Below are 216,943 nucleotides of genomic sequence, written 5' to 3'. Positions count from 1 at the left end.
GTAGGGATTTCTAACAATGAGTGATAGCCTTTAGATCAGTGGTTTCAAACTCAAACAGAAACAGGGCCACTAATCCCTATACAGAGATCCCTGTGGGCCATAACTGACTTAGTTTAAAATGTAAATGTCATATTATCTAGGTTTTATTGTATTTTGTTTTGTTAAATATTGCCCAGTTACATTTTAACCTGGTTTGGGCTGTATTGGAGGGTTAGTGGACCCCTATATTTGACATCGATTATTTAAGGAATTAACTATCGTATTGCGGGAAGCAATGTACACCTGTACTTAGTTGGGGAAGAGGGGGAGAAGGAAGAGTTGAATGGCTGCACTGGGTAGGTTGAGGGAGGATGAGCCAGTTCCCTAATCCTTTACCGCACATGTAATTGAGTACAACTGGCAACTGAATAACCTCCTGCCCTTTGGGAGAGAGTGAAGGTGTAGAGAGACAGAAACTCTGAACAGACTAGAGGGCTAGGGGGGAGGAAGTATAGACATTCTTCCCTGGGGGTCCCCAGGGCATCACAGCATATGGTGTATATGTGTGTGTGGGTGTAGAAATGGGAGCCCATGACTAGTTATGTGCTAGTCCTCGTCTCTCCCACTCCAGCAGCCTCAGATCATAGAATTGGAGACAAGGCTTGGTGGTGAGGGAAACCTGTTTGAACAGGAATCAAATGTAGCTTTTGGTTTTGTGGGAGGTCCAGGGAGTCATTCCCCCTTCCTCCTCCCCCCACCCCCAGTGCCTTTTGGGATTGCTTCTCTGTGCCACAAACAGTTGGCTGCAGCTACAGCATGCAGGAGCTGGGAAAATGACAAGCAGCCTCTGCTCCTTGGCTACAGTTATTTTCTATACCCTCATCTCCAGGCCTGGGGTAAAGGCAGGGGAGTGAAGATCAGGTTTTGGGTATCCACTGTTAACAGCATCAATCAGGGAGGATGGAGCTGGGCCCAGTCACCCTCCTGGGGACAGTGGCATCTCTATTCTTGAGGGAATTCTTCAGTCACTCAGGAAGAGACTCTACTACTGCATGATGTGGGGGATAGGAACAATCCCATCCTACTCATCCCAGACCCTCATCATGGTGGGTCCAAAGAGGAACAGAACAGCCAGTGAATGTTACATATATATTTATTAATAAACTAAATTGTATGCCACCTTTTCAGTTTCCTACATCTTTCCATCCTCAGCATCAAACTTGTCTATCCCTGAGAGGAAAGAAGTTGCTTCTCATATTGAGCTGGGACAGAGGAATCTCTTCCCCAGAGATCTTTCAGAGGCTACGGATTGGAGAATTGGGAGCTAGGACCCTGGGAAGCGAGCATGGAGTAGAATCCTTGTTATGGTAGCATCTCCCAACTTTCTATGTTTCTTAGAGGCTTGTCCTGGGTCTTAGGGTTGAGGGTAGTCCTAAATGCCTCTTGAATGAAGTACTGGCTTTCAGCACCCAGTCCTGGTCCTTTGGCTCACTCTTTTTGGGCTGTTCTTTTGTGGTTGATCAAGGACATGAAAAAAGAATACCTTGGGTACTCAGTCGTAGAAGAGAGAAATGGAGACTCTGGCTTAGTCACCATACATATACTTTATCCTGACCCAAGGAGGAGAAGATCAGAGTGAAAAGATGGAATAAGTCTTAAATGGCCCAGCTCTCTCTCACCAGGTCCTGAGCCTCATGCTGGCTTAGCCCAGGAAGAGAATGGCCCGTGGTGGGTGACCCGACCACAGCAAGCACTGGAGGGTGGGTGAAGGCAGCCACACCACCTAAAGGCTCTCTTAGAGGAAGACCCTTGATAGAAGCAACTGACCTGCCTGAGGATCTCCTGTACTCCTTCACCCAGGACCCTTTCTCCCATGGTGGCCTGAACACTAATGGCAGGGGATTGCTTAAAGTCTTCTAATTGCTTAAAACCCAGCCTACCCCTAGACTCCAAGGTTTCCAAAGGTTTCTCCCCGGACCAATGTTCCTGTGTGCCTTCTCTAAGAGGATCAATGAAGAAGCACTTCAAGGGCAGTCCAAACTATACAAACCACAAGTAACCCATGGACCTCCTTTTTCCAGCCTCCCTCTTACTCTAAACCACAGTAAATTCCCTTCCTCACTCGTTCTCATTTCCCACCCCACCCCCAATCCTGGGGGACAGCATCACATAGCTGGTCAGTTATTTGGCTGGGTGGCATAGAAGAAGAGGTCAAATGTATCCATCCCTCTCACAGATGCCCAGGATGGCTTCAGGAGAAGGGATGGTGGCTTCATTCCAGCAGCACCAAACATCAAGATCTCAGCCTCTCAATAGATAAGCCTCGAGGCCCCTGGTAGGGGAATAGGGCTCTTAGGAATCCACATCTGAGATGGTAGAAAAGGAACCAGATAAGCGATGGGAGCTGATCTGGGAGGAGTTGCTGTATGTCCGGATCAAGATATCTTCTTCCTAGATGCAAACACATGGCCTAGACGGTTAGTACTAATGAGCACACAGTCTTCTTGACTCTGGCCCAGAGCCTGCCCCATCTCAATAGAAACACATACTTTTGAAATACTGTTTTTTCTTCCCAAAGAAAACCTAGAAAGTTTTGGAAGTCCCCTTAAGCCCTCTAAATCTTGCTTCTTTTAGAGCAACCTGGGGGCATCTATTGAGGTGGCATCTATCACTTTAGCACCACAGCTCAGGAAATAACTGGGCCAGGAATACATGGGAAATGTTCGTTGCTATATTCCTTGTAGGGCCTATCATTAGTAAGCAACATACACCAAGGTGACAGAGGTAGCTTCCCCCAAGCCCAGTAGGACTGATTCTGAGTAAGTCAGGCTTGGGGATGAGGAAGGGCTAGATTCTAAGTGACCACTCCCTAGGGCAGAAAGGAAACAAATGGCCTTCTGTGATTATCTGTGTATCCAGGACACAAATGGGGTTAGTGCTGTAACCCTAGAAGAATTGGCAGGCCATCTACCTGCCCACCTCCACCCTGTGGGGCTTCTGCCTTATCTGCCTGAAAGTGTCCAAGGATTACTTATCCCTGCTCTGAGGGAGCAGAGACGGGAGAGGGGTGTCAGTCTTACTGAGTCCAAGTTATTTTCATACACAGCATCCCTGTGAGCATCTTGTCTTGCAGTGCTCTGGAAGTTGACATATTCATCCCTAGGGAAGTCTAGGATCTCCTCTTCATACTCAGTCTGGTAGTCAGATTCATCTAGCACATAAATAGAAATATCCTGTTATGTCCAATGCCTAGGGAGGTGTAACCAGAATGGCCTTTGTTTTCTTTGAGTGACTCAATTTATCTCAGTGAGCTTTACTAGGTGCTAAGCCCCAGGCCCAAACCTCATTAGGTGTTAACGTAATCCATGTGGATGTGAACCTCCCAGGATCCTAAGGGGAGGGGCCAACTCAAGAACCAATCACCAGAGCCTGAGCTCTGGTGATTCAGATGATGTCTGATGTCTGAAGCCCTATAAGAAGGGAGGACAGAGCCATTTGTGCGGGGCTTTGGAGATGGTGTTGATGAGGAGACTCCGGGCAGCTGTAGTTAAGGAGCCCTCCAGCTTGTACACCCGGATGTTGAAACTTTGTTGAACTCTGGTAACTATCTGTTGGGACTTGAATCAGACAAAGTCTGTTGATGTCTGTAATTTGTTTGCATTTTGTTTTGAAGTTCAGGATGCTGGTATTTTTCCCCTGAACTAACTGAATGATATTTGAATTAAAAGTAAGCTTGTCAACCCCTTCACCTTGCTTTCCTTAATTAAGCAGATTGAAAGAACCTGTGCTGTTGGCAGCTTTCTGGGTGCTGGCTGTGGGTGAATCTTATACCCCCACAGAAGCTGCTAGCCAGGTTGTTGTAACATATGGCGTAGTCGGCAGGATCTGGCTTTAACAAGGAAGCATGGCATGTTGGGGTACTGGGTTGGTTGAATGTTTCCCAGTTTTTGGATTGCTCTTTATACTTGGAGTGGCTATGGTTCTGTGTAGCCTCAGGAGCAACAAAGTCCTGAAGGAAAACAGGCCAGTGGAAGTGCTGGGCATAGTCTCCCAGGGGCCCAGAGCAGGAGATAATCCCTTCTTCCCAGGGCTTAAGCTGATAAGCCTGACCCCGGAGGACTGTGCTGAAAGGGTGAAAGTCTTGAGATTATCTTGTATATGGAGTTTTGAAACAGGAGTGGAGAATGGCCTTCCTACAGATTTGGCAGGAGGGGCTGGTGAGAATGAAGAAGCAGACAGCGGCTGCCAAAATATTGATCCGATCCAAGAGATTGCCTGCATGAGAACTTTGGAAAGGTGAGAGCAGTTAGCTGCTTTCCAGCTGACTTTGGTGAGGTGAGCACAAAGATGGGAGACCACCTACATTGGGATTCCAGAAGAAGCCAGGTGAGGCCAGCTGGAGTTGGAACCCCAGAGCCTGAATTCCAGTCCTGGGGCAAGATGGGAACTTTGCAGCAAGGCACTGAGTCTGCCTTTTTGGTCCCTTCAGCTTGGGCTGCTTGGGATCCAGGAGGGAGGCATGGATTTGTTTTTGTTTGGGTGGGGGAAGTGCCTTGGACCCCCAGGGACCCCACCCTGTTGGCTTTATTGCCCAGCAGACCCTCCGGACTTGGAACCGGGGACTGGAACTTAATGGGGAGAACAGACCCTAAAAGAACTTTGTTTGAACTCTTTCTTTGAAATTGGGACTTTGGGTGCCACGTGGAAGCCTGTGATGCCAGTGTGCTGCTGAAGAAGCACTTTATTTGGACACTTTATGAGTTTAAGAGATTAACTTGCTTTGACCTAGGGGTGGACTTTTGAATAGTTAACAATTATTTTGGGAATGATTGATTGAAGAAATTATCTTGCTGGGACCTTGGGGTGGGTCTCATTTGAATTGTAAACCAATATTTGGGAATGTCACTGAATGATATGTTTTGCTTTATTATGAATGACATGTTTTAGTTTCCTTTGTAATTGGATCACAATGTATGTTCTAGGATACATGGCTGGTTAGATTAGATCCTAGAACAAGGGGTGGAGTGTAACCAGAATGGCCTTTGTTTTCTTTGAGTGACTCAATTTATCTCAGTGAGCTTTACTAGGTGCTAAGCCCCAGGCCCAAACCTCATTAGGTGTTAACGTAATCCATGTGGATGTGAACCTCCCAGGATCCTAAGGGGAGGGGCCAACTCAAGAACCAATCACCAGAGCCTGAGCTCTGGTGATTCAGATGATGTCTGATGTCTGAAGCCCTATAAGAAGGGAGGACAGAGCCATTTGTGCGGGGCTTTGGAGATGGTGTTGATGAGGAGACTCCGGGCAGCTGTAATTAAGGAGCCCTCCAGCTTGTAAACCTGGATGTTGAAACTTTGTTGAACTCTGGTAACTATCTGTTGGGACTTGAATCAGACAAAGTCTGTTGATGTCTGTAATTTGTTTGCATTTTGTTTTGAAGTTCAGGGTGCTGGTTTTTTTCCCCTGAACTAACTGAATGATATTTGAATTAAAAGTAAGCTTGTCAACCCCTTCACCTTGCTTTCCTTAATTAAGCAGATTGAAAGAACCTGTGCTGTTGGCAGCTTTCTGGGTGCTGGCTGTGGGTGAATCTTATACCCCCACATAAGCTGCTAGCCGGATTGTTGACACAGGAGGGTGGGCAAAAAGATCAGCAGATGCAGCATGGCTGGGTTTAGGGGGTACCTGACAGGGCTTGTTGGGTCGCTGAACCGCAGAGGCAGAAGGGGTCTCAGAGTTTATTGAGCCCAATCTTTACCTGAACAAGGCTTCCTTCTACAATATATCTGACCAAGGGTCATCCAGTTTCCCCCTGAAGGGACTGGGCTCTACAATCTCTCAAGGTGCCCATGTCACCTCTGGACACCTCTAATAGTTAAGAAGCTTCTTTCATATTCCAGCCCTTCAACTCCTTTGTTCTGTCTCTCAAAACTTTTCCAGGTAGACATCCTGAGCTTCTCTGATTGCTCATCAACTGGTATGATCTCCTCACCTTACTAGCCCAGCTTCTTTTGGCTGGACCCTTTCTAAAACATGGTGCCCAGAATAAATGCATCATTAGAGATGTGGCCTGGGCTGGTCAGAAGGCAGCAACCCTAGTGCCTCGCTGTTTTGGAAACCATGTATCTCAGTCACTGTTCAGTTCACTTTTGTCACAGGTGACTCATATTTAGCTTCCAGCCCACTGAAACCCCTCAGAGTCTGGCTGTGAAAGAAAACTGGGAGAGGACATGATTTGGGAGAATCAGAAAGTAAATGCTTTAAAACCCATTATCCTTTCTCTTAGTGAACAGGTGAGCAATGATATGAAGACTCAGTGAATATTACTGATTTAGTAACCTTCCCAAGGGGTTTCCTAGACTGACATGAACGTTAAGAGTGCCAGACTACACTGCACTAAAGCGTTCGTGGTCAGTCCAAACAAAGACCTCATTTGGAATCAGTGTTTCTTTTAATTGCAAGCCTGCAGGTCAGATGTTCTCTGGGCAAGGGAAATGAGATGTGTTAGATAGACATTTGGCACTCTCCCATTAGATTAATGAGGGGGGTCAAAATATGTTCCCCCCAAACTCTTCTGGCAATTTACCTAGGAAGAGAATCCAGTTATACCTTCTAAGGCCTGTCTCAAAACCCTAGGCTTGGCTTTTACAGTTCCAGAGTCTCACATGTTCCTGTGAGCTGAAGCCCTGATCTCTCCTTCACCCTAGGATAGAAATTTCCCCTTCATTCTGTGTCAGATGCTGGTCCATCCAGGGAAAGACAAATGCAATTGATGAGGATTTAATGAGAACAGAAGTGGGCCTGTGGGTGGGATGTATCATTTCTGCCATTCACACTGGGACAGTTGTCATAATGCCATTTTATTAATTTGTTCATTGCTTGGAAGCAAGTTGCACTAAGCCCTTAAGCAGAAGGGTGAGGACTGTTATTTAGAATAGCAATAGCTACGGCCACTGCCTCAACAAAGGGCTGGCCTCCATACGGCAAAATGAGGACTCCTCCCTATGGGAGTCGGGACAACACTATGAAGCTTTTCTTTTTTTTTTTTTTTCTGTAAGTTCTAAGGAAGAGGTCTACATGCTTTCATTTAATTATGCACATAATCCCTACCTGCCCATCTCTGGAGGCTGTTGATTAGAATAAATGAGATAACATATCTGAAAGTGTTTTGTAAACTGTTGTAGCAACAATCAACAAGTAAATAGAGAGCCCCTCCAGCAAGCCTGGCCTTGCACAACATTTGGCAGGGAACAGCTAGATTCACCCATTTGTTCACTCATTCAATAAATATCTATTAAGGAAATACTGTGTGCTCAGAAGAATGGCAACTATTTGGCCAGGGATCATTGGTCTTCTTCAAAGAACCAGTATGAGTTTTGGCTTTTCCACTGACAGCAACTTATAGATGTGGATTCCTCAGAGCTTCTCCCAAGAAAGCCATGTCTCTGTTCTACCAACAGAACCAGAGGATATTCAGCCCCCTTTCCATAATAGGAACTAGGGGAGGAGGAAGGGAGGGAGAGAAAGAGAAAGAGAGAAAGAGGCAGGTAGACAGAGAGAGCCCCCAAAGGAGTGAAAGATTGCCTGGGTTAGGCCCAGAGTGAACCACTGAAATGGTCAGATAGTAAGAACAGAGAGATGATACTAATAATGGCCAATGGCTGGCATTTATATAGTGCCTATTGTGTGTCAGGCATTGTGCTAAGCACTTTACAAATATTATCTTGTTTGAGTCCCAACAAGAACTCTGCAAGGTAGGTACCATTGTTCTCATTTTACAGTTGAGGAAATTGAGGCAAACAGAGGCTGAATGACTTGCCCAGGGTCAGGCAGCTAGGAATTATCTAAGGCTGGATTTGAACTCAGGTCTTTTGGACTCCAGGCCCAGTGCCCCACCCACTGTGCTAAAGAGCTAGAGATGGAGGAAAATTAGACACCAGATAAGGATAGAGAAGAAAAACAGACAAGAGGGAACTTCCAGTGGAAGCATGGTGGTCAGAAGTGGGAGTCATGGGTATGTCCCATACATAAAAATCTGCTTGGCTGGACTGAAAGCTTTCAAGGAGATTCAACGCCACCAGTATCAAAGTACAGGCAGTAACATCCTAGTGATCCAAATCAAGGAGGTGGCCTGGGATAACTATCACCTTTCACAGACAGAAGTACAAAGGCTGGGGCTATGAGCAAGGTAGGAAAGAGGAGAGAATAGAATCCAGATGCATGTTCCCTGTAACCCCAACCTTGAGTCTTGACTGTGGTTCCCTCTAGAAAACAAGCTAATCCTACCTATAGACCAACTCACCATCAATTACTGTGGATCTGGCTGGTTCGATGCGTGACACAATCTCTGCCAGGTCAGTGAAGGAGGCATTGGGGTAGGTGAGTACCTGGATAAACAGAGAATCCTTTGAGTTAAACCACTGGGCTGCATAGGCAGAGGTAAGGTCAATACATGAGGTGCAGTCCCTCCCAAAGAAGGATGAGTCTATTTCTTTGACCAGAAAAGGCAGAGTGCTTCCTTTTCCTACCTTGGTTAAATGTACCTACTCACACACTCTTGTGTTAAATTCTATTTCAAAGTTTAGAAAACTAAGGCATTAGAAGAGTCTAGACCTGAAGACCAGGCTTTTCCTCTGGAGAGGGAACAAACTGCATTGTTCCCAACACAACTCTTGGTGCTGGGCTCTAATCTCTACTGTGTACCTTCGCCATTCTTCTCTGATCATCTATCTCAAAACATCTCTGAGTCACTGGTGGTCCCCAGGACCACCTGATGGTTTGCAAGATGACATTTGGGCACCTCAGCCTGAGAAGGCCAGGCGAGAAAAGGGTGAAACCAGCATCCAGTTACAGAGAAATAACTTTTTCTGTCAGTCATAACCCCTGCTATGAGGCACCTTTGCCAGTTTCTCACCTGAAGGGACTGAACTGTTTTCATATACCTCTTTCATAAAGAGTTGTGAACAATGAGTCAATGTACTGGGAAATCATCTATATTCCACTAATATGTGAATTAATATTAACATGTGACCTAGGTTACCATTCCTCCTGCTTTGAGTAGCCATCTTGGAACTCAGCCCTTGGAGCAAGTCAGCATTATGAGCAGAGATGTACTGTACCTTTTTTTACACAGCACACTCACTGTGAGATTGCAATAGAGAAGCTAACTACTTTCCCTCTCCCCCCCTCCCCAACTACTAGCTCCTTCTCATCTCCTAAGGAGGGGTGAGAGGGCTGCCAATATCTAATCTAAGGTGGATGACAGCAGGCCACATCCTGCCCCTCTTTTGTTTTCTTTGTATTTTATTATATCTTTGGCATCTCTCTTTTGATAAACTGTGACGCTGGTGTTGTTTTTAACCAGTAATATAAAACACTATTAAAAATGAAAAATGGCAAAACAGCTTGAAGAGGAAAGCTGAATTAAAAGGCTATCTAGAAAGGTGAAGAGCAGAAGCACTTGTAAAGAACATTGGCTCCAGAGGTGGGACCCAGGCCCAGATCCCATACCCAATACCCTGGGCAGGTGGCCCAACCTCTCCAGGCTCTGCTGCCTTAACTCCAGTCCCAAATCCACAATCCAGCGTGAGGACAAGAGAAAGACTAACCCAAAGCTGGCACATTTGATGATGGGGAACCCAGAACAGTCCGTGGTTTAACGATGATGGTGATTCTAGATTCTCCCTTTTCTCTTCTTCCCCTCAACCCTCCATAACCTGGTTTGGCTCAGTCTCCCCAGTCCCAAGGAGGATGCAGAAGGAGTAGTGAACCACATCTAGGAGTGGTAAGAGAATATCTGAACTGGAGGCATTTTGAGGCTCACCAATTCCAAGACCCTTCTCTGACACAAAAGTGTCATTAAGTCATGTGCTTCAAGGTTACACAACAAAGTGAATGCCAGAGTTAGAGCTGAAGAAGCTATATGGGTGACTGTGAGTGAATGCTGGCTGTGGAGTCACAGGGCATGGATTTGAATCCCAGCTCTGCCACTTACTACCTATGTGTCCTTGAGAAATTCACTGAACCGTTCTGGGCTGGTTTCTTCACCTGTAAAACTGGACACTATGCACCTTCCAGCTCTAAATTGATGATCCTTTATATTAGAAACTAGGTCTCCTCATGCTTGGCCCCATGCTCTTTCCATTGTATTGTGCATGGTGGGGGAGGGCATACATTTTATATAATGCTGAGCATAATGTTGGCACTAAGGGAATATTGGACAACCCCTAAAAAGAATATAGACCACAAGAAGACATGAAAGGGAGATGGCTGCTGTTACTGACAAGGAGGGACATGTATTAACAGAGGGCTCACAGGGCTTGATGTGCCAGAGCATCCTGGTGTGATCTTAATCATCCCTAGTGTGATCTTAATCACTAAGTCAGTGCTTAGAAACAGACCTGGCTAGCAGAGGTGGGCCAGTGCATCCCTCATGAAGGGAAACAACTGGAAACAACCTAGAGACTCTCTAGCCCAGAGGTTCTTAATCTTTTTTTTGTATTATGGACCCCCTCTGGCAGTCTATTGAAGCCTATGGGCCCCTTCTCAGAATAATTTTAAAACACACAGGATTAAAAAATAACCCAATTATATTGAAAAACAGTTATCAAAATATTAAAGAAGAAACAAGTTCATAGACTCCAGGTTAAGAACTCCTTCTCTAGCCTGGATCTTCTACTAAAAGGGGTTTGTAGGCCAAAATCAGAAATGAAAAGAGTCAACAGTTTCTGTCTGAGTAAACAGATACAGCCCCATTGGAAGCTGCAAAGGAAGAAGAACACTATTTGATAGGCCAGGACTCACATCTGTGGCTTTTGTTTTGCGCGTTTCCTTCCGGTCCTTCAGCATCTTTTCTCTCACACCAGTCCGGGTCCAGATGTCAAACACAGTCCGTCCATGCTGGTAACCCACCTCCTGATGGGAAACAGGTGATGTTCACCAAGCATGCACAGAAAATCAGTGGTCCCTAACCTCATGGATTAAATCAGCCCTGTCATCCCATTCTGGCCCCAGGGATAACGCCCAGGGTCATTTTAGCCCTGATGATCATTCACATTACACACTACAAAAAGGCTATATCAGCCCTAGGATCATTCAGAGGGATACATCAACATTGGTAATCCCACCTTCTACTTCACGGGAGTCATACATCCTAATATTCTACTCTTTGGAGTCACTCACAGGATATATTGGCCCTCATAGTCCTCCTTTCTACTTAAAGGTCACTCATAAGGATATTGGCTCCCAGTCCTGAGTATGTAAAATTGATCAGGACTACCAAGGCTAAGTAAATTTGTGTTCAACAGTGAGGGAATCTAGAAGTGGAAGGATGGCAGCACAATAGTTATAAAATGGGACAATTCCATGGCTTTTTTAGAACAGGACCTAACCAGGGCTCTAGGAAAATAGCTGCTTTCCATCTTGGAGATGGGGGCTTCTATCTTCTCATCGCCGAACTGGAAGGCAAACAAAGCTCCCCTTTGGACACCTCTAGTGAGGACTAAGGATGGGGGTCCTTCCTCCAGATTTGGAGATCTAAGAAATGAGGGGATAATCTAATCCCAGCATTCTTTACGTATTCTTACCTCTACCTCTAATGTTTCCCAACATCTCCCAAGCCAGTCTGACACTCACACAGATTTCGTCAAATCTGCCGAAGTCCAGGGTACCATAGCGGTCAATGGGTGGTCGGATATATTCACAATAATCACTGTTCTTCACCATCTCCAGCTGCCTGACACAGCACACATAGGCCAAGCGTGTCTGGATTTCTGCCATATTCAGCACCTATGTCGCAGGGTTACAGGAGGCAGGATGGGACAAGGCAAGTAATCAATTCTAGGGACTGGATAAAGGCACTTGCAGCAGGTTCTGCTCTATATCTCCCTTTTTACTTATGTACTATGAACTCCCCTAGACCAAAACCTCCCCATTTATCATCATTTGGTTCTTTCAGGCCTGGTCCACTAAACACCTTGGCTTGTTCCCAGTCCCCTGACACCGCTGGGTCTTGCGACTAGAAAAATCTTCCCCTTGGAGGGGCATCAATGTTATAGTGGAAAAAGCCCTGGGCTGGGAGTCAAAAATAGATGTGAGGTGTCAGGGACCCATAGCAGTGGGCAGGAGTTTGGGGTTCTGTGGCTTCAGCTGTAGCTGGAGGGTAAAATATTTAGCTGGAGGGTGAAGCATTTATTCAGTTCCTGAAAGGCTGGGAAAAGTCCATTTGGCCTGCCTTGGGCATGAAGCTAGGGAGGGAAAAGCTCCCTGGGTGACCTGCACACATGGTATTCATCCTCCTCTTCAGGCCTAGCCCCTGCCGCTCTCTCACACTCCCTGCTCCCATGCATGGCATTTCTGATTCCCTCCCTTGAGCCCAGGCACTGCAACCTTCACTTTTGTAGCCAGGGGATTCCAGCGTTTCCACAGCAGCCACCAGCCAGACAGCGAGTCACCATAGTTGGTGAGGTCCGTTTCGTCCTTGCTGCCCACGTCAATGGCAATCACCACTTTGGCACCCATAGATCTGGCCACATCAGCTGGGGTGGGGAATGGAGAAGGCCCAGTAATTCCCAAGGTAATGGATTCAGTTCAATTTAAAAAAAAACACAACATTTATTAAGCTCCTCTATAGACACAAAACAAAAATGAAAAGTCTCTTCCCTTAAAAAGCTTACATTCTACTGGGGGAAATAAAATATATACAGTAAATGAAATATAAAAAGGCTTCTGGGATGAAGTGGGACAATAACTCTCAGCTGGGGGTGGGAGGTGAGATCAAGACAGGCATCCTATAAAAGCCTGGCATTTGAGCTAAGCTTTGAAGAAAGCGAGGGACTCTGCTGGCAGAGGTCAGAAGGGAATACATTCCAGTCATGAGGGCAGCCTATGCTAAGGCTCTAAGGTGAGAGATGAAACAGTCTGGCTAGGGAACAGCAACCTCTCTGGTTTGGCTGGAATGTGTAGTACATGAAGGAGAGGAATGTGCAAGAGACCTGGAAAGGTGGGCTGGAGCTAGACTGTGAAAGGCTTTAAAAGCCAAAGTCCTTATTCTGTCCCAGTGGTAAGAGGAAGCCACTGGAGCTCCTTGGGCAGGGCACTGATATGGTCAGATCTGTGCTTTAGGAAGATGATTTTGGCAGCTGTGTAGAATGCAGAAGGAAGAGTCTAGAGGCAGGAAGACCAATATTGTAGTAACAGTCAAGTTGATAAGTGATGAGGGCCCGAGCTAAAACTGTGTGAGTGGAAAAAAAGGGATACATTGTGTAGGTAGAACTGACAAACTTTGGCAACTGACTGGATGGGAAGGCACAGAAGGGGTAAAGAATTGAGGATGACCCTGAAGATATCAACCTGGGTGACCAGAAGGATGTAGTGCTGTCAACAGAAACAGAAGTGAGGAAGAGGGGAATATGTGGAAAAAAATAACGAATTCTATTTTGGACATGCTGAGTTTGAAATGGCTATAGACATCCAGTTGAAGATATCCAATAGGGAGCTGATGATGAAGGCCTGGAGTTCAGGAGAGGGACTGTGTCTGGATATACATATCTGGAGTTGTCTGCACAGAGGTGATAGTTGAATCCAAGGATTTAACAAGATTACTAAGACAGAGAGGGAGGAGAGCCCAGGATACACTCACAAAAAGGATATGGGACAATGATAATGATCCTGCAAAAAAACCAAAAAACTGAAAAAGAGAAGGCAGACAGAAAGACAGACAACCAGGAGAAAGGAGTGTCATGAAAATCCAAGAAGTAAGAGACGATCAACTATGTCAAATGCTGCAGAGAGGGCAAGAAGGGTAAGGACTGAGAAAAGGCTATGGAACTTGGCAATTAATTGACCACTGATAACCCTGGGAAGTACTGTCAGTGGAGTGATGAGGCTGGAAGTCAGACTGCAGGGAGTTGAGAAGTGAATGTGAGATAAGAAAATAGATAGATGGCTTACAAAGGCACATCTGTCCTTGGCTTGTGCCTGAGACATCAGAGCCCTCACTGACCAAGTAACCCCAAACCCCCATCAGTATGAGCACTGTGCCTTACACTGGTATCAAGCTTGAGTTTACAAAGTATTCATTCACAAGTTTCACTGAATTCAAGTACCTCACTTCCCCCCTTTCCCACCCCCATGATGAAATGGGCAAACTGAATTGTGGTGAGGTTAAGTAACTCACCACCAGCAGAGCTAGAATGAGATGCTAGGCCTTCTGTGTCCTGGTCCAGGGCTCCTTCCAACATATAATGCCACCTCCTCAACATGTATGTGGTGAGAACTCTAGGGAGCATCAGCTCCAGCAACAATATGGGCTAGCAGTTAATCCTATGAGGCATTTTATTCCCCAGGACCCAAAGGAACACAGTATTATTTATTATAATACTTTCTACAGGACCTAATGAGACTATTTTGACTTGCTCAGTGTCCTTCGTTATGGGGTCCCCTGATATTTCAGAACCATCTTTGTGTTCTTGCCTTTGAGTGTGTTAGCCTGCTTCAGGCTTGGAAAGGTCCTGCTGGCTTGGGATGTTCTTCCAAAGATGGCTTTAAAAGGTTAGAAATTTTGCCTGGACTTGCCTCTAGGAACCTTGTCTCAAATAGGGCTTTAATCCCTGACTTGGCACAGAAAGGGGTTAATCTTTCCCTAGCACTTAAAATTGGCCTATTTCTATGCTTGGCCCTTGTTCTGATAGCTAAGCTAATAAAAACATAGCCATATGTTCAGTATTGCGGGTGTGTATGAGTGTCTGTGTTTCCTTTCCTTGCTCCATGAGGACTCATTCCAGTAAATTAGTTTAAAATGTTTTTTTCTTGGCCCATTCTAAAGAAAACGTGCCACCACCCCAGCCTTTTTCTAGAAGCAGGTGGCAAAGGAGCCAATTTTATGTGAGGAAATGTACCTCTAGACCAAAAGTACACTGACTCACAGCAGTGACTGGATCCAATCAACCAGCCCTGCTCAAGAGTTTTCACCTTGTACACTAGGACAACTGTACCTGGGAGGTTGTTGATATAGCCACCGTCCATCAGTAAGTGTCCATCTTTGGGGTCACAGAGAGGGGGCACGTAACCAGACAGAGACATACTGCCTCGGACATACCTCCACAGGCAGCCTGCAGAAAGGAGGAAATAGAAGAGTAAATGGATTTACAACTCTACCCAAAGGGAAAGCTGGGATGCCTGAGAGACTGACAGACGATTTTAGGAACTCAAGGAGGACAAGACAACCCTAAGAGAAGTAGAGAATGAGGGCTTAAGAGAGCACCATGTGCCTCTGGACGCTGGATCATGTGGCCTGATCAGGCAAAGTCCTTTATGTTGCCCATGAAATGGGTGGCTCCTTTAACACCAGAACTTTCCAGCCAAGGGCAGGGAGATCTTGCAGGACAAATTCATTTTATGACTGTGGTAGTTGGGGAAATTCTCCTCTTAGCCCTGAGGCCGTGTCACCCTGCCTTGAAAGGAGGGGGTGTTTATCACCCAGAGCCATAGGTAATCTGATGGGAAATTTACTCCAGTTTTCAGAGAGTAGCACTAAGTAACAAAAGCAGCAGCAGCAGCAATTGCCAATTAAATAAAAGTTCACTATTTGCAAAGAGCTCTACAATTATTTTCTAAGCCTTTATTCCTCATCAAAGACTCAGGCAAAGGGTATATGTGATCTTGGGCAGCTCTGAAAGGGCTTGCCTGATCCTGGAGATAACCATGCCCTCCTAGAGAGGTCTATGGCTACTTTTCTTGGATAAAGCTACATGTCTGTCTCTCTCTTGGGAGTCTGGCAGTGGTAGTATCCATTTTTCTCACTATGTCAAAATCCTTCCTCCTACTATGACTAGTGCAGATGGTGGTCAGAGAAGATTCCCAGATAGGCAGAGCAGGCCAGTTTGGGAAAGATAGTGGAGTACACCCCAGACGAGTTGGCCAGCACTTGGGCATAAACTCTCTTCATAGCTCTTTGCTCTCCCCTTCAGTCTAAGCATTCTAAACATGTCTATCTATCCACCTCCCTTCTGACTTTTTGTTCTTGCTCTAGGATTCTTTCTTCCCTCTTGCTTTTCTTCTTCTGATAGTCACATTCAACCCTTCATCCTTTTCCCCTGGTTCTGCAGATGGTCCTAGGTCTAGGAGGACAGCACATACAATTTAACACTTGTGGCGAGAAAGGTCAAAGAAGTGAGGGGATTTCTCAGTGGGACTTCTGTTGTGAAGTGGCTACTCACCATCTCTGTGGACCCTCATTGTAGAGGCAGTGATATCTGTTGTGATAACAAAATAGGGAATCCAGAGATCCTAGACACAACAATAGGAGATACAGCTTAGCTGTGTCCCTCTAGGTTAAGACATACCTTCCTAATGATGCTGAGAGAAAATCCTTACTATAGGAGGATGAAGAAGGGAAAGAAAGGATTGTGTCTTCTTTTCTGAACATTTGGTATTGATACATTGGTATCTAGACATATAGATATAAATAAATCAGCAGATTATTGGACTTTAGGAGACTCTCCAGTCTCACCTGGTTTTCCCTGAGCACTACAACAAGGCTGAAGTCCTACATCCCCCCAAAACTGGAAGAAACAGGCATTCGTCCTCCCATCTACAGGAGACAGTGAGGCCCAGAAGGGAAGTGAGGTGACCAAGTGAACAGGGCTAGTAGCTTCCGTTTCTGTTTTCCAGCCCAGCCTAGCCCAGAGATCATCCTCAAGCCTAATTTCCTCAGATTTTTTCTTATGCAAGAACCCTATTCCTGACCCATCATCAGTAGGCCACGTATTCTGAGTTGTTTTCCCAGAAGTTATGATGAAATTACACTAAGCCATCAATACTGCTCTCTTCCTTCCCCTTTCTCCACTGGGACTGGTATTTGTGAGACACTAGATTGTGGCCATGGGACAAAGTGAAGTGAATCACTCATATGGCTACTGAATCCCTGGCCTTAGTTACATTAGCATCGTACTCCAAGAACTAGCATAACTGTCCACAGATAGCATCATCCTCCCTCTCTAAGTCTCCCAAATGGCAGCAGGGATGTACATGAGGAGTGATTATTTCATAGCTTGGCCTCTAGGCTTTTAGGCCTGGGATGACTGTCTAACACTGTTCTGAAAGCAGCCCAGTCTAGACCAAACCCCTGAAGCCCCTAGGTTTGGAAACCATGGTGGGTCAACAAACAATTCTAAAACTTAACTGGTCACTCCCCTTAAACCCTGGTCTCCCTCCTTCCATGATACTTGCTGAGCCCACAGATTGCAAAATGTACGTGATCCAGAAAGCAAGCATGGAAGTCATGATCTTAAGATTCTAGCTCCATAGCAGTCGCTACCTGGCTATGTTACTGCTAGGCAGTTGACTCTGTCCTACTGGGTCTCAGATTTACCCTCTGTATAATGAGGAAAGTGATATCTACTACCAGATGAAACCTACACCCATTTTGGCAAGGTAAGGTTTGGCACGAATTGTTCAACACCAAATGTCAACTGGATGTAAAGCAAGTAAAACAATCATCTAAAGTTCCCAAGGGACTGTTTGTCTGGCTAAACAAACAGGCAGTGTCACTATGGCTATACCAGCTCCTCTAGCCTAAAGGCCACAGGGGGATGAGATGTATTTGAGACCAACATGTGCTCTGCAGACCTGGGTGATGGCTACATGCCACACTAGGCTGCTGTGGACTTTCTGTGCTTCAGCTACGGGCCCTGGAGGTGGAAGCTCCTGTCAATCAGGATCTCTCTACTATAATCCAACACAACCAGGCTTCCCTCGAGAGCCGGCCAAACCTCGATCTGTTTGTCTTTGAAGACTTTGCTGATGCTGTTATTGAAAGCTGCTCCAGAGAACATGGAAGTGATTGGGTAAGTCAGGTCGAGCACTGTCTTCAGCACTGAAGTCATATCCTGGAAGAAGAGGGAGAAAATCAGGGACAGACTAAGGCCTACTCTTGCTCATTTAATTTTGCTTTTACTACAAAACAGGATGAAGGAGAGGAGGTTCAGTAGACTATTGTGAAGACTGAGGCTATGGTAAGTGGTAGGGCAGGGGAAATACGAAGCAATAGCAATGGGAAATACACTGAGGGACGACACCCATATCCCTTAGATACTCTGATAATAGACACATGCTTTTGCCTTAGCACAACGGAGATGGGAGGAAAGGACAATACTTAAGATTCCTAAGATTTGGGGAGAAAAGATCTTATTTGGGGGAAGGGCAGGCTATCTCAAACATAGGGACCAGTCTATGCAAAGGCAAAGAGACAAAAGCTAAAATACTGTGTCTGTGGGACAGCATGTAGGCTAATTTGACTGGATTATAGAATTCATTAAAGGAAGAAACATGTAACAATCCTGGAAAGGTAGATTGGGGCCAGATTGTGAAAAGCTTTGAATGCTAAACAAAGCAGTTTGTATTTTATCACTGAGGCAATAAGGAGTCATCCTGAACAGGGGAACAACACGGTCAGTCTTGTGCTTTAGGAATATCATTTTGGCAACTGTGTGAAGGAAGACTTGGAGAAGGGAGAGACTGGAGGTGGGGAGGCCAATTAAGAAGCTACTGCAATAGACTGGGACTGGGTGAGAGGAAGTGAGAGCCTAAACTACAGCGATGGCTGGGCAAATGAAAGGGATTGATGATGTAAGAGATGCTTCAGGGGAAAAATCATCAAGATACTGCAACAAATGAGATGCAAGGATTGCAGGAGAGGGAAGAGACGAGGATGAATCTGAAGTTGTGAAATTAGGTGACTGAAAGAATGTTGGTGCCCTCAGCTGAAACAGAGAAGTTAGGAAAAAGGTGGATTTGAGGGGACAGATAACAAGCGGTGCATATGGTAGATGCCTGTGAATTATGAAAAGCTGGCAATCATAACTTTACTTACATCTTGGCATATTTTCTTTGGTTTCTTAAGATGCCAAGATTTGTGGCCTTGCAGTTTCTGTGCCATTCAATTCAATCCAATACACACTGATTAAGCGCCTACGAAGTGAAGAGTATTAAGCAGCAGTACTAGCTGGTCTTATGTTGCCATAACAGGCACGGAAGCCTGGAGGCTAGTGCAGAGAATCAGGAATGCTCTAGAGTCTTCCTCACCATGGCAGCCCAGGTACCTACTCACTCACCTCCCCAAACTCTAAGCTAGAACTTTAGGGACTAAATGAATGCTGTTTCATAAGCTAATAAGTCGTTGATTGAAAATGTCAATCATGATTACTCCAGAACCTTGCCCACTAAACACTACTAGCTTCTGTGCAGCCTGAGATGATCATTTAGAATTGGAGGGGACTTTAGGGGCTATCAAGGCTAACTCTCTTGTTTCCTCTTGATGAGGAAACTGAGGCTTAGAGAGATTAAATGACTTATTCAGGGTAATAGAGCTAGTAAGTGTCTGAGGCAGAATTTGAACTCAGGTCTTCCTAAATGCGGGTCCAGTACTCTACTAAACCTCCTAACTGGCTTCACTTAGAAACAATCTCATTCTTCTTAATCAGCGCCTTCTTGGGACTGACCCTGAAGTTCTAACCCCATCTACTTTGTTTCACAAAGAAAATTCAGTTATATAATATAAAACAATATATAATATATTATATGCTATATCATATATAATATATATAATGTATATAACGACATATGTAACAAAATATAAAATAAAATGTGTTATATAATACTTCTATAACAAAAATTTAGGAATTCTTCTTCTCAGACAGGGAAGACAAAGTTTCTCTCTTTACTCTTAAGTGTATCAAGTGAATTGAAGAGTAAACTAATATCGTAAACGAAGAAAGGAAAGTTTCTCTTCCCATCTGCCAGTCCACTTCTATAGGCCTATGACGGTAAAATTATATTTGGCCTTGCACCTTAGCTCCATGGGCTCAGCTGGAAGAGGAACACGGTATTTCCTGCCATCTCCATATCATTCAGGCCCTGATGTCTGGCAAACACAGCAGGAAGCCCGTGGAGTGAGCCCCAGAGTGACTAGGCTCCTCCATCCTGGGGCCAAGGGAACGAGAAGGCTGTTCTTCCTTCAGAAGAGAGATCCCAGTGACACCGAAACAGGTGAAGAGGGGCTGGGCTCATCCATTTTGTTCATAATTATTCATGATAGCATTATCTTCACTTTGTAAACAGGTTCACAGCATACAATGAATCACAGATTTAGAGTTGGAAGGAAGCTTGATAGTCATGGATTCCAATCCCTTCATTTTACACATGAGGAAACTTGGACTTGCCCAAGAGCACACAACTAATGAGTGTCGGAGGCAGAATTCAAACTCCGATGCTCCTGCCTCTAAGCCCAGTGCTCTCTGTGAACGATTTAATGTGGCTCAGAAAATCTGATGGAATTAGGGAAAGGACCCATGCATTCTAATTTCCAGGTTCGCTGCTGCCATAAAAGTTAGTTCTCTACCACTAAAGAATGGAAGCACCTGCTTTACATCCGTGGACATGAACCCAAAAGTTGCTGATGCCTATTCGGTTCCCATTTCCTACCTTGGAAAGGCTCTGGCTTTGGGGACTCCTTGAGAGATTAAGAGTCCAAGATTCCTGGGTGACCCCCTAGGACTGGCAGAAAGCAGCCAGGAGCCAGTAACAACAGCAGCGTGATCTAGGAGCTAGACCGACTGCTTCCTCATTCCCTAGAGGCAGCTTATCCAGAAATCGACAAGCCCCACGAATGCAGAAATGAGCCAACGTTCAGCTCTAGATATCTGACCTCTGCCAAATACCGGGACACACTAGAGATGGGGGACAAACGGCCTCACTGTCTCATCAGTGATATCTGCATCACCATCATTTTATGTCCAGCCATACTTCAAAGGCTCTAAAATGGGATCTGAAGGTAAAACTAATATCTCCAGAAAAAAGAAAGAGGGAATAGTAAATGACAGAACAGTTGGAGGAGGAGAAAGTAGAATGTTGGGGGAGACAGGAAGGCAAATGCAGGTGAGAAGAAGCATTGATCTGTTCACTTAGGCTCTGGAGCCTGCAGCCTGAAGGGACCTGTGTCCCTGGTGCCTCTGGCCTCAGACTCTGTCCTGAGCTGGGGTCAGCATGAAGCTGGGTGAGCACAGCACGGTGCTAGGCACCGGCCTCATCTGACAAAAGTCCAGGTCTTCGCCGCTCGGCAGGATGGTCACACAAGGGGTTGTCCACTGCTGGTCTTCATCTGATTGCCAATGTCCACATTCTTTTTAGCTTGTATTGCTCTGTATCTGTAGCTGGCTTTGTGCAGATAAAAGCTTGATGTTGAAGAGAAAAATAAACAGTACAGGATGCAAAGAGATTTCTAGTATTGTTTCCCAGTTTCTTTTCAGTAACTCTAGGATTATGGCATGGTCTCATGAGCAGCAGGGTGGCAATCTATTCTCAGAGGGTCCTTCGACCCAAAAGGCAGCTCCTCTCTCACAGGAATAGTTTCCATCTCAGAGCATGAAGTGACTCATAAACTGACTCATTTTTGGAATTAGAGGCCCTCGGAGACTTTTCCTTCTTAATTCAGGAGTCTTAAGCTCAAAGGGAATACAGAAGTGGATGTCCTGGATACACAGCCAGTCTCTGTGCATTCCTAAGGGTACTAAAATCTGGTGGTGCCTAATGGTAGAGAAAAATTTGGTGTCTTCAATAGTTTTACCCGCTCAACAGCACAAGTTTTGATGAACTTCGGTCCTCCAGGTTTCAGCAGAAGTGGAAAAGCCAAGGTAACGGAATGGAGCACACCTTCATCCCCTTCTTCCTTGTAAATAAGGTCAGAATGGTGGCTAATGAACTTTCCTTCCCATGCTCTGATGTCGCTTAATGACACCGCTGACCAAGTCCTTTGTATGTCCTCATTAAGTGGCAATTCAGTCCAGTGGCCATCCCTTCTGCCCAGCTCAGAGTTTCATGTGGGAACCATAGAGGTTCCACTAATACAACAATTAATATTTACGCACATATCTCCCTCCTCTCCCAAAATGGACACAAACCTACATTTGGGAGCAAACATTTTCATTGTAATTCTGGAAGGAGATGTAGTGCCAGTAACTGTGTGCTGTAAGTATAGAAATACTTGCCCCCTAAAAATAGATGGGGATTCTCACCTGAACAGCCCTTTTCAGAGCAAGGCAAGAACAATACTGCTTGTAAACCAGTAAGGCTTTTCCAGATGTGAGTGAGTACAAGTTCACTCAAGACTTGCCCTGTCTATCAAGGAATCACAGGAGTCTGAGCCAGGAGTTCAGTGGCTTAAAGGAGGAAAAGTAAAAGGAAGCATAGGAACATGAACAAGGGAACAAGAGAAGAAGGAGCTTTCTCATGGTTGTGCAAAAGAAAAAAAAGATATGGTATTTCTTTCTCAGAATTAGGGAAAAGGAAAAACACAATGGGGAAAACTATGCAAGTAAATACCATCTTAATAGTGTAGTAAGTACCGATCACCATTAGTACACTTGCTGGAGTTATAGACTAAATGATCCCTCCTCTTCTTCCTCTCAAATCTCATAGCACTTAGCACATTGTTTCTTTGTCCTGTAAGTAATATCTCCAAAACATTGTAAGCTCCTTGAGGGCAAGGCTGTCTATGCCTTGTCTACCTCAGCGGACATCTCCATCTCTTCAGTGTGACGAGCCTTGCACATATTAGGGGAGGCAACAAGGAAGGAGGGGAGGAGGGAAGCAAGCATGGGGTTATTAGGAAACGTGACTGTCTGAGTTAACCAAAGCTGCTAATTTTGTAACCAGTCAGTCTGGGGGGAAAAGGGTGATAAAGTGGTTCAAGTCCTTGAGTTGAGACCACTCTTTTATATGACTTCAGGTTTGGATATGTTGATAGGGCTGCAAGAACTAAGGAGTAAGAAGCTTTCTGAACTGAGACTAAGATAATTAAGACTGCCTGTTTATGGATGTTTAAACAGTAGGAATATGCTTATTCTGACAACCACTACTCCTTGGATGGTATGATAAAATTCCTCATAACTTTCTTTTGTTAGATCTCCCTTCTCTCAATAGAGAGGTGGGGGATCATGGGTGTGGTATTTTGCAGACAATGGCAGATATAATTATTGTGTCAATTTTGCTTAACTGTTTTTCATTCTTACAAGGAAAATGTTTACGGGAGGAGGGAATATAAGGAAAGATTGGCATTAATAAAACCCCAAAAGGCATTAATAAAAGTGGAAAAAAACCCACCTCATGTTGTTATCCCCAATGTATCTCCCCATATAGTGACGCTGGCAAAAGAAACTCAGAAAGGAAACTTCTATTACTTTCCCCTCCCCTCTATTCTGGTCTGGCAGCTGGGGTCTCTTCATATCAATAAATGTAGGACAGGAGGCAGGTGACATATTTTACAGCATAGCGAAGCGTACCCCCATGGCATGTGAACCTTATCACTTCAGGAAAGGCTTCAGGAGTGAAGGCTACACAGCAAATGAAGAACTTGGAGTGCATGAGAAGCTCTGCTATTTCCAAGAAAACTCTGCTTGGGCCCTGACTATGATCAGTAGCTTCATAACGGTGTGTGGGCAATTTTGCTGAGGATGGAAGACAGGGCTTAAGAAGCATAATACTTTTTTTTAGGGCCCTGGGAGCAAGAACTAGCCTCAAGTTCTGAATTGCCTATGATAGTCCTCTTGAGGTTGGATCTGTGTGCTTCCACCTAGAGCTCTGGCATCTCCAGGTCTTTAGTGCATAGCAGGGATGGCACACAAAGGGGGTGGGGTAGGGTGGGGGGCAGGGGGGCAATCCACTGATAAGTTATAAAAGTTGTACCTCACTCAATCACCCCAGCTCAGACTCCAGCTTGTGTAAAAGAAAAAGAGATAGAGATAGGAACAGGGGTCAGAGAATCTGCTAAAATTTAAGAATACAAACTGGGCCAGAAAAAGAGTTTAATAGCAGGAGAAAAGCAGGATTTTGTTAAGATCAACACATTTATACCACTCCCTCCCCAGCCCTCAATAAAAAAAAAGGTTTTTTGGCACTGGCCAGAACCTCTTGATTGCTGTCTAAAGATCACCACAGTGCTTAAGAAGATAAGCATTTAATATCGTAAAGGAACAAGCTGTACCATTTGATTCAGTCTTTCATCCATAAGGCAAAAAAAAAAAAATAGAGATAGGAGAATAAATATTTTTGTATAAATTGACACCCCTGGTCCTTTTACTGTGAAGCTTCTTTCAAGAATTCAGGATAGGGAAGAGGATAGGTTACAGATTCTAAATGTGGGTTTTCCAGTCGCTTTAGTACTTCCCAGACTCTCACATACAAGCCCTATGAATTCATCATGCTGGCCCTCTGCTCCAACTAAGTAGGCCCACATACAGTATTTCCATTTTCAGCCCTGGCCTAGCAGAAGAATATTTATAACAGGGCTAGACTTTTATATATTTTCAGTGGCCACTGACCCAAAAGAAAAATTGAAGATCATGTATAAAAAAGCAACTTCATTTAGGCTTTTTCTTTTCTTAGAGAACTATAAAACTTTCTATGCATTTGCTTTTAAAATTAAGAACAGATAATGTAAAGTTTTATTTAGTAACTATACTAAATACTAAATAAAAGGTCTATTTCAGTAGCACAGTTTGGTCAGTTAAAGAGGTGAGGGGAAAAGGAAAGAGAATAAAAGGGGAGAAAGGAGAGCTATAGGAAAAAGGAGGATGAGAAGGATGGAGTGAGAAAATAGTGGGAAAAAAGAGACGAAGGTAAAATGAAAGAGACACTTCTAGAGAAAGACATATACATGCAAAGACAGTAAGAAATAAACTAGGAATGGACAAAGAAAAAATTGAAAAAGAGACATACAAGGAGAAAAGCTCAGTAAATTTGGGGGTTGCTGGTCAGATCATATCCTATTGTTTTCTTGTATTACTAATAGAGTCATCACCCATTGTCTTTGAAATTATGTATGGCTGATAATCCATTCTTCATAACTCTTCGACTACTTTAGTCTTAGCATTTAGGGGCTCTCTGAATGGGATAACCAGTGCAGCTTTCAAGAGAAAAAACTGGCCCTGAAAGATCAGCAGAAATGCCAAACTATAATCCCAACAATAGGCTGGTGAGACCAAGCCAAACATGGCCTTGCTGAAGACCATGCCTGTCAACTCCACCCACCATGTGCAGCAGGAAAGAAATACTATCTGACTTGATTGCCTCAATTTGTTTGAGCATGAAAAAAGATTTTATTCTTGTCTTCCTTTGAAATAAGAACAGACACTTTTGATCCGACTCAGAGTTTCAATCAAAGTTCTGTGTTGTTCTACAAAAACAACTGCAGTATCTTTTTTAAAAGGAGACAAGAGATAAGAAAACAGATCAATTCCTTCTCTGCCACTGCCAGTTCCAAGTTCCCCATGTTACAATGATGGCTAGCCCAGTTTCAGTCACTTTTAAATTTTTAAAAACTTTCTTTTCACCCCAATAATAGTCTTTTCTTGCATTCCACTTTCTGTACTAGACTACATTGTTTTTGAAGCCTGGAGAGTGAAGCCCAGGCTCATCTTCTCATTCACATTAAAGGGAAATTCTCTGTAGGAACAAAAGACTCCTAGTCAGAAACCAGACCAAAAGAAAGAACAACATCACAATGCTTCACCCTCTCATCCCCATACCCCCTTTCTTTAGGGAGTTCAAAGTCCTTTTTGACTTTATTTCATTTGCCCTCATAGCTTCCTTGAGAGAAGACAAGGATTGTGACCCTACTTCATTGTGGGAGAAGCTGAGGCACAAAAAGAGTAATGCTGATGAGGTGGTGACAGAAACAAACTAATAATCTCCCTGATCCCTCCCACCTCATGTCCAGGCCACCATGCCATCTGCTGGATCTCACAGAAACAAACTAATAATCTCCCTGATCCCTCCCACCTCATGTCCAGGCCACCATGCCATCTGCTGGATCTCACTTGAGTAGAATGAAACCAACCTTCTGGGCACACTCACCATGGCCCACTGCTTGGCCCGGATCCTTGTCTGGCTGTAGTTTCGCTCCTCAGCAAATAGAGCCGCCATGAAGGATCCAATTGAGGTTCCTCCTGTCATATCCACAGGAATGCCTGCATTCATCAGGGCCTGGATGATACCAACTTGGGAGCAACCTCTATAGAAAAGCAAGAGAAATGAATGAAGTGAGAATGGAAGGCTCAGCTTCCTAACCACCTTGAGAGAATAGCTTCATGTGTCTGGGTGGAAAACAACCATTATCCTGGAAAGCAAATCCTGAAAGAACTGGGAGGAAGAGTCAAACTGGGGCTGCACTGCCCTTGTTAAGCAGGAAGTTGCCTCCCTGGCCTATTACTGCCAGAGCACCTAATGAAGCTTCAGAGTTACCAGTTAGACATGTGCATAACGGCTTCCTTCTAGATTTCCTTCTGCAGATGGAAAGAGGGAAGCCAGACCTATCAAGTGTTTGTGCTTTATGCTAAGCTGGTGACAAGTATGTGCATGTACAGTATGTATGGAGTGGGGCAGGGAGGGGTTCTCAAGGAAAGGATCATTCATTTTTCTCCAAGACTAACTTCATCTATTTTCTGTTAGAGGGATACAGAGAGGGACTCCTGAGAAAGCTTACTATGCCCAGGATCCTTCTGTGGCTTTCAGGACTAGTCATATGTCTGTTACCTACAAAGCCATAGCAACCCATCTGTACTTGGCTTCCTCACTTACACATATGAGTCAGGGGCAAAACCTTACCTCTTGGGTTTTGGAGACACATGGCTCAAGGGCCAACTAGTTCACTACAGATAAAAACGCTTAGATGCTGCCTGACTGATGTGCTAAACTCTGGAATGCGATATTCCCATCAAGGTGCTATCGTCCCAAGCCCTGCCTACTTTCTACCTTGCTTAGGCTTGAAAGACCAATAAATACTACGACTGCCACCCTTGTGGATATGCCCCAATCTGAGATCTCCTAATGAAATGTCTCATGTACCCTCAAGCCACTAGGGGAATAATGAGCAGACATTAACGATAGACGTGTTTGCAACTCTACTGGCCCCCAAACTGTGACACTGGGAATCCTGCCACAGCTAGTACCACCTCTGGCACATAGTGGGCAATTATTAAATGCTTGCTCCATCTATCTGTCTATCACAGAGGCTGCCAGACATGTGATTCAGTAACTGTCCCCAGGGAAGCTCCAAAGACTTTCTCTGTGCTTACCCATCCCTGGCCCAAAATGTGCATGGCTAATTCACGGGGAAGAGACATGCCTGCAGTGGTGACAGGATGAAACATCTCTTCGGTGGCCAGCAACCTATTGTGGGATGCATTTGGAACAGAGCTGCTAGAGAAGCTGTGTCAGCACTAATGAGCCAGACCTCAGGCTGCTCTGAAGGGCAAAGAACAAACTAACCAAGCAGGCAGAAGCAGACCTGGGGGTATCAGGAAAGCAACAGCTCACAAGATGGGCTGGGACATGACCAAATGTGTTCTGGTTTCCTGTGGTCAGAGATGACCCTACTCCTGGTTCAAATGAGAAAAAATTTCCAAAATCCATATCACAGTCATGACCTAGAAGTTATCAAACAACATACTAAATGAATGGCATAAGACACAGATTTGAAGAGGATGAAGTCAGACAGATCAGGCTTTGTAACAGATAGCTCTTTTGCTCCCCAGCTTTTAAAACCCCCAAATTTCTTCATGTCAAATATTTTAACATGGGAAGATTAGCAACCTTGATTTCCTAATCTGGAAACAGTAGCTCATTTCTAAGAAAAGAATGGCATAAGCATCATTGTTTAGAAATCAGGGTCAGAAAACATCACAATGTGGTTCAGAGACAAAGACTTTAGGTTCTTACCAATTAGATCTTCTAGGATTTAAGATCTGGAGGCTGTGCAGAGAAATACTACGTACAATGGGATGAAGCCTGTGCTGAGGCTGGAGGTATAGAGGCTGGGAAAATTTTTCTCTTTGAGAACAACCCTGAAAATTAACACATTTCACTACATCCTAGCGGGTTTAAAACTTTAGATTATTTCTCATTTTTTAGGTCAAAAGTTGTACAATGAAGAGATTTTACAGTCCCAAGCAGTTCCTGCTTCTCCAACCTTCCCTGCCATTACTGACTTAGGCTTGGCACAGACATGGAGGGTAATGGGAGGTGTGAGGGTGGGGTGGGATGGAGTGATATATATCAGGGCTCCAAACTACCCAACAGTATGAACTCTGAAGGCTGGGTCAAAGCAGGAGGTACAGAAGCAATTGTGCCTCTCTGGGAGAGAACAGGGTAAGTGCTGACAGCTGTCAAAAGCACATTTCACAGCTGTATTTTTAACACCAGATATAGGTAATCTTAATGAGCTTCATTTGAGCCAGGTCTGGGAGTAGCTAATATCCCCAGAGTAGAGAAAAATCTCATTTTAGCCACAGCAAAGGGCTCAAGATAAGAAATGTGTCACATCTCTAAGACACATGAGCTTTAATAAAACTCCATTAACTGGCAATTCTGGGTGTGCGCTTCAGAAGCCACAAGCTGTAATCTACTGAAGAGCCAAGGTTTCAGGTGACTAATGTTGAAAGAGTCATCACAGTTAGACTCATCTTGTTCATGTGAAATCAGGCCTGAAGGAGAGGCTCTAGAAAAGCTCAGAAATACCACTAAAATGTTACCTTATTCTTATGAAGAGTAGTTAGGCATTAAGAAGTCATCATATTTTACCTTTGGACAACATATTTGTCTGAATATGTAACAAAAGTCACTGAAATGTCTGGCTAGAAAAGCTCTGCTTAAATGGAAATGTCACTAGTCATATGGGTGGTTTACACAAATTCCATGGATGATAATCGCCCCTGCAGACTGACAGAGCTTCCATGAGAACAGTAGCTTTCAGCCTAATGTATTCATACAAGTATTGTCCAAGAATGATGGGGGCAAAGGCAGCCAGGAAGGGTTGATCAAGGACTAAGTGGAAAAGAGACAAGAGGGTTTCTATTACAAGTGAATGTCGGAATGGCAAACATGACTCTGTGTGTGTGTGTGCGTGCATGTGTGTGCGTGCACATGTGCCCACGTGTGCACATGCATGCACACACACACACACCACACACCTAGTAACCAGTGGCATCTGCTTTATAATGCAGGGATTACTGTCTTCTTTGCCTGCTCCCTTGCCCTACATTATTTGACACAGCAATAAGACAAGAGAAAGAAATTAAAGGCATAAACACTGGCAAAGAGGAGACAGAATTATCTCTATTTGCAGATGACATGTTGGTTTACTTAGAAAATCTCAGAGAATCAATGAAGAAACTAAAAAAGGTGATTGAAAGCTTTAGTGAAGTATGATACAAAATAAATAAAAATCACAAGTATTTCCAAATAGTAATGACAAAAACCAGGAGGAAATGATAGCAGGAGAAATCCCATTCAAAATGCCTACAAAACGCATAACATATCTGGAAGCCAACCTCCCAAGACATACTCAAGATTTACATAACTACAATTAGAAAACACTTTATGGAAATAAAAGAAGACAAATAATTAGGGGGGTATTTATTGTTCATGGCTGAGATGAGCCTAAATGACAAAACCTACATTAACCTATAGATTCAGTGCTTTACTAAGACTACCAAGGAATTATTTTATAGAACTAACCAAGTTATAATAAATTCTTTTTGAGTAACAAAGGGTAAATAATGAAAAAGGGTAAGAATGCAAGGGGAATATTCCCTTACAAACTTCAAATTGTATTACAAAGAAGTAGGCAGTAAAATTACTTGGCATTGGTTAAAAAAATAGAGAAGTCAATCAGAATAGTAAGACACTATCAAATGCAGTAACCTTGTGTTTGATAACCCCCAAAACGTAAACTACAGGGGGAAAGAGGAACAAATGGTAAAACCAGAACACAGATTAGCAGGTTTATAACAAAATTTCATACTATATACCACAGTAAGCTTCAAAAGGATATAGAACCTAAATATATAAGTCAGGGGTAGGGAATCTGCAGCCTTGAGGCCAAATGGGGCCCTCTAGGTCCTTGGGTGCAGCCTTTTGACTGAGTCCAGGTTTTATAGAACCAATCCTTTTATTAAGGGGATTTGTTCTGTGAAGTTTGGATTCAGTCAGAAGGCCACACTTGAGGACCTAGAGGGCCACATGTGGCCTTGAGGCTGCAGGTTTCCCACCCCTGAATAAGTGATTAACCCTGGGACAAGACCCTGGCACCTCCCAGGTTCCAAGTCAACCTATGGCCTCCTAACCAGGCTCCAGAAACGCCTCTGGGGCAATACCTCTTGCTTTTGTCTACCGTGTGGCTTCTCAGGGTCTCACAGGCCATGATATCACCACCTGCCATGAGGTTATATACTTAATTACCTGCCTTCCTTAACAGACTTTGCTCCAACTACTGATACTCTGCCTGAACTCATTCCTCAATAGTCAGCATAATCCTATCTTCCTATACTCTCTCCAGGGCAGGTAGGTAGTGTAGTGGATAGAGAGTACTGGGCTTGAAATCAGGAAGACCATCATCCTGAGTTCAAATCTGGCCTTAGACACTTACTAGCTATGTGACCCTGGGCAAGTCACTTAACCCTATTTCCCTCAGTGACCAATTTGTAAAATGAGCTGGAGAAAGAAATGGCAAACCACTCCAGGATCTTTGCCAAGAAAACCCCAGGGACATGAAGAGTTGGACACGACTGAAATGATTAAACAACAACAAACATATTCTCTCTATCCCAGTACTTGTGAGCATCCTCTCCCTTTCCCCATCCGCATCTTCCTGTTCCTTTATTCCCATCCATTTTAACCCTGTCTCTCCCTGCAATTTCCCATATCTACTCCCTGTTCCATAAGTAAAGAACTTTTCTTTTTAAAACTCTTCCTCTCTCACTCCTTCTATCTTTGTTTACTCGTTGAAGCTTGGCTTCCTCTTGATAACAGTACTTCCCTTTCCACTCTTTCTGACAGTGGCTACACTCCTACTCCTGCCTCACTGGTTGTGGTAAGAGAGGCAGGATTATTTCCTATTCCCCATCTATACTTCCAGATTCTTCCTCTATCACAATCAGCAATCTCTACTTTGAAGGTGAAGTTCACATTATCCAAATCTACCAACCCATCCATATCCTGGTGGCTATTATCTATTATCCCCTAAGATAAGTTTTTTCCTTCTTCAATGAGTTCAATGCCTGGCTCACAGACTTTCTATCCACTTTCCCACCATCTCCCAACTCTGTCAACTCTGACTTCATCCAAGGGGACTTCAACATACAAAATGAAGCTCCCTCAAACATCTTAACTTCCCAGTTCTTCAATCTACCAAATTCCCATGACCTACTCCTTCATTCCACCTCAGCAACATGGAGAGATGGTCATACTCTTGATCTTGTCGTCATCCACAAGTGTACTACTTCTATGTTCAAGAACCAAATTCCTTAATGTGATCATAATCTTTTATCATTCCATCCTTCCCTTTTCCATTTGATTTTTCACCCTATTTTCCATCTTCCCTGTGGCCTCTATTCCCTCACTTAGTGACTTCCTAGGCATCACCCCTGCATTCTCTTCTCTTTCCTATTTTGAGACCTTGGTGAGGTCTGACTTTATTTCATTCCCAGACCCGCCTCCCCCAGCCACAATCTGTGCTTCTGCCTCTTCAGATTTTTCCACCAAAATTGAACTACCTTCTCATGCTAGAACTTCCATCAGTACTTGGGGTCTGCTCATTTGGAATATCCCTCCACCATGCTGGCAACTTTCTCCCACTGGTGAGTTCTTTCCAGGGGCCTTCTGTCTAATTAGATTCTCTCTATTACTCTTGATAATAGCTGCTGTTTTCACAGCTCCAGTTGGAGGCCTGTAAGCTTTCAGTGCTCCCAAAGTGGTATGATCTGGGGAGAGGTCTTTTTACTGCCCTCCTGACCCAGGCTTGTTTTGGTTGGGTGTTTCAGCAGACTGCTTCTTGACTCAGCCACTACTGGTCCACTGGGAAGCTCTCCAGGTTCAGAGTGACTGAACTCTGGCTCCTCTTTGGTCTGGAACACTGTGCTCTGTTCCTGGGATCAGGGCCACACAACTACCATCTGCTTCTGGAACTTGTTCATTGCTCAGTACACAAGTACTCTCATGACACCTCCTCTCTACCCTGGATTTCTGACCTGGCACTGGGTGGTGGGCAATTCATGTGGGAGATAAAATGGGCTGCTACATGGCACCCATTCCTGCATCCAGTGCTTGCTCAAGGATCCCCTGTGATCTTTCTGGCATCCTCTCTTGGCCCTCTCTCCTCAGTCCTTTGGTGCTAGAATGCTTGCTAACTCAGCTACTGTGGGTTCCTGCCAGCCCCCATTTCTAGTGTCCCCAGACCTAAGCTACCTTGAACTGGACAAATGGTTCACTGTGACTTCTTTTTGGCTAGAAACTACCTATCTTTCTAGCTACCTAGAAACTAAACTATCAGGCTAGAGTTATCTTTCATTCTTCCTTCTGGATCACCACCCAAATCCAATCTAATTGCCAATTCTTATTGATTCTGTCTCTTTAATACCTCTTGCCTACATCCCCTCTCTCCACACAAATGGCTAAGCAATTTAGTTCAGGACTCCTCACATATCACCTGGAAAACACCATAGAAGCCCATATTTATATAATGCTTTTAGTTTACAAAGCAATTTCCTCACAACTCTACAAGGTAGGTAGGATAACCATTACCATTTCCTTTTACAGATAAGTAAACTGACACAGTAAGAGGTTAAGTGACTCGTCCAAGGTTACATGGCTAGTGATTAGTAGAGCTGGGAGTAAAACCAAAATTACCTATTTCTAACTCCAGTATTATTTCTTCTATACCACACTGTCTTTCAATTCTTCTTAGCTGGTCTGTGCACAAGACTGATCAAAGCTGTCTGCCAAATATCTTCGATACCTTTTGACTTACCATAAGCTAAAATGAAAACTCTGCGGTTGGTTAAGTATTTAAAAAGGTCTCCATGATTTAACTTCAAACTACCTTTCCAGTCTTATTTCACATTATTCTCCTTCACATTCTCCATGTTCCAGGTAAATCTCCACATATTTCCATGCTTTGAATGGACTCCTTCCTCATTTCTACCAACTGAAATCCTCTTCCTTCCAAGTCCAGTTTAGGTGGCACATCTTTCACAAAGTCATTCCTCATACCCACACCTCCTTCCACCCACCCTAACCCCCAGTTTAAAATAATCTCTTCCTCCTCAAATTAGGGTATTTTGGCTGAATATCTCTTATTCCTTTCACATACCACACATTCCTATCATTTTATCATACTTAATTTTGCTCATGTTGTATCCCTTCCATTAGATTATAAACTTCTTGAAGACAAAGTAACATGTCATTTGTCATCTTTCTTTCACTTACATGGTTTCTTGTACATACAGACAATTAAATGCTTGTTGAAATTAAATTTGTTGACATCAAGTACAATGTTTTCTAGACTTCTAGTCAGTGCCTCAGGAGCTTCCATCTTAGCAAAAGATATGCGTAGGACCAGGTTCCATTAAGTTATAACATAATTACTAGCTGCATTTGTTCCCAGCCTGCTGTATGAGAAAAAAAAACAAAACAGCGGAATAAGGAGGCAGGAGACCTGTACAAGGAACCATTTAATCTTTCTGGGTCTTAGCTCCCTCAACTGTAATTATAATCCCTGCCCTGCCTACATCACAGGATCATTGCAAAGATCAAATCTGGGAATGTATGTAAAGGGATTTGTAAAACTGCAAAGTGCTGAACACATATAAACATTATTATGATCAGCATTATCATCATTCAAGAATGGATATTCATAATATGCTGTTAAATATGCCATCAACAAATTGTTGTTGTTGTATTTGTCCTTCTTTCTCAAAGAGGACCATGGCATCAGAGAAATGATGACGTGACTTGCAGTTGACTTTGATTTGAGTGAGGGAGGGCTGTGCAAGGTCACCAGCCTCCCTTTCTCCTCCAGAGACATCTGGATCCAGTGACCTTATATTCACCAGGATGACTGGAGATGGCCCAGGATGCAATGGGAGATCCTGGCCCTTTTAGGCTAAGGCTTTTTCATGTACTCACTTAGAGTGAGGTAATGCCCATTCAATGAATAGGCCACTTTAAGAAGTGAGTCAAGGGATGGCCCCTTTAATTAGGAAAAAAAAAAGAGAGAGAAAAAGCAAGCTGGGAGGGGAAGACCCTCAGGGTTGCTGTTCCAAAGAGAAACAGTTACCATTGACCTTCACTCTAAGGCAGGAAGGCCCAAAATACAGCCATTAAGTGGAGCTTGGGCAGGGACCTATTGTGGTCTAATCTATGAGCTTCAGAGTGAACTGGGTTTAAGGAAGAAAAGAGGAGAAGAGGAAAGAAAGAGAGAGAGAGGGAGAGAAAGAGAGGGGGAGAGAAGGGGGAAGGGAGGAAGGGAGGGAGTAAGGGAAGGAAAGAAAGAAAGAGAAAAAAATCTAGCCAGTAAACCCCAAGTTAAGTGGGCAGCTTCTGGCCATCAAAATTTACCTTCCTTTGGAGAGAAGGAGAAGGAGAGGGAGAGGATGAGTTGAGTTACCCAACTAGCTGGGTCCCCTTTCGGGCAGTTTGGTCTACTAACAGGTTGTGTTTGTCCTTCATTTTTTTAAAAATTTAATTTATTTAGTTTTCAGCATTGATTTTCACAAGAGTTTGAATTACAAATTTTCTCCCCATTTCTACCCTCCCCCCCACTCCAAGATGGCATATCGTCCTTCATTTTCAAAGAGGACCATGGCATCTGGGAAATGATGACATGACTTGCAGTTGATTTTGATTTGAGTGAGGGAGGGCTGTGCAAGGTCACCAGCCTCACTTTCTCCTCCAGAGCCATCTGGATCCAGTGACCAGATATTCATCAGGATGACTGGAGATGACCCAGGATGAGGAATTAGGTAAGTAGAAGTAAGAAAGAGTAGTGTTGCATAAGGGAATTAGAAAAGTTAAGAATGAGTTGAAGGATAAAGAAAGTTGGAGTCTGTTTGCACTGACACAGCATAAATTCAAGGTTTAAAAATGAAGAGTTCTAGAATTTTGGGAGTCCTTGCCCTTTTCAGAGGGGATCTTAATCCCACTGAAATAGAAAAGATTTAGGAATATTTTTTATGCAAAGCCACTTTGATAGTTGCTGCATGTTGCTGCTTCCCCAATCAATATAAGACTACAAAAATGTTTTATAAAATTCATGTTAATTGATTGATAGACCATCAACAAATATAATTACAATGAATCTCTTCCAAATAGAAAGACATTTTCTTTCACTGTCTCACCTCCACCAACTAAGGCTCTTTCTAAATAAACATGAAGTAGCAGCAACACAAGTCAAAATTTCAGGGAAAATGATCAATATTTTGAAAATGAGGGTTTAATGATGCTGTAGAGTACAAATAAAAAACAAGATACAATAATATCTTCACGGAAACAGACAATTTAAGTGAAAAGGTGAGAGCCAGACAGATATTAACAGTAGGAAATGTTGAACCTAAAAGTCCCTTAAGGAATTAACCTGCGTTGAGAATGAAGAGATAATTTTTCATCTTTTTAAGATGATCCAAGGGCTTTAAAGATTCCTGATTTCAAAAAATCCTGTGAGGCATTTGTAAAAACTTTCAGGAAACTACTGAAGATCAAAATTGCAAATCAGAAGAATGAACTACAAATCAAAGTTTTTCCTATTGTCTAGACTCAGACATCTTCCACAAAACCATAAATCTTCACAGGGGTGGCAGAGCTCCCTATGATGGTTAGTCATTGATATTCCTGCTCTGTTCCCTGGCATGCGCACTATGAAGGATGCCCCACAAATTCCTCTAGGGGATTTTGACCATGATTCAAAAAGTAACCCCAGCCAAGAGCTGAACAGGAATAGCTCCTTGGCAGTTTCATCCCTTTTTCTGCAGAGAAGGAACCTCATCTTGACACCAGAAGGTGGGAGAGTGGAGCTCTATAGTGAAAAGCAAACGGTTCACCGGGTCTAAAGAAAATTCTCCAAAGTTCAGTTCAGAATGTAAGGGCACATCAAAGGAACTCACCTTGCTCCTCCTCCTCCAAGCACTAAAGCAATAGTGTTGCCAGTCAAAACTCGAGCCAGGCGGGAAAAGTCAGAGTACAACTCAGGAGGCTTCTGGAAAACACGTTCATACATTTCTACCTATAAGAGGGAGAAAAAAATCTTACTCAGGGCTTACTTCTCAAATGACAGGACTGACCCTACCCCTGGCCCAGGTGCTTAATCAGTATGGCCATGCCTTATTAATTTGCCTCCTTTCTTGCTTCCTTGGTGTACCAGAAGTGTAAGTGTCTCATAAACCAGTCTGTGGGCTGGTGAGACAGTACTGTGACCTACGCCTCCAAAAGTGTGATATTCCAAGGAAATAACCTCTTCACCATCATAGCACTGAACACGCAGTTTTCTAATCCAAGTGCCATCATTTCCATAAGATAGGTTGGGGAAACTGTTCCCCACAGGCCTACTTAACCAGTACAACTTGACAAGTCAGAAGTAGGATTCAGGAGTCTTAAGTGTCAGATTTTGGCGAGCAGACTAAGAAGCTGACTCAGACTGTTCTGACTCTTACCAGTTTGGTCCGAGTCCTGCGAGAAAAGATCCGGCGAGGGCAGCGAAGGTGCAAGTGGCCTGAACACCAGGTTCTCATGTTAAGCCACTCAACGGTGCGGGAAGGCTCTGGCCCATCCTCCTTGTGAAGTAGGATCAACTGCTTCTGGGCACGAACAGCTGTGTTCTCCAGCATCTTTTCCAGCTAAAAGACAGAAGATATAGTCAGAGGCTCCTTTGCTCTAGGCTTAGGTCTAATAGATCCAGGTCAAGAGGAAGATGAAAATATAGGATATGCTTATATACCCATGGCAAACTTACAGTTTATGGGCCTTAATATATTTTCCCTGCTCAGTTTCAGACTCTTACATTCTATAAAAAGACTTTCTGCAGAACAGAACACTGCCATGGAACCCATATCAAGCTGATGGTAAATTACTCCTTAAGTTAAAATATTTTCTAATGAGAGTCTACTGGTTATTATTTTCTATTTGACTAAAGTCATTTTCATAAAGATGAACATCAGCTTTCCCTGCCAATCCCAGAAAGAAATATCCCCTGAGACCATCTAATCTCCTGTGTCTCTGAATCATATGATTTCTTATGCAGAGCAGCTTCTATGGACCTTTTTGCCTGGGAATCAATGTCTTGTAGTTTTGCTGTACCAAAGGAAGATAAGTCTAGTTTTGTTTGTAATTAAGGAACTGTAATACTGACTGAATATTCTAGCAGGGTCTGATACTACTAGAGGGCTTAATATCTAAGAATTCCTAGACCAGTGGACATGAAGATATAGCAGAAGAGACCTGGGCAGACCAAGCAAACCCTGGCCAACTCCCTACTGTCTAGCCTTTCCTAATTATGTGCTCTATTAAACAATTAATCTTTACTGAGCATCTGCTATATGCTCAGCCCTGAGAAAGGGCTGTCTTATAACAGTTTACAATTGAGTTACACTGACAAGGAAATATCTTATTAAAAAAAAGTCCAAGACACTATATGCTGATACAAGACAGATCAGACAGGGAGAAAACTTGCTTTTGGAACTTTCCTGGTGACTCAAAGGGAAATTGTGATGATGGGTAAGAGAGGAAAATGACGTCCCCGCCCCCCAAATCCTCTCAATCTACCATGTATTTTTTCATTAGCTTATTGTATAGCCTAAGGGGTAGATAATAAATCTATCTTGGGAACTATTATTTAAAATTTTGTAAACCATCACCACTTCATGAGGGAACTCAGAATGCCATTTGGTAAAGGGATACATACAAGGGAATGCTACCAAGAGCTCAGAGTAGGATGAGAAGCCATCTTACAGGCACAGACAAAATGATGAAGCATAAAGTAAGGAGATGGAGGAGAGGCAGGTTTCTTTGGCAAATGACCAAAAGGTCTTGGTCTGGAGAGACATCTCCTTTATAGAAAGAATTAGTAGCAGACCCAGTTTGGGTGAGGCACATCTGGTCCATGAGGTTATAAGGCAAAAAATGTCAGCTTTCTAGCTCCCAATTAACAGAAGGGGCCTCAGACCAACTCCAGTTTACAAATAAGCTGTACCAAAAGAGGATCATAAAATCACAGGACCAGAGCTAGAAAAGACCTCAGAATTTAAGCTGTCCAACCCCTGAGGCTCAGGGAGGTTCAGTGATTTGTCTAGGTCAAACAGGTGTAAACACCAGAGGCAGGATTTGAACCCAGGTCAGCTGACTCCAGAGCCAGTGTTTCTTCTTCATAGTTCATGCCCCTTGTTCTCCATAACACCTGACACTGTGGGCACATAATCAACGTCAAGCCCCAAAAACTTAGAGCCAACTAAGCAATATCCTTATACTAGTAAAACTCTATCTTCTCACCTCGCCTACAGTGGGCTCTTGCTCTCCCAACCCCACAATCAGGATACAGTCTGCCTGCCGAATACAGCGCTGGGTCCATGGGGTCAAAGTGCTGTCTGCCTGGTAGAGAACAATGCGGTGGATGTCTTCCTGTTGTGCCAGCCAACTGGACAATCTGTATTCGTGAATACTGAAAGACACGCAAAGCAAGACCTCATTAATGCTCACTGCACTGTTTTCTCCTGAAAGGCCATTTCCTGAGCAAGATAGAACATTATACGTAAAGACCAAAAATGTCCCAGCCCACACATATGTTCAATCACCACAGCCTCTCCAAGTTGGCAGCCAGATGGCAAAATTGATTAAATCAGCATTCTTTCCCATTTGTTCAGCATATGTGGTTTTCTCTGGGAGAGGCTATGTCCAAGGATAATCTTTTTCAAGAGAACCACATCAGTGCTAAGAGTATATTCCACAACTGAGGTATTTCCCAGGTGAGGCAAATATCATACAATTACAGCCTCTAAGAGTTGGAAGGGGCCTTAATAACCATCTAATCCAAACCTTACACTGACGGAAGTCCCTCTATAACCTACCCAACAAGTGGGCATCCAGCCTCTGATGGAAGACCTCTAAGGAGGGAGATCTTACCACTTCACAAGAAGTCCACTCCACTTTGGGACCACTTTCACTGTTACCAAGGTGTTCTTGACATCAAGCCTATATTGCCTTCTTTTCAACTTCTATCCATTGCTCCTGGTTCTGCCCTCTGGAGCCAAACAAAAATGTAATCCCTTGTCTACATGACAACCCTTCAAAAATTGAAGACACCCTGTTCCTTCAAACTGGCACCCAAAACTGAACACAGTACTCCCGATGAGGTCTAAGCAGAACAGAATACAGTGTAGTACTATGCCTCCATATTTCTGGGAACTATGTCTCTCTTAATGCAACACAAGAATGTGTTAACTTTTCTTTGGCTACCACATTACCTTGCTAGTTACTAACTCACGTTGAACTTGAAGTCCACTAAAAACCCTGCATATTGTTCAGAAAAATTTCCATTTAACTCTATCTTCCTGAGTCAGCTAGGTGGTATAGTGGACACTTGTGATCCTGGGCAAATCACTTGATCCTGTTTGTCTCAGTTTACATACGAGGAAAATGACTTTTTGTATAAAAGTGTAAGACTTATTATGCCTACTGAATTATGGCTCTGTTGCTGTTTAGTTTTCAGTTGTGTTTCTTTGTGACCACATTTGGTATTTTCTTGGCAAAGATACTTGTGTATCTTTGTAGTTTGCCATTCCTTCTCCATCTCATTTTACAGAAAAGGAAACTGAGGCAAACAGGGTTAAGTGACTTGCCCAAGGTCAAACAGCTAGTAAGTATGAGGTCATATTTGAACTCAGGTACTCCAGACTCCAGGCCTGGAACTCCATCTACTGTGCCACCTCACTGCCCTGAATTATGGTCTAGATTGTCAGTATCTTTTTGGATTGACTCTGCTGTCCAGTGTTTTAATTACCCTTTCCTACTTTGTGTCATCTGTCAATCTGATGGCCTTGCCACTTATACCTTTGTCCAAATCATTGATAAAAATGTTAAACAGTACTGGATGAAGCACAGATCTCTGGGATATTCTACTGGATACCTCTGACTACACTGGTACTGATCTATTAAAAACAATTCTTTGATTCCAGTCATCCAACCAATTCTGAGACCATCTAATTGGACCATTGTCTAGTACAGGGGTGGGGAACTTGTGGCCTTGAGGCCACACATGGCCTTCTATGTCCTCAAGTGGCCTCAAGGCTGCAGGTTCCCTACCCTTTGTCTAGTACAGATCTTACTACCATCTCAACAAGAATAAGATTATATATTTCATCGAAACTTTTCTAAAAATCTAGGTAAACTGTATCAACAGCATTCTTCAATTCTATTAGTTTGGTAAATGAAGTTAAACTGGCATGACCTATTCTTGATGAAGCCATGCTGACTATTATAATCATTGCTTCCAGAATTTGTTTTTAGGAATTCAAATCAAGTTCTACCTACAGTTTGCAAACTCTGCTTTTCCTTTATTTAAAAAAAATCAGGACATTTGCCCTTCTCAACTTGTCATAACTATCCCATTTTCCATGATCTTTCAAATATCAGTGACAGCTCTTTTGCTGCCTTTTCATTGTCTTTATAGGTCACACGCATGCCACAGGGAAGAGCCTGTCCCAGGCCACTCTGCAATACCACCGCAGTGTCCTCAGTTGGCTGAAGCTCTTCTCAGATAGACTATATAAAGGAACAGATGTACAAGCTAACTAAGAAGGGCTGACTCCCTCACAACTTAGTGTGATCTTGAGAGATCCTGATATGGCACAAGTATACTTTGTAATTGGCCGCAAAATTTAGAGAATCCCAAAGTCCAAGGGACTTGCCCCTGATCTTCCTGAGGATTTTTATCATGTGATCAAGAAAGTTGTTGCTGTTCAAAAACACCCTGAGTGAACAGAAAGGAAAAGGATATTAAATACTGTCTGATTCAGAATGAAAGTCGAATTCACCAACTGGTTCAATACTACAAGACCAAGAGAATGCTCCCACCCAACTGGAAGTCCAAACCACCCCTAGCCTCTGCCTTGGTTGCATAAAATTTGACTTATGTACTAAAATAATAATAAAGTCATATTTAACTGAAATAAATATCACTGACAGGTGTTTAATAATCACATCTACCAGTGCTTTCAGTAACAAAGGATGTAGCTCACTTAGGCCAGGTAACTTATATTCATCAGGAGCAACTATGTGCTCTCTCCTATATCTTGGGTATCAATTCCCTGTTATTCCTGTTCTATCACTTTGAGTGCAAAGGTTATTCTCCTCAGTGCAGAAAACAGATGCAAGATAAAAATCAATCAATCCTACCTTCTTTCTGCTGTCAATTATTATTATCCCATTTATCCTAAGCAAGGTAGATCCCTCTGCCTTTTGTGTTCCTCTCTTTTCTACAATATAGTTAAAGCAAACAAACACAGTGGCCCACTACAATTCCAAAGAACTCATGATGAAACATGATATCTACCTCCTGAGAGACTCAGAGTGGACTCAGCGTGCATACTGAAGCATATTTTTTCTCTCTTTCTTTTTCTTTTTTTTTTTTAACATGGCTAATTCAGAAATTTATTTTGCTTGGCTTTATATTTGTAATGGGTTTTACATTTCTTGCCTTCTCAAAAGGCAGAGGGAGGGAGAAAATCTGGAATTGAAAATAAAAAATTTAAATTAAAAAAAAACAACACTTTTTTGTCCTTAACTTCCCTTGCCAGATCGTTCTGAGCTTCAGCACTCCTGGCATTATTTTTACAGGACTCTGCCACACTTTTGCATCCATCCTCTTTTATCTGGACTTACTACTACCTTCTGCATATTTCTTTTTAAAATTTAAACTGCTTGGTGTGTTCCCTGTATATCCATATTGGTCTCTTCAGACAAATTCCATTTTCCTCCTCATTGAACAGCTTCTCTTTGTTTCTTCAGAATTTCATTATTGAGTATCTGGCATTCCTCCTGGGCTGACTTCTCTTGTAATAATTTAGGTCATAGGATCCTACCTCTTTCCTATGAACCCTTTTAAATCTGCTTTCCTAAATCTAGGGAACATGGCAGACTATGTCTAGATTTCCTCTCCCTTCTTTGTCACAAATCCATACAATATTATATCCCCACAGACAGTATCTTACACTGAAACCTAGGGAGGAAGGTATCAGCTGTAGGTCCAGGTTAGGCAATGTCTTCTCATTAAGGCAAGGGAAAAGGGTGGGAAGAGATAGGTCCACTCCTACTTGCATTGTAAGGTGGTATGATATGAATACATCTAAGGATCTGGAGTCTGGGTAAGGTTTTAAGGTATCCTTCAATATCACATTGTTGTATGTGGAAGACTGTGGATTCTCGAAAGCTATACCAGGGCAGTACAATCTACAGCAGGCTCTACCAAGGTTCTATCATATGACCCAATCATCCCCTCAACCTGTTGTCCTATATTTCTCCTCTCTTTCAGAGCTAATCTCCTAGAAAAACTATGTACATTTCTTCCATTCTTCTTTTACTTTTCAAACCTTTGCATTCTTCCCTATAATCTCATTTTTCAACTGGAATTGCTCTCTCCAAGTTGGCAATGACCAGGTGGTCACTAAATCTGATGGTCTTTTCTCAGTCCTCATTCTTCTTGAGCTCTCTGCAGTATTTACACTGTAGACCACCCTCTCCTCTTGTATACTTTCTCCTCTCTGGGTTTTGTTACCACTGCTCTCTCTTACTTCTCCTCTTGGCAGTCTGATTACCCTCAGTTTCTTTTGCTGGATTTTATCCATATGACACCTGATAACTCTAAAGGTATCCCAAGATTTTGTTCTGGGTCTCTTCCATCCTCTCTCCACACTCTCCCTCTTGATGACTTCATCACATCTCATGGACTTAATTATCACTTCTATGCAGATGACTCCCTTCTCTATTCAGACCTAGTTTCTCTCCTGAATTCCAGGTTCTATAAATCAAAAGCTTATTAGACATTTCATATAGATATATCCTAGAGTCATCTCAAACTGAATGTTTCCAATACAGAATTCTTTATTTTCCCTCTACCACCCCATCCATCACCCTCCTCCCCCATACCAATTTCCCTGTTTCTGTCTAGTCACCCAGGTTTGAGACCTAGTAGTCATCCTTAACTCCTCACTCTCTCCCACCCCATATATTCAATAAATATTGCTTAAGTAGTGTCAGTCAGTTGCTAAATCTTGTTGATTCTACCTCCACGACATCCTTTGCCTTTATTCCCTTCTCTCTACCCACATAGCTACCACTTTACTTTAGGTCTTCATCACCTCTAGCTTAGTCTCCCTGCTTCCCAGCCTTTCCCCTCTCCATTCTATCCTCTACACAGCTGCCAAAATAATTTTTCTAAAGCATATAACCCCCTACTTTAAAAAAATCTAGTGAATTCCTATTAGCTATAAGATCAAATATAAGATCCTTGGTTTGGCACTTAAAACTCTTTTCAATGTGGCCTGAGTCTATCATTATGGGCTTATTATACATTATTTCACTGAATTCTAGAGTCCAGACAAACTTGTCTATCTTGTCTGTCTGTCTTGGCTTTCATGAAGGCCATCCTCCAAGCCTAGAGTACACTTCTTCCTCACCTCCATCTCTAAACTCAGCTTAAGAAGCATCTTCTATATGAAGCCATTCCTGATCCCTCTAGCTGCCAGTGCCTTTTTCTCCTACCCCCAAATTATGCTACATTTATTTTGTATATACATACACACACATATTGTCTTCACCTGTAAAATGTGTAAAGTCCTTGAGTGCAGGGACTCTCATTTTTGTTTTTGCATTCTCAGCACCTGACATGGTGCCTGGCACACAGCAAGAACTTAAAAATGATGGTTCACTGATTGAATATAGACTTCAGGAAAGACAATGTGTGTTATTCAAAGTCAAGTCTGGCTGAACATATAGAGACTCATCACCAGAAGGTTGTATGACAACAAAGAGGTTGTGGATTTATTTTGGTTATAGCAACCCAAGAAACTGATCAAAAAAGACTTATTGTGTTTATGACAAAATATGGCAATAAATGACAGTATGCAGGAATAAATCCTGCTTAGGAGTACAACAAAAGGCTACTTGCCTCCCAGGATCCACAGTAAAGGCCTTTATTGGGGTGAAAGGGTTGGAAAGGACAAAAATAAATCCAAAGCTTATGTGTTAATAAAGTATCTACCTTCAGACAATGGACATTTAAGTGATCTACTTTGCAAATGCAAAATCAAGGCCAGGAACAGAAAGTTACTTGGCCGAAGGAGAGCAACAAACGATGTCACCTCTAGAGTTGGTGAGTCCCCAAGGGCTTGAAGGTCAGCTCCTGAGGCCAAGATAACACACAGGGTTTTCTCTCAGAGAAACAAGTTTGCTCCTAGAAGATACTAACAGCTTAATTTCAACTCAGAACACTGGTCTATATGTGGGGCAGCTCTGGAACCTTGATTACAGTGAGACTTCAAATACTATGTGAGCCAACAGGAAACACAGCAACCTTTGGAGCCTGTGAGCTCTTGCACATTGCTCTGCTCTCCCTGGGCCGCCCACATCCCAGCTAACCTTTTTATGCTCATCAACTCCTTTATTTTCCTGCTGCTATTTGTTCTCTTCAAATGCCCACACACCAAAGAGGAAATGTAAGAGCTGGCCTGGTTCAAATCAAGTGCTTTCTGATATCTTTACTGAAAAACAAAATGCTAAAGAGCCAGGAATTTGGGGACTTGGATCAATCTTCCAGCTTCCATAAATTCAACAAAGGGAAAAATAATTCACTGAGTGCACCCAATTTTAAAAAATACATTATTTTAAGTTGTGTTGATAGGTGTCTTTAAAAAATTTTTTTTTAATTTAAGAGTTCAGGGGTCAGAATCTAGATCACAACCAGAATGATACGTTATATGATAAAGTGAAAAGAATTCTGGATTTGGAGTCAGAGGACTTGGGTTCAAATCATGACTCTGTTACCCTACATAAAGAGACTTGAACAAGTTGCTTTACATCTCTAGGCCTCAATTTCCTCATACATAAAATAAAGAGTTTGGCCTAGATGGCCTCTGAGGTCCATTTCAGATCTAAATCTATGAGCCTAGATCATTCTGGGCCTCAGTTTCCTCATCTGTAACATAAAGCGACTAGACTAGATAATCTCTGCAGTCATTTCCAGATGTCCATCTATGAGTTGGGGGCTAATGGGCTGAGAGGTCAGACTCCAGGCTGGCATACCTGTCCAGAGCTGCAGCTCCAAGACGTTGTTTGATGTTGTCACTATTCAATAGCAAGACTGGGCCTGAAATACAGGAATATCTATCAGTATTTTCTATGTACCCACATCACATGCAAGGGAAGGGACCTGTGCCCACCTTTGCTTTTTTTTTTAAATAATTTTTTTTCAGATCTGAATTCCCTCCCTCACCTTACCCTACCCATTGAAGAAGGCAAGAAAAACAGAACTCATTACAAATATGTATACTCAAGCAAAATAAATTCCCTCATTAGCCACATCAAAAGAAAGAAAGGAATAGAAAGAGAAACAGAAGAAAAATATGCTTCAATCTGCACTCTGAGTCCATCAGTTCTCTCTCTGGAGGTTGATAACACATTTCATTATGAGTCCTTTGGATGTGTGGTTGGTCATTATTTGATCAAAGTTGCTAAGTTTTTCAAAGTTAATTATTTTTACGATACTGCTGTTATTGTACAAATCGTTCTCTTCATTCTGCTCACTTCACTTTATGTCAGTTCATGTGAGTGTTCCTAGGTTTTTCTGAAACCATCCCCTTCACCATTTCTTATAGCACAACAGTATTCCATAACATTCATATGCCATACCTTGTTCAGGTATTCTCCAATTGATGGCTACCCTCTCAGTTTCCAAATCTTTGCCACTGCAAAGAGCTGGTATAATTTTTTTTTAAATATGGCTCTTTTTCCTCTCTGTTGAAGGTGGAGCCATGAACTCTAAACTTCCATTTAAGGAAGGAGTTCAGCTCAAACATCTCATTTCTCACCAGGCTGTACTACTTTGGAACATCTCTGACTTCTCAATTCAATTCAATAAACATTTATTAAATGCCTATTATGTGCCAGACACTATATTAAACTTCTCCCCCATGATCCAGTATTTGGTACCTCTTTGAGCATCATTCCAGCTGTGCCCCCCACCTCCACCTCCCCAACTTTTCAGCCTTGTTTTGTGTTTTCCCCCATTAGACCGTAAGCTGCTCCTTCCTTCCTTCCTTCCTATATTTGTATCCCAAACATTTAGCATAATGCCTGGCATATAGTAAGCACTTAATAAATGTTTATAACTATTAACTATTGGAAAGAGATAAGGCAGAAAAGCACTGATCACTCCATTTCTGAGTTTTATCCTTTCAAAAGGAAAAAAATAAAATTCACTTTTTCCCGCTTTTGATGGTGACCAGAATTAATGGGTAGTTACCAATTGTGTTAGGATTGGTTTCCCTTTCCTACTTAGAGCTGTATTTCTAGAGGAAGTGAACTATGCAGTAGCTTTAAGGGACAGAAAGAGATGCAGAATAGGAAGACTGTTACCAGCACTGACAATTCATGAAACTAGGTGTGGATTCAGGAGAGGAGAAAACAGACCAAGAAGACACTGGGCATTTAGACACACACACATATGCGCATACATATATATATATATATATATATATACATATATATATATATATATGTATGCGCATATGTGTGTGTATCTATCTCCCTATATCGTATGATCTTATATACCCAGATTAGGAGAACTGAACATGATTTGGATTTATAAACATTTATATAGTTAGAAAATGTGTATCAGGACCCTTTACCCAGCTAGGAAAAATACAGAGGCACGGTATTATGTTATGTCAATATATCTGCAGATATTCCACTTTGCAAAACTCCACATAAATTAGACAGGTTACCAGAAAGGTAGATAAATGAGGTTGTATCACATGTGTGAATTTTACAAGTAACAGGAGTACATACTCTATCGGGGCCCCTTTTCTCCTATATAGTCACGATTTTTCTTGTTAAACCAAGAACTGAATCTATTCATATCAGCCCTTAAAATCATGTTATACTTGTAAATTCTATGCGCTAGGCATCTGCCAAAGCTAATTTAACACCTCATATAAATTTGCCAGAAAAATCCAGGGGATGGGAGAAAGCCATTAAATTAAAAATCATTTGCTTTTTTTCTACTCTCAAGTCAAGAATCACAGATTCATGACATAGAGACAGGAGAATGGGAGGAGACCATGCACCCAGTGTAACATAGGAATAATTAAGGTAAAGAGAGGTCACCTGATACCACATCTTGACTAAAGGGGAAGAAGTGCTAGGAGGTAGTATAACAGAGCAGGAAGAAGAGTCCAGGTGTCCTTGCTTTCACCTCAGTGATCTCTTTTTACCACTTCAAAAAACACCATGAAAAACTCCCTGGCAATGAAAGGAATCACATTGTCTCCCACATTGGCAACCTCATACCCCCAACTCACAATAACATATCTCCAATAGAAGAATAAAAGTAAGCCTATTAATTAAAGAATATACTATTTAAAATGATGTGTTATGCATATAAATTTAGAGCATCAGATCCTGGAATATTTTTTCCAAGGGAAGTGGTAGAAGCTCCATCACTTGGGACATTTAAATCTAAACCTGACAAAACAGAAGATAACGTATTATTGGCAACTTCCTAAAGTAGCTCCAGAGAAGAGCTCTGTATAGCTCCATCAGTAACCGTGAGGATAATAAGATTTTTCAAGCAGGCAGGGGCCTGTCCCCTGGATCCTTAAAATATACCCAGGAAGAAGGCACATGACTAGAATTTTTCTTTTATTTACAAGGAAGCTAAGGCCCAGAAAGAGAATGCAAAACACTCATGACCACAAAGTAATTCAGTAAAGTGAGACACATAAACTAAAATTAATTTCCCTGCTTCATTTGAGGCTGCTGACCAACCTCTTCTGCTGGATACTCTGTCTGCTCCAGGTTTTTTGCGGCTCTGTTCTCTCCTAGTTGACTCTCTCTCTCTCTCTCTCTCTCTCTGTTTCTCTCTCTCTTTCCCTCCCTCCCTCCCCTTTTTTGTTTCTTCATCCACATCATGCCCTCTAACTGTAGGTATTCCCCAAAGTTCTGTCCTGGGCCCTCTTGTCCATCCATATGCTCTCACTTGTTAATTCCATCAGCTCCCATATATTTAACTAATGTCTCTATGCAAATGACTCCCAAATCTACATATCTAGCCTCAGTCTCTCCCCTGAGCTTCACTCCTAGATCACCAATTGCCTATTGGACATTTCAAACTCGATGCCTCAGTGAGATCTTAAAATTCATCATGTCTAAAACTGAATTCATTATCTTTCCTCCTAAACCCTCCCCTCTTCCAAACTTCTTTATTTCTGTCAAAAGCACCATCATTCTTCTAGTGTCTCAGGTTTGAGAACCCAGCATCATCCTGGACTCCTGACTCTCCCTCACCCCATATGATCCAATTAGTGGCTTAACCTTGCCATTTCTATATTTACAATATTTCTTGCACCAGACCTCTTCTCTCTACTCACACAGCTACCATATTTGTTCAAGCCAAAATTACTGCAACACCCTCCTAATTGGTCTTGCTACCTTGTATTTCTCCACCCTATATACACTGCTGCCAAAGTAATTTTACTTAAGTGCAAATATGACTGTGTGATTCCCCTACTCAACAAACTCCAGTGGATTCTAGATTTAAATATAAATTCAGTCCTCTAACTTCTAAAGCCCTTTACAATCTAACCCCAATCAGCTGGCCCTGGTAGCTAAATGGCACAGTGGACTGAATGCTGAACCTGGAGTCAGAGAGACCTGAGTTCAAATCTAGCCTGAGACACTTACTAGATGTGTTACCCTGGGCATGTCATTTAACCTCTGTATGCCTCAGAACCTTCATTTATAAAATGAAAATAATAATAGAACCTACCTCCCAAGATTTTTGTAAGGATAAAATGAGATAACATTTGTAAAGTACTTGGCAAACCTTAAAGCACTATGTGAATACTAGTTATTGTTATCTTTCTAGCCTCATTGGACATTTGAAGGGGAAGGGAATAAGCATTTATATAGAGTCTACTACATGCCAGGCACCAATGCTAAGCAACTTACAAATATCATCTCATTTGTTCCTCACAATAACCCTGGGAGGCAAGCCATTTTATTATTCCAAATTTACAGTTGAAGAAACTGAAGGAGATAGAAAACTGAGGCAGACCCTGCCCATGGTCACATAGCTAGTGTCTTTTTTTCTAAAAAAAAAAAAAAAAATTCTTTTTATTTTCAGTTCCAAATTCTCTCCCTTTACCCTACTCCCCCAACCACTGAGAAGGCAAGAAATATGATAATCTTTGTACATATCCAAATATATATTTCCACATTATCCAAGTTGAGAGGGGGGGAAGCAAGAAAAATAAGAAAGTGAAAAAAATATGCTTTAAACTACACTCAGAGTTCATCAGTTCTCTTTCTAGAGGTAGATAGCATTTTTCATCATGAGTCCTTTGGAACTGTCTTGGATCACTGTATTGTTAAGAGCAGCTAGGTCTTTCATAGTTGAATATTGTTACAATACTGTTGTTACTTTGTACAATATTCTCCTAGCTCTGCACAATTCACTTTGCATCAGTTCCATATATGTCTTCCCAGACTTATTTGAAACCATCCTCTTCATCACTTCTTAAAGCACAATAATGTACCATAGATAAACACGCACATGTATTATTAAACTTACATGTATGCTGTATATGTTTTTATATGTACTTGTCTCCCCATTCAAATGTAAGCTCATTATGAATAGGGATTATTTCATTCTTTGAAACTGTATCCCCATCACCTAGCACAGTGCCTGGCATATGGCATACACTTAATAAATACTTATTGGTTGATTGACTGAGGGTCATAATTGTAAAAGGTAAACGAGCAATGACTTTCTGACTTTCAGTGTGTATGGGGCCTGATAGCTTGTGGAGTAACCTGTACTTTCACAAAGGTAGCAGTGGCCTCTCAGGAACCAGTCCAGATAGCTCTGTAGTGGACACTCCACACTCACTTGGTACTTCCTGAGCTGGGAATGTGTTATCTGTGAGTGTGGATCAAGTTATCTGCATCACTTAGAGTTGTTACCAGTTCTACCAGTCTAAAAAGCTCATTACTGGGAGACTGGTTATAGTGTAGTTCTTAGAGGTGTGTTAAAAGATGATCACAGTTTCTAATCTTTTCCCTCTCCAATCCATCCTTCTTCATACTACTGCCTAACAATCCTTCTTAAGCAAAGATCTGGTCATGTCACTATTTTGCTCAAAAGTCTTTGTGGTTGTTCAGTTGTGTCCAACTGTGACTTCATCTGGGGTTTTCTTGGCAAAGGTACTGGAGTAGTTTACCATTTCCTTCTCCAGCTCATTTTACAGATGAGGAAACTGAGGCAAACAGGGTTAAGTAACTTGCCTGGAGTCACACAGCTAGTAAGTGTCTGAAGCCAGATTTGAACTCTGGAAGATGAGTCTTCCTCACTCCAGGCTCAGGGCTCTATCTACTGTGGCACCTATCTGCCCCCCACCTCCAATCTTTAGTGGCTCCCAATAAATAAAGTTCAAACTCATTTTCCTGGCAATCAAGGCCCAATATGTCCCCACCCTACCTTTCCACCCATGTTTCACATTACTCCCCTTCACACGCTCTCGGCTCCAGCCAAAGTGGACTGCTCCCTATTCCCTGAAACACAGCCCATACTCTCTCATTCCCACAACTTGATTCACACTGTTTTCTATGCTTGCAATGTCCTCTATCCTTTGCCTCACTTCTTTTGCAGTATTTCTACCCATCCTTTAAAGCCCAACTCTACTACCACCTCTTCCAAGCTTTCTCTGAAAGCTGTAGTGATGGTCACCCAGTCTTGGGGCTCAGAAAGCCCTTTGCTTTTCATCCCTATAATGAGGCTGCTGGTGGCTCAGTAGTTAGAACACTGGGCCTAAAGTCAGGAAGACCTAAGTTCAAATCTAGCATCAGGTATTTCCTAGCTGTGTAACCCTGAACAAATCATTTATCCTTTAACTGCCTGGTAAAATGGATCCACTGGCAAAGGAAATAGCAAACCACTCCAGTATCTTTGCCAAGAAAACCCCAAGTGGGGTGACAAAGGGTAGGATATGACTGAACAACAACAAACAAACCCATTATACAATATTGTGTATTATAGTTATCTGCCTTTATATCTTCTCATTCCCTTACTAGTAATGATACCAATGATAATAGCTAACATTTATGTAGCACTTACTATGTGCCAGACACTATGCTTACTAGACTGTAAGACCTGTGTCTTAAACTAAACTTTTTTGTTTCTCATAAAAGTGTTCTGCATGTAGCAGAAACTTAAAATGCATCCTGAATGAATGAATACTGGCTCTGAACACCTTCTCTAACTCTCTCCTGTCCCATCTTTCATACCTTCAGTATGATTCTCTTTTGATGAAACAGCTATGATAGCAGCTAGTCAGAAGGATGATATTATGAGGCTTTGCATTATTACCAGGCTCAGCAATGACTTGATAGGGTAAGGTTTTAGGTAGCCCTGAATTGCAATACATAAGGGAAAAGTGCTTCTCAATTCTAAGAGTTGAAGATCCTAACTCTAGATTCAGAAGGTATCTCACAGACTATTGGGTACAACTTCCTCATTTCACAGATGAAGAAAATGAGGCTCAGGGAAGCTAAGTGACTTGCCTAAATCAGAAGGCCTGAGTTCCTGTACCAGGTGTTAGTGTTTTTGTTAGAGTTTTGCTATTTTTTTTAAGTTAACAAGTGCTTCCAGCTCTGTTACTTACTAGTTGGGTGACCTTGGGCAAGTCACTTTGAGCCAGAGTTTTCTCATTTGTAGAATGGGGGAAATAACATTTATATTATCTACTTCACAGGGTTACTTTATTGAGAGGAAAGTACTTTATGAATTTTAAAAGGAATGTGAGTCGTAATGAGGATATAACACAATAAAAATATTTTAATTCTTTAAACCTCTTTCTGCAAAATGGTCACTTTGTTCATCTACTTGAACCAAATCCACATATTTAAAAGTGGTTAGGAATTATGAAAGAGGAAAAACATATCTTCAGTGCTCAAGGGAAGCCTCTAGAAATGCCTGCTTTCCATTGTGGAGGTGAAATCTGAGATGAGTGGCTTAAAAAAATGGCAATGAAGGTCTCCCCAGAGGCAAGGTAGGGGAAGAGAAAAGCAAGGGCTGATACATCTTCTAAGTCCTATATACTGGCAGGCACAAACAACTGATGATTTAACAAAAGTCTCTGAGTCTGAAATTTGGAGCCCTGTGTCATTAATATACAAGAACCTCTTCTTACCTCCTTGGGCTACCAAAGTGGGGGGGCACAATGATAGCTAAAGAGAATTCTCAACTCTTTATCCCCTGAGAAGTCTTACAACTCTTCCAGATTTGGGGAGGATTGTCTCATTTTGGCAGGCATAACTTTTCTTAAGTCAGAGGCCTTCCCTTGGGCCTAATACAAGTAGTTCTGGGCATATCTCAGCTATTCTATAGAACATACTGGAGTCAGAAATAACCAAAGCATTTACCAGTTCACTCTACTTTCCTAAAAATAAAGAATATATTCTTAACAAAGACCAGAAGCTAAAATTATATCATTTAATCATCACAACAACCCCATGAAGTAGGCAGCACAAGTATAACATCCATTTAACAACAGAGGAAACTGAGGTTCAGAAGGGTTAAGTGGCTTGTCCAAGGCCAAAGTCAGTAAATGGCAACTCAAGATCTGAATCCAAATCCTGACTCCAAATCCAACGTGCTTTCCATTGAGCCATAGTCGCCTGTTTTAAAAGCAAATCTAAAAATGCAACTGAAAAAATTTAAAATGGGACATTTGTATGATTGTGGCTAAGACCTTTACCCTCCCTGGGCCTCTGTGGTCTTATCTGAAAAATGGAAAAGGGCAGGTGAGAGAGCCGGAAAGGCCCTTTCCAACTCGAAAATCCTATGATCCTTTTTCTGGGGTTCACTAGGGCTAGGAGAAGTCTCTCTCTCATTTCTCACTGTTTTCTGTGTTCAAATATTTTAAAAAATGCTTATCAACTAATTGATAAGTTCAGGGTGGGTAAAAGGAAAGCAGCTATAGGAATCTGAGGTAACACTTGTTATCTGTTGTCCACATGGAGACTCTTTGGGGAAAGGGGCTATGATGAACATCCGTTAGTGCAGGGGGTTGGCTACTGGGAATCAGTTCTTCAATCTGATCTTAAATGATACTGAGTGAGGTTTGTGTCCAGGAGCAATGAAACCATTTGTAAAATGGTTCCTAATCATCTGTATGTTTGTGCTTCTGTGAACACTGACACCATGGCTGGCTAAGCTGTGAGAGTTTTCCAGACGATAGGAAGTACAATTTGATATCAAGAAGGAGGTTTCTTGCTATATATCTAGGCAGAACTCTACACTAAAGATCAAACAAAGTTGGGCCTATCATATAGGTTTGCTTTATTCCACCAGAGACAGAATTGATTTGTTATGGTCTTATTTCTTACTTGGTTATGCCTCAGCACCACTCAATAAGGTTTACTCTGAAAGGCTGGCATATAGGGTGGAGACGACAGTTAAGAAAACCACTAAGATAGGTTTGTTGCTAACTACAGTGTTCCATTTGGAGGACAATAAAAAATGGTCCCTTTCTCTGCCATGAGAGCAGCCTCCAGATTTCCATAAGCAAACAATCTACTGTTCAAACCTAGCCTTTGAGGTCCCAATCCAGCACAGCTTCAAGGAGGACTTGGCTACTAAACTCAAAAGATGTAGCCCTTGGAACTCCAAATTCATTGTTTCTTTGGGGAATACACAACAGTGAGATAACCTCACAAGTTATCTTAAGTATAAGGCTACAAAGTGCAAATGAGAGACTACCGTATAACAAGATAATTCCAAACTGTGCTTCTGACCTTTCATATTCTTCATAGCTTTGTTGGTAAACTGAGTAATAACCCTCATCACCACACTTCTAATAATTAATGAGATTAGGATTGTAAAAGTAATAATCCACTTCAGAGATAAAGTGCCTGGGGTCAGCTCCCAAAAGTGGAATAAGGACTGTGACCCTCTGTATACTGCTGGTTTCTCTTGGGATTGGGGGTAATTTCTGACTAGTGGTCATTTGCTATCCCTAGATTCAGCAAGATGCAATGGAAAAAGTCCTATGTTTAGGGCTGAATTTGAACCCTGGCTCTGTTTCTTATTAACAGGCTGATCTTAATAAAGGAAGTCACCTCATCTATGTGGAACCTGTGTTCCTTATCTATAAATGAAGAAATTGAACTCTAGCACTTCTTAAACTGTGGGTCACGACCCCATATGGGATCACAACCCACAATTTACAAGTGCTGAAGAGGTCATGAATGGAAAAAGTTTAAGAAGCCCTAGACTAGACAACCACTGAGGTCCCTTCCAGCTCTCTCAATATGCAAAGCAATGATCTCAGAGTGAGGTACTGTAAAGCATCTGTCCCCAGTACATACTATCAATCCATCCTTAGCTTCCATATTTTCCAAAATTCCACAGAGCCAGGAAATCTCACCTTAGGCCTTGGGGAAGAAAAGAAGAGGAGGCTTTAGCAGTGAACTGCTACACTGTGTGTTTCTGTGAAAGCTGAAGAACATGGTTTACAAGGAAATAAGGCTAAGTTGTTTATCAGATGAGGTCAATAGGATGCTTGAGAGACTGCATGATTGGGATTTTCCTTTGAGCTAAGGAACAGCACTTGAAGTTGGGAAGAATTAAAAAAAGAATTACCTGCATCAAATCTAAAAATAGAAAACAACAATGTCAAGAAATTAGAGAAAAACTACTATTTTCTCTCCTCCTTCCTTAGATCTGGAGAAACCAGGCAAGAATCCAGAAGTACTGAGTATACTGACTTCTGCTTATACCCATAAGCAGCACAGGCTCCAGGATGTGAGCAGGGAATGGGGGTGGGGGGTAGGGAATGAGTCTCTTGATGAAAAAATTAAAATATTAACAGCCAAGCTTGATATATATCTAGCACCTTCTTTCCCAGGTTCAAAAGTGCAGCATAAGCATCCTCAGAGAATGATTTAATGAGCAGGAGAAAAGGGGCATAATAGAAACAACATACTTTTTAAAAACATGAACTCTAGCTGCATTTGCGATGACTCATACTGAAATACATGGTGAGCTCTCTCCTTTTATAGAATGGAAAGGATCTAAGGAGCCAAATCTCTATCTCTGGACACAGGGTAAATGTACCTCTAGTTTGTTTGAGATCATAAAGATCATTTATTTTTGGTTCAATTTGCCCCTATTTCATTCCATCGGAAATCTGGAGTAAAGAGGAGGAGAGGCTAGGATACAATGGCAAGAGGGCTGGTGTCTAGGCTGCCAAACAAACAAACAAGCAAAGAAGAACAAAATGGTGGGTTTTTTTAAAGCTACAGTGGGTGACAGAGGAGGATCCAAGACTCAATAGGACTATAGTTGGAAGGAAAATGGAGCACTGAAGATAGACAAGACAGAGGAGACAGAGACCATCAATTCTTATTTGGCTTCTGTCTTCTCTGCCAAGGAAAATTACCTTCACACTGGGAAGGAGAGAACAATGAATGGCTAATAGGAAACTGATCCTTAGGAGAAGCAAGGAAATAGAAGAGAACATATCTATTTGCCCTAGATAAATTGAAGTCATCTGGCCCAGATGAATTGTGACATCCTGAGATCCTGAAAGAATGGTGGATGAAATTGCTAAGTCCAATGTCAATGATTTTTGAAAGATCTGGGAGAGTGAGAAAGGTGCTATAAGTTTAGAAAAAACCAAATATTGTCCCAATTTCTTAAAAAAGTAAAAAACAGTATACAAACTTTTGGTCAGTGAGCCTAATTTTGATTCCTGGGAAAATTCTAGAACGAACGATTAAAGAAACGGCTAGCGAACATGTAGAAAAGGGAGCAGTGATCATAAGGTGTGGTTTCATCAAGAACAGACCATGCCAGAAAATAAAATTTTTGATAGGTGAATGAACTTGTAAATAGGGGAATATTTTATATTGAGCTTACCTAGATTTTAGCAAAGTTTTGATAAAATGTCTCATATTATGGTTGGAGAAAAGATGGGAATGTATGAGCTAAACATTACAATTAGGTGGATTCAGAACTGGATGAACAGACAGACCCTGAATAGTTGAAAATGATTTGATGTCAATGAGACAGACTATCTCCAGTGGTATGTCCTAGGGATCACATTGTAGCCCCGTTTGCTGTTTAACATTTTTATCAGTGACTTGGATAAAGGCATTGATAGCATACTTTTCAAATTTATAGATGCCACAAAGATGGGAGAGAACCCTAATATAACAGATGAGAATCAGGATCCAAAAGGAGCTTGACAGACTGGAGCATTGTTTAATCTAGTAAGATGAAATTTAGTCAAGTAAAGACTTACGTTAGGATACAAAAATCAGCCTGACAAGTACAGGATGGTGACGTATGGTTAGATAGCAGTTTGCCTCAAAAAATAGGCAGGGAGACGCTCCAGCAGAGTAGGACCACAGACAACTGAAAAGAATCTTAAAAGGCATGCTGTCCAACCCCCTCATTTTGCAGTTGAGGCAACTGAGGCCCAGAGAGGTTAAGTGACTTGTCCAAGTCACTTGGACATGCAGTTAGTAAGGAGCTGAGCTAGAATTCAAACTCAGGCTCTCTGACTCTAAATTTAAGGTTCTTCCCATTACACTAAACTGTCTCAAAGATTTGGGGTTTTTCTGTGAACTACGAATTGAACGAGTTAGCAATGTGGTGTGGCAGCCAAAAAAAGCTAATGTATGTGACCTCTACCTTTACCTTAACAGAAGATATAGTAGAGGTCAGGAGGGAGTTTATTTCAGGCAAAACAGGACAAAAGAAGAGAGATGTAGAGTTCACTTCTTGGGACATCTGGTAGGCCAGTTTCACTGGAATATATAATGTGAGTGAAAGAGAGTAAGAGAAAACAAATCTAGAAAGGCAGGTTAGAGTCAAAATGAGGAAGACTTTAAATCCCAGGGTATGCAGTTTGCATATTATCATAGAAGTCATAGGGAGCTAATGAAGAATTCTGAGCAGGAACATGACGGTCAGAACTGTGACAAAGGAAGACTATTTTGGCAGCTGTAAAAAGAATGAATCGAGAGTGGGTGAAAGCAATGAGATTAATTACAAAATTATTACAATAGGATCTAATCTGTTAGAATGTAAGTTTCTTGAAATCAGAGTCCATTTGTTTCTCATTTGCCTTTATATCCCCAATAGATGCTTAATAAGTTATTTTTTTCTAAGCTCCAAAACAGAGATTGCATGTGACCTCATTGGCAAGGATGATAAATAGCTCATGCCATTTTCTATGTGTAGGTTAGTTAGTCAATAAACATTTATTAAGTGCCTACTACGAGCCACTGTGCTAAGCACTGGGAATACAAAGAAAGGCAAAAGACAGTCCCTGACTTCAAGGAGCTCACAATCTAGTGAGGGAAGATAACACATAAAATGAAGCTGGAAAGAGGAGGGGAAGTGTAGAGGGAGGGTAATAATCCAGAGGAGTGAGGCTGGGTGAGAAATGAAGAGATGATCCTTAAGTGGCAGATAGATACACCATAGGTTGTGGTGCCTAGTATTCTGGGGTCTGAATACACTGTTTGGTCCCACAGCCTGTAACAATTTGGATTTATAAAAAATACCTTCTTTGCCATAATTCTATGAGTTGAATCATTCAAACTTTATTATCCCTAGAGCCATTCCTCAATTAATAGTGAAAGGATAGGAATAGGCAGTTTTCAGAATAAGAAATGAAAACTATCAACAGTCATATTTTTAAAAATGCTCTAAATCACTAATAATTATAGAAAAATGCAAATTAAAAGAACAAAGGCATCACTTCACAGCAATCAGATTGGCCAAGCTGACAAAAAAAGGACAAGGACAAATACTAGAGAGAACATGGGAAAACAGGTATACTAACGCACGTGAACTGGTCCAACCATTCTGGAAAGCAATTTGGAACCATGCCCATGGTGCATATTATTTGACCCAGCAATACTGATACTACGCCTATTCCCCAAAGAGATGAAAGAAAAAGGAAAAGGACTTTTATGCACAAAAATATTTATGGCAGCTGTTTTGTGGTGGAAAAGAATTAGGGAATAACTGAACAAGTTATGGTATATGAATGTAAAGTAATACTATCGTATTCTAAGACATGATGAAAGGGAGGATTTCAGAAAAACCTGGGAAGACTTGTATGAACTGATTCAAAGTGAAGTGAGCAGAACTAGAACAATTTATAAAATAACAACAATATTATAAAGACATACAATCATGAAAGACTTAGGAATTCTGATCAATACAATGACCAACCACAAACCCAAAAGACTCATCATGAAACGTTCTGTCCACCTCCAGATAAAGAGCTGATGGACTCGGAAGCATGTCTGAAGCATGTTTTCTTTTCTTTTCTTTCTTTTGGACATGGCTAATGAGGGAATTTATTTTGTATGACTATACAAATTTGTAATGGGTTTTGTTTTTCTTGCCTTCTCAATGGGTGGGGAAGAGAATTTGTAACTAAAAACAAAATAAAATTGAATTTTAAAAAAATAACAGGAAAGAAAACAAATGATGTCATCAGAAAAAGGATTTGAATCCAGGACTCTTGCCAAAGATAAGTCCTTTTCTTCACTATATTTCATGCTCTTACCAACCGGTTAAGTGGACTCTGGTTTCCTGAAACTCATGCCTCAGACTCAGTATAAATAAGACAGAACAAAAGACACCGGAAGAAACCCACAAGTTGTCAAAGAGGTAGCAGCCAGCTTCCTGGTTGGCTTTTTTGTTTTTTTCTATTTTACACCACCATATGGGAGCCCAGCTCCTTTCTCTTCTCAAAGTGGTCCCCATTTAAAAAAAAAACTTTTTAAAACCATAAACTGTATTGTTCATTGCCTAACACTTTCAACTCTGAATCTTTCTTTTTCTGTCCTTCTGAAATTATCTAGGCTTTTATCATCTTTCTCTAGATAAAAGACAGCACAACCCATTGTACCAGCTGTTGAAGGTGCTGCCAATCTTTCTAATTACTGGAAAATGAAATAATCATGTGTTCTGCCTTACTGCTTTCTCTCAACTAACTGGAATAGATTGGTGTGAAATAAAGAATGGCCCAAATAATCTTAGAATTCTCCCTCGAATTATTCACCTGCACAACAGACACCGAGACAAGTTTAAGAGAAAGGAGCAACTTCAAAAATAAAAAGGTTTTTCACAGCTAATTAACAATAACATCATTTATGTTTATATTGTCCTTCACTGTTTACAAGGTGGTATGATTAACACTGTAAAGATGTTACTCTCCTTTTAAAGATGAAGAAACTGAGGTTTAGGGAGGTTATTTCTCCAAATTCATACAACTAGTAACTCGGAGATTTAAACCCAGGAACTCTCATTCTAAATCCAAGCCAAGTCCTTTTGAAGTACTAGTAGTTTGGCTTTAGTGACTACTAGAGAAACTGGCTAAATCCATATGGAGGACTAGGCAATGTGAGGATTTCAAGACTTTCCTTCTTTTTCTACAAAATGCAGAAAACATTTCCCAAATTTACCCTGTTCCTCCTCCTCCCAAAAAAAAGGCACTTCTTGGAATCAGCATTAGATTAGGCATGGCGATTAGGCACTCCAAAACTAATCAGTGTGAAAGACAATCAGGCTCATCAGCTACTGGGTCAAAAGAATGAAGCAGGACTTTAAGAACTTGAATAATGCCAAGAAAGGAGGATAAGTGGAGGGCTGGAATGGAATGGGGGTCCTTGAATGGAATTTAGATTAGTTTACTAACTTTGAGGCATCAGTGTTTTTTTGGCTAAGTCAAAGAAAAATTTGCAGCCATAAATTATTGATTTCAAGCCACTGCTTGAGGTTTTCCCCTCTCAGTTATCTATCAGTACCCATCAGTAATCATCTATCACTGATTAATCTCGGTTGAATGGACAGAAATAGGCTGGGGGAGGAACGTCTAGCACCCCTTCTCTCTGTAAGGTTCGAGGTACCAGCCCCTATGTGAAGTTTAGTAATGGCAATGATGGCTTAACTATATGCAACACTAGTCAGCAGAGAATAAGAGGATTCTACTAAAGTTCTAGTCCAGTACCTCACTGCAGGTACTCTTGGTTTTGTTTTTGTTGTTGTTTTAAGGCAGACTGGTGATTTCAGGCAGACTGGGCATGAACTCTGCAATTTAGTTTTGGGGAGTTGCCTAGAGCAATGAAAAGTTGAGTAACTTGGCCAAAGTCCACAGACAGTATGTCTAAGCCTTGAACCCAGGCCCTCCAGGTTCTTCCACCAGCTCTCTATCACTGAGCCCCACAGTGGCCTCTCCAGCACTTCCAGTTGTTAGTAGCCACACCAGCGGAGCACCAGCTCTGGTAGGTGAGTACTGACCCAGCAGTGGTCTAGTGATTGTGTCCAGTGACTGTGTATCTACTGTCTGAAGACTAGCCTTGCAAAACATAGAGAAGCTCATTATCAAAAAGTTGGCCAACAATAGAGGAATTTTTTTTGGCCTCCACAATTACTAAGATGTGGAATCACAATCTGCATCAGTTAAAAGGGTATCTATATGAATGAAACAGAAGATCTCTTAATGTACTGAAAAAATTAAAAAGAACTAAACAGCATCATCTCTCCTCCTTTTATACCTCTAGACCAACTCCTCAGAGCACTAAGAAAAATAGTAATTAAACACTGGCTTGCTAATTAAGATGGTGAACTCATCTCGTCTCTTTCAACAGCTGATCATTATGAGCTACAATTCTACTCCACACAGAAACAGGCCCTCTCGACTTCCCAGGCTCATTTGGGACTTGATGGGATGTGAACAGAAAATGCTCCTACTCTGGTGATTTTACCTCCCTTTTAGATCTGGATCTTGCTCAGACATGTCCATAGTAAATTATGAAGTATAAAACTATTTTCTACAAGTCCTGTCTTTCACATGGATTCACCCCCATCTAGAAAGGCCCTTCTCTCTAAGGAGCTATGGACAATTTTGGGACCTGGGTCCATCTATTAATGTTTCTTCTGATAAAGGAAAGCCTAGTGGAACTCTATAGAAGCAGAAATCCTGTATTTGTGCAGCAGGACTCATAGAAAACACAGATTAGTGTTTCAAATACAAATAATACGGCCCAGGTGATGATTTAAGATGATTAACGAGATAAATAACAATGACCTCTCTTCCCATTCTTTATCTGGTCAAATTTTGGCAAATTCCAGAACCATCACTGATTGTTACTGAAATCCTCTGACCCTAAGCTCTTCTTCCTTAATCTTCTAAGCCTCTAGAGGAGAGTGTATACTCATCAAGTCCAACCAAATGTTTATTCTTTAAAAATCTTAAAGACTTCCATGGACCCCTCACCAATACATATGAACCCATGAATCAGCAGCTCCCTTAACCTCCATACTACCCCTGCTGCTGCACATGCTTTTAAGAGAGCTTTTATGAAACAGACCCAGAAACAACAGACCACAACAGTGCAGTGTTCCATAAATTCTGACACCAACTATTGGAGTAAAGATTCCTTATTCAACAAAAACTTCCAGGACAACTAGGAAGCATTTCACAGAAATTAGGTTTAGACCAACTTTATACATTATACACCAAAAATAAGTTCAAAATGGATAGAAAACTTGAATATAACAGGTCATAGTATTAAAAAATCCCCTTTTGGGATTACTTGGCTGAACATTTGAAAAAATTAAGTAATGCAAAGGTGTTTTGATTAACAACAATAATTAATAACCTTAACTTTTATGATGCCTTATAGTTTTTAAAGTTTATGTACACTTTTATAATAATATTAGTTCACATTTTTATATTTCTTTACAGATTCAGAAGTGCTTTTCTCACAACAGTTCTGCAAAGCAGGTCATTAAAGTATTATTACATATAGTTTGCAGTTGAGGAAACTAAAGGTCACAGAGATTAAATTATTTACTTAAGCTGTACATGGTACTTAAGTCTGATCCTAACATTCCTGTGAGGAATGTGAGCAAATTCGAATTCCTGTGAGCAAAGATTTTATCCTCATTTTACACAGGAGGAAATTGAGGTACAGAGCACTTATGGGACTTGGTTGAGCCCAATAGTGGCAGAGTCAGGATTTGACCAAGTCTCCCTGAGGTTAGCCTGGTGCTCTAGTGCATCACACCATCTCTTACCCAGAAAGAAATCTACCAACACAAAACTTTTTAGAGAGTTCTGGTGCATTCTATTACAAAATTTAAAAAAAAAAGAAAGGAAAAAGAAAGAAAGGGGTTATAAACCATGAAGAAACTATGGGTTTCGCTTAATATTCCAGATTTTCAATCCAGCTTCTTCACTCACTTTGAGTATGACTATAAAACTTCCTTTCTCTTGGGCTCATTTGCCTGCTGATCTGGGCTCCTTATCCTCAATTCATGCTTCACCTCTGCATGTAGACAGACCCATGCATATGAGGACCCTGACTCAGGTCACTGATCCCAATCATTAGGGAAGGAGAGAATCTGCCCAAGTCTAGTCAATCAATCAGCGTCCAGGCCTGAATGAGAAAAGCCAGGGCTCCTGCCCTCATTCTTCCCTTTGAGCTCTCCCCAAGGCGTCATGCTCCCGCTGCCTAATATAGCAACTGGCCCTGCAGCCCAACTCTGTTTACGTAGAAGTGGCATCTTATTTTCAGCAGAGACAGGAATCAGAGCTACTTGAGTGCCACTGCACAAAGCTTGGGGTCTGAGCTGAACTGTTAATAAGGCCTCACACTTGGATAAAAATAGCCTTGCTCCATGCCATGTAACATCAACATATAGAAAGCCAATTGTTCTCTAAATTGCTCAAAACTGGTATCACTGTAGTAGTTTCCTGGGCTCAAAAGTACCTTGAAGCAAGTGAGCTTCCCTGTGCTTAATGCTAGGGGACAGAGTTTTCTTTAAGGTGGAAAAGTCCCCAGAGAGAAATAGAACTGCATTCATTAAATGGACAAGAGACATTAATAAACCAAAAAGTTTTAAACAAAGCCCAGGCCTCGCCATTTGGGAACTCATATGGAAAAATGAGAGAACCCCTATTGAGACTGGGGAGAAGCAGAAAAAAAATATTTCCTGTTGCTCTACTGGGACATTTTTCTCAAGATGTCTTGTGTTCTTGTTTTTGATAGGAAGAGGAGAAAAGGAAATCAAGAAGCGGGACAAGAATGGCAGTAGGAAAAGAATATGCATTTGTGATTCTGAGAAACAATCTGTTGATGCTTCCCAGAAAGTATGAAGGGAAGGAATCCCAGGCAATGCTGCCTATCTGAAGCTTCTGAGTGCCCATGGGTGTACAATCTCTGGGACCAGGGAAATTAACTCCATTATACCCCTGTACAATTTACATAGGACAGATCAGCCACATAGGTAGCTGCAAGTACTGCCTTTAAGTCTGACAAATCTCTCCAGGATCCTCTCATATTCTATTCTCTACCATACAGAGATGGGCTAGGACGGTGGCTGTATTACAAGTAAGCAAATCAGTCAAATGGAGAACTGTAAGCTCTACCCTGATCCCTCCAGGACCTCAAAGATCAGCCCTTATGCTAACAGGAATCTAAGGGGAGAGAGCTTTAAAGAACAGAAGGCTATCCCCTCTAGTCTCCAAAGAGAGCATTCTAGTCCAAAAAATGTTCCATTGTAAGGGATTTTCCAAAGAAATGACTCACAGAAAACCAAAGGGCCAAAGGAAATAGCCACAAAAGAAACCATCCAATCTCTGGGAAGTAAAGCAGGCAACAGCGAGGGGCCTCTTGGATAAGGAAAAGAGTGTTGAAGCTACTTCGCCTGGGTAAAGGAAGAGTAATTCCTTCTTCTCAAAAGTCTGTCAACAACCTGGAGCAAGAAATAATCTCCAATGGGCAACTGAGAGCTGAAGCTAAGAAAGAATGTCTAGTGATTCTCCAATGATGATATGCTACCCCAGAGGCTGACTCTGTGATGGCTCAGCATTCCCAGTACCACAGGAACCTCACAGCAGAACAAACTGTTCCAGCCAAGAGAGGCCAGACCAGCATGCTGTTCCAGACCGGTAAACCTCTCTTGGAAAGCTGGGGCAGAAAGCTTAGACACTCTATCCACATGCACCTTCACCCACAAATGGAGCTGGTCTACACCTTCCTCAGCTCTGTGGCAGCACTTTTGGCACAGAGCTATTTTTATTTTCAAGATAGAGAATGTTTGTGAGCTGGAAGAGGGAAAGGTTCACGAGAGCTTAGTGCAATGCTACTACATCCAGGAGGAAGGCAGCAACTACTCGATGCCTGACTGAAGAGAAGAGGGAAATAAACTGCAGAGAAATCTGATACTGAGTTTCAGCAACTGGCAATTCTATATTTGGAGATTGACTCTTGTATCTCTGAAATAGCTAACATTTATAGAACACTATTAGGTTTGCAAAGCACTTTAGAAATATTTCAACTCATTTTACTCTTACAAACACCCTGGAAGGTAGGTTCTATTCTTATCTCCACATTACAGATGAGGAAATTGAGGAAGGAAGGTTAAATTACTTGTGCAGGGTCATACAGTTGGTAGGTATTTGAGGCAGGATTTGAACTCAGGTCTTCCTGACTCCAAGTCCATTGCTCTATCCAGGTGTCACTTAGTGACCTCTGAACTCCAATTTAGCACAGAACTGAGCATAGGCTGTAGTCTCAATATCTCATTGTGGACTAAAATTTTGGAGAAAGATGACCATAACAGCTCTGGTCTTCACCAGAGACCGACTCAATGGAGGTACAGACAGAAATGGCTCTGGGCCAAGATTGTGACTTTAGCACAGGCTAGCAGGTCAGGCAACCTTCCTTTTGACTAAAAGAAGCAGCCAGTGGGAAGTAGGTAACAGCTAAGATAGATTTGGTTCTTTGTAACCCTTCATTGGTCTTTGCTGCTCATGCTTATTCTTGCTCACTGATCCCCACTCTGGCCACATATAACTATGTAGAAGTGCTTACAACAGCCTTAGGTTACCGTTAGCACAAGTATCAGATGTCAAAGAGTGAAACCCTCCAAGAAAGGAGACCTCAGAGACTTCACCATCACCTTATTATTCCTTTGCTTCTGGGCTCTCAAAAACCTAAGAGGTGCTAGCTTCTGGCAGTCAGAGTTAAATAGACGGCCAGCTGTGATGGGGTCCTCGACCTCAAGATTCCCAAGGCAGCAGAGGATCTCCTCTGAAAGGGATTCTGGGCACACAGGATACTCATCTGATGGGATTCTACATCACTGAGGTTGCTAGCTTTTAGTACTCAACGCAGTGAATGGCCTGCATCAAAGGAGACTTGAAGCAATCACAGACTTTTCGGTTTAGTGCAAAATAAAGGTAATGGATAGGAGGTGGTATGGGGAGCAGAATGATTGCTTTTAGGGCTTCGTGGATCAGGAGCTGAAGGGCTGTACCGTGGACAGAGTATCTTTTGGATTTATCTCATTCTCTACTCTCTTGATATAAGTAAGGTTCTACAACAGTGTGGCATATGAGTTTAGTCCGGTCCTCAGAATCCTCGGAATGTCATTTTTCTCACTATAAGTGAACTTGGACCTCTGGGAATTGAGAGGCAGCATGGCTCGAGCTAACTCTGTGTGTATTTATTACAGGACTCTATAAACAAGTCATTCTTTTCACCGTGGTATGCAAATTTCTTGCTCCTGCTCCCCTTGTTCCCAAGATTCAAAGTCTATGATATTGTTGAGGCAAAAATCCTCCCCCTCCTATTTCTCTCAGGAGGGTCAATCCACCTAAGTTTATCACCTGGTCCAGAGTTTTTTGTTGTAGTTATCAGCCTCCAGGTAGTTTGCTGGGTTTTTTTTTCCTCAAAAGTACCTGGATTACAACGTTTCTTTCTACCTTAACCCCTACCCTCATATTTAGGGAATTTAATATCCACATCACGCCTCCTTGAATTCCCTGGCCTCCCAGCACATCAACCTTCTAAACACCTAGGACTTTCATCTTCACTCCGCCTTAATCATAACAAGGATGGTCATATCTTTGATCCGATAACCACCCAGAACTGGGCCACCTCCATGACTCAGAACTCTGAAATCTCTCTCTCTCCAATCATGACCTCCTATCCTTGGTCTCAGACACTTATTATGTGATCCTGGGCAAGTCACTTAAACCTGTTTGCCTTGGTTTTCTCACCTATAAAATAAGCTAGAGAAGGAAATGGCAAAACACTTCAGTATCTTTGCCAAGAAAACCCCAAATGGGGTCATGAAGAGTCAACATGACCGAAAGGACTGAATGACAAATCTCTTAAATCCACTCTTCATCCTCACTGTAATCTTCAGACTTTATACCCCTCCCTATTCTCTCAAGTCCACAGACCCTGCTCTGGCCTCACTTGTTTCTCTTTACAATCTTGATCCTATGGTTAACCAGTTCAACCACAAACCACAAGCTATCCTTGAACCCTTTGCCTCCTTGTCTTATTGCCAATCACTCCTTGCCAAACTTCAATTTTGGATTATCAACCCCTGTAATTTACCTTCTCCATTCCTACTCATATGAATGAATGAATGGAAAAGCATTTATTAAGTGCTTACTCTGTACCAACCACCACTCTAAAGTCATACCATCCTACCAACTGAGTTTACTACAAATTTATGCTATTTAATTTCAAATGTGTCCTTACTGGTCTGTAATAATCTTTCTATTCTTTCTTGATTGACTGCTGTACTCTGTAAAGCAGCTATTCCAAATCTCCACCTCTCTCCTTAAACTTCTGGTATCACATTTCCTCCTTTCTTTCTAAACAGAAGACTTTGCTTCTGTTTTACTGAGAAATAGGCCATTTATCACAAGCTCTCTCTCTCTCTCTCATACTCTACACTTCAAAATGTCCCTTTATCATACCACATTGTCATTCTCCAGTCTCTGAAAATGAGGTGGGCCTTCTCTGTGCCAAAGCCAATCCCTCCACTTATATTCTATTTTTAAACTTTCAACCTCTACTTTTTTGTTGTTTTTTTTTTTTTGGCAGGGCAATTGGGGTTAAGTGACTTGCCCAAGGTCACACAGCTAGTACATGTGTCAAGTGTCTGAGGTCGCATTTGAACTCAGGTCCTCCTGACTCTAGGGCCGGTGCTCTACTCATTGCGCCCCCTACCTGCCCCCAACCTCTACTTTTTTTAATCAGCAAAAATCTACCTTCTTTCCCTCCCACCTCACTCCTACGCCCAATTGAGAAAGAAAAAACAAAACCCCTATTAGAAACACATATAGTCAAGCAAAACAAATTTATTCATTGACCATGTCCGAAAAAAAAGTCTCATTCTGCACTCTGAAACCTTCACCTCTATAAGGAGATGAGCAGCATCTTTCAACATGAGTTGTCTGGAATTGTTGTTGGTCATTATACTGATAAGAGTCCCCAAGTCTTTAATAATTGCTTGTCTATATAATTTTGCTGTCATGTATAAATTGTTCCCTTGAGCCCATTGACTTCATTCTTCATCAGTTCATGATAAGTCTTGCTAGGTTTCTCTGAAACCATCCCTTTCATCATTTCTTACAACACAATATTAACTTATCACATTTATATATCATAACTTGTTCAGTCATTCCCCAATTAATGGGTGCTTCCGTAGTTTCCAATTCTTTGCACCAAAAGATCTGCTATAAATATTTGTGTTCATCCTTAGAGATTGTTTTACTTAAAAATAATCCCTACCTTAATCTGCCCTGCCTGTTATTTCCCTTTCTCCTTTCTTCTCCTCTTTTCCTACTTGTTGAAATGTATTTCTTTACTCAATTCTCTGTGTGTGTGTGTGTGTGTGTGTGTGTGTGTGTGTGTGTGTGTGTACATTCATCCCTTCTCTGACCAGTTCCTGGTTCCCCAACTCCTTCCTCCTTGTTTGTATAAACTTCTACTTGTGCATTCCATTACGTGAGACTCACATTTATCCATTCTTTACTCCCTTATGATTGTTTGCTCATGTTTACCTTTTTATGTTTCTTTTGACTCCAGCATTTGTATTTCAAGGTATCTTTGCAGCTCTGATCTTTTTATCAGGAATGCTTAGAAGTCCTATATTTCATTAAAGGTTTATTTTTCCCCCAGTAGCATTATACTAATTTTTTTCTGGGAAAGTTATTCTTATTTGTAATCCCACGTCCTTTGCCTTCTGTAATATCATATCCTAAGCTCTCCATTCCTTTCTAGTGCAGGCTGCTAAATCATGTATGATCGTGACTATGGCTCCTCAGGACCAGAATCCTTTTTTTCTGGCTGTTTGCAGAATTTTTTCCTTGACCTGGAAGTTCTGGATTTTGGCTATAATGTTACTATGAGTTTATATTTGAGGATTTTTTTTTTCAGGTTGTGACCTGCACTCTTTCTATTTCCACTTTGCCTTCAAGTCCTAATGCATCTGGGCAGTTTTCTTTTCTGACTTCTTGAAATATGATGTCTAAGCTCTTTTTTTGTTCATGGTTTTCAGGCAGTCTGACAATTCTTAAGTTTTCTCTCCTACAGTAATTTCTCCTCCTCCACCTCCTCCACTTCCTGCTCCTCCTCCTCCTTCTTCTTCTCCTCCTCCACTCCTCCTCCCCCTTCTTCCTTTTAACTTTGTTTTAATATTTCTTGTTGTCTCATGGAGTAATGAGCTTCTATTTAGTCCACACTAATGTAGTGAAGAAGTAGGCCCCACGTGTAGTAAGGCCCCATGTGTGGTGAGGGTTGTTGTGTGACTTGAAGGGAGGTGGAATAGATATCTCTAGCCTCTTCTCTCTGCATCCTTCTCCAAGGGATATTTTAACTCCTGCCAGGTATGGCTGGAGTCCACTCTGCTCTCCTCAGAGAGAGGGGATAGCAGGCTGGAAGTATATCTATATACTCCCTTAAATATGTTCATCTAGGGTTCCATGTAATGTCTGAACGCATTGTCGTTTTTGAGGGAAGGAGGATACCAAGCTTTATATCCAAGGTTTGACCCCTTTCTCACCAAACACCAGTTCCACGATGAACACATATAGAAAATAACAAGAAACCCACTTATCCAAATCATAGCAAAATAGAAACCAGAGAAAGTATACATTGGAGAATATATACCAGATAATATAGGGTGAAGGAGCTCTCCCACTGGGAGCAAGATAACTCAGCTCAGCCAAGAGAGATCATCCTTGATCCCACACAACAAGAAACTCCCCACAGTTTCTAAAATAGCGAGCTAAAGATAAAGGCATGGTGGAGACTTTCAACTCAATTCATGTCCTCCCAGAATCTTTTCCTTTGGGAACTTGAGTGAGGTTGGCTTCTCCCATTTTTCCTCTTGAAGATGGAAATGAAAAGTACCTGAAATGACTCAATGCTTGAAGACTCAAAGCTTGAGTCCCTGAGGGAAATTCTCACTTGAATAGTCTTAAAAGGGGACTAGAGAAAGCTGGAGTTCCCTCACCATTTTCCCACTTCCTCATGCATGGTAGGGCCTTCATCACTACCAATGGGTTTTGGGATAGGGATTACACTAATTTTCAGGGAGTTTGTTGTTTGGGTAAGGTTTTGTTAATTCCCTCTTTCAATTCTTTCTTTTATAACTCTTTTATTTTCCATTTTTTTTCTTTTAGCACTCTTATTTATTTTGAAAAACAAAAAAACAAAAATGTTAAACTTTTTTTTTTTTAAACTCTTGCTTCATCTCTTCCAGAAAACCTAGTTGAGTTTGTGCCCAAGCTGTGTTTTTCTTTGAGGCTTCCTTTGCAGATATTTTGGAGTCATTCCCTTCTTCTGAGTTTGTGTTTTAAGCATCTCTGGCACCATAATAGCTTTTTACAGTGGGATTCTTTTTTTCTTTGCTCATTCTTCCATCCTATATCTTGATTTACAACTTTATGTTAGGTCCAGCCTCTGCACACGTTTGAAGAAAATGTCTAGGTTTGGTGTTCTGCTGCTTCTTTCTTGGGGCAGTGAGTGTTGTATTATTCCAAACTCTCAGGGTTGGCTCAGGCTGGGGACCTTCAAGATTTCAGTGTTTCCAAAGTGGTCTGATCTAGGGGAAAATCTGTTTGCTGCCTCCTTGTTCTGAGCTCTACAAGTTCCTGACCTTGGTTTGTGTCAGAGTGATAGGCCTATGGGCTTGTTCCATTTGGACTATCAGACAGCTGGAAAGTCCTTCTGGTCTGGATTGACAGAACTACAGGCTTTGCTTTGATCTGGGATTTCTACCCTGATTATTCCTATTTAGGCTTCAGACTTGGCCAGAAGTCTGAAAGTGAGACCTTGCTCTGCTCCTGAGATTTAAGCCACATAGCTGTTGCTTGCTTCTGAACTTGCTCTGTCATCTACGCACACAGTTTAGGGCCAGCAACAGTTAGCTCTTCATCCTGGACTACAAAACCTACGTGCAGGTTCCCTCTCCTCAGTCTACCCTGGCTCAATTACCCAGAGCCACCAAGCTGCCAGTTGGCACCTGTTCCTGCACTTTACACAAGTTTCAGCCTCTCTATGTGACCTCGTCTCCTCCTGGCCAGAATTCAGTTCTACTGTCCTTTCTGCAGATCTGGGCTGCGAAAAAATGACTCATTGGGATTCTTTCTTGGATTTCTTGATCAAGATTAAGTATGGTGCTTCCTCTTGGTCGGTCTGCAGTTTTGGTGGAGAGACTTTTTCTTGATTCTCTGCTATCTTTGCTCTGCCCCCTCCTTTTATGCTCTTGCTCCCCTCTCCTCTCAGAGCATGACCCCTCAATCATTCTCTCTTTCATTTACAGTCTTGCCTTATCTACTGACAAACACACACCTAAGGTGCCGCAATCCTTAAAAAAACAAACAAAAAAGACCCTTCATTGGACCCTGCCATCCCCTCAGACTATCAAGTCACCCTGAACCCAATTTGCTGATTCCATTTCCTCTCTTCCCATTCACTTCTCAATCCCTTACAATTTGGTTTTGAACCCCACCGCTCAATTGAAACTACCTTTTCCAAAGTCACCAATTATCATTTAAATGCTAAATCTAATGACCTTTCTCTTAGTTGTCAACCTACTTGATATCTTTGTAGTTTTCCGATTCTGAGTCCGACCACTCCTTCCTCCTGGGTACTTTCTCTTCTCCCTCGGCTTTTGTATCCCTCCTCTCTTGTTCTTCTACTAGTCTGACAGCTTCTTCTCAGTCTCCTTTGCATCTTCCATTCAATAGTTCAATTTAAAAAGCATTCATTATGTACGTACTATGTGTTAGGTACTAGGGATACAAAGACAGAAATGGAAAAGGTCCCTACCCTTAAGGAGCTTATATAGTCTATTGAGGCAGGAATCAAAGGTACATGGGTAAATAAATACAAAATAAAAAATAAATACAAAGTTATTCTGGGGGTGAAGGGTACTAAGAATTGAAGGGGATTAGGAAGAGCCTTGTGGAGGAAATGGCACTTGAGTTGAATATGGAATGGAAATGCACATTTCAAGAGGCAGATTTTAAGGAGAACATTCCAGGAAAGTTAAACAACCTATGCAAAGGCATAGAGGTGGGAGAATGAATGCTATGCATAAGGAATAACTGCAAGTAGGCCAGTCTGGCTGTAATGTGCACTGGGAAATGTAAGTTTGGGCTAGATCATGAAGGACTTTTAAATCAAGATGAGTTTGTATTTTAACCTAGAAACAACAGAAAGCCATTAATGTGTCTTCAGCAGGGGAGTGACATGGTTAGATTTGCACTTTAGAAATATCAGTTTGGGGATAGCTAGGTGGCGCAGTGAGTAGAGCACCAGCCCTGGAGTCAGGAGGACCTGAGTTCAAATTCGGCCTCAGACACTTGACACACTTACTAGCAAGTCACTTAACCCCAATTGCCCTACCAAAAACAAACAAACAAAAACAAAACAAAACAAAGAAATATCAGTTTGCCCTTGCTCAATTCCAACTTGCCCAGGTCCAGATGCTACCACTAGGTACCAGAGGGCAAACCTAACCAAGTTGATGTAGGAGTCCTTCTCTAGTGTCTGGCCTACCTCCAATTCAAGATCTCCACTTCCCAATGTTCATGGACTTGGGCCCCTCTAGGCCCCAGACTAAGGGGTGGACAAAACTGCTGACACCTACTGGATGAGCAAAGAGTCACCAACTATAGTCATCTAAGTAATATGGAGGACCACCAGACCACTAGGCCATATCATCTGCCCTGATCCTGTGCCCTCCAAGTCTCAAGACACTGCAATCTTACCTTCTGTTTTATCATGAAGATCCCTGGGCCTTGCCATATGCTCTTCCAGCATATCCCCCTATGCCTTGTCTCTCTCATTTATGATGTGAGCTCATGGAGAGCAGGGGCTATTTTTGCCTTTTGTTTTTCCAAAGCTTAGCACAGGGTTTGGTATATGCTAAATGCATTTCCATGTTATAGAAAAGCAGAGATACTAGACCAAGAGACTAATTAGGAAAAGAAAGGTGATAAGGGCCTGAACAAGCATGCTGATCATATGAGTGGAAAGATGAATGGATGTGAGAAATGTGGAGATTAGAACTGACAATACTTGGCAAATGATTGAATATGGGTATTGGGCGAAAGGGAAGAGTCAAAGATGACTCTGAGGTTGCAAACCTAGAGGACTGGATGGTCATGCCCTTGACAAAAAACAGAGCAATTAAGAGGAAATTAGGAGGTTTTTAGAGAAAGACAACCAGTTATTTTGGACATGTTGACTTTGAGACATCTATGATTTATCCAGGAAGATACATCTGGGAGGTGCAGTTGGTGATTCGGGCCCAGAGTCCAAGAGAGAGATGAAGACTGGTTACGCAGATCTTCAAAGAGATAAGTGAACCTATGGGAGACAGTGAGATCACCAAGAAAGAAAGCACAGAGGAAGAAAATTAAAGGACCTAAGAGAGAGCCCTAGCATATATTCATGAATTATAGTGGCATATGTTTGATGATCTAGCAAAGGAAAGAACAGTCAGACATGTAGGAGGAGAACCAGGAGAGAACGATGTCATGAAAACTGAGGAAGAAAGAATATACAGAAGGACAAGGTGATTAATAACATCAAATACTACAGAGATGTCAAAAAACATGAGGACTATAAAAAAAGGCATTGAATTTAACAATTAAGAGATTATTAGGAATCTTGGTGAGAACAGTTTCTATTCACTGGCAGGTTAGGAAGCCAGACTGCACAGAACTGTAATATCTCAAATCATATAAGATTCCTGTGCTTTCAAGTAAAACACTTTCATCCTGAAGGTGATCTGTGTGACAACCAAGAAGACTGAACCTTGTACCATACTAGACTTTTATGCCCATTCTATATGCTAGATCTCTCTAGGCAAAAAGAAGTTTCTACGCAAAAGAGAAACTTGAGAGTTTAACTATTTGGTCTGTTTCAAAGATTTTCTTTTCCAAATCCAGTGGATCTGGAACACTGACATAAGGCTTAAGCAACTTAACTGAAGAACCACGAGACCCTCCTGGTTGTAACTCTTTAGAAGATTTCTTAATAAATGGGAAAATGCAATACAACATGCCAACAGTGGGAGTATAGGAGAGAAGACAATCTGTCACTGCTCAGCAACTCAGCAATTCCTTGAACAAACTCTGTGCCTTCTTAAGGCCTCTTCCTCCAGGCTTCAGGAAAGTTCTTGACATTACATATCCTTCTGGTAAAACAGGAAGTTTCCCAATTAAGAAACTTAGATTTCGGGATTGGAAAAGACGTAATCACCTTCCAAAATAATATGAAAATGAATATTCCCAGAAAATATTCTCTATTCAAAATGCAAAATCATCTTCCCCAAATTAGAAATGCTCTATAAGTCTGCAGAAGGTGCTCCCCTTACCAATTCTCTACTTCTACTATTTCAAGTAACTGAAGAGAACCTGTTGTGTGGGATGAAGAAAGCTAATTTATTGCCATATTATAATAAATCATGACATGCTGTACCTAAGGAATAGGGAGGTTCCATAGGAATAAGCTAAAACTGTGCTCTCATGGTGACTTGGTCAAACCCCTTTGCATTCACCTTCATTCTAAGCCTTATTTTTTTCATCTATAAAATGAAGAAAATACTCCTTCCTTATTCTACAAGGAGGTTGTAAGGATTAGGAAGATAAATGTATCATCCAAGAGGTACTCACTATGCAAAGCAAAATTTCAGGATTGCATTCATCTGATAATAAACTACTCTATAAACTTATTCTTCTTAATGACATATTATAAAGTTGCAAAAGAGCAAGTATGATAAAGTAGGATACTAAGAAAACCAAGAAAGAAATAATTTGTGCAATGTCCTATTGAAGAGTAGTGGTGAAAAGAGGTGAATGAAGGTGACTAGAATACCTCTAAGGAACTTGAGTAATTGACCAAGAAATCTAGATTTCTAGACCAAGACAAATCAAGCCCACTTTATTCCTTATTAAATATCGTCACTTAGAAGAGGTTCTTACCAATCCCACTGAGGGCATGATTGAGTTCCAGAGTAAATGTAATGAGGGGCACATCTTCTGATACTGGCATGATAGCTACTGTTGAAAGGTTGTTGGATGGATTCCCAGAACCCCACTTGTCGCCTGAGTAATACAGTCCAAACTGGTGACCTGAAAAACATCAGAGAGAAGGCATCAGGTCTGAAACCCTAACCACCTAGTATTTCTACATCTTTCTCTCTGACAGAGATAGAAAAAATAAAAGCCAGGCTTTGTCTAAAATGAGCTTATTAGAAACACTACTATGATATACAATAAAATGACCCACGTATAACAGACATACCCAAAGTGCTGAGTGAAGGGGGGGGGGCGGGGGAGAGAGAACTCGAGAACTTCAAGGTAATAAGAATAAGCAAATGTTTTGTAAAGGGCATTGCATTGGGCCTTGTAGAAAAAGGCTTATTTGGAAAGCATGAACATTTATCTTATCACCTCTCATGTGCTAAGTGAATATGCTGTCCTTTCATCTAATTTCCCAGCAAAAATAACGTAGAGAAAGATTTCCTCAGATAGTTTACATTTGTATAGCACTTGCAAAGTGTATACTCAAAGCCCTTTCTATTTCACCACCTTCCTTTTCCCATAAGCTGCATTCTGTTCGGTTTTATTTCCTGTTTGCCAAACACCACTCACTCTGCATGGTCCCAAACTTCCCCAATTGAGAAAAGTCTAAGGATATTGAGAGTCAGAGACAGAGTATTTTGCTTAGAAAACAGCTTCATCAATACCTTCATGAGAATGGGGTGGATCACAATATGTCTCTCTCCTGAACCCATTTCTTTTGTTTCTTGTAGCATCCTCTGTTTTCAATGTTCCCATGCCTCAAAAATGTCCTCAGAACCTTCCATTTAATTTCAGTTATTATACGACAGCCTGAGTGAATTTCTGACTTCTGTTGTATGTGCAATGTTGTTGTTATTGTTTTTTTAAAAGTAATTTGAGTTCTGCCTTTAGCAGTGGGAGTAGTTTAATGACTTCAAATATGTACTTTCAGACAATGAGTAAAGTGCAGAACATGCACTCAGTTGGCAAATGAAATATGTCATTTTCATGTTGGTGTCTGTGTTGAGATCATTTTTCTACTCATAGAATATCCTTTAAGCTTCATACCATACTAGAGAATTAAGGGGATGACTATCAGCTTTCATTGGAACATGAGGAGGCCAATACAAAACGACAGCCTGAGAACTTGGAACTATTCCAGGCTCCTAATAAACACACCCAAGTGTCTGCCAGCTTCAGGAAATTCGCTCTCCACAGTTGAGGTTAGAACTGGGAGAAAATTAATTAAAAGTCATCTGAATGTGAAATGTTAAAGTAATAGACTCACATCATCTTGCCACATCTGAATTTTCTTCCCATGACTACCACATGACAGAGAAAGTAATTGCTGACAATCCAGTTAAAGATAACACAAAATGCTTCCATCTCTGTCCCTTCTGAGGAGTCTCACTTAAACTTCCCTCTCTGTCCTTAATAGTTTCTAAAGTGGGTAAAGAAGATATTCCTTTGCCTTTTTTTTTTGAAGGTGGGGAGACTGGATCTTGGCTGGAAGTTCAGTGGCCACTCATGGGCCTAATGTCAATACTGATCAATATAGAACCTTTTGCTTGTTCCATTATTTCAATCTGGGCCAGTTTGTCCCTTCTTGGACAGCCTGATGTCCCATTCTCTGGGGCCTACCATATTATGCTGGACTTAGTGAAGAAATTTCGTTGGTTTTAACTCTTCTGCTTTTCAGATCCCAACTCCACTCTCAGCCTCCCTCAGTAGTAGGGATTATAGCAGTGTGCTACTATGCCTCATTTTTATTGCCTTTATAAAAAAAAAGTATAAACTAAGGTTCAAAGCCCATTGCTATGAGACTCTCTCCTTATTGGTAGAGGGATGGGGCAGAGATTGGGAGATCTGCTCTTTAGTCTCCTTGGGCTCTTCTGACTTCAAGCTTTGAAATAGTAGGACAATGCCAAACCCACTTTAGGTTGAAAAGGACTCTGAGAAGCTGATATAAAAAGGAGATGGCAATCTCCATCATGTCCCTATCCCTAGCTTGCTACACTACAGAGTTTGGGGAATTTCCCCTTTGGGTGAGATTTGGGATTCTCTCTCTTGGTAGAGCTGAATTACTTTGTTCCTAATCAGAGGGCTCCTTCACTCTGGTATGTATTCTTATGTGTATAATTTCTCTCATTTCTGTTTTGCTATAAAATTGGACAAATGGATATCTTTGCTATCTGTTATACAGAACTGGTAATTGTGAGGAGGAAGTCAAGTCTTGGATATAGTGCTTAAGGCCCTTCTTTCCTCATTAGCAAATAGTGATCAGGGGTTTAGCTTGAATCTGAAACCTGCATCTCTTAGACTAACAATATGTAAGGGAGCAAATAGACATAATTTTAATCCAGTATTTTCCCCTTTCTCTCTGAGAGCAGAGCAGCCTCTTCCAACCTCTTGATCTCCTTCCTGGCAGGAATCAAAGTCTCCCCTGGAGAGGGGAAGTAGGGGAGAGCTGATGCTAGAGATGTATCTACTCTGGCCTCACTATGATCCAAATCAAGACATCCCATGCTACAAGTAGGGGTCAACAAAAGATGCATTGAAGTCTTACTTTACTGTTGACCTTGAAACCCATGTTTCAGCCAAGTTCTTTTGGTACTTCTGGCAACTACAATCCCATAACAGGCTCCATGATGAACTATAATCATAATGAATTCTTGGCTTTGTACATGGTCTTAGTACATTTCATAATGGACAAACAACCTACTTGATCCCCTGACGGAAGCAGAAATTCTTACTGCAGCACCATGAAGGGCCAGCTCAGAAATGAAGGCATGGGGGGCTGGGGTTATAATATTGGCAGTATTCTTAGGGACACTTACCTGGTACAGCTCCCTGCTGAAGACTGCCAAGGATCTTCTCCCCAAGCAAATGAATCAGCCTAGTCACAACCTGGTGACAAGGAGGAAAAAAGACCAACAAATCAACACCTTACAACAAACGATGCAATGCATGCAAAACCCTATGAAGATGCTCAAGCAATGACAGGAAGATTTATGAAGCAAAACTTCCAGCCTACTTTTTCAAAATTGCTAAGGTTTATAAGATTACAAAGTCACATATTCTAAAGGCAGCATAATAACCTGAGTGGAAGGCAAAGAAATAAGATTTTTTCTTTTGAAAAGTATACCTGCAATAAGTCTTACTAAAACCTGCAATATTCAGGCAAAATAAGGCTAGAAGGGAGATAACAGAGGCAGTCAGCAAAACTATTTGCTTTATTTTAATATAAAAGGTTTTTTTTAGTATTTAGTTGGGGGGGGGGAGGAATAAAATTTCAGTAAGATCCTGAGTCATTTAGGGCTTTGTTTGTCTCTAAGTATAGCCATAACCCTAGATACCTCAGATATGCACAATGACTAAAACTACTACTTGAAAATTATGTTCCTTCTCCCCCATATTCTGACTCCCCAAAATCATACTAACATTATTCAGGGAGCATAAATGTTGTGTCGGTGCCAAAAGTCATTGCTGGCACTAAAAGGGCTTTGCAGGAGGATGAGTTAAACTATTCAGTGCTAAAAGCGAGAGGACCTTTTATTTAGTACATTGAAGGGAAGGCAGTAGAGCTTAAATGGACACAGTCAAAGGAGCAAGGACAATAAGGGAAAGGTGCGCACTAGGGCAGCCCCCACATCAGACTTTCCCCACATCAGAGCAGTAACCGATAGCTGCAAGCCCAGCAGTCCACCTATACCTCCTACTCTGGGGCTGGGAATGGGATACAGCTACGGATGTTGCCAGGGAGCTTCCAGAATGATGGACTGAAAATCAGTCCATGGTAGGAAAGAGTCTACAATAAACTTTTGAGAGGTGTCTCTGAGGATGCAACAAGCTGCCACTAGAACTTCTGGTCCATGCTTCAGGGAAGCTCAGCTATTTTATAGGGTTGTTAAAGTCTTGCTGATGCAAGTCTAATTAATTTCTTGCCTCTGAGATCATAGGTACAGAGAGCCCAGTTGACTAGCATTCCAGAGAAAGAACAAGGCAAAGGAGAGGGGTTCTAGATAGTACAGAGCATGTTTATGTAATAGATAAGTCTTTTGGAAAGAGAAAAACTAGACCAGAAAAACATTAATATGGATGAAAGTATGTATGGTATACTGGAAAGGGCACAAGATAGGAAGTTAGGATGCTATTATTCTAGTGCCAGTTCTGTCACTAAATTTACCTCTCTGGGTCTTAAGTTTCTCATTATAAAATGACAGTATGTCTAAAGGCCCTTCCAGTTCACTGTCTGTTAAGGTAATCGTTTTATTGATGTCTTCCTAGGCTAACAAATTAGCCCTAGGCACTTTAAGTGGGATGAATGTAGGAAAGCTTCAGGTTAGATAAAAGAAAGAACTTCTTAAAAAATGAGGTCTATTAGACACTGGAAAGGGTAACCATGGGAGGTTCTTTAAAACAGGATAGGTCCTAATCTTTGTGAAGAGGCTATGGTGTAGTGTTCCGTGTAGGTCAAATAATGAACTAGATAACTTATATGGCCCATTTTAGCTCAAAGATTCTATGCCTCTTACATAATCATTTCTGGCCCAATCTGTGCCTTTTCCCTTCAATTCTCATGTGCCAACATGGGTTCAGTGATGCACTGGCATCTGATGTACTAGAGACATAAGCACAAGGGAATACATTAGAAATTTCAGAATGCATGGGTATAGGCACATGGCAAAAGCAGCACCAGTGGGAACTAGCAAGGAATCTTCTTTGCACACAACTGATCTAGAAATACATCAAACTCCAGTTAAATATGTCTAATTTTAAAAACGATCATTTCTACAACTAGTAATCAAAAGTTCAAAATAGCTATGATAAGACACTAGCAGCTGGAATGCTAAGGCGGAGTAGAAGCTCAACAAACCATTGTTTACCAGTTAAACACCAGTTTTCCACTCATCAAATTCCACGTATTAGTTTTGCTAAAGGCAAATGTTAAATAAAAAAGGTTCAAGTGAGCCACAAAAGGACAGTTTAAAAGAGTGCTTACTAATACCTAAAAACCATATGAACCTTCAAGGAGCAAAGTAAACACAGAACATAATCTTAAGCATCAGGTAACATTGGATACAGGGTGACCAGAAGAATGGTCAGCAAGGTGACACAGTGGATATGTCACTGGGCTTGGAACCAGGAAGACTCATCTTCCTGAGTTCAAATATAGCCTCAGACATTTACTAGCTGTGTGACTCTGGGCAAGTCACTTCATTCTGTTTGCCTCAGTTTCCTCATCTGTAAAAAGATCCGGAGGAGGAAATGGCAAACCATTCCAGTATCTTTGCCAAGAAAACCCCAAAAGGGGTCACAGAGAGTCAGACACGAGTGAAATGACTCAACAACAAGGATCTGGGCACATCGAACTCCTTTGCAACATCTTTAATGCCTTAAGATTTTTACAGCATTCACCAATTCTCAAAGAATTTCCTACCTAATTTTGTCCTTATAATAGCCTGGGAAATATCTCTGGTGGTAGTATTTCTGCCATTCTATATATTAAGGAACAACCAAGAAGAAGCAAATGACTTGCCCAAAGATCAGTAGCAATTAGATATTTCCAACAGTCAGGATACTTTCCATTAGACTTCACTACCTCATCTCTCCCCTGGGAAGAGCTAGAATTTTGAAAACAATATAATTTATTGTTATAACTGCGGGGCTCTAACTTTTTTCATTTATAATAAATGGAAACAATTCTTATTTTTCTAATTCTAGAACAGCTATATCACTGGGACTGCAACCATTTCCATTAGCAAGATATGCATGGCTAATGTAGCTGATGCCAGTTCAGAATCCCTGAACAGCATCTTGGAACCTTTGATGCAAGAAACTACAATCATTGAGAACATAAGTGAAGAGCATCCCAATTTTGTGCAATAAAATTTTAGCAAATGTAAATCATGTAAATAAGTGTTTTATGCTTTCTGTTCAAGTCAAAGAGCTTAATGGTTCTCTACAAGCAATATGTTGAATTTGGGATGTTTGCAGGACATCAAGTTAGTAATGAGGGAGTGGAGCTCTGAACAGACTATAGCTGACTATACATCTTCAATTCAATTTAAGAAATATTGATTAAGCTACTGTTATGCGCCAAGCACTGTGCTAAGTGCTAAGCATACAAATAAGAAAAACAAGTCCCTGCTCTCAAGAAGCTTACAATCTAATAGGGGAAGACAACACACAAAAGGAAGGTGAAAAGGAGGGAGGGGTGTTAATAAGGAAGAGCATGATGATGATGGTACAGCTGATGAAAAATGGCTCAGCTGCAGGAGCAGGGAACCATTTTAGAGAGATGTCCATTGAACCTATGGGAGCTTAAAAGATCACTGAGAGAGACTGTGTAGAGAGAACACAGCCCAGGATGGAGCCTTGGGGAGTTACAGCTGGAAGCAGAATATGGATGATCATCCAGAAAAGGAGTCCAAGGAGAGAGGGAAAAATGGAGACCCTGGGAGGAGAGAGTCTCTGGGAGGAGGGGGGTGTGGTCAATAACGTCAAAGACTGCAGAAAAACCTAAAAGGACAAGGACTAAGAATAAAGCACTGTATTTAGCAATTGAAGAGTATTTATTTGTATCATTTATTCGGTACTTACCATTATGTTAGTCAACTTTTCATGAATCTGGGTTTTTAAAAATCACATCAGCTAGAATATGAGCTCCTTGAGGAGAGGGACTCACTCAATAAATGTTTAATGAATGATGGAATTACACAGCTAGGTGACACAGTAAACAAAGTCGGAAAGACCTCAGAAACACTAGCTGTGTGGCCCTGGACAAATCACTTTACCTCTGCCTCAGTTTCTTCAAATGTAAAATGGGGACAATATCAGTACCTACCTCCCACAGTTGTTGTGAGGATTAAAAGGGATGATATTTATGAAAGCTTAGCGTCTGGCACATAGTAAATGCTTAATGAATATGTTTCTTTCCTTTTTATGCAGATTTAATCCCAAGTAGAGAAGTCCTGCTTGAAATGCTTTCCAGCTAGCGATTTGCTTTAACAGTAAGTAATTCAGACTAGCCAATGGTCTTTGGTGGAAGAAGTTTGGCCATCTTTAGCACAACCAAACTGCTAAGGTGTTCCATAGTGCCTTTCTCACTGGCAACATCTTATATACTCAAAGGCTGCTGCCAGAACAACATATTACTGTTCAGAAAAGAATCTGAGATAATGCCTCTTAAAGGACTTAAAAATTAAGAGTGACATCGCAGGGACAGAAAACCAGTTATAGGAACTATTAACAAAAAGATCTTGCCCTGCTGTTTGGCAGTGGCCAGCTTGTGTTTATGATCTAAAGGGAGGGAAGTAGCATAGTCATCCATTCAATAAATATTTACTGAGTGCCTACTAAGTGCAAGGCACAGAAAAGAAATTTGTAGAGAAAGCTAAATTAGGGGGTGTAGCAAACATCTTCCTCCTAGGAGAAACAAGTAACATGAAAGAAATTAAAGGATTAGAAATCTAGCCCAATAAGATTTAACTCGAGAAAAATAAAAATCCAACACATCTTAAGAATGATATTCTGAAATTCTCTTTGGTCCAAATGAAGCCTAGAAAGCAGTCCCTTGTCTGCCAGAGGGAGAACCAACCTACCTGTATGCTGCTTCTGGAAAAGCTTGGGAGATTAATTAACTACTGTTGTCATAGTGCTTCCAGCTCTATTGGGAAAGGCACTTAATTAATACAAGATAATATTACTAGGTTCAGGTCTTTGGTGGTAGTATATTAAGACTCTCCCCTGAAAACAGAAAGTTCTTCATTAGAGATCACTGACCAATTCAACACAAGGTAAATTCATATATGTTACTCATCTTCATTCAAGATGGAAGAGAACCACAGTTCCTTCACTAGAAAGAGAGGCCAGGTGAAAAGTGGATTGTAAATTCTTTAACAACCTGTAGATACTGTTAGGTTAGTTTTGCTGCATCGACTTGCCCTCCCCTTTCTATTTTTAATCTTTGTTAAAAGGGATGGCTTGCTGGGCTGGCAGGGAAGGGATATATTTACATATGAATGTGATATGAAAGCAACGAGTGTCAATAAAAATAAGGTTAAATTAACAACAAAAATGGTGGGGGTGGGGGGGAACCAAACTGTAGATATTGGCAAGGTCAAGACAACTTTAAGATCTGTGTTCACAGCAGCAGGGAAAGTGAACCATAGTAGGCAGACTGAGAGAATTCAATTCAACTCAACAAACATTTAGTGTCTAGGATGTGCAAAGCACTATGCTAGGCACTAATGATGAAAAAACAAAAATGAAGCAGTCCCTGCCCTCAAGGAGTTTATGTTCCACAGGGAAGAGGGATGGATGAATGGATACAACAAGCACACAGAAAAGCAAACAAAAGATAATGAGGAGAAGTAGCACTAACAATAGGGTGAGTATCAGGGACATGGCAACTCTCATCTCGCCAAAAAAAAAAAAAAAAAGAGCACAGAGAGGGCCCAGAAGGAAGGTGTGTCTAAAAGGAAACATTCCTATAGCTCATATAAGAGCTATGTCTATGTAACAACAAGAATCAGAGCTAAAAGAGACCTCAGAAGGCAGGTAGTTGAAACCCTAGCAGAAGCAATGAATTCCCCCAGTAATAACCCTGAAAAATGGATTCCATTTGAATACGTTCAGTGATGGAGAATTTAGGGAAATACAGCAGTTTTAACTCTGATAAAGGCAGAGATATCAAAAAGAGATGAATATTCCTTAGGCAGAAGAGGAAGTCAAGGTACAAAATGGAGAGGGAAAAAATCTGAGGTAGGGCAGCTGGAAATTCTTCCAGAGTAATGACTGCTTCCATAACAAGACTACTCATCATTACAGCCTAAATGCCACAATGGCTGGAACAAAACACGGCTTCCTGGACAAAGAGACAAACCAAGCTCCAGAGCAGCTTCTACTTCATCTCTAGTTTCCATATACCTGGGTATGTGTACACTAACATTTCAATTCCAGAAACATTCTACTACATTATGAAAGCATCTTAATTTGGTATATGATCTGGTACCCCTTCAATGAATCCACACTGTGTTCACACAGCTATCATAAAAGGGAACTGGCCCCTTAAATTTCTATCATTAATTCATCCATCTTTCCAGTTCCAAAACTCCATTTATGAGCACATACTAGTAGGGTGTAATCTAAGATTTTGCCCAAGGTCATCAGTAGGGCTGCTGGACATAAAAATCATATAAATCCTTCATACCCACAGCAATGACCTGACAACAAAGTGCAATCATTTCTCCAGTGCCCAGTGTGAGCTGCAGGGTGTTTATGCTCTATAGGATGAGTCACCATGCTGCTGTCATAGCAACAAATAGGGAATGCTAAATAATACCATCAATTCCAGATCTAATATAGGAACAGGGCTGATATTTCCTTGGAGTTAGGGGGAAAAAGACCTGATATTTTCTCATTAAAAAAGCTTTGCTGTTCCTTTTAAAAAAGAAATGCTCCTCATTTATTCATGCCTGTATAGATTGTTTCTTACTGAAATTCCCAAGTGAGGATTTAAACTGAAGACTTCAGATTTTGGATATTGTTGAAGCAGCTAGAACAAAGGCAGTAATGAATGCCGCAGAACTGACCGGCTAAGCATTTCTGAAACTATGGCCTCCCAGGTATTCTGCCCCAGAACCAGGAAGCATCCCAGGCTTGGAGCAAACCCAGAGTTCATGTAGTCCAATCTGTACTCTAACAGGAATCTTTTCTACGTCCCGGGAAAGTGGCATCAAATCTCCACATGAAGATCTCCAAATCTCCTCTTTTGAAGTAGATAATTCCACTTTTGGATAGCTCTAGCTGTGAGCAAATTGTTCTTCACATTAAGCCAAAGATTTCCTCCCTATAACTTCTATCCATTGGTATGAATTCTGGTCTTTTGATCCAAATGCAACTAGGCTAATCTTTCTTTCACAACATTTCAAATGCTGGAAGATTGAAATCATATCCCTGCAAGTTTTTTTCTTTTCCTGGCTCAATAATCCTTGTTGCCTCAATTAAGGTAGCTGGTAGTAAGTGGGTAGAGTACTGGGCCTGGAGTCAGCAAGATCTGAGTTCAAATTTGGCCTCTGACATTTACTACCAGTGTGACCCTGGTCAAATTACTAAACCTCTGCCTCCATTCCTCATCTGCAAAATGAGGATGATATTAGCACCCACCTTAGGATTAAATGATATAATATTTATAAAAAGAACTTGGCACAGTTTCTGGTAAATAATAGGTACTATATATATAAAAGCTTATTCCCTTCTCCCTTACATGTCGCAGACTATAATCTCTTCAATATCCTGGTTGTCCTTGTCTGAATACATTCAAGCCTGTCAATGTCTTCCTAAAATGGGATTCCCAAACTGAAAACAAGATTCTAAACGTAGTCTGACCAGAGCAGAGTACAGCAAGCCTACTGCTTCCCTTGTTCTGAGCCCCATGGCTCATTCAATGCAACCTAAGATCACACTCTTTTGGGCTACCATATTATCCTCATTTTAAGTCTGCCGATCACCCAAACCCCCAGATTTCTTGTACACAACATCTTGATGCCTCTTCCCATTTTGTACTGGTGTAGTTGATTATTTTGAACCCAAGTATATTCTACATTTATTCTACTACTGTATTCTACAGGTGTATTTACATTTATCCTTCTTCAATTTCATCTTATGAGGTCTTTCTCCCCATGATGTGAGATAGTTTTGAAATCTGAATTATGAGTTATCTCCTCCATCTTTTTGTCATCTGTAAATGAGATGGTGATGCTATCTATGCCTTCATCCATGCCACTGTGTACTACAAATTCCGAGGACAGAAGCCCAGACCATCCAACTAGAGATGACTCACTCAAAGATGAAGTTTAAGTGTGGCAAGGGCTTGTTCCCCGGATGCGTCATTGTATGACTCAAAGAGACTTGAAGAAACACTTCCCTTTCCTGTTCTCACCAACTCTGCCCAGCCCCTCAAGCAATCATGGGGCATTGATCTCCACCAGTGAGAAAAGAGTCCTATACCAAAGGGCTTTGGGACTTGGGCTACCTTCACAAAAATGTCTCCTCTTTGTTTCTGGTCATTCATTCAGTTAATTCCAAAGTCACTAACCATATCATCATACAGGCACACCTTTTTATCTTGTCCATAAAGATAGCCACTGAGTTCTTGCGTGTTCCTGCAGGGCTGCCCACACCCCCATGTGATCGGGTCCTGTAGGCCAGAGCTCTACCTTCTGAGGACTCTGCACTTGCCCAAGAGGGGAACACTGAGGAGGGACATGGTTGACAAGCAGACCCAGAGATGGACAATGGAGGCATCCTTGAACTCCTAGGAGTTAGCCTCCTCTTGCCATATAACCTAGAAGATTTCAGTTAGCTTTTGTATGAGCAGTGGATCCTTTTCCATGTAAATCTCTGTTGGAATAGAATCTGCACCAGACACTTTGCCAGACAAGTGGAACCTAAAGGCATTCAAAACCTCTTCTTCAGTTGGAAGTTTGGCAAGAGAGAGACTGACTTCAACCTGAGATATAGTCAATGGCTTCAGCATTGGACGATGACAGTCTCTTGAGAACGCTATTTCAGTGCTCAGCCTCCCTTTCCAGGAACATACTCCTATCACTTATCGATGTGGCTCCATCAGCACTGAGTAATTGAGATGCACCATAGCTCTTTGGCCCACACATAGTAATTAGGGCATTACAAAAGCATTTTGGATTGTTACTATCAGTGTAAAACTGAATATCATCTGCCTTCTTACAGAGCCAAGAATCCTGCATCTCTCTAAACTTCACTTGCACTTTACTTTTGAGAGAGTTACATACTGCCTTCTTAAAATAGTGCAAATCATAAAGATAGCACAAAAGACTTTGACAAATGCCCTCTGAAATCTAAGTATACTACATTTATAAATGGATTGGATTGCTTTCAGGAAATTGCAAAGCCCTTTTACTAACCCCCAAGTTTCCCATGAAAATAAAAGCCTATCCTTCTCTTTCTTTTATTTTCATTATAAACCCAACAAACAACAAACAATAAGAGCATTTCTGTATACAAAATAGAAAAGAAAAATAGGATTGAGAACAAAACTATGGATCTCCACACCACATACAGTTTGCTTCTCCCTCAAAGTATTCAATTAATTTAAGCACATATCTTTGAAAGCTGTCCTGCCTATCCTGACTGAATTTCCTTCCGAAGGCCTGTATTTTCAATACTAATGTTTAACCTGTGTTGCTCTCTGAAGGAATAAAAATAAGTATGAAATGAAGAGGTACTTGGTAGGTGTGGGCAGGCTATAATATATAATGAATGGAGAATTCTGATGAAGAGGAATGCGGCTACTATCAAGAAATTATACGACGGAAAGGTGGCTAGTTATGTGGAAGAGCAAAGGATGACAGGTTGATAGCTGGAGCACTCTATAAAGTGAGGAATGCCTCTAGAACACTGGGTAGATCTCCCGTGCTGACCTTATAGAGAACATGAACAAGAGTTTCCCAACATTGGCAGGCATTGGTGGGTTGGTGGGTTGTGATGTTCATTACTGGAGGGGGAATTCCTCAATCAATGAGACCAAAGAACCATTTTAGTATGCAAGCCAGAAGTCCAAAAATTCTGCTCTGGCCTCTGATATACCACCTCAGTGGGCAAGTGATTTCCTCATTCACTCCTTAGCAATATCATCTATACAATAGGTTTCATCAGTATCATTCATTTTGGGGAACAGATGCATTCGGGTTAAGTTAGCTATAAAGCAAACTATACTTCTGCTGACTTCTATTTTAAGACATATGATCCCTCAGAAGACAATTCCTTAGTACCTCAAGTGGAAAATATTTTTTGAGGAAAGGGTAGAGCTGGTGAACAATCTTGCTCACAGTCAACTGTATAGTTCATTGGCTCTATTCTTGTTGAAAGTTGCAGTTTCCACTTAGTCCTTTTTCATTATTACATATTAAGCACTAATGGTACTGTGCTAGCACAATAAAAAAACAGGACCAGGTGGTAGTTGGACACATTAAAAAATGACCCTATCCTTAATGAGCTTAGTCTAGTTGGGGAGACAAGACAGGACACACATGAAAAGTTAACTTCATAACAGAACCTTTCTCTGTCATGTGACATACCCACCCACAATTTCTTCAGCTTCCAAACCATGCACATCAAATTGGTGACCTAAACAGTGTTCTAATTCTATATAATTTGTTTCACTTATAATAAAAGCACACAGCTGTGTACTTATAATCCTCTCCCTGTAATTTCAATTTTACCATGTTTCTCTTCTACCATGCATGACTTTAGTCACTCTGGCTTTACTGACCATATTTCAATCAGATTCCCTAAGTTACCCCCATATGAAGATATTACTGATAGTAGTTGAATCACTGTTCCCAACACGGAAACTGTGTCCCTGCAAAAAAAAAAAAATTGAACAAAAAACAAAAGGAAAAATAAAATTAACAATGCAAAGAGATCTGTTCATATGCTTTATAAGTCAGGAAAACTTATGGATTGCCAACTATAATATATAAAACACTATGCTAAGGACTTGTAGAGAATGACAAAGGAAAAAGACATACTTCTCAATCCTGAAGAATTTTAAACCTTACACAGGATGTAGGACGAATACAGTAAAAAGGTATCGAAAAACTAAACACTGCTGGAACAAATACGCATACAAATATGCACCACTAAACACTACTTTCACACCAACACCCTTACTCTTAAGCCTTTACAACATTGTTTTTGTCTCCATTACTGTCTCTATTACTGAAACTGTTCTCTCAGTGACTCAGTGACAAATCCAGTGCTTTTCCTAGGTTATCAATTTTCAATTCTCTACTGCTGTATAAGGGTTCTTCACCTTTCCTGTGTCATGGACCCCTTGGCAATCTGCTGAATCTTACAGTCCCCTCCTCAGAATATTTTTAAATGCATAAAATCAGGATTACAAAGAACATAATTACATTGAAATAAAGTTAATCAAAATCTTATTTTTAAGTTTATGCCCTTTGCTCCTCTCAACTCTATTCCTGACTTCTTTCTCTACTATTCCCCAATAGCCTTCTTACTCTAGGAAATTCTAGTGTACAGGAGACAGGGAGGGCCTTCCTCTGATTGGTGAGTTTTCCTGAAACCTCCATTTTGAGGAAGCGCCCAGGCCGACCATGGTCACTCCTTCGCTCCTCTGTGAAGTCTACTTCTGACTCTCCAGCCTGCTTTCCTTTTATGTGTTGTCTTCCTCCACTGGAACATAAGCTCCCTGAAGACAGGAAAACTTTTTGTTTGTATTTGTACTCCCAACATCTAGCACAGTGCCTGGCACACAGTAATGACTGTAAATGCTCAATAAATGCTTGTTGACTTAACACTAGGTTAAGAACTCCTCTACAGCATTTGAAACTGCTTACAACCTATTCCTTAATGCTCTCTTCTCCCTCAGCTTTCCTGACACTGAACCTTGCTGGTTTTCATTATATCCCCCTATGGCTATTTCCTCACTTTTTTCTTTCTAAGCTCTCTCTCTCTGATTTCTTCTACTTCCAGAGCTTCCACTATCATCACTATTCATGTCTCCTACACCTCTATCTCTAGCCCTGACCTGTCACAAACTTAAAACCCACACTAATAATTATGTATTCAGCATCTTCATTTGAATGTCTCACCTTGAACTCAACATACCCCACTCTCTAAATCTCCATCTCCAGCCCTGACCTCTGTGAAAGGTTTAAACACAGAGTTGTAATTACCTATTAGATATCCTCATCTTAATATTCTAGTGGATCTGTGATCTCGTTAAAATGGATGTTCCCTCCAGTGTCACGGATTTAAAACAATATATGCCTGCATCAGGTGTAAGTCTAGTCCACGTTCTCCCATAAATTCAACACAGGAAGTCCAATCAATGTGCTGGAGGCTTCCTTACTTCCTCTTTACCTCGTAATGATACCAAAAGGAAACATGGTTCATCAGTTATTCTTCAGCCTTCACACAAGACCAGCTGATCTCCTTTTTCTATCATATATTTCTGATTATAGACTTTATAGTTTCTCTTTATATTTCTTCATTCTTTCTTCAAAGAACATTTGTTACATGCCTCATCCTTCTCAATCCCACCATGCCTTTTCTCCATTGCTCTCTTAATGACTCTCATTTTTAATTCTTCAGAGATTGCAGTGTCTCATGACTTGTCACCATACAGTAACACTAACAGAATAAAGGTATTTTAAAAAGGGTCTTTGTTCCTGGGAAAATTGGGGGGTTATTAAAGCAATTGTGCAGCTTCCCAAAGGCAATCCAGCCCATTCTCTTTCTTCTGTTTAATTCTGGGCTAAACTTGTTATTCATTTGCACTGCCTGTCTAAGATCTATATACCGATAGATGAGTTCTATAGCTTATCTTCTATGTCATAACAGACAATAGGCATTCTTCATCCACTTGGTTTTTCCTAAGAGGATAGCTGGGCCAAAAAACTATTTTGAGTGCTAAAATGTTTCCAGTCTTAAAGCAATAGGCATGATGTCACCTGCAAAAAGGAGCATATTGTGGATCTCATTCACTATCCATAGGTAATTTCCCAAATTAAGATTTTGCACTGGATCTTCTCTATGACATGGACCTCTGACAAGCTTATGCCTCCATGTTTTTATTCCTCACTATATATTAACGATCAAAGTGTTAAGCAAGATTATCTTTTTTATTATATCTTTCAAGGAATCTTGAAAGGAAGGGAAGGAAGACATCTTGTTGGAAGAGCATCTTTAAGGTGGTGCTGAATAAAGTGCTTTTAAAAAAATCAACAAACAATAAGCAGAGTTTGTTCTTGTAAGCTCTAAATGTTTCAGTCAGATGTGTAATGACAAGTATGTGTTCTGCTATGGAGTATGACTAGGGAATGCTTGCCTGTTCTCTTCTGATACTCTCCTAGAGCATGTCCTTGATGCATGTGTAAATTATGCTCATAAAATTTTTATAACTAGGAAAGGTTGTTAGTTGTTGATATTCTCTTGGTCACATTTTTTTAGGGTATTAAGTAGGTCTGAGGTTTTTTCCCATAATGTTGGTATTTTTCCATTCCTCAGATACCATGTGAATCAATACCTTAACACCTCTTAAAATTGTGTCACCTGCAGCATGGAACTCCTCTATGTACAGTTGGTTCAATTAAGCTGCTTTTCCCATCTTTTTAATTCCATTTCTATTTCCCCTATAAGTATATCTAGGACTGTGATTAGAGTCTAAGAATTGTGGCTCTGCTATCCTTAATAATGAAAAAGTTTTTGAAAATCTTTTTCTCATTTTTATTTTCTTTTCTAGCTTTGATTTTAATCTTTGCTTTAATATGTTGGTGGTCTGACTGTACATAGACAAGTGATCGGGGAATAATTTCTACTTTATTAACAAGTCATTTCATGCCTTCGAAAGAAAAATAAAATTCATTTTTCATGACATTATTAGATTCTTTCATGTCCAATGCTTTTTCATTCTTTTCTTGAATACATGAGGTATGGGTGTGAAGCTTCTGTGAAATCTGTAAGTCGTCAGCATCTCTCGTTCCTTATTCCTAATCCATATTTTCCAACATTTTTCTTGCCAAACTTATCTATTCTCAAGTTTGCAATGGAGTCACAAAGTAACAGTTTAAAATTATATGGTGTTTTAAGGTTTACACAGCACTATACATATGTTACCTCAACTGATCATCTCAGCAGCCAAATCTAATGGCCTTTGCTCAGTCTTTGTAACCTTTCTGCATCCTACGAGGCTGGAGATCACCTTGTTCTCTTTGATAATCTCTTCTGCCTAGGTTTTTATTGGTAAGACATGCCACCATGAATTCAAGTTTTCCTATTTTGCTAATTATTTTTTCTGTACAGGCCATAAATTCTACTTTCAGAATTCTTATTTCTCTTTTAAACTACTCAGAAACATCCTGCTGAGGCTTCATGCTCTCTTGGGAATCCAGAGGATCCTCTGCTTCATCAGGTGTTGGTACCTTTTCCTTTGTTTTGCAATACTTATTCACAGATGCCTTAATTCTTTCACCTGATCTGGAGACCATATTCCCTTTTATTAATATTTTCTCTATTGATTTATATGCTTATATTCAAGGTCTTTGAGGTTTCTTTCTCCTGAGATCTTTGGTCATTTCAGTCTTGCTTTCTTGTTTTCCCTTACTTCTCATTTTCTGATTTCCTCCCCTTTAATGGCTATTTGTCTAGGGGCTGGATCTCAAAGTGTCTCGGTCCCATCACATGCTAGGCAATTCATGGTTCACTAGCTTCTATCTCTGCCCCGAGTGACTCCTGGGGAGATGGAAATGGCCTTAGCTAGTTGCTAGGTTCTTTCCCTAAGGCTTAGTGGAGTGCCACACAGCCACACACACAAATGGCTTGCTCCCTTTCTCTCTGTTCCCCCATTCTCTGGTAGCGCTCTGGTGTGACACACAGGACTGTCACACTGCTATCACAGCCTTAGCAAATTTTTGCCATTTGGATTTTTTTGGTACTGGGAAGATGGGAAGGGAGGTAGGATGTGGAGGTGAGTTCTATTGCAAGGCATGGGTCTTCTGCTTCAGGGAGTGTAGTGGGTGGCAGGATTGCTAAGTGACTTGGGTTAGGAGCTACAGAATAGTCTTCTCTGCTATTAGTTCATTAGGTTTTTACCTTGTTTGGGTTCTTGGTATTCTAGGTCATAGAGAAAGTTGATACTGCTTTATCTCTATCTTAGTTTGAGAGGTGAAGATCAGGGAAAATGTCCAGCCGTCCATCTTTTTGCCTAGGGTTTTCTTGATACTGTTCTCTCCTTGTTCTCCTTCTATCTGACTGATCTTTGTGGGTTCTTCATCCACATCATAACCCCCAACTGTGGGTGTTCCCCAAGATTCTTGCCTAGGTCTGCTTTTCTTTTTTAACATTTTTTTATTTTTATTTTTAGTTTACAACACACGGTTCTACATAATTTTGAGTTCCAGATTTTCTCCCCTTCCCCCCCCACAAGATGGCATGGAATCTCATATAACTACCATGTATAACTTCACATTGAATTAATTTATACACTAGTCAAGTTGTGGAGAAGAATTATGACCAATGGAATGAATCATGAGAAAGAAGTAACAGAACCAAAAAAAAAAAGCCCCAAAATCAAACACAAAAGAGAAGAAAAAAAGGAGAGCATGAAGTCTGCCTCAATCTGCATTCAAACTTCATAGTTCTTTCTCTGGATGTAGATAGCATTCTCCATCGTGAGTCCTTTGGAGTTGTCCTTGCACCTTGTGTTGCTGAGAAAAGCCAAGTCTGTCAGGGCTGGGATTCACAGAATCCATATATCTGTGACTGTGCACAACGTTCTCCTGGCTCTGCTCCACTCACTCAGCATTATATCGTGTAGGTTTTTCCAGGTTATTATGAAGTCCGTATCATCCCCATTTCTTATGGCACAATAGTATTCCATCACCTTCATATACCACAGCTTGTTCAGCCATTCCCCAATTGATGGGCATCCCTTTGATTTCCAATTCTTGGCTACCACAAAAAGAGCCGCTATAAATATTTTTGTACATATGGATCCTTTTCCCGCTTGTGTGATTTCTTTGGGATACAACCCTAGAAGTGGTATTGCTGGGTCAAAGGGTATGAACATTCCTGTAGCCCTTTGGGTGTAGTTCCAAATTACTCTCCAAAATGGCTGGATCATCTCACAACTCCATCAGCAATGTAACAATGTTCCAATTTTCCCACATCCTCTCCAGCATTTATCATTTTCCTGTTTTGTTATTTTAGCCAATCTGACAGGAGAGATGTGGTATTTAAGAGTTGTTTTGATTTACATTTCTCTAATCAGTAGTGATTTAGAGCATTTTTTCATATGCCTATAGATAGCTTTAATTTCTTCCTCTGAAAACTGCCTGTTCATATCCTTTGACCATTTCTCAATTAGGGAATGGCTTGTATTCCTATATATTTGGCTCAGTTCCCTGTATATTTTAGAAATGAAGCCTTTATCAGAGATACTAGTTGTAAAGATTTTCTCCCAATTTTCTGCTTCCCTCCTAATTTTTGTTGCATTGGCTTTTTTTGTACAAAAACATTTCAATTTAACATAATCAAAATTATCCATTTTGCCTTTTGTAATGCTCTCTATCTCTTGTTGGGTCATGAATTCTTTAAAAAAAAGAAAAAAGAAAATCAAATTACCAGTATCAAAAATGAAAAGGGTGAGTTCACCTCTAATGAAGAGGAAATCAAAACAATAATTAGGAATTATTTACCCAATTGTATGCCCATAAATTTGACAACCTTAGAGATATGGATGAATATCTACAAAAACATAAACTGCCCAGGTTAACAGAAAAGGAAGTAAAATTTCTAAATAACCCCATCTCAGAAAAAGAAATTGAGCAAGCCATCAATGAACTCCCCAGGAAAAAATCTCCAGGGCCACATGGTTTTACATGTGAATTCTATCAAATATTTAAAGAACAACTAATTCCAATACTTTGTAGACTATTTGGGAAAATAGGTGAAGAAGGAGTCCTACCAAATTCTTTTTATGGCACAAATATGGTACTAATACCCAAACCAGGTACAGTCAAAACAGAGAAAGAAAATTATAGACCAATTTCTCTAATGAATATTGATGCAAAAATTTTAAATAAAATATTAGCAAAAAGATTGCAGCAACTTATCATGAGAATAATACACTATGACCAGGTAGGATTTATTCCAGGAATGCAAGGCTGGTTCAATATTAGGAAAACTATTAGCATAATTGACCATATCAACAACAAAACTAGCAGAAACCATATGATCATCTCAACAGATGCAGAAAAAGCCTCTGACAAAATACAACACCCATTCCTATTAAAAACACTAGAAAGCATAGGAATAAATGGAACCTTCCTTAAAATTATAAATAGCATCTACCTAAAACTATCAACAAGCATTACTTGTAATGGGGATAAGCTAGATGCATTCCCAATAAGATCAGGGGTGAAACAAGGATGTCCATTATCACCCCTACTATTCAATTTGGTACTAGAAACGTTAGCTGTAGCAATAAGAGAAGAAAAAGAAATTGAAGGAATTAGAATAGGAAAAGAAGAGACTAAATTATCACTTTTTGCAGATGATATGATGATTTACTTGGAGAATCCTAGAGAATCAAGTAAAAAACTACTTGAAATAATAAACAACTTTAGCAAAGTTGCAGGATATAAAATAAACCCACACAAATCCTCAGCATTCCTATACATTACTGACAAAGCCCAACAGCAAGTAGAAAGAGAAATTCCATTCAAAGTTACTGTAGACACTATAAAATATTTGGGATTCTACTTGCCAAGACAAACCCAGGGCCTATATGAACATAACTATGACACACTTTTCACGTGAATAAAGTCAGATCTAAATAAATGGAAAAATATCAGTTGCTCATGGTTAGGCCAAGGTAATAGAATAAAAATGACAATTTTACCTAAATTAATCTATCTATTCAGTGCTATACCAATCGAACTACCAAAAAATTATTTTACTGAGCCGGACAAAATAATAACAAAATTCATCTGGAAAAACAAGAGGTCTAGAACATCTAGGGTATTAATGAAAAGAAATGCTAGAGAAGGTGGCCTAGCCATACCAAATATTAAACTGTACTACAGAGCAGCAGTCATCAAAACTACCTGGTACTGGCTAAGAAACAGAGGTGTGGATCAGTGGAATAGGATAGGAATATAAGATGGAGAAGTCAACAACTATAGCAATCTACTCTTTGATAAACCCAAAGAGGCCAGCTTCTGGGCTAATAATTCACTATTTCACAAAAACTGTTGGGAAAACTGGAAAATGGTAGGGCAGAAACTGGGCATAGACCAATATCTTACACCATATACCAAAATAAAGTCAAAATGGGTTCATGATTTAAGAGTAAAGGCTGATACTATAAGTAATTTGGGAGAGCAAGGAATAGTTTACCAGGTCTGCTTTTCTTTTCCCTCTATACTCTCTCATTTGGTAATCTTATCAGCTTTCATAGGCTTAACTATTGCCTATATGCTGATGACCTCCTAATCTATATATTCAGCCTTAATCCTTCCCTTAATTTTCCTATTAAACATCTCAAACTAGATGTCCCATGGATAACTTAAATTCAATATGTCCAAAACTGAACCTATTACATTTTCCCCATAACCGTCCCCCTCTACAATTCAAGCCCGGATTACTGCAATGCCTGCTGGTTGGTCTCCCTACCTCATGTCTCTCCTTACTCCATTCCCTCTTCCACTCAGCTGTCAAACTGACCTTCCTAAAACACTAGTCTGACCATGTCACAAGACAATACCCTCTTCCCCTCCATTGCCATCCAATAAACTCCAGTGGTTCTCTATTACTTTTAGGATCAAATACAAAATTCTCTCTTTGATTTCTTCATGTCCATCCTAGCTCCTTCCTACCTTTCCAGTCTTCTTACACCTAATTCCCCTCCACATACTTTTCTTTTTTTTTCCTTTTTTTAAAAATTTATTTTTTATTTTTAATTTACAACACTCAGTTCCACAAGTTTTTGAGTTCCAAATTTTCTCTCCCTCCCTCTCCTCCCCCTTTTCCTCCAAGATGGCACGTAATCCAATACAGGTTCTACACATACCTTCGCGTTAAACTTATTTACATAATAGTCAAGTTATAAAGAAGAATTATAACCAATGGAATGAATTATGAGAAAGAAGAAACCAAAAAGGAAGGAAAAAAAGAAAGAGCAAACAGTTTGCCTCAATCTTCATTCAGACTCCATAATTCTTTTTCTGGATGCACATAGCTTTTTCCATCACAAGTCTTTTGGAGCTGTCTTTGAACCTTGCATTTATGAGAAGAGCCATGTCTATTAAAGTTAGTCCTTATAGATATCATGTGTGTGTCCACATACTTTTCAATACAGTATGGCCTCCTCAATGTTTCTCACACAAGACATGTTACTCTGAGCATTTTCATTGGTTATCCCCCATGCTTGGAACTCTTTCCCCTCCTTATCTCCACTTCCTGGCTACCTTCAAGTGTCAGCTAAAATCTCACCTTCTGCAAGAAGCCTTTCCTGTTCTTCCTTAGTGCTAGTGCCTTTCCTCTGAGATTACCTTCCATTTACACATATTCACCTTGTATGTACGTAGTTGTATACATATTTTCTCCCCCATTCAATTGTAAGCTCCTTGAAGGCAGGTTCTGTTTTTGCTTTTCTTTGTTTCCCTGGTGCTTAGAACACAGTAAGCACTTAATACATGCTCACTGACTTAACTTGAATAACCTTGTCATTTGGGTGCTATTATTAGCTCCAGATGAGGAAAGCCAATCTTAGAGATGGTAAGTGACTTGCCTGGGATCGTATTGCTAATAATGATATGAGGTAGGATTCAAACTTAGGTCTCCTCGTTCCAAGTCCAACTTCTACTCACTGTACTACCTAACTGCCTGAGTATCAAACAACATAGTGATTTCATTCGGAACTCTAAATTGAGTCCTTCATATAATTTCTCTACCTTTTTATCTTCTGTGATAGATGTTGGTACAGAAGCAGCAATTATTTTCATGGAGGTCTTTTTGCAAAATATTATCAAGAACAGTGCTATGCAAGGCGATCAAATTTTCTAGGAAATGATTTTTTTTGTTGCCTCTGAACACACAATTAACTAATTCCACCAACTCCTTCATTTGCCTTTATTTGAATCTGAGCCAACCTTCCATTTAACTAAGTCCTCTCATGCTTTAGTTTAGAGCAAAAATGTCAAGACTGATATATTTCAGTTCCCTTGAGAATATATACATTCATTTTCAATCTCTTTGAGACTGAGTACCAACAACTAAGTTCACAAATAATCTAAAAACTTTCTAAGTCTTAGCACCCTCTTTTCCCTTTTCCACCCTCTATTACCACCACTTAAGAAATAGAAGGAGCTGCACAGGGCTGAGGATCATTTTGTATTTTTGTTTCTTGGGTTTCCAGAACCCAAATAAATTCATCAGGAAGTGATCTGCCCTTCCACATATAACTTGGCTGGTAATGACTCTCTCTTAAATGGTTGGTCTTAGAAAGCATACTTAGTCTGCTGCTTGACAATACCTAAAGCTTTTCTAGGATGGTAAATACTGTCAGAAATTATGCTCCCCTGGCATTACCTTTGAGAATCAAGCAACTCACTTCAAACTCAACAAATCCCAAACATAACTAATCACCTAAATCTGTGTTTCCAGCCTTGATTTCTTTCACAAGCTCAAAACACACATAATTATTCACTAGATAACTGTATCCAAATATCTCATCTCAAATATAACATATCTCAAACCAAATTCATTGTGCAAAATTCATATACCCTAACTTCCCCTCCTCCCCAAACAACTTTTTCTCCTTTTGACTACCTATTTCAGTTAATGACACCTTCATTCTCTTTATCACCCAAGTTCTAAAATTTTGCAGTAACCTTCAAATTTGGGAAATAAGATAATGAAAGAAGTCAATCAAATGACACTTCCCGTCTCTGAAATGCGTCTCAAATTCATCCCCTTTCTTTACTATGTCTGGTATTGTTCTTGCCTGTTCCTCTAGATCTGTTCTTTAGGCATAATATATTCAGCAAAAATCTAAGAAAAATATGATTACAAAATTACAGAAGTGCCCAGAGGGGAGAACATGGATTAGACATCATGTTCATATGTACAAGACACTCCAATACTTCAAAAGATTTTTTATTTCAGCAGTATAATTATTTCCTCCATGCCTTAATCCCTGATTTTATGAGCTGCTGTGGACCTAAAAAAAATTAATCACCTAGTAACAGATTTTCAGTAATCAGCCTCTCTGAACCGAGCAAGGTTGTTTCTCAAAAGACAGACACTCAGTCCTTTACTGGGCCTATACTTAACGCTATTCTAATGTGGATGCTAGAGCTTATATTCCACTGTCATCACCTTTAGAAGTCACTTCCATACCATAATTAAGGATCAGAGTAGGATTTCAATGAAAGATACGAGATTCTGTGATATTGAACATTGTAAATTAATCTTGTAAGGGTTTCTGTAGAAGGCAGAAAACTTTTGAAGTGATGCATCCTAACAGGCACACTACTGCATTACTGATGGAACTGTAAATCAGTCCAATTCAATTTGGAACACAATTATTCAAGAAAAGCTACTTTATTGTTCATACCCTTTGACTCAGGGATCCCACTGTACCTCCTTGCTCTATTCTCCTCTCCCTCCAATCAGCCAAATTGTCCCGAACAATAATACCATCTCAGGTATTCATGTATGCATGCCCCTAAAGAAAATAAAGAAAAATGGAGACCCAGAGAAGGAGAAATCAAGAGGGCAGGAGGATGAGATGGTAAGTAAAGTCAGGGAATGGGTAGAAATTCTCAAAAGTAACTGAAGGTAATACATACCCCCAAGGAAGTCAAAGACCAAAAAAAGAGGTTTTGTATATAACAGAATATTCATAGCAGCATCATTTTGTGGTAACAAAAAAAACTGGTACCAAGTGGATACCCAACTATTGTAGAACGGTTGAACAAACTGTGATACGTGAATACATTGATCACTATTGTGCTATGAGGAATGACAAATGTGAGAAATTTTGAGAAAACTGATGCAGAATGAAATAAGAAGAACCAGGAAAGCAATAAGCACAATGACTATAATAACGTAATAAAAAAGAACACTAAAGCAAAGTTTAACATTGTGTAATTATAATAACCAATATGGGCCCTAGGGATGAGCTGAGGGAATGTATCTTGCTCCTTTGATTGGAGAAGAGTGGACTACTTGTATCTAAAAAGAAGAGACCTTCTTTCAAAAGAAGCTGATAGTGCAGTAGATAGAGTACTGGGCCTAGAACCAGGAAGACCTGATGTCAAATACGGCCTCAAACATTTACTAGTTATGTGACCCTGGGTAAGTCACTTAACATCTTTCAATCTCAGTTTCCTCAACTGTAAAATGGGTATTATAATAGCACCTACCTTACCAAGCCTTAGCAGGGTTGTTGTGAGGAACAAATGATATAATATTTGTAAAAAGCACTCAGTACAATGCCTGGCACATAGTAGACACTATATAAATGCTTATTCCCTTCCCACAGTTGGGTTTTATGTAGAAGGAACAGCATGGTTTGATTGGAGATAGGTGAGGTATAGTACATGAGAACAAGAATGGTTCCATTTGCAGTTCTTGGAGGGAAGGAGTTAAAGCTTCTTCTGGGAGGAAAGAGACACGGTGACACAGTGTGGAAAGAGCACTGAATTTGGAATAAGAGGATCACACCTGGGTCCTGGGTCTAGCTCTACTACTTAATACTTGACAAATCAATTAACCTCTCTGTGGCTGCTTCTTCAGCTACATAATGAGGGGATTAGACTAGATGGCCTCGGAGCTTCCTTCAAACTCTAAACCCATTCTTATCGACAACACTCTAGTTCAGGCTCTCATTTCTTGCTTGGAGTACTGCAACGGCCTGCTAATTCACATCAATTCAATAAACATTCATTAAGTGCCTATCATGTATAAGACACCGTTAGTCTCTAGGAATATAAGGATAAAAGTGACATACTTCCTTCCCTTAAAGATCTTAGAGAATATACAGGTGGATCTGATATACATAGATAACTATACTACAAGCTAAGGAATGAGGGAAACAAAGGAGAGACCCAAACAAAGTGATCCACTGAAATCTGGGACGCTACCTTGGAGCTAAATTGTCCTGATTGGTAAGTAAATGCAAACCCATGTAACCCACTATCAGACCCCAGACCATGCATCCCATCCTAGACAGCTGGCCATCCCAACCTAACCATCTTATTGTCTGCCCTGAAGCTGCATGCCTACAGAAGCAAATCCAAACTTATTAAATTGATACCCAGTCAATTCAGTTCCACATTTATTAAGCAACTACAATTGTAGGTTATGATACAGGCCCCATTCTCAAGGAGCTTACAATCTAATGGGGGGGGGAAGGGGGAGGCAAAAAATATATAAATAACTGAGCCAGGGACAGTGCATTAGGAAGAATAGATTATTTGCACAGTGGCATGAATGGATTGAAGAGGAGTTAGACTGGAAGCATGAAGGCCAGTTAGGGAGCTAGTCTAATTGTCTAGGTGAAAATAGATGAGAACTGGAAGTAGGGTAATTGCACTGGGAATAGGGAAGAGGGACTCCATGCAAGAGATACTACAGAGGTAGAAATGAATAAACTTGTGAAGTGATTGTATGTATGGAGTGAGGAAGAAGGAAGAATCAAAGATGATTCTGAAATTATGAGCCTGGGAGACTGGGAGGGTAGTGGTACCATGAACAGCTATAAAGAAGTTAGGGAAAGGGAAAGGGACATCTTAAAAGGGAGAGATGAATTGTTCAATTTAAGACTTGTTAAGTTTGAGGTGTTGGCCAGATATCCACACGGAGATACATAGTAGGCAGTTGAAAGTATGAGTTAGGGTTAGCAAGAGATGATGGAGTTAGAGTTGAAAAGAACATACTAGCCCATCTAGTTCAACCTCCTCATTTTAGAAATAAGGGAAATGAGGCATCTCGAGGTTGGTGGGATTTGAACCTAGGTCCTCTGACTCCATCATCAGTGGACTTTCCACTGTACCATGCTGTCTCTCAGAGAAGGTAGAGAGAGACAGAAAAATAGAACCTTGGGGAAACCTTAATGTTTAAGGGATGGGAGAAGGATGACTAGCCTGCTCAAGAGACTTCAGAGTAAAAATGGTCAGAAAGGTAAGAGGAACCATGGGAACACAGTGTCACAGGAGTCGATGGTAACCACTTGATGAGATGAACAAATAAGTATTTTTTCCCTTGGTCCTTACAAAGTATTTTGTTTGAACCACTGTTTTGTATTTATCATGTCCTGTTTTGTGTTGTAGAGGATGCATATTTGTGAATATCTCCTAATCTATTAATAGAGCAGAAGTTCCAAGAGGGCATAGACAATGAATTATTTAATATTTTTTAAAAATTATATATATATTTTCAAACAGCAAAAATGTGCCTTCTTTCCCTGCCATTCCAGCCACCAGCCAAATTGAGAACAAAAGAAAAACAAAACCCCTGTTATAAATATGAATAGTTAAGCAAAACAAATTTCAACATTGGCTGTGTCCAAAAAAAATTTTCATTCTGTACTCAGTCCTTCACTTTTCTATCAGGAAGTAGATAGCATGTTTCATCATAGCCCTCTGGACTAATTGTGGTTAGTCATTATGCTGATCAAAGTTCCTAATCCCTTCAAAGTTGTTTGTCTTTACCATATTGTTGTCATTGTATAAACTGTTCTATTCACTTTACTCTGTATCAGTTCATACAGGTCTTCCCAGATTTCTCTGAAACCTCCCCCCCTTCCTCATTTCTTACAATACAATAGTATTACATTTGTATACTTGTCTTGTGACAGTCCTCTGACATAAGGCAGTCCCTCTTGCTTTCTAGGACTGGGGTCAGAGTGTGCCCAAGTCCCCACCAGAAGTGTGACTATAGAAAGGGAAAGTCCCTGTCTAGGAACCAGTTTATGTCTAAGGAAAGGCCCACAGGCCAGCCAGAGACATGAAGATAAACAAGCACCTTAATGAGTTCAATTGCCATGAATAATATGTCATAACAATAGGGACCAGTTCAATATTCAAGTTTTATTGAAAAATAACAGAGAAAAGTGGGAGAAGAGGGGGAAGGGAAGAAAGGGACTTGATGTACGAGTTAAACATAAACATGTTAATACAGAATAAAATTCACATAAGGGTGGCACTGCATTGGGGAAGGCAGGAAATGGTCTACTCAAGTGGTCCATTCAGGTGGGAAGGCTTGGTCCCATAAGAGTGATATGCTCCCAAGGAGAACAGATGTACTTCCAGGGAGGACAGATATACTCCAAAGTTCCTTTCTGAGAGTAGGATACTCAAACCCTGATCTTACGGGGCACCTGGAGCTGGCTGATTTACATGTCAAGGTTTACGGCACATAGGAGATTTTTTGAGGTGCACAGGTACAGGAAGGGTGGGAGGAAGACAAACTAGTAGTTGGCAAGACATTATTTTTGGACACACAGCTATATTAACCTTAAAATATAACTATCAGTATTTTTCCATGGTCTAATCTTATAGAAATGGTTTCTATGCATAGATTCTGTAACCTACAGCCTCCCTAAAGAGGAGACTGTCACAGTGGTCTCAAGACCACTTGGCCTTATCTTACAATAATACCATACATTACAATACATTTGTATACCATAACATGTTGTTATACAATACATCTTTATACCATAACATGTCCCCAATTTATGGGCACTCCCTCAGATTTCCATTCTTGGCCTCTTCAAAAAGAGCTACAAATATTTTTGTACATCCTTAGTTTGTTTTGCTTAGTTTTAATCTACCCTCCTTTAATCTATCCTCCCTTTAATTCCATCTCCCTCTTCTCCTTTCCCTCCTATTCCTCAATTCAGGGAAATGTACCCTTCTGTGTTTATTCATTCTTTCCAGTCTCAAGAATTTTCTAGGTCTATTTGAAGAAGTTTTGGTGGAAAGCTTACTGCATTTCTTCTTGCTACTCTACTACCTTCACTCCCAATCATATAAGCACATTATTTAATTTTTATATTTTCTCTGGTGCCTAACTCTATCTTTTACTAAGTAAGCATTTCCTACACATTCAGTTTAGCAGAATTAAACTTGAGATACTCCACCATCTGCCTCCTACCTATTTTTCTGGCTTTTTCTCATACCCTAGCTAACCTGAATTACTCAGTACAATCTCATACAAATTCCATACTCTCCCACCTCCATGTCTCTGCTCAGATTACTCCTGCCTATAATGCCACCCCTACCACTTCTTCCTCTTGGGAGCAGCGTAGTGAAAAAGAAAAAGCGGGTGGGCTGGAAGTCAAGACAGCTGGGTCCCAGTTCTAGCTCCTCCACTAACTTACCTAAGTCCCTTTACTTTTGTGCCCCAGTTTTTTCCTCTGGAATGTGACAAAGCTAGACTAGATATCTTTGACACTCTATAATTTTATACTAAAGGCAAAATTATTCTAGAATCTCAGATGAGTGCTTATCCTACTTTCTGCTTGGATAGGTTCTCCTAGGCAGCCCAGGCTTCTCATTTCTACAGCCTGGGGAGAGCATGCTCTTCCCTAGATATCTGATACTGACTATCATACAGATGCTCTTTTTCTAAATCTGGCCAAATATGCAATAATGAGGCAACTCTGTCTTTGATTTATTTTTCCCTTTGAGACTAATAGCTCCCTAGTGAGGGAGTTGGGCCATTCATTCACACTTCTCACCTGTGATGAAATTTTCAGGCTTAGTAGGAAAATACGCCATCATCATCATCTCTTAGAGGCATGGTGAACTGTGCCCACACTGCCACACCCCCCAGGATGAAGCACCATCTTGCCTTTGTGATGGACCCAACATGATTCCAACTGTTTTTGTCCTCAAAGAACAATGATGGCATGAATATCCATGTTGGGCTTTTATAGAAAGCAACAGAATGCCAAACATTTCCCTAGGAAACAATCTGGAATGTTACAGCATGTGGAAGAGAGACAGACACACAGCAGTCTGTTCTGACTCCTATCAGTCACTGACAAACATTCCTCTGACAGAGGCTGTAGGTGGCACTTAGGAACCACCCGCATCAGCCTTCTGTGAGGACTCAGCAGCAGCAGTGAGAAATAATGCAACACTAAGGTGGAGGGAGAGCCAGTACTCCTGGAATATGGGGCTGGAAGTTGGCAGATAGAGCCATGTTTTATGTTATTCGTGGCTTATTTCCCTGAAGAGCTTATCATCCTTTGGATCAATCCCCAAAGTAACTAGAGTTCTCCTATGACTCCACAGCTCACTTATGGGGCACGGTTTAGGGACAGAATTTCTAAGATCTTGCTTACATCCGCTTTATGATCATTCTCTAGTTGTCCTTGGCACAAATATTTTCTGTCTCCTCACTAGACCATGGAAGCTCCTCAAGGGTAAACATATCCTCCACTTCTTTTGTAAGCTATCAAGGGATTTGGGATAGTGCTGGAGATGCAGAAGGTACCTAGTAAACAGTTAAAATTGGGATAATAGAGTGGAAAAATAAACCATCCCAATACTACATGAGGATAATTGCTGCTGAAAGGAATCTAGGTCAGAATGGATTATCAGCTGAAAAACAGTAACAAGCTACACATGCAGTCTGTAGGAGTAAAAAATGAGGCTGATTGCACGCTGGTATGTGTGTCTAAAAAGAAAAAAAATATGTACCCAAATGCCCTTTTCACATGGAGGGCACATAAAGACAAGTCCTAAAGCCTGGCAGAGTTTGCAGTTCTGCCTCTGGTTCTCAAAATCTCTACTCAATTACCATTTTTGATTGCTATACACTAATAAACGTAGATGAATAAGACCTGTGATGAATGATTCAATCCACAAACATTAAGTAACCAGTTTGTCTACTCTAAAGAAAAGAACACTACAGGGGTGCTAGATAACAGTCTTTCCATGCATGAGAGTTTCTTTCTTCAAGGGCAGTGACAAAAATGGTCTTCACTGATGTGTATGTATGCATGTATCTATGTGTATATGTATGTATGTGTATGTATGTGTATATATATATATATGTAAAAGAGAGAGAGCAGACACAGGGTGAGTTGAGGATGAAGGGAAGATAGCTAAAAGAAATAAAATGAAATTAAGGGATGAGAGAGTAACTTACTGAGAGAGGGAGATAGGGAGAGATAGAATGGGGTGGATTATCTCCCATAAAGGTGGCAAGAGGAAGCAGTTCTAGGAGAGGAGGGGAGTGGGCAGGTGAGGGGGGAATGAGTGAACCTTGCTCTCATCAGATTTGGCCTGAGGGGGAATACTATACATACTCAGTTGGGTATCTTACCCCACAGGAAAGAAGAGGGAGGAAGATAAAAAAAAAAATAAAAGGCAGGGGGATGATGGAGTGGAGGGCAGATGGGGGTGGAGGTAATCAAAACAAACACTTTGGAAAGGGGACAGGGTCAAGGAAGAAAATTCAATAAAGCGGGATGGGTTGGGAAGGAGCAAAATGTAGTTAGCCTTTCACAACATGAATATTGTGGAAGGGTTATACATAATAATACATGTGTGGCCTAGGTTGAATTGCTCAACTTCTTAGGGAGGGTGGGTGGGAAGGGAAGAGGGAAGGGAATTTGGAACTCAAAGTTTTAAAATCAGATGTTCAAAAACAAAAAAACTTTTTGTATGCAACTAAAAAATAAGATACACAGGCAATGGGGCGTAGAAATTTATCTTGCCCTACAAGAAAGGAAGGGAAAAGGGGATGAGAGGGGAGGGGGGTGATAGAGGGGAGGGCTGACTGGGGAACAGGGCAACCAGAATATACGCCATCTTGGAGTGGGGGGGAGGGCAGAAATGGGGAGAAAATTTGTAATCCAAACTGTTGTGAAAATCAATGCTGAAAACCAAATATGTTAAATAAATAAATTGCATTAAAAAAAAAAATGGTCTTCACTGGCTTAAACTGTACCAAGAGGGATTTCAGTGCTATATAACTAAAAACTTCTAGTTGTCCAGCTAAAAACCACTTGACAGAAAATATTATTGAAACAGGTGACTAAAGAAACAAATCAATCATTCAACAAACATTTAAGTGCCTGCTCTGTTCCAGACATTGTGCTAAGCCTTGGGGATTCAAAGATAAAACTGAAACAGTCCCTGCCCTCAAGGAGGTTATAGTGGAGACAATATGAACATATTTATGTATATGTATATATACATATAGTATAAAATATATGTATATATATATACACACATATAGTATAAAATGAATACAAGGTAATTATTCGAGGCTTTATGGGGATTAGGCAAGGCTTCATGAAAAAAGTGGTGCTTAACTGAGTTTTGAAGGAAAACAGGCCTTCCAAGGGACAGTGGTGAAGAGGGGCAGCCTTCTGGGGATGGGAAGCAACGAGTGCAAAGCATAAAGGGAGGAAATGAATGTCATGTGTGAGAAATAGCAAGTGGGCCGTTGTGGCTGGATTATGGGGTGTGGAGAAGGGAATGATGTATAAGAAGACTGGAAAGGTGAGAATGAACCTTGAGTCTCTTAGGAAACTTCAAAAGGAAAAGAGACAGTCAGCCCTATGACTGGTGTAGTGAAGTGTACCCTTGCTCAGACAACTCAAAGAAGGCCCACCAGAGGTTTAGTCTGCCCTGTAATTTTACCATTTAATGACAGTCTTACCACCTATGCAGTATGTTGGTTATGTCAATATAACAGTAGATCACAACCTGGGAATAGAGGTGTTCCCGCTTGGGCCTATCATTATCTACTTCCATGAATTTCAGGTTGGGGCTTACCATTCTACCCTTTAACACCACACAGGTGAAGGGTAGTCATGTGTCTCACAACTGCCCCTTACCATTGTGCAAGGTTTGCTCCATAGGCATCACTTCAGTTAAGCACATGCCACATGTCCTCAGCTACCCATTCCCTCTTCAGAAAGTTTCCTTCCTAGAGCCTGCAGAGAGGTGGCGCAGTGGCTAGAGCGCTTGCGCCTGGAGCAAGACCTGTAACCCTATGCAAGTCACTTATCCTCCGCTTGCTTTGGTTTCATCAACTGTAAAATGGGGATAATTATAATAGCACCTACCTCCCAGGGTGGCTGTGAGAATCAAATGAGATAATATTTGTAAAGTGCTTAGCATAGTGCCTGGCATATATAGGTGCTATATAAATGTGATTACCATTAATGTTAATAACAGTAACAGAAATAATATTTGAGAGAAAATATAAAGATATTTCAGAACCTGCATATGCCTGCAATAGGTGGCCACTGATGTAATGGTAAGAACCAAAGGCTGAACTATCAAGTAATACCCCTATGAATAGGTATCAAGCACCACCACATCAGAAGTAACTTGAAAGAACTATTGAAAATCTATGGAAAGCTATTGGAAGATTTCACTGTCTAGCTGGTAAACACAGGAGAACCCCTGACCACCACACTTCCCAATTAAAGGCAACAACAACAACAACAACAACAAAAGGAAACAAAGGCACATCAAAAACTCTAGATTCCTTTAATCAAAAACCAAAAGCAAAGATCAAAAGCTTAAGATGATACAAAGAGTCAACAAAAACAAAACAAACAGTCCAACAGACATAAAAGACACACAAGAAGGAAAGAAATCAGAAGTGAGTGAGAGTTACTATAAGAAGTAGGATGTGGAAAATTTCTGATAACAAATCTGGTTGCAAGAAGTCCAACACAGTGATGATTGGAGCTTGATCAAACAGGAAATAGAAAGCTCATACATCGTTAACACAAGAACTGACAGAACTGTTACATCAAGAAAAATGACAAACTTTACATTCGTTGCAAAACTAGAAAGTGGTGGGGCTCAATATGATCCTTGATTATTGGCTCAAATGCTTTACACTGGTACATAAATTAATAGCAAAGCAATTTCCCAGTTTCCTTTCATATGTACACTTGATACCATCTTTCTTAAGAGAAGGAATCACATACCTACTGCCAAAAGATAAGAGCACTAGTGACTCCATCGAATAAAGGCTAATTTTATGTTTATGTACAGCATCCAAAGCCTGTATTACTTTTAAAAAAAATTATGAACACTTTAAAGAAAACAATGTATTGATCAAGAAGCAAAAAAGTATATGCCAAAATGTCCCAAACATGTGAAATAACATCTTATTATTGATTCAATAATTACTGAACAAGTTACCCAAAAGCACTGCAACATTTAAACTACTTCTAAATATTAATTATTGCAAAGGCTTTTACTCAATTTTGCACCCATCTCTTATTCATAAACTGCAAATGTATAAAACAGGCCCAAGCGTAGTGAAAATACCAAAGTGTTTGATGTCCACATGAAAAATTGTTCTCTATTTATAGCATGTCATCAACAAAATTATGTCAATAATAAATCATAAAACAAGGCATTTAAAAAAAAGACAGTTTGAGCCCATTATGGTTGAGTATGGCTTCCAAAGGACAACACCAAAAATCAATTCAAACACGACGTATATAGATGATAAATCAAACTATGTGGCTCCACCAAAAATTACATTAAACAACTTCTTCATCTTGGGTACTCTTTCTTTAATAATATCAAAATCGATTGGACTCAATAATTATATTATCTTCACATATGCCAAGGAAAGACTGAAAGTGGAGGCTTTGAACCTGAATCCATGTTACAGATGAGGAAATTTGGGGCCATGGAGGTTAAGTGAATCATTATTAAGTGTCTGAGGTGGCATTTGATGCCAACTTTTCCTGATTCTAAGTCCAGAACTTTATCCACTACACCATGCTGAACATAGGATTCACCTCCCAAGACAACTGTGTAATGACAGACACTGCCCTGCCAAAAAAGGATGAAGACTGGTAGATGTTTTTAGAACACATGCTAAGTGGATCAAAAACCTTCAGAAATACTTTTGTAATAAGCACATTACCACTTCACTAAGGTAAAGGCTGGCATAGGTTCCCAGCACTGGATATACTGAATGTGGATTTACTGGCTAGATTTCTTTATCAAAGACCAAACCTTAAACTCATTTCACTTTGGAGTCCATAGACTGGACAACAATAAGTCCCTGCCCTAGCACCACTTAATCGCTATTTTTGGGGTCCTTCTGGCTCAGAGTGAATGTAAATAGTAATAGTTTCTCTTTTGGCCAACAACCCTGAGGGTCTTCCCCTCCCAGTTTGATTTTTTTTCTATTGAAGGGGCCATCCCTTAAAGAGGCCTATTCACTGAATGGGTGTTTCCTCACTCAAAGTGAGAACCTGAAAAGACCTTAGCTTAAAAGGGCCAGGGCCTCCCATTACATCCTGGGCCATCTCCGGTTGTTCTGATGAATATCTGGCCACTGTACCCAGATGGCTCTGGAGGAGAAAGTGAGGCTGGTGACCTTGCACAACCCTCCCTCACTCAAATCAAAGTCAATGGCAAGTCATGTCATCATCTCCCTGATGTCATGGTCCTCTTCAAGAACGATGGACAAAAACAATACCGAAAGTAACCACAAGTGTCCTACTTCTATAATTGAGCTTACAGAATAGTTAATAAGCAAGAATGAAATTAAAAGCCCCTCCATGGGTAGCATGCACATGAACTCATCTAAGAATATGTCATTAAAAAAATGATGAACATATAACTAAGTCATGTAGATTTGTTTATAGAAACAAAGGTCATTTCAGAATCAGGTTTTCACCTGAATGGTGATGGAAATGGTAGAAATGGTAGAAATTGTACAATATATAGCTGCAAGCTGAAAAAATTTAGTACCTACTAAATACCTAGTAAGACACAACCTAGTAGATACACCAAAAGTTCCCTTTCATAAAGAGATGAGAGGGGGGAAGAGCCAAAATGGCAGCAGAAAAGCAGAGACTTGCTTAAGCTCCCCCCCAAATCCCTCTAAACACCTGTGAAAAATGGCTCTGAACAAATTCTAGAGCTGCAGAACCCACGAAACAGCAGAGGGAAACAGGTATCCAGCCCAGGAGAGCCTGGATGGTCGCCAGGAAGGGTCTATCGCATGGTGCTGAGAACAGAGGGCAGCCCAGTGTGAGCCTCGCCAGGACACACCAGACCCAGAGTCAGCTAGCCGGAAGAGGCCTTGGGGTCATGAAATAGTGAGCTGTGGCAGTTACCAGACTTCTCAAACCACAAACGCCAAAGAGCAGGTTAGGAGGAAACTGCGGGATCGAGTTCAGAGCAGTCCGGCTGCCACCTCTGGGGGTGGAGGAGGTCATGCAGCGGTGGCAGCAGCAGCAGCAGGAAGCTCCTGAGGCTGCCTCCAGAGCGCCAGCATCAGCAGCTTCCAGAGTCCCTGGCTCACATGGTGGGAGGAATCTAGCAGCAGATCAGAGCAGGAATGCAAGGAGAGCTTTGTGGGCACAAAGGCAGATTCTCTTGCTATGCCCTGCTTGGATCTGAATTGCAGTCCTCGTTGGCGGTTCTTGGGGGAGGAAGAGCCTGCTGTGGCAGAGCCTGGGGTGACTACTCTACAAGCAGTCATATCCTGACAAAAAACTCAAGGGTCAAGTAGTTGGCTGGGAACATGAACATGCAGTGAAAATGAACTCAGACTCAAACTCAAACTCTAGATTCTTTTTTTGGTGACAAAGAAGATCAAATCATACAGCCAGAAGAAGTCAACAAAGTCAAAGAGCCTACATCAAAAGCCTCCATGGAAGAGCTCAAAAAACATTTGGAAAAGCAAGTAACAAAAGGAGAGGAAAAATTGGGAAGAGAAATGAGAATGATGCAAGAAAACCATGAAAAACAAGTCAACAACTTGCTAAAGGAGACCCCAAAAAATACTGAAGAAAATAACACCTTAAAGAATAGACTAACCCAAATGGCAAAAGAGCTCCAAAAAGCCAATGAGGAGAAGAATGCCTCAAAAGGCAGAATTAGCCAAATGGAAAAGGAGGTCCAAAAAGACCACTGAAGAAAATACCACCATAAAGAGATGAGAAATCCCCATACTACTAATACAGACTTCAAAGTATCCTTGGGAATTCAACAAATTGGACTATTATCACAGACAAAACTAGTGCCTACAATTAGACATAAAATTGATCCCTTAAAAACATTTTTAAAAGTTGCCATACTAAAAATCCAATAATTTCCAAACTACATGGAATGAAAAACTTTCAAAATATAATGATGTCCCACTGTATATTTCTGAAGAAATCAAAATCATATGGGAACAAGATGACAAACATATCATCTCCATTCTCTTATCTGCATTGGAGTTGTCCTGAAGATGCTCTCAGTAAACCTATAGGTGGTAAGATTATGTATTTATACTTTTATTAAATGACAAAAAAACCCACTTATTTTATATACTTATGTAATATAGTCTGTATAACACTCAACACAAGGTGTCTTAAAAGTCTTAGTGCAACTATACGCTGTCTAAAAAAGAACGATAGTAGGATAATGAATTTTCCTATGACCATTAATAATTGAATTCCATCAAAAATGTTCTTCCTCCTAACCTCTCCCTCTTAGAATTCCTGGTCTCCTTCAAAACTCAATTTAAGCATCCCCTTCTGCAAGCAGCCTTTCTTGATCCCCACAATGCGTGCCCTTCTCTTCCAAAATCATGTTTTAATCATTTTGCACTTATTTTGTATATACATATACAGGCATACCTCAGAAACTGGGTTTGGTTCCAGATCACTACAGTAAAGCAAATATCACAATAAAATGAGGCACACTAACTTTTTTGTTTCTCAGTGCTTATAAAAATTATGTTTACACTATATTGTACTCTTAAAGTGTGAAATACTATTATGCCTCAAAAATGTGCCTTAAAATGATTTAAGCTAAAAATGCACATTTAACTTTCTTTAAAAACTTTTCCTTTGCATTCACAACTTGGCTCTTGTTTGGCGCAAGAGGCCTAGCTCTCGGTCTATCTCAGCTTTTGACATGCCTTCCTCACTAAGCTTAATCATTTCTAGCTTTTGATTTAAAGTGAGAGACCTGTGAATCTTTCTTTCCCTTGAACACTTAGAGGCCACTGTAGGGTTAGTAATTGTCCTAATTTCAGTATTGTTGTGTCTTGGAATAGGGAGATGAGAGAGAGAGACAGGGGACAGCCTGTAGAGCAAACAACATTCACTGATTAAGTTTGCCGTCTTATATGGGTGTGGTTTGTGGTGCCCCAAAACTATAGCAGTAACATCTGATTACAGATTACCATAACAGATATAATAATAATTGAAATATTGCAAGAACTGCCAAAATGTGACACAGAGACACAACGTGAGCATGAGCTGTTGGATGGCACCAAGAGACTTGCTTGATGCAAGGTTTTAGATTCTATCCTAAGTATTTCTATTAAAAGAAGAATTTGTAACCTTCGATTTGTAAAAAACAAAACAAAACCGCAGTATTGAAGTACAATAAAATAAGGCAGTATGTACATGTTGTCTTCTCCTATAGAATGCAAGTTCTTTGAGAGCAAGGGGCTATTTGTTTCATTTTTTTTTCTTTGATCACCAGTACCGGGAACATAGCAAGCACTTAATAAATGCTTATTGATTAATTGCAAGGTCCAAGCCATCTGAAATGACTCTAAAGGCAGATACTTTTGGCCTGGAAACAATACCAGAATCTCAGAGCTAGAAGGGAGCTAGAGGTCACCTATTCTAACACATCCATACCCCCCCCCCAAAAAAAATCTCCTTGGCAACATAGTCAACAAGTGGTCATGCACTTGTCCTGGATGAAGGGTTCATAATAAACTACCATGGAAAGCAGCTATCTGGAAACATTCCTGACTTTTAAAGGTTGATGTTAAGAAATGTGACTACCATGGCTTCCTACAAAGCAACCATTGGTATTAAAGAATAAACTCTGAAGACAGTATGATGCTCTGGCCTACTGAAACATTTGTTCATGTAACTAAATTCTTCTTATAATAGAAATACTTAGGATAGAATCTAAAAAAAAATTAAAGTGAATTAAAGTACTTAACTGAAAATGTGCTTTATGCAGCTAAGGAAAGATATTTGTTTTTCTGGATAAGTCATTATAAAAGGCCTCAAAATGTATACAAAGCAAAACTTTAAACATTACTCTTAAGAACCATCACTTCAAAAAGAACTATATATACAAAATATTCAAAATAACAGAACTTATGATGTGAAGTCCTCAGGTTGATGCAGGCAAATTCAAATTATTTCTTTTTTTTTTCTTTTTTTTCAAATTATTTCTTAAGACAGCTCATTCCACTTTTGGACATCTCTAATTGCTTGGAAATTTTTCCTTGTAGATGTTTAAGGGGTGCTTTGTGGGACTCAGCAGATGAAAAGCTTAGAAATCTTACTCTCTTGAGCTCCTATTATTCATAGTACCATGCTCATATTTATGATTATATGTGTGCATATTAAAGCAAGTGGTATGAAATGGAGATTCTGTTTCATACAGAACCTTCTTTTTGTGTTCTCTTATGTGGATAGAAATGTTATTTTTTGGTGTTTAAGTTCAGAATAAAAATTGTTTTTAAAAGAAAAGAAATAAAGTTGCAAAGGTGGGAATCATACTGTGAAATGCCTCATATGTCAGGCTTAAGGAGGCTGACCTTTTAATCCTATGAATTCTTGAGGGCATGAATTATTTTATATTTTTCTTTGTATTCCCAGCAATCAGTACAGTGCCTGGCACATAGTCAGTGCTTAATAAATGTTTGTTGACTGATAGATTGAATTGGAGTGTCAGATTATCCCAACATGTACTTTGGTAGCACCTAACATGCTTCTGGGTACATAGTGGTAAGCACCTAGTAAATGAGAGATAGTTGACTCAATTTTCCATTATTCCCTGGTAATAAAAATGCATTTTCATAGCTCTAATTAATCAGCAAGGCAAAGAAACATACTGATTTCAAAATTCAAGTTTAAGAAAAAAAAACTTAATCCAACTTGACTACTTTTGATTATATACAATATTAAAATTCAATTTTTTGAAAGCACACCTAAACCAAATTTAGAGTTCTTGAATATTTAAACTACAATTCCCTTCAATAAGTATTGATAATTAAGAGATGTAAATAACTTGTTTCCTCTAAGGACTTATACAGTGAATGGTAAGAAGGATAAAAATGCATGAAGAGCTACAAACAAGCTGAAGGTGAGAAAGGAACCCAATAAATCTCCCTTCAACAGAGAAAATTCTTATTCCCTTCAACAGACAAAAGCCTGTCCATCATTAAAAGGGAAAAGTCAATTAGTAAGTTAGTAAAGCATTTATTAAGCATTTACTATGTGCCAGACACTGTACTAAGTGATAAGGATATAAAGACAAAAACACAGCCCCTATCCTCAAGCTGCTTACATTCTAATGGAGGAGAAAATACGTAAACAACTATGTACATACAAGATAACTACAATGTAAATGGAAGGTAATCTTAGAAGAAAGGCAGTAGGAGGAAGGGAGACTGGAAAAAGCCTCCTGTAGAAGATGGAATTTGAGCTAAGTCTTGAAAGGGGTCAGGGAAACCTAGAGACAGAAATATGGAGAGGGAGCATTCTAAACATAAAGGACTGACCAGGAAAATGCACAGAGTCCCTTTCCTAAATAAGCTTGCCTATACCAACCCAGGGGAGCTTCCTGACCCTTTCTGATCCTGCTGTCTAAAGTCCAAAGCTCTGTTTGAGGTGCCTAGTAGAAAGTTAGAGATCGGGAAGGATGTCAGGGCTAGCTATATAGATTTGGAAGTCAAATGAACAAAGATGATAGTTAAAGCTATGGGAGCTGATGAGGTTACCAAGTGAGAGAGTAGAGAGAGATGAGAAGACAGTACCTTGAGGAACATCCACAGTTAGGGGGCATGATGTGGATGAAGAAACAGCAGAAGAGACCAAGGAGTGGTCAAACAGGTATGAAGAAAGCTAGAAAAGAGTAGTGTCACAAAAACTTAGAGAGAAGAGAGTAACCAAGATGAGAGGGTGATTGACAGTATTAAAGGTTTCAGGAAATCAAGAAAGATAAGGATTGAGAAATGGCAATTAGATTTGGCAATTAAGAGATTGGGGATGGTCAGATCAAATTAGTGTTTTTTATGGATCAGGGAGACATAGAAAACAGGGAAGCAGAAGGCAGAGAGATTAAATGTTAGCAGAAGAGTAGGAATGATAAATGGGGACAATCTACTGGAGAAGATGGAATGACATGGGATCGACTAGATGTAAAGAATTCATCTTGCCACGGAAAAGTCACTCACCTTTTGGGGTGAGACAATGAAAAAAGACATAGTAGGGGAAGATACCTGCGTGATGTGATAAGGGAAGGAGGGGAAAAGAGAAAAGTCTTCATGAATGTCCTCAATTTTTACAGTTAAGTATGAGGCAAGGTTCTCAACTTGGCTCTCAAGACAGTGTGGGAGGGGTGCCATGTGAGGCCTGAGGAGGGATTAAAAACAGTTTGGAATAGTGCATGGAATAGTGAATCAATTAGGGAAGTGTAAAAATATTGCTGTACTACAGCAAGAGCCCATTAAGATAGTGTAACATAAATTTGAAATGGACCCAGTCAACACGATTTCATGCTTTTCTCCAGCTCTGTTCAACGGCACAAGAACAGAAATCAAGGTGGCAGATGGTGGGCAAAGTACAAGGCATCACTGGCAATAGGAGAAGTGGGCAAGAAATTAAAGTGTAAATGAATGTCAAGTTGAACTAGTACAAACTAGCTCAAGATAGGAACGGAGAAGAGAACTGCCAGTGCACAAGTGACGTCCCAGGAAAGGATTGAGCTATAGAGGGACTGGAGGTCCCAGTGAGGAAGAAGAATGGAGTTGGGGCCAGAAGACAGGGGAGAAAATGGAATGACAAAAGATCATAATCAGATTAAATGAATTTCAGAGTTCGTGAATATGGAAGTGGGATACACTTGGGTGAGGCAAGATCCAAGGGATGATCATCTCTTTATGAAGCTGAAATGGAGTAGAGGTGCAGGTCATAGGAACTGGGTAGAGTGAGGAACCAGGAAGTTAGGGCATTTTAGAGAGGTGAAATATGTTGAAATACCTGATGAGGAAGGCAGCAATTGAGGTAGAGAAAAAGACTATGAACCGGGCACTGAGCTCAGTGAGGAAGGAAAGAGAATGTCTTGAGGATATGTAGGAAACTTACAGAGAAGAGAGGTTCCCGTAAGTTTGAATTAGGTGTGCAGAAACTTGACTGGGTGATAAATTTGGATCTCCTCTGCTGAGTAGTGGTGGTAGAGGTAGAGACTGAAAATGGTAATAGGTAACAAGGGATATTCCAATTCCCCCAACAAGACCGGTAAGTCAGGGTCTGAGTAAAAGTGCAGACAAGTCCTGAAAAGGATGGCCAGGGAATGCAGTGGCAAGAGGAGTTAGGTCTCAGGGAGAGTCAGAGGATAGAGGAAATGAGAAAGCAAAAAGTTTAAAATGCAAGTAAATACATTAATTATGGAACAGGCATTCCAGAGAACACAGTTGAAGGGTTAAGCAGATCTGTCATGTGACACTGGGGTGGCAAGGGGGGTGGTGTAAGAGGTGGTAAGGTTGAGGAGGATAGGAATAAGGGAACGGGCAGTGGGGAATGGGGCATAATGCCAGGGGTTTGGAATCCCTGGGTTTGGGACAATACAAGGGTGTGGAAGTATGCTCACCACTGAAGAGTAAGTCCAGGCAGAGTATCAGTGGTAGTAGAGAAGTTCTTTGAATGAGGTAAGTGATAAAGCCTTGTTCAAGGCCTTCCCTTTTAGTCCAACTTCATAACAAGTAAAAATGTTGTCCTATGAGGCCCAAGAAGCCCTCAGGAGAACAGGCAGTGATGTGCAAAGGTACAGCCTAAGGAGTCTGGACAAGAGACAGGAGCTGGCAGTTTAAGGTAGGTCTCATCTGGGAGCACTGGACAAGGCTATGGGATGACAAAGGCCCCCATTCAGATGGCATGGATTAGGAAGGCCCTGGTGCAAAGAAAGAAGCCCTGAGGCAGGTAGTATGAATGGGGACTGACTGCAGGGCTCACTGGAAAAGCCCTGGAGCAAAGAGGCCAGAGGCAGGTGGCCTAGATCTAGAAGTGAGTGGCCTGGATCTAGGACTCATGCAGTACTTGACGCTAAGAGACCTTTTCATATTTACTTCCCCACCCCTTTATATTAGAGCACAAATGAATTACAAAACCAATATCCAGCAATTCTTTATTCTTTTTTTTTTTTAAAGGTGTTTTATTTATTTTTAGTTTACCACACACGGTTCTACATAGTTTTGAGTTCCAGTTTTTCTCCCCTCCCTCCCCCCTCCCTCCCCAAGACGGCATGAAGTCTCATATAACTGTCATGTATAACTTCGCATTGAATTAATTTATGCTCTAGTCAAGTCGTGGAGAAGAATTTTGACCAATGGAATGAATCATGAGAAAGAAGAAACAGAACCAAAAAAAAAAAACAAAACAAACAAAAAAAAAACCCCCAAAACAAAAGAGAAGCAGAAAAGGCGAGCATGTAGTGTGCCTCAGTCTGTATTCAAACTTCGCAGTTCTTTCTCTGAATGAAGATAGCATTCTCCATCGTGAGTCCCCTGGAGTTGTCCTTGCCTCTTTAGGTTGCTGAAAGAAGCGCAGTATGTCAGGGTTGGTCCTCACGGAATCCACATATCTGTGGCTGTGCACAACGTTCTCCTGGCTCTGCTCCACTCACTCAGCATTATATCGTGTAGGTTTTTCCAGGTTGTTATGAAGTCTGCATCATCCCCATTTCTTATGGCACAATAGTATTCCATCACCTTCATATACCACAGCTTGTTCAGCCATTCCCCAATTGATGGGCATCCCTTTGCTTTCCAATTCTTGGCTACCACAAAGAGAGCTGCTATAAATATTCTTGTACATATGGGTCCTTTTCCCGCTTGCATGATTTCTTTGGGATACAACCCTAGAAGTGGTATTACTGGGTCAAAGGGTATGAACATTTCTATAGCCCTTTGGGCATAGTTCCACACCGCCCTCCAAAATGGCTGGATCAGCTCACAACTCCACCAGCAATGCAACAATGTTCCAATTTCCCCACATCCTTTCCAGCATTTATCATTCTCCTGATTTGTTATTTTAGCCAATCTGACAGGAGAGATGTGGTATCTAAGAGTTGTTTTGATTTGCATTTCTCTAATCAGCAGCGATCCAGAGCATTTTTTCATATGCCTGTAGATAGCTTTAATTTCTTCCTCTGAAAACTGCCTGTTCATATCCTTTGACCATTTCTCAATTGGGGAATGGCTTGTATTCCTATATATTTGGCTTAGCTCCCTGTATATTTTAGAAATGAAGCCTTTATCAGAGATACTAGTTGTAAAGATTTTCTCCCAATTTTCTGCTTCCCTCCTAATTTTTGTTGCATTGGCTTTTTTTGTACAAAAACATTTCAATTTAACATAATCAAAATTATCCATTTTGCCTTTTGTAATGCTCTCTATCTCTTGTTGGGTCATGAATTCTTTAAAAAAAAGAAAGAAGAAAATCAAATTACCAGTATCAAAAATGAAAAGGGTGAGTTCACCTCTAATGAAGAGGAAATCAAAACAATAATTAGGAATTATTTACCCAATTGTATGCCCATAAATTTGACAACCTTAGAGATATGGATGAATATCTACAAAAACATAAACTGCCCAGACTAACAGAGAAGGAAGTGAAATTTCTTAATGACCCCATATCAGAAAAAGAAATTGAGCAGGCCATCAACGAACTCCCTAGGAAAAAATCTCCAGGGCCAGATGGTTTTACATGTGAATTCTATCAAACATTTAAAGAACAACTAATTCCAATACTTTGCAGACTATTTGGGAAAATAGGTGAAGAAGGAGTCCTACCAAATTCTTTTTATGACACAAATATGGTACTAATACCCAAACCAGGTAGAGTTAAAACAGAGAAAGAAAATTATAGACCAATTTCTCTAATGAATATTGATGCAAAAATTTTAAATAAAATATTAGCAAAAAGATTGCAGCAACTCATTACGAGAATAATACACCATGACCAGGTAGGATTTATTCCAGGAATGCAAGGCTGGTTCAATATTAGGAAAACTATTAGCATAATTGACCATATCAACAACAAAACTAGCAGAAACCATATGATCATCTCAATAGACGCAGAAAAAGCCTTTGACAAAGTACAACACCCATTCCTATTAAAAACACTAGAAAGCATAGGAATAAGGGGAACCTTCCTCAAAATTATAAATAGCATCTACCTAAAACCATCAACAAGCATTATTTGTAATGGGGATAAACTAGATGCATTCCCAATAAGATCAGGGGTGAAACAAGGATGTCCATTATCACCCCTATTATTCAATTTGGTTCTAGAAACATTAGCTGTAGCAATTAGAGAAGAAAAAGAAATTGAAGGAATTAGAATAGGAAAAGAAGAAACTAAATTATCACTGTTTGCAGATGATATGATGATTTATCTAGAGAATCCTAGAGAATCAAGTAAAAAACTACTTGAAATAATAAACAACTTTAGCAAAGTTGCAGGATATAAAATAAACCCACATAAATCCTCAGCATTCCTATACATTACTGACAAAGCCCAACAGCAAGAGATAGAAAGAGAAATTCCATTCAAAGTTACTGAAGGCACTATAAAATATTTGGGAGTCTATTTGCCAAGACAAACCCAGGGCCTATATGAACATAACTATGAAACACTTTTCACGCGAATAAAATCAGATCTAAATAAATGGAGAAACATCACTTGCTCATGGTTAGGCCGAGCTAATATAATAAAAATGACAATTCTACCTAAATTAATCTATCTATTCAGTGCCATACCAATCGAACTACCAAAAAATTTTTTACCGAGCTGGACAAAATAATAACAAAATTCATTTGGAAAAACAAGAGGTCTAGAGTATCTAGGATATTAATGAAAAGACATGCTAGAGATGGTGGTTTAGCCACACCAGATATTAAACTGTACTACACAGCAGCAGTCATCAAAACTGCCTGGTACTGGTTAAGAAACAGGGGTGTGGATCAGTGGAATAGGATAGGTACACAAGTAGGTGAAATCAACAAGTTTAGCAATCTACTCTTTGATAAACCCAAAGAAGCCAGTTTCTGGGCTAATAATTCACTATTTCACAAAAACTGTTGGGAAAATTGGAAAATGGTAGGGAAAAAACTGGGCATAGACCAATATCTTACACCATATACCAAAATAAAGTCAAAATGGGTTCATGATTTAGGAGTAAAAGTTGATACTCTAAATAATTTGGGAAAGCAAGGAATAGTTTACTTATCAGATTTGTGGAAAAGTAAAGAATTCATGACCCAACAAGAGATAGAGAGCATTACAAAATGCAAAATGGATAATTTTGATTATGTCAAATTGAAATGTTTTTGTACAAAAAAAGCCAATGCAACAAGAATTAGGAGGGAAGCAGAAAATTGGGAGAAAATCTTTGCAACTAGTATCTCTGATAAAGGCCTCATCTCTAAAATATGCAATTCTTTATTCTATAGATGTTGCTGGATCAAATTGAAAAATTACATGTGGTAGCTTTGCTCACAACTTTCAGAGAAGCGCTGGGAATGTCTAATATATCAAACAAGAAACCAAATATGATATCTCAAAAACTGCTCTAGAGAAAGTCTCCTTATAGTAATGAGATTATAATTAATAATATCTAAGAGCAAGAATAAAAAACCTATATTACTTTGCCACATTCAAGAAAGCAATTAATTTCGAGTAAAAGAAATTTTAAATTTTACTATAAAAGGTTGTAATAGTTTTTTTAAAGGTAAAAGTTTCCCCTAAATAGATACGTATATATACAGATACACACACACACACATATATATATATATACACATACACACACACACACACATATATACACACACACACATATATATATATACACATACATACACACACACATTATATATATATATATATATATATATATATATATATGTATGTATCACTTATACGCCTTCAAGATTCAGAAAGCTTTAGTAGCAACTTGAGGAATGCCCTTGAAGACATCTCTCATAGTGCTATGAAGAATTTAAAAATTTAGGTACTTCTGCAGAACTATAGTCAAACAAAATAGTACACGAGACAGGATAGCTTTCTGAACAATAAAAATTGATTAAGGTCTCAAAATCAAGAAAAAAATATATATAGTCTAAAAATCATGGCAATGCTAACTAACCATTTGTACACTGGGCAGCATTCTCTGCTGTCCTACCTATGGCTACCTCAAGCCAATCTGCCAAGACCAATGGCAACCATCACCAATGCACTACTACTGTTCCCCAGAGACTGGTGAAGCTGAGGGCAGAACTCACAATTCCAGGGTAAGAAAAAGAGAAATGGAAATTGTCTCATACTTTAAACATAGGAATTAGGGAGGTTTGAATGTATTGTCTAAATCTAGTCAGTCAGCTGGTAAACGAATATTTGTTGCATGATTACTATATGCTAGACATGCTATTATGCACTGAGGATACAAAGTCCCTGCATTCAAGCAAATCACATTCTAATGGAGGAGAAAACATGTCAATAACTATGTCCATACAAACAGTATACAAATGTAAATGGAAGGTAACCTCAGAGGAAAGGTACTAGTGGTGGGGAGGGGTAAAGAGGCCCTGCCAGGACTCCTGTAGAAGGCAGAATTTGAGCTGAGTCTTAACTAAGCCAGCACGCCCCGGAGGCAAAGGGAACAGCCAATGAAAAGGCATGAAAGCAGGAGATAAGAGTATCACGTGTGAGGAACAGTGAGAAGGCCAGTGTAGTAGTAGATTGTAAACGTTTAGGTGGCATAATGGATAGAGCACAGTTCGTGGAGTTAGAAAGACCTGAGTTCAAATCCTGCTTTAGACCCTTATTAACTATGTAACCCTGGGCAAGTTACTTAGTCTCTGTGTTTCTGCTCCCTCATCTGTAAAACAGCAATAGTAACAGTACCTGCCTCAAAGAATTGTGAGAATAAAACGAGTTAATATATGTAAAATGCTTTGCAAACCTTATAGCATAATATAAATCTCATCATTGTTGTTGCTGTAGAGTACATGGTGGGGAGTAACAAAGAAGACTGTAAGTAGGAAGGGGCTGCAGTGCAGGTACACAAATGGGCAAGAAGTGGTGGCAAGGAGCATGACTACTCTTAAAAAGGAATTTAGCGTCATGTTAGCTCACAGAGACATTGAATTTGAAGATTAATTATATTAGAAGGGTAGGTGAGCATCTCCCTAAAATAATTTGTTGAAGTAAAATGCAATAGCTACCCACAGGCAACCTTTCCAAGTCTTGCTCCCCTCTGCCAGTATTTTATTACCCCAGGTAAAATCAAAGGGGTGGCTTTGCAACAAGACCTTTTGTATTCCTATCACACATCTCATGGAATCTCAAAGCACCTTTTTAATTTCTCAGACAGGAATTCATTCCTATGTGACTGATAAAGAAACTAAAACACAAAAGCAGTAAAAAAGCAATACTACTGTTGATGTGGGATTAGAATCAGGTATCTTCCATATCCTAATGATTTTTGTGTCCAATCTAAGAAATGAGCAGTAACAATGGACTTGTGATTTAATTCCAGATCACAAAGTGCATATAGCATTCCAGGAATTGTGCCCAAAACACACAATAACCCTGAATTCTAGGAATTTTATAGCTTAAGGCAGCATAACTGATATTATATCCCCAATATTCAAAATAGTGCATGCATAGCACAACACCCCACCCCACCCCATATAGTCACATAACAACTTTTTAATCTTTGTAATTTGTTTTGGTTTTTGTTTTAATCTTTACATTTGTTGATTTGTTTTCCAATTTGATAAGAATTTAAATGGATACGAGAGAAAAAGGCAACTGTGAGGCAAATAATAGACAGTCATTATCTGGGCTAAAACCAAACTATGGCCCCTAGATATGACAACTCAGCTGCCATGATTAAAAAAGAATGTAAGCTGTCTCTTTGCAATTGGGATTAATGTTCGGGATGCAGATATTTTCGAATGTAAAAACAAAAAATGGATCCAAAATCTTACTTTATAAACCAAGCATTTGAACCAACAGTCTAGTTCAGGGGTGGGGAACCTGCAGCCTTGGGGCCACATGTGGCCTTCTAACTCCACAGGTGCAGCCTTTTGACTGAGTCCAAGTTTTACAGAACAAATCCTTTTTATTAAGGGGGTTTGTTCTGTGAAGTTTGGATTTAGTCAAAGAGCCACACTTAAGGATCTAGAGGGCCATATGTGGCCTCAAGGCTGCAGGTTTCCTACCCTTGCTCTAGTTTCAAAAAGCTATAACATGCAAGTAAGATATCCGTTTGCTGCTGGAAGCTCATAATCAAAACCAGTACCATCAAAAAGATGTCTTCCAGAACCTGGAGGGTCTGGGCCATTTTGGTAAGAAAAATTCCTCAGATGAAGTATACTCTACATCTTTAGGGGCTGACTGACTGACCCCCAAGATCTCTGTCAGATGAGTTGTAAATTAACCTAATGATATAAAAGACATTTAGAGATAGGCTCTTAGATCATATATTAGAGTTGGAATGGCCCTTAACAGGATATTGAATTTATTCTCTTCATTTTAAAAAGAAGGCAACTGAAGCAAAGAGACGTGATATGATTTAACCAAGGTTGTACATGCCAAAAGTGACAGAGTTAGGATTGAAACCCAAATCCTCGGGTTTCAAATCCTATTCCCTTTCCATTATATTATGCTTCCTCCATAAGAGAAAAGAAAGAGTAATTCACCAAACTGAACTAATACCAAATCACATCAAATAGACTAAAAGAGTTCAGGGGACCCACAGAACAAAACACAAGGCAATACCAATGCCTTCCAGGTGATGTGATATTGGGCAGGTCCCTTTTCATCATTGTATCACATCTAAGGAAATGTACATATTTGACGGAGTCCATGGAAGCCCATGTAAAGTGAAGACAATGTCTGAGAACAAATGCAGTGGAGAGTCCAACCCAGGTGCATCTACAAAAAAAGAAGTTTCTTCCTGGGACTCTTCACCTTAGATTCACTCCTTAAACCCCAAAACAGGGATGAATAACCCCTTGACCCAATGATTTCACTAAATGGCTACATCCCAAGAATATTATCAGAAATGAAAAATGTCTATCAGTACAAAAATATTCATAGCTATGTCATTTGTAAAAAACAAAAATTGCAATTAAATATGTTAAACAATTGGAAGCCAGCTCAATAAATTGTAGCATCTCATTTTAATGGCATACCATTGCATTGTTAAAAAATGAAAAGTATAAAGAATACAATTGGGCAGCTAGGTGGCTCAGTGGATAGAATGCTGGGCCTGGAGTCAGGAAGATCTGAAGTCAAATCTGGCCTCAGGCATTTACTAGCTGTGTGACCCTGGGAAAGTCACTTAACCTCTGTTTGCCTTGATCTACTGGAGAAGGAAATGGCAAACCACTCCAGTATCTTTGCCAAGAAAACCCCATGGATGGTGGTAAGAAGAGAGGGAAGAAGTAGCAAGTGGAAAATGGTACGGAGGTTAAATTGAGGAAGGCGGCAGTCAAAAGCAAAACTTTGTTGAGGAATGGAAGGGGAAAGGGAGAAATAAAAGCATAAACAGGGGGGAAATAGGATGGAGAAAAAGACACAGATAGAAATCATAACTGTGAATGTGAATGGGGTGAACTCTCCCATAAAACTGAAGCAGATAGCAGAATAGATTAAAAACCATAATCCTACAACATGCTGTTTACAAGAAACACATTTGAAACAGGGGGATACACACAGGGTAAAGGTAAAAGGCTGGAGTAAAATATATTGCACTTCAGCTAAAGTAAAAAAAGCAGGGGTGGCAATCCTAATCTCAGACGAAGCAAAAGTAAAGATAGATTTAATTAAAAGAGATAAGGAAGAACACTACATCCTGCTAAAAGGCACCATAAACAATGAAGCAATATCATTGTTTAACATATATGCACCAAGTGGTATGGCATGCAAATTCTTAGAGGAGAGGTTAAGGGAGTTACAGGAAGAAATAGACAGCAACATAATAATAATGGGAGACCTCAACCTCCCCCTCTCTGAACTTGATAAATCTAATCTCAAAATAAATAGTAAAGAAAGAAGCTGAGCAGGTGAACAGAATTTCAGAAAAGGCAGATATGACAGACATATGGAGAAAACTGAATAGTTATAAAAAGGAATATACTTTCTTCTCAGCGGTACATGGCACATACTCAAAAACTGACCATGTACTAGGACATAAAAACCTCACAATCCAGTGCAGAAAGGAAGAAGTAGTCAAAGCATACTTTTCAGATTATGATGCAATAAAAATTATTTGTAATAAAGAACTGTGGAAAAATAAGCTAAAAATTAATTGGAAACTAAATAACATAATTCCAAAGAATGAGTGGGCCAAAGAACAAATCAGAGAAACAATTAATAACTTCATTCAAGAGAATGACAATAATGAGACAACATACCAAAACTTAGGGGATGCAGCAAAAGCAGCTCTTAGGGGAAGTTTTATATCTCTAAATGCTTACATGAATAAAATAGAGAAAAAGGAGATCAATGAACTGGGCATGCAACTGGAAAAAGCTAGAAAAAGAACAAATTGAAAATCCCCAATTAAATACCAAATTAGAAATACTGCAAATCAAAGGAGACATTAATAAAACTGAAATCAAGAAAACTATTGAATTAATAAAAAAACAAAGAACTGGTTTTATAAAAAAAAAATAAAATTGATAAACCTTTGGCCAATTTGATTTAAAAAAAGAAAGAAAAAAATCAAATTACCAGTATCAAAAATGAAAAGGGTGAATTCACCTCTAATGAAGAGGAAATCAAAACAATAATTAGGAATTATTTTGCCCAATTGTATGTCCATAAATTTGACAGCCTTAGGGATATGGATGAATAGCTACAAAAACATAAATTGCCCAGGTTAACAAAAGAGGAAGTAAAATACCTAAATAACCCTATCTCAGAAAAAGAAATTGAGCAAGCCATCAATGAACTCCCCAGGAAAAAATCCCCAGGGCCAGATGGTTTTACATGTGAATTTTATCAAACATTTAAAGAACAATTAATTCCTATACTTTATAGACTATTTGGGAAAATAGGTGAAGAAGGAGTCCTACCAAATTCTTTTTATGATACAAATATGGTACTAATACCCAAACCAGGTACAGTCAAAACAGAGAAAGAAAATTATAGACCAATTTCCCTAATGAATATTGATGCAAAAATTTTAAATGAAATATTAGCAAAAAGTTGCAGCAACTTATCACCAGAATAATACACTATGACCAGGTAGGATTTATTCCAGGAATGCAAGCCTGGTTCAATATTAGGAAAACCATCAGCATAATTGATCATATCAACAACAAAACTAGCAGAAACCATATGACTATATCAATAGATGCAGAAAAAGCCTTTGACAAAATACAACTCCCACTCCTATTAAGAACACTAGAAAGCATAGGAATAAATGGAACCTTCCTTAAAATTATAAATAGTATCTACCTAAAACCATCAACAAGTATTACTTGTAATGGGGATAAGCTAGATGCATTCCCAATAAGATCAGGGGTGAAACAAGGATGTCTATTATCACCCCTACTATTCAATTTGGTACTAGAAATGTTAGCTGTAGCAATAAGAGAAGAAAAAGAAATTGAAGGAATTAGAATAGGCAAAAAAGAAACTAAATTTTCACTTTTTGCAAATGATATGATGATTTACTTAGAGAGTCCTAGAGAATCAAGTAAAAAACTACTTGAAATAATAAACAACTTTAGCAAAGTTGCAGGATATAAAATAAACCCACATAAATCCTCGGCATTCCTATACATTACTAACAAAGCCCAACAGCAAGAGATAGAAAGAGAAATTCCATTCGAAGTTACTGCAGACACTATAAAATATTTGGGAGTCTATCTGCCAAGACAAACCCAGAGCCTATATCAACATAATTATGAAACACTTTTCACACAAATAAAGTCAGATCTAAATAAATGGAAAAATATCAGTTGCTCATGGTTAGGCCAAGGTAATAAAATAAAAATGAAATTTTACCCAAATTAATCTATCTATTCAGTACCATACCAATCGAACTACCAAAAAAAATATTTTACAGAGCTGGATAAAATAATAACAAAATTCATCTGGAAGAACAAGAGGTCCAGAATATCTAGGGAATTAATGAAAAGAAATTCTAGGGAAATTGGCCTAGTCACACCAGATATTAAACTGTACTATAAAGCAGCAGTCATCAAAACTACCTGGTACTGGCTAAGAAACAGAGTCATGGATCAGTGGAATAGGATAGGTACACAAGATGCAGGAGTCAATGACTATAGCAATCTACTCTTTGATAAACCCAAAGAAGCCAGCTTCTGGGCTAAGAATTCACTATTTCACAAAAACTGCTGGGAAAATTGGAAAATGGTAGGGCAGAAACTGGGCATAGGCCAATATCTTACACCATATACCAAAATAAAGTCAAAATGGGTTCATGATTTAGGAATAAGGGCTGATACTATAAACAATTTGGGAGAGCAAGGAATGGTTTACCTACCAGATTTATGGAAAAGAAAAGAATTCATGACACAAGAGATAGCATTACAAAATGCAAAATGGATAATTTTGATTATGTTAAGTTGAAATGTTTTTGTATAAAAAAACCCAATGCAACAAATATTAGGAGGGAAGCAGAAAATTGGGAAAAATCTTTACAACCATTGTCTCTGATAAAGATCACATCTCTAAAATATACAGGGAACTGAGCCAAATTTATAGGAATACAAGTCATTCCACAATTGAGAAATGGTCAAAGGATATGAACAGGCAGTTTTCAGAGGAAGAAATTAAAGATATCTATAGGCATATGAAAAAATGCTCGAAGTCACTACTGATTAGAGAAATGTAAATCAAAACAACTCTTAGGTACCACATCTCTCCTGTCAGACTGGCTAAAATGACAAAATAGGAAAATGATAAATGCTAGAGAGGATGTTGGAAAATTGGAACATTGTTACATTGCTGGTGGAGTTGTGAACCGATCCAGCCATTTTTGGAGAGCAATTTGGAACTATGCCCAAAGGGCTATAAAAATGTTCATACTCTTTGACCCAGCAATACCACTTCTAGGGTGGTATCCCAAAGAGATCACACAAGTGGAAAAAGGACCTATATGCACAAAAATATTTATAGCGGCTCTTTTTGTAGTAGCTAAGAACTGGAAATCAAGAGGATGACCATCAATTGGGGAATGGCTAAACAAGTTGTGGTATATGAAGGTAATGGAATACTATTGTGCTATAAGAATACGGGATGATACGGACTTCATAACAACCTGGAAAAACCTACATGATATAATGCTGAGCGAGTGGAGCAGAACCAGGAGAACATTATACACAACCACAGATATATGGATTCTGTGATGACTAACCCTGACAGACTTTGCTCTTCTCAGCAACACGAGGTGCAAAGACAACTCCAAAGGACTCATGATAGAGGATGCTATCTACATCCAGAGAAAGAAGTATGGAATCTGAATGCAGATTGAGGCACACTTTATGCTTGCCTTTTTTTTTGTCTTTGTTTTTTTTTTCTCTTTTGTTTTTGTTTTTGGGGTTTTTTTGTTTGGTTTCTTCTTTCTCCTGATTCATTCCATTGGTCATAATTCTTCTTCACAACTTAACTAGTGTGTAAACAAGTTCAACTCGAAGTTATACGTCAAAGATATATCAGATTCCGTGCCATCTTGGGGAGGGGGGGAAGAAAATCTGGAACTCAAAATTATGTAGAACTGAGTGTTGTAAACAAAAAATAAACAATCTAAAAAAAAAAAAAGAAAACCCCATGGACAGTACTTGTATGCTATGGTCTACAAAGAATCAGATACAACTGAAAAACAATAAAAAGAATATGAAGAAGACATATAAGGCAATACAGGGGGTAGAAAAAAGTCTAGGGGAGAACATACTGGCTACAATTTCAATATTTCAAGCATCTGTAATTTGTCAGTATGAATATGCCTTTCCTCCACTGTTTTAGACTGTAACCCCTCTACATCTTAGTAGGTGGTTTTCAAGGATTGCTTTGGCTGAAATATTCATCACTCTATATAACCAACATAGTGATAAGTCTTTCCAATCTTAGCTAGAATGGTCTTGAGTTGACAGGCTGGTACTTGAAGCCTTTTAAGCTTTGTAGCACTTGTTAGAGCTAGTGTTCTAGGCTACCACAGCCTTTGAACCAAGGGCTGCCTTCATAGCACACAGAGGCACCAGGCCTAAGTGGAGGGTACCTGACTAAATATTTTTTTAAAAAGAGCAACACCAAACTTTAAAATTGCATAGAGAGAAGAGATTGGAAGGGGAAAGAGTAAATAAATTGTTACTATTAAAATTTTCTTTAAATGACTATTTTTATTTTGTCAAAATATAAATAATTTGGATTTGGGGTTTTGTTTAATAGAATATATATTCAGAGCTATAGAGGAGTTTATGCCATTTATGTCCAACCTCTTCATTTTACAGAGGGGGAAACTGATATATAAATAACAGAGTCAGGATCTGAATCCAAGTCCAAGGCTCCTTCCACTGCACCATTCTGGGGCTTTATTTTTCCATTTTGTTTATTTTATTTATTTATATTTTATATTTCATTTGAATATTTGTTGAAATTGTTATTGAGATTATAATGAAAATTATTTTTAAAAATACACATGCTCAGTGTTGAAAACTCTATGTTCACATTAGTCTTTGAAGATACACCCTAACAATCTAATCTAATCTAATAATCTAATAATATAACAATCTAATAATCACTCTCAGTAATACCACATTAGTATACCGAGGAAAATGAAATATGTACCTATGCATGTATAAAATTACAAGACAGAGGACAACCAGAAAATAGCCAAGAACTGATTTCTACTTTTCTGAGTCTGATGGCTCAGACCACAGTGACTTTTCCAAAGTATAAGAAAATTTACTTAGCCTTAGGAGAGGAAGTATGGTGACAAGGGAGGAGAGAGCTGGAGAAGCCTGGGTTCAAATACTGGCTTAGGTACTTAATATCTCTGTAACGCTAGGAAAGTTACTTAGCCACTCTAAGCCTCAGTTTCCTCATCTGTAAAATGAGGGTGATAATTCATTCTTACCGTACTTACGTCATAGGGAAATGTGAGTTACTATAATTACAAATCATACAATATCCAACATTTGGTAAATTTTATATTAGCATCTCACCACCAGAACTTTCACCTTTCTATTTCTACTGACTTTGGGACAAAAACACATTTGGGTGAAAGTATTAGCTTAGAAAATAGAGCTGCTATTAAAGTGCTCAACCTCTTGGCTATAATCTCTAACCCACAAAAAAGAATACCTGCAGCCTTTGACACTGATCCCATTACTAAACCAGAACTATGGCCTTAGGGTTAGAATCTGACCATGTCCCAACTTTTATGGAGATCTAAGAAATCAGTTACATGAGCTTTCTCTGATACCACTGTCAGATACAGATTGGAGGCCAGCTTTCTATTTTTGTTCCAACTCTGGCTCATAACCACATGAGCACAATCCCATATGCCCCACAAGATGCCTTGTCTCAACCCATCCTACCCACTTCATGATTTCTGTTCTGAAGAGAAAGCTTTTAATTTTGGGGTCATTTGCAAGTAATAGGAAAGACAAGAAGATTTATTTGGCTCACAAGAGACATGGCACATCTGACAGCTGAGTTTGAGCCATGATTTGCCAAGTGTTTAAGCAAAAAACTCCCTTGCTGGAAGTGGAAAATCCTCAGCCCAAGAGGGCAGACTAACCAGAGGGAAAAAATTTTCATCCTTTTTGGTGCCTCACTACATCTAGTTCAACTGATACCCTTTACTCCTTGAAATTTAATTTTTGTTTAGCTTCTCTGGACAGTTGTACTCTGCTGATTGTCATCTTCTTCCTTCACTGGGTCTTCTTTTTTTCTCTAAGATATAGTTCTTTTCCCTCAACATTTACTTTTCTAGGAATCTCTTCCCTTCACACAGTTTCAACAACAACTTGCATATTTAGATCTTTAGATACTGACCTTTCACACCTTTCCTCAGAGTTCCATATACTTTCAGGACAACTCCACCTGAATCATAACATAGCCCTGGCTTTAAGTCAAATTATCTTTCCTCTCCCTACTCCTCAATCAAAACTTGACCATTATTGTCAACAGCACCTCAATCAATCTTCCATTTTTTTACCTTAGCATTATTTGACTCTCTTTAACTAATGGATCTTCAAAGTCCATCATCAACAACACTCCTTACTACATCTCTCTCTAGCCTTTCCCATAATTATATCCACCAATTCAGTCTGGTCATTTTACTAGATACGGTCTGCCTTTAATGTGTTCACTTCCTTTGACTTTGCATATGCCATACCTAAATGGGAAGGCCTTCCTACCAACCCACGACCACCACTATGTTCTTTAAAACCTCAAAATTCACTTTCTAAGAAGTCTTCCCTAACTCCATTTCATTCTTATCATCTTCCACTCAGATAATTTTTAAATCCCTAAATCCCTTATAGGAATATAGAAGTCAGATAATTTTAGAGCTGGAAAGATGTCTATGCTTCACTTAGCAAGCTACATGCCAAGCTCCCTGAGGACAAGAACTACATGTTCCTTAAAGTATCTCCTACAATACTCTGCACACACTAGTTACTTGACACTTAGATATGGCTGATTAACATATCTGAACTGAAGCTGAGGACCAAGTGTTAAAGATGGAAAAATGATAATATTATTTCTTTACCTGTGGATATCTGCGCTTGATGGAAGTCAATGCTCCTTCTGGTAACTTGGCCAGTTCTGAATCTCGAACAGCATGTACTGTTTTAGCTCTGGGCTGGCAAGTTAGTGTCTCCACCTGAAAGAAAGGGACCAGGGTTGCTTCAAAATTTACTACAATATCTCATATCCACAAACCAAACTAGGAACACAGGCTAGAAGTAAAATCACATAGTCTCTCAAGGATAGCAGCAACTGGATTAAATATTGCAAAAAAAGCGGAAAAGATTGATGTGGACACCTCAAGATTATAGAGAAAATGACCAATATGCCAAAGTCTGATCCATCATCAGCTTCTTTAGCAGACTGCGGTCTTTTTTTTTCCCCAGTGTGTTACTTAATACTTTTAGTCTGCACATAGAAGCCACTAAGGATATGGCCTGGGGGCTAGTCGGGGCTGCACCACAAGTACATAGCTCCACACATCAACACCAGGGATGGGGGTGAGAACAGGTGATTCTATCCCAGTCATAAGATGATAAGGGTCTTCTGACAGAGAGCCAGATGATCAGATAGTCTCTGGTGGAAGCCAGTTCTAACGCAGCAATGAGAACATCACAGAAACAGACTGCAGTCTTTTAAAACATCTGAAACCACAACTGGTCTCGAAGGTTAGAGAACAGGAAAGATAAAGAGAAAATAAGGCCAACAATTTCACTCTCCTCTGAGGAGTCAGTCCTCCCTATCCTGACCAGAGTGAGAAACGAGAAAGCCATCCTTATGTTGAGAAGAGTACAGGCATGTGACCATGTTAACAGAAGCAGTAAAATTTGATACAGGCCAAAACGACCTCCTAAAATCAAAGCTCTGGCTCTAGCATTCAGTCTAACAATGCTACTCATCACCAGTTGGATGATTACATTCAAAAAGAAAGAAGAAACTATAACATGTCCTTTGAGGTTTTAGAGTCAGCATTCATTTCTTCTCATCTTAAACACAAAAGCTCTCTGAAAAAATATGGGAAAAACCACTAAACCAAAGTATAGTATGATTAATGTTATCTGCCTGCCTAAAGAAAGGAGAAAGGAGGAAAGCACAGTATCTGGCTAGGGCGCTGAATTAAAGGCATTTGTATTTAAAGTGGAAGGATGGGAAATTATGGAGCTATTTTCACTGATTAGTATTAACCAAATGAGAATCAACTTGGAAGGGGTATTAAGCAACTGAGAATCAACTTGGGTATAATCATCAAAAATACTTATAAACATCTACAAAAAACCGATGAATTTCCTCCCATCTTTTTCTATGAGACATATAAAATGTTATAGATCTCAGATCAATCATGAGGAGAAATAAGAAGTGGAAGAGGAGATGAAAGTGGTGAGAGCAGGTGAGTATTTCTGGAGTGTAAAATGGAAGATCTGTAGAGTATATGCCATAGAAGAAGGAAGCCCACACAAGTAGAGACAACCTTCCAAACAAATAAAGAAGACTAATAAAATGTACTTGGTGAGGAAATCCCAAGAGAAACACCTAGCAATAGGAACTCAGGGGGCACAGCAGCATGGGGGTATAAAGGCAATTTGAATCTTCATCATTTTCATCATGGCCAGTGTCTCACTGATATTCCACGAACTAAATCCCTGCAGAGAAATAGTTTTAAAAGCTCAATAAGGGAAACTGCTGAGCAAAATGTCGTCATAAGGAGCCCAGGGGAGAATCATGCCATTTCATCGCTTAGTAACAGCATCTGACAGCCAATTTCATAAGCCTGCACCATAGGAAATGGTATCTGGGATTAAAATCTCCACAATGCACCACAAATCTAAAACAGAAAAAGCAAATCCAGGAGCAGCTGTAATTAGCCTGGATTGTAAAACCTAGACCCCGGAGGCTTAGCAACTGCTAAACACCTTCAGGGGAAAGGACGTCACTTGCCATTCTGTTGTGTTTCCTACCATCAAAGAACACACAAAGAGAATGGTAGGGTTTTATTTAGCAAAATAATTCAGTGACAGCTTATTAAGTTTAAGTTGCAAAAAATGTTCCATGTTAATTCCAGGTCACCAGATCAAAGGCTATTCTAGAAGAACACAGAGAATATATGAGACCAGAGGGAAAGATGACATATTAAGTCCCCAGGGTCAAATTCTCAAAAGGCAAGTTTCCTCAGCAACAGCAAAGTTGGCCTCTCTGCCAGGGTCAGCAGCCCCCTATGCAGGACAATGGTGATAGGATAGGTCATGTGGATATAGTCTTTTTTTTTTCAATTATTTACTTATTTTTAATATTCATTTTTAAAATTTTTGAATTTTAAATTCTCTTTCCCTCCCACCCCCCCCATATTGAGAAAGCAAGCAAAATGATATCAATTATACGTTTAAAGTCATGCATTTCCATATTAGCCACGTCGTCATAAAAAAAACAATAAAAAGTGAGAAACATAAAGAAAGTGAAAAAAGTATATTTTAACCTATACTTGAAGTTCATCAGTTTTGTCTCTAGAGGTAGACAGCATTTTTCCTCATGGGTCCTTTGGAATTGTCTTGGATCACTGTCTTGATTGGAGTAGCTCAGTCCTTTACAACTGATCATCCTTAAAATTTTGCTATTATTGTGTACAATGTTCTCCTGGTTCTGTTCATTTCACTTGGCCTCGGTTCATATAAGTCTTCCCAGGTTTTTCTGAAACCGTCCTGCTCATCATTGCTCATAGCACAATAGTACTCACCACAATCATGTGCCACAACTTGTTCAGTCATCCCCCAATTGATGGGCATCCTCTCAATTTCCAATTTTTTATATGGATTTATTCTTCTATCACAAGGATAACACATCAGAACACAGGCTTATCAGCATTTGAGTGCTATCAAATCACCTTTGGTCAATTCTCAATCATCCAGACTAATGATAGGAAGAATCTACCCTTCAGTGGCAGCCTTTGCTGCAATCATGAGAAGCCTGGGGAAACTTAGGAAGAGACCCCTTCCTCATAGCCTCAAATATGGACTTCTGTACTCTGAGGGTTGCATTATCCAAGCAGAGGGGCAAGTTCTCATGATAAGCCAAGTGGTCTTCAGGTTTTTGAATTAACTGCCCCCTACAGACATGGGCAGGCCATGGATAGTCCACGGCCAAGTGGAGTAGTTAACAAAGCCACCTGTCCTTTAAATTTGAATATGGTGTCCATGTCAGAAATGCACAGACTGGGCAGAAGACAGTAAAGCCTCCTGCTATTAAAGAAGATCTTTCTCCAGAACATTTCCCCAAGAATGTTCTGTGCTCTGAATTACCACGGAGAAAGTGAAGAGTGAAGCTCTTTGGTCGAAAAGTAGAATGAGATTGATGTCACAATATTTTTTGTATCCCCAGTACCTAGTATATAATAGGTATGTAATAAAAGCTTGTTAATGTTGAGTGTCTGATAGAATGATTGCAACTCCTGCTTTTCTGCATTTAAATGATGCAGAATAAACTTTGTTCTAATTTTTCATTTTGTTTCTCTATGTGTCTTTATTTTTTAGTGTTTTTTTTTGTATAAAACAGATGGCTGCATTTTATTCTTTCTTCTATTATGCTACTTTTTCATTTTACCGGAATGTTTAATTAACTCATTTTTAATATTACAATTATTAGGTTTGCATTTTCTTCCATTTATTTCTTTAGGATTGCTTTCTTAGTCCTTTCCTCTCTCAGGTGAGTACTCTGATGACCCTGTAATTAGTTTTTCTTAGTCTATCTTTGAATGCTAATCTATTCCCACAGTCTCTCTCCTTGTCCCGATTTTACTTATATTATTAATTCATTTTTATTTCTGTTATTTAGTTATCTACTTGTTCCCCTCTTTTGTCTCTTCAGACAAAAAAAAAGTCTGGTTCAAAACTTTGCCTCCAACTATACGAAGTTTTATTTTTTCTCTCTTACTACTGTCTATTCTGAGTTTCTTTTTTGTTTGTAGGTTATACCTTTATTTGTTCCTTCTTGGTTCTCTCTAATACGATAGTTCAGATTTACATGGGATGGTAAGGTTTACAAAGCACTTAACATGCTTTTTTATCCTCACCACAGCCCTGGGAGGTGGGTGCTATACCCACTTTACATGTGAGAAAATTGAGGCTGAGAAAAGCTAGATAACTTGTTCAGGGTCAGTTAATGTGAGAAACAGGATTTGAATTCAAGTCTTCCTGACACCACATCCAGCATTCTATCTGCTGTACCACCTAGCTGTGTCCCTCATGAGATTAGGGCTTCTAAAGTACTCCCTCCTCTAATCAATTTCCTTTATCATCTTTGAAATTCTTGTCTTTTCTCTGTACAAGATGGCAAAAGGAATGGAAGTAGAATAGCCCTATTCTCTCATAACTATTCTAATGGGGAGTGGGGAGAGCAGCAGATTAGAAATGATCAAGAAATCCAAGGAAAAACCAGAGTAAGTGAATTTTGCCCACCCAGATCTACACAAAGAGAAAGAACTAGAGAAGGGGTCTGAAGAGAAAATCCCAGTCCATCCCAGAAGCTCTGCTCACAGAAGCCTTCCAGAGTGGGGGGCAAAGGCAAGCCTAAAGCTGTGTATGAGGGGAGGGACTAGCCAAAGATGCCTGGAGCCTCTGACTGCATCCTTCTATCCCCAGTTGGAGCTTAGGAGCCTGGGAAGCTCAAACTAGGAAGGCAACAATCTGGGCTCTCCCTGGATGAGACCACTTTGGCATAGCACACTAGTCAGCTACTTCCTGAGGTCATCAAAAGATATAGAACTCGTTACCCAGACCCCAGGTAATATAGATCAGCACATAAAAGAAATTCAGAAACTTGCACTGACACCAAGTCCCAAATCAAGAGGTAAGGCTATAAAAGTGAGAAAAGAAAAAAACTTGGGAGATAAAGAACTATTATAGAGCCAGGGACACTCAAGGCATAAACCCAAGGAAAAGAATAAATCCACATCAACTCTAAGCAAAGCCTCAAAGAAAACCCACAGATGTGCCATACTGGAATTTCTGGGAAAAATGTAGAAAGAATTAAAAATGATATTCTAAAAGAAATGATAGTTGAATGGAAATGGAAGTGAGAGCTCTAGAGAAAAAACTGCAAAAACAATAAACTGATTAGAAAAGGAGGTTAAAAAAAAAAACTCTACCTAAGTAATAGACTTCTTCAAAATTAGATTGGACCAGACAGAGATCAATGAGTCCATAAGAAAACAAGAAATATTAGAACAAATTAAATAACTGAAAAAATGTAAATTATCTCTTTTCAAAAACAGCCTTGAAAAGTGGTCAAAGATAATATAAGAATCAACACATCACTTGAAAACCTTGACCATAACAGAGAAATATCAACTTGGGAAGAAGGCAATATTAGACAAATGCAGTGCCACACGGTAAAACGTAAAAATTACACAATGTCCCAAATCATGCACTGTTGCCTTCAACACAATCAAGGTTGTGCCATCTCACCTCTGGCCCTAGGTCCTTCCCCCCCCATTCAGAGTATCATATTTCCCCAGGAGCTCATTTAACCTTCTCCTAGGCTGGGACACTATCCATGGAGGGGCAGTATGCTCTCAGAAAAGGCAGGCTCCTAATTCACAGTCCCCCAGACAAAATTCACAAGATCCTCGACTGCCAGTGTAGGCATATCCCTCCTCATTATTGCCAAGGTATCTTTCTTCTATTTCCTATGACACTGTACAGAAATAAGAGGAGTTGTCTTCTTACCACACCAATGAGATCTCCTCGTCCATATTCACCAGCCAGGTGTTTTTTTCCATCATCTTTCCTGATCACAGAGCGCAGACGGCCATTGAGTACAATATATGTGCAGTCAGATTTATCACCCTGCCTAAGGGAAGGAGCAAGACACAATGTGCATTAGTGAAAGCAGAAATAGCTATAGGTAAGGCTTGATGCATGTTTTCTGAATGTTGCCTTCAAAGTTCTCCACCAGATAGCCCTACCTGCTCTCCTTCTATGGCCTAACTCATACCCTCCACACGAACCTGACTTGGTCTTCATAGCTCCCCTTTTATTCACTTGCTCCCCACTATCCAATGGCCAGTGGCAACATATTTGATACCTCTGCAATAGAATTTCACTAAGAATGCAATGCTGTGGACTCTAAAGAATTATATTCATCTTAAATTTGAGAAGAGGCTGCTCTATTTAAGCTAATACATTCTCCATAATAGAGCTGTAACTTTGAACTTGACTTATTAATTGACTGATACAATTAAAGTATTAGCTTCTGTTCAATAAAAACCAGGGCCAGAGTATATCCTATTCCCCCAGCACCTACTCCAGTGTTGGCCTCTCGGGACGAGAATTCTTTGACTGATTAATCAACTTTGGAGCCCTGATAGGTCATCAGTTACATGAATCCTGCCCACAGTAACGTGATGCCATTAGAGGCCCCATGAGCATCAGGACCACAGTGGAAAAAAAAAAATTAGGATCAGAATTGATCTGACAATCGCAACATTCCCTCAAAGACATTTTCACTTTATGCTTCACCTGTAAAGTGCACGCCCAGCTTCTACCTCCATCCAGTCCAGGGCAAAGTCTATCTGCCTCACAAATGGAGACATTCTCTTCACAAATGCGTGAGCAACAGCCAGGACAACATTTGGCTGCTTGCGCATAATCCTGTCAGAAGATACAAAAAGTCATATAACATAACAGAATCAACCTCAAAGATTATGTACTCTGGGTACATTAATAAACTGTTGGTGAAGCTGTGAATTAGTCCAGTCATTCCAGAAAGCAATTTTAAACTATGCACAAAAGTTATTAAACTATGCACACTCTTTGACCTAGTAATACTACTACTAGGTCTGTATCCCAAAAAGATCAAAGAAATAGGGAAAGGACCCACATATACAAAAATATTTATAGCTACTCTTGTCATGAAGTGGTGCCCATCAACTGAAGAAGGGCTGAACAAGTTATGATATGTGAATGTGATGGAATACAATTATGCCACAAGAATTACAAAGTGGAAGATTTTAGAGAAGCCTGGGAAGACATATAAAATGATACAAAGTGAAGTGAGCAGAACCAGAAGAACAATTTATACGATAACAAGAATATGATAAAGATAAACAACTTTAAAACACTCAGAAACTCTAATCAACAATGACCAACAACAATTTCAAAGGACTCATAATGAAATCTGCCATCTAACTCCAAATAAAGAGCTCATGAACTGAGTACAGACTGAAGCATATTTTCTTTCCTCTTCCTTTCTTCTATTTCTTCTCTCTTTCTTTTTTTTGGAAGTAGCTAAAGCAGATTTGTTTTGCTTGACTATGCACATATGTAATTGGTTTTATTTTTCTTGCCTTCTCAATGGTTTGGGGAGGAGTAATGGGAGAGAGAATTTGGAACTGAAATAAAATAATTTTTTTAAAAGATTATGTACTCCAAATCCTTTTATTTGATAGATGAGGAATCAGAAATCCAGGAGAAATTACTTGCCTAAGATCATACAATAAGTTAGTGGAAGTTTTCTTGAGGCTTCATTCTTATCCTATATTCATCCAAGCAGTCTGTCTAAGGTTTATTTCAGACATATGAAGAAAACAGAGACTGGAACAGCCTGGAGTGGATACCCGACCACTAGTACATGCAGTCAAACTGTCAACATTGCCTGCTCAAGGCCCTTGCTTTGATGTCACCTCATTCATAAGGACTCTAGAGTAGCTCCTCAATATAATCTGCACAGTGACAAAGACTGTTATCCCTGGCTTCAAAGCCCTGTAGTTCAAATAAATACCTTAGACATGTATTCCCAGATATGTCCCAAGACATACCTTTTTGTATCATCTTATTCCTCCCACTGGTCTTCTAGATTTCACTTTTTGTAATTCATTGAAACAAGTCAAACCTTCTCTCAGCCTGTACTCTGTTCCTAGGATAGCCAGACATTAGAATTGTTTCCATGGCCTTAATAAAGCTAGAGAAAAGAAAAGAAAAAATACAGGGCCTCCCCCCACCGAACAACTGTAGACTCTTTCTAGCCAAGAAGAAGCTGGATGGAAGCAGGCACAGGAAGGAATGGATACATCTCCTCTGTCTCCTAATCCTGAATCACTACGTACAGTAGAAGCCATAGTAGGAAAGCGACTTATGACTCTACAGAAGAATGTGAACTACCTTGAGTAAACATAAACAGCAAAAGAAGCTCCGACTATTCCATGGGAAAGCTTGCACATGCCCCTGGGCCATCCCTGGCACTATGCCTTCTGTTTCTACGTAATATATGACCTTGCCTGGGGTTGGTGCAGAGATCCATTACACCATTCTGTCCTCCTGCTGCTAAGGATTGGGTCTCTTGAGTAAACTCCCTTAAACAACCTAATTAACCTAATAAATCTACATATGTAATTTTTTTTGGATGGGGGAAGGCAGGGCAATTGCGGTTAAGTGACTTGTCCAAGGTCACACAGCTAGTATGGGTCAAGTGTCTGAGGTCGCATTTGAACTCAGGTCCTCCTGATGCCAGGGCTGGTGCTCTACTCACCGCGCCACCTAGCTGCCCCCAATCTACATATATTTAGTACCAAGTTGGCACGGGGCCCTCTTTCTTTGATATCTCACTATTGTCTCAAAAAGGTCTCTGTCCCTACAAGTGGCATATCAGGGCAGATTAGATCAGCCTCCTTACATCTGGCCTTACAGTTAGCATAGCTGGCAGGATAGTCTGTCCCCTACAAATTTTGTGTCCTTATATACTGCAGTGACATCCTAAAGACTAATTAATTATTCTTTTGGAAAGGAAGCTGAAATCCAACAAGAGAAAGTAAGGAAACCAGAAGATAGTACCAAAGGCCTGGTCCACATTCACAACTGGCACCTTTCTAGAGATATCACTAGCAAAAATCACCCAGCTGGTTACTTTTCTTCCAATTGCTGGCTGGAATAAAGCACAAGATTCATACTAGACTGCAATGGTGTTCACTGTTGATTCAAAATTAAAAGAGCTTGCACCATGACCAACCAATAGTGACAAATCTCAAATCTTGGTGCCTGCAATTAGAAAGAGTGTCATAATTCATCTTGCTCAGACCCAGAGTTGAAGTGAGGAGAATTATCATTTATCATTTAAATCAGTGGTTCTTAATCTTTTTGTGTGTCTGACAACGCCTATAGATCCATTTTCAGAATATTTTAAAATACATAATTGAAGGAAATGCTATACATTTCAGTTGGAGATTACTGAAAATAAAGATGAAATTTTCCATCCAAGTTCACAGACCCCCCCTGAAATCTAATCCTGCATCACAGGTTAAGAACTCCTGATTTAAACAAATATTTCAATTGACCCCCATGGGGCTATCCATGTGCCTCACAGGGAACAAATGTGATCAAGAGATGTTTAATGTGCCCCTAGAAAAAACAGAGGAAAGAGAAGTTACTCTGGTCTGCCACACCCACCAAATTACTGGAGTAATATAAATGAGAATATTCACACTTGTGCTGAAGATGTAAAGTTCTAAGCTCCTTACCAATCATGAAATGCAGATAAAATCTCCCAATTAAGGATGTAGATTCATCTTGTAGAAGGCCTTTTTGAGGCTTACAGATCACAGAATATCACAGATAATCTAGCCCAATCAGCTTCATTTTACACATGAAGAAACAAATACAGATGGGGGAAGTGACTTGCCCAAATACACACAGAAAGTCAATAAAGAAACTGGGCCAATAAATCAGCCAGGAAAACAGTATCTTTTTTTTCCTGTTGTATTATGTAGAAGATGTCAGGCTGATGAAAAGTATTCGAAATCAAAATTACTATTTCTTCCATAACCCTTATGTGAAAATCAACCTAGGACGACTGATTATGTTTGGAGACACACACACGTATATGTGTAGATATATATGTATGCATGTGTTGTATGTCTATATGTACACATATTACACATATATCTACATATGCAAATGTACATATATACATTTGTGTATACAATATGTATTACAATGGACAAGGGATACCTTTACAACTCGAGGACACACAATTCAGAGCCTTAAGCGTCCTTCTGAAGGGGCCTGACAACAGTGACTGTGGAAAAATCAGGGATTACAGATAGGTTTGTTATTTTTTTAAAACTATTTATAAAGCTGTGAAAAATTATTGCTTCTGACACTGGGTTCGTCTTTCTGATAAACAGCAAGATTTTTAAGTAGACGATCCCTAAAACAAACTGGGTATGCATTTCTTTTCCTCTCCTTGATCCTGACATCTGACCTCCTAAAGGCTCTCCATTAAGGACTCAAAGAACTTCATGCTTTCTCCCCAAGAAACTTATCCCTAAAACGCCTTCACAGAAAAGAGATGAGAACTCAATACTGGCCATGATCCCTGGAATCACCAGTCTGAAGAGAAGAGAGATGTAGGCATCAAAAAGCAGAAGGGTTGTATATTTCCTGAACCGCTCTGTTTCCCAAGCTCTCCGATTTTCTCAAGCGTCCAAGTTATATAAGCACTTCAGCCCCACCTACAGAGTGTGAGGCTCAGAGAGTTTCAAGATCACGACCTTTTCCAGAAAATAAATCAGAACAGACACAGTTTGTAAATACTCTAGCTTTGTGACAGATGCTCCAACTGCACTACGAATATTTTCGTTACCCATAATCTATGTCATAGTCTAGTCACATGGCTAGAGAATAATGCTTGTTGCTGTAATGAGCTATGCTACAATTCTACAAAAATAAAGAGAAAGGTCTTGTAAATAAGACATTCTTACCATCTCCTTAAGGTTGGTGTCGCCTTTTAAAATTCAAATTTAGTGGATGTTAAAGTTCAATTCTTATTCTATTCCTATCTCACTCTCAAAAGCACTCTCGGGCTAATGAAAGAACTCAGAGCACCCTGATTACACGGGAAGAAGACCACAATTGGGTCATTGCAGACCCACTGCCTTCCCACTAAGGAAATCTGAACTCTGAATACTGACCAAGCTATATCCTCCATTAGCAGACTGTCCAAGCTCATGCTGGCCGCTGTGTTCTCCTATCATTTCAGTCTCCATTTCTTCTTTAGCACCCCTAAAGTCCCCTGACTAGAGCAAGTTTAGATTAAAAGTGGCAATCTAAGAAACAGAACGAAGAGGTTATAAAGGTATCGCCAAAAGGCAACCCTTTATAGAATATTACCTGAAATTGGCCATAATATGTTTGTATAGAGAAAAGAAATCCTTAGACCAAGAAACTCCCCAATCTCAAATGGTATTCTAAGAGCCCTTTCCCTATATCTCTTACCTCCAGGGAAACCATGGGTTCTCTAGGGCCCATGGTGCTCCTATGGATCCAATCTGGCACTTAGTGAAGGGATTTAGGGAAATGATAAAGTTCTCAGAGCCCTGCAGGCCTAGATGGCCTGTAAGGATCTTAGTTTCTTAAATAGCACTTCCTCCACTTCAAATTAAAATACTGAAAGACAATATCCTAAAACTGACCTTCCTGTCAGAGAATTTTCCTGACATTGAGAGTTAACTCATATTAAAAAACAACTCGTGGGGTGGCAGCAAGTTTGAATGAGTCTTTGGAGTGAGACCTTAAGGGTCCCCAGAACTGCCCTGGCATCCTTAGTGGTCAAAGACACACTGGTGCCAAGTAATATCAAGAGGAGCTAGGCCTCTGATGCAAGAAACTAATCTGTGATTATGACATGCCCAAGTCCTGAACCAACATGGTGCCTTGGGCTGTGAGACTATCAGAGTAGGCCCCCAGAAAGCTACCCTCCTGGTGAAAAGGTGACAAGAGTTTCAGGTCTCCATGCCAATGCCCGGTAGGGAGAAAGTGACTAAGCTTATCCTTTCACAGAGACAATATACCCAAGCTACCTTCTCTCCTGACACTGCATCTACTAAAGGGATCCTTTAGCTCCCCTTTCTCAGACTAAGCCACAAATCACAGTTTCAGAACCATAGTCGAGGTTGTGTATTTGCACCACCTACAGTACAACCCCTGCAGCCATGAACATTTCTTAACACCAATGTCTGGTCTCCAAAAATAGGTTACTTCTTCCTTTTCAAAAGAATAAAACCAAATAATAAACCCAATAATTTCAAACTCCTAAGTACCTAGACTCATCTTTTTACTCAAGGGTTTCCAACAGTTCTGAATAGATCTCCCAGAATGTAGGTTTCTCTTTTTGCTATATGGGGGCCCCCAGTACACGGATAATTCAGTCTGGTAGTATATATCTCAGAGCTTCCCTATCCCTTATTTGGAGTCAGAAAGATGAAAATAGAGGCTAAGAAAATCCCAACAATCCCCCTGAAGTGTGACTGAGCTCAATTCACTCCCCCAAATCTAGCAGTAGCATCTGTCGCTCTGCCCAACAATAAACCATGGTGATGCAGAGAAGGGGTGTGTTAACACAAGCAGGAGAATGCAATCCCAAACACAGCAGAAAGGAGACTACATAACATTTTCATCCTGACTCAGATGATAGGAGAGAAAGAATTTAAAGCTGTGGATGACACTCAGTTGGACAAGACTAGCACCTTGTAGAAAAATAGATTAAAATTTAAAATTACTTTGACATGTTGGTAAAGGAGATAGATAAAAACAGAATATAATTCAAGGACAAATGTAAAACAACTCACTCAAGAAAGAAAATTAAACTGCATGATTATAAGGGGGGTAAAATGGGTTGGTTTTGAGAAAGCAGCGCAGAAAAATCAAAGGGACAAAGTAGACCAGACCCAAACAAGAGTCAGAAATGTGGAGCTATCACTCATAAAGCAAAGTATGATCGAGTGATAAGGAACAGTATTGCACAAAGGACCCAGGAAGTAATCTCCCCTGAACCCTGGTGTATCCTTATGACCAATCATTCCTTCTGGTGTTCCTCTGCTAACAGGAAAATCATTCAAAATCTGCTGGGAATTATTTTGGTAGCTCAAGACTGAGACAAATGCCAGAAATTCAACTCAACTAAGAAAAAAGACAAGAGGCAGCCATGGTATAGCTGACTAAGTTAGTATGGGTAGTGCTGAGTTAAAACCAGAGGGTTCAAATTCCAGGTCTGCTATTAACTATTTATATGACTTCAGGCAAATAAATAAAATAACCTCTTTGTGCCTGTCTCTTCAACCCCCTCATTTGAGAGAGGTGGACCAGATGATCCTTAAGGTCTCTGTCAGCTCTCTAGATCTCAGTATCAGTATTAACCGGAATAAAAGAATTCATTAAGGCAAAAAACCCCAAATCTTATATTTACCAGAGGGCCCTTTATCTAAGAAGCAACCCCCAAGTGTACACTTGTGTCCAAACACAACACCTATTAGCTCTTGTAACGGCACTGTCACTGGGCCCAAACATCATTAGTCTATAGCTCCAAGAAAACAATGGGCTGTTTGGCATTCTGAATGCTTTCAGCTCTAGCATGTGAAGACTTAAGATAACCTGCTCATCCACTCATGGAACATTATCTGCCCCTAAAACAAAAACAGGGCATCTGTATAAGGAACTCACTCGTAGAAATTAGACTTGGAGATGGAGAGGAAGCAACATTCTTTGTTGGCCTTGATGGTAAAGATAATTGGCTCCCCTGTAAGTACAGACAGCTGGCCTACCAGCTCCCCAGGATGGGTGATAAATAGGCATTTATTTTCTTCACTGTCAATCTTCTGCTGATATACATGTAGCATCCCAGAGATCACAAACTGGATGTTGACATCCTAGCCAAGACAAAACCAGACATTAGCTTAGTAATGGCTTTCTGAAAGTACAGATGAAACATTTACTATGCAAAAGTAAAGGGAGATTATAAAACAAGGGGATGGCAGGCACCAGGAACAGAGAAAACATTGGAGATTTTGTAGAGGGAAATAATGTAGTCTAGGAAGACGGAGCTCCAGACCAAATGTCACTGAAGTCTAACTAGCAGTAGTAAAAGCTGCCTTGTAGAAAAACAGTTGCCTCCTCTTTACACTTGGAATCAAAATAAAAGCATTCATTGCCTCTGAGAATCCAACCAAGAGGACACAAGTTCCCCAGGCTGTGGGCAAAAGCTTAATCTTCTTCAGAAAATCAGAGTTATTGTGTGTTGAATGTGCTCCAGTTTGTCAATGTCCTTTCCAAACTGTAACACTCAGAACAGGACACAATACTACAAGTGTGGGATAATCAGTACAGAATATCACAGCATAAAACCTTCCTTGTTTTGGACGTGAGGCCTTCCTTAAGACAGCCTAGAACTTTTTTGGGTGACGCATCATATTGACTCATTTTGAGCTTAGGTCTTTTTCTTAAAAGTTGTTCTCTAATCATGCCTTCCCCATATTGCACAGACACAGTTTTTCGGACCTAAGTATACAACTTTACATTTATGCCTATTAAATTTCACCTAATTAGATACAATTCATTGTTCCAACCAGGTTTTTTTTTCTAAACCTTGGTTTTTTTTTTAACCTGAGGGGTTTTTTGGGGGGGGGGGCGGTGTAGGGGGAGGATTCATCCAATGTGTTAGCTCTCTCTCCCAGTTTTATGTTATCTGCAAATTTGAAAAACATGCCATCTTTGTCTTAAACTAAGTTAGTAACAAAAATGTTAAACATCATGGGGTAAGTTTAGATACCAGAGGCACTCCACTGGAGATCTCCCTTCAAACTGCCACAAATACTATTTGAATCCAGACACTTAACCAGTTTTGAATCTACCTAATTATATGATCATTTAGCCTACATCTCTCAATTTTGTCCGAGAGGATTTCGCGTCTTGCTGGAATCTAGATATACTATGCCTCCAGCATTCCCCAATCTACCCATTTGGTAATCCTATCAAACAAGACTAGTAATCCTCTGCCCATTGTGGATAATACAAAATCAAAAATCATATGAAAAATCCTGAAGGTGTCTCACAGAGCCAACAATGGATAGAGCTGAATTTTGCAGCTCCTTTAGGCATAATGTCTAACTTTCCTACCATACTGGCTTTTAAAAAAAACCTCTTCCTCTCTCTGTGGTAGTATTCTCTTTTCAGCCTATTTTCAGAATACAAATGAGAAGATAAGACGAGGGACGCAAAGCACAAGTATCTCCAGTTTGTTTTCCTCTTTACATCCTTTATCTTCCTCTATCTTCTCATCCTACTCAAAACCTAATCCTATCCCCACCATGTTCTGGATTCCACTTTTTCCAAGCTCCTCATAGATTTTCCTTACTCTTCTTCCTTCCTTTCTTATCTTCATTAACATTTCCCCCGCAGTCTCCTTAACTTCCGTCTGAAGTCTGCCCACCATGAAAAAATCAGGAACAACAACCACTACCACACATCTCACTTGTCATACAAGACTTCCTCCTTTCTGCCTTTTTGCATTTGCACATTTGTCACCTGGAACATCCTTCTCTATATCTTCCACCCCATCAAATTCATGTCTACCACCTCTGAAATCTAAGTGGATACTCACTATCCCCAGTTGATGGAGATGGAACCATGTCACTCCTCTACTCAATAAACTCGAGGATTAAATAAGAAATCTTCTGTCTGGCAACCAAAGTCATTTACAAACACAACCCCCCTCTCCACCCCCACCCCCCACACCACCCTGGCTTTTGACTCTTCTTAACCCTTACTACCCAATTCTTTCATGTTCTTCCATCCAGTGACACTGGCTTCCTGGCTGTTCCACAAACAAGGCACTCTTTCTCTTGACTCCAGGCATTTTCTCTGGCTATCTCCCATGTTTGGAAAGCTCTCCCTCCTCATCTCCACATATAGGCTTCCTTCAAGTCCCAGCTAAAATCCCAATTTCTATAGGAAGCCTTTCCAGATACCTCTTATTTCTAGTGCCTTCCCTCTGTTAATTATTTCGTACTTTTCTTACACATAGTTTTGCTTCTTGTCTCCCTCATTAGATTGTAAGCTCCTTGCGGGCAGGGACTATCTTTTGCTTCTTTTTGTACCCCAGTGCTTAGCACAGTTCCTGGCACACAGTAAGTGCTTAATAAATGCTTGCTGACTGCCAGTTAGCTACCTTAATTCATTTCACCCTATTCTGTTTTAATTTTGAATCCTCTCTACACCACTGATTGATAGTCAGATGCTGTCTTACATTTATTGATATTCCTCTGTATGTTCTTATATTAGCAGGTAGAGGTGTGTGTGTGTGTGTGTGTGTGTGTTCTGTCTCCCTGACTGAATTTTAAGCTACCTAAGGATACTGAACTTATGTCTGATTTGTGGCCCCCCAGGATTTCTAGACCCATCTCTGTAGACAGTGGATACTCAATAAGTGTAGCTGACTCACTGACTGATTCAGAGAGAACTGAAACATACAGGAGTATGCCTGGCTGGGGGCTGGAATGAAATAAGCAGGGAAATTTGCCCCTGGTGTTTTCCCTGAACACACATGAGAGGCTTAAAGCAGGTGGAAGAGTGAGTCATCGATGCTTTGTGTGCTCAGCTAACACACAGCTTCTCCTATGAAAAGCAAAAGCCTCTTTGTCAATGTGGGCTCCTTTGAGAGCTTAAAGCTGAAGTAGAAGAAAAGGGAAGAAAATGAGGAGAACAGACATAAGTGAAGCCGCATTGCTGAGGAAGCTACTTTCTTGGAAGGGAGTTTCAGGGAGAATATCAGAGACATAACAAAAAACAAACAGGGACTATATACACTATTTCTAAGTAGCTATTGTTGGCTTGGATGTCATAACATCACTGAGAAGACACACCATAGCCTTCCTATGACTGAGAAAAGGCTTCAACCAACCTGTCCCCCATATTATCCCTCACACAGCAGTTCTTCAACTTTTTATGTTCTGCCACATAGGTACATTAAAATGTCTAACACACATGGAAAAATACAATGGCTCATTGCTAAAGAGAGGTTTAGCCTTCCCATGCAAGCAGCAAAAGTGGCCAAGATCCTGAATGCCCTGACCTACACACCAGAGCTGAAGTGATTGCTCCTGTCCAATCCAATTCAATGAGCATTTATTTAGTGTCCGCTGTTATATAAGTATAATATAATAATAATAATAATAATAATAATAATACTATTATAATAATATATAAGTGCTGGGGGTGCACAGATAAAAATGATGACACTCTCCTTCCAGGAGCTTGCATCCTAGTAAAGAGGACACAGCATGCACACAGATATGTTAATGATAGAGTAGGATGTGATGAGGACAGAGGGGAAATCCAGACGCACTGGTTCAGCTGAGAGGGGCAGGGTAAGGAGATTGCCGCAAGTTTCAGCAGAGGATACTGGAAGATGGGACACCGAGGTATGAGGGATGGTGCACACAGAGACACAGAGACAGGAAAAAGTGTGTCAGGTTCAGGAGCAGTAAGCAGTCCAAGCTTGGGCCAAACACTCCTCCTATCTCTGCAGAGCCCTTTCAGCATAGAATTAACCTCAACTAGTATTGAAAGTAAGTATTTCCCTCCTCTAGATATATGTTCCCCTCTTCAAAAATGTCCTTATGATGGGAAAACTTGGACTCTAGGTGGTAGCAACAGATACTAATCCCCTCCTTCTACCTTAGCCTCTTAACTCACCTGGTCTCCTTGTTTTGACACCACAGTACCTGCAGGTACTTGAAGCAAGGTCACTCTATGGTCCAAGATTGAAGGATCCTGAGGGGGAAAATTGGAAATATGAAGAGTTTCAAAAAATAACACCTTGAACAGGAAAGTTACAACAGAATAAGAAAGAATTTGTTTGCAAGACAATTAGGGGTTTGGAGATGATAGGTAAGAAAAACCCCACTGTGAAGCAAGGAGAGAAAGAAAAGCTAGGAATACACTTAAAAATGAAAGAAGCCATTCTTGGAAACTATATGGTCCTCTTCCTTCCTCTTCCCTCTGCAGTTCCTAGAAAAAACAAACAAAAACCAACTAGAAAATACTTACCTGGACCTTCCAGCCATGACAAGGCAGACTGAGAAATGGAAATCTAACTAAAGCCATGTGTGACTGACAAGGCTCTGGAACTCCAGAGAAAAGTAGTCCCAACCAGTGAATAGAATGAAAAGAATCTTACATTTGGAAGGTACTTCAGAGATCATATAGTCTATCTCACTTGATGTATAAATCCTGTCTCCTCTCACCTCCTTCTTAGCAGAGAACCTAGCTTCAGTTTACTGAGAAAATTGAGACAACCTGTTAATAGCACCCTCTTCTCCCCAATTCTACTCCACATTACCCCTCATTCTTTCTTCCTTTGCTCCAGTCTCAGAGGAATAGGTCTTCCTTCTCCTTGCCAAGGCCAATTCCTCTCTTTATTGCCCTTGATTCCAACCATCACTGGGAGCTTGCCTCTCTCCCTTTCTAACTACCAGTGTTTCTCTATCTGCTCATTCCATGCAGCCTACAAGCATGCCTAGATCTCCCTCAACCTTCAAAAAACTTCACTGGACTCTCCCATCCCTTCAAGTAGTCTTAGATCTTCTCCCTCTTACAGACAAAACCCAGGGAAAAGCTGTGTTGGTGAATGACTGAAAAAACTATGATTTATGAATGTGATGGAATATGGAATGCAGTAAGAAATAATGGATATGACTTCAGAAAAAAGTGAGAAGACTTGCATGCCATGATGCAGAGTAAAATAAGCAGAAGCAAGCGAACAATATATACAATGACTAAAACAATGTAAATGAAAATACCACTAAAAGGAAGCAGATAATATTTTAATCACTAAATCTAGTGGTTCTCTCCTAATTCTCATTTTTCTTGACCTCTCTGAATTTCTGATACTGTAGATCACCTTCTCCTCCTGTATACTTTCTCCTCTCTAGATATTCATCACCCTGTTCTCTCCTGGTTCTCTCCTCCTACCTCTCAGACTGCTCCTTTGCTGGTTCTTCATCTAGGTCACATCTACTAACTCTGAATATCCACCTCAAGTTTCTATCTCAGGCCTTTTATCTTTTTTCCCACAGCACTCTCTCACTTGAAGATCTCAGCAGATCCCAGGGGTTCAATGATCATTTCTATGCAAATGATTCTATATCTATATCCCCAGCCTAGCCTTCCTCCTGAACTGTAATCTGACATCATCAGTTGCCCTTTGGACATCTTGAACTGGATGCCCAGTAGACATCTCAAACTCAACATATCCAAAACAGAACTCATTATGTTTTCCCCCAAACTATTTCTACTTCTGAACTCCCTTTTAACTTTCTGGTCATTCTTCCTAAGCTCACACTCACCCAAGCTCACTCTCACACATCCAATATATCCAATCTGTTGCCAACTTTTGTCATTTCTGCCTTCACAACATTTCTCATCTACATCCCCTTCTTTTTCCTCATAGCCATCACAGTGGTTCAGGTTCTCATCAGCTCATATCTAGACTACTACAATGGTACTCTGGTTGGTCATTTGGTCTCAAATCCCTCTCCACTTCAATCCATCCTTCATTCAGTTGCCAAATTGATTTTCTTAAAAATAAGATATGCCAATGTCACTTCTTCCTCATTCAATAAACTCCTATGGCTCCCTATTACCCCTAGGATCAAATACAAATTGTGCTTAGCATTTAAACCTCTTAATAACCTGGATGCTCCCTACTTTTCTAGTGTCCTTACATTTTACTCCCCTCCACACACTCTACATTGTCCCATTGTTCACTGCACATGATATGTTGTTTCCTTTTTCCATGCCTTTGCACTGGCTGTCCCCTATGCCTGGAATGTTTTCCTTCTCTCCCTCCACCAAGTTTTCCTGACTTCCTTCAAGTCTTGGCTCAAATCCCACCTTCTGTAAGAGGCTCTCCTGGTTCATCTGGCTAATGCCTTCACCTTTGAGGTTACCTCCCATCTACTCTTAATAAATCATATATATGCCTAGTTACTTATATATTGTATCCCATAGTAGAATGTGCCTCCTTAAGAGCAGGGACTATTCTTTTATTGTTAGTGGTATCCTCTAGTGCTTAGCACACTGCCTGGCACAAAGTAAGCACTTAATAACTGCTTTTTGATTGACAGATTGACCATTCCTTTGCAGTCTCATCTGACAGTTCATCGTCTATAACCTGCCCCCTTTCCTTGGATATACCCTAAGGCTCATCCTTTTCTCGCTACATTCCCTCTCTTGGTGATCTCATCAGCTCCAATATATCTAATTACCACCTTTATGTATATGATTCCCAGATCTACATATCAAGCCCTTATTCCTCTCCAAACTCCTCCAATTTCCTCACCAACTATATCGACAAATTAGACATTTATACCAAAACACCATACCATAGGCATCTCAAACTCAAAATATAATGTGTTGTCTTCCCCCAAACTTCGCTATTTCTGTCAAAGGAATCACCACCATCCTTCCAGTCACGCAGGTTTACAAACTCGAGTCAGTTTTGACTCTTTCCTTCCTTTATTCCTCATAATCAGGTGCAAAGTCTTAACAAGTCTACTATCTCCGTATCTTCTGCATCAGTTCCCTTCACACCACCACCCTAATTTAGTTCCTCATCAACTCTAACCTAAACTACTGCAATAATCTCTGAACTAGACTTGCTGCCTCAAGTCTCTTCTTTCTCTAAACCATTCCCCAAGTAGATGACAAAGTAATATTCCTAAAGCACAGGTATGACCATGTCTCTCACGGACTCCGAAAGTTTCAGTGCCCCCGTTGCCTCTGGTATAAAATACAAACTCTAGCATTTAATGTCCTTTTCAACCTTACTCCAAACTATCGTTTTCGACTGATTTCATGTGATTGCCATTCAGACTCCCATTCTGTGTTCCAGTTAAGTTGGCCAACTTGAAGTTTCCTGACACCTGAAATTCCTTCTCCTGTCTTCATGCTGATGCACAGGCTATCTCCCATGTCTGGAAGGCTCTCCCTTTAAATCTCTGCCTCTTGGAATCCCTAACTCTCTTTAAAGCTTAGCCCAAATGCCACCTCCTAAGACCTCTCCTAATCTCCCACCCCAAATGTTCTCTCCACTACCATGCCCACAGAATTGCTCTGTATTAACTTAATATATGTGTTGTATTTACATATCTGTGTACATATTATTCCTCTTCCCTCCACCCCCCACCCCCCAAAAATGTAAGGTCCACAGGGAATATTTCACTTTTACCTTTGTATCTCTAGCACCTAATACAGTGCCTGATACAGTTCCAACTGAATTCATGTTCACCCTAAGTGTTCTCTTCTCCAAGCTAAACATTTCCAAGGGGAAAACTCACAGCACCAGTACAGCAGAGCAAAGTCCCAAGACTAGTACATGAAAAAAGATACTACTGCTAAACTCAGAAATCCTTAAGACCTGGTTGTACTGCCTCCTTCAGTCATCCATTTCCTAAGAAGTCAGCAACCCCTTCTGATGGATTCTGGCACTTATAATGGACAGTTTTGAGTAGTCAGAGTGAGCAGGAATCCCAAAGTCTGAGAGATTTGTATATATCTTTTAATGTATATGACTTGTAATGTCTCTACTCATTTAGCCTTTCTAGATGCACATCGGCTTTGTTTTGCTCAACAAGGTAACTTCACCTACCCTCAAGTGGCATCAGCAATTGTTGTACTAACATTGAGACTAAGGATATGCCTCATTTGGAGCTACTAATCCAAATACGTATTGTTGTATGTTTGGTTGGAAATATTGCTTGATTCAGTCTGACATCAATACCTTCCCTCCATCAGTGAGTCACCACTGACATAAACAATACCACCTCTCCAGACTTCTGAACAGAATCCCTCCATTCTTACCAGGCTTCTTCTTATTCTCCCATATATCTCTCATTGGCTTCTACCTCATGATTTTACATATATTATTTCTTCTTCTTGGAATGGCCTGACTCTTTCTTGCCATGTCTATCACTTTCTTTAAGATCTAGATCAATAGTTAATGCCTTCCAAGAAACATCATCTAAGTGAAATTCCCCTACATTTGTAGGCTATACCTTTGCTTTTAGTTCTTCCTTCAATACTCATGTAAAAAATATATATATGTATATATACACACACATATACACATATATGTCTCGTACTAGTATCTTATAATTCCTTACGTTTTATACTTGGTTTTTATGTGTATAAGTCTTATGTCACTAGTGAAATTGTCAGCATCCTGAGGATGGAGATCATGTCTTATGGGTTCTGTGTCATCCTCCTTGACCCCCAAATACCTAGCACATAGTAAATAGGAAAATGCAGCCAAGAAATACTTGAAAGATATTTGCTGAATTTAAAAAAAAATCAGGTATTATGGATGGAAGTTCCCCAACATGACAAGAGGGCATTACACACTGTCCCATACGGAAGCTCCTAGGGCTCAAGCTTGCTATCTACAAAGGGAGCCTGGATCAGAGCAGAGGACCTTACAGTATTAGCATGAATAGTCTAGAAGTAAAGGTTGCTGAGGCTAGCAATACTTTGTAATGGGAAAAGAGAAAAAAGAAGGTATGAGGTAAATGTCTGGATACAGAAGGTTTGGCTGGCAGTAGAGGGCGAAACTGAGCAGATGGAACCTACTGAACTTGGTCAGATACCAAAGCAGTCCTTGGTTAGTAAAGCTGGGGAAGCGGTTTGTCTGCAAAGTAGAGCCTAAGTGTAGGTTATGACAGTTGTGGTCTATGCTCAGGTTTGCTACTTATTTCCTGTGAATCATTTCAGCTCCCACAACTACAGTACTTATTCACCCAGCTATAGCCCAGTTTTCCTGAGCAGCAGCACAATACAATTTTCCTCACTATCTGGCCTCTTAAGTATCATGTTTTTCTTCCACAAGATCCCTACAATATTCAAATGATGAATAAAGTCACAGTGCAAATGCCATTAAGAATATACCCCAGAGGCTCACAATACTTGGAGTAGACCCTTTCCTAAGCATTCTTTTTTTCTGACGCCTCTACAGATTTGAGCTTAGCTTTTCAGAGCCACAAAACAGCTAGAACTCATTGTGCCAGGGTTCTAGAACCTCAAGATATGCTGTATAAAGGTGATCCACTCTCAAGAACATAATTCAATTAGTAGCATCCTGAAGAGCTTGGAAAGGGATAGGGGATTCTTAATCCCCTACTATTCCTTATTCCCAATATTTTTTTTTTGGAATGGGAAAGCCATCCCCAATCTAAACAGTCTGCCTTACTCTAATGCCATATGTCCCAGGACAGCTGCCCTTCCACCTCTTATTGGCACTGGCCAATACACTGTTAAGAGAGAAAATACATAAAATGAAACCACAGCAATCTCTGCTGGGGCCTAAGCATAGCTGCCTTGTTTTCTTTGATCTCTCATCACTTACTTAGAGCATGAAAAGGACATTAACACATCTTGTTTCAAGAGTCAAACCAAAAAAGCAATGTCGACAGATGAATAATCTCCTTTAGTCTTTTTCATGATTTGCTTAAAAACTATTAATCTGGAAAATTCACACCCCCCCCCAAAATCAGTCTGACCATATATGTCTTGCCCTCCCCATTATCTTTCAATTCACATCTTACTCCCATAGCCGACTGAGTCTTAGAACAGCTCAAAAGCTCTGCCTGGAAGCCTAGAAACTTGACTCAGTTCTTTGAAGCCAGTCTCTGGGATGTCATATTGGAGAAGCAATAGGGAGAAGTGGAAATCAATACTTTTCAGAGGATGCTCCATCAAACCATAGGTATTAAACAACAACACCCCTACTCAATGGTATTGATAAAGCCAATTTCAGTTAAGGAGTTCCTTTGGCCTCGCCAACAAATGCATTGTGATATTTCTGACAGCTGGGCAAGTGGTCTTATTCTTCCCCCTACATCTCCAAAACAGAAAATAAAAGGAAAATCAGTCCCTACCTGCCCACATCCTCAGACACCGGCTTCTGTTTTCACACCCCTCAATAAAAACAAAACTGTATACACAGTTACACTTTGTATGTAAAAGGATATTAATGACAGATGGTTCTGTGTACAGGTGGAGCTGAAAATGACACTTCATAACATACAATCCTTTCCACACTAAATACATGAGAAAATAGTTCTTTAATTTATAGCTACAATCACTATCACAGATTCAAATTCAAAATTAGCAAGAAATTTTCATAAAAAGCATCTCCCTGTTCCCAAATGCTGTATGGCTGATTAGTCTGTCCATTGCTGTAGTTTCCCAGAAAGTGACAGCTTTGCCACACTAAAAACAAATACTATGTCCCAAAAGTTCTTGGTTTATATTTTCTTATAGTTCCACCTCAAGGTTCCTATGCAAGAGCTGCATTAACAACTTTAAGTGCTCTTTTCTGCGCACATTCCACCCCAAGAATGCTGCAATCCCTAAATACCAGCAGATTAGCTAGTAGTCTCTCTGTTAGTCTGCCAGGTCTAAGGATTAATGTTCAATTGGGTTTGAAGCTGATGCTTGTGAAACTGCTCCAGAACCTAACTTGTAGGACCAGGTCTCCCAACCATAAAGGAGTCTGCCAATTGTTAGGGTGTAGTTTCCACGTAAGGATCTCTGATGGCAGTAAGAAAACAATAATCTGCCAACTCACACACGCATGTTCTTGGAAAGTTCTTCCTGTGAAATGAGGCAGAAGACAGAGGACTTGGTGGTTTCACTATCTGCTCTGCCATACTGTGTAAGTGTGGTAAAGTAGAGAGAGCACTGAACTTGGAATGAGAAGAGACCTGGGTTCAAATACTGACTCTGAGAATTATTAATTGCATGGGCATGGACAAGTTATTTAACCTCTCTGAGCTTCATATGTAAAATGGGAGAAATAATATTTGCAGCCTCCACTTCACAAGGTTATAAGGATCGAATGAGATGATGTACGCAAAGTGTTAGGACCTACAAAGTACTTTTCACAAGAACCTTTACACCAAGGAATTGCAAGTATCATTATCCCCATGCTACAGATAAGGAAACTTCTATAAGAAGACCCTTGACATCCTTATTCTGAGATCATCTCTCATGTATCTCATATGTAGATTACTTGTACATAATTGTTTGCATCTTGTCCATCCCATTAGGCTGTGAGCTCCTTGAGGGCAGGGACTATTTGTTCTTTGTATCTCCAGTGCCTAGCATTGTGCCTGACACATAATAGGCACTTAATAAATCCTTGTTCACTGACTGACCTTCCAGCCTAAAGTTAAGGACTTGTTCCACCACAGCATACTGTCTCTCCGTTCCAGGGATAAGAAAACTTTATGGCCTCACAATTTCTGGCTCTTCATCCAGGTCATACTGGAGGTGTCTCCCTAGGCTCTGTCCTGGGCTCTCTTCTTCCTCTATACCATTTTACTTGGTGACTTAAACATCTTCCACAGTTTCAATTATCGCCTCTAAGCTAATGATTCTCAAATCTACTTTTCTACTCCCGATTTGCATCTTTAACTGCCTATTAAACATTTCAAACTATGTCCCAGTTTACACTCAACATGTCCAAAGCTGAAAACATTATCTTTTCCCCAAAAATCTACCCCCTTCCAAATTTCCCCATTACTGTCTCTTCCATCATCATCTTTATACCACCATCTTCCCAGTCACCCAGGGTGCAAACCAAGGTGTTATCCTCAATTCTTCTCTCCCTTTCATCTCCCACACATCCAATCTGTTGCCAGGGCCTAGTGATTTTACTCTTTATGTCCCCTTCTCTCTTCTGACACTGCCTGGACTATTGCAAAATGCTTCTGGTTGGTCTCTCTACCACAAGTCTCTCTCTACTCCAGTTCATCCTCCACTGAGCAGTCAAATGAGTCTTCCTAAAGCACAGATTTGATCATGACACCCTCACCATTCAGTAAACTCCAGTGGCTCCCTATCACCTCCACGATCAAACATAAAATCCCATTTCACATTCAAAGCTTTTCACAGCCTGGTCCCTTTCTGCCTTTCAAGGATTCTTATACCCCACGCTCCTGCATATATTTTGTATTCAATAACACTGGTTTCCTTCCTATTCCTTACATTTCTAGATGCTGGGCATTCTCACTGGCTATTTACCATGGCTGGAACTCTCTCCCTCCTCATCTCTATCTCCAAGCTTCTTAGGCTTCCTTCAAGTCCCCATCTTCTATGAGAAACCTTTCCTGATACCCACATGCCTTCCCTTTATTATCTCTAATTTATCCCGAATGTATATTGTTCATATATAGTTGCTTTTCATGCTGTTTCCCTCATTAGACTTCAGTTCCTCCCCCTGACAGAAAGGACTGTCTAGAGTGCTGCAGATCAGAGTCAAGAAGATTAGAGTTCAAATCTGACCTCAAACACTTATTACCTGTGTGACTCTGGGCAAGTCACTTAACCTGTTGCCTCAGTTGCCTCATCTGTAAAATGGAGATAATAACATCTACCTCCAAGGTTTATTATGAGGATCAAAAGAGATATTTGTAAAATGCTTAGCACGGTGGATGGCATATAGTAGATGCTTAATAAATGCTTATCAGCTTACTGATCATTTCTTTTATCTCCTTCATTGCTCCTCTCTCTAGTTCCCAAATATCTCCATAGTCACTACTAATCATTTTCTCCCCACCCACCCATCTATCTATTTGAACCATTAAAATGGTTTTTGATTCATGTATCACACTTATTTGTAACTGCTTCCATTTCTAATCCTTCCTAATCAATCAGCAGACTATGTGCCAGGTTAAGCACTGGAGATACAAAGAAAGCTACAAGACAGCAGTTGCTACTCTCAAGGAGGCCACAGTCTATGTTGAGGAAGCCAATACAGAAACAACTATGTACAAGTAAGCTATATACAGGATAAATGGGAAATAATAAACAGAGGAAAGGCACTAAAATTAGACTTCCTGTAGAAGGTGGAATTTTATTTTTTTAAAATAGTATTTTTCCCTCAATTACATATCAAGACAATTTTAGCATTCATTTTTATAGGATTTTGAGTTCTGAATTTTTCTCCCTCCCCTCTTCTGAAAATGGTAGGCAATTTGATATAGGTTATACACGTGCTATCATGTGAAACATATTTCCGTATCAGTCACAGTTGTGAAAGAAGAAACAGAGCAAAAGGAAAAAACCACGAGAAAGAATAAAGTAAGTGAAAAAAATATGCTTCATTCTGCCTTCAAAGTTCATCAGTTCTTTATCTGGATGTGGATAGCATTTTCCTTTGTGAGTCCTTTTTACTTGTTTTGGATTATTGTGTTGCTAAGAAGAGCCGAGTCATTCATAGCTGATCATCACACAATGTTGCTGATACTATGTACAATATTTTTCTGGCTCTGCTCATTTCACTTTGCATCAGTTCATACATGTCTTTCCAGGTTTTTCTGAAATCTGCCTGTTCATCATTTCTTATTGCACAATAGCATTCCATTACATTCATATACCACAGCTTGTTCAACCATTCCTCAGCTGAAGGGCATTCACTTAATTTCTAATATTTTGCCACCACGAAAATGGGTGCTATAAATATTTTTGCACGTGTAGGTCCTTTCCCCTTTTTTAATGATCTCTTTGGGATACAGATCTAGTAATGGTATTGCTGGATCAAAGGGTATGCACAGTTTGGTTTCCCTTTGGGCACAGCTCCAAATTGCTCTCCAGAATGGTTGAATCAGTTCACAACTCCACCAACAGTGCATTAGTTTCCCAATTTTCCCACATCCTCTCCAACATTTATCATTTTCCTTTTTTGTCATATTATCCAACCTGATAGGTTTGAGGTAGTACCTCAGATTTGTTTTAATTTGCATTTCCCTAATCAAAAGTGATTTAGAGCACTTACAGAAGGTGAATTTTTAGTTGAGATTTAAAGGAAGCCAGGGAGGTCAGTAATTGGGGTGGAGGAGGGAGAGCTTTGCAGGCATGGGAGAAAGCCAATAAAAATGCCCAGAGTCTGGTGACAGGCCACTGTCCCAGGATTATATATTATTTGGGGGGGGGGGGTGTAAAATATAAGAAGACAGGAAAGGGGGCTATGGCTTTGAATGCCAAATAAAAGATTTTATATTTGATCCTGGAGGTGAAATAGAGCCAAAGTTTACTGAGTGACATGGCAAAGATTTGTAATTTAGGTAGATCACTTTTATTGCTGAGTGGAGGATGGCTTGGAATGGAGAGAGACTTGTGGCAGGGAGACCAACCAGCAGGCTTCTTCAAAAATTCAAGTGGTGAGGCTGAGGGCCTGTACCAGGGCTACAGAAGTATCAGCGAAGAGGAGGGGAGTATGTGAGACATATTGTGAATGTATAAATAACAGGACTTGGCAAAGGATTGGCTTTAGGGAGTGAAAGAGAGTGAGGAGTTGGAAATGATACCTAACTTGGGAAACAGGGTGACTGGGAGGATGGTGGCGTCCCTGATAGCAAAGTTTGGAAGAGTGAAGATTAGAGGGGAAAGATATTTCAGAAGTTGTAATAACAAGAGTACTCAAATTTAATCATGTATCTAGCCCCACCTGTGAAGAAACAGACACCTGTCCAAAGGCTCTTCTCATTCCATACATATGACCCTAAAGGTGAATCCGGGATCAGAGGGCAGGCCCAGCTCTTCCTACCTTATAGCCAAAAGGAGGCAAAAGTTCAAGCATCCTGCTAGAATAGAGGCCAGAATACAGAATATGCTAACTGAATTGGAAGGATCCCAACGTACTTTGTACTTTCAAGGACTATATAAAGCAATTTAGAACAATTTCTGCTGGAGCACAGGATCTTGGATTTGTACTTTAAAAATCATGCTTAATTTCTTGATGCTGATGGGAAGTCTGTACAGACCTAAACTCTTAGGTGACTTCATTTTGTAAGATAATTAGGCATTTTTACTGCTAATAATACTACCTTCTACTTCGCCTCAAATCAATCAAGTCCTGAGTTGTAAAACACAATACTTTACCATCATCTTCTAATCTTAACCTTGCCCATTGATCTTGGTCAATAGATCTAAAAGGTGCCCTCATCTTTTGAACAAGTACAATGCTCACATCTATCCATGGATTTCCCCTGAGGGTAATGCAGCTCAGCAGGAAGAACCTACTTTTGGGAAAAGTCAGGAAACTAAGCTAGCAACCACCCTCTTCAATTAGCACAGCCTAGAGAAGGCTTTTTTTGGGGTCTGTATTCAGAAGAGAATCTGGCTGGTTGGGATGAATGAAGCAAGGTAATGACTAAACCTTAAGAAAGCTAAGTCAGTCTCTGAGCCTACTGCAAATAGAAAGCAACTATAGTCACCACCAATATGTTGTTCAAGTATTAGAGAATCTATGAGCAGAATACCTTAACAATATAATTACCTGAAGGAAATAACATTCATCTTTCTCAAGTGTCAGAAACCAGGAATCCACATACTTGCAATAAGTAACATTGACATCACCAACACTTAAACCCTCAACATTTAAAACCACATTCTGTCAATTCCACATAGCTTGGTTTTCTTAACTATGCTTACGTGTTACCAAGGGGGCTGTTTTTCTTTTTTACCCAGTACAGGGAATAAGACGGAGAAAAAGCAGACGCTTCATATTTGAAAAAAATTAATTTAAAAAAATTCTTCATATCCTGCTTTCTAGGATGACCATGTCTATGCCCCATGACTTGCTTTACCACTATTTCTCACAGGGTACATGAGGGCCACTGGAGATGATATCTAAGGAATAGCTCCCCTTGGGTCCTCAACCAAGCCAGTTTTCTGTGGTTTTGACCAATTAGATGTTAAATGCCAAAAGAAAAGTCTACTAGATAAAAATAGCCAAAAAGAAGGCCCTCAGATGCCCTCAGATAATATGACAGCTTCAATGTATGCATCATCTAATAAATCTGGTCATATAATTCTAGAATTCTGGTTAATTTTTCCAGACATGTGATTCTCAAACAAATGTAAATGGCCCTACACATGAGAAATACTTGCCTTTAAGAAACAAACCACTGGTCAAGGGATACAATCAAAAGAACAATCTTTCTCACTGATGCACACAGAACAATGAACAGTTATCATGGCTGACTTTATTAGTACTTTACCATCAGATAAAAGCCTTATCTTCCAGTCATTATAAAGAGCCCAAGCTAAAACTCATACATTTTAAAGGTCAATTTTCTAAGTGAAGCCAAGCTTTTTAGGATGAGACCCACAGTATACAATATCAGAGATGGTTTTCTTTTCCCCTTCTCACACCAAAATCACCTTTGGAACCAAGGAAAAAACAAAACAAAACTGAAGAGACAGATTCTACCCTAGGAAAAAATACCACCATAGCAGTAAAGTTAAAATGTCTTTCCTTGAGTATGGTACCACTGATGAGGGCACAGTCTCTGGGAACCCCTTGAACCCTTGAACTCTCCTTGAATCTTCCCACTCTACCTGGCCTTGGCCTGAGGCTATAACCATTAAGCCCAAATGCCTACCTTGCCCAGTCCTCTATTGTCCAGCTGTTTCCTACCTTTAATCTTGTCTTCCCAACGACCTCCCACCCTTAATCCTGTTTCCCATCCTTAAACCTGATCAAAATATCTATACCCTAGCTCGCTACCCCAGCCCTTTATGGGTTGTCATTTCCATATAGCCTTCAGCTATTTCCCCCACCCGGGAGTCTGATCTGATCCCAGTCCTTTCAGGCTCCTCCTTAGACTCCTCCTGAAGTCCTTCCCTAGACCCCTCCTCTGGCCACCCCAGACCACCCCTCAATCCCTCCCACAACCTTTGTGTATATAATCTCCATCTTGCCTCCATGAAGGTGGTCAGATCCAATCTAGCTCAGATTGGTCTGGCCCGCTTTCCTTACAGGCGGCGCAAGGGGTGGGATGTCTTGGGGGCAGGCCTGTGTGGCTAACTCTTAATAAACTTTATCTTTTCCCCTGGCTGAGAAAGCTTGAGTCGAATTCTTTCGGCAGGACCCGGCGTGTCGGTACTTTGGGGTGTCGAGCACCTCTCACCCCAAACCCTCATCACCACCACAATAGTTCCATAGCCAGACTTGTTTCATGTCATTTAAAGCTGCTTACAGGGCGTGGTTCTTATTATGTCAAGTGCTAGGTAAATAGCCACACAGGTGAATAAACATCCCCTTTCATGAAATACTGAGTTGACCTTTCCTTGTAAAACTTTCTTGTAAATCTTTCCTTGTAAAACTCCTGCTGGCATGAGCGAAGGGCCATGCAAGTATGAAAGTTGCCTGTGTAAGTTCACAACCAGTGCTCTGAAAGTTGACTGACAATGAATAAAAAGGAAGTATCTACGGGTAAGGACCTACTGTCTTCTTGTCCTCAGTTTCCAAAATGCAAAACTGTAAAGAATTATGATACAACCAGAATTTGCTCTCAGTACTTAGAAGGCTGCAATAGTATGGCCCTGGCCCGGAAGTCAGAGAGCTTCAGTCCAAATCCCACCTCTGTATGACCTTGGGCAAATCACTTAATCTCTCTGGGCCTCAGTTTCTTTATCTATAAAATGGGAAACAGGACTAGATGGTCTCTGAAGTTCCTTCCAGTTTTAGATCTATGATTCTATGGTACTATATCCTGAATGATTTCCTGCTTTCAGAACAGGTATAATGAATGTTTCAAGAAGACATTAAAAAGTTCAGGAACCCAAAGCAACCACCTTGGACTTCACACCCAAGAGTCACCTTGGAAAATTACTAAGAAACAAAGATTTATTATACTACTTACAGGCCCATTTAAGAATGAACATCTGAGTTTGTGTAATGGTAATGTAAATTTGAAGATCTTTCCCACCCGTTAAAAGGCCTACGTGACCTGCTTATGTCATAGGAAGCCTAAGTCACATGTGATGGGAGGAGCTTGCTGAAAGAGACGAACAGGAACAGGAAATGTTCAGAGCGATTAGAGCTGAGAAAGAGAGCAGATGTGTCCTAGCTGTACTGTGAGTGTTGGTTGGTGGCAAGGCCCCAGGAAGGTGGGGGGAAGGTTATGGGATGGCTTGGCTCCCTGCTGTGATGTTTTGTTTTAGATTCTTTACTGTTATTATAAAGTGGACTTACTGGTTCTGGAATTTGCTTGCTGCTTGGATGGGTCGGACTTAATGGTTTTGGGATCTGGTTCTTTGGTGTCTGAATAAATGGTTTACTCCTTCTACCTTCTATATAGAGAGTCTCTTATATTTTGCAATACAGAACTACATAGACATATTTACAGTTATCATCTATATTGTGATTATTGGCTTGCTAATACAGTTTGCTACAAATACAATAGAGAATTTATTTTCTAGTGGTAGAATCTGAATGCCAGCACTGGAAGTTGAAAGATAGTAAGAAATCAATTCCCAAGCAAAGCAGTCAAAAAGCCAAAGTGATTTAGGTCCACTGGGTGCGCACACATCTGTATGTGTGTGTGTATACACATGTGAATGCATATGCACAAATAAAACCTTTCCCCTTGCTTGAGATTATTGCTGCCATCAAGCATGGCACTGACACTAAGGAGATCAAAGTATGGTAAGCACAGAGCCTTGGGAAATGGCATCTTGACACAGAACAAGACTGAGGAAAAAAATCAACAGAAGCCACAAGAAGTGGGTGCTTCCTTCTACGCAGACACAGTGAGCATTTCACTTGAGAGTTCCCTCCACCCAAGTGGAACAGAGAAAGGCCTATGAAACCCCAGACAAGTGGATTCACTTCCCTGGAGGTGGGGTGGGTCACTTACATCCAGTTTCATCAGGGTGACAAGGTCCTTCTTGGCCGCTTTGAAGATAGCATCTGTCTTCCAGCTAATGCCAGCTTCCTCAGTGTTGTCTTCTACGTAATGGATGACAGCAGAGGGGATCTCTGCCAATGTTACTGATTTCCTTCCCTTCAGAAGATCATAGACATTCAATGTCAGCAGAGAAAGCTCACAGATGAGATGTGAAGAGGATTACCAAAGATGTGTACTTGCAGAGAGAATCATCAGGTATCAGTGTCATCACCATAAGATGAATCTGGACTAATGTCTGAGAATACTGAGACACCCAGTATCTGGAGATGCTAGAATGAGTTGATGCCAAGTAAGAGAACCCATTTCCCTCTTCCATTCCCACACTTCTCTACTTGTCTTCTCCTCAATCTATCCCTCCTTCCTCCATTCCAAACCCCCCCGCAAAGCCACAAAACAAAAAACAGGACCAAGACCTGTAGCTAATTCAGGGGGTCTCAAATACCATACAGAGGAAACTACCTTATTGGAGATCACAGAAGGTTCATCCGAAAGGAGATTAAGTCTGGCCCTGTCATAAACCATCCCCAGGTCTGATTTAGTATCAGTGGAACAGCCTAGAAATAGAAGGGGAAAAACTCAGCATAAATACCAGGAAGAGTCAGCAGGAATCCTCCATCCTACACTTTCCCATTAGTGTCTCAAAAAGCTGGCTGCAGTTAGAGGTGGCTCAAAGTCACTCTGCCTACACTATTTTTTACTTTTTTGGACTGGACCTGTGAAACTCCCTTTACCAATGTAGATCAGTACCTGCTTCGCATCTTAAAGTTTTAGAGGGTTATCTGGGGCACTGAGAGATTAAGTGACTTGTCCAGGATCAAAAAGTAAAAATGTGTTAGAGGTACCCAGGTAAGTCATGCTGCTTTGAGGCTAGCTTTCTTTCCACTATCCCACCATGCTTCATACTACTCTCATGCATCATTAATAAATGACCAACAGACACTTTAACAGTCACCTACACTGTTTCTAGAACTGAGCCAGGAGAGGCTGGCTTATATAAGATTATAGAAGACATGAGCTTTGCTCCTGCTGAGCTCACAATACACACTTACTAATACCTACTGCATGCCTAGCAAAGTACCAGAAGCTGTAGAGGAAGCAAAATTTGATAGACACAGTCTCTGTCCTCTCATTGCTTATGGTACATATAAACTGATGCCTACTCTGAACCCATTATGCTGGGTTCACACCATGGAAGACACAGAGAAACATAAGACTTGGTTCTTGCCCTCAAGCTGCTTACAAACTACTTTCAGAAACAAGACATGCACATTAAAAAGTTAAGTAAAATGAAATAGTATATGAGAAATGTCTAATAAATATTACAGATAAGTATTCTAAAATTTCAAAGAAGGTACAGGTAGAATAATAGAGAAAGCTTTATGGAAGTAGTTCTTGAGATGGTTCTTAAAGGATGAAGAGAATTTGACCTGAGAAAAGGAAAAGGTATCACTGGCAAAGAAAAATGGAAATGAATAAGGTGTATTCAAGGGAAAATTAAGAAATCAGCTTGGCTAAAACACAGACTGCAAAGTAGTTGAGTAGTGGAAAGGAAAGGAAGTTTAGAAAAGTGGGGTGGGGAGAATCGGGGCAGCCAAGATGGCAGAGTAAAAGCAGGGATTCACCTGAGCTCTCCCAAATTTACCTCCAAACAACATTAAAATAACCCCTCAAAATGGATTCCAGAGGCAGAACCAACAAAAGGATGGGTTGAAACAATTTTCCAGCCCAAGACAATTTGGAAGTCTGGCAGGAAAGGTCTATCTCACTGAAGTGACAGGGAAGTCCAGTGCAGGTACCAGTGCTAGTCCCAGTGCCACACTAAATCTGAAACAGCTGTTTCAGGATTTCTCAGCCCACAGATGGTAAGGGGATGAGGCAACTGATTAGAAGGAGATTACAGGTGATCCTTTGCTGGCACTGGGGGCAAACTATATTACATTGTCCATACGTGCCTCTGGGTTGCAGTTCCAGGGCAAGAAGGAATGCTAGCAGGAGCAGTGACCCTTTACAGTTCCAGGACAAAAAAGGGTGCTTGTGGTCACTCACACACCAAAGCACAGGCCAGGAAAGCAGTGACCACACCTCTCCTTAGACAATACCACCCTGAAAGACCTGAGAGCTTGCAGACCCTCAGAGCTAGCTCTGAAAACAGCAGCACAGAAAATATGAAGCTTGGGACAAGTACCTGCTCCACCTCAGGAAAAAAAACCAACTTTAACATAAAGTTTAAAGTCAAGAAATAAGCTGTGAAAATGAGCAAACAACAAAAAAAGAACCTGACCATAGAAAGTCACTGTGGTGACAGGGAAGAGCAAAACACAAACTCAGAAAAAGACAATGAAATCAAAGCAGCTACATGCAAAACTTGAAAGAAAAATGTGAAATAGTCTCAGGCCCTGGAAGAGTGCAAAAAAGAATTTTAAAAATCAGAGAGGTAGATGAAAAATAGAGAAAAGAAATGAGAGTGATGCAAGAAAATAATGAAAAAAAGAGTCAATAGTTTGGTAAAGGAGGGACAAAAAAAAGCACTGAAGAAAATAACACCTTGAAAAAACAGAATAGGTCAAATGGCAAAACAGCACAAAAATTCACTGAAGAGAACCCAAATGGAAAAGGAGGTACAAAAGCTCACTAAAAAAATAATTCCTTAAAAATTAGAATTAGGCAAGTGGAAGCTGATGACTACATGAGACATCAAGAAATAATAAAACAAAATCAAAAGAATGAAAAAATAGAAGAAAATGCTAAATATTTCATTGGAAAAACAACTGACCTAGAAAATCAAGGAGAAATAATTTAAGAATTATTAGACTACCTGAAAGCCATAACCAAATAAAGAACCACAACATCATCTTTCAAGAAATTGTCAAGGAAAACTGCCCTGATCTCCTAGAACCTGAGGGTAAAATACAAATTCAAAGAACTCACCAATCACCTCCTAAAAGAGATCCCAAAATGAAAACTCCCAGGAATATTACAGCCAAATTCCAGAGCTCCCAGGTTAAGGAGAAAATATTTTCCCCACTTAATAGTATTTTATTTTTTTCCAATTACTTGTAAAGATAGTTTTCAACATTTGCTTTTATAAGATTTTGAGTTCCAAATTTTTTTCTCCCTCCCTCCCTTTCCCCCTCTGCAAGATGGCAAGCAATCTGATATAGACTATATATGTACAATCATATTAAACATATTTCCATGTTAGTCATATTGTGAAAGAAGAATCAGAACAAAAGGAAAAAACCACAAGAAAGAAAAGAGAAAATAGTATGCTTCAATATGCATTCAGACTCTATATTCTTTCTCTGGATGTGGATAGCATTTTCCATCATGAGTCTTTTGGAATTGTCTTAGATCACTGTACTGCTGAGAAGAGCTAAGTCTATCAAAGCTGGTCATTGCACAATGTTGCTGTTACTGTGTACAATGTTCTCCTGGTTCTGCTCACTTTACTCAGCATCAGTCCATGTAAATGTCTCCAGATTTTTCTGAAGTCTGCCTGCTAAATATTTCTTACAGCATAATAGTATTCCATTACATTCATATAACACAACTTGTTCAGCCATTCCCCAATTGATGGGCATCCCCTCAATTTCCAATTCTTTGCCACCACAAAAAGCTGCTATAAATATTTTTGGACATATGGGTCCTTTGCCTTTTCTATGATCTCTTTGAGATACCAACCTAGTAGTGGTATTGCTGGATCAAAGGGTATGCACAGTTTCATAGCCCTTTGGGTATATTTCCAAATTGTTCTTTAAGGAGAAGATATTGCAAGCAGTCAGAAACAATTCAAATATCATGTAGCCAGAGTCAGCAAAACACAAGATTTAGCCGCTTCTAAATTAAAGAATCAGAGGACTTAGAATATGATATTCCAGAGGGCAAAGGAGTTAGGAGTACAACTAAGAATTACACCAAGCAAAACTGAGCATAATCCTTAAGGAGGAAAAATGGACGTTTTATGAAAATGAGGAATTTCAAGCGTTACTGATGAAAAGACCAGAGCCATATAGAAAATCTGACATTCAAATACAGTTCTCAGGAGAAGCATAAAAGGGTAAACATGAAAGAGAAATCATAAGGGACTTGAATTATTAAACTGTTTACATTCCTATATGGAAATATGATACTTGTAACCCCTAAGAACTTTCTCATTATCAGAGCAGTTAAAAGGAGTATACATAGACAGAGGACACAGATGTGAGTTGGATGGATACACTGGGAGAAGAGGAAAAGGAAAGGTAGAATGGAGTAAATTTTCTTACATAAAAGAGGAACAAATGAGCTTTTACAGTGGAAGGGAATATGGGGCGTGGGTGTGGTGGGAAATGCTTTAACCTTATTCACATTGGAATTGGGACAAAGAGAGAATACCATCCATACACGTCTATCTTATCCTGCAGGGAAGCAGAAGGGGAGAGGAAAAAGAAAAGGAGAGGTAGGGAGGAATGACAGAAGGGAAGGTGGATTAGGAGAGGCAGTAGTCAGAAGCAAAACACTTTTGAGGAGGGACAAGGTGAAAGGAGAGAGGGAGAGAAGGATAAACGGGGGGGAAAGCAGGATGGAGACAAATACACAGTTAGTGATCATAGCTGTGAATGTGCATGTGATGAACTCATCCACAAAACAGGAATTGATAGTAGGGTATATTGAAAAGCAGAGTGTCAATGCGGCAGAGCCAATATTGTGGAATAAAAGCAGGGACTCACCAGAACTCTTCCCCAAACCAGTCCAAATACCTGTAAAAAGGATTCTAAACAAATTCTAGAGAAGCAGAACCCACAAAAAGACAGAGTGAAACAAATCTCCAGCCCAAGACAACCTTGGAAGATCAACAGGAAGGGTCTGTTGCACCAGGATGAAAGAGGAGCACAGGCCACGCCAGCATAGTCTAGGCTCCAGTAAACCTGGAGCAGGCCTCAAGGGACTGAATCACTGGCAGCTGCGATGGTTTCCACACTTCTCAAGCCACAACTGCCAAAGACAACTTAGAAGGTCAACAGGAAAGGGCTGTCGGACCTGGGTGAGAGAGGAGTGCAGTCCAGCCCCAGCCCCAGCAAACCAAAAGCAAGCCTGGGGAGTGACTAAATCAGGGCAGTGGCAACAGTGGCAGCCACAGTTACCAAAGCTCTCAGCCCACAGACAGTAAGGGGATCAAACAATTGGTGAGATTATACGGATCTCTTTGCTGGCATTGAGGCAGGACTCTGTTGTTTTGCCCATACTTGGATCTGGGTTGCAGGCCTGGGTAGCTATCCTGGGGCAACGAGGAGTGCTGGCATAGCACAGCTTGTGGCAGCAGTGGAGGAGGGACCCTCCTCACAGTTCCAGGGTAGAAAAGAGTACTTGTGGTCACTCACAGACCAGAGCACAAGCCAGGAGGGGAGAAAACACCCCTCCTTAGATCATACCACCTCGGAAGAACTGAAAACTTACAGACCCATAGGAGTATCTCTGAAAACAGCTGCACAAAACTCCTGAAGCTTGGGACAGTATGCTCTCTTTACTGGAAGCAGAGCCCTACCTTAACAAAGAGTTAAAAAGTCAAGAAATAGGCTAGGAAAATGAGCAAATAACAGAAAAAAACTCAGACTATAGAATCTTACTTTGGTGACAAGGAAGATCAAAACATGCACTCAGAAGAAGACAACAAAGTCAAAGCTCCTACATCCAAAGCCTCCAAGAAAAATATAAATTGGTCTCAGGCCATGGAAAAACTCAAAAAAGATTTTGAAAATCAAGTAAGAGAAGTAAAGGAAAAATTAGGAAAAGAAATGAGAGTGATACAAGAAAATCATGAAAAATGAGTCAACAGCTTAGTAAAGTAGACCCCCCAAAATACAGAAAAAATAATACCTTAAAAAATAGACTAACCCAAATGGCAAAAGAGGTCCAAAAAGCGAATGAGGAGAAGAATCCCTTAAAAAGCAGAACTGGACAAATGGAAAACGAGGTCCTAAAGCTCACTGAAGAAAATCATTCCTTAAAAATTAGAATGGAGCAAAGGGGAGCTAATGACTTTATGAGAAATCAAGAAATTATAAAACAGAACCAAAAGAATGAAAAAAATAGAAGACAATGTGAAATATCTGGAAAAACAACTGACCTGGAAAATAGATCCAGGAGAGATAATTTTAAAAATTATTGGACTACCTGAAGGCCATGATCAAAAATAGCCTAGACATCTACTTTCAAGAAATTATCAAGGAAAACTGCCCTGATATTCTAGAACCAGAGGGTAAAATAGAAATTGAAAGAATCAACCAATAACCTCATGAAAAAGATCACCAAAGGAAAACTCCCAGGACTATTATAGCCAAATTCCAGAATTCTCAGGTATAATGACAATTTAAATTTGAAGATTTTTCCCACCCATTGATAGGCCATGTAACCTGCTTACATCACAGAAAGCCTAAGTCACATGTGGCGGGAGGAGCTTGCTGAGAGGAAAAGGAAAGTGTGTCACAGGAAATGCTCAGAGAGAGAACAGTTAGAGCTGAGGGAGAGAGCAGATGTGCTATGCTGTAAGTGTGTGTTTGTGGGAAGGTCCCAGCAGTGGGGCGGGTGGTTGTGGGATGGCGAGGCTTCATTCTGTGATATTGTGTTCTAAGTTCCTTGCTATTGTGATAAAGTGGGCTTACTGGTTTTGGGAGTTGGTAGCTGCTTGGATGGGTTGGACTTATTAGTTATGGGATTTGGTCCTCTAGTGTCTAAATAAATGATGTTTTACTCCTTCTACATTCTATATGAAGAGTCTCTCATATTTTGTGATACAGAATTACACGGACATTTTCACAATTATCATCAATGTTGTTTTTATTGCCTTGCTAATACACCAGGTCAAGGAGAAAATATTGCCAGAAAGAAACAATTCAAGTATTGTGGAAACACAATCAGGATAACACAAGATTGAGCAACTTCTTTGTGAGGGATTGGAGGGCTTGGAATATGATATTCCAGAGGTCAAAGGAGCTAGGATTACAACCAAGAATCACCTACCCAGCAAAACTGAGTGTAATCCACCAGGGGGAAAATTGATATTCAATGAGATAGAGGAATTTAATGCATTCTTTAGAAAAAATAAGAGCTAAAGAGAAAATTTGACTTTCAAATACAAGTTTCAAGAGAAGCATGAAAAAGTAAAGAGGAAAGAGAAATCCTAAGGGACTTATTAAAGTTGAACTGTTTACATGGAAAGATGATAACCTGTAATTCAATGAGATCTTTCTCATTATTAGGGTAGTTGGAGGGAATATACATAGACAAAAAGGGGGTGAGTTGAATATAAAGGGGTTATATCTTAAAAAATAAAATTAAGGGGTGAGAGAGGAATGTACTGGAAGAAGGAGAAAGGGAGAAGTAAAATGAGGTAAATTATCTCACATAAAAGAGGCAAGAAAAAGGTTTTACAGTGGAGGAGAAGGGGGGGAGGTGAGAGGGAATGAGTGAATTTTACTCCCGTCAGTTTTGGCTGAAGGAGGGAATAACATACACACTCAATTGGGTATGGAAATCTATCTTACTCTACAGAAAGTAGAGGGGAAGGGGATGGGGGGGGTTATAGAAGGGAGGGCAGATTGAGGGAGGGGGTAATCAGAAGCAAACACTTTTGGGGAGGGACAAGGTAAAAGGAGAGAATAGAATAAACGGGGGCAGGATAGGATGGAGGGAAATATAGTAAGTCTCACAACATGATTATTTTGGAAGTGTTTTGCATGACTACACATGTATAACCTATATTGAATTGCTTGTCTTATCCATGAGAGTGGATACGGAGGGAGGAAGGGAGAGAATTTGGAACTCAAAGTTTTAAAAATGAATGTTAAAAATTGTTTTTACATGTAACTGGGAAGTAAGATAAACAGGCAACTGGGTATAGAAATCTATTTTACCCCACAGGAAAATAGAAGGGGAAGGGGATAAGAGAAGGGAGGGGTGATAGAAGGAATGGTAGACAGGGGGAAGGGGTAATCAGAAGCAAAACCCTTTTGAGGAGGGACAGGGTGAAAGAAGAGAGAGAACCGAATAAATGGAATAGGTTAGGTACAAAAGACGCAGTAGTCAACTATAGCAATCTACTCTTTGATAAACCCAAAGAATGCAGCTTCTGGGCTAAGAATTCACTATTTCACAAAAACTGCTGGGAAAATTAGAAAATGGTAGGGCAGAAACTGGGCATAGACCAATATCTTACACCATATACCAAAATAAAGTCAAAATGGGTTCATGACTTAGGAAACTAAATAATCTAATTGTGAAGAATGACCGGGCCAAAGAACAAATCAGAGAAACAATTAATAACTTCATTCAAGAGAATGACAATAATGAGACAACATACCAAAACTTAGGGGATGCAGCAAAAGCAGTTCTTAGGTGAAGTTTTACATCTCTAAATGCTTACATGAATAAAATGGAGAAAAAGGAGATCAATGAATTGGGCATGCAACTGAAAAAGCTAGAAAAAGAACAAATTGAAAATCTCCAATTAAATACCAAATTAGAAATACTGAAAATCAAAGGAGACATTAATAAAATTGAAATCAAGAAAACTATTGAATTAATAAATAAAAGAGCTGGTTTTATGAAAAAAAACAATAAAATTGATAAACCTTTGGTCAATTTGATTAAAAAAAGAAAGAAGAAAATCAAATTACCAGTATCAAAAACGAAAAGGGTGAATTCACCTCCAATGAAGAGGAAATTAAAACAATAATTAGGAATTATTTTGCCCAATTGTATGCCCACAAATTTGACAGCCTTAGGGATATGGATGAATATCTACAAAATATAAATTGCCCAGGCTAATAGAAGAGGAAGTAAAATTCCTAAATAACCCCATCTCAGAAAAAGAAATTGAGCATGCCATCAATGGACTCCCCAGGAAAAAATCCCCAGGGCCAGATGGTTTTACATGTGAATTTTATCAAACATTTAAAGAACAATTAATTCCCATACTTTATAGACTATTTGGGAAAATAGGGGAAGAAGGAGTCCTACCAAATTCTTTTTATGACACAAATATGGTACTAATACCCAAACCAGGTACAGTCAAAACAGAGAAAGAAAATTATAGACCAATTTCCCTAATGAATATTGATGCAAAAATTTTAAATAAAATATTAGCAAAAAGATTGCAGCAACTTATCATGAGAATAATACACTATAACCAGGTAGGATTTATTCCAGGAATGCAAGGCTGGTTCAATATTAGGAAAACTATCAGCATAATTGATCATATCAACAACAAAACTAGCAGATACCATATGATCATCTCAAGAGATGCAGAAAAAGCCTTTGACAAAATACAACACCCATTCCTATTAAAAATACTAGAAAACATAGGAGTAAATGGAGCCTTCCTTAAAATTATAAATAGCATCTACCTAAAACCATCAACAAGCATTATTTGTAATGGGGATAAGCTAGATGCATTCCCAATAAGATCAGGGGTGAAAGTCACCCCTACTATTCAATTTGGTACTAGAAATGTTAGCTGTAGCAATAAGAGAAGAAAAAGAAATTGAAGGAATTAGAATAGGCAAAAAAGAAACTAAATTGTCACTTTTTACAGATGATATGATGATTTATTTAGAGATTCATTCCATTGGTCATAATTCTTCTTTACAACTTGACTTGTGTAAATAAGTTCAATGTGAAGTTATATGTAGAAGATATATCAGATTCCATGCCATCTTGGGGAGGGAAGGGGGGAGGAGGGGAAGAAAACCTGGAACTCAAAATTATGTGGAACTGAGTGTCGTAAACTAAAAATAAAAAATCTTAATTATAAAAAAAAACAAAAAGAAAAGGATCTACATGTACAAAAATATTTATAGCAGCTCTTTCCTGCGGGTAAAGAATTAGAAACTGAGGTGATGCACAGTGGGGAATAGCTGAATAAGCTGTGATATGTAATTATAATGGAATACTATTGTGCTACCAAAAATGATGAGCAGGATGCTCTCAGAAAAACCTAGAAAGACTTACGTGGGTTGATGCTAAGTGAAATGTACTGGGTACAAAGTAATAGCAATATTGTAGGATGATCAGCTGTGAAGGACTTAGCTGTTCTCAGCAGTACAATGATCTATGACAACTCTGAAGGACTTAGGATGAAAAATGCTATCCATCCACAGAGAAAGAACTGGTGGTGTCTGAATATAGATTGAAGCAACTTTTTTTTTCCACTTTATTTCTCTTCAGGTTTTTTTGGGGTCTGTTTTCTTTCACAATATGACTATTATAGATATGTTTTGCATGATTACACACATATAACCTATGTGGAATTGCTTGCCTTATAAATGGGTGGGGCAGAGGTGGGGAGGGAGGAAGGGAGAGAATTTGGAACTCAAAAATTACGTGTAACTGGGAAAAAATTAAATACTAAATAAATACAAAAAAATTTTTGAATAAAAAAAACTCACTATTTGACAAAAACTGCTGGGAAAACTAGAAAGCAGTTTGGTAGAAGGTAAGTATAAACCAACATCTCACACTGCATACCAAGAGAAGGTCAAAATACGTACAAGATTTAGACATAAAGGGTGATACCATATGCAAATTAGAGGAACATGGAATTGTTTACCTCTCAAATCTACGGATAAGGGAAGAATTTATGACCAAACAAGAGATAAATAAAATTACGGGATATAAAATAGATAATTTTGATTATAAGAATAAATTAAAATTAAATTAAATTAAAAAGGTTTTACACAAACAAAACCAATGCAGCCAAGACTGGAAGGAAAGCAGCATGCTGGGGAAAAAATTTACAGCAAGTTTCTCTGACAAAGGTTTTATTTTGCAAATGTATAGAGAACTGAACCAAATTTATAAAAGACAAGTTATTCCCCAATTGATAAATGGTCAAATGATATGAATAGGCAGTTTTCAGAAGAAGAAATTAAAGCTAAGTCATATGAAAAAATGCTCTAAATCACTTTTGATTAGAGAAATGCAAATTAAAACAACTTTGAGGTACCACATCACCCCTATCAGATTGGCTAATATGACAATAAAGGAAAATGACAAATGTTGAGATGATAGGGGAAAATTGGGACACTAATGTACTGTTGGTGGAGTTGAGAACTGATCCAAATGTTCTGGAGAGCAATTTGGAATTATGCCTAAAAGGTATTAAAACTGTGCATAACCTTTGACTTGGCAATAGCACTACTAGTTCTATATCCCAAAGAGGTTAAAAAAAAAGAACTTTTTTTTCATATGACTATAGATATCTTTAATTTCTTCTTCTGAAAACTGCCTGTTCATATCTTTTGACCATTTCTCAGTTGGGGAATGACTTGTATTCCTATAAATGCTCTAAATCACTTTTAATTAGAGAAATGCGAATCAAAACAACTCTTAGGTATGTAACAGCTATGCACATCCAGAGAAAGAGTTATGGAGTCTGAATGCAGATTGAGGCAAACTATTTGCTCTCTTATTTTTTCCTTCTTTTTTGGTTTCGTTTCTTCTTTTCTCATGACTCATTCCAATGGTTATAATTCTTCTTTACAACTGGACTATAACGTGAACAAGTTCAATGTGAACGTATATGTAGAACCTATAACGGATTACATGCCATCTTGCGGTGGGGAGCAGGAAGAAGAAGGAGGGAGAGGAAACTTGGAACTCAAAAACTTGTGGAATTGAGTGTTGTAAACTAAAAATAAAAAATAAATTTATTTTTTTAAAAAAGGAAAAGGACCTATATGTACAAGAATATTTATTGCAGCTCTTTTTGTGGTGGTTATGATTTGGAAATCGAGGAGATGCCCATTAACTGGGGAATGGCTGAGCAAGTTGTAGCATACGATTGTGATGGAATACTATTGTGCTATGAGAAATGATGAGCAGGTTGCTTTCAAAAAAACCTGGAAAGACTTACACAAACTGATGCAAGGTGAAGTGAGCAGAACCAGGAGAACATTGTACATGGTAACAGCAATATTCTACAAAGATCAACTGTGAATGACTTCACTATTCTCAGCGATACGGTAATCTAAGACAATTCCAAAGCACTCATAATGAAAAATGCTATCCACCTTCAGAGAAAGAATTGATGAAGTCTGAATGCAGATCAAAGCATACTTTTTTAAAACTTTTTTATTTTTCTTGGGTTTTTTGCTGTTTTCTTTCACAACACAACTAATGTGGATATATGTTTTTCATGACTGCATAATATATCTATCAAATTCCCTGCTTTCTCAATAAGGGAAGGGAAGGGAGGGAGGGAGAAAATTTGGAATTCAAAGTTATAAAAAATGAATGTTAAAATTTTTTTTACATGTAATTGGAAAACAAACAAAATATTTGAAAAAAATCAAAAAAAGAAAAAAAGAAAAGTAGGCTGGACCTACTTTTGATTCTGATGGGCTTTAACTACAAAGGTAAGGAGTTTGGACTTTATCCTGTAGGTAATGGAGTGCCACTGAAAAATTTCAAGAAGGGCATAGATGCTGGGGTAGGGAATAGAGTGATGTGTGTGACACAATCAGTCCCATGCTTTAAGATTATTAATCTGATAGTATGTGCAAGATGGGTATGGTGAAGAGAGACTGAAGGCAGGGAGACAGGCTAGGAGGCTACTGCAAATTGACTAGATATGAGGTGATAATGGTTTGAAACAGACTGGTGACAAGGAAGATGGAAAAAAAGGATGAGATGTCAAAAAGTGATTGGGTTGGAGTAAAAAGAGGACATGTTGATATGCATACTATACATTTATAGAATGCCATCAGACATCCTCCTCTTCTAAAATGTAATAGTATTGATGAAATAATGGAGGTTACATGGAATAATAATAAAAAGTCAATCTTACATTAATCTTATGTTGAGGGAAACAAGACGCTTGGTCATTTGTAATATCCCTTTAGACATGGCAAAAGACTGGAGACAACAGAGTTCCAAGTTCAGTTTCAAATCTGGTCACTGACTAGAAGGCTATTTGCTCAAGGTCCTCAGTTTCCCAATTTATAAAGAATAATCAATTCCTGCTTCCCCAGGCTACCACCAATATGACAAAAAAAGAGTACTTTGTCAAAAAAAAAAAGGTACTTTTTCAGCATTCTGTTATCTGTCAAAAAATCTGAGCCTACCCTTCAAAGGAACCCTTTGGACTTTCTTTCCAATCTGCACTAAAAACAATAACAAAGAAATGATCTAAATCTGCCAAACAGCACCAAGAATTCCGAGTTCCCTTTTACCTTGAGGTGTCAGTGTGTCAGGTCCAATCCCTTGGAATTTTCCTACTTCATCAAAACTCTCTCCATGTATTGAAGGCAGTGGGCTGGAGAAGCTCCGCTTCACAAGAAGTTCAGAGGTCTCTAACTGGCCTTCCTTTATATGATCTGTCAGGTGGAAACAAGACATAAGCCAAAGCCATGAAGAATCCCCACCGAACTCCTTACTTTTCTGTTTTAAGATGTTTCCTAATCCAGCTCCTTCAACTGATGCAAAATATTCAAGACAATCAGCTCTTCTCCCTTTCCAAATTATACTAAAGACTTGGGGCAAATCTCTCCAGATGTGGCAGTCATCTGGAATCTACTATATCTTCACAGTACCACAATCAAAACTTCCCAGACACCTGTTCCTTGAACTCTGCAAAGCACCAAACAAAACAAAACAAAACACCTACATCTACTTAATAGGGCTGATCTGTCAAGTCCATCCAGGAGGCCATTCTCTCAGGATCTGCACCAACACAATGGCACACCAACCACAGCCTACCAATCTTGGCATATGAAAGCGCAGCTTACAGTATGGAAAAAGCACTAAACTTGGAGTCAAAACCCCCAATGCAAATTCTGGACCAGCTACTTAATAACTGTATGACAGTGGGGAAGTCATTTAACATCCCTGGGTCTCAGTTTACATAGCTGTAAAATGAAAGAATCAAACTAGACACTCTCTAAAGTATTTTCAAGCTCTAAATCCTACAATCTCTACTTCTCAGTACATAAAGATAGCCTGTATCTTCCTTTCCCTAATTTCTAAGAAAATAACAGCCTTCCCCTAGTTGCCCAAATTCCTTTACATGGTAAGTGGGATTCTGCTACCTACTTTATCTTTTTACTATGGAAAAACCTTAACATCTTGATTATTTCTTCTCTATGCTATAGACATGGTTTACTGTGATCCTCATTCCATAGCAATTACTATTATGGTATTTTTTATAGTTCACATCAACCTGGTCTTAACTAATAAGAGGTCAAGTCTTACTGACCAATTATATTACAAAAATATATTGTCAGGACAAAACCATCCTGATAATTGGGAAGCTTCTAGAAATATTACCTTCTGAACCGGTACCAACTTAAAGCTAGGGCATCCTTTCTGCACTAAACCTTACCTACTACATAAGTTCTAGTGTACCTGACATTTATATTAGTTAAAGAAAAGGCACAGGGAAAACCACATGAAGGGAACACTGGTGAGCACAGTTGTAAGGAAGAAATGAAAATAGGGATAGCAAAGGAAGAAAAGTTCATGAAAGGGGAAAAACTTTAGGACAGGTTGATATTCCTAGCTTTGGTAGATATTAAGGATAAATGATTTATTAACAAATAATGATGAAGATGAGGATAACAATAGAAGTATTTACATTTACATAGCACTTTTCCTTTTATAAAATACTTTGATATATATTATCTTATTTGATTCGCACAACAGCTTTCTCTGAAGAAATCAAAGCAGGAGGAGTAAAGAGACTCAGACAGGGTTAAGAGACATACTCTACACATAAGTAGAAGACCTAGGACTTGAACGCAAGTCTTCTAATTTCCACTGAGCATGCTTCCTACTACCCCATGCTTTCCTGCAAAGGTGCTAAGGGCCCTGCTGCCTGTCTCTACTGGCCAATCAGCCTCTGTCTAGATCATCACCTGGTTCTGAGCATTCTTGGGACTTCTCAATCTTTTCTCCCCGTTGTTCTTCATCTGATGCTGGACAAGACATCTGCCTCTTAATTTTGCTGGCTATTACACTATTCAAAGACACCAAAGGGATAGCCTGACTTTCCTGTGGGAAAAATAAAAAAGCAATTGAAAAGGTATTGATCAAAGAAGAAAACTACTGCTGTCTCTCAGATAAGAAGAACCCAAAATAAGCTACACAAGGAAAACTTACAATTATAACATTTTGGTAATGAAGTGATGAGATTTTCCAAACTTATCAACTATTAATTGAGAAATACGTTGGAATCAGAGCCAAGATGGTGGATAGAGGGAGCATTCTAGCTGAACTCTCCCAATATTCCCCTTAAAACAACTTTAAAATAATACATCGAATTGAATTCTGGAGCAATATAATTAACAAAAGGTTGAGGTGAGCCATTTTTCCAGCCCAGGACAACTTAAGAGATCAGAAGGAGAGGTTGGTGGTATTGGGATGGGGGCCAACAGCAGCAGGGACAAAAGCAACAGGGACAGCAGCAGCAGTACTAGGAGCTCTCACTGCCCAGAAAGAATATTGGACACCTAGTCAGAAAGAGATAACGGGACCATTGTGAGAGCACTGCGTGCAGGACCAGGTGCCATTTGGCAACTCCGTTGCCTATTACTCAGTTTCAGGACAGAGGGGAACACTGGTGGGTGTGGTCACAAGAGAGCAGGGGCTCTTCCTGGGTAAGAAACAGCACACAGACCAGAAGAGCAGCGACCACACCTCTCCCCACTTCGCACCACCTTAGAAGCACTAAGAACTTATAGACCCCTACAACTAACTGTGAAAACATCAAGGCATAACAACCTGAAATTTGGGATAGTGACTACTGCTCTACTCCCTACCAGGGGTGAACAGAGCCCAACCCTAACTTAAAGTTCAAAGTCAAGAAATATGCTGGAAAAAAATGAGCAAGCAATAAAAAGGAACCTGACCATAAAAGGTAGTATCATGAAAGGGAAGCTCAAGACACAAACTCAGAAGACAACGAAGTTGTCTAAATAAATCATTAACATTTCAAATAAATTATCAATAAAATCTAGGAGGAAGAGATAGAAAAAGAAATTCCATTCAAAATAACTACAGATAATATAAATTATTTGAGAGCTTACTTGCCAAGACACACACAGGAACAACTACAAAAACATTTTTTATACAAATAAAGAGAGATGTAAAAAACTAGAGAAATATTAATGGCTGAACCAATGGGTAGGTTGAGCCAATATAATAAAAATGATAATTCTACCTAAATTAATTTACTTATTCAGTGCCATACCAATAAAACTACCAAAGAATTATTTTATAGAACTAAAAAAAAAATTCATCTGGAAGAACAAAAGGTCAAAAATATCAAGGGAATCAGTGGAAAAAATGTAAAGGAAGGTGGCCTGGCAGTACTAGATTTCAAACTATATTACAAAGCAATAATAATCAAAACTATCTGGTACTAGATAAGAAACAAAGTGGTTGATCAGTGAAATAGATTAGGCACACAATATATAAAAGTAAAAGACAATGGTAATCTTTTTTTTAGTTGTTTTAGTCATGTTCAACTCTCCATGACCCCATTTGGGGTTTTCTTGGCAAAGATCCTGGAGTGCTTTGTCATTTCCTTCTCCAGCTCATGTGTCAGATGAGGAACTGAGGCCAACAGGGTTAAGTGACTTGACCAGGGTCACATGTCTATGACCAAATTTAAACTCAGGTCTTCCTGACTCTAGGGCTAGCAATTTAGCCACTGTGCCATCTAGCTGGCCCAAAGTACTAGTGTTTGGTAAACTCAAAGATCCAAGCTTGGAGGGCAAGAATTCACTATTCAACAAAAATACTGGGAAAACTAGAAAGCAGTCTGGTAGAAACTAGGCATAGACCAACATCTTGTACCATACATCAAGATAAGAACAAAATGGGTATATCGGTTAGACTTAAAAGGGTGGTATCATAAGCAAACTGGGAAAGCATGGAAAAAATTACCTGTCAGATCTACGGATAAGAACATACATAAAAAAATATTTATAGCAGCTCTTTTTATATTAGCAAAAAACTGGAAATTGAGGGAATGCCCAACAACTGGGGAATGGCTGGGCAAGCTGTATTCAACTTGTGATTGTGCTATAAGAAATGACAAATGGAATGGTTTCAGAAAAACCCAGAAAGACTTATACAAACTGGTACAAAGTGAAGTAAGCAGAACCAGGAGCTCACTGTACACAGTAACAATAAGCAACTGTGAAAGACTTAACTACTGGGTTCAATACAATGATCCATGACAGTTCCAAAGGATTTATGATTAAAAATGCTATCTTCCTCTACAGAGAGAACTGATGAACTCTCAGTGCAGATTAAAGCATAATTGTTTTCACTTTCTTGGTTTTTTTTTTAATTTTTGTAACATGCCTAAAATGGTAATATGTTTTGCATGATTTCACATGTATAATAGCTGTTTTATCACTTGCCTTCTCAATAGGTGGGGTTAAAGGCTGGAGAGAGGGAAAGAATTTAAAACTCAAAACAAAAAAGAATGTTAAAATATGTTTTTATTTTAAAAAAGAAAAATATGTTGTATTAAAAATACTGAACTGCCTTATGTATGCATCAAATTAGCGCTCGATAAACAATTTTTAAAAAATAAAAGAAGGGGCAGCTAAATGGCGCACTGAGTAGAGCACCAGCCCTGGAGTCAGGAGGACCTGAGTTCAAATCCGACGTCAGACACTTGACATACTTGCTAGCTGTGTGACCTTGGGCAAGGTCACTTAACCCCAATTGCCCTGCCAAAAAAATAAAAAGAGTATCTTTGGGAAAACAGGCATCCTAATCTACTACTGGTGTAGCTATAAAATTATTCAACTATTTTTAGAAAATAATTTGGAATTATACAAAAAAGTTTTTTAATTATTCATTACTTTTTTTTTGGAGGGGGGAAGGCAGGGCAATTGGGGTTAAGTGTGTTCATTACTTTTAACCTAGAGATCCTACTACTAGAATTATATCCTGAGGGTGTTACTAACAGTGCAAAAAGACCCATACGTACAAAAACACTGAAAGCAGCATTATTTGTGATAACAAAAAAAGCTGGAGAAAAAATGTGCTCAATGATTGAACTACTGAACAAATTGGTACATTATCATAAATGAAGTACTGTAGAGAAGGCTGAATACAAAGAATTCACAGAAACATGCAAAGACTTGCATGAAGTTATAGAATGAACAAAGCAGATCCAAAAGAGTTAATATGCACAAGAAAGAAGGAACCGAAGATACCAAAATATTCAAAGCAGCGCTTTTTGTGGTAGCAAAAAAAAAATGAAAACAAAGTGAAATCTGAATGGCTGGGGAAGGGCTGAACAAATCATGGTATATTAAAGAAATGGGATATTATTGCATTGTTAAACGACAACAACAACCAATACAAGGAATTCAGAAAAACATGGAACGCTTTGATTAAATGAAACAGAACAAAGAAAGGAGAAGCAAGGAACAATATATATAGTGACTATAGTAATATGAATAAAAGCAATACTAAAAAGCTGTTTAACTGCAATAACAATCCTGGATCTGGAGAACAGAGAAAAAAACATACAAAGCCTTCCTTCTGGAGAAGGGAGGGAGAATTCAGGCATAGAATGTTGCATTTGGAGTCAGGTGGAGTTGATTCTTTGCTGCTAGGGAGAGTAGATCAGGAAACTATTGCAAAGTTTTCAAAAAAGGCATCTTTTTCCCAAAAATAAAATCCATTGTGTCAAAACAAAATGTATCAATACATTTTTACAAAATAAAAGCAAAGCAAAAAAAATCTGATTGGCATTGTTAAGCCAAACTAAGGCCCTGAATACTTTAATCTTACTTATCTACAACTCTACAAACTAAGGATATCAGTCAGTTACACTTGTCACTAACAGAAACTTTATTATGAAAGATAAGAAACAACAGTGGAGGCACAGGAATCCATTTTAGGGTGACAGAAACTATCATTAAACTAAACAATGCCAACATGAAACTCACTTTGAAGAGTCATCAGTCAATGGATCATGTAAGAATGATTGCTATTTTATCCTTTCCACTTAATGGTACAAGGGTTAAAAGAAGAGGAAAATACTGAGCACTGAGCAAAAAAAAAAGGCTTCTCTGAATCCTCCATATTCATTTCTTACAGTAGAGTAAAATCCTATTACATTACTGTACCCAGTTTGTCTAGCCATTCCCCAACTGATGGTTAGTATTCATTTAAGCATTTTGCAAAACATAAAACATTATATAAAGACTAGTTATTATTTTTAAAAATATGACAGACTTCAAGAAATATAAGAGAATTTAAGCCCTCAAGTAATCAAAAGAAAAACTAATAATTAGCCTTAGGATTGAAAGAGCAAGCATAAGCATAATTTATAATTTTCGCAGGTCAACGCTTGTTTAGATGTATTTAACAAGACCATAAAAAAATTAAATTTCCAAGGCTTAGAAGTAATGAAATTATTGCGCTGGGGAGTGGGATCTGGTGTAAAGGCATGAATTTTTCTACTTACAGGGTTGAAGAGTTCAGTGGTAAGTCCTAGGTAATTGTGTAGAGACAGGAAGGTCACCCTCTGCAGCCGCACCATTATGATCTGACAGGATAGAAACAATATGAGGCTCAAAATTCCTCAGGCACCCATGCCTGGGACAGATGTGCATAGAAGGTCCATGGAGATTTTTCCAAGTATCCACAATGCTCTTGACTCAGCGTCTCATCTCTTGCCATGCCCCTCTCCTAAACCATTTGCCAATAAAACCTCAGATTATTCCCTACAATTCCTAAGACCTCACCTCCCACTTCCCAAGCTATTCCCAACCCCTCTCATATATTCCTATAACCCCAATATTCAGTCTTGCTGAATGGATTTGGGTCCTTTCTTTTCTTGAGGACATTAAAAAAAATAAAATAAAGTGGATGTTGGCACCACTTTTCATCCAAGCTGATAATCAGACCTGAAAACACTCTTAAGAAGTTCCCTGCAGTGGGGAAACCTTGGAGTGACATCAGGAGCCATCTTCCAGTAGCTATGGAGAAGAAAAGAACATAAAATTTGACCTACCTGTACTACCCTTACCAAGGTCTCAGGGTATTTCTCAAAGACACCTTGGAAAGCAGCAGTTGGAAGCTTTAAAATAGTGGATGGTATTGCTGCCCTGGCAGAGACGGTTTTAAATGGAGCTGCGTGGCCCTGTAATAGAATGACAATCCTGGGTAAGGCAAATGAGATGAATAACTGTCGTGCATTCATTAGTAATAGAAAGTCTATGAGAAGTGATGAGGACCTGAATGCTAACCACATCAGTGGAGAAAAGCAGATAGGTATAAGGGCTGATTGCTATGTGGGGAGTTGAAAGTGACTCCAAGGTTTCGAACCTGAGCAGTTCTAAAGATATGATGCCCTCACAAGAGAAACAGAGAAGTTGAGAAGAGAGGTAGGTATGGGGGGAAAGATGATAAAGGCTGTTTGTAGGCTAGAACAGTATCATTTTTATCAATGTATGCCCAGTGCCAAGCACAGTGCAATAAACACAGCATATTCTTTATAAATGCCGGATGACTGAAGAAAAGCAACTTTCCTCTGGACTCCTCTGGCAACTAACACAACGGAAGGCCCTCAAGCAGAACAAGGGGGCTCACCATCCACTGGCCAGGCCTGATCCCTGGGAGGAGATGGGGCTACTAGAGGTTAGGAACCCAGTCCTTACTCTAGTCTAGAACAACTTCCTGAATTGTAAGTGATCAGCCCAGCCAAAGAGAAATGAGAATTGACACTTGCAAAGTCAAGCTCTTCAGTCCACTCTTCTAAACAAAGCATAAGTCATCATGAGTCTAGAAATGGCCAACCTAAATGGAGAGCCCAGGATTAGAGAAAGTCAAAAGACCTCAGGATTAGGACATTAAGGGAATAAGGTGAGGTCAGGGCCCTAGACTGAGTTTTCAACAGGCCTTTGTTTCTATTATTTTGTAATACAAGGAAAATTAGGAACCCTCGAGTAACCCCTAGCTACTGACAAGCACCCCCAGAAAGAATGGACTCAGATATCTTTGGCATTTAGCAAACCCCCTGGGACTCCATGACTCCACCAAGGAATGTCAATAGATAGGACCATCCCACTGAAGGATAACCTGGCAGACCCTTTCTAGCAGATATCCCTGGGGCTCCGTGACTCCACCAAGGAACGTAAATGAGATTATCCTACTAGTACCATAACCTGACTGAATCTTTTGAGCAGCCAGGACCTTTGTTCCTGTTCCCCCCACCCTGTACCCCCACATATCCTATATAAGCCAAGCCGTCACCCCAACACAGGGCCATTGATTTGTGGTTGCAGTACCCCAGTGGCTGCCAGCTAATAAATTCTCCATTTAAAACTTATACTCTGTGGTGTGTCTCGCTCGCTTCTGGTACAACAATTTAAATGGGAGTTACCAAGAGAGCAAAGAAATGCCAAACAAACAAATTCGCATTTCCTTCTCCCTGGTTGTAGTGTTTGTCCTTTGTTTTCAAAGAGGACCATGGCATTAGGGAAATGACAAAATGACTTGCAATTGACTTTGATTTGAGTGAGGGAGGGCTGTGCAAGGTCACCAGCCTCACTTTTTCCTCCAGAGCCATCTGGATCCAGTGACCAGATATTCATCAGGATGACTGGAGATGACCCAGGATGCAATGGGAGACCCTGGCCCTTTTAGGCTAAGGCCTTTTGGGCCCTCCTGGCTTAGAGTGAATGTCAGTGGTAACTGTTTCTCCTTGGAACAACAATCCTAAGAGTCTTCTCCCAGCTTGATTTTTTTTTCCCTTTTTCTAATTAAAGGGGCCATCCCTTGACTCACTTCCTAAAGAGGCCTATTCACTGAATGGGCCTTCTCCCTGACAACTAGCACCAAATACCCTAGGCCTAGCATATTACTCAAAGATATTAGCTCAAATAGCTCACCTAAATGGAAGGGCTCTTTAATAAAGAGAACTGGAATATATTTTAATAACATATTCTATTATGCCACATCCAAGAAATTCCAACTAAAACCAGCTAGTTCCCAATTCTCTTGACATTTTGTCCCCCAAAAGTAGTTAATGATTCATTCCTATTCTTGAACTCTATTCAAAATGCTTTGTCAATTGCACACACTGAAAGCTGAACAATAGGTCTTATTCAGTGTAAATTCTGACCAAAATAATGAGATTCATAAATGTTTTTCATTCACTTACTATTAGCTAGGTCTTTTTTTTTTAACTATAAAACCACTTAGACTGGGAAAAATTGTCCCCTAAGAAGAAAATAAAAGGATCTACAATCTAAACCTCATGAAAAACAGGAAGCCAGTTCACAGTGGACTCATTAGCTACCTGTTAAAAGCCCATTACCAAGGGCTTTGATCATTCCAAAGGACCTAAATTTAATCCAGTTGAGAACTTTGTCCTTTCCTTGTATAAGTCTTACACAAGCATATAAGGATTCCAGAAACCCTATTCAAAGCATTTGCTCTTTGACAACAGTAAAACAAAAACACTCTAGCTTTATGTGTCTCTGGACTTTCCACAGGTATTTGCTGGTTATTGAAAATGGATTTATAAACTAAAAGTATAATTCCAGCAAGAGAATTTAGAACATTCATTTCTGTGCTTTAAATGCCAGATTCCTATCATTTTATTTGGCTGGTTCTAAATAGCCTAAAATACCAATTACTTTCCCCTCTTCACCCCGAAAACAAATAATAAGTTTTTAACACAGATTCAGAGTTAAACGCAAAAGCTCTATGAGATAACGTTTAAGAAACAAGAGCAATCTATCTAAATCAGATTCCTGTTCCTAGAGTGAGAAAAAAATAGTGTAAGAGAAAGGGGAAGGAGAAGGAAAGAAGAGAACGTTAACCCCTTAGAAACTCTGATAAAAAATTTAATTTTCAAATCTACTGATTACTTTGGTTGAAAAAAAATATTCCAACCAAAACATTAATGTTTTGTGAGACAAGTGATGATATCCTTCAAAATGATCAATTAATCACAACATAGTATATTTTTCCACTCAAATGTCACCCCATAAATTTTCCACTCCCACTACACTAAGAAAAAGATCTATTCTTGTTGCTGAGCAAGTGCAATCACTGCTGACATTGTGACAAGACTTCATCACAACAGGCTGGGAAGGGAATGAATAGTCCCAGACAGATTGATTACTAAAGCTCAAAGTTAATTTAAGAGCTCGTATAATAACTGCCACTCCCAACTGCACAATTCATATTACAGGTCAAGCGTCAAAGCGTTCTTTGTAACAAATGAGGTTTCATAAAGAAAGACACAATAGTGAAGTTAAGATCTACTGCAGAATAAGGAACAACAAAGAATAAACTCCCTTCTTAGCTTACTCATTAAGATGATTGCTTATGCTAGACAGAGCTTTTTTCCTCTTTACAAAATATTTTCAAAATAAGGTGCTACCCCTTTTGGGCCTGCCTCACTTCCACTTCCTTCCCTTCAACATGTAATTCTTTGCTTTTCTGGTCACAGCAGTAGAAATCCCACAAAGCAATAAATCAATAAACATTTATTAAGAGCTTACTATGTACCAGGTATTATAATAATCAAGGGGAATACAAAAAGAGGCAAAAGACAGTCCCTACCCTCAAGGAGTTTACAATCTAATGGTGGAGACAACATGAGACGTGTGTATGTGCATGTGTGTGTGGGGGGGGGTAGGATAAACAGGAAATAATTCAAAAAGAGAAAGCACTGGAATTAGGAGGGGTTAGGGAAGGCTTCCTGCAAAAGGTAGGATTGTAGCTGGAACTTCAAGGAAGCCAGGGAGGTCAGTAGTTGGGGTATGGGAGGAGAACATTCCAGACACAGACGACAGCCAGAAGAGAATGCCCAGAGCCAAGAGATGGAGTGTCTCATTCACGAAGCAGTCAGGAGGCCAACGTCACTGGATAGAAGAGTATGTGGTAGGGAATTACCACATGTTACCGCATAATCATAGCAGATTTTAGGTCAAACTTTTTGCAAAAAAGTAACATGTAACAATTATGTGAAGTTTAAAAAAAAAGAAACTGTGCCAGTATTACTTAAAAATCATTTATTACTAAACTGTATTTGGTGCAAGATTAGGATGCACAGAATACTCCCGAATATACGTTAAAATTGGGAAGATGCTAGTCTTACCATATCACGTGACTTACTTATGGCAGCTTCGCCTGCCCGCTCCCCTTGCACCCACAGCTCTTCATTGGGTTAAGTGACAATACCGTTAATACTTCAGTGCTCTAAACAAACCATGCAAGTCAGCTTTCTGAAATATACTGATAATGGGTATGGGCTGAGAATTCTAGGATTGAACTTCATGCGGAGAGGTAAATGCGTATCCATATGCCACTGGTGAATACACTGCTGCTCTGTTTATCTCATGTGATGATTACACAATGAAAGGTATAAACCAATTTTTGGACTAAAAAAAAAACGAGTGCAATTATTATGCGGTAGAGATGATTATGCAGTGAAATATGGTAGGTGTAAGAAGACTGGAAAGATAGAAGGGGGCTAGATTATGAAGGGTTTTAAAAGTTAAACATAAGATTTTCTATTCAATCCTGGAGGTACAGACTATATATCATAGGCAAGATTTGAATCCAATTCTACCTGGCTCCAAAACCAACCCACTCTCCATTATTCCACACTACCTCCAAAGCTTCAACTTACTACCTTGCTTTACTATTGAAAGCTTGGTTAGACCTCTTTGACAAAAGAAATTCTATCTAACCTTTAGTCTAAACTCAAGTAATACTACTATAAACCCATGGACTTTCAGTTACCGATGGCCTACAAGGTATTCAGAAGCCAACCAAAATAATTCCCAGAAAAGGAATACAAATTATGAACTTTCTCTGTCTTAGACCTGAGATCTATTAGTAAAATAAATCAATCTAAAAATCAATTATTGGTTTTATGGTTAACTTCTATGCTATCAATGGGTGACTTACTTTTACCTAGTGAGAGGTTAAAATATGTAAGGCATACACAAGGTTTTGAAATTCTAAGCAAAGTTCACATCTGAGTCTCTTCTCTATAGAGCAGAGCCTGATAAACACTTCTTGTGAACCAGGTCTCCAAATATCATGGTTAGCTTTTAGGGGTAGGATAAATAATATTATTGGGTAAGGGGAACCTAAGAATAGTCTTAAAAGTTTAAAAACATTTTAAAGAGACAATAGGGATTAAAACTGTCCAACCTACAATAAAAGAGACCGAGGCAGAGCTCTGAGCCCATGACACCTTATTAAAGGGTCCATGGTGCCCTCTAATGAAGTGGACCTCAGACCTTCCTTATGATCTGAGATGCCCCCTTCTTCCAGGCCCTTATTTTTTAAGGTCTGAAACCAGATTTGACACCTGAATATTCTAAAGGGGCTATACAAAGTACAGAGTCCAATTGGTTGATAGATCTTGCTTCCCAAGCCAAAAAATGATGCCTAAGCTAGAAATGGTATGTCACCCAGGGGTGGGGGGGTGTCTCAGGTTGGGCAAAGCATGAGGTATCTTCAATAAATGGTCATAAGATGGTCACCTGCTCATCTTGGACAAGAGAGAATGGTCTGGAGGTACATAAATAAGTTGGGGGACTTTACATGTCATTGAGTCACTTCTACTATGCTGAGCTTGGTCACCATAACAAGGAGAAACACGAGTGGAAGTTCTCTAGTTAGATTCCTATGACTAAACAAGTGAATTTACAATCTGCAGTTCACAGCTCTGGGGCTGAATATACAGAACTTATAATCACTACACCTATGGAATCATATCAAATTGATTAATACTGACCGGAATAGAGTAAGGGTCCAAATGAATTATATCTTACAGGCAAAGTGTTTACTGGCACAGTGAACACAAGATAGATACTCGCAGCAGAAAGTAAAATCTGCAATACACTCCCATTAAGGAGAGGTGAAAATTGTATAATAGAAAGCTGTCAACAAGACAATTACCAACTAAAATGTCTAAACATTAAAGGCCATAATATTAGGTGGAAGCAAAATAGCTAAAATAATAAATGTAGAAATTCTACCCTTTAAGAAAATTATATAAACACCAGGCTTAAAACGACCTACCAATAACAATTAAATACCATCAAGTACCTTCTCTGAGCAAGAATATCAAAAAATCTGAATGTAAACCTCAGATATGAAGCTTGTCAGATTGATTATCATCCCCTAATAAAGATCTCCAACGTTTCAAAGAAACCATTCCAGTGTCCCATTGACCTATCAACCTCCATTGTGGTTACTGGAATCTACCTTAATGGTTGTTTTGGACAGGAGTCGCTGTCTCTATCCTATACCCATTGCACCTCCTCTATTTAGTTCCTTAAATGCAATTTAGGAAAAAAATCTCCATCTTCATATCCCTTCCACATATTCACAAGCCTATGTCTCCTGTTATCCTCATTCCTCTTAATCTCAGGCCTCAAATATTAAACCAAACCATTCCCCACAAAATTTCTGCCAACTACTCTAATTTTAGACAGTCCATTTAAAACCAGTCTATCATTAAATATTCAGCTTTGCCTTCCCCACAAAAACACCCCAGACATAGGCTATACCTTTAACATGAGGGAGCATGTAGTATTGTTGGATTTCGAGTCATGAAAGACCTGTTTTCAAATCCTGGCTCCTCTGTTTACTTGGCTTTGAGAAGATAAGCAAGTCATTTAACCTTTCTAAAACTCAGTTTCCTCTTCTGCAAAACAGGGATAACTATGCCTATACAACCTACCTCACAGACAGGTTGTAAGAAAAATTCTTTATAAACCTTAAAAGACTATATATATGTGAGCTGCCAGTATTATTTAAAGAGAGCATAGTACAGTGAATAAAGGGTAGGTCTTAGTGTCGTATGACTTGGGTTTAAATCCTGCCTCTGAAGCATAAAGGCTAGTGTATAACCCTTTATAAGTCACTTACCCACCCAGAATTCCAAGGCAGCCTGTAAGTTGCAGCATAGTTGACTAAATGTATTGATAGAAAGTTTCCTTACCAAAAGCTCCCTATATCAATGCAATCAAGTCAAGATAAAATATATATATATAATATATATACATATATATTATATATATATTATATATCAACATTATCATGTATGTGAAAAAACATACACTACAATATTGGAATATTGGAAACAACACAAGAGAAGGAGGCAGTGTGGCACACTGGAGACAGAGCTAGCCTCAGAATTATAATGGCCTCAATTCAAGTCCTGCCACTGACAAATACTGACTCAGTGACTCAGGGTTAAGTTCCTTAACATCTCAGTGCTCTAGACAACTCCCTGAGACTGTAAGTTGCAGAGAAGGGGCCCACCTGCAGTGGCAGGGTGAGTTTCTTCCTCTGGGAGTTCTTTATACCAATGAAATCACGAGTCTAGTCCCTATTATATGATACTAGAAAATGCCAATATGCAAATACCAATTCAAAGCATAAGTCCTACTAAAGGAGAAACTGAAGTATTGCCTCTAAATAGAAAATTAGGACAAGATGCACTTAAATACTGATTTATGTAGTCTGCTAATTCTTTAATATGCATAAGAATCAGGATCTAATTAGGATACCCCAGCTGACATAGAAATTGGCCCTGATTTCTGACTCTGCTCAACTGCATTCTTGCCAAGGCTATCATGGCTTCTGAGAACCATCTTGAAGCTGTTTAAAGGAATTAAGGTGAAAGTTCCCTCAGAACTCAGCTCAGAATGATGGTAAAGATGTAACCTCTGACAGGAAGGTTAAAAACACAGTTGTCATTTCAAATGCCTAACTCTGCTCAAATGTACTGCCAACACTATCTTCAAAGATGGCGATTGCTCTTCTACTGCACTGAAAATAAGAGTTAGTTCTACTCCTAAACTCGTCTTATATCATACGACTAAGAAGAATGATGACTTATGAGAAGTAAGTTTTAAAGCCTAGCCATCCTCCAATATAGATGCCCAAGTAGCATGAATAAAATGGTAGATCAGTACACGGGGACACACAGAACTAGACACTGGGACGACAGGTGTCCATGAGAAAGACTCACAGTGATGACATCCAGGATGCTGAGGAGGCTGTGGATACTGTCTCCAGCCAGGACTTCTTTCACCATCACTTCGGAACCATCCTGCAGACAGAAGGCAGAAAGAGTTGAACCTGTCCAATATAGACACCTGCTGGAAAACTGACTTTGCATAAAAGTTTTTTATGCCAGGTTCCCAGATAGCTTGGCAGACAAAACTCTGGTGCCAGTGCACATCCTTTCACTCCAAATCACTGTAACAGAACAGCTAGAGACAAGGAGGCATAGCAACCCATGCTTTTCTTGGCCAAGATAACTGTCATTGTAATCACCAAAAAAAGGGGCAGCAGTTAGGGTATGCCGAAGTGCACAGAGCTAGCTGTATGTGTTTCCCTGGGTCAAGTCACCCAACCTCTGTTTGTCTCAGTTTCCTCATCTGTAAAATAGGGATAATAATAGTATCTACCTCCCAGAGTTGTTGTGAGGATCAAAAAAGTTAATAATTGTAAAGCACTTAGCACAGTGCTTGGTACATAGTAAGCAATATATATCTGGTTGCTATGATTAGTTATTATTATTGCAAGGTGGAAAGCAGAGTTAAGCAGGGTGCTGAATCCAGACCAACATAAACACTCCAAACCCACAGCTCCATCTAAATGGTCAGATGTGATATAAAACAGAAGACGCAGCACAGTGTAGTGGAATGCAGGATCAAAAGACCTGGGTGCAAATCCCAGCTCTGCTATTTCTTATCCATGTGATCTTAGGCAAGCTTCAGTGTAACACTTCTATGAAATGGGCAGGCCTGGCTAGAGGGCCTGCTCTAAATCCATGATCCTCATTCTATGCTGGTTTTTCTGGCTTTGAACATAAAAGACTAAAATCATTTCAGAAAAGAATGAAAAAGAAAACCTTGTTGCTCCATGGGGTCCAAATTCCCACCCTCTGGGAGAAGCTTGTTTGAGCTCAACATTTCCACACTCCCTAGACTCACTCCCATAAGATGGAAACAATCACTTTCAGTCATGATGGGGAAATCGCTAGTAAGAACCCAAAAGATTCATATGGAGTCCTCAGAAACAGATTCCAAGGAAATGGCTTCAGCAGCACCTGAGCTCCAGTGTCAGAACACTTGTAAGGAAGCTCTAACCTGGTATACTTACAGTAAACCATACTGGCTTCTTTAGGCTAGAATGAGGGATTTCCCCTCACTAATAATTACATTCTGGTTCCACATCAGCTGAACCATAAATTGTGAGAAGCTGTTTAAGGAATAAATCTGTTCATTCAGGGAAGCACATTCCATGTAGAACACTGCAAAAACTTTATAATAGCTACCTGAAGTCAAAGGAACCATCTCCTTAAATGACACATAGATTATAAACTCATTGAAGGAAGGGGCTATGTCTTATAATAATAATATTATATGTTAGTAACTCAAAATATACATGTTTTTTAAAAAAATAGGGAGCCTGAGACATAGAAATAAACTCAAGGTTCAAAACTTGTAACTGCATACTCTCTAGCTTCACCACAAATACTGGCCAGTGGACATTCTTACAGTTTCCTGAATGCGAACTTCCAGTCTCCCATCCTGCACCACATAAATACTGTTGTCAAGATCTCCAGGACGGAAGATGTATTCTCCTTCATGTAACTGCACAAAAACCATGTGTTTGCAGAGTTCCAGAAACAGTGGCTTCTCAAAGTGGCCCAGGACCCTGTGAGAAGAAAACAGAGCATCCCTTACTAAGAAATTCTATCAGAGTGGGAAGAAGGAAGGAAGGGATAGGTTTTATAAAGGATTGTGCTAAAGGGGGAAAAAATAACAAAGCCTGCAGTATTGCAACCAATATTTAGATTCCTTGAGAGAATGGATTTTCATGAGGCTGGAGATCAACAGAGCAGGTACCCAAGCAAAGATCTGAAAAGATAATCTCAAATACCTAAAATGACTAATAGGCATTCCCACAAGTTTTTAATTTCCATAAACTTAAAGCACTAAGAAAGCATTACAATAAAGTTTTGGACCAGCCCTATGAAAGGACAGCACTCCACAGATCACAATCTGGGTCAGAGAAGATGAAAAAAGTGCTTACATTCCAATATCAAGTCAGGGCCTGTCAAAAGTGGAGGCCAGACTTACTGACTTCTGACCCACTCCAACATCCAATTTTACTCTAAATGTAATGAGAAAGACTAAAAGTTGTGGGCACACGATGAAATGTTAAGTATATGAAGAAGGAATAATGAGAAACAAAGCAGGTTAATAAACCATGCTTCTGCTAGAAAATAATCCCACTGCACCCAGCTGAAATTCCTAGTCATTATACCAGATTATACTTGAGTACAATAGGAAGTGCTGGCTTCAGAAATGACATAATTAGGGCAAAAGCATGGCAGAACCCAGGGCAGAACTTCCTGAAACACAACTCTGTATCCAGGAATCAACCACAAACCAGATGTAGTCCAAACTAGAAAGACAATTTAAAGACCTTATGTCTATGAAATAGATAATAAAATGATAATAAGAACTAACATTTATACACCACTTATTATGTGCCAGGCACTGTGCTAAGCACTTTACAATTATTATCTCATTAGATCTTCATAAAAACCCTGGGAAACCAGTGCTAGTATAACCTCCACTTTACAGATGAGGAAACTGAGGTAGCCGGAGATTAAGTGAATTGTCTGGGGTCACATAGCTAGTAAGTGTGTGAGGTTAGATTTGAATTCAGGTGCTCCTTCCCCCAAGTCTGGCACTCTATTCACTGTGTCACCTAGCTGCCTCGTTCACTGAGATTACCAATCCCATTTTGTAGAATTGATCATGTTTGTGGAAAAGGCTGTAGTCTGTGTCTAGCTGCATTTTGATCTAAGTTTAATATTCTATACAAACACCTGAGCCTTTTGGTAATGATCATGATTATTACTGGTAACAAAGTAATAATAATAATGATAGCATTTACATAATGCTTTAACGTTTACAGAGTGCTTTACAAAGTATTATTTCATTTTCGGCCCATTGCAAAAGACCAAAAAAGGCCCATTTCTTTCCCCAGGCATCAAACGTCTCTGCTAACATGATATGTTTTCTAATGCTTTACTAAGAAAATACCAGAGAATTGACAAAGAAACTGAGACAATAGCTTCAGTAAAGTAGAAGGAAACACACAAAAAAATCTATAGAGCTTCCACAGAGCAATTATAAAATCCAGGAGGAAATAACAGAGAGAGAAATCACATTCAAAATACCTACAAAATCCTACAATACCTACAACCTCCTTTGAGGTTCATTTCATCCATGTTTTTACTCTGTCCAAATCCTTATTTGCAATAATCATAAAATATCATGAAGCAAGGCACACTTAAGACTTCTATAAATACAATTATAAAATACTGTTGAAAGAAATAAAGAATGGTTAATAATTGGACAGATATTCATTGCTTATGGTTAGGTCATGCCAATATATTAAAAATGATAATACTACTTAATTTATAGATTTAGCATCATGCCAATCAAACTACCCACATAATACTTTATAATGAAAAAAAAGAATGGAGGGGAAATAGCACCTACAGACCTCAAACCATATTATAAAGCACTAATCATCCAGATTATTTGGTACATGTTATAAAATATCAAAGCAGACCAATGGAACAGACAAGAGTAACAATAATCATAAATAATTGAGGATCTCAGTAGGTGAGGGAAGGATGAGGAGGGAGAGAATTCAGAACTCAAAATGTCTAAAAAAAATGAATGCTAAAAATAAATAAGGAATAAATTAGAAAATACTGAACGCTATGTAATTAAAATGACCAAACTTGTTCCTGGAGAAGAGTTGAAAAAATGCACCTCCTCCATTGGTGGCAGTGGAAGGCTATGGGTATGCCAGACTGCATGTCTCATCACACACGGTAGATATATATATCTTGGCTGATTTGGCTAGACTACTCTTTTTCTCTCCCTTTTCTAGGCTTTGTTATAGAGGATGGGTCACTGAATAGAGAAGGAGGAAAGATATATTTTAAAATGAAGGAAAAGATATAAAACACACACACACACACACACACACACACACACACACACACACACACCCCTTCACAGGACCCTAAATTAATCTTTGTATTTGCTCACTTAAAGATCATGAATAATCTAATTGCCAATTCCAATGGCCTGTTTTCAGTGCTCATACTTTCTCATCTTTGTAACACCTGACAATGCTGACCATTCCTGCTACTTACCTTATGAATACAAATATATATATGTGTGTGTATGTATGTGTGTATATATATATGTATATATGTATGTATACATACACATACATACACACCTCCTTTGGCTTCCAAAACAATACACACTCCTGATTCTCTTTCTACCTTCCTAATCCCATCCTCTTTACTGGTCCCATGACATCTTGGGATGAGACTCCCAAAGGTTCAGAGAGGGATTTCAGGACAACCGCCTGGACTAAATGACTAGAAAGGACACTGGATTTGGACTTAGATTCAAATCCTAGGGTTGACATTTATGAGTTCTCTGACCTTGTACAAAGCAACCTTCCTGAGCCTCAGTTTCTTCATCTATAAAATGGGCATCATAATATCTTTAATAGCTACCTCATAAAGCTGTTGGGAGGACAAAATGAAATAATGTGTACATAGCTAAGTCTCGTTCCAGAGCCTGGCAAGACCTAGGCTTTTGGCTGGAGATGGCATTTGGGACAAAACCGCCGCCTTCCTCCTCCAGAAGAAAGCTAAAACAGAAGTTGTCTCTTTTCTTAAAGTCCACTAGTAGGAGGTCATTCCTTTTCAACAAAGCCCTACCCACACAGCCACCTGTTCCCCACAGCAGGGCACAAGGGAACCAACCAGAAGCTTCGGGATATGCATGTCCTTTATCAAGAGGCCAGAGCAAAGCTGCTGATGGAAGTAACCAAGGTGCAAGCTCCATGAGATGGTGCCCCACGGCCCATCCCTAAGCATACTCTAATCCAACCCCATCCCCCTCCCCTGCTATACATATAAAGTACTGTAACTTTAAAGTGTTATTTGAAAGTCAACTGGTATTATTATTATCATTATTAATAGTGGACTGTAAGGCCTGTGAGAACAGGGACTGCCTCTTATCTGAACTCTGTATTTCCCCTAGTACTCCATTACTTATAATAAGCATAAGATTGTTGGGAGGCTAAATGAGATAACATATAAATGTTATTTTTAAGTCAATAGATATTACTATCACTGCTACTATTAATTTACTACTACTACTATCACAACCACCACCACTACTTTGTAAGGTCCATGAGAGCAGGGACTGTTCCTTATCTAAATTCTGCATTTCCCCTAGTGTATAATCTATATGCGCACAGTAGCGGCTTAAAAAACATCTGCTGAATTACCGGACATTTTTCAGCATGTATAAGACCTCAGATGGTAGATGAGAATTTTTAACATCAAACTCAGTGAGATCAGCTTCCAGCAAGGAGGGTGGGGGCTCCTTTGGCTGCAAGGTGGGATAGTCCTTCTTGAACCTCAGGATCCTACAAGGCAAAATGAACATACTCGTTGAAGATAAGGTCTAAGGTCCACAGATTTTGAAAAAATCATCAAAAAAAAACCCTAACCTTAAGCCATAACCATTTTGTCCCCAGTGATATCCAAGGCAGCTTTCCAGATACTATACTAGGCACTATCAAGCCGCTAGGCCTTTAGGAGCAAACGTTCATTGTCATGTTAGTCTGAGCGCTACAGAATTAGGAACTGTATCAATTAGGAAAAAAACATAGAACACCTTCCATAATATCAGGCTGCCTGCTCATCTAGATTAATCCTGACTACTGTTCTCTACCATTACAGTAGGCAATGACTTAATTGTATTTGAAGCAGTCACTTAGCTCCCTTTAGAAAATGCCTATGTTCAATTATATAACCCCCATTTCTGCACCTTTTAGCCAAAGACAGAACCTTGGCTCTCTTCCTCATCCTTTGCCGTGGCACAGTGTTGTTCCCAACAAGACTGTTTGGCAGAGTGCTCACCTAGAAAGGAAAGACATTCAACTGTGACCACTTTTTTTTTTCTTCCTTTCTAATTTCTTTCTTTCTTTATTTAACATATTTGGTTTTCAGCATTGATTTTCACAATAGTTTGAATTACAAATTTTCTCCCCATTTCTACCCTCCCCCCCACTCCAAGATGGCATATATTCTGGTTGCCCTGTTCCCCAGTCAGCCCTCCCCTCTATCACCTTCCTCCCCTCTCATCCCCTTTTCCCTTCCTTTCTTGTAGGGCAAGATAAATTTCTACGCCCCATTGCCTGTGTATCTTATTTTTTAGTTGCATGCAAAAACTTTTTTTTTTTGTTTTTGAACATCTGTTTTTAAAACTTTGAGTTCCAAATTCTCTCCCCTCTTCCCTTCCCAACCACCCTCCCTAAGAAGTCGAGCACTTCAACCTAGGCCACGCATGTATCATTATGTATAACCCTTCTATAATACTCATGTTGTGAAAGGCTAACTACATTTTGCTCCTTCCCAACCCATCCCGCTTTATTGAATTTTCTCCCTTGACCCTGTCCCCCTTCCAAAGTGTTTGTTTTGATTACCTCCACCCCCATCTGCCCTCCCCTCCATCATCCCCCCCCCTTTTATTTTTTTTTTATCTTCCTCCCTTTTCTTTCCTGTGGGGTAAGATACCCAACTGAGTATGTATGGTATTCCCTCCTCAGGCCGAATCTGATGAGAGCAAGGTTCACTCATTCCCCCCTCACCTGCCCTCTCCCCTCCTCCCACAGAACTGCTTCCTCTTGCCACCTTTATGTGAGATAATCCACCCCATTCTATCTCTCCCTATCTCCCTCTCTCAGTATGTTGCTCTCTCATCCCTTAATTTCATTTTATTTTTTTTACATATCTTCCCTTCATCTTCAACTCACCCTGTGTCTGTTCTCTTTTACATATATATATGTATATACATACATAAAAGCACACATATATATATACCTACATACACATGCATACATATACACATAGATATATACATACATACACATTCACTTATATATATACATAAACATATATATATGCATATTCCCTTCAACTACCCTAATACTGAGGTCTCATGAATCATACACATCATCTTTCCATGTAGGAATGTAAACAAAACAGTTCAACTTTAGTAAGTCCCTTGCAATTTCCGTTTCTTGATTACCTTTTCATGCTTCTCTTGATTCTTGTGTTTGAAAGTCAAATTTTCTATTCAGTTCTGGTCTTTTCACTGAGAAAGCTTGAAAGTCCTCTATTTTATTGAAAATCCATATTTTGCCTTGGAACATGATACTCAGTTTTGCTGGGTAGGTGATTCTAGGTTTTAATCCTAGCTCCATTGACCTTCGGAATATCGCATTCCAAGCCCTTCGATCTCTTAATGTAGAAGCTGCCAGATCCTGGGTTATTTTGATTGGGTTTCCACAATACTCAAATTGTTTCTTTCTGGCTGCTTGCAGTATTTTCTCCTTGATCTGGGAGCTCTGGAATTTGGCGACAATATTCCTAGGAGATTTCTTTTTGGGATCTATCTGAGGAGGCGATCTGTGGATTCTTTCAATTTCTATTTTGCCCTGTGGCTCTAGAATATCAGGGCAGTTCTCCTTGATAATTTCTTGAAAGATGATATCTAGGCTCTTTTTTTGATCATGGCTTTCAGGTAGTCCAATAATTTTTAAATTATCTCTCCTGGATCTATTTTCCAGGTCAGTGGTTTTTCCAAGGAGATATTTCGCATTGTCTTCCATTTTTTCATTCCTTTGTTTCTGTTTTATAATATCCTGATTTCTCATAAAGTCACTAGCTTCCACTTGTTCCAATCTAATTTTTAAAGTAGTATTTTCTTCAGTGGTCTTTTGGACCTCCTTTTCCATTTGGCTAATTCCGCCTTTCAAGGCATTCTTCTCCTCACTGGCTTTTTGGAGCTCTTTCACCATTTGAGTTAGTCTGTTTTTTAAGGTGTTGTTTTCTTCAGTGTATTTTTCAGTATTTTTTTGGGTCTCCTTTAGGAAGTCATTGACTTGTTTTTCATGGTTTTCTCGCATCCTTCTCCTTTCTCTTCCCAATTTTTCCTCTACTTCTCTAACTTGCTTTTCCAACTCCTTTTTGAGCTCTTCCATGGCCTGGGACCAGTTCCTGTTTTTCTTGGAGGTTTCTGTTGTAGGCTCTTTGACTTTATTAATTTCTTCTGTCTGTATGTTTTGGTCTTCTTCTCCGCAGTCTTTGGTGTTTGTGGGTTGAGAAGTCTCGTAACTGCCGCAGCTCATTGAATCAGGGCACTAGGGCCCCCTCCGCCCGGCTTCTGGTCTGGATGGTCCACGCCGCTCAGGCTGGGCTCTGCTCCACTCCGTTCCCAGCTCCCAGCTCCCAGCTCCCAGCTCCGTGTGGGATAGACCTCACCCAGAGACCACCCAGGCTGTCCTGGGCTGGAGCCCTACTTCCCTCTGCTGTTTTGTGGGTTCAGCCGTTCTATAATTGGTTCAGAGCCATTTTTTATAAGTTTTTGGAGGGTCTCCGTACGGAGCTCACATTATTCCCTGCTTACCAGCCACCATCTTGGCTCCGCCCCCCCCCAACTGTGACCACTTCTAAGCAGAAGAAAATGAAAAACCTAAAAACAAGCAGGAATTTAGTCCCACAAATTAGAGAAAGAATAAAATGCTCAGGAAAGAGATCTGAGCACAGACATACCTTTCTTTACACATATACCCAGTTTTACATAATAGATATGCAGTTTCATGTGCAAGTTTCATCTTTTTTTTAAATTATACTATGCTACGGAAATACTCGTTTTATTCTATAAATTAGAAATAAAAATTCAAACAGAAACAAATATATACCCAGTTCTACAAAGGGCAGTGTCACTAATGAAGGAGAATTTTTATTTTAAATTTTATTTTTCACAACCATTCTGTATCTGTTCCATTTATACTGCTGCATCCCCACATCAGCTGAGTGGCACAGGGTATAGAGTTCAGGGCCCAAAGTCAGAAGGACCTGAGTTCAAATCTGGCCTCAGACATATATTAGCTGTGTGACCCTGGGCAAGTCACTTAACCCTATTTGCCTCAGTTCCTCATCTGTCAAATGAGCTAGAGAAGGAAATGGCAAACCACTCTAGTATCTTTGCCAAGAAAATCCTAAATGAGGTGAGACAGTCAGACACAACTGAAATGATTCAAAACTAATCTCCACATTACTATGCTTGAATGAGTCTCACCCATACTTTCTGTAATAAAAAGTAAGAAATACTTTTACTCTGAAATAAAGTAAACCTAAAGAAGACTTATATTTCCCAACAAACAACACTGGTGAAGGAGAACCAGGGAAACGGCATTTACATACACATATACCACCTTTTAAATACTAATGCATACATATAAGAGATTGAAAAATATACAGAGGAATTTACCATGAAAATAATTTCAATGGCTCGGAATAGATGAGTACAAACCACTAAACGATTTTTCCCAACATGTCCCAAGTCCCATAGCACTGCTGTGAAGTGAGGCAAGGACTACTGGTCTATTTACAGTCAAAAGAATAAGCCAGTGGTAGAGGGAGGGGTGAAATCAAGGACTTCTGACCACAGTCAGTCGTTTCAGAATGTTAAGTTTCCAAAAGGTAGAGATTATCTCTAGAAGCATGATTCCTAGTGTGATATCTGTTTAAGTCAGGTAGCCCCACTGTGCACTACAGATGATATTTTAAGCCCTAGCAGAAGGAAACCTATCTCAGGATCCATTAGAAGCAGGCAAAGACCACAGTGCCACCTGGGGAAAATAAGGAGCATTACTTCTGACAGGTGCTCAGGAATAATTTGGCTTAATAGCTTCCCTGATCCTTCCAACACTATGCTTCTAATCAAGCGGCTCAGAGTGTCCCGTCCATTTCTCAGAAGAGAGACAACATCTTTAAGCCATCATGCACTTGCCAAAGGCAGAGTTCCAAATGTTCCAAACCAAATGTCACACTTTACCAATTTCTATCCATGACTTTTTAATATCATATGGTTGCTAATTATTCTTTAAAACCTTCAGAACTGCTTATGGGTGGAGGGTTAACATAGTACATAGCTGTCTCTTATCAAGAACAGCTAAGGTAGCATGAAAGGGGAATAACATGCCCAACCAAGCAGTTGGGATGAGAATCTTTCAAGGAGGCTTATAGTAGTAGTTCACTATTCCTTGTGCCTCTCCTTAGGGGTTTCCCCCTTTCACATATGAGACAATCAAAGGAATCTTGTTTTATGCAAGCCTTATGAGCATTTCCCAGCCAAGAAAACGACATAGTTTTCTATCTCCAATTGAGATTCGGAGAAGCATTGTAGCTAGTAAGTATTTGATAAATACCTGCCAATTGATTATATCAAATACAGGATAATTTCCTGGATCCCAAGTAGTCCCCAGTACTCAGAGACAACTCCATTAGATTTACTCCATCACTTTATTCTACTGCTGCATACTCACCTTCCTCATGATCTTTCGGCCATAAAACATCATTTTATCTCTTTTACGGAATCTATACTGAGGAGATACTGGAACCTGATGTGCTGAAAGGCAGAAAAGGAAACAGCATAGCCATCATTGGGTCTCTAAAAACAGTTTCCAGTAAAGACAAGAGATGGACATCTCCAATAGTAGAGGGAGGTAGGGTACAGGTACATAGAATGAATCTGACAAATGAAATACCCTGCTAGATTCAAAATCAGACTATCAGGAACCTTATTTTCCTTTTCTTACTCATAGTTCAGGCCCCTGAGAATGCAGATACTGTAATCAAAAGCTCTACTTCTTCATCTTGGCACTATTTAACACTTAGGAAAAAAAAGCATGTCATTATAACTAGTGAACTCCTCCTCTAAATTACCCAGACAGATCAGCACCACAAATCGTTACATGGAGAGCAAGAAACCGTTCGAGCCAATCTAAGGTGATGGTATATCATATCATAAGGCACAGAACTAGAAACCAGACTCTTCTTCATCTCAGGAAAAAGGCTCTATCTCAGTACATTCTTTCTTCCTCTGTACCCAGGAAGTTAGAGTTGGGGTCAGAAACTTCTTCCCTGGTTCTCTTTCCAGGTTAGGTCTAAGTGGGCTAAGCTTTCCTGATACAGATTCATTTAGCGTTAATTTAGACAGGCCACTAAATTCTAGCTTACAGACAACCTGGGCCTCAGAACTACATATAAGGGACAGAGACAATTGGCATCCTTCTCTCTTATCATCACCCACTATGGAACAAAATCAAACAAAGGTTACTTACAAGACCATTTCATCTTCTTGTAAACAAAATAGATGACAATACCGATAAAAAGAAGTGCTAAGACAGCTCCAATTACGATTCCTCTTATCTGGATAAGTTAAAAACAAAGCAGGACTGTCAATAAGAAGCTAGTAATCACTCTAGGTTTTCTCTGGCAGCAAAACCCAACTACCCTGAAATCCTAGCCCTATCACGTTTCCCCAAAATTTAGGTTGATAGGGAAGAAAAGAAAAACAAGGAAGACAGAGAAGGAAAGATAGGCATCAAAACTCAGGTAAAGATCTGGTATCAACAGCTGATCAGAGACAGAATTCATGGGTTTTAAGTCACAATCAGAAGAAAGTTCCCTCTGCCCATAGTGCTTACCATGGTTGTATGCTTATGATATTCCACTAACTGCATAATCCAGGAGTATGAGGCAGTAGTCAAAGACAAGACCTACAGGAGAGAACACAACACAGCATGTGAAAAAAAAGAGTCAGAGAATAGTTAAAGGCATCTGTCCTCCCATTACATACCTCAGCAGAAATCTTCTTGCTTAATAGATGGCAGGAGGAAATAAGACCAGCATTAGAAGCTAGTGAGAATGAAGTTTCCATAAGTCAGTGACATGAACAATTTAAACACACATGTAGTTCTCAAACTTCACATAGTACTTTGTACCTCTCTAGTGCATTTATCACGTAACACTGTGTATTATACTTACTTGTGTTTCTTTCTTATCCACTCTACTTGACTATAAGTTCCAAGAGGATGGGAAATCTACAATTTCTATCACCCTCAGCGTACACAGTAAGTACTTAAATGTTAGCTTCAAGAATATTTATTGTCCAGCAATTTTTTTTTACCTAATGTTTTCTGGATTGGACACTATTCCCTCATGCCAACTATTTCAACAATTTAAACTACTAAAATCCCGTCTCATATAGAGGCAGGATTTAAGCAGCTTTCCTCCTATTCAGAACAGATATTTGTGCCTCCTAGGTTCATAAGGTATCTATGATTTCAGATGCTATAAACTATTCATGTCTAGGTTTGGCTTCCAGTAAGCATCTAGTGGAAAATGGCCTGTTATAACACAAAGGAAGTAGAGGAAAGGGAAATCCAGAAGAATCTGAACATCTTATATGCAATCAGAAGCCAGACCTGAGCTAGAGCAGGAAAAAGTTGTAGGAATAAGACAAATGATTTCAGGTTCATGGCATAATTTGGTTGATCAGGTAACAGGCAAACAAAGTCTCATATTCTTATTATTTCTTTCTTAAGACTAATCACAAGTAAATTACAACATTAAAGGCCAGCAAATGGGGCATCCAAAGTGGTAAGACAGAGTAAGAGACCTCATGCAAGAGAAAATAAAAGTCACCAGGAAAAAGGAAAATGATCCCAAACACTACAGCAAAGTCCCTCTTCTAAATTCCTACCTCCAGCCCCCCAATCACTACCATAAGTGGCATAATAAAATGAATGAGTTAATCAGAAGCTGTGGGTCCTTATTCCTGGCTTACAATGTGACTTTCGGTTGTCACTTATGCCCTGGCTCCTCCCCTAAAAAGTCATAATATACCCACTGAATCCTAAATAAAATGAGTTGACAGTTGATTAATGAACTTTGAAAATGTAACAGAGTACATAAATCCAAGACATATTACATTTTAAACCAAAATGTGGGATATGGCAACCTTTTGTAGGACCCTTCAGAAAACCGGAGTAAGCCATCTGGATTCTGAGAATATTAAGTACCAATTAACAAGCCAAACGAAAAATAGAGAAGTACTACAGGTTACTCTCTGGTATCTAGGAAATGAGGGTAAAGGTACAAGGCAGAGCCCTCGATGTTTTAAAAAATATAAAAAGGCAGTATTAGACAGTGATAGGTGGGCACAAAGCTAATCAGAAAAACTGAAGATAACACTGAGTTTCCAGAAGTAGAAGGATGGGTGGGGGGGGGGGGGGGGGAGTTGGGAGGTGGGCCAGAAAGCCAGAAAAGTAAAATGGTATTTAAAATCTTCAGGTATCAGGTAAGCACGCACAAATACACACACTGCCTGGGCTCCTTCCTCTTGCTTTACCCTATTCCAAACTCTGCCTTAACTTTTAAAGGCAAGAGCTGCCTGCCTCAGTTTCCCCACTTTAAAAAGGGAATAATAACAACACCTACCTCCCAGGGTTGTTGGGATGAGATAATAATAGAGACAAATGAGATCAGAATTGTGAAGAGCTTAGCACAGAGTCTGGCACAGAGTAAGTGCTATATAAATGTCCGTTATCATTATTATATTATTATTATTATCTCTCTTCCCCCCACCAAGCTAGAGGCAAAAGGCAGCAGGTGCTAGGGTGGAGAATGACAGGAAGCAGTAGCTTGTTAGTCCTTCCAAGTCTCTCAGCTGAGAAAGTTCAGAGCTCCTCTTAGCTGCCAAAGACAATGCTTGTTTCCCTTTATCCCAGTACTTCCACAGCTCACTGACCTATCAAAAAGCCAAAAAGATTCTGGGAAGGACTTAGTGCCATACAGACTAGGGAAGAACAAGGAGCACTGCAGGGCATAATGCCCTGGGGAGGCTAGGTACTGGATCTGTGACTTCACTGGTAATAGGGAACTCGTAGGCTCTAGCAATGCAGGTCAGCACCTTCTCAGCAATTAACAGTCTCAAAGAGTAGCTTGGGGCATGGAGAGGTTAAGCGACTTGCCGGGGTCACATGGTTGTTTTGTGTCAGCGTCCCTAGAGCACTAGGGGGAGTCCCTAGGAAACAAAAAGACACTACCATCAGCATGAATAAGGATGGGTCTAAAACCCAAGCCTGGAGCAAATACAGGATTCAGGACTGTTAACCTCTAAGCTGAGGCACTTCCCTCCACCCTGGGGTGGCTACAACGGCCCAACAGTCTCGAAGATAGATCTGATGGGGCTGCAAAGAAGGTACCCACTGTCACAAGAGGTCTCTGCTTTAATGCCCCAATCCCTAATAACTCACTGCTGTACAGGCCAGATATTGGAATTTTAGGTTTAGAATTAACAAAAACATCAGAGATCATTAGAGTTCGATCCGCTCACTTTACAGAGGAGAAAACTAAAACCTAAACAGGTTGAGTGATTTACACACATGCTACCTGAAGCATAAAAACAAGTTCTGCCCCCAGCTTTTACAGGCCAACACGTGGACGCTCCTGACACACACACAGCAAGACCCCAATACAACAAGATTCTAAGAAAGTAAACCCTAACAGAAAATTCCTTTCTACTTTCCAGAAATGACCTGAGAAAGGGAATGTCAGGGATCTGACTTGTTAACCCTAGGTTTCTCACGTCCCCTTTTGTGAGCCACAGTTTTCTCATGTTAAAATGGAAAAAAAAAAAAAAACCTACATGCACTACCTCCTTCAGGTGGTTGAAAAGAAAGCACTTGGTAAATCTTCAGATGCCTTTAACAATTCAAAGGTAAACCGTTGTTTTTATTGTTCCCACGATTGCTGAGTTACCCTAGTGTACATACCTTTGTGTAGGATTTATTCAATTCCTTCTCCATGGCTAAAAATAAAACAAACAAAATGGAATGAAGAAAGTACAGCCTGGTTCTGCCAAAGGTCAACTACTCAAACAAGTAATGTTTAACTCAGCAGAGTCACGGTTCTTGGCTCTGTTTTGATGTCCAATTTCTAAGTCAAAGTAAGTTTTCCATTGACAGGAAAATTACTCTTTGAAGGCTCCATTCCCATGAAAAGAAGCTGTCCCCACGGAAGCATCTGCTGTTCCAAAGTCTCGATCTGTAAACAACAGTCACATGGCTAATTTGCTCTCCAGCCAAAAGTTCCCACTACTGACAGCCAAGCAGCAACGAGCTGCTGCGAGGAGTAGCCAAGAAGAAAAGGGCTTCCTTTCTTTCCCTCTAGAAACTTGTTACAAGCCATTGCTACAGCTACAGCTTCAGTCCCACCTCAATTTTAGAAGCTCCAGACTCTTACTTGGGCATTTCCCAGGATCTGCTGGGGGGGAAGAGGAGGAGAAACCGGAGGGGGATGGAAAGGGAAGGAGCATTTTAAGAGGAACGGAGCTTCTGAGAACTGTTTACTGGTTCGGCATACACGGGAACTACCTGGCCTACACGCACAAGCTATCTAGCCCGGGCTATAACCCAAGATCGGGGCGCAGTCACCCCTCTGGCACCTATGCTCCACCCCAGAGTTGGGAGTCACTGCCTGTCCACCGCCTTCGCTTTGGGAAGTTCCAACCAGGCCCCCATAGGTTGGCCTTGGAAGAGTAGGCTATGTGCCAAGCGTGCCATAAGCTCACCAGTGTCAGTTAACAAAGGGGAAAGATTAATTGCGAAATCCTGGAATATACAGAGGGAAGGAGAGTGGGTCAAAGATTTCGGGTGGGGGGCAATTATGGGAGGGGGCAGGAGATACATGATGGGGGGGGTGGCAATGAAGAATATCACTGGGTGGAGAAGTGGGTGCAGGAATGAGGACACTTGGGGAGCAGTGGGGGATTAGTATGAGGGGAAAGAAAGGGGTTAAATTATAAAAATGGATTGTGGGAAGTGTCACCAGGGGCAGGACAGAGAAACTTGGGGCAGGGTAGACAGTGACACTGGGAGACCTTGGGAGTTTTGCTGGGGAGGACGGGGCAGAGTTGGGGAACGTGGGGTGGAGGGGGGGAATGTCCCTGAAAAGGACAATGAAGACGTGGGGTGTGGGAGCAAAGGGCGGAGCAGTGGGAAACGTCATCGGGAGCAGCAGAGTGTCCCGGGTGGAGGGTGGGAGCTGCAAGGGAATATCCCTGGGGGTGAGACATAAGACGGTATGGGGGGGGGGGCAGTTGGAGTGTCACCGGGGGAAAAGATCGGGAAACACGAGGAGCACTCGAGGAAGAGTGGAAAGTGTCACTGGAGGAGATACAGGAGGAAATGTGCCAAGCAGGGCTGACGGTGGGGGAGCCCTGGGGGACAGGCAGCCGGGATATGGGGGGCAGTGGGCGATGTCACTGGGGGGACGCGGAGCGACAGCAGGGAGTCAGCGGGGAGGGACGAGGGGGCGCTGGGGTAAGCTGGAGGGGACACCGGCGGGGAGGTCACACCGGCGGGGAGGTCACGTGGGGAGGGCTTTCCTGAATGACAGTGGATATGAACTCCCGGTTCCGGCTCACATGGGAGCCCAGCCTCGTCTCAGGCCTCGTCTCCTCGAGGGGCGTGGCCGAAGGACGACGTCAGTGGTCCGCTCGGCATGGGCCCCCACTCACCCGCCAGCAAGGCAGCGGCCATCGCCGCGCCTCAGCCGCTCCCGCTCCGACTCCGGAGCCGGGATTTTCCTTCCTCCCACGACACCTGCTCTCTACCCCGGGCCTCGCCCCCGCTGAAAGACAAGGCTCCGCATTGGTTGAGGCGCCTGCGACCAATCGGAGAGAGTTTTGTTCCGACGTCCGAGATCCTTGCGGCTGGAGCGTGAGCGGCCGAGGTGAGGGGACGCGGAGCGTGGGGGGCTTGGCTCTCTGGGCTGGGGTCCAGGCGGTGAAGGACAACAGTGGCGGGGCTTGGGAGTCTCCGGGGTCCGGGCGCGGAGCTTTGGGGCTAGACCTCCCCGACGCTCCTCCTCCTACCTGCCATCTGTCTGTCAGGCAGCTCTCCTGGGCACTGGTCTCGTAATTACTGTGATGTGGTTGGGTGTTTGTTATCCCCAATCAATCAACATTTATTAAGTGCCTAGTGTGTGCCCCCTAGGCGGAATGGCCGGTGAGGTGCGCAGTAGATAAAGAGTGCGAGGCTTGGAGTCAGGAAGCCTCACCTTCCAGAGTTCAAATCTAGCCTCAGACACTTAATAGCCTTGTGACCCTGGGCAAGTCACTTAACCGTGTTTGCCTCAGTTTCCTCATTTGTAAAATGAGCTGGAGAGGAAATAGCAAAGCACTCCAGAGTTTGCAAAGAAAACGGTAAATGGGGGCACGAAGAGCCGAGCACAATAAGCGTGGCAGGAACCGTGCTAAGGGCACGTGGGTAAATTACTCGAAGGCAGGACCGCCCCAAACCCTTCGCTGGCCCAGGGCCCTGCACGTAGTGCAGACACTTGATAAATATTTGTCGGGTAAACGGACTTCGCCTGTGCTGAGCTTGGTGGCTCTATTCTGTCCCAACAAGGTTGCTTCCTCAGAAGCTGGCAGTAGCCGTCTAGGAAAGGGCGTGAAGCCCTGGACAAACATCGAGGGATTCAATTCACTAGCTGTGTTTAGTCGGCGGGACTCTGCCCAGCTGCCCGAGCAAGTGACAGCACCATGCAGTGTGGTGACTGCAGTCCGAATGCCAGTTCTAGATTTAACCCTCCTTTCTTTTTTCTCTTTGACCTCACAGATACAAAGTATGGGTTTCCTTTCAGCACTGACCCGAGGCCTGGTCCGAGGGGCAGACCGAATGAGCAAATGGACAAGCAAGCGAGGCCCCCGAACCTTCTACAAAGGTCGAGGAGCCAAGTTTACCGGCTTTTCTTCAGGCGGGAAATTTGTGATGGTGAAGGAAATGGTCCCGGAGTTCGTGGTTCCAGATTTGACAGGCTTCAAACTCAAGCCATATGTGTCCTATCGGGCTCCAGCTGGCACAGATGAACCACTGACGGCCAAGCAGCTCTTTATGGAGGCTGTGGCACCTTCAATTGAAAAGGACTTCAAAGAAGGAACTTTTGACCCTAAAAACCTGGAAAAGTATGGCTTTGAGCCCACCCAAGAAGGCAAGCTCTTCCAGCTATATCCTAAAAACTATGTGCAATAAGAATAAAGAATTGTCCAGCGAGTAACCATTCTTTTCACCTATGTATTGCAAACAACCTTTGAACAAGGCTTGTACAGCTAATTTAAGAGTGGAGGGAGGAGGCATTTTCCTTATCCCACTTTTATTAAAGAGAAGTTTTATTCCATTTTTAATTTTGTGGTATCAGGTTATCCTGTTAATTCAAGCTACATAAATGGCAATAAATATTTATTAATGCCTACTCTGTGCTAGGCAATACAAAATCAAAAGGAAAATCCCTGCCCTTAAGGAGCTTACAATCTAATGGGGGAAAACTACACAAGGGAGGGAACACCAGAGTGGGTAAGAGGGTCAACCATTACACAACCACTGTGGGGGAAATGCAGTTACCTGGGAAGTTCTGAGCTCTCTATAAAAGAAGGCTTTGGGAAGAACTTATTGTTCCACCCTCTGGGGAGGGGAGAGGGGAGAGGCAACTGAGGCAGTTGCTGAGTATCAAAAGTTGAATCAATCTGCATGGTGATGAGGTCTGAGGTAGTGGCTTATCCCAGAGGAGTATTCCCTTATATTGAAACCAAGCAGAACTCCTTGGAAATGGAAAGAAAAATAGTAATACTTAAAGGTATATATCAGAATAGGGTAATAAAGCCATATCTAATCACCAAGCTGATATATAGAGTTTCTATTTGCTGAGAAACTTTGGAATAAAATTTTTCAGAAAATCAGCAGTTAGCCAGAGAGCATATCCTCCCAAAATAATAAAATTGCTTCCTAGCCAGTCTAATGTTTTTAATCAGATGAGATGATGAAATTACTTTTTTGATTTGTGGATTGTAGGGAGACCCTATGTGCTTTTATCCTACAAAAACAGTATAGAATGTGCCCAAGTTTTGCAGGACTTAGACCTTTAAATCCACTTGACAGTAGCAATGCTTACAGAGGAAGAATGAGAACATTATGTGGCCGGATAAATATGCATAGTAGTGGGAGATTTGGCTAGAGAAAATATTTCATAACATAACCAGGTGACACGTCTTACAAAATAGGCCTGGACTCAAAACATCCTAGTGTGCTTTAGGAGGAAGGCAGTTCTCTAATTTTAACACTTCATAGAAAGATGCCTACCTGTCTTCCTTGATTTGTTGCTCTCTAAAATAAGTCTCTCATAGTTTGGGGCCTTACCATCTTTTCCAGAGGCACTACTTTGAATGTCAATTGATCAAAGATCTATGACTTCCTGAGTATGGGAACTACTAATTCAGATGCCACAACCCATTTATAACTTACTAAACAGAGAAAGTTGCCTGAGGCTCAAAGAGGTTAGATAATTTGCTTGTCACACAGCTAGGATCATAGGCACAATATATACCCAAGCATTTCTGCTTCCATCTAAAATGGAAACTAAAGCATGTCAGCAAGCATTTGTTAAGCATCTTCTGTGTGCCAGGCACTGTACAAAGTGCTGGAAATACAAAGTAAAATAAAAGAACCCCTGGTCTCAAGAAGCTCACAGTCTAGTGGCAGAGAAGACCTGCAAACAATTACACCAACAGATTATACAGGATATGTTGGAGATAATCAGAAGGAAGGCACTAGCATTATAGAGACGACAGGCAGAGAATTCTAGGCATACAGGACAGTCAGTGAAAATGCAGTCAGGAGAGTGTCTTGTTTAAAGAACAACAAGAAGGCCAATGTCAATGGATCACAGAGCATGTAGAAGGAAATGAGATAAAAGAATACTGGGAAAGTAGGAAGGGCCCAGGTTATAAAGGGCTTTAAAAGCCAAACGGAGGGTTTTCTATCTGATACTGAACCTAATAATAGGAAGCCACTGGAGTTTACTGAGTTGGGGGAAGAGGAGGGGATTGGTGGCATGATCAAATCTGTGCTTTAGGAAGGTCAATATGATAGCTCAATGGAGATCTGGAAGAGACTTGAGGCAGTGAGACCAACCAGGAGGCTATTGCAATAGTTTTGGTGTGAGGTGATGAGGACCAGTGCCAGCCAGGGTAACTGAAGGGTCAAAGGAGATGTTACAGGACATTCTATGAGGGTAAAATTGACAGTACACGATGACTGATGGAATACGGGCAGGTGACAGTGAGGAGCTGAGAGCCCACATGAATGGGAGAATGGTGGTGCCCTCTACAGTAACACAAGTTAGGAAGAGATGAGGGCCTGGGGAAGGAGGGAAGGAGAAGATAAGGGATGAAAAGCACCATGAAGTACAGCAATGACTGAATGGTATTTGTCTAAACAAAAGCCCATTGTTTGTTCTTTAGAGACAAGAGGGACACAAATCGAAACTTTCTACTTTAAAGAAATTAAAATAATTATCTTACACACCTTTATCTGTCTAAAAAAAAAGGTGCAGTGATTTATAATGCTGCTTTCTAAAAGTGGAGACTTTAAAAGTTAAAATGAAAAAAAGGAAGAGCATTATCAAAATCCCTGTATCTGTTAATAAACCAGGAAATTGATTTTTATATTTTTTGGGGTTGTGAATAGTAGCTACTTTCTTCCATAAAACTCATTTAGCTTCATCTCAGCCTCACTTTTGGATTCTACTTAGAAATTTCATCTGGGAAATACTGGTTGTTCCTCTCGAATGGAAAAGCATATTAGAGAAGTTTCCCCAATCATTCTTTGAGTGTTTTTACTCTTAATTCTTCTCAGTGACCATTAATCAGTTTCCACAAACATCTAAATCAGTCAGCTCTATAACCCATTCTGTAGTGACTGGAGTAAGTTATAGGGAGGCAGATTTTGACACGCCATAAACTACCAAATAGTTGTTCAGAAATGGAATAGGCTACCTCATCAGGCAATGAGAACTATCTCACTGGAAGTATTCAGGAAGAAGCTAGAGTAGATGACCATTTGTCCAAGATACTAAAAAAGAGCTACTCTGATATTCTGTAATTCTTCTTAAAATAATGTCACCCTTAAAATAATTCTAGCACTCTACTGACTGAACTACCTAAAGGATATAGTGGAACAATGGCTTGAGTTGTGGAGGGCTTTGAGGTTTGCAAAGTGAATTTCATAGATTATCTCATTTGAATTTCACAACAACCCTGCGAGGGATGCTTTCTTATTATCCCTATTTCAGTTTCCTTAAGTGCCTCGTCCAGGGTATATAGTTATTGTCTGAGTCAAGATTCAAATTTTGGTCCTCCTCATTCCAAGTCCACAACTCTAGCCATTACTCTATGATATCCTTTAGGTGGTTCAATCAAGAGTGCTAGAATTGGAGGGAGGAAGACCCGAGATTGAAACCTACCTCAGACACTTGGTGGCTGTGTGCTTCTAGACAAGTCACAACTTCACTTTAGTAACAGGGAGGAGAGCTCCAATTCCCAGCCTAAAAGTGCTATAGAAATATGAGGAGGAAGGACAAGGCAAGGGTGCCAGCTAACGGATGTTCCATTAGACAATATGTACGAGCCCAACACGGGGTTGCAGCAGCCTGAGCCCTGATAATCCAGTTCCCCACGTTGGAAATTTTCTAAACATAGTATTTTAAATACTGTCCTAGTGTCACCTATGACCTTCTGGTCTCCCCAGCTTCTAGCCCAAATCTTGTAGCCTTTTCTCCGAACAAAGTCAGCGAGTCAACTAGCATTTATTAAGCACCTACTATGTGGCAGGCACTATGCTAAGCACTGGGAACACTTAAGAAAAGCAAAAGTTTCTGCCCTCAGGTAACTTACAATCTAATGGGGAAGACAATGTGCAAATAACTATGTACAAACAAGCTACATATAAGATAAATAGGAAATAACAGAGAGAGTGCACTAGAATGAAGAAGGATTGGGAATGGCTTCCTGTAGAAAGTGGGGTTTTAGCTGGGATTTGAAGAAAGCCAAGGAAGTCAGGAGGAAGAAATGAGGAAGGAGGGAATTCCAGGTATGAGGTTAGGGTTAGGGTTAGGCCAGAGAAAATGACTGGAGTGTCTTAGGCAAGAAACAGCAAGGAAGCCAGTGTCACTGGATTGAAGAGTGCATGGTGATGGTCATAAGGCATAAGAAGACTAAAAAGGTGGAAGGAGGGCCAGGTTATGAAGGTCTTTGAAACCAAACAGATGACTTCATTTTTAGTCCTGGAGGTTATAAGGAGCCACTGGAGTTTATGGGGAAGCAGGGTTGGGGTGGGGGTGGGAGACAGGGATATGTTTTTTTGTAATTCACTTTAGAAAAATCACTAATGGCTGAATAGAGGATGGATTGGAGTGGGGAGAGATTTGAAAAAGGCAGACCCACCAGCAGCCTACAGCAATAGTCCAGGAGTGAGGGCCCTGCACTAGAGCTAGGGCAAGTCAAAAGAGCAAAGGTGGCATATTCAGATGTTGCAAAGGCAAAATTGATAGACCTTAGCAACAGCTTGGATGTGGAGGTAAGAGTGAAGAATCCAGGATGACTGACGTTCTGAACCTGAGAGACTGGGAAGATGTTGCCCTCTACAGTAACAGGGGATGTGGGGGGCAGGGGGAGCCTTAGGGTGGAAGATAATGAGTTCTGTTTAGACATTGAATTTAAGAGGTCTACTCTACATCCAATTCAAGATGTCTGAAAGGTAGTTAAAGATGCAAGACTAAAGGAGAGCAGAAAGACTGGAGCAGAAAAGGTAGATTCAAGAATCATCAGCAAAAAGATGGTAATTAAATCCATAGGAACTGATGAGATCACCAAGTGGGGTAGTAGAGAGGGAGAAGAGAACCCAGGACAGGATCCTGATGGACACCTATGGTTAGAGGGCATGATCTGGAGGAGGATCCAGCAAAGGAGACAGAAGGAGTGGTCAAGATAGGTAGGAGGAAAGCCAGGAGAGAATGGTGTCCTGAAAACCTAGAGGGAAGGAGCTATCAAGAAGGAGAGTGATAACAACGTCAAAGGCTGCAGAGAGGCCAAAAAGAAATGACAATTGAAAAAAGGTCATTGGATTTGGCAACTATGAGATCATCAATAACTTGGGAGATAGCAGTTTTGGTGGAATGTTAAGGTTGGAAGTCAGATTGTAAGGAGTTAAGAAGAGGGTGAGAGGAGAGAACATTGATTGTAGACTGCCTTTTTGAGGAGTTTAACTACAAATGGCAAAAAAGAAATAGGAAGACAGCAGGGATGGAAGAATCAAGTGAGGGTTATTTCCAGATAGTGGAGAAACGAGTATGTTTGTAGGTATTAGGAAAGGCTTCAGTAGAGGGAGAAATCAAAAATAAAGTGAGAATGAGGATGACAGAGGGAACAATCTGTTGGCAGAGACAGAATGGAATGAGAGCACTTGAACAAGTAGAGGGGTTAACACTTGCAGGTAAGGTCACTTCATCTTGAGATACTGGCAGAAAGCATCTGAGTGATAGATGAAGAAGGGGGGAGAAGAGGGAGGGCACTGTAAATGGCCTCAATTTTTTTCATTAAATATGAGGCAAGAGTCTCATCTGTGAGAGTCGGGGGGAAGAGGAGCCAGGGAAGATGTGAAGAGGGATGAAAAGGTATGGAAGAGCCACTGTGGAGAATGGAATAGTGAGTTCATATAGTAGGATTGCCTAGTAGCAGTGTGGGCCCAGTTGAAATTATGTAACATAAATTTGTAACAGATCCAGTTACAATGGTTGTATGATTTTCTCCACCTTAGTTTGGCAACGCAGGTATAGGCACAAAGGTGACGAATGGTGACAGTGATTCAAAGCTTGAGGTTTGGCTGGGCATAAATGGCAACATAAAAAGACTAAGGATTCAAGAGGATAGTGTAGAATTGAGTTGGTTTACCAATCAAGAGGAGAGAGTGGCTAGTGAGGGGAGATGGCATGTGAGAGAATTGAGAGGTCAAGGGACTGGAGGTCACAGTAAAGATGAACAATAGGGTTATGTAAGAGAAGGCACAGGGAGAGGTGAAAAGGAATAGATTATGGTCAGGTAAGGGGATTTCAGAATTCTTGAACGTGGAAGCAATACATTTGTGGGTGATGGCAAGATCGAGGGTATGACCATCTTTGTGTGTTGCTGAGGTGGGAAGAGAGTAGGTTGAGGAACAGAGTGATCAGGGAGGGAGAGTCAGTATGTGTGCTGAAGTCCCCTAACATGAGGGCAGGAATCAGGGAGAAAAGAAAAATTGTAAGCCAGGTATGGAAACTCACTGAAGACGAAAGGGGAGTGACCTGATGGTCTATAGACAATAGCTACCAGAATTTTGACTGGATGGTGGATATGAATAGCATGAACATCAAAGGAAGAGAGGTTACTGAGTGAAGAAGAAAGAGAATCTGGAAATGGTGATGAGGAGCAGAGTATTCCAACTCTCCCAACTTGACAGGTAAGGCAAGGAGAATAAGTGAAGGTAGAACCAGCACTGGAAAGGGTGGCCAGGGAGTCTGTGTCATCAAGGGAAAGCCCAAATTCAGTAAGAGCTAACAGATGGAAG

At 40.2% G+C, this 216,943-nt stretch overlaps 2 protein-coding genes and 1 pseudogene across 4 annotated transcripts; 2 read left to right on the top strand and 1 right to left on the bottom strand.

Annotated features, from left to right (window-relative positions):
- Positions 1-1,115: 1,115 nt before the first annotated feature.
- On the bottom strand, positions 1,116-209,144 carry PNPLA7 (patatin like phospholipase domain containing 7). 2 transcript variants are annotated; one of them, XM_036748628.1, is made up of 36 exons: positions 209,026-209,144; positions 207,281-207,315; positions 204,149-204,220; positions 203,783-203,870; positions 202,985-203,067; positions 198,418-198,509; positions 197,873-198,013; positions 194,026-194,185; positions 192,489-192,569; positions 184,488-184,616; positions 183,939-184,019; positions 179,356-179,491; positions 177,676-177,819; positions 164,927-165,021; positions 164,417-164,563; positions 149,409-149,486; positions 145,380-145,585; positions 138,408-138,539; positions 137,616-137,739; positions 131,924-132,037; positions 77,381-77,450; positions 74,463-74,612; positions 45,148-45,211; positions 38,344-38,512; positions 36,513-36,695; positions 35,967-36,085; positions 25,888-26,044; positions 17,751-17,867; positions 16,197-16,266; positions 14,973-15,089; positions 12,367-12,515; positions 11,614-11,766; positions 10,783-10,893; positions 8,282-8,366; positions 3,060-3,190; positions 1,116-2,430 (listed from the first exon to the last, which is right to left on the bottom strand). In XM_036748628.1, exons 1-36 carry the CDS (start codon positions 209,045-209,047, stop codon positions 2,332-2,334), a joined length of 4,104 nt encoding a protein of 1,367 aa, XP_036604523.1. In that variant the 5' UTR covers positions 209,048-209,144; the 3' UTR covers positions 1,116-2,331. The 2 variants fall into 2 exon arrangements, with proteins under 2 accessions (XP_036604523.1, XP_036604522.1); XM_036748627.1 differs by lacking the exon at positions 209,026-209,144 and adding an exon at positions 207,482-207,678.
- LOC118841207 lies at positions 39,126-40,970 on the top strand (annotated as a pseudogene).
- On the top strand, positions 209,111-210,693 carry MRPL41 (mitochondrial ribosomal protein L41). Of its 2 annotated transcripts, none has more exons than XM_036748629.1 (2): positions 209,111-209,240; positions 210,128-210,693. In XM_036748629.1, the coding sequence occupies exon 2, from the start codon at positions 210,137-210,139 to the stop codon at positions 210,539-210,541; it is 405 nt and encodes a 134-aa protein (XP_036604524.1). In that variant the 5' UTR covers positions 209,111-209,240; positions 210,128-210,136; the 3' UTR covers positions 210,542-210,693. The 2 variants fall into 2 exon arrangements, with proteins under 2 accessions (XP_036604524.1, XP_036604525.1); XM_036748630.1 differs by lacking the exon at positions 209,111-209,240 and adding an exon at positions 209,692-209,712.
- The last annotated feature ends 6,250 nt before the right edge of the window (positions 210,694-216,943 follow it).

This window comes from Trichosurus vulpecula, chromosome 3 (genome assembly GCF_011100635.1).
Source record: "Trichosurus vulpecula isolate mTriVul1 chromosome 3, mTriVul1.pri, whole genome shotgun sequence".
In the NCBI taxonomy this organism is placed as follows: Eukaryota; Metazoa; Chordata; class Mammalia; order Diprotodontia; family Phalangeridae; genus Trichosurus; species Trichosurus vulpecula.
The sequence above is the reverse complement of the archived record's forward strand: the minus strand, read 5'-3'. Positions and strand labels throughout refer to the sequence as shown.

What these genes read in the sequence shown, in the direction of transcription:
- PNPLA7 (XM_036748627.1), bottom strand. Translation starts at nt 207,530, where the DNA reads ATGCTTCCGTGGGGACAGCTTCTTTTCATGGGAATGGAGCCTTCAAAG. An exon ending in TGACACACTGACACCTCAAG is followed by an intron (nt 165,022 to 177,675) that starts GTAAAAGGGAAC and finishes TTCTATTTCTAG; the next exon opens with GCTGTTCCACTGATACTAAA. An exon ending in CCCTGGCTACAAAAGTGAAG is followed by an intron (nt 11,767 to 12,366) that starts GTTGCAGTGCCT and finishes CCTGCGACATAG; the next exon opens with GTGCTGAATATGGCAGAAAT.
- MRPL41 (XM_036748629.1), top strand. Translation starts at nt 210,137, where the DNA reads ATGGGTTTCCTTTCAGCACTGACCCGAGGCCTGGTCCGAGGGGCAGAC.